This window comes from Xyrauchen texanus, chromosome 27 (genome assembly GCF_025860055.1).
Source record: "Xyrauchen texanus isolate HMW12.3.18 chromosome 27, RBS_HiC_50CHRs, whole genome shotgun sequence".
Classification (NCBI taxonomy): Eukaryota; Metazoa; Chordata; class Actinopteri; order Cypriniformes; family Catostomidae; genus Xyrauchen; species Xyrauchen texanus.
In genome coordinates, this window is record NC_068302.1 from 12,979,358 (window position 1) to 13,258,686 (window position 279,329).

Below are 279,329 nucleotides of genomic sequence, written 5' to 3' on the forward strand. Positions count from 1 at the left end.
GCAAGACTTGTGGGGTGCTCCCGGTCAGCAGTGGTGAGTACTACCAACAGTGGTCCGAGGAGGGACAAACCTGCCACAGGGTGTTGGGAGCCTAGGCTCATAGGCGGAAATTGCGGGGGGGTCAGCCCCCCCCCAAAATATCATTAAAATATGTGTATTGTAAATAATATAATGATATATTCTTAAAATAATTGTTTAAGAAATAAAATAATACAAATGCAAATGGGGCAACAACAAAAAACCCCTTGGTGTCCCCTTCAAAAATTGCTCTTGAGAATTGTTATGTTTATTGTCCCCCCCAACATTTTGATGAAATTTTCCCCCCTGGGCTCATCGATGCACGAGGGCAACGAAGGCTATCCCGTCTGGTCCAAACCGACAGAAGGTCTACTGTGGCACAAGTCACAGAAAATGTTAATGATGGTTACAAGAGGAATGTGTCATAACACACAGTGCATCACACCCTGCGGTGTATGGGGCGGTGTAGCCGCAGACCGGTACCCATGATGACCCCTGTCCACTATCAAAAGAGCCTACAATGGGCACGCGAGCATCTAAACTGGACCTTGGAGCTGTGATAGTATGGGCTGAAATGTGTGCCACCAGAAACTGAATTTGAACCATTTATATTTGAATTTGAATGGCTAAACTTGAATAATTGCGTTGAAAAACTGAATTTGAATCACATAATTTGAAATTGTATTGTTTAATTAAAATTGAATTTATTCAAAAACTGAATCTGAATTGTATCATTTGAAATTGAATTTATTCGTTTGGAACTGAAGTCCAATAAAATTTGATCCTCACTGAAAATTAAACTCTCTATATATCTTCACATTCACTTCTCACAATTCAGATTCAGTTCTCAAATTCAATTTCAAGTTACTGAGACAGACATCCGGGTAGTTGGAGGATGAAGGAAGAGCAATCGAGCGCAGATCGATAGATAGTGTTCATTGGCGCACAGGACTCCTCTTGGGCCAATCAGCACCAATGTTTTGGAGCACAGTACGTTACCCGCCATGAAACTATGGAATTACGATTGTGTCAATAATAATGAATGTAACTTTATAAAACTGAACGTAACTTTTTCAGAAACTATCAAAAATATTCCATTACAAAAGAAGAAAAACACAATTAAAATGAAAAAATGAACTCAGTCGCACGAAGTTAACAGGCTCTTCAAATATGCTTCATTTTTTGTTAATGTTTTTCAAAGATTCGTTTTCGCAAATCGTGGATTCTGAATACATTGCCACAGATTTCGCTTATGCTTCGCAGTTTTTCGTTTGCTGTTTTGAGACAAACCTTTCGTGGGGGTGGGCTTAACAGTGATCTACTCTGATTGGATAGTGAGCTTTTGATGGACAGGTGCTCTCTGACCCGGATGTACAGACGTCACTCAGTGGCGCGCATATTGGAAAGCTCTCGCGGTGATTTGTAGTTATGCAATACGTCGTGCTTTGTTGTATTACTTACTAACAATATGTAAATAACATTTGACCTATAATGATATAATTTAATATTATATGAGACCTTCGGTCGTCTAATAATCGTCTTCGATCAGTCTGTAAAGATGAGCTCTCAGGAGAGACACGGAGCGGCATCATCTTCCTCCTCCTCTTGTTTTTTATTTATTTATTTATTTATTTATTTTTAAATGTTTAATGCAAAGAACAGGAACATACAAAAGAGAAAGCATACGCACATCACATAATATCAACCAAAACAATAAAGAAGACAAAAATAAATAGAAAAAAAAAATAATAATAATAAAGTATATAACAATAAAAGAAGAGGTAGGGCCATTACATCACACAAAAATGTTCACATAAAGAGATCAAATGCAGTGCTGATTATAACAGTCCTTATGGCTTTCCTATTAGTAGATACTGAAATCAAATTTAGATAATTTTCTATTTCTTTTAAGAAGACAGAGAAGATAGGTTTACAGTTTAAAAATGTGCATTTGTGAATATAGAATTTGCTTAGGAAAATAATTAAATTAATAACAAAACAGACATTTTCGTTTGTGGGGTCTGAATCAAAATACCCAAATATAATGTTTCTCATATGTATTGAGAAGCCTGGCAAAATCTTACACTTGATAAAAACATCAATATCATTCCAGAGCTTCTGAGTGTAATGACACGACCAAAATAAATGAACCACTGTTTCATCAGAATTCACACAAAAAGAGCATGTTAGCTCAATGTCAGATTGAAATATTTGTATAAATTTCTTAACAGGATAGAACCTGTGTATCAACTTAAAGGATATTTCTTTCACTTTATTTGTGAGAATGAATTTCTGCTGTAAAGACCAGACTTGTTCCAATTAAGGTTACCAAACAAATTATTCCAAAAGGAAATAACAGGTGGAACAGAAATCAAATCCTAAAGAAATAAAGATCTTATAGTTTTTAGCTTTCGACTCTGAAAAAAAGATTTGACCAACAGAAGTATCACAAGGTTTAGGAAAGGATGCAGTAGATACTGGGGTGAAGTAATTACGGTTTTTAAAAAGCATACATAAACCAGAGGGAATAGCACCCATTACTGTAGCAAATTCTTTTGGGGTTACTGGTATTTGGTATTCAGAAAGAAATTCTGAATATCTGAATAAAAGACCTTGCTTATTAAACAAATGCTCCACTCCTCCTCCTCTTGTCCTTCAAGGCAGCTTGAAGTAAGTTCGTGTTACTGAAGTAACCAATAACATCGATAAAAGTTTTATTCATGTAACGTTACAGTGTGCAACAGTTCTGGCTTTATTTTGCAAATTTATTGTTTAACCAATTCAGCTCTGCAGGATATTTTGAATTTTTTAGAGAATTAGGCATATCTGAATTTAAAAGAGCGTCCTGCCCACATACATTGGAGTAAATGGATAGAAATTGTCTAATTTTACAGAAAACACTCTAAATTTCAACACAGTGGTGGAATATTGCATATATTTTATTATATTTATTCACAATGTTTTGATAAACACATATAAAATATCATATTTTTATATATTTTCTAATAATTTTTTTATTGTCATTCACAAGTTTGCAATGCACTGATGTCATGTCATGATGTTATGTAGTTTGATTGTTTGCACTTTTGCACAGTTATTATATTCAAGGACGTGTCAATGTAGACAGTGCAGATATCAAACTGGTCTTCATTCTACAGCAAGGCAGAAATCTTGGTGCAGATGCTGCATCTGCAGCTGTACATAACATCCTTGAAATTCTTAACCAGTCGCTCGGGAATACCAGCACAAGGCAGGGTCAGCAGCAGTCCGTTCAGCAGTCGGGGCAGAGTCAAACAGTGGACCAAGATATGGCCAGGTTTCAGTTTTGCAGTCATGACAATGACAAAACAGCAACATTTTATTTAGCATGCATTTACAATACAACAATAAATTTGCAAAATAAAGCCAGAACTGTTGCACACTGTAACGTTACATGAATAAAACTTTTATCAATGTTATTGGTTACTTCAGTAACACGAACTTACTTCAAGCTGCCTTGAAGGACAAGAGGAGGAAGATGATGCCGCTCCGTGTCTCTCCTGAGAGCTCATCTTTACAGACTGATCGAAGACGATTATTAGACGATCGAAGGTCTCATATAATATTAAATTATATCATTATAGGTCAAATGTTATTTACATATTGTTAGTAAGTAATACAACAAAGCACGACGTATAGCATAACTACAAATCACCGCGAGAGCTTTCCAATATGCGCGCCACTGAGTGACGTCTGTACATCCGGGTCAGAGAGCACCTGTCCATCAAAAGCTCACTATCCAATCAGAGTAGATCACTGTTAAGCCCACCCCCACGAGAGGTTTGTCTTAAAACAGCAAACGAAAAACTGCGAAGCATAAGCGAAATCTGTGGCAATGTATTCAGAATCCACGATTTGCGAAAACGAATCTTTGAAAAACATTAACAAAAAATGAAGCATATTTGAAGAGCCTGTTAACTTCGTGCGACTAAGTTCATTTTTTCATTTTAATTGTGTTTTTCTTCTTTTGTAATGGAATATTTTTGATAGTTTCTGAAAAAGTTACGTTCAGTTTTATAAAGTTACGTTCAGTTTTATAAAGTTACATTCATTATTATTGACACAATCGTAATTCCATAGTTTCATGGCGGGTAACGTACTGTGCTCCAAAACATTGGTGCTGATTGGCCCAAGAGGAGTCCTGTGCGCCAATGAACACTATCTATCGATCTGCGCTCGATTGCTCTTCCTTCATCCTCCAACTACCCGGATGTCTGTCTCAGTAACTTGAAATTGAATTTGAGAACTGAATCTGAATTGTGAGAAGTGAATGTGAAAATATATAGAGAGTTTAATTTTCAGTGAGGATCAAATTTTATTGGACTTCAGTTCCAAACGAATAAATTCAATTTCAAATGATACAATTCAGATTCAGTTTTTGAATAAATTCAATTTTAATTAAACAATACAATTTCAAATTATGTGATTCAAATTCAGTTTTTCAACGCAATTATTCAAGTTTAGCCATTCAAATTCAAATATAAATGGTTCAAATTCAGTTTCTGGTGGCACATATTTCAGCCCATATGGAAGGTCGACTTGCCTGGTCCGATGAGCCCTGTTTTCTTTTACATAACATGGACAGCTGTGTAATTGTGTGCCGTTTACCAGGAGAAATGATGGTACCAGGATGCACTGTGGGAAGATGACACGCTGGTGGAGGGAGTGTAATGCTGAGGTTAATGATCTGCTGGGAATCTATTGATCCGGCCATTCACGTGGACGTCAATTTGACATGTGCCACCTACCTAAACATTGTTGCAGACCAAGTACAACCCTTCATGGCAATGGTATTCCCTGATGGCAGTGGCCTCTTTCAGAAGGATAATACACCCTCCCACACTGCACACATTGTTCAGGAATGGTTTGAGGAACATGATGAAGTGTTCAAGGTGTTTCCCTAGTTTCCAAATTTGCCAGATCTCAATCCGATTGAGCATCAGTGGGATGTGCTGGACCAACAAGTCTGATCCATGGTGGCTCCACCTCGCAACTTACAGGACTTGAAGGATCTGCTGCTAATATCTTGGTGTCAGATACCACAGGACACCTTCAGGGGTCTTGTAGAGTCCATGCCTCGGCGGTTTGGCCAACATCATATTAGGCAGGTGGTCATAATGTTTTGGATCTACGGTGTGTGTGTGTGTGTGTGTGTGTGTATACACATATATATTTTTTTGTAAGTAAAAAAACTTAAATCAAAATGTCTGAAGAAAAAAACAAACACACCACAAACTTTGTTTTCAGTTGCCAGGACACTTTATATATTTTTATTCATAATAATGGGCAATAAATATTCACATTTCTCTGAATTTCATAATATATCTGTATTCAATTAAGATTTTTTTCTCCAAAATTACACGTCCATCTGCTTTAACATACACACTAGTTTACAGATAATATCAATTTTCTTGTTCTTCCATCAAAATAAATAATCATCTACACTTAATGCCACCTCCCCAAACACACACACACACACACACACACACACACACACCTTTTTTATGTTTTTTCCCATTCTGTTGTCAATATCAAATCATACAGTGGCAGTCTATGTACAGTTTGTTTATACAGAGCTCATAAAGAAGCCTACAGACATACCCATGCAATATAATTCACATAAGGAGGACAAACAGTTAAAGAAAAATAATTCTCGAATAATTTAGAAAATAGGTGAATGCAATTAGTAATTATATATTACTATTACTATATATATAGTAATTATATTAATTTCTAATCATTTTTTTATTTATTTTAAACTTATATTGATATTTGGGTATGGATATGTAACAATATCTGAACCCCATTTCCACTTACCATCCCCTGCTATTATTCTGTACTGTGAAGTGCTGTGTTTAATGCAAGCATATACATAATTACTATATATGTAGAATCTTCAAATGGACCCTTTTGTTTTTTTTGGCAAGGTTATGAACTAATAGATAGAGTTTGTGCATGATGTTATAATAGGTTAGGAAAAGGGTATACATATCTTACACTCCACATTTGAGCATCACAACAAGACATAATGTATAATACTGAGCATCTGCATTAAGCCCAGTCCCAAAAATATATATCAGCACTTGAGATCACGGTGTGCATCCACACAAACAAAAACTTCAAGCACTACTTACACTAAGGCCTTGCTTAAGGCTAGAACCTTGATTTCTCATTCAGGTAAACTGAAATCCTTGTACTAATTAATTAATTATATACATGTATAATTCCTCCATCCTCCTCCTCTCCTTTATTATCAACACTGAGAAAGAAGAGGAAGGTTCTGGCAAACTAAAGAATGGCATTATGTTCAACACATCAAAATAGGCCATCTTTCAGCCCAAACTAAAAATCTGCTGCACACAAAAAAAACAGAATCAAAAGCGTCATGACTGGTACAACTTAAATAATACCCATACAATGTCTCAAGGACACTTGTAAAGACAACTGCTTTTGTCCATAAAAATCATTTATAACAATAAAACACGTCCTTGACACTCCACCGTTGAATGTCAGAGCATGAGAAAGCATTTTCTATTTACAATCTATCATATTTTGTCAAATTTATAACATCTGTAATTTCATAACATAACAGAATAAGTTATATTCATTAAAATGTTAGTAGCAAACATTCATATAACATCATAAAATACAATCAAAAAAACACCTTGTAAAGTATATGATTGGCAGTATTAATGCAAAGACCCAGTGGAATTGATCTACACTGCATAAATTAATACAGACATTTCAAATAATGTTGACAAATTTAGAGGAAACAATATATATATATATATATATATATATATATATATATATATATATATATATATTGCAAAAAGGACTAACAATTTAGACATTGATTACTATTAAGGTCGCCAATTGGCTCCATTTAGTAGCCGGATGGATGTTTTTTATTTCCATTGATTCAAGATCATTTAAATTTATTCAAGCCCTTCTAGTTTCTTCATAAACAAATTCTGTGTCAAGACAAACTGCTTGTAAAATGTAATGTACACTAAAACGACTCTAATAAACGTTAAACAAAAAAAACATTAAAGAAAAATAAACATTTCTAAAACAAGCTCTTTATAAAGATTTTTTTTTAAAAGATAAATTATGAAGTTAGCTTATTGTTTTTCCATTTCTGCATGAATGTATACTTTTGTGAAAGTATTTAACTAAAAGCAGTGTTTCAAGTTTGAGAAATAATGGATTTATGGACATGGCATACACAGGTGAATAATTCTGATTCAGATGGACAATAATTTTAAGTGAAGTAGTTTGATTACAAACATGGCACAATCACATACAAGCCTTTCTTCTTCATTTTTTTTTTTTTTTTTTTTACAGATGTCTGGTGTTGAAGTGGAAAAGACCAATATTAACATACTTCAGAAATGTGACCATTCAGACTGGGTGTTAAATATTTGCTTTGTAAGTTTATCCCTATGAATGCATTCATGTCAATGTTATAGATGTGAAAAAAAAAAAAAAATGCAGAGCAATTGAGCATTTAATATTAATTAGCTAGAAAAAGCTGGACAACAATTTAGTGAAAAGATTATTGCATCTTTGGACTGCTATTGACTAACGCTTAAAATTTTTATTGGACAGTTATACTGGAGTGTAATAAATCATTAAACATGTACGGTACTGTGCTTAGTTGTTTATGCCCTGTAGAATAAATGGAGAATAGAGTCATTCGTATGCTCCCTGGTCTTTACATTTTCTGGACAGGTTCTCATTTCAAGAAAGGTATTCAAAGTAGTTAATTAAAGCCTGTGAATACCTGCAATAATCAATGTGCTATTAACAATATGGCTACAAGCTATTGAATCAAGGCTGTGGAGATTTTATTTTTGTTTGAGTATACACGTTTATAATAATAAAAAAAAAAAGTATTGTAGGTTTTGTCTGAATGTGTGATTTGTTTAAGGAGAAGCATGTAAGAAAGTTATTGTTTGGTTACGTTATCAAATGACAATGACATCTACAACAGCTCAGCACTATATCTACCTGAGAGCCTTCATGTGTATCAACCGATCTGTATTCTTTTTTGTTATCACATGTTATACTACATGCTCATATGTGTGTTTGCACAGTTTCTTCTCATTGAGTCCCTTCAGTGCACTTTCTTACACTTGAGGGAACCGCAAGTGAAAGTAACAGAGTCTTAGCAGGCTGCGTTTCTTTTTGCCGCTAATGTTGTTATCGCCTTTAGCCCTGCTGCTGCCCGCCTCCTCCACCCTCGCAGCAGTCCCTCCTCCAACCACGATAGGACCCCTCAGCGACCCCCAGCTTCGCGACTTCCCCTGGCTCACACTACCGTGCTGATCCGGTTGGTAGATTTGGATTTGGCGCGTTCGACCGTGCCCGTCCCCCCAGGTCCGGCTCCAGTCTGAGCCGGCGAGGGTCCTTGCTGACACCCGGGTTGGGTAGGAGGGCCTTGGTGCTGGGGGGGGAGAGGGGAGAGAGGCGTAAGAGGGGTAAGGGGGGAGGAAGGGGGGGGTAAAGGGGAGTGGAGGGGGGGAGGGGGGATGGAGGACAGCGGTGGATACTGGGGCAGATACTGGGCGGCCGGCGGCACGTGGTGGGCAGTGGCGGACGCGGAGACTGGAGGCGGCTGATTGGGAGCAGGGAAAGGCGGAGGAGGAGGGCTGGCGAAGACGAAGTGAGGTTGGTGCACGGGGTGGGACCCTGGGTGCGGCGTGTGTATGTGCACGGGGTGGGAGTGTGTGTGTGGGTGCGAGTGTGACAGCATGAGAGGCGGCTTGTTGATGGCGCCCCCTCTGGCCGAGTGTGTGGGCTGTGTGTGGAACAGCGCAAACTGTGGGTGAGGGGAGAGTGGGGAGTGAGGAGAAAGGGGGGGAGGGGGGCCGGAGCCCATGTTGCCCATATTCCCGTAGCGACCCTGCAAAGTATGCTGGGAGATCGGCGGGTACGGGGATTGCACGGAGGGGTTGGGGGGTGGCCGACGAGGCAAGGTAACCCGCTGAAGCGTATGGTGCACCTGGCCAGATGCCGGTATGGTCTGCGTGTGGTAGCGATGATGGTGGTAGTATGGGGGTGGAGGCTGCCCACTGACACTGTTGCTGGTAGTATGGCAGTACTGGGCGTGCAGGGCTTGGATCTTGGAAGGTCCCCCTCCCTCCCCCGGACATAAGGAGGAAGGGGAAAGAGGCGGCGGTCCTCCAGTGGTCGGTGGGGCCACAGGGGCGGGGTATGGTGGCCCCGGGGGGATGATAGGCCCTGGGGCCTTGGCTCTTTTGCCCCCAAACAGGGAGCCCAGGAAGGAGCCTGTGTTGTTGTTGGTCCCAGTTCCCATTCCACTCATTCCTCTCTCGGTGCTGCTGGAGACTGGCCCAACGCCAGTCACAGCAGGTGTGTGTTGCTGCCCCGGCCCACCCCCCACCCCCACTCCGGGGCTCAGGATGGGGCGGTGAGGCCGGTAGTCTTCTGTTCCATAGCATCCCGGGAGCACAGTGGCTACTGGGTAACGCTGGTGAGGCTGCGGACTGCTAATGATGGAACCCTAAGACAAAGAGAGTGGGGGGAAAGGAGACGAGAGGAGAAGAGGAGAACCAAAAAGAAGAATGTTTGAGAGAAATGATTGAGTGTACAAAGAGGGCAAGACCAGAAAAAGAAAGGTGAAGATAGTTTGGGTGATGATCAGAGACAAATTTGAACAGAGGAAAGAGAAAACATAGCAAAAGGATACAGAGAGAATAGAGGTTTTGTTGGACGGGGAGGAGAAACAGGGGTGAGTTGATTAGGGTAATGAAACAACGTGGTTTCAGTATGTTCATTTAGTACTTTCACAATTACACAAATACCTGGGCCCAACTTTATATTGTGTATCCTTAATATTCTGCATGGGAAACACCCAGTATAATAAATTAATATCAACCATTATTCTAAATAATGTCTACTAATACTAATGTTCTGAGGTAGTTGCAATTGGGATTCCACTATTCCACATTTACTGTACACTATCAGTCAGAAGTATGAGCTTAGGATCTTAAAAATCTTTGGTTTAAAGGCTTAAACTTAAATCTTTAAAATAATTTTTGTAGACAACACTGTCAGAAAAAAATTGCAAAAAATATAGGGGTACATCAGCTTGTCAATAGGACAGCACCCTCACAGGTACACCCACTGAACCCACTTTACATATTAAGGTACTAATACATACCTTTTAGGGGCAGATAAGGCACAAATACATTCCAATTGACATGTAAAGGGTACAGTTGGTATACCTTTGAGGTAACTGCCTCAAGGGCAGTTCCCTCAACAGTGTCCCCAACAGTGCAATAATTGCTAATTTACTAAAAGTAATACAAGAACTGTGATGTCTGATCGTTTTGATGCGTTTCTGATGACGTGTGCCATATTTTAAGAGCGGTACAAGCACAACTTTTAAAAACGCATCTCATTCTGCAGCTGCCACTGACTGGGAGAAACACATGCAGTCCTGTGTTTAAACAAACACAGAAGATGTGAGATGTGAAGACCAGTGTCTCTGCTTTGGCTTACTTAAGCCGGTTAAAGCACCCAACTTCACAATGGATTGTGTTACATTTGCATATTCAGATCATTTCAGCGTGGATTGTATGTGTTTTTGACTCATATCAGTGTGGATTGCTTGTGAACCAGTCACAATAAGATTCAAGCTTTGCAAAGGAACTGTAAACTGGGCAGTTTAAACACTATTGGACTGGCAAAACTGTAGGTAAACAATTTAATTCATGAATATTTCATATGTCATGACTGTTTGATAGTTATGGTAGTACGTGAGTGAACAGTTTAATGTATTCAGATGAAATGTGTTGGATGTGGGCTATATGTTTATCCTGAAATTTTGTTTTATAAATGTTGTGGTCTTGTGGAATTTGTTAATTTGCTTTGGATTGCGTTTCAAACATGGCTGGGTGTTTACACCTCATCCTAACCAGACGTGAAGTGATACAATTCCAGCTACAAGCTATCTGCCTGACCACACCAGAACGACGTAACACTGCAATATTCATCCACTAAATTGAGGATAATTGACAATAAAATGTAGAAATCAGAGCAATCGCAGATGGATCAGTGTGTCTATTGAACGCAACTCATTTTCTCACTGAAGCTCCGCATGGACATTCGCTTTGTGCGGCAAACCCTGATGGGAAAATACACAATCACACACATACACAGGGTAAAGTTACTTTATGAATCGCATCCTTATTCAGTCTGTTACAATTGTTTGTGTTCACGTGGTACTCCTGTTGTTATTTTGCCGATCTTCACGTAACAGGGAAGTGGAGAGAAAGTTAGATTGAGCTGGGATGTCTCCTCTCTGCCATTTTGAATCTGAACTGGTGTGTGTGTGTGTGTATGTGTGTGACAACCTCGGCCAAAATCAAGTTGTTGTGCTAGTGAGACACAGACTTTAATATACTGCCATAAGAATAATTTTAGATTTTAGATGGTGACTGCGCTAGTCTGCGTGACATTGCAGAAATTGAAACCATTTCAAAAATTTAAAAACCTGTCGCTCGTCATGTATTACGACTGGTTAGGACAAAAACTCATTTTTATCATTTCATACAAAAACATTTTATCGCATGTTGTGGAATCACTACTGGTTAGGACATGGTGTTACATTGAAGTCTTAAAGGGCAAGAGAGCTTATAACCGAGCATTTCAGACAGAGGGCCAAAGACAGGGTGGAAATTATTATATATAACTAAATTACAATGACTAAACTATACTAACATTACAAGTGGATATCAGGGAAGATAATGCAATTATAAAAAATAAAAAAAAGAGTATGTCATGACCCCTTTAAAATATATGATAATTTTGCTTTTCCTAACATATCTTTGGCCACTGCATAATTCCCATACCCACCAGTTATGTTGCTTAAATTATGCTTTAATATACTAATTTTTATAAAATAAAGAATGAGAAGGTGTGTCCAAACTTTTGACTGGTAGTGTACTTGTGTAGTTTCCATTTAACTATTAATTTCTGAGGTACACAATTGGGACTCAGAACTGATAACAGCACAATAACAAAAATGAGTAGTCGTCCATGCATGTTGTTTTATAAGCCAGACATTTGCATCAACCACATTCAAAACTACACAATACACCACAAAAATAAAAATAAAGAAACTACAGTGCACTAAAATAATGACTTGAATCCACATGTGTTATAGGTGCTATACAGAACATTAAAATCTCATATAATTTATTCTGGGTTTGTGGAATGTGTCCAGATTCAGATGACCTAGAATAAATTCTACAAGATATTAAATCTACAATGTCCTGGATGATTGCAAATCTCATTTCTTTTCACATGCTTTTGTTTCATCACTTCAGTGCATAAGCACATTAACATTCCACAGACCAAACAAAAAATGCACACATATGGCTTTGGGTCTATGGAGAGGACACATGCAGGATGGCACCGTGTTTTGTGGGGATTCCAGGCAGACATGCGGTGGATTTGGATTTGGGGACTAAAGCTAAAGATACAGACCTCTGCTTCACTCAGACTTACTTCCATTGTACTGTCAAGGGAACCAACGCTGTTTCTGCGACCACGTTTCCCTGTTACCCAGTTAGGACATGTCAATCCCAACGGAAGAGTGTTTGTGTGAGCAAGCTGAATTAAAGTCAGTCAATTTTAACAGACGTTTCCTTTTTGGGTGTCCTCAAATGTGAAGAGATTACTCGCAACAAAGACACAGACAGTGTCACATAGTTCACCCAATAATTATAATTCTGTTTCATTCTTTTATGTCATTTTAAACCAATATAATTTTTTCTTCCATGGAACACAAAAGGAGAAGTTAGGGGCAGTTCCAGGCACGTCGCTAGGTCAAAACATTCAGGGCTTGAGAGGTTTCAATATTCATCTGCCATCTGAATATGCTTCTTAATCTGAAAAGCTTGATTCAAGCCAAGTGTTGCGCGAGCCATCACAAAACACTCAAATGAAGCTGTAGCAGCTCTCTATGGCCAGAGGCATTGATGCGTTCTGCTCTATATACTGTATATCTGAAGAGCGCTCGAACTCTGGGCTTCCCTCAATATCTCAGTGCTTACCACAAAACTATTGTAACCCATTTTCATTTTACTCATAATAATCTAGTTTAAAACACTATGGAGTAAATCAAACATCTGATGAGGTAAAGACTAAAGACTAGCTACATTGATCTAACCACAGTTCAAACTGGGCAGTTGAAAGTGAATTTTATTTAGCAATTTTTCAAACTAGTTTTTCTATGTAAACATGCACTATATGTAAATCTTTGACCATTGCGCTATGTCTCACTGTTATTTCAGCTTCTCAAACATGAGCAGCACTTTATTAAGATGCCACGTTAAGTTAAAAGAACTTCAACTTCAACAAAATACGTCTCGAGGCATTTGCATTCTGTTCGATTGGTGGCACTGCATCTAGCGTTTTTAACACAATAATGCGTTCAGTCTAAATGTCCCCTAAGGCAGAATGTTCATGCTGCTCTTTTCCATACAGTACAAGTGAATTGGAACTAGGGCTATCAAGCTCCAAAAATGTATAGATAAAAGAAGTATAAAATTGGTCCATACTTCGCCTTTTCGATTGTTCACAACTTTTTGTTTAATGGAAAAGAGCAGCCCGGACATTCGTCCAAACATATCCTTTTTTGTTCCACTGGAAAAAAATAATAATAATACTAGTTTGGAACATAATAAGGGTAAGTACATTTTGACAGCATTTTCATTTTTGGGTCAACTATCCCTTTAGTACTCTTTACTTGCCACTTATATAGAATGGTTTTTAAATGAGTGCAATTACCCAAATTAATTTTGGTTGCCAGTCACAACAAACAGCTTTATTATGACTCCAAACTACAAACCGTGGTAATGGCCACAAATTTGAGAAGTGCAGCACTTTTGCATTGTTCAAATCTATATGTGTAGCATATATCTAAATACAGTCTGTATACAGATTAACTGTATGCTACATACATGTGGTTTACTGTATGTGTGTGTCTCACCTGAATCAGACAGGTCCCTCAGTGAGGAGCTGAGAGCAGTGCGTTTGAGGCCCTCTCCTGGGGAATAGTTGTCATCCAGACTTGTTCTACCCATAGTGCCATTGACCACTTCATTCTTGACCCCACCCACTCCTCCACCCATGATGCTGTTGGTGAGCAGGCTGGGCCGCATCACACCCTTTTGCTTTTCCAGCTCAGCTGAAGGAGAAACAATAGCGGAGAGCACAACTTTAATAGGAAAGTGTATGGAATAACATGTCCAAAGCAGGCGCAATATGTCAAGAGCAGGAATTTGGACCAATGAGATTTCACTGTGGGTGGGGCTAATCAGTACAACAAAACAGAAAGAGAAACCAACTAAAAGTGCAGCATGCTAATTACAGCACAGTGCTAAAACTAGGGAAACAAAGGGAAAAAAATCTTAAAAGACAACTGTACTGATCAACTAGTTCGCTGTTGTAATCTTTCATGACCCATCTCTACCGTGGGACTACATTAGATATCAAGATCTAGGAAAGGTGTTTATATTGTACGATATTGATGGTGTGTTTACTTTGCCTACATTTACATTTATACATTTGGCAGATGCTTTTATCCAAAGCGACTTATAGAGCTCTTATTACAGGGACAGTCCCCTGGAGCAACCTGGAGTTAAGTGCCTTGCTCAAGGACACAATGGTGGTGGCTGTGGGGATCGAACCGGCAACCTTCTGCTTAACAGTTTAGTGCTTTAGCCCACTACACCACTATCACTCCCCCCACTTCCTAATCATATTTACCAGGTAGGGTCATTGTAAACCTACAAAATGTTGTATATCTTAGGCAGTGTGCCAGAACGAAGAAATTGTAGTTGATTAATGATAGCAGCAGGGGGCGCTCAAACTGTACTCACACTCCACTCTGTATTTTTCCATTTCCTGCACCTCTGCAATGCTCTCCCTCAGATCACTGACAATCCGTGTACGGTCCTGTTGACTGGGAGCTGCGAACACAATCAAAACTTTACGCTCGCCGCCTGGGATCGCTGATGTTAGTCTGACACCGTGAGGGTAGTCTGGGGGAGAGATAAAGTGAGGGAAAGAGATAATAATGGGTTTTTATAATTTACAATTTATCGAAATTGTTCAAGTTATGGCTGGGTAGTTTCACATGAACCCTTATTGGTTCATATGTTTGTTTTTAATGAGAAAGACAAAAATGAAAATTAATCAAGTCTTACAAGAGTTCTGGAACATGTGAACCTGCATCTCCACCAGAGGGAAGGACTGCCTGAAACTGTATGTGACAGAGGTCTTCTTCTTCTGGAAGATCTTGGTAACCTGACAATATGATAACAAAGTAAATGAACCATGATGCATTTCTACACAGGTATTTTGGTTCAATAAACTTTACAGAACATCTTTTATGAAGAGGTGTTGGTAATATGATTGACAGCTTTACCACAATCAGATCGTTGAAGAGGAAGACCTCTCTCTGGTGGACTCCAGACCTCTGAGGACGGTTGGGGTCTGGGACTTCATAGAGCTGACAGCAGCACACCAGCCTGCGGTGAGGCAGAGACAAAACCTACAAACAGAGAGTGGACATTTACATTTAACTTGGAATTGCATTACAAATAGTTCATCAGACAGGTAAAAAATAATGATTTCAAACCTACAAACTAAAAAAATCTGATTTTTCTCAAGCCCCTGCCCCTTGCATTCACAAATCTAAAGGTGCCCTTTTGGTCGTCCAGGAAAAGACACATTAAAATAGTTAACAAAACAAAATTAAAATCTCTTGATAATCTCACAATAACAGTAATTATGTGCTATTATGAGATTTCTTTGTAAATCGCGGGCGTATTAAAGAAAATTATGCAGAGGTGCCTTTAAGAGCGTGCAGATTGGGGGCAGATTCCAATTGCAAGTGATGCCCTATTCTCAATCTGAAGTGCAGAGCCCTTGAATTGGGTACTCTGAAGGAAACATGACATTACTGTATGAATGTATGATTTGCTAACAGTCTTGTGGAAGGGCCATCTGAGAAAAGATTCATTTTCTCACTTTCATTTTGAACAAGTTTTTGAGTGGCATCCGCTCCCGCAGGAGTGCCCATCAAGGGAGAAAAATTTGCCCCAGAACATCAAAGTGCTGTTACCTCAGATGAGTAACAGGTCAGATAAAAAGTCCACTCCATGTGTTGTAAGTTCATCAAAAGAATAATACTCAATTCCTACCGCATTTCCGACATTGCACACTTGCAGTGTAGACAGATTTATTAATTATAATGGAGCAGTCGCTTTCAGTGATAGACATTAAATTAGTCTTTAATAGAAGAATGACATGAACTGAAGGAGCTGGCACCGGCCTCCCTTACTCACATGTTATACGTTATTCAAGAACCCTGTAGCATTTGCGAAATACAGTCGAAAGCCTCCTGCTCACATTTTCTCACCACGTAATACCATGGTGCTTTTTGTGAGAAATAGACAGAAATAATAGTCTATTGAAAAATGGAAAAAAAATATTTACAGTATATAAACAAGACAATTGTTAAATACTCAAAAAGCAAAGAAATTAGTTAAGTATTTATTCCAATACTCATTCCAAAAAAATAAAAACATTTTAATCCTTCCGCCATGTCCCTACTAAAGTCTGTGCACGTCACTGATGTAATGAGTGTTTACCAATTGAAAAACATCCCAAGAGTACTCACAGGTTTCTTGCCCACTATGACTCTCTCCACTGCTTGGACTTGAGAAACATGGTCATCATTCGTCCTCAGTTCCCACTTCTGAATGCGCTGGTAGATTCCAACCAGTAGGTCACGTGGGATGTCCTGACCATTATCCACTCCTGAGAGAGAGATAAAGAGAATAAGGTGAATTCATGGTCTATTTTTGTGGCCGTACACTTACAAAGAGTGACTGGCCAACCAAACTAGCCAGTGTATGAATACAGAGACAAGAGATAGAGATTTGAAGATCACCTCGTAGGTTCTTGATGAAATCGTCCAGCTTCATCTTCCTCTCTGCTTTGATGTTGGGGCTGTACATGTCTGTGTTGAGGAGTATGATCGCAAAAGCCAAGATGAAGATTGTGTCTGGGTTCTGGAACTGTCTCACCAGTGCTGGATTACAAACACAGTACCTTTGACTATGAGATAAAGAGAGAGAAATGTGTTAAAGATAAAGAGAGAGAAAAGTGATGATGACTAAGACAAGATTTAAAAACAATTTGGATACATAAGTCTCGCTTTTTTTAAGAAATTAGTTAAGTATTTATTCCAATACTCATTCCAAAAAAATAAAAAAAATTTAATCCTTCCGCCATGTCCCTACTAAAGTCTAAGTGAATGCAGTGACATTCACACTTTATAAGTTTGACTTAAGTGTCCAAAGAATGTTTTTTTTTTTTTATAACACACACATTCACCCTTCCATACCTGAAGGCCTCAATAAGTCTTTCCACTTTCTGGGCCTCTCCTTGCACTTTTATCTGAGCCTGAAACTTCCTCAGAGCGTCATCGAGATCCATTCCAGAAAAGTCCATTTCATCCACAACACAGCTGAGTGAAAAATAAGTCTGGAATCATGTGATGTCTAAAAACTGTATATTTATGTTAAAGCCAGCATCCAGCCAAGATAAAAAAGTTTGATTGTCATTATGTATTTTATAAATTACATTTACAGTTGAATATTGCTGTAGTAAAAAAAAATAGGTGTCCCATTTTGACAATAAAAATGTCCCAGTTGTGCCAATAATGCATGGAAAATTGTGTCTTGGGATCTGCATGTGTATGTGGATGCATTTCAAGTGTCTGCATTTAATATTTTTTATTTTTTTATCTATGTAGTGTAGAGGAGATCTTTAGATATTTGACCAATGCCAATGCCAAAATATCAGAAATTGTCTAAATACAGTACATGTTATTTCATGAATTACAGCACAGCTCAAGAGAGACTTTTACTAATATTGCTAATTACATTTTTGAAGTTTATTTTCACTGTAACCTTTTTTATCTAAAAAAACACCTGACTAATAATCCTAGCCCCTGAAGTCTGTATTGTGTGGACTCACTCCAAAACATCTTTGTTGAACTGTTTCTGTCTGTTGCCAAGAAACTCTCCAATCATCTGTCGACTCAGGCCTTTTCTCTCCAGGATAAAGCGAGCAATGCCGACTGGTGTGTCTGACACAAAGCCCTTCTCAATCAGGTACTGGATGCCCTTTTCTGGCTTCCTGCAGTACAGTAAAACAACAATATAGTTTCAAGGACAAAGAGTAGGATTGAAGTGTAGCAGATTTGTGGTCATAATACAAAACCTGGCAGAGAAAAATTATTTGAAAACTTTGCAATATGAGACATTTTAATCAAGTCTTAATCAGACCCATTCACAATATTGTGTCCTTAATTCTATTATTTGATTTTTAATATCATATTCATGAAATATGTTGAATCGTGGGATTGTTATATAAACTGGCAGCAAAATTATATTTATTGTATTTAGAGGCCACACTTAAAAATGAAGGAATTTCATTGTATAGATATGAAAATGTCAAAAACAAATGGAATGCAAACAAAGGATGCTAAACTTCTCAGAACCTCCCTTTTCATAGCCATTATTGCATTTTTAGTCAATGTATAAAGTCAGTTACCTTCAGTTCACACATGTGGGTTCCTGTAGTTCAACTGGTAATTCCAAGACCATGGGTTTGATTCCCAGGGAACTCACAAACTGATAAAATCTATACCTTGAATTCACCGTGAGTCGCTTTGGATATAAGCATCAGCCAAATGCATAAATGTAAATGTGCTCTAACTGAGTAACCACAGGTGAACTTCATTACAGATATGTTCTACTAACGTTTTGTTATATATTTGGAAAAGTGTATCTATTATTTAATTATTTTATACCAAAAAAAAGTTTTTTAGGTATGTTTTGCCAGAAAAGTGCACCATCATTAAATAAATGGCACTTGGTTTGATGATTTGTTATTTAATGTCATCACACTCCTACATTTTTAAACATGGCTTAAGTTTCCAAATTAATTTTGTGGCCACTGTAAGAGGCACAGTTTCATTATCTCTTACTTGTTGAAGAGATTCAGTCCAATGCGATACTGTCTTCTCTGTACCACATCGTTGTTGAAGGCAGGAGAGTCCCAGCTGTGCCGGCTTTCTCTCTGGTAGGTCTGTTTTCCTAGAGGGGGCAGAGGCTCCCTTAGGCTGTCCCTTGATGAGGAGCCTGAGCTGCAATTAATTGTCTCATTAGAGTTTGTGGTGGAGTTTAGTGAGTCATTATCACCATCCGAGCAGCACTGCTGCTCCTGTCCACCAGGGGGCAGCGGTGCTGAGGATGAGGATGAAAGCGGCGTAGTCGGCGGCTGTTGAGGAGAGGACGAGGACGACGGGGTGTCAGGGTACTGGTGGTGGTGGTGGTGATGATGGTGGTGATGGTGAGCCATATGGTGTGGGATATGGGAGGGTAGAGATCTACTAACTGGACGTGTTTGACCTTGTGCAGCTGTCGAGGATATTGAACGAGCATTGGGGTTGTGTTTCAGTGTCCCTTGAGGCGACCCTCCCCCTGAGTCTTGCTCATAAACCAGTTGTCTAGTAAGGGAACCTCGGTCTGAGCGATCACTCATGTCCACCGAGCTGTCGCTAGGTGGTTCAATCGTGAGAAGCGGTAAGTGTCCCCCCCGTAAACGGTAATCACGGCATTCTGTGCACGGTGTGCTTCGACGACTGTTGCTACTCCCTCCCCCTTCCGTGTCACGACTGTCTTCCCTACCACCTACCCCACATCCAACACCCCCCCAGAACTCAGTGTCCGTGCTGCTAGGTGCCCTGTCTAGGGAAAGCGGTGAGGAAGGTAATCCGTCATCCATATAGAGTGTGACGTCGCTGTAGGAGGTAGCTGTACTATCCTCATGCATGCTCAAACCTCCGGTACCTCCTCGATCCCTGTCTCCAAGGCCTCTGCGAAGGGACGCATGGCTGTTGCTGCTCCAGATGCACTCGCCAAAGTCATCCACAACGGCACTTCCATCCCCTATGCCATCCTGGGAATCATCTCGCCGTGGTCGGCAAGTCAGGGCATCATCAATGGAGTCAGCCAAGGACTTCACCTTGAGTACAAAAAATAAAAGGAAATAAAAGGATATGCGTCTTTCATAGCATTATCTTTTCATGATAAGAAAGATTCTGAGATTTCCCCAAAGTCCAAATCTACTCATTACAAACTTGCTGTAATACAAAATAATTTACACAAAACATTCATTTAAACAAGATGTGATGTGATAACATTCCAGCGACAAGCAATTTTTCTGTCAACACTGAACAGGATAATGTTGAGCAAGAGACTGAGTGTAATCACAGCCAATCAGAAGACATTTGATCTTTAATTTACTGTTATGAGAAGCAGGATTTTGACCAGTGAGATTTCACAGTGGGTGGGGTTATCCGGCGCAACACTGCGGAAATCTAAACCATGGGATAAGCTAAATCTAATGTTTCTTGTTGCTTTTCACCTTCACAGCTGGTTTGTCAAAAACAGACTAACATGGAAGAGATACCGCTTGTCGTTTTATCACATTGTGTCTGGTTAGGACTTAGTGTAAGGAAAGAACACCAAAGTCTTGGCTGTTAAGCTAGTTACGAAACCTTGTGTGGACACCACTTCACTAGCATCCAAAACACAACATATGCTGGTGATAAGGTTTGCTGGTAAGTACATGCTTAATCACCAAATATATCTATGAGTTCAGACACAGTCAATCTGAATACTTACTTGTTTAGAGAAGGAGTCCTCTAGGTGGGTGTAATCTGGCCGTGGGGAGCTTGGCTCTGTGGTGCAGGTTGGAGAATGTGGAGGACCCATTCCTGGACTGTGGCTGTAGTGAGTTGGGGTGGGTGGTTGAGGCTGCCGGTCATCAAACGAGTATTGCAGTCGCATGTTGGACAGGATGATGCGGCGTGTCATGCGGCTCTCGGAGGCAGAGCTGCGCAGGCGCTCAAAGTTCTTGTTCATTCGATATTGACGGAATGCTGTCTGGATGGTGCGTGCTGCTCGTCTACTCACGAAGTAACCACCATATTTCTTCTCCAGCATCTCCACCTGCACAGCAACAGCTACATCAGTTATGATTGCTTGAAATGAATGTGATTCAATTTAATATAATTATGGTTTCAATTCTGAAAAACAAAAATAAATAAAAAAAATGCTTAACCAGGCTAAGCTGGCTTGTTGCTCTTAGCTGGTTTCCCAGCCTGGTCAGACAGATTTGTTTGCTGGTTTTTAATAGGGTTTTGGGCACATGCTAGTTGGTAAGAATGGGAAAGCACCTAGATCAGCTGAAGACTGCTAGATCAACTGAAGACTAGCTTTGCAAGGCTAGAAGACCAAGTAGACCATCTTAAAAACAGCTAAGATTAGCAAACTAGCTTAGGCTGGTTTTAGATGTTTTTTTCTTTCTATATATCCCAATAATTATTTGGCTATTGCTTTTTGTATACCTTACCTTCTTGTCTTGTAGGTCTGTAGAGAGCTCATAGCTGTCCGATAAAGCTTTGCACCTCTTGTTCTCCTCTTCCTCTTGTTTACGTAGGGCCAGGCTAGCTGGTTGGTTACGTGTACGCTGGGCCCAGGCAAGGCTGGCTGGGCTTGAAGGGGCCACAAAAGGAACCCGGGGGCCTGGGGGGCCACAGCTGTTGTCCCTGTAATGGTCAGAGCTGTGTATGTAAGGAGATTTACTGCAGGTACTGTCTGAGAAGGGATGCAAATCTGAACCCTGGGTCTCCTCCTCACTAAAAGTGAGTGGGAAAGAGAGAGAGAGAGAGAGAGAGAGAAAGAGAGAAAGATAATAATTTTGAGTTTGCAACGCCTCCATAATGAGAGGATAAGATAAAATCAAACCTATTCAGGAATTCACGACACTGTTCATTTTCCGCTGACTAAGCATATTGACTCTCCGCAAAGCTTTAAATAAGAAAAATGTCCAAACAAGCCCCAGGAATTCCCAGAATTATCACACAATCAAAAGTAAAGCCTCCTGGAAAATTAGAACCATTCTAGTTACCCTTTATAAAATGTGCTTCATAAAGTATAGTACTAAGCAAATCAATCCATCAGTAAGACCTCAGGTTCTTCATCTAAGACCATAGTTTAATATACAAACAATGTAAACAATATGATGAACTCAAATCAGCTAAGAAAAATTAAAGAAAACCAAGCTCTTGTCAAAATTTCAATAATAGCCCACAGTATGTTCTATTTGCATCTTCAACAAGACTTGAAACACATCACCTGAAATGCAGTGGAGAATTTCCAGTCAAATTAAGCTCTGTGGAAGTTTTGGCATGTTCATGGCACATTTATGACATCAAATTCAGCGAGTTTGCACCTAGTCTTTCTACCATTGACATGCATCTCCTGTTTCTCACACTACAACTTCTACCATTAGTGACTCAGAGCAGGGTACCAGCAGAGCAAAGGTTTGATTGATGCACACAAACTGACAAACATACAGAGAAAATCACATCCACATCAAACATCCCACCACTTTTGATGCCCTGCAAGATTTTTACTATTTTTGAAGAAAATATGAGTGGTGCTTGTTGCTATGTGGTTGCTAAGGTGCTCTGAGTGGTTGTTGGAGTGGTGCTATGCAGTTGTCAGGGCATTTGTGGGTGTTCTGGGTTGTTGCTTGCTGGCCCAAGTCAAAAGAACCCACCACCAGGTCTGTATGATATTCTGGCCTCTAGATATGCTCCCTCCTTCATTGTAAATCTATTGGATTTTTTTCACCTGTTTTGCAAAATCTTTAAATCTGATGACTTAGAAAAATAATATTACACTTCTCCTCTACAAGCCAAGTAATTTGAGGCATTCGTGTCCATAGCAAAAATGTGCGGGACAAGTTACACACTGAAGTTTAATACTTATGGTTAGGGGTTTGTTCAAATCGCTAACCCCAACCTAACCTAACTCTAACCTAACCTAATCTAACCTAACCTAACCTAACCTAACCTAACCTAACTCTAACCTAACCTAACCTAACCTAACCTAACCTAACCTAACCTAACTCTAACCTAACCTAACCTAACCTAACTCTAACCTAACCTAACCTAACCTAATCTAACCTAACCTAACCTAACCTAACTTAACTCTAACCTAACCTAACCTAACCTAACATAACATAAATCTAACCTAACCTAACTTTAACCTAACCTAACCTAACCTAACTCTAACCTCACCTAACCTAACCTAACCTAACTCTAACCTAACCTAACTCTAACCTAACTCTAACCTAACCTAACCTAACCTAACCTAACTCTAACCTAACCTAACCTAACCTAACCTAACCTAACCCTGATATGAGTTATTAGTGATGCCCACTAAAATACACCTAAATAAGAATTCAAACAATAAAAGTTAACATGAACACGAGTCAGTCACCCCACAGCAGAAGCGTTCACACTCAGGTTTACCATGGGAAACACAACAGCATGTGACCTGAACATATAATCCTGACACAGCATTCTGACAGGACAACGTGGGGGTAAATGTGAATCAATATAGGCAGCTTCCTGTTCTGTATGACTAAGTCTGAGTAGGTTATTGGAGACAAGATAATCGATTTAGACATCTTGAGGAACTTTTGGGTTGTCAATTTGATTTCTAAATCTCTCAAGCCCACACAAAGACACCAATATTTATGCATAAAATTTCTGTTTTGCTGTTTACAACATGAAACAACAGGTAACTAACTATTTGACACCTGTCCAGAAAGGACTAGTCTGTACAAATAGCACAATACTCCCTGTCAGACTCAATTACATGTAGGAAAACAGCCAAACAGGCTTATAACACAGAACAGCAGATGTTAAGCTTAACTGCCCTATCAATAAAAGCTGGAAACTTTAACTGTACACTTACCATATTTACTAAAAACACAGCAATAGGCACATAAACCCACATGCATGCACAGCCACCCTGAGAAAAAGAGGTTTCAATTCCTTAAAATCAAAATTTGGCAAACCGTCACTGAAATCTCTTGGAATTCACCCAGTGCTTAACTATGTGGCTTTGAAGTCATTTAGCAGCTTTATGACCGACTGTCAGGAGGTCACAACTACCCAGTCACATGGCAGTACTTCACCCCTCCCTCCTCCCGTTCTCTCTCACTCACTCTCTCTATGTACATTACACAACTGCACTGGTGTAATTCGCCAAAGTCAGTGGCTTGGAAAGAATGACCGGATCTGAAGGCAGTGTTTCTGGCCCACTCAGATTTAATCCCCTGAATGATTTCATATGGGATGTTTTTACTATTAGAGGAGTCCAGAAGACCTTGCTGTTTTTCAGTCAGTTGTGTTTGTGTTGATTGTGTCTGGGAATTCTTTTTATGGCATTTGCCCTTCTGTGTTGTGCTGCTCCGAATTTTCCAACCCTAATATGGGTTGTTTCCTGTATTTGTATGGAGCTGACAAAATATTGAAGGGAAGGAAGGAAGATACAACTGGTGCTTTTCAGATGCACTGTGGCAATTGTATCCATAGGAAAGAGAAATCACAAACGAGATCTTTTAAATACAAATTATTTCTTCTAGATAGCCCAATTATTAGATTGAGAGCAAATGGAGACTGCTTAAAGGAATAGTTCACACAAAAATGAAAATACTCTCATAATTTACTCACCACCATGCCATCCAAGATGTGTATGACTTTCTTTCTTCTGCAGAACACAAACAAATCTTTTTTAGTAGAATATTTCAGCTCTGTTGGTCCTTGCAGTGCAAGTGTACCAGTGTACCAAGGTGACCAGACCTTTGAAGCTCCAAAAATTACATAAAGGCAGCTTAAATGTAATCCACATGACTCCAGTGGTTAAATCCATGTCTTGAAAAGCGATATGATAAGTGTGGATGAGAAACAAAATCAATACTTAAGTCCTTTTTTGCTATAAATCTCCACTTTCACTTTCAAAACATGAAAGAATGTGAAAGTGGAGATTTATTTATATTGATCTGCACCATTCACTTGCATTGTAAGGACCTACAGAGCTAACAAAAAGCCATACACATCTGGAATGGCATGTGGGTGAGTAAATGATTCGAGAATTTAAATTTTGGGTGAACTATCCATTTAAGTCTCCAGCTTCCAGATTTTTCTCTATGAAAAAAGACCTCAGTAATTTCTCATGTTTCATCTCTGGAGATCTCCACACCATCGGGCTTCCACTAAAATTTCATCAGAAATCTCACACATCACTATCCATCATATGTCAATAGGATTCAGTGGATGCACAGCCCTACTGAGGCCATGTACTAGGCTTCTTGAGCTATGAAAGAGCAACCTCTGAGCAATATTATTGTTTTCCGTGCTTAATTGGGATCTGACTTTATTCCATATTTCCAAATCTCCAGGGTTCGTTTGTAACTGACAGATGGCTAATAGCCTGGCCAGCTATCTGAAAACAAATTTTATTTTCATTATCAGTGTGTAGTGTGTTCAATCATGTTGAAGAATTCATGTAAATGCTTTGAAAATCTTGTTTGCTAAATATCACATTGCCACGGTCTGAAATAACTGTTTGGCATGAAGGAGCAGTTGATACTGCAGCTGTGCAAAGATGCTATCAGCTGTCTGCCACTTTTCAAACATAGACAGTATTATAATTTACATACTTTACATTTAAGTAAATAGATTGGTTTCAAAGTTTAACCTAACTAAGTATGTATGCTTTTTTATGTTGTGTTCTTTCAGAGTCATTCCCACGGCATTATGTTAGTGTAGAGACACACACTTGATTTGTTTGTCTTTTTTCCTACTAATTTTGTTGCTGGAGAAAACAAAAGACACATTTTATTAGAAACACAAGTTGCTCAAAATTAAAATTGAAGTATGTAACTTTTTCAGTATTGAAACACTTTCTTCTATTCAAGTTTCATATGCAGAAACAACTACAGTACAAGTAAGCTATTCATAGGTTAATTTGATCAAAAACTGTAGTCATAGTAGTCTTTATTATGATCCCAGTAGGGTTATAGTGGTGCTATAAAAATTAATGCGTTTGTTTAGAGTGGCCCGCTCACACCCCAACCTACCACATTGGAGTGGACTATCTCTTTGTTTGACCAATAGCAGATTTATTTTTGATAAATAAGATACATTTTTGTTTAAAGAACTGTTTCATAAAAGCAATATAATACTTGCTATTGTGGTATTGTGATGAATACCAGCATGGCCGTAATTACCTGCTTAATCAAAGTCATGTTGATATCTTGTACAACACTCATATGCTATTGCTTAATGAAGATGAATTAAGATGTATGACAGAATACATATGAGGAAGTCTGAGGAAGAGCAATAAACTCAAAACATTACTCATTACATTACTATAGTTAATGGGAGCTCCTTTGGTTTGCATATATTTTAATTTATCTTAACTTTTTGTATTGGTTTTATAGTCGGCCAAAGCTTATTTTAGACCTACACTGCAGTTTGGTTCAGAAGGTTCATCTTGCATCTACTGCATACATTCAGTGGCAAACCTAAAGTGCTGTTTTATTCCGGGCATGGTGATAAAACATCTGCTCATAAAATTGTCTAGCAAGCCAAGCTCCATCTTTTCTACATCAATTCTCCCTGTCCCTCTTCCTCCTACACCTCCAACCCACACACACACACGCACACACACACACACACACACGCACACACACGGAGGAGTGAGGGAGGTAGGGTTGCTTAGTGACAGTTGCTGTGAGACCACCGTGGGAGGTGAGACAGTCATTAGAGATCGTGTTGCTATAGATACGGAGCACTAATACAGTAACCGTGGGTGTTGGTGGATAAGATGCATGTTGTAAGATTGTGAGTGTTACAACATATGAACAAGATGTTACTCTATTGAAATACACCTAATTAGACAACAGCTCCTTCCAAAGCCAAAGTTTGTGCAACAAGGAAATGTAAATGTTGAATTTGTATAATTAACCATAACAGTACTCAGAACAGTTCTTTTGTTTGAAACCAAACCTTGAAGATAAAATGTTCAGCTATGTTCATGTGTTATGTAACTCTTATCAAGGATGTAAACAAATAGACCAGAGTCAAGAATTTAATGTGAAACTAGATAGCAGCCAATTTTACTTCCGTAATCTGATGTAATCTGACATAGCAATTACAGTGTTCGGGAGTAGAGATGCTACTAACTTCACAAACATTTTCAGCAGAGGGGCAGTAGATAAGATATTTTCACAATAGTGCAGCTTTTCCAGAAACAATACATTTTTTTAGAGAAGTGCTGTTGCATCACAGAACACTACATTTGTCACATATTACGAATGCTGCAATGGAGCTGAAACCTGTATTCTCACTCATATGTATGCATTGTGAAATGCAAATCATTTAAGTAAATTGGTTCTTTCGAACAGTTCTCATAAATGACTGACCAATTCACAGCAGCCTAAAAGGAATATTCCACCCAGATATGACAATTCTCTCATTATTTACTCACCTTCATACCATCCCAGATGTGTGACTTTTTTCTTCTGCTGAACACACACAAAAACATTTTTTTTTAGAAGAATATAATCGCATGAGGACCTCCCAATGCAAGTGAATGGGTACCAAAAATGTGAAGCTCCAAAAAGCACATAAAGGCATTTTAAAAGTAATCCAAATGACTCCAGTGATTTAATCCATATTTTCAGAAGTGATATGATAGGTGTGGGCGAGGAACAGATCAATATTTAAGTACTTTAATACTATCAATCTCCAATTTCACTTTCACATTCTTCTTCTTTTGTTTTTGGTGATTCACATTATACATGCATATCATCACCTACTGGGCAGGGAGGAGAATTTATAGTAAAACAGGATTTATACATTGAAAATGTTCTCATCCACACCATTCTTATCGCTTCTGAAGATATAGATTAAACCACTGGAGTTTTATGCTGCCTTTATTTGATTTTTGGATATTCAAAGTTCTGGTCACCATTCACTTGCATTATATGGACCTACAGAGCTGAAATATATTTAAAAAATCTTTGTTTGCGTTCTGCAGAAGAAAATCATACACATCTGGGACGGCAAGAGAGTAAATGATCAGATATTTCACATTTTTGGGTGAACTAACCTTTTAAAGGTACTTTGCCAGAAATCACGTTCTTCTTTTTTTATAAGACTAGGAAAGCATTAAGGAGTTTTGAAACTTTTTGATGCCAAGGATCCCGAAATATGATGATTCCCTTCATAAAATATAAAGTCAGCTATACAGCATATTTTTGTGTATAAAATTTAGTATTTTGAGAAAAATAGTGACATTATCAATAAAACATATTGTTTGCAAAATCACACAATTGTTACAGTACTAAATTCAAAACATCACCCAATTACAGTGTTTATTATCAAATTGAGTGTATCTTTCATAGAACAAAATTCTTATAATTAATCACGACTTCCAAGCAGTCTTTGGAAAGAAGTATGAAAATGTCTAATTTGCTAAAACTGCATTAAAAAAATGTATTAACAATTTAATAAACTTTTCTCGAAAAATACATTGTGCAAAATCTTCTTTATTCTTTCACCCCAGTTTAAAAACTCCTGCATCAAGACAGTAAAACGGATTAAGAACTGGATGTTTGTGAGGATGATTTTAGCAAGCAAACCAACAAAAATAAAACATTTATATTTCATAAAAAGTCACAAAAAGATACCAAAATAACAAAAGTTTTTGATATTATATTTGTGATAAACAAATATCATAAAATCTGTTTTAAAAATAAACTCATTAACACAGAAAGGCAATTCTGGAATTTATCTTGCATTTAAAACTTGTGAAATGCCAGAATACCTTTTAAACTTTTCACTCCTTTCCATGAACTTAGTACAATATTCCTAATTTTCTCAATTTGGCATAAGCTTTCATGGTTTCCTTCTTCAAACAAAACAAAGGACAAAACAGCATTACACTGACAGATCAGCCTGACCTTTTCACAGAACCCACATAATAATGATGGGCGGATGATTAAGGAATTTCTGTTTCTATTTTCTTTCATAATAATAAATTGAAACTTTTGGGTCTTATGACCCAAGACCTTTTAACAGATATGCTGGGATGTATACCATCTATTTGTGTTACTCATGTCAATCTATGTAAGAGCTAAAGATTAAGAATCTGAGATTTATTAAGAATGACAACAGAGAACTATTTATTGATGAGGTAGCTTGTATACAGAAGTATGAGTAATGTCATTTTCAAGAGCACCAGTGTCTTTGCTGTATTGTTTCCCAGTACTACAAAATAATTTTCACTTTCTTGTTTTCATTTTACAGAAAGAAGCAGTACAACCCAGTCAGGCGCTTATACACAGGAATGTTGTAGTAACTTGCTGTGCAAGTTCAATCACAATCAAAATATGTTTATTCAATCTTTTCAAAGAAGAGTTTACGTAAAATATTTTGGTCTGCACTTGCTAGATTTATAGGGATAGTTAATTCCAAAAATGACAATTATGTTGTCATTTACACCCTCATGTCATTTAAAAAATATAGAAAAATAAAGACTTTCTCTAGAATTTCTCCTGTTGTGTTCCACAATAAAGAAAGTTATATAGGATTGGAATGACATTGACGGTGAGTAAACAATGACAGAATTTTCATTAACCCTAACTTTCTCCCAGAATATTAGGATTTGTTTTAACTATTGATTTGCCATTATGATTTTCACAATATATTTTCAAATATACTTAAGTAATAGTTAAAAGTTATCGTTCATCAGTTCAGCTCACAAAAAACAATTTCATAACGTTGTTGTAACACAGTTAAAGGATGGGCAAGGAGGAGGCGAGAACCGGCTTGTCAACATAAATAATATTTTAATGAGAAACTTAAAACAAGGACATAAACACACACACGACGGACATGCCCGTAATTCTCTCTCTCTCGAACCATTGTCACCGGCCGCCTTTATCCCTCGTGCGCCTCATCAAGCCGATTGGGGAACGGGCGCGCGATATTCCGACCCGGCCCGGCCCGGCCCCCCTCCGCTCCACAGTTGTATAAACCGATTTCATTGCTCTGTGTTTGGGTTAAGAGAGACAGCAGGCTTTGATCATCATTCACTGTCTTCAAGTAACAGGTGCTTAATTAGTCCCTAATTATATATGCTGTAAAAACAAGTATTCAGACCAATTGTGTCGCGCAAGAACCAATGGCGTTTAGCATCAATGACATCAGACCTACAGCAACACATGCAAAGGTGCCATTCATTTAATTCACTGCAAATTATATTCGAGTTGAAGATTATATACAAATATCAACTTAAATTGTGACTAGTTCTTCACAAAGCTATCCTATAGCTTTTACAAGAATTGGAATGTAGCGTTCAATTTTGTTGTATGGAAAAGAGCTGCATTGACATTCTGCCTAAGATCTCCTTACGTGTTTGAATGGCATAGGGGTGAGTAAATGGTGAAACATTTTTAATTTTAGGGGAAAATTGTTACAATTGCATTTTCCTCTTGGTTCGGTTTGCTTTCAAAAGGCAACATTTCAAAATGGACCAAAACTGTGTCAATAAAAGTCATATGTAAGCAGCTGTTGATATACCTGTTGAAATGATATATCTGTAAAAATTGTGCGAACCGTAACACATTTTCAAGTGTTGATTATGTCCAACTTATGCAAAACATCACGCATGCATGATCCAGTGAGAGCAAATACACTTTATCCGACACACGACTGATACGCGATGGAAAATTTGCATCATGGTTATTTTTTATCTGTGCACAGGATGAAATGAAACTTCTATGGTCAGCTAAGAATCTTTTGCCAAGAACCAGCCATCCTCATCTCAACATAACTGCTTGGTGTCACTAGCCAAATATTCCCTATAATCAGAGCCCACACACTACCCCACAATCCATTTGACCAGTGCTTCAACTGCACTTTGTCCATTAATAGTGTGGGCGGCTGTGGCTCAGGTGGTAGAGTGGGTTGTCCACTAATCGCAGGTTTAGCAGTTTGATTCCCAGCTCACATGACTCCACATGCCAAAGTGTCCACGGGCAAGACACTGAACCCCAAGTAGCTTCCAATGGCAGGCTAGCGTCTTGCATGGTAGCTCTACTATCATTGGTGTGTGAATGTATGTGTGTATATGGGTGAATGAGAGACATAGTGTAAAACACTTTGTAGAACCTCTAAGGTTAAAAAAAGATGCTATATAAGTGCAGACCATTTACCATCCAAGCTCATAAACCACAGTTTCCCCACACTCCCTTTTATTTCCACCCTGCACACATATACATCTATTTATGAATAACAGTGGGGATACACTTGTAACAAAAATAAACAAAAAAATATCACTTTGCACTTTTTAATTTAATACAGTCCTTTTTTTATTACAAATGATATTTTCAGCATTTCAAATTAGGTATTAATTTCATAATTACTTAATAATTGTTTAATTCCTCTCTTGCTTCAAAGGGGACCTATTATGCAAAATTCACTTTTACAGTCGGCTGTGTGTACACAACCACCCTTCAATGTTAAAAGTCCACCCACTCCTCTTTCTTATATTTCTATTAATCAAAAACAGTGTGTCAAAATGAATGGTTTTCATTTCTGCTCTAAAGTGACATCACGTTAGAGCAGGCCTTGCCCACGACTGGTGACTGACTCCACCCTATTATCACAGATCCCCTGAGTGATCTACACACAGTCTGACATTTTTTCCACGCTGGAGCAGATACAGTGAGAAGAATGTCTCAGCTTCGTAAGTGTGATAAGTGTTGTGTTGTTGTTGGCTGTAAAAGTGAACATGAGAGTCTTCATGTACTCCCGGCATTAGAGCCACTGAAGACGCAGTGGACAAGTTTTTTTTTTTGAAGGAAAACATTTTTGTATGTTTGTGCAAAGAATTTTACACCAGACTGCTTTGTGAATGAGTGTCAATATGAAGCAGGATTTTCCAAAAATTTGATTCTCAAGCATGGATCAGTACCAACTGTTCTTGTTCCAGCTTTATATCCTGAAGATGTACTTATCGCATTTTATATTTTGTGAATGTTTGCAAATCGCCTTTCCGAATGTGCTTGTTAGCTGATTCCACAGTTAATGCAGATATAGTTACCATTGTCTCTGATTGTATTCACAGAGACCAGATATACATACTGTATATACATGTATATATATATATATATATATATATATATATATATATATATATTCATACATCTATGGCAAGGGCTGGACTGGTAATCTGGCATACCGGGCATTTTCCCAGTGGGCCGACACACTTTGGGGCCGATCTGGGCGGACTGACCATCGGGAAAACCGCATGGGCCAGTGGGTTGGCTGCGAAACGTGCCGAATGGGCCTCGATAAACTAAAATGAGCCGCCGGGTTATGCAGAACGGACCACAAAACGGCACCACAAAAAGGACAGCGAACACAACTAGGCATGTATAACATGTATAATAAATGATCTGTGGGGTATTTTGAGCTGAAACTTCACAGACACATTCCGAGGACACCTGAGTCTGATATTACATCTTGTAAAAAGGGGAATTATAGGTCTCCTTTAATGATGGTATGCACGTGTGCTGGCATGGACTCCACATGTTTGTGCAAAAGGAGTCATGTTATCCAGCATGACTTGAAAATGTTCCAATGAGCATCTTGGATGATTAAATAGAAACAAGGAAATGCTATCTTAAGTGCAAATGTCACAAATTTCCTTATTTTATTAGTGACCTAGAAATAATATACAATCTTAAAAATTGATGTCATAATGTATGTTTAAAGTTTAAAAACGTTCTGTTTATTTCCAGGCTTAAATTCAAGATTTTCCATGTGGACTCACTTTTGAACTCCACTGTATAACCACAGAGAGTTAACAAAACACTCTCACATGCATACATATAAACTACAGGAAATAATATTCCTGAAAATCCAATAAGAACAAAGAGCAAATATTATTCTTCAGCATTTCCTCCTTGTAGACACAGTAGGCTACACTCTTTCATATAAAAAAAAGAAAGTTGATTAAAAGTTTTTCTCTTTATACAACAGAATAAATTTGCCTACAGTACGGATTACTGTACATCAATTGTTTGAGATATAAAAAGCAAACTGTGGCATGTTCTGCCGGTATTAATACAATACAAGACTGAACCTCTGTAGGTGCTAGTAATATCGTAACTCCTAAACAAACCTTATAACCATTGTATTCATATAATAAGTAATATGTACACAGACACCACACACACACCAGTTTCTGTGTGCCGGACAATTCTAACAAAAATGCAGGTAACATATGGAAGTCTTACCGTGCTGCTGGCGCAGATGCTCAGCTATTCAGACTGGTCCAATGTCATAACAACCACACCTCGTACATACAAGCATGCAAGCATAAATGCACTCTGAAGCACACACACTTGCTTCAACTGCATAGTTGAATGACTGCATTTTTGACAGTCTTTTGACAGTTGTGAGCTGACACAATCCCTTGCACTGGGAAAACAATTTGTGTAAATAGCTGACTGACGCATGTGCTGATTAATGCTGCAATGCTAAAACTGATGGGGGTGAGGAGAGAGAGGGGAAGATATGAAAGAATTTATATAATACTTTGCAATAAAAAGGGGGTGGAGCAAAGTTCATGTAATAACAAAACAGACAAGGAGGGTTAAAAAGCTAGTAATGACTGTATATACTGTTTCATTAGAGTGTGTGTATGTGTAAGAAAGTAACAAAGAGAGAAAGGAGAATTTTCAGCCATCACATTTATTCATCTCAACAGTATATGTGAGTTTATACTTTAAATAATATAACCCTGTTGACTGTGCATTTCCTTATGTAAATAAAGGTTCTAGTGGCCGACAAGTGAGAATTTCATTTGACAGTGTGCTTCTGTTCCTTTAAATATTACATAAGCAGTCATGACACTTAAATAATTCTTACAATATATTTACTTTTTGCCTAGTGGCAAGTCCAGCTATAATAAATGCTACCAGCTACAGGATAAAAGAAGTGGAAAACATGAATAATTCTTATGAGCAACTGGTTAAATGATACAAACAGATTCAACAAGCACAGTGACAAATGGGTTGATGTTCATATACAAAAATTCTTTAAATATACAGTGGCCCCAAAAAGTATTTGGACAAATAAGAGTGTTACACACACTGACGTACACAGAACAGGGGCTACAGGGGTGCAAGCCCCTGCCCCTTTCGTTCACAAATCTATTGGTGCTCTTCACAAATGTAAAAGTGCCCATTTAAGCGGAGGTGCCTTTAAGAGCACAGGGATTTAAGCAGAGGTGACCAGAACTTTTATGGTCCAAAAATAACATAAAGCAGCATAAAAGCCGTACTATATATCTCCACATTCACATTCACATTTTTCTTCTTTTGTTTTTGGCGATTCAATTCTTTGTGCATATCGCCACCAACAGGGCAGAGAGGAGAATATATAGTAAAAAAAGACTTAAATATTGATCTGTTCCTCACCCACACCAGTCATATCACTTCTGAAGATATAGATTTAACCAAAGGAGTCGTATGGATTACTTTTACGCTGCCTTTATGTGCTTTTTGAAGCTTAAAATTGTTGGTCACCATTCACTTGTATTGTATAGACCTACAGAGCTGAAATATTCTTCTAAAAATCTTCGTTTGTGTTCAGCAGAAGGAAGAAAGTCAGACACATCTGGGATGATGTGAGGATTTACATTTTTGTATGAACTATCCCTTTAATGTAATGAACTACAAATGTGGTTACTTAAGGACAACAGTGTGACCTTAAGGGGATCTGACTTCATACATCTACTAAAAATCTCCTTAAGAACAGTTGGATAAAAATAATAGCAAAAATGGAAGAAAATATTGTTTTGAAAAAAGATTTAGCATCATTTGTTTGCAGATGCCACTCGGTTTATCGATGCAATGAAATTCATACATTTTTCAGTATAAATAAAACCTTTGGGGCCACTGTGTATGAAATAGGTGATTTAATTATGTTACAATGTCTAGCATTAAAGAAAAGATTAACCAAGCATAACAACAAAAACTGTTTTGGCTACATGTGACATGTGCTTTCTATTCAGCTAAGCAACTCTAAGGACTCGGAAGGCTACAAAGTCACAGTATCTGTGATCTATGGTTAGTCTGCAAGTTCATATGACTTCTCATTTTTACAAAAGTGTTTGTTAATAACATTTCTGAATATAACATATTAACATAAAAAAATGTCATAACAGACAGATAATTTTGCATCATTTGCATTATTATGTGAAATCTTTGATTTAATGCTGTAAAGTTCATTAATCAAATAGAACTAATGTAACAGCAGTTCATAAATACAAACAAACTTTTTAACATGCAATTGACCCTTCGCTAAGCCCCACCTTAAAAGCATTTCTGACCAATCCTATCTTAGCAACTGTTGCTGTGCGCATTTTTTTGACAAGCACTTGCTTTTTTCCATCGAAAGTCTACGGTAGTACTGTGTGTTTGAGTAGTTTTAAGCTAAATTGTATAGAAATTATCCCAAAAATGAAAACAACTTGTTATAGTGACACAAGGTACCTAGAGAGTACACAGGCAATATTAATTTTTTTCAATCTTTAAATAAATATTGGGAAAAGCATGCATTGGATTAAACTGTGTCAGCCCCCATTTCCAAATGAACATGTATATCATCAACAAGGACATCTACAATTGCTCCAAGGTAAATTAAAGCTAATAACTTAACATTCATTCATTTATGTGATTCATGTTTTAGTAAAAACGATAGTAAATGAAGAGTTCACAGCATCAAAGTGATTGTGTTATGAGATGTTATGAGCAGTTCTGTTCACTTAAACTAATGTTATCAGGTATTTAATTGCCATCAAATTACGCTTTTCTCTATTTTTTTTAAGTGACTGTGATAATCCTTCGCCTCAATTCTGATTCACAGTCTCTACAGTTTGCAGTCAAATTACTGTGTAATTTCACAATTTCTTTTACCAAAAAGTCAGATAAAATTTACATTTATGCATTTGGCAGACGCTTTTATCCAAAGCGACTTACAGTGCACTTATTACAGGGACAATCCCCCCGGAGCAACCTGGAGTTAAGTGCCTTGCTCAAGGGCCCAACAGTGGCATCTTGGTGGTGCTGGGGCTTGAACCCCCAACCTTCTGGTCAGTAACCCTGAGCCTCAACCACTGAGCCACCACTGCCCCATAAATACGCTTTAAAATGTGACACTTCATTACGGCCCCTGTAAGAATATTATCAGTTCCGTTAATGAGAATATTTTGACAAAAGCCACACCGTTCATGGCAATCTCCCATTCATTCCTATGGGAAGTTTGCCTGCAAAGCTTGCCAGAGTGAGCAACAGTAACCAAGGGGAGAGGAGCTTAGTGAAGGGTCAATTACAAAAATTCTCCAAAAATGTTTCAGTTCAACAGTCATCACCAAGTTCAAATAACAATGGTCAATCATGGATTTCCACTCATGCTGATTGGCTGCAGGTTACCGAGAGGAGGGGCTACTGCACCCGGAGACAGTGCAACAGAACTGATGCACAGAATCACTCTCACCCTCCTCCTCCTCACTGAAGGACAAGGGTCAGAGGGGAGAAAGAGAGAGAGAAAGATACAGCGACAGAGAGGAAGAGATGAAAATACATAGACAACATGGAAATATACAACTAAATGTTATTACACTAATGTTTATGTTCTATTGTTTCCAATTTAAATTATTTAAAGTTAACTCAAATAAAACAATGTTAGCATTTGTTCAACTTTGAGTGCTCAGATAAACTGCTTTGCTCACTTGTGTCCACTAGATGGCAAGCTCAATCCATTTCAATAGCTTGGTACTGTAATAATTAATAGCAGTTTTTTTGTAAATAATCTTCAGTGGTCCCAAAGAGTATTTGAACAGTTAAAATGTATGAATGTTGTTGCATTTGATAACAAAATATCAAACCAAGTGATTTTTTTATTAGATTTTTTAAAGAAAGCTATCTTAAGCAGACATTTTGAGCAAAATAATTCCCAAAAAGTATGCAACATTAAAAAGTAGATTTACTGTTCAAATTAAGATAAAGTATTTGGACACTTTCTTGCTATCAAACTTAGTGAAACATGTCCAATGTGATGAACAACACCTGTGCCAGTACTTAATAAACTGTTTCATATGTCCACTAATAAGGATCTTAATATAGGACCGGTTTGTTAAAAGTCATTGCAAAAATGGCTATAAAAGTTCATTCTGAGAAATGGTCTAGCATCTTTAGTTTCCAGATAGCACTTGGCTTAATATTTTTAAATGCAATGTAATGAAATGGATGCAAAAGTGTTCAAATGCTGACAAAATACTTTTTGGGGACACTGTATATATATTAGAGCACCACAACAGTGCAACATCTTTAAGTCTAATTGTTAGTTATCAACACTGGCTAAAGGTTTCATATGCCATATATGGTTGCACTGTATAAGTACAAACATATTTCTAAGTGTTTAGCTACAATATATGGGAATTAAAAGCATGAAGAATGAATGGTTAAGTGAAATAAACAGCAAAACATTATGATATTAGAGTGCAGAAAATAGGAAAAGAGTGAAGGTCTACAGTTTCTTGTCAGAGTCTGAAGTAACAAGGTTGCACTTATTTTGAGAGGCATTACTCTCACCTGTCTTTAAATGGCAGAGTTAAGGAAAAGAGGATACAGAATGACAGATGAAGCTCACACTCTCTCTGTCTGTCTCTTCCTTTGCTCTCTCCAATCCAACATTATCACGTGTGAAACTGCCGTGTTAGTTTTAAAATTGTTCCACCTAAATTCGAATGCATTGTGCCAAATTCTGGATTAGCGCCTCCATGTTGTGAATGTTCATGCCCTGATAATCACCTACTTTGTTGTCTTTGACGACACATTGCTTTTGATCTCTGTCTCACAAGAAAATACAGTTGCAAAGAACACTGTTTTGTAATGTAATTAAGACCAAAACAAATTTGTTTTAATGTACATTATTACTATTTAAATGTTTTTGAAAATCAGATGCATTGTGCCTTTCACATTACATCCATTCAAAGTTTTATTTTTGTATAATGTTTGCTCATGTGCAATGTTCATGTGTTTATGTGCATGACTGTAGTTCCAGCTTCAACTACTAGGTGGCATTTTGGGAATTCAAAACACTTACACCCTGTCTACACTGGGCGTGTCCGCTGACGCGATGCAACGGAATGTCTTTAGGCAGTCTACAGTGGATGGGTCAACACAAATGTTCTGAACCATTTTTTTTGTGTTGTTGTCAGTAGTAGCGCCAGCGCAAAATGGAATGGAACACCCATTTAATGTCAGCAAAGGACGCTTCCAGTGTAGACAGCATCATTGATTATGATGGGTCCTATTGCTTTTGACGTGATGTGCTGCTTGCGTCTGGTGTAGACAGGGTGTCAGTGCGAATTCCAGTCGACAGTGATCATCCCTATGCCCTAATCACTCCGAAAAATGGAATTACTGTATGAATGTACCCTTAACTAACAGTCTTGTGTAAAGGCCATTTGTGAAAAAAAAAATAATAAAATCGTACTTTTCTTTGGAACGACCCTTCAAGTGGCATACCCTTCCTGCAGTGCCCTTCAAGGGCACACAAATTCAGTTAAGAAAACGCCCATATTCCAATTTTAGCACATAAAACTCTCAACCTACTATCACCGAATTTCCTGTTAGATAAGTCTGCCCATGCATGGCTCTTTTACAAGGCTTCAACTAAGCCAGCAATGCTTGAGCCTGGAATGTACAGAGAGATTGTGAGACAGAGTAGGAAGAGAATGAGAATGTAGGAGGGTGGAGGACAAGGACGAATAAAAAACTATTCAAGACTGATGTTCCTCACACTGTAAGTCATTAATTGCTGTATCTCAGTTCCTCAGCCGTCTGTCTGACATGCCTCATCAAGCATTCTTCTCTGACACAGTGTTGAAGTGATCACTTCCTCTGCTGCCCTCTGAAGTGTCCTTCACTCAGTACATTACAGCGAGAACAAGAGGAGACAGTGAAGGACAGGGTGACACCCACAAAATATGTCATGCAGGGAGAGGGCAACAGGATAAAGACTGTGTAGTTTTGGATGAGTGCAATTGCTCAAAATTTAAGTTGAGGGTGAGGGATGGAGTGTTTGTAGCTGGGGTTGAGGCTGGTGGGAGTACAGACACACATCTGTGTCTGATGAACGTTAAGTGTATACAGAGATATGCATAACACAATGGAGTTTATTTGGGCATTTTCCTTTTGGTGTCCCAGTTCAGTTTGTTTTATTGATGTGACAGCTTTCTTCTGACCTTTGGTATACTTGATATATGACAATATGATAGCAATCCATCTTAATTTTCAGAAGTCTTACGCTATTGGTGACATGTAGTTTGGCTATTATAGCATAATGCATTTCTAATTTCTCACTGCTTGTTTCCGCAGAAACTGACTTTGGTGCGCAGCTCACATTCGTGCAATACAAATCTGCACGAAAAGTGCTCAGATTTTCCTTGTTACCCCCCAGAAACTTCTGACATCCTATTTGGACGAAGAGACAACCTCTTGCCCACCCTAAAGATCAAAATGCCCCCCCAAAGATCACATCTTAGTAGAAGCCCTGGTAGAGGCTAAGCTTTTTGATTTAAAACTCGATAGCATTAACCTTGAAAATCTCATCTCTTTTGGATAAAATAGCTTGCTTTTAGCACCACAAAGTGAACATTTTATCTCAGAACTGCCGTGATATGTGTAAGAAATACCAGTGGGAAACTAGAATTCTAGATGATACCTGAGTTGGTGAGTTGTAATATTGGAAGGGGAGTGTCGACATGAAAGACAATGGAAAGCAATGATTTTGCAAAATAATTTCAATTTTAGTGTTTTTAAATGATTATATATTTTTTTTACATATGACAGATATAATAGTCAACTAATGTACAGCTATTCACTCACCCTTAATGGTTTGTTTTATAAAAATTAGTTAATAATATGTTAGATATCATGCATTAATAAATCAAGTGTATTTACTTATGTTTATTCACTAGTACAATAGAAAAACAGCTTTTGCCATCATTGTGTATTTGTTTTGAATTTGGCTTATTCTATATTTTGTTTGTGGCTGACATGCGTAACATGTTGAATGCTTAACTTAGATGAAGGAGCTTCCTACTGTAGGTCCACTTGAAGGCAGCAACAACAGTGTTAAACAGATGCCTCTAGTACTCACTCTGTGTACTACAGTTCAAAGCCAAATAATATAATGTTGAAAAGATGCCCAAATGTAGGAGAAGGGGTTGGAACCAAACTCTGGTTCAGAGCAAGTAATGAAATGGGGATTTTCCACTGCACGGTACAGTTCAACTCAACTCGACTCAGCTCGCTTTTTGGGGGTTTTCCACTTGTAGATAGTACCTGGAGCCTGATACTTTTTTTTAGTACCACCTCGGTTGAGGTTCCAAGCGAGCCGTGCCGATACTAAATGTGACGTCAAAATCCTGCAGATCACTGATTGGTTGGGGAGAATCATCACTACCAGCGTCACTGGATTTCTGACAAGCGACATCAACCCGTTCGTTTTATAGCTAGCAACAGCCATAGCAGTATAATTTGTTCACGCCACTTTCGATTTGTGACAAAAGAAATTATGCAAAACCACGGCGTGGTCAATAAACGAGGTGCAGGCGGTCCACTCGTTAGCAATGAGCGAACCAACAAAGTCTCTCAGTGTCTCAGCTGTTGGCAGCACACGGCTACCACCGGACCTACCAACAGTGTAGGGAAAAGTTTAAAACACGTAAAAGTGACTACAGAACCATCAAGGAAAAGTGGAAGTTGTTCGACCAAATGGACGCTATCTAATGGGAGGGAGAGTGCCCTGGACTCAGCCACAATGGAGGATGGTATGTTATGTTATGTTAACTCTATACACATCAGCTACTAGAAGCTTGCTTCTAAAACAACCAGGCCAATTTAACTGTTACACTTGTGTAAAATCACTATGCAACAACTGCTTTATGCAGCACAATGAGGTAGTAGCTAACAGCTAGCGGTTGTATTATTATTTTGGTCAGTTTGTGTCATGTTTAAGATGATGTCATGGCAGTAGATGCGGCGCAACTATGACGATCAGCCTATAATCCCACCCACGTTGAGGTGGCACTAAACTGCAGTGGAAATGCAAGCTCATAAAAGTAAAGCGAGTAGAGTTGAGGTGAGTGCCAAAAGTGTGAAAACAGCCTTGGACTGAAGATGACGTGGGAGGGAATCTGGGATCTTGGGATAGAAAATTAAAAGTTAAGGTTTGCTGTAGGATGCAAAAAATTATGAAACTATGTGGAACTATGGGACTTTTGATCTGTAAGCCCTCTGCTGGCCCTTACCTGGCCTGCTCCGGTGACCTGCCAGTGAGCGGCTTGGTTCTGCTCATCCTGGACGGGCAGCAGAACTGATGGTGACTGTGGCTTTTAGCAGGTTGATGAGAGCTGAAGGCGGAGGACAGATGAGAAAGCGTGGAGCAGCTGGAGGATGAGTGAAGTCTGACACCTCTGAGAGAGGGAGAGAGAGAAAGACAGATAACAGAAAGAGGGATGGAGGGAGAAGTGGACAGCAAAAAAGGGGACCGAAATGGACAGAGAATGAAGCAGATAAGCAGATGATAGCATGATGCAGCAACATATACACAGGCAAAAGCAGTGCAGGTACAGAAATAATGTTTGAGTGCCATCTTTAAGGAATATTTCACCCAAAAATGAAAATTCAGAGTTCTACAATTAATGTCCTCATGTTGTTTCAAAACCAAACAAAAAAGATAGTGTTAGGCATAATGTTGGGGCCTCAGTCACCATTCACTTTCATTGCAACTTTTTCCTATAAAATGAAAATGAATGGTGACTGAGCTGTTAGTCCCTAACATTCTTCCTAACATCTCCTTTAGTGTTCTACAGAATAAAGAAAGTCGTACCAGTTTGAAACAACATTATGGTGAGCAAATGACTACAGAATTTTCATTTCTGGGTGAAGATAAAGAAGATAAAGTTAGATAGCTGATAAGACACTGTTGGTAATAAGCTATGAAAAGGATTAATTTATATTAGATAAATAAAAAAAAATGGGTGTTAGTAACAAACACTTTTTAAAAGCTGTTAAAAACAAGAAACATTTAATAAAGAACAATACAAAATGGGCACAGATACAGAGAGCTTATTGTAGGTATGAATATTAATGAGCGTAAGAAAGCCGATCATACTTCATATTTTCCAAGAATAATGGTCACCCTGCTGTACTGTAAAAAGAAGTATTGTTTGGTGTGTGCAAGAGAAGAAGAGCACTAAGAGGGTAACTAAATACTCCCACCACCCCAGTGGCTTACATAAAGCAACATAGAGACAGAAATTTGCATATTGTATAAGTCTACTCATTATGAATATGCTATTTCCCACTCTTTATGATATTAAAGAGTCCCTATTATTCTTTTGGGGATTTTACATTTCCTTTAGTGTGTAATATAGCTGTTTGTGCATTTAAAAGGTGTGCAAAGTTACAAAGCACAAAGTCCATGCCAAAGGGAGTTACTCTCTCCCACAGAAAACACTGCTCCTGAAATGCCTGAAACACCTGGTCTGCAGTCCGGCCATTACTTCCGTGACTTAGCTACGTCACTATGTAACACATTTGCATAATGCCTGCCTCAGGAATACGCAGCTCAGGAAGACTCTGGAACAGAAACTCGGTTAAGGTAAGGGACATTACATTTCTGACTCTAAGCAGTTGACCAATCACAACAGACTGGGCTTTTTGGAAGGGGGGTTTTAAAGAGACAGGAGGTACAACAGTGCATTTCAGACAGAGGGTGAAAAGATGTGTTTTTTGTACAGTATGAGAAAAATTATGTGTTTTTTGAAAATTAAAGTATATCCCCAACATCAAATTATGAATCTGTAAATGAGCACAATATGGGCTCTTTAAGTCCTTTTTATATGCCATCATGATATTTGATATTTATTTGACATTCAAAAACTTTCCATATGCAATATATACTGTACACCTCTATCAGCTTCCACAGCAGACGGCCACTTTACAGAATTTCACTTTATTCTTTCATATTGCAGTCTTCGTTGAAAAAAGTCACCCACATCTATTTCCATAAACCTGCTAGGCTGTATGAGTCATTCCATCTGTAGATTGTTAGCATTTTAGCTCTTTAGAACCCACCACAGTCAAGCATACTGACCCAAACCCTTTAATTTTACCATAGAAACAGCACTATGTGATACAAATTGTGTATATTCCCTTCCAGTTGGAGTTGCTGAGAGCAGCTCCATTTTAAAGAAGAGGTATCGCCAGCCGTCATTTCATATAATCCGAGACAGCCTTGAAGGGATAGTTCACCCAAAAATTTAATTGATTAATTGTTTACTCACCCCTGTGTTGTTGTAACACTATATGACTTTCCTTCTTTTTCTTAACACAAAGGGAGAAATTGTGGAACAAATGCTGTGCTTAGTGATGTCATAAAATGGCGGTTTATGGTGACCACCTCTTGAAGCTTTAAAAGAACACATTCAGAAATCTAATAAATGATTCCATGAGACTCATGATTGTTATGAAAGCATACAAAAGGTTTGGTGAGAAACACACCTAAATCTAATGTATTATTTTGTGAAAATGTTAACTGACTGTTGATCTAATGTATGTTCAGCATAGGGCACAAGAGCAACAATTCACACAGCCTCATTGCGACATTGGGGCGGTGAAAGTGAAAACAAGTTTATTTATCTAAAACAAGTCTTCCACAGTGATAGCGATAATAGAACATAACACAGCTGCACACAAAACAGAGAACAGAACGTACTAAACACGTCTGAAGAGTTTGTAGTAGAAGAATTTATGCATTTCTATGCTAAGCCATTTTTTAAATTTTTGGACCGGATCCAGTTCACAGTGGAGTTACCTGCACAATGACAAAAATCGAAAACAAACAATCAATAGAATTTACCATCGCTTGTCACAGTTGGTTAGGACAAAAACTCTGATTAACATATGAAAGACACCTTTTATTACATGTCATTTGTCATTATTTTAGGACACGGTGTCACTGTGGCTGCCTGTAGCCTCCTCTATATTTCTGTTTGATTTCTGAGTACTCTGTTAAAAATAAGGCTGAGCATAGAAATGCATACATTTTTCAACTGCAATCTATTTAGACATGTTTACAAAGTTCTGTTCTCTGTTTTTGTGTGCAGCTGTGTTGGGTTCTGTTGTCATTATCACTGTGGAGGAGCTGTTTTTAGATAAACAAAATGTGCTTTCCAGGTGGCGAGAACACATGCAAAGTTAACAAACGAGTCATAAGATTAAGAAACATTGATGACTTTTATTTTGAAACTCCACAGTTCAGTGACTCACAAGCAAGAGATTGTGCAACACGCATGGACCTGATCATTTAACATAGAAATCACAATGACGTTGAAACTAAAAACATCATATTACATGTAAAATGAGCTCTGAATAATCACAAAAATACAAATAACTGAAAGTTACAACAAATAAAATAACAGCAGTGTATCTCAAATCAGCAAGAAGAAAAGCTAAGCAGTACACACTCATCTGCATAATTTATTTATAATGCAAAGCATTGCTGGGAACTGGTGTGCGGCTTCTTTTCACAGAATCTTTAGATACACGCCTGACAGAAACACAGGAAATAAGTTATGAAAAATATTGCTTTGTGGCTATTTGAGTCTTTGAGGTTTACTTTGTATAAAGGATAGCAGAAACAGCGCTTGTCAAATAATCGGGGATTTTCAAGTTTTCTCCAAAAAATCTGCTGGAAAGGGAATTAAAAAACTCCAGATATGAAGACGTAAAAAACTTGAATAGAGTGAACGTATGAGTAATTAATCTGTAAAATAACCAAACTATCTGCTCTCTAAGATGTATGTGTTTATTCTTTACATTTGTTTACAAATACATATTTTGAGATGTTATGTTTAATGGCCCTATTTAAAATATGTAATTTTATTTAAACATAATACTGTTACCCAGTAATTATCATACTTGCAGTTTCTATGACCTCATATCAACTGAGACACTATTTTATTTGTACTTCTAGAAAAAAGGTGGTCAAAATAGGGTGATACAATGGTGACTTGTCCCAGCAACTAAAATGCACATATTTATGCATGCATGAACATTTTAACCAAACATCTTCATGTTGGAAAAAAAATCTATTGGGACACATTATTTGTCATCTATTGAACGATACAGTATAGTGTTTCTTTTTTAGTGCTTTCTATTAAAAAAAATCTACTCATCACATTTGCAGTGGTTCTATGGATGTTTTAAAGTTATGAAATTTACACCGGGGGCCCATTTTTATGATTTCACCAAAGGCCCCACAAACCCATGGTACGACCCTGATATTTTCACTTGAATGCCCCGATGTTGTAAGAGGGCTGGTTGAACTGTTGCTCTCGTGCCCTATCATAGCATGCACAGGAGATCAACGGTCAGAGAAAATTTTCACTAAATAATGCATTCAATTTTCATTTGTTTCTCACCAAACCTAATCGTATGCTTTCATAACAATCATGAGTCTCATGGAATAAAATATTAGGCTTCTGAATTATACTTTTGTGTTCTTTTGAAGCTTAAAGAGGTAGTCACTATAAACTGCCTGTAACCCGACACACACACACACAAGTAGAGACAGTCACAATGACGGATGAAAACTGCTTTATTAAATTAAAGCAGTCCGGGCAAAAGTACAAACAAGGGGCAAATCCGGGAGAGTAGTCCAGGGGAACGAGGGTCAATGTCGGGGTAAACAGGATGAAACAAACTATGGACAAGACAAGACGGGATAAGCGGGAGCGAAAGACAGGGAAACGAGAGGAATAGGGAGTTGGCAAACTAAGGGGATAATCAAGAGTGGGGAAGTCAAAACTAGACGTGACTAGCGGGGGTCAAAACACGGGAATCTAAATACCATAACCAACCACTGTGAAACGGAAGTGCTGGGTATTTATAGGGGAAGGTGCAGGTGTGAACAATGAAGGTGACGAGACGAGTGCAGGTGAATCTAATGTGTGGGGATAGGAAGCGCGTGAGTGCAAGTGGTCATAATGTTCAGGCTGAAGAGCCGAGTGCGCCAGAGGGGAGATCGCTTACTGGCGAGAGCTCGTAAAAGCAAAACTGGGCGTGGAAGCCCGATGGAGGAAAAAGAGCGTTCGGCTCAGGGGGCGGAGCGAGGGAGCGGGAAGCGAGTGCCTGTGTGCGAGACGGGAGATAGTGTGCGTGTGTGAGGAAGCTGAGATGGGGCAGAGAAAAGGGGTTCGTGACACTGCCATTTTATGACATCACTGATTACAAATATTTTCACAATTTCTCCATTTGTGTTAAGATAAAATCATGAAAGTAGTATTGAGTTATATAACAACACAGGGATACGTAAACAATGACTACATTTACATTTTTTGGGTGAACAAAGCTTTTCAGGACATTTCAGTTATTTTTTAACTAAGTCAAAATTATTTTAGATTTACCTAATTCAGCAAATTCCGAACACTTGCATGCAACCATATGCATCAAGAAATTGTATCAAGCAATTTTATGGCCCTGTCTTTCTACAGTACATATTGGCTAAAATGTACTGTCCCATCAACAGCATAGTACATACTGTACATATATTAATAATCACTTTACAACTGTTTGATCTAAATCATCAGGGGAGCTTCTTTTCCCAATCGTCCCTCTAGTTTTATTCAGATGGAATGATTTTAAATTATACAGCCTACATTACGGCCCTTCTCTTCAGTGACTTGTTTCCCAGCAAGACGTGATGCGATCATGTGCTGAATTACATTTTTGTTGCTGTTCTTTGCAGATACCTTTAACAAACACTTTTACAGCTAGTTTAAGGGCACTTTAGCCAAAAAGGAAATTTTTGATATCATTACTCACCCACAAGCCTGGAAGAATTTCAAAGGAACACAAAAGGATTTTTTAGGCATAATGTTAGTCTCAGTCACTATTCCCTGTCACTGCATCTTTTTACCCCCTATACCATGAAAGTGAATGGTGACTGAAACTAACATTCTGCTTGATTCAGGTTTTTGATGACAGAATTTTTAAATAGCTGACAAAAATTTAAAATAACTGTTTAATACTGATAAAATGCATTGAAAACGTTAACAGATGACATCCTGAGAGAACTTTGCTTCTAAATCAGTTATGATGTATATTTATATATATACATATAATAATATTATTAATATCATTGTGATGAGGAGGAGGGCATGGCGGGGCCGTGAGGATGGTCGGCGCTGAATCAGATAATCAGCGGGAGTGTGAGATAAAGGGGAGCCAGAGACTCCAGTTCGATCGAGAGAGAGAGCGAGAGAGAGAGAGACACGTGGCTGCACTGCATGTGTGTCAAGTGTGTCCTTATGTTTTATGATGTTTTAAGTTCAGTTATATCATTTACATTTATGTTAACTGTTCAGCCAGTTCCCACCTCCTCCTTGCCTGTCCTTTACCTGTTACAGTGGTGCCGAAACCCAGGAAGGAGGAGGAATGCGCTGTCGTGGAGTCCTCGCTGCTGCCATCCGCCAGAGGAGCAGCCGCGGCCTAGGGACAAAGGGGTAGCTGCCAGCCGCCGAGAGCTGGAGGAGGTCAGTCCGGTGGCGCCCCGGCCTGAATCGGTTAGGAGAGGAGTGTGACGAGGAGGAGGGCATGGCCAGGCTGTGAGGGGGCACGACCGGCGCTGAATCAGCTGATCAGTTTGAGAGCGAAATAAAGGGGGGCCAGAGACACCAGTTCGGAAGCGAGAGAGACGCATACGGCCGTGTTGCGTGTGTGTTTTATATTGTTTTAAGTTGAGTTTTAAATTAAACCTTTATGTTGACTGTTGAGCAGGTTCCTGCCACATCCTTGCCCAACCTTTAACTGTTACAATCATTACATTATTATTATGTACTGTATATTATTACATACTTATTAAAATTGACTGAATCAATAAGCAGAGAAAATACCTGTATGTTAGATGGAACACTAGAGCCCATAGTTCCATCTAACATCTAGAGAGATGAGAGATGTAACAGGTGTTTATGTGTTTCTCTTCACCCAGCAGTAGGTCTGGTAGCACAATGCAATTTTGCTATTTCTGCCTTTCTTGTCAAAGGTGCTGTATTATTGGGGAGCGCCCGATGTGGCAAGGCAAAACTAGATCACGTCAACGTTGCGGAGCTTGTGATATAGACAGCTTAGTTGATTATAAACCGGAGCGAAAGTTTTATTGCATTGCTTTCTTACACAGACACAGTATAATTCAATTTGCATGTTGAATAAACAGGTTTATGAAGTTTTATACATCTGTAACAGTAAATATGCGCTTCCTCACTGTGCAGAAATCTCACCATCACCAGAGTTCAGGTATGTTTTTAACTGTGCCTGTTATTATTCAAGCTGTTCACCGCTCAGCATATATTAATGTTATCGTTAATTATTAATAGATTTTGCATCCATTAACTTAAATGATTGTCAATTAAGAAAATAACCCTTTATTGGTTTGATTAGTTCAACTGAATGGATTGGTTTAATAATTGTTAGCTGCATGTTAAAGTGAATACAAGTGTACGGGAATTCCCCACATTATAAATGTGGAACTTGCAGGAATTATTTAAATTGTGTGCAATAGCTACCTTCCCACGCCGAAAATAGTACAATATATCATAGCATAGAATAGCATAGTACAGTATAGTATATTTTGGTATATTATAGTGAAGTATAGTATAGTATTGTGTAACGTAATAAAGTATAGTATTCTATATCATAGTACAGTATAGCATAGTATAATTAAGTACAGTAGGGGTGGATGACATGACGATATATATTGCGGTGATATAAAGTGACAATCGATAGAAATTTTGCTATATCGTGTACAGTATATCGCGATATGTACTGTAAATATCCATGCAGGGCTTCATGTGAGACTGAAAGAATTTTTAAAACATGGACAGGGTTAAACTAAAAGTTTTTCTGCGGCTGGCTAAGAAAATGTTATTATATTCATCTAGCATTCTGGGCTTCAAAAGCACTAAATATGCTTCTCTTCTGACATGTGCATCTGTGTTTCATGTGAGTGTGGCGCGCCCTATCTCTAGAGCACACAAGTGCACCTAAATCCAGAGGGCAAGAGACAGAACAGCACTAAATGCATAACATTTTTACCCAGGAATATCTCTAATGGAGAAAGACATCTCCATAGAATGGTACGATTCCCAAAAAGGTAAAGAAAATGAACAAATGATCATTATTAAAACAGGTGCAACATCTGTGGGTGCACAACGTTAATCATTCGTATTAAAAGCAATTTGTTTTACCTCCTCAAATGAAGCATGCAAAATAATATTATAAAAGCCAAAAGATGAACACATTAATTCTGTCCATTTTATTTCTTGCAAGTTGTGTTTATATTTCACGTTTATTTATGTACTATATTCTTTGTTGCATTGTGTTTCTTGGGGAAAGTTTATAATAATAATAATAATAATAATAATAATAATAATATTATTGGTCAACGACATAAACTGAATTATGTGGTACAATGTGAAATTTTGCATTTTGGTTCTTTCATTTTTATTTTTACTTTGACTATGTTTTTCCACTTCCAAATGAAGAGACAATTATATAAAAGGAAGTAGTTTAGATTTATAAAGTATGTAATTCACTATCTAGAGTTTCCAAAAATAAGTATTAAATATGTTTTTTTTTAATATATAAAACTAATGATATTCTGAAATAATTTTCAGAAAACTTTTGATTAATATTGTGATAGAACATTACACATATTGTGATATTAGATTTTGGTCATATAGCCCACCCCTATAGTACTGTACAGTATAGTATAGAATAATATAGTATAGTGCCTCACCAAGGCAAAATAGAATAAAAACAAAACACTGAATCTGAGAAAAATGGCTTCAAACTTTTCGACTGTCCAGCCAAATGTGGGCAATAAAATTTTCACACTCTTACGTTTTCTCTTAATCAGGGCATATTTTCGCTGCAGTGCGAAACAAAGCACCCCCTGCAGTGTTTGTTTGGTTTCAGACCTACTTAGGATTCTGTGGAACCCCGGTGCTTTTCCGTACAACTACATCCCATACGTGCTCAGTGCACATGAGTGGGAACCCAACGTGGGTCACAATATTAGTTCGATTTTTTTAAAATTTGGTGGCATTATGTGCACCAGAGTGAATGTCACTAGCGGCTCTGTGCGTCTCATACCGCAGTTCAGCTGATGTGCATGTCCAGGGAAGGAGACAGCTAGTTGAGAGCAACGCATTTGCAGCCCTGTGTACACTGCACGCACACTCACGCAAACCAACCATGGTTCAGTTGCAATCAAACTCAGACCACTACAGGTTGTCTCTGTTTTATACAGTATGTATACAGGATATGTACTGTATGTATGAATGTGTGTGTATGTGAAGCCAGAATGTAATAAAATTATCTAAAAAGAAAAACAGCCAAGAACGTCTATCCATTATCCCACATGACATATATATTCATTACCAACAAGATTCAGCCACACACTGCCACAACATTTCTTTCTTTAATTGGTCTCATTAATGTATCTGTTTCATTACAGCCCCTGAAAAATGTAGGAAACAACAAAAGGCATTTCTATTATTTGCCTATTCATTCCCACTGAACAAGGCCAAGAAAAGAATCAATGCTTACACCAACATCATGAGGTAAAAAAACCTAATTAATAAGAAGCAAATAAATTAGGTCCATTTCCTCAGATTCATAATGTTTCATAAAACATGCCAGAATATTTAGAAGCTAATTGCAAGAATCAAACTGAAAAAGAAAAAGTAAGAAAAATATACAGATAAAATATTAAAATATTCTAAAATCATAATCCTACAGAGCCCCTTAGAGGACAGTGCAGAAACTTTTTTATCTGAAATAGTGTTGCGGGCCCTATCAATTAACTTTTACATTCCCTCGCAACAGTTTTGGGTGCCCTCCCAATGAGTTTTGCATTCCCTTGCAATAGTTTTGCATTCCCTTGTAAGTTTTGTATTCCCTCGCAGTAAGTTTTGGGTTCCCTTGCAATAAGTTTTGCGCTCCCTCGTAATAAGTTTTGCGCTCCCTCACAACAGTTATGGGTGCCCTCCCAATAAGTTTTGTGTTCCATTGCAATAGTTTTAAATTCCCTTGCCAGTTTTGGATTCCCTTGCAAGTTTTGGATTCCCATGCAGTAAGTTCTGCGTTCCCACACAATAGTTTGCATTCTCTCGCAATAAGTTTTGCAATCCCTTGCAACAGTTTTGCGTGCCCTCCAAAAAATTGTTTTGCATTCCCTTGCAAGTTTTGCATTCCCTCGCAATAAGTTTTGCATTACCTTGCAATAGTTTGTTCCCTTACAATACGTTTTGTGTTCCCTCGCAATAGCTTGCATTTTGCGTTGCCATGCAACAGTTCTACGTGCCCTCCCAATAAGTTTTGCATTCCCTCGCAATAGTTTTGCATTCCCTTGCAAGTTTTGTATGCCCTACCAATACGTTTTGCATTCTCTCGCAATGGTTTGCTTTTCCTCGCTATATGTTTTGTATTCCTTCGCAATAGTTTGTACTCCTTCGCAATAGTTTGCATTCCCTCCAAATAAGTTTTGCATTCCCTTCTAATAGTTCTGTGCCCTCCCAAAAATGTGTGCGTTCCCTTGCAAAAGTTTTACATACACTCCAATAAGTTTTGCGTATAAACAAAACAATAGTTTGCACTCCCTAGCAATACGTTTTGCATTCCCTAGCAATAGTTTTGCATCTCCTCACAATAAGTTTTGTTCCCTTGCAATAGTTTGCATTCCTTAGCAAAAACAATTGCATTCCCTCGCAATACTTTTAGTTTGCGTTCTCTAGCAATTAGTTTTGTGTTCACTTGCAAAACGTTTAGCTTGTCCTTGCAATAAATTTACTGTGGTTTAACAACATTAACTATACTTTAACCATGATATTTATAGTAGAACCACAGTAATGATACAAGAAAACAAAAACTATGTTAAATAAAATCATAATTGGGGTAAATTTGGTTCCCAATTGATTCAGTTCACAAGACATTGCTGAATGCTTTGGGAAATTCCTTTTCCACAACCTAGTTGAAGCATTTGTAAATGCCAATCTTATGATTGCAATAGTGTTTGAGACCCGCCCCTTTATGTGCGCATTTGCCCTACATAAACAGGCGCTCACACAGAATTCAGATTTGTATTCCTTCAAGACCAACATCATCTAGTCTTGACTAAGCACCCGGATCAGCCCTCTCTTCACCGTCGACAGACAGACACCCTTTTGCAGACAAAATAGGGTTTATAGGAATCTAGAGTTCATGAATTTTATTTTATGTTACGACTCAAGTCAGTTTTTATTGCAACGCTTCCTATGCATTGCTTGAATAACACTCGTACCTCGTAGCAGCTGCTCGATGTGCACTGAAGGCTGAAAAAGCTCTTTCTTCCTCTCCAACCAAACTCACTCGCCGTGAAAACCCCAGGTGAATGGTGTCTATTGTTAGATCGCTCGAACCTATACACTATTAGCGCCGTACATGGATGCCTGACACCCTCTGAGTGAGAAGCTCCAGTCTGGTAAGTGGCAGCTATCAGTGCCCGTTATCTGGCCTATCTGCACCTGTAACATTTGAATTGATTCTGTTCATAATGATCACATACAAACAATTCTTTCTCTTAAGTTTGCACACTCATAAACCATACCTTAGTGTGCTTATTAACTCTTGCTCAGGCCATTCTTGAGAATTTTTCTTGCTTCCCCATTTCACACACTGTGCACAACCGCTTCACAATTAGTGTAAAATATAAAGTGCCCGCAATCCCGTTATGTGAACGCATGGCGGGAGCTCACGGGCATGTCAGATTGGGTGCTAAAAATTATCGAACACAGGTATTCGATCCAATTCGCATGCAGACCGCCTCGCTTCAACAGCGTTTTGTCCTCGGCGGTTCCATCACGGGAAGTGCCTGTATTGCGAAATTCACAATCTCCTCACGAAAGATGTGATAGAGGTTGTTCTGAGCTGCCACAGCCACAAAGGCTTTTAAGAATACCTTTCTTTCCGAAGAAAGATGCCGGGCTTCGGCCAATCCTAGATCTGAGAAGCTTGAGTCATGCATTGACAAAACACCCATTCAAGATGTTAACTCAGAAATAGATCTTATCACACATTCACCCACGGGACTGGTTTAAGTCAATAGATCTAAGGACACGTACTTTCATACCCGAATTACACCGCGCCACATGCTGTTCTTGAGATTTGTGTTAGAAGGAATTACATATAATTTCAAAGTCCTTCCCTTCGGATTGACTCTGGCACCACGCTCGTTCATGTAATGTGCAGATGCAGCACTCACCCCTTTAAAGATGAACAGCATACGCATTCTAAATTACCTTGACGATTGGCTGTTACTGGCCCGATCAGAGAATCTGCTATGCGAGCACAAGGACATTATACTTCACCATTTGAACAGCCTGGGTATCAATGTCAACTGGGCAAAAAACACACTTTCCCCCCAGCCAACAAATATTCATTGGGTTTTGCACAAATTTTTCACTAAAACTGTTGTGCTGATAACATAATTTGTCATTTTGGACTCAAACTTTGGTAAATCAACTCAATCAACTCTTGACTACCACAAGATTAACCTGTAATGTATGTTCCTGTATTATTTCTATGGTTTCACCACCAATATAATGATTAAAATATATTGTTACTGTAGTAATACAACAATTTTTTTTAATTCCCTCTCTGTCCTCTTAGGGACTCTTTATAATGCAGTGTTGATAATGCTATACAGATTCAAATTGTGTGTATTGCCACCACAGATCATGACAGACAGACTGATCCTTCTAAATGTTTTATGGCAGAGGCAGAATTAAAGAGAGAGAGAGAGAGAGAGAGAGAGAGAGAGAAATTGAGAGAGAGAGAGTCCTCTAGATGAGAGCTCCCAGGGGGAAGATTATGCAACACCAAGGAAAACTTTTCAACAGAGCTACATTTATTAACCCCACGACACAGCCAGCAACTATCTGTTAAAGCACAAGTAATATGTTCACCTGAGGGACCTCTCTTTCTATTTCACACACACATATACTTTAGAGCACCAGATTGACTTCTCCAAAGTTAAAAGATAAGACTTGTTTCCCATTTAAATCTTGTCACACTTAGCTATAATTAAAGATTTTCTCTCAATCCTCTTTGCGGTTGAGCTCTCCATTTATCTTCCCTATATCTCCACACCTTCCCATATCTTCTCCATTCCTCAGAATTTAAAACTCCACCACCTTACTTTGGCACATTGTCAAAAAATTGGTCTAATAGCGAGAGGGAGAAAGAGAGAGGCTATGTCTTAAAAACTAGTGAGCTGTTTACCTAGACCTACATTGTAAATAGTGGTAACCTGCAATTGATCATGAGGAGTTATTGCTACTTGATCGAACCCTTAAACATTTTTTCTTGGTGTTACCTAATTCATTGAATTTATTAACATTTTTTGGGTACCATCTGCAGTTTTGAACACACCACTTTAAATGTTGTAACTCAAAACCTAGTGAGATTCTTATTGATGCACAAATTGGGTGCATCATAGGCACATTTAAGTGTTCAATTTGATAACTCAAAATCTAGTGGGCTGCCAACCTAGACAACAATTTTGGACACTTTTGGCTCATTTCTGTTTTTGACTTGAATGTCTGAACTCAAAATCTACTGAGCTATGTACCTAAACAGCATTTTTAAGCATCGTAAGTGCATTTGATTGTTTGATTTTGACATTCCAACACAAAGCCAAAGCTACCTAAACATAATTTTTGGACACCGTAACCACATTTCAGAGTTCGATTTGAACATCTAAACCGATAATCTATGGAGCTATCTATCTAGACAGTCTTTTTAGGCATCATAGGCACATTTGAATATTCAATTTGAATGTCTTAACTCTAAATTTAGTCAGCTTAGACAGCATTTTTAAGGCATTGTAGGCACTTTTCACTGTTTGATTGAAATGTCTTAAAATGTCTTAAAATCTAGTGAGCTGTCTACCTAAACAGCATTTTTGGGCATCATAAGTGTGCTTAAATGTTCAATTCTGACATTCCAACCCAAAGCCTAGTGATTTTAAGTGTTAAAATAACCCAATTTAAATGTTCTATTCAAACATTCAAACTAAAAATATAGTAAGCTTACCTGAACAAAATTGTTGGGCATAGGCACATTTCACTATTCGATTTGAATGTCTGAGCACAGAATCTAGTTAACCAACTTAGATAGCATTTTTGTTCATCATATGCATTTTAAAACTCTCAAAACCTTGAACCTTGTGAGCTGGGTACATTGAAAGCATTTGGATGTTAGATTTTGACATGCAAATCCAAGCCTAGTGAGCAAGGAGGCGAGTTTAAATGTTCTATTAAAATGTATGAAATCCAAATCTAATGAGCTTGTTACTTATTCAATTGACATGAATTCAATATTCAAGTGACCTGTCTACCTAGACAGCTTTTTAGGCATCTTAGGCAGAAGAGAAAGATTTTGAACATCCACAGTCAAAACCTAGAGAACTGCCTACCTCGATTACACTTTTGGGCATCAAATGCACATTTGAACATTTAATAGGCAGAGTGAGCTGCCTACCTGGACCACATTTCATGCATCAAAAACTCCTAGAGTTCTAAAACCTAGAGAGCTACATTCCTAGACAGCATTTTTGCACATCGTTGCATGTTCGGTGAGAATGTCCCAATTTAAACCTTGAAACCTAGAGAGCATTAACATAAACTCAAAACCTAGCAAGCTGCTTTCAAAAAACACTGTCTAGATAGACAGCTCACTAGATTTTGAGAGACAGCCACAGAGGAAAAGAGAGAGCAAAATTCAGGGATGAGCATCAGGATAAGCGGAGAAAACCTACACAGCGAATGGTCGATATAGCATTTGAGGAGGCCACAAGATACAGCTTTGAAAGCTCACAGGAAGACACAGAAGTAGCTGAAGGACAGAACTAGGACTTCACACAGAGGAGCTGAGGAGAGTGGGAGGAGAAAGAGAGAAAATACAATAAAAAATTGTGCAAGAGGCTCGCTATGGGGGTGGCCGAGGGCAGAGAAAGAGATGGAAGAGGACATATTTCTCCTAACTCTTAAAACGATAGATGCTTAAAGATCACGGTCAACGTGTGGGAGCATCTGTGCTTATTAGAGAACAAAATGAGAGAGAAAGAGAGATGGAGAACGAAAATAACAGCAGAGGAAAACAACAGAGAAATGGAATGAAGGAGCAAAGGAATGTGTTTGAGAGAGAGTGAGAGAGAGAGAGAGAGAGAGAGAGAGAGAATTATTACACATGAAACAGAGTCAGTCTATTGAGAGTAGGTGGCATTATTGGAGACCTGCAGCATACAGTCCACTCATCATATTACTAAAGGCAATAACATGTTCAAACAGCAGATATGAGATGTATTTCTATATTATTCCATATACACTATCAGTATTAGAAATCATATTATATTGTTACTAATTCTAATGTGAATCTATTTATTTAATTCTATTCAGAATAAATCATAATATAAGTGTGTCTGCATTCTGTAGTGTAATAGTTCAACTTGATGCAAATACAGAGCGTATTGTGCAGTAACAGCTTGTGAAAAAAGACAGAGGAGTTGTTGTTGTCATCAGTTTCATTGCTCTATGTTTCTGCAACATCTTACATGGATATAATAAAACAGTGATGCATGGAAAACCATGTCAGAAATGGTCAGCATTCTGAGTGAGTTTGAATGATACACTGAAAGATTGAACTTTGTGTTGATTTAACGCATTGAGTATTGATGCAGTTTATAACACTTTCCCGTCTAGAATGCTAATGTTATGCGGCAAGTAAACTGATATCAAATTGGATAATGTACTAGAACGGGGCTTAAGCGACTGGATCTCATTTATTTTCAAACAGAGATGGCGACTTCCGGCGACACAAGCGACAGCGACCTCTGGCGACTAGATGTGGGTGTGGCGAGTGACAGGACAGAGTTGAGAAAATTTAACATGGAGGACAATGAGGAGCGACTTTTGGCAGCAACATTCAATAGGTTAGAATCATGTCAGTGGAGCTCACGTCAACCATCTCCTAGTCAAGTGCAGGCAACACTGACAAAAAGTTAAAGAGGCCATATATTGCTAATTTACAGATTCATGATTTTATTTTGGGGGTCTACTAGAATAGGTTTACATGCTTTTATGTTCTCATACTGTACATTTCCGCAAAACCTATTTTCATCCTCTGGCTCAAACGCTCTGATTTAGGTCCTGTCTCTTTAAAGCCCCCCCTTTCCGAAAAGCCCAGTCTGCTCTGATTGATCAGCTGGCATAGTCTGTTGTGATGGTCAAGTGCGTAGATCGTGCGTCGGAAACCATAATCCATAACTGAGTTTCAGTTCCTGAGTCTTCCTCAGCAGCTCTGTAAACACTATGGTAACAATGGCGTCGGTTTTTGCCGTACCAGTTTAAGTCCAATAATGAAAGTTTGGAAGAACAAGCTGAATGACCCAAACCACCTTTGCAAGCACAACTTGAGCAGGATGTTTCACAGTGATAAGATTTAATTTTGTAGCTTTCTTACAAGTACACTGTTGATTATTGTGAACCTAACAAAGCTTGTAACGCTCAGCCTAGATTATAGGTGATATACACAAAAAACGTTACAGTCTTACCCTTCGTTAAACTTGTGTTCGAATGTTTATGTAAAAAAAAGGCTTGGATAACATCAACTCGATTTAAACCCCAAGTGTATTTACAATAAGTAGAAGAAACAAACATCAAGATGTACCAGGAAATATACACACATGTTGTACAAAAAAAACAAGAAAAAAATGATAATTCCACAATGTATTTTCTGTCACAGTCTGGAACAGCTTGATAGGGTGGTTTCCGCGCGATCGATCGCTAATCCCTTTGAGCAGCAACGTGTCGCTCCTGAACGCCGGTTTACCGGCTCCTTTTAAACGGAAGTAAAGTCATTCAGCTGATTCGAGTGACGTCACAGAGGATTCCCTGGAGCTACGTGACAGAACTCTTGCGTGAGTAAAACGGGAACTCAAACACATAACCGGGCAATAAACACAGGTAGAATAATTATAACATAGCAGCTGTCTTATAAGAAAAATTTGAATAATTCACAGCAATATAAATATTCATCCCTTAAGTGGTCATGCAACAAGCTTCAATTAAAAGACACATAGTTCATCTAAGTTTTTCACCTTTTGCTGGAATGGGTGTAGCCAAACTTTTTTCAACAGAGATATTAACGGAAAACAGAGGCTTACTCCTGGTTGGACATTAACAGGTGTATTAGAGAGTTAGTGAGCAAGTTAGCCACTGCTTACCGTAACATTACATCTTGTAATTATATAATTATATAAGACTCTTGAGATCTACCATTTTGTTACACAGTTTTAGGTAAAAGCCGGCCCACAGCTGAATAGTAAACCCTTACCAAAACCATAATGTTAAATAGCAAGTTAACCGAGCACTACCGTGGATTGCGGACGTAAAATTACCATTTGTAAAAATAAATCCATCTACACACTTGATCACTAATCATGATAGGAAGAACGACAAACAATCTGCATAACTTTACACAGTTGTAGGCAAAAGTGGGCCTGCAGCTGATTAGCAAATCTATTTTAACACAATAATATTAGCTAGCAAGTTAGCAGAGGCCAACAGCTGTGCATTGGGTGTACACCAAAGTTATAATTAAATACGTTTTAATCACTGATTCTTCAATTTGTCTGCCTTCGGAAGTCCACACAAAGAGGTTTTGATTTTGCAGTGAAGAAAACAGCGTCTTCTCGAAATGGCGACAACATTAACCCAACTCATCCTGGCCTCTGCTATAACTACCTTTGTTTGAGGGCAGGCCAAAGTAGTCCTTAGGTGCAAATGTGTTACATGGTGACATAGATATTTCACGGAAGAAATGACTGGACTACAATCCAGCCAGTTCTTGTAGTTCATGAGCAGTGTTGTATGAGTGGACTTTGTGCTTTGTAACTTTGCAGACCTTTTACATGCACGTACAGCTATATTACACACTAAATGAAAGGTAAAATCCCAAAAAGCATAATAGGTCCTCTTTGAAAAGGTCTCCTCTTTTCAACCATTTGATACATGTTGAAGGTTTTTAGACTGTGAAAATTGATTGTAATAAATTGCACTACCGTCAACATGTTAACTGAGGAATATGTATTATAGTGTCAAAAAAAAGAAAGTTCCTTAAGATATATGTATGAATAAACCTGACATCGTCCATGTTTCCTGTTCTTTCCGACAACAAAGCACTAAAAGGCAACATACTCATAATTACCACTACAGAAGAGGGAAGTAGGATAATTCTGACAGCATATGAAGGCAGCGAAATATTCAGCTGGCCATGTGATCTCAACTTGTCGAAAGGAATACCTAATGGGGGGCGATGCAGGATATGTAGGTGTGGAGACACATGCCCCGCTCCATCCAACTTCTAACACACAATCTTGTGTCGGTTGTAATGTGCAATAATTCCAATGAAACCCTGATGGTACAGCTCAGATTTCAAAGCATTTCACAATTCCACCTGTGAGCGACTGCTGTAAATCCTTATATTGAAAATACTTTCTACAGAACAGTAGTGCTGTTCTGTAGTAAAAGTAGTGAAAGTGCTCCATCGTTTAATCTTCTTCGCATTTAATTGCCTAAACCCACCAAACTCAAAATGCAAAGATCAGCATCTTTTGGAAATTCATGGAAATGCAAATCCAGACATTTTCTTTTAGAATTTGTGCAAATAAGATCACTGTAGTGGCACTGGATATTACTGTTCTCCCAGATCGCAGACATAATTTATCCAACTATGACAACTTCCACTTTGTGAAAGCAGAAGTGTAACATGTATGCATAAAACAGCTTTTTATAGGCCTTTTAATATGTCAGGAGTCTTAATTGTATGTGAATGATTAAAAGTCAAAATTGACCCAAATGTATCAGTTTCACTTGGAAATATGTCACACTACAAAGTAAATTCGGTTACATACAGAATTTCATGATGACTTTAAACATTGAGTGCAACTTTAACAAAAATATTGATAGAGCTGGTTTTATACAATGCTTTCCATGCTGCTATCTGGGAATGAATGTTTCAAGATACTCTTACACACATAAATTACGCCTCCAATCCATTTAGTAAAGTTTAGGTAATCTAATTGAAAAAACTTTTCTGAAGTCTCTTACAAAGACAACATTTTAGAAAATGCTTTAAGGGGATGACTTCCTTATTCTCCTGTAGTGGTATGCCCACACTGGCAAGCTCAAGACTTTCTTTCAAACAGAGAAATAAATCCCGACTTAATATTATAGACTAAGCTGTTTTGTTGGAACATTATATTATGAGCACACATATATCACATGCAACAAAAGTGTACTGGCAAATCAGATAGCAAACTTGAATAATTTGTTTTACTAACAAAACTGCCAGTTTGGTAAAATGCGCTGATTTTTATCAGCATTCATTTATATTGACACATTGAGAGAGAAACAAACAAGAACTCTGAATAACCGGTTAGAAAATGGAGCAGAAGGCACTGGAACGAGTTTACTTTATGTATCGATTATGACTTCTCGTTTAGCCAAACACTTTGTTCCCTATCTCCCTCCCTGAGGGGGTAACGTGCACTTTTTTTTGTCGACGTGAGAAAAGCACATCTTCCCCAGTGAGAATATATCTATGGTCCCAGCTAAGTGAATTTTCCTTTTCAATCTACCCCCCCCCCCCGAATGAGTGGATGCAAGGCGTCTCCTTTTATACCCATATGTCCGGTGGGGTGGCATGCCAATTCCACTCACCAATTCTCATTGGCCTTTTCTCAAATATCATAGGTGATTGGGGCTCCCAAGTTCGACCCTTAGTGTCACTACATCAACACAATGTCTTGTTCGCTCCACCAGGGAACAATAACAACAATAATTACAACAATAACCAATATGTTTTGCTGTTCTTTGTCCAAAAATAGATGTAACTAGCATGGGAGCCTTTTCTGTCTCTATGTTTTCTCTCCATAGAGTGTTCATGCGGCTGGGGCCATCTAATGCTATAACACGCACCGGGGAAGGTGTTCTTTTCCTATCCTATTCTTTCAGGGGGAAAAACCCCACAGAGACCACATCCTGCCTAGCAAGGGAGGTTAACATGTGGCAAAATATGCACACATATGGAGGTGTGTGGTGGCAGGTCCTGCCTCGAGGGGGAGTAGCTCTACAAACACAGCAACCGGGGGGCAGAGGGAACTCTGCCCAAGGGAGATGTGGGTCGGTGCTTGCAGTGGGTCTGGCTGCGAACTCCTCCAATGAATTTGGAGCCAGAGGGCTAGGGAGGAAGCACATACAGGGTCCGTGACTTGTGGACTTGACTGGAGGAGTAGAGTTTCAGTGGAACCACTGTGCCCGGTCTGCCGGGCACAGTGCAGAGCCTCGACAGCAACGTTGCCATGGTCATGTTTTCGCAGTGAGAACATGAACCATCCACAAACGCTGCCTCGGTGTGATCACTGCCCAGACACGTGAGGCAGCGCCTGTGGCCATCAGAAGTGGAGAGGTAACCTCCGCATCCAGGAATGACACAAAGACAGAACGGCATCTTGAGAAAGATGTGCCTTTTAAAAGATGTTCAATGTCAATGTGTACTCTTTTAGAGAAATATAAACTCTTTTAGAGGGCTGTCCAAGCTGCCAGGGGCGTAGTCCGCACAGGCGTGCAGAAGAAGAGAAATGTCGCTGAAAATCGTGGTTCTCCAACAGCATATTGGTTTTTTAAAACAGTTGGTTTTACTCATCTCGCTGAAACACAACCGCTCGGCTCCGAAGAAAAAAAATCTGTCTGAACAGACGCACGCTTTCCTCCTTTTATACCTGTATGTCCGGGGGAGGGACATGCAAATTCTGTTTGCCAATTCTCATTGGCCTATTCTCAAATATAAGAGGTAACCAAGGCTCTCAAGAGAGACCCCTAGTGTCACTACATCGACACAACTTCTAGTGAGTGACAGAAGGGGAACTGTGGATGCTACTACACAAAACATAATCATATATTTTTCGAAATGTCAAAATATTCAAGATTCATAATAGAAAGAAATACAAGAGGCCCTTACACACATTTTGTTCCTCTGCAAAGAGAGACACTCTGTTTTGGTGATACGCACTTAACGAAAGATACAAATTTGATAAGGATACTTTTGGCGGCCATTAAGAAAGCAATAACATGTAAATGGCTGCCATAATTGGCTTGTTTTTACTACAGAGGTTTATATAATGTGAAAGATCTGATTTTGCCATTATTAGTGAAAAATGGAAACTGCTTACATGTACCCTTTCACAGTCTATTATGACACATTTCCACCTTATTAAGCAGAATACATTTTGCAATCTTATTTATTTTTCTAGAATATTATATGAACAATTTCCTTTTCAATCTAATGAAATAATTATATGCTAATTGAAAGATTATCTATGTTAAATCCATCTATCTATCCATCCATCCATCCATCCATAACTGTTTATCCTATGTGGGGTTGGCAGGGTGCTCTTAACTTCGGCCGAAGGCACAGAAACAACCTAAACAGGTGGCCAGTCCAAACAGTTTGTTTTGTTTTTTCAAAGAAGTAGCAATCATAAAGCAATTTTTTTTTTAAATGACTCGTTCGTTGTCAACATTTTGGGGAGTTAATCATTATTATTTTATTAATCCTCCCACTTTAACCACTTACTGTATATGCCCCTGAATTTGAGGATTGTGACTATGGCAGACTGTCAATGGTACAGCACTGCACTGGCATTACTTTTTCCTACAGTTACCAAGACACCACTGTTGCTGCCTGGCAACCCAGCAGCTGTGCGTGTGTGGGTGTAGTATGAGGAGTGCCAAGAGATGGATTCCAGTGTCCAGAGACAGAGATGGAGATTGAGGATCATTAAATTCTGTCTGCCAGCACCTGCAACCCTTTTTCATTTCACAGCATTTTTAGGAGTTCCACTTAAGCTTTACAGTAGAAAGTCGTGTCAGTATGCAATTGGTGAACCCAGAGGTGAGTTTACTCTGGGTTCATGCAAATGAGCTATAAACACCAGTAACTGCTCTAAGTAAAACTCAGCACCCATTCATTGCACAAATGTCATAATAAAACTGAAAATTATTCCTTTAACCAAACAAAACAGGCAAACAAATTCTACACATGGGAAACTTTTTAACTCTTGGATAACTTAATCCATGTGTTCTCTTGTTCCATGTTTTACTCTGCTCATACTTAGCATAATTAATCATGGGTACAGGTTTCACAATGTACAATTGTAAACCCTGGGTTAATGTCTTTATTAGCATTTTCTCAAACATCAAATTGACAAATGTCAAACTGGTGATCTCTGCTTCCTGCTGCCCATATATGGGTTACCCTGCTAATGTGCAGAATGATTGACAGGCAATATGGTCTTCAAAGGATTCTTTGGATTTGGCCCACATCCATTTTCCCCCCAATGTTTATAAAGCCTAGCGATGTAATGGAGATATGACACCTGTTTCAGTGATATCTTACAGATGGGGACACTTTCTGCATGTCATTTTATAAAAAACAAAACAAGCTTGCCATCACAGTTTGACATTTTAACTGTTTACTCAGACCATGAAAATAAACACAGTACATCACAGTTCTGCCACTGTACAATGTGCATGAATACGTGGTGAGCAATGTTTAGTTTGTGACTGGTGGAACGTTGTCAACAACTCTCTGTATCATTTTAGCATATCTTTTTTCACTGTATCCCATTGGCACTGAAATTAAGGGCATTGTAACCCAAGGCTAAAACGGTGCTAACACTTTACGAATGAAAAGTTGGGACAGTTGCTTACCCTCGTGCTAAAAGTGGCTTTAACACAGGGTAGAATGTTTTTTAATGCAGGGTTAAGCGAAGTATTATAAGCCAAGATTTTAGGACTTCTTTAAGCTCAAAGCTGAAGCTCAAAGTTGAAAAGGACTGCATGCTGCTATCCTACCAGGTCTGTTTTTATACTGGGAAAAAAACGAAGGAAGGGTGCTCTTGGGGTGTAGGCGTTTTCTGATGTCCGGGGACACCCATGGGGCCACGCGAGTGTGCTAGGGGGACTGTGGAAAATTTCAGAAAAAGAAAAAAGTTTTAAAAATTGTTAAAAAATACAAAATAAATAAAAATGCATCTACCGAATTTGACATCACTAGCCACGTTTCCACTGTCGGGCCAAAGGAGGGCCAGTGCTAGTGTGTGCTAGGGCCAGCTGCATTCATACTGTCACATTTGGGGCTTCATCGTGCCTCCTCTGGGATTCCTCAGAGTCAACAGCTCCCTGGGGGGCTGCCAATTACCATTGGGCCAAAGATGGCCAACTGGGGATTGAGGTGGGGTTGAAGTCAAAGGTGGAGTTTCGATGAGTCAGGTCAGAGATTTCAGCACCAAGATACTAATTTCTAAATATTCCATATCTAATTACCAACTTACCTCAACAGATCAACGGAGAATGGAAAATCATCAGTATTGTTCAGTAGACAAAATCAGGGCTCTTCTGAATATTTGGGCAGATGACAATGTGGAACGTCAGATCGGCGAAGATGTGATTAAGTATATTGTCGCTGAACTTGCAGAGTTGTGTATCCAGTGAACAACGGAACAGATTTGGGAAAAAAATGTTTTTAATACAATATGGACACAGTAGTTAATTTCGAGGGATAGCTTGTATCCAGAGTCTGATACCTCAGCCTGAGCTTCCCTCTTGCTTGTGAAATGGGCGGGGTGTGTGATGTTGGCACAAGGGCGACGTATTAAGGGCCGGTTTTAGGGCAACGCTGCAGGGCTATTGGCCAAATGGTTGAAAGGATGATCGATTTTGGTCTCACGGCTCGAGGTACTAGGCTATTGGCCCTGGCTGACCAGTTTATAGCCCTGGCTCACACTGACCTGGTAGTGGAAATGCGACTATTGCCAATGCAGTTTAATATAAACTTTTCTCTTTAGGTTTATACATTTAACATTACTCAAATATTGGGTAAAGGAAGGGTACAAAGTAGACAAAATATTTTACTGATAATATTTCAATCATTTCTTTTAAATTAAAAGAATTGATTAGTTGCTAACCACATAGTTAAAAGCCAAGGGTTTTTAACCCAAGGGTTAAATTTGTTTTTTAAACCAGGTTAAAGCAAAATGTGAGAAGACTAACGGAACCTTTAGTACATTTTTTACAATTTATAATACCAAACTTTCACACAAAAAACTTTTCTGACACAGTTTAAATGTCACGGCCCGTTCACTCTGTCAGTCTGGGTTTTTGTCTCACTGGCATTATTGTCTCATGTCTGTCATTTGTTTCGTTGTCTGTCTTTGCACGAGTGCACGTTTCGGTTGTATTCTCTACCGTGCACTCTTCGGTCTGTCTTGTTTCATGTTGGAAGCATGGTGTCTTGTTAACCTGTTGATTTCTCTTCTTATTGTATTCTCCTTGTATTTGCCGTCCAGTGCCAGTTTGTCTTGTTTACAGTCTTGTCTGTTCTACATTGTCGGTCTTGCCACTCTTTCCCTGGTTCCTGTTTTCCAGTCCGGTCGGTCCTGTTCTCTGTTTCCCCTGCCCAGCCTGGATTATTTACTTTATGTTTTTCCTCTTCAGGGTAGTTTATGTTGTTTTCCCCCCTAGTGGGAGTTTGAGTTATTTCCCTTTATTTTTTGTATTTAATAAATTCCTTGTTTGAACTCTGCTATTTTTTGGGTCCATTAAATTGGTCTTTATAAATTAAAATATGCTGTGACCTATTTATATTAGGAAGGGGGTCCATCGCAAAAATTATGGCTTTATTTCAATTAATGGTTACAGTGAATGTTTACGGAATGACATTTGTATGTCAGATGGGTTCGGTTGTAAACATCTGAGCATTTTTATGAGCATGAGTATAAGTACATGAAAATAAGTTTGAAAACCCCTGGTGAAGTGTAACCAGAGGTATGTGGACAATAATGATCAGTAGCATAAAAATGAATATGAAAAAAATCTAAATACACAAAGTACATTGTGCCAAAAAATATAAGTTTGGCATGTTCCAGTTAACACAGGTCACATGTTTTGCTGTACAATTGGATAAGTCAACTGACATTAGTAACTAATTGTATAGGTTGCACATGCTTGCTACAAGACACTACTGATATCAACAAGCATATCCTAGGCATGAAATATGGTATTCAGAATTTTAAAAAAGTTTGAGAACCACTGGTGTTACTCCAAAGTTCAGGCCTGGTAATTGGAATGCTGCTGGTATGCTCCCTGCTAAGAATGAGCCATGAGCTATCAACAAGTCTGATTGTACCTGTAAGAAGTGTACTGTAAAATACTTTGGATTAAAATGCCTATTATAAAAATACTTTGAAATCTGGTTGTATTGTGGCAGTCTGTATAAGGAAGGTCTAATTAGCACCTGAAGAAATGGCTGCTTAGATGACTTCCAGGTACATTTGATATTAGCTACACTAATCCGATTAGTATCAGAAATAAAATGTGGAATTAAAAACATAAAATGGCTCATTAACACTGGAGATGAGAATGAAAATACTTTCACAATCAATCTATGGTTAAGTGAATTGTCTGGAGGGAAAAAGTTAACCTGGTAACACCAAATGTCCCATTTCACGCAAATAGCCATGATTCATCATGTTTTTCATCTATAAACAAATACTGTGTCACTTATTAACGAGAAATAAATCCCACACATGGTCCCCAACATGCCTTTTCCCCAATCATAAATATTCCCCATATTACAGTTCTCTCTCTCTCTCTCTCTCTCTCTCTCTCGCTCTCTCTCTCTCTCTCTCTCTCCCTCCATCTCTTCCTCCCACCCATGTTTCTTTCACTCTGTTATGTTTCGCCCACCGAGTTGCTCTGAGCTCATACGGTTCCCTCGGCAACAAATCTCCTCCACTCAAGAGCTGTGTTTATTAAAGAGACCCGAGAGGGTGCTAGTTATGGCTTATCACACATTACATATTCAATACCTCCAAAGGCTGGGGCACGTCATCAAACCAAACACACATAGAACAATCCACTCACTGTCACTTATGTTCAAATAATCGTCCATCATAATCCCAGTGCAAAATACAAGCGGCTTTTGGTATGAGATTGATGAATCAAATTTAAGAATTCAAATAAGAGTGCAATATTTACTATTCAAAAGCTTTGAAAAGGGTTTACCCCAATCACAGCGGAATTACTATGTGGGAATATTAAACATGAAGTGTGATTTCTATTACATAAAAAGGGAAAAGCCTACAAGATTTGCTACAGTGCCACTCCGACACATCTATACTTAAATCTAAAATACAAGCCCCTCCAATAAGACCAGCTGCAAGAATGTGCAGTTAAATCATACATTTTTATCTTCAGCATGACAATTGATAATGAACAGAGCCCACACACTGTAATTACCAGCTTTCAGATACTATAATTGACATTATAAGAGGTTGTCTGTACACTAATCTTACAGTATGCACGACTGTGTGAGGAACAGATCATATTCAAGTGGTTATTTACTGACAAATAGGCTTCTGCTGTACCTTTTAAATCTCATTTGGCACAGAAGCCAAATATGAAGCAGCATATATCGCCAAATATGCGATTAATTGACTTTTAAATGTGCTCTGACTTACTAAAGGCATTTCTATTTAAATGTACTTGCGCAGAAATCACAGTTGTGGGAAACCATGTCTCGAGCGCATGCAGCAGAAATAAATCATGACTGTTTGTTATGACAAAGGTAAAGTTTTTTATTTTTTTTCGTAATTGTTTTTTTTCAGTGAAATAATTTACTTTAGTTGTGCGTTCATGAGTGCATGAGAGAATATCATTTAAAGTGGCAAATTTCACAAGAGAGCTTACATTTCTTTAGAGCTACTAAAGATTTTTGGAGAATGAGTACGAGTATGAGTATCTCGCCGATACCTGTTTTTTGCTTTATTTTTTCCATTTCAACAGTTTATTTCAATTTTATCATCAGAAGTGTGTTTAAATAAATTAATTCATTAAAACTTTAATCAAATGAAAATGTAACATTTCATTTTCAGCATATCAACATTGAATTCAATATTGTATTATTTTAATCAAATGAAGTGCTTTTATACAGAACATCATAGCACAATCCAACAATACATCATTGGAGTTATATTTTGTCAAAGAAAGTGATGCATAACACAGCATCACAGATGTGATATATAACTTGAATATAATACAATTACTATTGATTTATTATTATTATTAGTAGTATTACAGTGAATATTACATAACTACAGTATAGAGTAATTATCTAATTAAATTGAGCTTTAATTTTGGTGGAGCTTTTATTTTTAAGTGTTTCTGTGCTGCTATGAAGGTTGCTTCTTAATCCAGAAAAATTGGTTGCTGCATGACTCAAAATGATTAATAAAATGCAAAAGGCTGCTATATAATTAAATAAGTATGTGCTCTGTATGTGCCTAGCAAACAGAGCTTGCGATGCTCATGATGGTGTTTTTCATGTATAAACAAAGGAGCTTAAAAAGGTGTGAGCACTTTTTATGTCTGCACAACACCGACTCCACACATTCACAAGCACTCACATTTAAAGCATGCAGCACATGCAAGCTATATATTTATCTCATTAACCCTCTGGGGTCGATGGACGCGCCAGCGTGTCCTGCTGTATTTTTTCGTCATTAGAGCGGAAACAACATACATTCTCCATTATTTTGGGGCATACAGATAAGTTTAAGACATCATTAGAAACTATAAAGGGTCTACTTTTATTTGTGTACACTCACAATAACAACAAATTCTTGTGCTTTTGTAAAATAAAGATAATAAAAAGGGTGAGCTGTCAGCAGTCTCTGGGTTTGCGAGCATATTTCTGAAACACGTCACAAAAATGACCTGAAACGCTGTGAATACTTATCACACAAACATGAAACATATGTCTAAAAGCTTAAAATGTCTACTCTTAAATAAAACAATTCAAATGTAAAAAAATATTCTCATGCAATGTAATCTCTATGAAACAAAGCGATGTACAATTTCTCCTGGCTCAGCTAATTATCCCTACTGTGATCACACCCACCAGCAGAGCGCGCTATTCATACGCTAATGTACTGAGAAAATCAATACAAATGGTACACGCCCACAACTGTGCCTTAAAAACATCAAGTTCATTCACTTTTCTGCGTGTTTGAAAGACAGCACGATTCACAAGTGAGAAAACTCCTGTATAGTGACAAAGAGTTAACATTTTCCTCAGAAGAAGAGCGGGACTCTGATGAACGTTTGTATTTTGAAGAGTGACTTGATCCAGCCAAGGATACAATTTTGTATGAGTAAGTCATTTAATTTTCATTAGTTGACATGCTATTTTATATAAACATGTACACATTTTACTAGTGGGACTGTTTCCAGACTTGCCAGCCAGGATTCAGAGTATTGAAATTTGAAATATGTCCTAATAAGCAAGTTTTAGTTACATTTAAATGCTGTTTCGGCTAAAGCAGGTATTTCAATTGTATGCTTGATATATAAATACAATATGTAATATGATATAAAAATAATATGAATGTTTAGATAATATTTTAACTAGTGTTTATGCTGCCTCATTATCATCAACAAAGCTTGTGCTTGCAAATATGTGTTCAGGTTAAATGAGTAAAATGTGCCCATATTAGAAAATCAGCATATTATAATGATTTCTGAAGTATCATGTGACACTGAAGACTGCAGTAATGATGCTGAAAATTCAACTTTGATCACAAATACAATTTTACAATATATTCAACTAGAAAACTGTTTACAGTATCACTGTTTTTACTGTATTTTGGATCAAATAAATCCAGTCTTGGTGAGCAGAAGAGAATTCTTTTAAACGGTAGGTCTAAAATTAAGTAAAGTCTTTATGTAAAGAAAATGTATAGTCAGATTAATTCTTTTAGCTTAAAACTTGATTTTGATCATTAAGTCTCCTCACATTCATTCTCTTTCTGTCACATTCCTCATTGATAGGTCCAGGGGAGGGGTCTTTTGTCTCCTCAGGTGTGAATTACAAACAATATTCATGATAGTTCATGCCTCCTCACATATTATCTTTCTAACACTAAAAGTGTCTTACAAAAGTTTAATTAGTATATTGTTTTGTATGAATGAGTGATCAGGATGGTTTTCACATCATTTTGTAGCAAAAAGGCTACAAGATCCAGTTCTCAAAAGGCTTGTGGACAAATGTTTAGTATGTGTTATATGGCTTTATTTCAATGAATGGTTACAGTGAATGTTTACGGAATGACATTTGTATGTCAGATGGGTTTGGTTGTAAACGTCTGAGCATTTTTATGAGCATGAGTACAAGTACATGAGTGCGGTATCAGATCCCAGTATCGGACCCCATTTCGATACCAGTATCGGACATCCCTAGTGCTAATCAATGTAATTTCTCACTTGAACACGTGAGCCACTGTGAATGAGCCTCCCTCACAGTTCTCATTCATAAATTATGACAGAATAAATTTTTGGGTGACCTATACTTTTAAGGTGATTCTGATGCAACATGTTAAAACATTGAGTGACAAAAAGGGAAAAATTGTAAAGCGGATAGCTCTGACTCCAAATTCTAGTGACTCATGTTCATTGTAAAATGCATATGCAATTCTGTGAATGCACAAAATGTATTTATGCACCAACTTGGAATTTTGTTTGGCAAGCATGAGTTAGAAGTATTCAAGTTAGAATAATTAACTACATTACTAGGAGGAAGAATTTATATTACATTAACTTTGGTGTCTGTATCATCTTGCTGTTGCCACCATCTTATAAAATCATAAGAGGCGAGGGGCAGTGTGTTACAATGATTTTACCACAGGTAAGGGTAATCACTGTCACTGTAGTGCTTGGCCTCTCCTGTCTTATTGCTTTAATAAAACTCAATCATCCTATGTAACTGAATTTTAGTGTAGTCTAACTATCACTCTCCTCCCCAGCACCCCCAAAACCTCTGCCTTGAAAACGTATCGGTTACCTAACGTAACCTCGGTTCTCTCTAGATGAGGGAACGAGTATTGCGTAAGCTAGCTTACGCTACGGGAAAGATTCATCTTTTCTGAGATATTGAAGCCAAAAATTATCCTTAATTTTTGTATCCATTATCAGCGCAGTCGCGGCAGCTGCAGACCTTGAGCGGGCTAGCTAGCGAGCTCATAGGTTGCTCTCGCGGCAACTGCTGCAGCCTATAGACGAGCTTGGGCGAACTCGCATCCAATGAGAGGCGTCCGGCGCTCACTGCATCAAAGCCCGCCAAAAGGGCGTGACTAGAGTGCATATAAGCGTGGTTCAGTAGGCTGGAACCCTGGTTTTCATTGACTGAAGCGAAAAGTAAGCTAGTAGGCGCGAGCACGGCGGCTACGCAATACTCGTTCCCTCATCTAGAGAGACCGAGGTTACGTTAGGTAACCGATACGTTCTCTTCACGAGAGGTTCTCTCGTATTGCGTAAGCTAGCTTACGCTCACGGGAACCCATTGTCAGCGCCGTCGTGCTCAAGCATCCACTGTATAAGCCCCAGGGAATTAAGGGGGACCGGGGAGCCCTTATGAGTGGGGAAATAATATTTGGCCGGCAAGAATGCGGGTCATTGATTGTGTAATACATAAGCACATAGTAGGGCCGGGAGCGACAGGCGGCGGTGCCGGTCTGTGTGGAATGTGTCCCATCAGTGCAGCTCACCAGGGGAGCTGTAGCGTGATAAACCGCTAGTAGTTTTGCCTGCAGAGCGGGCACTTCCATATTGTAAAATCTGACAAAGGTGGAGGGAAGTCCATCCCGCTGCCACACATATGTCGTGAATGGAAATTCCGCTGGACCATGCCCACGAGGATGCCATGCCTCTAGTGGAGTGAGCCCTAATGCCCAGCGGGCATGGCAGATCTTTGGCGCGTATGCAGCAGCAATAGCGTCCACTATCCATCTAGATAGTGTCTGTTTGGCGGCGAGACCTTTGGTGCGCCCTCGAGCGAAGCGAAAGCTGCTTCGGGCGTCTGAAAGCAGCGGGCGTGCAGTATACAATCTCAGTGCTCTGACCGGGCAAAGGAGATTGGCGTCGCGTTCGCTATCCGGTGCTGGCAGCGCCGATAGGGAAATGACCTGTGCTCTGAAAGGAGTACCGATCACCTTGGGAACATAGCCGTGTCTAGGCTTTAAAATGACCTTGGAGTCACTTGGTCCAAACTCAAGACACATGGCGCTGACAGACAGCGGCGTGAAGGTCTCCACACGTTTGACTGATGACAGGGCAGTCAGAAAAGCGGTTTTGAGTGAAAGGTATTTCAAATCCACGGATTGAAGTGGTTCGAAAGGGGGCTTTCATAGTTTCGAGAACTATAGAAAGATCCCAGATAGGAACCGATGGAGGCGCGGGGGTTCATCCTTCTAGCTCCCTGAGGAAGCGGATGACCAGCTCGTTTTTACCCCATGACTGGCCGTGCAGGGGTTCAGCGAGCGCCGCTAGCGGCCGCCACTCACTTTGGCGTGGATGGGGATCTGCCCTCATCCAGCAGCTCTTGTAGAAATCTGAGCAGCGACGACACCCCACATGTCCGTGGGTCCAGGTCTCTGTCGGTGCACCATTTTGAGAACACAGACCATTTTGGCGCATAGAGTCTTCTCGTGGAAGGGGCTCTAGCGTGTATGATGGTGTTTATTACTCCTTCTGGCAGAGCGGCGGGTGGTCGTTGATCACTCGCATGCAGCCCAGCGCTCTGGGTGGGGATGCCAGATTGTGCCCTGAGCTTGAGAGAGGAGATCTGCTCTCACTGGGATGGGCCACGCGGCTGTCAGTGACAGCTGCGTAAGCTCGGGAACCATGTCTGATTCTCCCAGCGGGGCTATGAGGAGCACCGGTGGCGCGTTCCCTGATCCTCTGCATTACCTGTGGCAATAGCGAGGCGGGAGGGAAGGCGTAAGCGGGCGTCTGGGCCAGTCCTGGGCCAGCGCGTCCTCGCTTTCGAGAAAAATACTGGGCAGTGAGAGTTCTCTTTGGGCGTAAAGAGGTCTATCTCTGCTCTGCCGAATAGGTGCCATAGCGTCTGGACTGTTTGGCGTGCAGGGACCATTCCCTGGGGAATATTGTCTCTGGACAGTCTGTCGGGCCGTCGTTCAGGTGGCCTGGCACGTCGCGTCGCCCTCAGCGGCGCAGGTGGCACTGGGACCAACTCAGTATGCGTTTTGTCAGATGGAAGAGGTTCCTGGATCTGACACCGCCCTGGCGGTTTAGGTAGGATACCACAGATCTGTTGTCGAGCGGACCAGGGCGTGGTGACCCTGAATGACGGGAGAAAGCGCCGCGGCGTACTCGACCGCTATCATTTCCAGACAATTTATGTGAAGGAGCTTTTCCTGAACTGACCATAGGCGAAACCGGAGAGCCCTCGCGGACCGCGCCCCAACCCGTGTTGGGCGCGTCTGTCGAGATGACTTTCGGCGAGATACAGCTCCCATTGTCACTCCCGCTGATACCATTCGGCCACTGTCCAGGGCTGCAGAGCTGATATGCAGGTCTGAGTCACCTTGATGGGCTGGCGGCCTGTGGCCCAAGCCCGGCGAGGCCGCAGGTGTTTAGCCAATGCTGAAGCGAGCATGTGCAGTAAACCCAGCTGAAGTACTGCTGCGGCTGAGGCCATGTAACCTAGCACTCTCTGGAATTTCTTCAGAGGCGTGAGGCTGTTCATCTGAAAAGATGCGGCTAGTCAGCTGAACACGGCGTCGGCGCTGTGTAGATAAGCGAGCCGTCATTGCCCGCGAGTCTAGTTCTATTCCCAGGAAGGAAATGGTCTGACTGGGCTGTAGTGAGCTCTTGGTCCAATTGACTGCAAGACCCAAACTGTTCAGATGGCTGAGGAGAACTGCTCTGTGAGACAGAAGCTCCATATGTGACTGAGCCATAATCAGCCAGTCGTCCAAATAGTTCAGAATTCGCAAACCCTGACTCCGCAGGGAGTGCGGCGCCGCATCCATGCGCCAGTGAAAGTGCGAGGTGCTAAGGACAGGCGAGCGGAGGACGGTGTATTGATAAACCTGGCCGTCGAGGCGAATCTCAAGAATGGCCTGTGACGGGGATTTATCTGAATCTGAAAGTATGCATCTTTCAGATCGAGAGAAATAAACCAGTCCCCTGAGCACATCTGCGAGGAGTTTCCTGATTGTAAGCATTTTGAGCGGTCTTTTTGCAAGCACCTTGTTCAAAACCCTGAGATCTAATATGGGTCTGAGGCCGCCGTCTTTCTTGGGAACAAGAAAATAACGGCTGTAAAGCCCGACTTCGCTCAGAGAGGGTGGCACTTTTCTATGGCCCTTTTGCACAGAAGGCTTGCTATTTCTGAGCGAAGCATGCACGCTGCTTCCGTGTTCACAGTGGTTTCGAGCACGCTCTGAAGCGAGGGGCGGCGATCGAACTGTAGCAAATAGCCCTGTTGTATTGTGCTTAACACCCACTTGGATATCCCTGGAATAGCTTCCCACGCTTTGAAGCGTAGCGCTAGAGGGTGAATGGCCAATTCAGCTCTGATTGCCGCACACAGAGCTGAACAAAATGTGTGGCGGCGTTTAGTGTGTTCATGCATGATTGCTCGCGAGACAGCATGAACAGGCTGTTTTGTGAGTGACTTCCGATTGGAATGAATGGGGAAAGAGTCACATCTGTTACGTGATCGCAAGCATAGTCATGAGCGCAGGACTTACACACAGAGGAATGGTTGCTGGCCGTGTAACAGAGCGGGCAGAGAATGGTAGCGCCTGCGCATTTGCGAGCGCATTTATTGACTCTAGCGCTTCGGCGGTTCAGTAACCGCTTTATGTGGCGTGCTCTGGTGGGGACCACGAGACATGCAGTGCTTGTGTGCAGAAGTGAACACTGGATTGTGGGCACATTTTCTACACATAGGGCTGGTGCGTGTGACAGAGCGGGCAGAGAATGGCAGCGCTTGCGCATTTGTGAGCGCCTTCATTGACTCTGGCCTTCGGCGGTTACGTAACAGCTTTATGAGGCGTGCTCTGATAGGGAGCGCGGGATGTGTTATGCTTGTGTGTAGAGGCGAACACTGGGTTGTGGGCACTTTTTCTACACATAAGACATGTTTGCTCTTTACAAGATTTATTTGGGTCGCCGTGAAGCGGCGTTTGAGTCTGAGCAAGCGGGCAGTGTCACCGGCTTGTTGGCTGCTAAATTCACCACTGTAGTAGCCTGAGAGAAGGGGACTGACAGGGGTAAAGCTTTGACAGTGGTCCGGCGCGGCGGACTGAGCCGTCGTTTGTTCAACACAGTTAGGAAGACTCGGCTGCTTTCGGGTTTCAGCGTTACCTTAGATCGAGGCCAGCGGGAGGCGGTCTCTGGCGGCTGTCTGGCCGCGATCGAGGCGGCCGCCCTGTCGGCGCTGAAGTCTGAGATTGTTGAACTGGAGCTGTGAAGAGGCTGCGTGCAGGAGGCTGATCCGTGAGCGGCCTGCAGAGGAGCTAAGCGGCGCGGCAGGAAGAGGTTCATGGCTTGGGTGGCTTTCTGGACTTCTGAGAAGCGGTCAACAATGCCACTCACCGCGGGCGAAGAGACCGGTTGGAGAGGCGGTGCGTTGAGGAGCGTGGAGCGCTCTGCTTCTCCCATGTCGGCTAGTGTTAGCCATAAGTGTCTCTCGGTCACAGTCAGCGAGGCCATGCACTTCCCTAGAGCTTGGGCTGCAGCTTTGGTAGCCTTGAAGGGCGAGGTCTGTCGCGCCGTAGATCAGTAACAGCCTCTGGGTGCCTGCCTTTCTCATCCCACTCCGAAGAAGGTCTGCTTGTAGGATCTGTAAAGCGGCCATTGAGTGCAGAGCAGATCGCGGCTGGCGGCGGAATAAGCGCGGCCAACATAGGCGGAAGTAAGCTCTGCAGGCCTTAGGCGGGAGCACAGGCTTGGAGCAGCCATCTCGCGGAGGCGGACAAAGGTGTGCTGCTACCGAGTCCTCGACCGGGGGATGGAGGAGTAGCCTCTCTCAGTGGCGCCGTCCACCGGCCGAGAGAGGTGGAGGCGTGTGAAGCGGGTCCTGGCTGAAAGCGGGCGTTCCGCGACTTTGCAAGCTCCGTATGTAATTCCGGCAGGAAGGGGCGGCCGGGCAGCGGGTGTAAGCGGCGATGGCTTTGAAGAAAGCAGCCGTCGAGTCTGTTGGGTGCCTGCTCAGGGGCGGTGACCACTTTCGAGCCCAGGCGGTCGGCGGCCTGTGTGAGGCGTGTTAACTCCCGCCGACTCGGCGCGGGTCCTGCTGGATTCCTGGGCTGAGGAGGAGGCTTGGGAGCCTGTCCACTCCTCGCTGTCGAAGCCATGATGGAACAGCAGCCCTTATCCTCCGGCCGTCATCCGAGATGGCAGCAGTCGCGGCCGCTTCGGCAACTCTGGCGTCCGAGGCGGGGAGGGTGGCGATGCTTTCGAGGAGAGGCTCGGCGAGGCAGTCGCTTCAACCACAGTTTCCGGCAGCCTTTGTGGCGGCGCTTCTTCCTCTTGTGACTGAGGGTAAAGCGTGGCGGTTTCTGCTTTGACGGCCTGGTCGAGCCGCGGGGTCGACATCGGTAGCTCCTCGCAGAAATCGCATCCGCCCTCAGTGAGGCGAGCTCTCGTGCCCCAGTCCCAGGCAGAGGCGCCAGATGATGTGGCGGTCTCCTGTGCTGAGAAGAGCGCGACATGAAGCGCAAGTGGGCGAGGCATCTTGAAAAAGAGCGCTCGTACTCTTTTGTGAATAGTTCTTGAGAACTAGCTTGCTTAATAAAAGGATACGTCGTCGGATGGCGTAGCTTCGCAGGATGGCTGAAGGTGGCTGAGGCGGCCGGCTTCTTCTAGCGCTATCCACGCTTGCTAGATGCCCCTCAAGCGGCGGCGGCTTCCAGGTCAGCGATCGCGGAGAGCTTAGCTGAAGAGATGAAAATCAGGGTTCCAGCCTCACGAACTACGCTTATATGCACTCTAGTCCGCCCTTTTTGGCGGGCTTTGATGCAGTGTGCGCGGGCGCCTCTCATTGGATCGCGAGTTCAGCCCAAGCTCGATCTATAGGCTGCAGCAGTTGCCGCAGAGCAACCTATGAGCTCGCTAGCTAGCCCGCTCAAGGTCTGCAGCTGCCGCACTGCGTTGACAATGGATACAAAAATTAAGGATAATTTTTTGGCTTCAATATCTCAGAAAAGATGAATCTTTCCCGTAGCGTAAGCTAGCTTACGCAATACGAGAGAACCTCTCGTAAGAGAACTCTGTTGTCAGACCTGCTGTCTTCACACAGCATATTTGAATATATGTGGAAAAAAATGAAACATGAGAGTTAATCTGCTACTAAGTATCTGTTTAAGAATGAAAAATGTGATTGCCTGAATTCTACACTGAAGGGAAAGATCAATCAAACATATGATGAAAAATCTAGAAAAAGTGTCTAGAAAAGGGACTGAAGTGGTTTCTAGAGATAAGGACCCTTATGACATTCTTTCAGTGTAAAAGAATGGCATGTGTCTAATAAGGTGAGAGGTTGACATTGCATGTATATATATATGATGCATTGTATGTATATGAAACAGTCCTTTCCTTTGAGTCCTTTATGTTGTACAAGAATGGATTTTCTTTCACTGTATGTGTGTAATTGTGTGTCACTGTGTGTCACGGCGTTTGCTGAGAGAATCAACTTTCTAAGCATGGATGACCTGCTGCAATGATTTCTCATTTTTCACAGTTTGAACTGTTGTGTACAAAAACTACATTTTAAAGCGGCAGTGCTTTGCACTTTTGTAGCATTTTAATACATTTTATTGATGTTCTGTTATGATATTAATCAAGGTTTCTTGCACCAAAAATGTTGTACTTAAGTTTTACATTACCATTTTCCACACTAACTTTTATCCTTAGAATTAAACAGGCTGTTTTTGCTACTGTACCTTTTGGGCAAATATTGAAATCTCCAGAAATGTTGATCAAGATTATGTTCAACTAACATATTTCAAATCAGCAATAAAATCTGAGAACAATAGTATCAAAAATTACATTCAAATCACAGAAAACTATTTTACAGGCTGGTCCAGTTAAAATGCATGCACATTCTCCAGTAAACAAACAGGCGATCTCTCTCTATATAAAATAGATAATTGGCTCTTTTAACTGAATCATAGGATCTCAGCCACTATATTTAGTGTTACGAACCTTTCCATTCACATGTATATGAGAGACCCATCTCATCTCATCCCATTACAGTATAATGTCTCTGCTTTAACATACACATACACACACACACCTGTGTGTACACATCCATCAATGCATGCACAAATGAGAGACCCATTGACTCATGACACTGAGTGCTTCAAGTGCAGCAGTGCTTAATGCACACTAGGGGAAAACAAGCAGAAACTGGTGGAATTGCGGAGGTTACTTATGGTATGACAACAAACACATTGGAGCAATGAAAGTTCTCCCATGTACTTTCACAGTGATTCAGTGTTGTCAAACACAATGCAAGCCACAGGGTTAATTGCAGAAAGAAAAGGGGTTCGTTTTCACCAGTCGTGATCCATATCTTTTAATGGGCAATCCATAATTGGAGTCAATCTAGGTTTGATTGGTAAACATATGGTTAGGATCACCACAAAAGCATTCAAATCCTTTATCTTCTGCGATCCAAGCGTGTCGGCTGTGTTCATTTTCCATTTCCATTTTAGATTTGTAACTAGTAGCACCTTAGGGGCGACTGTGGCTCAGGTGGTAGAGTGGGTCAGTCAGGGTTGGTGGTTTGTTTCCTGACCCACACGACTCCACATGCCAAAGTGTCCTTGGGCAAGACACTGAACCCCAAGTTGCTCCCAATGGCAGGCTAGCTAGCACCTTGCATGGCAGCTCTGCCGCCACTGGTGTATGAGTATGAATGGGACATAGTGTAAAGCACTTTGGTAACCTCTAAGGTTAAAAAAAGGCAATATATAAGTGCAGACCACGTAATAAACATGCAAAAAAAAAAAAAAAAAAAAAAAATCTATAGCAAATCATTAAAAAAATAAATAAATAAACTATAATAATGTCTACATATGTGGATAGGGGGACTAAGTTGTGAAATTTTTAATAATTCCAAGCTATATATTTTTTATCGAATTGTTTGTTTCCAGGAGTGTTGGTTATTCATTTTTTAGATGTTACAGACATTAATAGCATAAAACATTTTTATTCAAAGTAATGTCCAGCATCATCCAATCACTGCCATCCATGTTAAAATACAAGTATACATTATACATTCTGAATCTATGCATATACTGTTTACCATTGTCTCAAACAAGTTGAGTAGTTCAAACATCATCTGCAACCTGAAATTGAAGTTTTTACCAGATGTTAGGAGTGAATGCACTTAGCTGCATAGAGCTGTAGGATGCTTCCTCGCTCACTATTTAGTGAATGACTTAACCTCCAGTGTGCTGTCTGTCTGAACTGGACTTAGAACAGCATATGCAATGCATCATATTTTCCATCCTAAAAAATAAAGCCTTTGAAAGAAAAGTTTTTCAGCTTTTGGGTGAACCCATTGATTCTCAGTGTGAAACTGCACAGTGAATATAGGAGAAATTTCTAAGGAGAAAATGCCTTAAAGTACACATAAGTGTACTGTGTGCTTAGCAGCATGGCGTTTGCGATAAATCGGTAAAATTAAAAAAATTGAATATTGGATGAAACACAAGACTCTAACCTTTTGACTCAAACAAATTTCAATGTAAAAACTTCATTAGGTTTCTTACCAGATATAGTTTAGTTGGTACTTCTCCCCAAGACAAACGCTGGTGTGGTCGGCGCCATGTAATGGTCACATAAACTGAAAGTTTAACCTTTTACTGACAGCACAAAGTCTCTTGAACTGAGATCAGTCGGTTTAAATGAGCTTAAACTATGCATTGCATATAACAAAGCCAAAATACAATGTACACACATGAGGTTAATGGAACTTAAGAGGTGAGGTAACACATGAACTAGAAAGATTAGCTCATGGAATTGGATGCTTTGTATGTATGTGTAATTAAGAGCCATTTAAAATGAGATACAGTCAATGTCATGGTGGGACAGAACTCGTAGTGTGTGCAATTTCTTATTGCTAGAAGGCACATTTCATCATAGGCACATTACATAATAACTGTTACCTGCTAACACCCACCTATTAGTGCTGTATGGATTAGCTTTTAAAGACGTAAGAGCCTAGTCATTAGACCACACCATTAAAAGCTTTGTTTAAATTTTATTTATTTTTCAACGCTTTCAACAAGGTAATGTGCTTCTTTCAACCAGCTATAACCATAAACTGAGGTGATTGAGCATTCAGTACTGACATTCACTTGCCTAAAACCATGTTTTAACCTCTAGTAAGTGCTTATGACAGCTTACATATAAACTTAAAGTATTAAAAGGAATATGAAGATTAAAGGAGCTTAATATTCCCTTGAGTACTGAAACTTCACTTTTTTTACTGTTGCCAACAATCTGGTGGACAACACTTCAAAGCCTAGCACATTTTTTTTTGTATACAAAAACATCTGCCTTTTGAGCGCTTCCTCTTTTGCAAGTCATTCTGTAAAGCAAAGTTGTCATCAGTGGTTACACAAGAGCCGTTTGAAAGATGTGAATGAGTAATCCATCTCTGAGCAGAGGTGAAGAGGATGCTCTCACACACACATGCACAAACACACTCACAGAGAATAGTCTCTGGGTAGGAGGCAGGGGCGGAAGGGTGCTCGAACCCTATGAACAGCCTGCGGGAATCTTCAGTTTCCACAGCAACAACATTATTCATACAACGATCTGCTTTTCATGTGTGAAAAAGGCTTTTATGGAATTAGAATAGTCTAAATTGAAAACTGCTTTGCTTAGAGTGCAATATTGTGTATGGGTAAACAGACACAAATTTGAACACACACAAACACAGACACACAAACTCTGACATTTTTAACTCTGGTGTTATGACAAGTTGAGTAGTTAAAGAGCATATGGGATCGATTTTATACTTTGCTATCAAGATACATTTGATAACAATCTGAAACATAATAAACAACCTCGGAGCTCATGGTAGGTCTGTATTTAAATGTTTGCAAGTTATCGTTGAATGTTTTTTTTTCAATTTTTACTCTAAGATTTGGGTAAGGATTCATTTATTTACAATAAAAAAAATGCAACTCAATTTTGGCACCACCCTGTGGACATTTCACCCAGTAACTAGAGCTCACCAGAGCATGTACTGTAAGTGGAGCATAGTAGGAGCGTAGTGATCAGAATTTCACTGGAGTGAGGAGTGCGTTTCACAAGCCTGCGCTTAGCCCCGCTCGGGCCGCTCACTTTCCGACCCTACCAGAATGCGCTTCATTTCTTGTGTGGCCTCATTAATATGCGCGTGTGCTTCTACATTGACAAATATCTGGTATTGGCAGCTGTATTAGGTTCAAGATTTTAAACAGAGTGGATTATAAGAGATGAGGCAGTTTTTAATCTCAATGAGATTCGCGAGCTGATGGTGACAGGGGCCGATTCAAACAACAGACTACAGTGAGGTGAGAGCACAGAGGCAGTTCAAAACACAGATAAGTTTGGAATCCAATTTGGAATTCCCAATGTGCTATAAGTCCTCGTGGTGGCGTAGTGGCTTGTCTCAATCCAGGTAGTGGAGGACAAATCTCAGTTGCCTCCTCGTCTGAGACAGTCAGTCCGCGCATCTTATCACGTAGCTTGCGGAGCACGTTAACACGGAGACATAGTGCCTGTGAAGGCTTCACACTATTCTCTGCGCCATCCACGCACAACTCCCCACGCACCACAACGAGAGCAAACCACATTATAGTGACCACGAGGAGGATAACCCAACGTGACTCTACCCACCCTAGCAACCAGGCCAATTGGTTACTTAGGAAGCCTGACTGGAGTCACTCAGTATGCCTTTTTGGCAGTATTTTTGATCAATTTAATGCATACTTGGTGATAGGAAGCATGTTTCTTTCAAGAATAAAAAGTTCTTTGCGTTCAAAAAATGGAAGCGTATATACTATATATAATATAATTTTTATAAAGTAACTTGTAAGGTAATTAATTGAGTAGTTTTCTGGCACACTACTCATTTATTCTTATTTGAGTCATTATATTTCTCAGTACTTGTACTCAAGTGAATTACTTCTTCATTAGCAGTACTTTTACTTAAGTAAAAAACCCACTGCATATGTCCCATGTTTTAATAATAAAGAAGCCAGAAATACACATTTGACTGCTAAACTAAGCTCCTGAGTACAAACCCTCAGTTCTTTTAGGGTTATTCATTAAAAGATCCAGTTCAAGAATTTGTTCACAACACTCTCACACAGAGTTTGTTGTTGCGTGTGGTGCAAAGAGCTTGTCATCACAACAGAACAGGTGAAAATGATGAGTCATACTGGTACGTGCTCAAAAGATGTATTCAATAACTCACAAGATGACATATGACGAAACCACATATGAACTTACACACCCAACTGTCACCAATGGCAACTATATTTAAAATTATTGTCACAATAAATAATTTTTGGTCACATTTGCGACCATTTTAGTCACAGTCTGGAGGCCGGTAAGGTTACCGTCAATTTGCACGTGATAAGCATTGTCTGTATAAATCACAGAGATGAGAGTGTCTACTACATTTACACACTGCTGTCACATGTAACTGACCCATCAGAAAATATATGCTATTTAATTGTGCTGATTATTTATGAAGTTTGTATTAAGCATTTGCATATGCTGTATCAGGGATTATTAGAAGAAATTGACTTGAATATCTGGCAAAATACAACAGAACTGGTTACATTACCAAGCCAGTAAACCTACAGTACACTCTTGAATTAAAAACATAGACAATCATTACGCATTATGTAATTTTATCTGTCCCTCCAGAAAATATGTTGCGAAATGCGGGGCTCAACACAATTTTCCCCATTTACTCTGCTCAAATCACAAAATTAGTACTTTTGTCCTTTTCTAATTTTCCTAATAAAAAGAAATCATGCTCATTTGTTTCTCATACATCAGTCCAAATGCAACAGCCAGCGTTAGATGAAGTTTTGAAGAGCATCTTATATTTTCTGGGGTCTTCTCAATGACCAACATCCACTTCAGACACTAGGTGAACTTTAGAAACAATAAATTAGGAGTTTCACAGGCTGGACAGTGCAGATTCATCGTCTTTATAAATATGCCCTTCCGCCCCTGTGTAGTTCCTGGATGCGGTCGAGTTCTCTCCGCTCCTGACGGTCACAGACGTTGCCTTGTGTGTCTGGGACGTGATCACACCAAGGCAGCATTTGTGGATGGTTCGTGTTCTCACTGCGAGAAACTTACCATGGCAACGTTGCGGTCGCGGCTTTCCTTCCTAAAAAGGAACGCCATTCCAGCCACCCACCAACATCGCTCCTTCTTCCCACAGGATTGAGGACAACCCGGCTGGCGATGGGCGATAGATAGATAGAGATATATATATATATATATATATATATATATATATATATATACATATATATATATATATATATATATATATATATATACACACACATACATACATACATACACACACACACACACACACACACACACACACCCCACAAAATGCTTTTGTAATTACAGTTGAAGTCAGAAGTTTACATACATCTTACCCAGATACATTTAAACAGAGTTTTTCACAATTCCTGACATTTAATCATAGAAAACCTTCCGTCTTGAATGTGGAACCTTCAGGCATTGGAAATTACTCCTAAGAATGAACCAGACTTGTTGAGGTCTGCAATTCTTTTCTGAGGTCTTGGGTGATTTCTTTTGATCTTCCCATGATGTCAAGCAAAGAGGCACTGAGTTTGAAGGTAGACCTTAAAATACATCCACAAGTACACCTCCAGTTGACCCCAATCAGAAGCTAATTAGCTAATTGCCTAATTGCCTAAAGGTTTGGCATCATTTTCTGGAATTTTCCAAGCTGCTAAAAGGCTGTACACAATTGTTGGAAAAATTACACATGTCATGCACAAAGTAGATGTCCTAAATGACTTGGGTCCTGACCCTTCTCTCAGGTTCGGTGTCGGGATTCGGAGACTTGTCTTGGTGTGAGTGCATTGCGCTTATTATCTTGGCGGCATGCAATCATTTAAATAATAAATGTCTGTATCTCGTGACAACTGACGCAGCATTGAGCTCGCTTTGTGCTGCACGCCGAGTCACAAGCTGTCCTCATGTTGTGCTGAGGTTCAGTCACTTAGGTCTTAGGTGTTGGGTGTGTGTGTGGCTATACTCTCGCACAAGTGTCCTGTCTTGTTTTGTCAACTGTTGTGTGCATCGCGTGGTGTTTGGCATTGCTAAGCATTTTCTCGTCTGTTCTGTCGGTTGGCATAAACATATATTGCCTTATAGTCTTGGCAATGTGAGCTCATACCATTCGGGTGTTTTGTGTCTTGGGAGAGCACGTGGCTTTGTTTTGTTTCTGCATTGCCGTATGTCTCTCTGCCTTACGCCATACCCCGCCTCCTTGTTTGCCCATTATTAGTTTATTAGTCACACCTGCCCTGTATTCAACTGTTTGATTTCCTTATATATTTTAATCTCCTCATGTGTGCTGTCCAGTGCAAGTTCATCTTGTGTTTCCAGCCGGTCTTGTTTGTGTCGTGTTTCAGTTCGGTGTGGATAACATTCCCTGGTTCCTGACTGTCGATCCGGTGGTCCTGGTACCCCATTACCCCCTAACCCAACCTGAATTACCTTTTTCCCTTTGGGGTTATTTACCTTTGTTTTCCCCTTTGTGGGAGTTTATGTTGATTTTTGTGATTTATGAATAAATCACCCTTTTTTTAAACTCTGTGTTTGGGTCCTGAGCCTTCTCTCTGCACCGTGACACCTAATGTATTAACTAATTTTACTTATTAGTTAATACAGAGAAACTTATTGTAATGTTAACAAAAAAAAAATTATAATTTGATTTATGTGCATGTATATGTGTGTAAATATACATATGCTGTATAATAGCACACAAAATACAGAAAGGATCACACACACCCACATAGATAAATGCATGCATGCATGCAGGATACACAGGTAATAATGGGTCTTGGTAGGACATCTCTGGCAAGAAATGCCACTTTGGGCTATTTATGTGCATCAGTCTGTGTGTGAGTGTGTGTGGAAGAAAGGCAGTTTGCACAGTAAAAATAAATAAATAAATAAATAAATACAGGGCTTATATAATATTCAATGTGAACATGCACTTAAATAACCAGGAGGGATTGTACCACATCAAAATCCCCCTTTTCTCTTGTTTTTCCAGCCACTCGACCATGAGTCAGTATGGGACAAACTATTCTGTGACAGTCCTGTTTATTCCACTCTCTCCATTGGTGTGCTCCTTGATAAATGCACTTGTTTACTTGCCATAGGGAGACAGAAGCCACACAGCACTGGCACTATTGCGTCGCTGAGAGCACAATATTACATCATCACATCCAAATTCTCAGCCTACAATAGGGACAGTCTTCAAGGAAGCAGTCTAGAGACACTCTTCAAGAAAATAAACACATTAACAGAAGACAAAAAGTTTGACTATGGGGCATGTTTTAATGCTTTTTAAACAAGATTTCACCATTTTATCCTATCTCCTCAGAATATTCACTAAAATGGAAAATGTTTTGGATACATTTAATATCTGTAATTTTTAAATTTTTTGTATGTAATCCTGCTATGTGTAGTGTGTGTACACCAACATAGTGGCTCCATAGGCCTTAGTTATAGTAGATGCCATATTTAATTTGCTATTAGCTTAACTACATTTCTGAGTAGTCAGGTGGTAGATTTGCTAATTTTTAAATCAAGTAGCTTTTCAGTAGTGAAGCTACATTTTTGATTAGGTAGCATTAGCATTGACAAAAGCTACACTGCTACATTATACATTACAATGGTGTTTACGAACTGTACTACTGTATACTTGTATACTATACCATGGCTTTGATCAACTTTATGTGAATAAGTGATGATTTGTCTATGACAGTATGTGCATTTGGTTGGAAAAAATAAAGTAGCTTAAATGAAACAAGCTGCTTTTGGTGTGTAGCTTGTAGTGTAACTTACTTTCTCTGAAGTGTGGCTGTGCCGTGACACCACGTTAGGTCACCAGAGATGGAGAAGTGTTCATGGGAGATTTCTATGAACCACGTTTTACACACATTTAGCTTATGATTCAAAATAATGGAGAGTTAAGGCCCCTATTGTTTAGGGCAGTGGTTCTAAAAACAGGGTCACAGGTCTATGCTAACAGGGATGTGGAAAGCTAAATGCAAAAATAAAAATGCAACCAACCATTTAATTGAGGATTATTAGGATCGCACAATAAATAGGCTTATGAACTTTTAAAAGGGAGATGAAAATACTTTCCTTATCTTTTTTGTTGTAGTAAAAGGCTAGGGTTTTCATATATGGTTTGTGCTCCTATGATCATCTAATATGATTCATGTTTTATAAAGACACTATCTGTACTACTGATCTTTTGTAGTGTCTAGTAGTGTGTCTGTTTGGATCTGCCATGTAACATTTAGAGTAAATGTTTTGATGACACATTTCAGTCAAGAAACTTGGTTACAATTTAAATTGCAAACTTATACAGTCAGCTAGGTTAGCTATAAAGCAAACGATCAGGACACTCTACAAATGGGCAATTTTCAGCTATCAACATTTAACAAGACACTATACATTATGATACAGAAAATGATACAAACCTTCAGTCACAGTATTCCTCAGATGATGGCCGTTTCTTTAAAAGTTTCTGGTCTTCATGCTCATGAGAACTATGTGACTCTGGTCTCGCCCTGAGAGTAAAACTAAGTATGATTGGTTGAAGATAGAACGTGCTACGATTGGTCCGAATAATGTGGCCGTTATCTGATTGGCTTGAGTAGACGATGGGTGGAATCCACCTAGTTGTTGGAAATATTAACCGACTAGTAATTCCAGTGTTGACTAGAAGCATCAGAACCGTTTAGTCGAAAAGTCTCACACATCCCTACTGTATACCACAAGGAAAAACGAAGTATAGCCTTGATGAAGATAGACTTGACCTAGGTCAATTACTGCAATAGTTACCTATAACAGGTATATATTGTTAAGCTGTGTGAATAGAGAGAGAACAAGAGAAGGGATTGGTGAAGGAGAAATGGGGGAAGAATAACAGGGGTAAAACAGAATGTGATTTCATTCTGACTGTGATTTCATTGAGTCACAGCTGCAACACACACACATAGATAGAAAGAGAGACAGAGCAAAAGACAGAGCGATTCTTTGATCCTGCAATAAAACAATGCCTTATCCTATCTGATAATACATACAGTATATAATTATTAAATCACCCACACAAGTTCTATAACCAATGACGGGAAAGGACAAATGTGTGTTTGGGTGAAAAGGAAAAAGACAGATAGGAAAGCAAGAAACAATCATAAAAATAGCATGACTCCAGCCTGAAGAGCAAATCCTGTCAACTTGTCCTCCCTGGTGGTTTATGCAAGGGGTGGTGGTATTTCTGGTGGTGATTGTTAGCCTCATCCTAAGATCTTGCACAAGCACAACTAACCTGCTTTGAGCTCAGCATTAGGAAACAGTAATGCCAAAATTCATATAAAACATAATTATAATTATGCAAATGTATGAAATTAAAACCAGTGTCGGGTAAATGGACATCATTATATTTACTAGGGGTTGGAAAATAACAGTAGGTGATTGCCGTCTTTACTAACATTACATTTTTGTATTCTTGTTATTAGTGACAAACAACACTAATACTATAGCTCAGTAGTTAAGGATTTTCAAAGCCCCTAGCATTAAGTATTAAACATCAGCACATAACTCATCCCAAACTGTTTGAACTACAGAAATCAATGTTATGCGGCTTATTGAGGAAAGGTGTGCAATTACTTTTCTCAGCAAGTGCACTTACAAATTTTTCCTGGAGGACAATAAAACGGGTGAAAATCCCATTGATTTAAAGGAGGGGCTGAAGACATATCTAGGAACGAGAATATCCTAGGGACATGGGTTTTGTTCTCTTTTGATTGGGGTAACCACCTAGCAACCATCCAGAACATCCTAGCAACCACCTTGCAACCACCTTGGTACCCGCAGAACACCATAGCTACCGCATACCAATGTGCTAACAACCTTGTCAACCTAGCAATGCTCTGGTAACCACTCACACCCTAGCATCATGGTACAAAGTTTTGCACTGGCAAACACACTCATATTTGCTTCAGAAAATGTAAATAAAAAGGTTTTATTGTAGTCTTTGGGCAACAAATAAATAAATTATATGATATTTTGAAGCAATTTTAAACTTTGTATTGTATCACTTCTTATGTTACTGCCCTGTTAAGATCAATTGCTACATTGCTATTTTCCTAATTTTTAATTGAGGTGTGGAGACTTCTATCCCATTATATAAAATGAATATTGTTTTTTACCACAATTCAATTCGATTTAGCAGTTTTTATTTCTTACTGTTAAAAGGGTCATGAAATGTTATTTTTTTATAGTTTGATTATCTTTCCTGAGGTCCACTGATATTATTATTAAAGTTTTTTTGCATTAAAACAACAATTTTGTAATATATGATCATTTTCCACCGTGTTTTTGGCCCTCAGTCTGAAACACTCAGTTTTGGCCTGAGTGCCTCCTTAGAACTTCAATGTAAATGCTTACTGTTTTAATTGGCTAACATCCTGCAGCCTCTCAAATACAGCCATATTAGAAAATCAGTCGGAAGAGTATGAACCAGCTCCACAACATTATAAAACTAAATGTCAGGGTTTAGACAATGCACATCCAACACATTGCATCCAAATATATTAAACTGTTCATCTAAAGCAAAACTGTTAATACTCACACCCTGTCAATACCAGACGTGAGAGTCGCGTTGTGTCAAAAGCAATAGAATCCATTAGAATCAACTATGTTGTCTACCATGGAAGCATCCATTGCAGTGTAGACAGTCTCAGGCCATTGAATCGAGTCACATCAACGGATGCACCCAGTATAAACAGAGTGTCAGCACAATAAACTATCACACAGTCATGACATATGAAATATTCATGAATGAAATGGTTTACTCATGGTTTTTGTGATCGCGTCCAAGTGTTTGAACTAACCCATTCTTCACTAACAGAGAGCTTCACCTCTTCAGAATTTACAAGAAACTTGACACTATGTCTTTTAAAAGTGGTCCGAGATATGTTTCAAGTGGTCAAAGACATCTGTTTGTGCCTGTTTATGTAGAAAAACATTTCATTCCAGACAGTCACAAGAACTTGTCCTATGTAAGTCCACCTAGGTTGAATCTCCCATGACAGGCCCCATCTCTGTGTGACTGACTGAGCACCAGTGGGTGGGGCCAAGGGCGAAATGATAGAATATGAAATGAAAAACGTCACAAGTTCCACAAATTCCAAACAAGCTGTTTTTGCAGATTGCAAAAAAATTGCAAATAAAAATGCTCTTTTCTATTAAGGAGGAAGTTTTAAGTTCTGAAACATAGAGTGTTTTTATGGTACAATGACCTCTTGTATGTCAAAAGATCAAGGAAAATGTGATTCCTTGTGTCATGACCCCTTTAAAAACTATGGCTGTCATTGGAATCAAATGAGCATGATTTATCTAATATTTTCCCACCAGTCTTTAGAAAGTCAAATTAAATTGTAATAATATCTAATTCTGTTAATGAAAACTTTCTTGTACACATTTTACACTTTTTGTCACTGAAAATTTTCACGGATCCCCTAGCAGCCCCCTGGGGTTCCCCGGTACCCAGTTTGAAAACCCCTGAAGTAGACAGCTCCTGTAGAAGTGGATGCTTCTTGGCCAATTTAAGTTGCTATAGAGCTCTGACCTTCTGTAAGGGTTAGTATAAATTGTAAAATATTTACATTTTACAAATGCCATTGTAAAATGTAAATATTCAGGATAACAGCCTAATACATTAAAACAAAGTCTTCCCTTGTTAGGCAAACAAGGATTATTAGAAGAATATTTCAGCTCTGTAGGTCCATACGATACGATAAGTGAAGTGTGGCCAGAAATTTGAAGCTCCATAAAGAACATAGGCTAAAGGCAGCATAAAAGTAATCCATAAGAGTCCAGTTGTTTAATCCATGTCTTCAGAAGAAATATGATAAGTGTTTGTAAGAAAAAGAACAATAATTAAGTCCTTTTTACCATAAGTTCTCCGCCCTTCCCAGTAGATGGCAATATGCAAATTTCCAAAAAAAAGTGAAAGTAGAGATTTATTGTAAAAAAGATGTATCTCTTTCTCATCCACACATAGCATATCGCTTCAGAAGATGGATTTAACCACTGGAATCATTTGGATTAATTTTATACTTCCTTTATATGCTTTTTGGACCTTCATAGATCTGGCCACCATTCACTTGCATTGAATGCAACTACAGAGCTGAGATACTTTTCTAAAAATCTTTGTTTGTGTTCTACAAAAGAAAAAAGTCATACACATCTAGGATTGCATGAGGGTGAGAAAATGATGAGAGAAGTTTTAGATTTGGGTGAACTATTTCTTTTAGGCTATGTAAACAAATATTGCATAGGAAAGAATGACATGCTAAACACTAAAATATTAAATATTCACATTTATGCATTTGGCAGATGCTTTTATCCAAAGCGATTTACAGAGCCCTTATTAAAGGGACAATCCTCCCAGAGCAAACTGGAGTTAAGTGCCTTGCTCAAGGACACAATGGTGGTGGCTGTGGGGATCAAACCAACGACACTATGATTACCAGTTATGTGGTTTAGACCACTACACCACCACCACTCCGCTATATTGTATATATTGTGAATACACCAGAATGCTTTGTGTTAACACACATTACAAGTAACTCACACCGCAGGTTTAATCTGAACCACACTCAGAGATGTTTGAGGTAGTCTGGAGCTTTCACGTTACACAGTACTGCAACAGAAATAGAGACGCAAAAATATGTGTTTCATGGCATTGTTACAGTATATTCACTTAAAAATGCAACATTTGGATGGCAATATGTGATTGGAATTTAACAAGCACTGTGATTACATATCTATCAAACAATTGTTATTAGGTCAAACAACTGCGATCAGGTAATTATGTAATAAGCCTCTCCAAACAAGTAACCAAAGTTCCAAAGTAAAACACATGTGTAATGTAGACATGCATAGTATTGTACTTTATGTGAAACTATTCCAACGATCCAGACACCTAAATGATAGCCAGCATGATGAGAGAGAAGCCTCAAATACAAAGAAACTGTAAAAATATCCAGGCAAAGTCCAATAGACTCGTTTGATGGACTATATTTCCATTATGCACAAATTTCGGAACATAAAATTGACACTAACAAGTTTAGGAATCAGATAAAGTGATAAAATGACAAACACATCATATTCTTCTGATGTTTGCTGTGGTACACATGGTTATATAGTTCAGGTGTGTAAAGAGAGGAAATCCAGTGTCGTGGGAGATAGCTGTTTTCAAATCAACAACTGCACTCAAAGCACTAAACTTTTCTGTTCAGGACTCTAGCGGCTCAAAGTGTGTGGAACAATGTCGTTGTGGAAACTGTTTTCCGCGAGGGGCTTCACCAAGAACTCAAGGCGGAACTGACATGCAAGGGTGAGGGTTCTACTCTGTCAGAATTAATTACCATGGCTATCGAGATGGATAACCTGTTTCATAAAGCTACACAGCCCCAGTTTCATTCTGCTTCTATGTCAGTACAGGCACAGGCATCCACTGAATCACCCAAACCTATGACAGTTATTTACGCCTGTGTTTCTATGAAGGAATGCTAACGCTGACATAACGAAAAACTTTGCTATTACTGTAGTGAATCAGGTCATTTTAATGCTGCATGCCCACACAAGAAATCAAGTTCCCATGAATCAAAGCTGAAAGTGAGTACCACAAACTTTGTATCACCTATCCTTCACAGTTTTTTGTTGACTGAAAGATCTCCATTGGTGATCATATTAAAATGTTTACAGCTTTAGTGGATTCTGGGGCTGCTGTGAATCTCATAAATCAAGAGATTATACAAGAACTATACCCACCATTCAATGCATTCCAACAATTAATATCACCACAGTTGACAACGCTCCCATTGGTACTGGTATAACCCAACAGTCTGTTCCCATAACCATCAAGATTGGACTTTTTCATGTGGAGAAATTTTCACTATATGTCAAACTCGCCCAATCACGCTCTTATCCTGGGTCATCCTTGGCTTGCCATCCACAACCCTTCTATATCCTGAAACCAGGGTGAGCTCACGCAAGTTTCTGTCATGAACATTGTCTCCATGTTGCTGACTCCATGCCTTGTCTTACCACCAGTATTGAAAGCCCTGAATTCTAAACAGAAACCATGATTCGTGAGGAGTGTGCAGAATTCAATGAAGATTTAGTAAAGTCAAAGCTACTCAACCTCCTCCTCCCCATCCATGGGACTGCGCCATTGAACTTCTTTCTAATACAGCTTCACCAAGAAGCAAGGCTAATCCATTGTCACACCCCACAAATATAGCTATAGAAAATTACATAGAGAAAGCCTTTGCCTCCGGTTACATCCACCCTCCACCTCTCCAGCAGCTGCAGGTATTTCTTTGTGGAGAAAAAGGATGGAGGTCTACGTCCATGTATCAACTTTGTCACCTTGAAATACCATTACCCACTGCCACTTATCCCCTCAGCCCTTGAGCAACTCCATGAGGCTAAAATTTATACTAAGCTTGATGTAAGAAGTGCTTAAAACCTCATCAGAATCAGAGAAGGAGATGAGTGTAAAACTGCATTCATCACCACCAGGTGGCACTATGAATATCTGGTCATGCCGTACGGACTTTCTAACGCTCTGTTTTCCAGTGTTTTGTCAATTAGATTTTCAGAGAGCTACTGAATCAGTGTGTGGTGGCCTACATTGATGACATACTCATCTACACTCAAAACAAGGAACAACATATCCAGCATGTCAGGACAGTCCTATCACGTCTCCAGGAACACCAGCTATTTGTAAAGGCAGAAAAATGGGAGTTTCATATCTCCCATACCACGTTCCTAGATTACAATATCAGCCATCATGGTGTAGAAATGGATGTCTCTAAAATCACAGCAGTTACCAAATGGTCTTGACCTTCCACAATCTAAGAACTACAGTGGTTTCTGGGCTTTGCCAATTTCTACCAATGCTTCATTAGAAACTACAGAATCCCTGCAGCACCACTCACATCTTTGCTCAAGGGAAACCCAACAAGTTGCCATGGAACGATGCCACATACCAAGCCTTAATCTCCCTCAAGTCAAGCTTCACGACCGCTCCTGTACTGAAACACCCTGATCTCAATCTTCCTTTCGTCGTTGACGTAAATGCCTCTGATTGAGGAATTGGAGCAGTCCTGTCACAACGTCAAGGAATCCCAGGCAAGCTTTACCCGTGTGCATTTTTATCCAGTAAGTTAAATTCTGCTGAACGAAACTCTGATGTGGGGAACAAGGAATTACTTTGCATGAGGGCAGCACTCGAAGAGTGGCATCACTGGCTAGAGGGGGTAGTCCACCAATTCCAAGATATCACTGATCACAAGAACCTTGAATGCGTCAAGGCAGCCAAGGGACTAACACCAAATCAAGCACGATGACATTTTTCTTAAACCGGGTTACATTTTACCATCACTTAGCGCCCTGGCAGCAAGAATAGCAAAGCAGATGCACTTTTATGCAAGCATGATTCACCCCACATCCAACCACATCCTGGATCAATCCTACCACCATCTGTCATAATTCCACTGATTAGTTGGGATATCATGGAAGAAATACAATGAGCACAACAGCACAAACCGTCAGCACCTGACTGCCCAGCAACCAAGCACTTTGTACCACAAGCTCTATGTCTGAGAACAATCCAATGGGTCCATGCTTCATTGAGCACAGGACACCCTGGCATCCAAAGAACAATCACTCTGGTACGTAATTCCTTCAGTTGGCCATCAATAATTCATGATGTTACTAACTATGTGAAGTCTTGTCAAGTGTGTGCACAATCTAAAACACCCAGGAAACAGCCCACAGAACACCAACCACTGCCAATACCCCAAAGACCATGGTCCCACCTGTTAATCGATTTCGTCACCGACATGCCAAACTCCAACAGATACACCACCATACTGTAATTATCGACCGATTTTCAAAATCATGTAGACTTGTCCCTCTCAAAGGTTTAACCATGGCTTTGGAAACTGCTAATGCTCTATTCCACCAAGAATTCAGAGTCTATGGATTACCAGAAGACATTATGTCCGATCAAGGTTCATAGTTCACGTCCTGAGTTTGGCAGGCATTCTGTAAGCAACTGGACATCAATGTGAGTCTCAACTCAGGCTATCACCCCCAAGTCAACGGACAGGTGGAATGTTTAAAACAGGAGATTGGCAGATGTCTTCGGAGCTACTGTAGCCATGATAAGAAGAAATGGAGCGACTTCTTGCCCTGGGCCGAATACGCACAGAATTCCCTCACTTATACCTCTACGGGGCTAACCCCCTTCCAAGGCAAGCTGAGCTACAAACCCCCGATGTTCCCTTGGTCAAGAGAACCATCTACAGAGACAGATGTGGACGATTGGATTAGGCAGAGTGAGAGGGTGTGGGACAGCACACCTGTCCAGCTACAGCGAGCAGTCCAAGCACACCGGCGGAGGCGCCCTCACCCCATCAGCCTCGACAGAGGGTCTGGTTATCCACAAGGGATCTCAAGCTGTGGCTATCCTTCAGGAAGCTAAGTCCAAGGTATGTGGATCCATTCAGAATTTTCCGTCAAATAAACCCAGTTACTTACCGATTAGAGCTTCCTGCTATCTACCGCATTTCTCCTTCATTCCATGTGTCCTTGCTGAAACTGGTCCATCCGGCTGGAATCATGAATCCCGAGCCTACGCCTCCATTGGAGGTTGATGGAGCACCAGCATATATGGTCAGAAAGATCATGGACTCAAGGCGACAAGGGAGCCAGATGCTATACTTGGTGGACTTGGAAGGCTACAGACTGGAGGAGAGATCGTGGGTAGCCACCAAGGACATACTGAACCCGTCCCTGATCCAAGAGTTCCACCAAGGCCGTCCTAATCTTCCAGCACCATGACCAAGTCCCTGCAGAAGAACACAAGGGTTCTGTAACATCTGAGGTTGTTACCCATCCACCAGAGGGAGCCCTCTCCCGAATATTGATCTTCACCATTTCTTCACTGCTCATTTCCTGTTTACCACATGTGTGTATATAGCCATGCAGTTCCATTGTTCATTGCAAAGTATTGCCAGTTTACCCTGGCTTATCAAGCATTTTTCCATTGCCATTGTTTCTTGGTTTCATGTTTTGACCATTGCCTGTTTTTCTGGATTTAATGCTTTTTGGATTACCCTTTGTTTTGTTTGCCTGGTTGGACTGTCTATTTGGTTAATTGGATTTATCTGCCTGCTTTACGACTACATCTCTCTGCTTGCTGTTTTGTAATGTTTGCTTGTGTCTCTTTTAATAAAGTTCCTGCACATGGATCCTAACACCATTTCCATGGCCAGTTCATTACACATGTCTTACTGAGCTAAAAAGTTGATCAAATCACGTTCCTACTTTTTACATTTTATTATTTTAATTATTAATTTCAATATAAAATATAATTAGCTTTGGCCACTTGTCCTAGTGAAGATGCATCTCATCAGTCACAAGATCACAGTCTCTGATCTAAATAAATAAGTCCTACTTCTGTGGTAATATCAATCATTTTCATTTAATTTATTTTTCCTGAGGAAAAAGGACCTTGTTAAAAATAACTTCGGCACTTCATCTGTTCATGTATTCGGGTTTCTAACGTCGGAAATATGAGAATTTTAGTATGATCCATTTTTAGAGTATAAGTTACAGTTTCATCATCATAGTACATTAAACACTGTAAATTTCTCATTATATGACCCCCAATAATCATCGCTGAAGATGGGTAAATTTGAATGTGAACATGGCTGATGATCACTCCAATGATGATCAAATGTAAAACAAACTATAAACTATGCTGCTGAAGTTTAACCATTTTAAGAGGTCTCATGCACTCTGTGTATGCATCAAGCATGCGGAAGCGTAATCGGTCTTCAAATCATGAAACTATAGATGTCAAGATTTACAGTTAAAAAGGAGTAATATTTTGGTCTTCTTCTTACCCAAAACCAATTGTTTTGCTTCAGAGGATATAGATTAAATCATTTTAGTTGTATGGATGCCTTTCTACTGCCTTTATGTAATTTTTTGAAGCTTGAAAGTTTTTGACCCGGTTACTTGCATTGCATGGACAAACACACACCAGATATACATAAAAAACAATCTTAATTTGTGTTCTGCAGGAGATAGAAAGGCATACGAGTTTGAGACAACATAAGGGTGAGTAAATGATGAAGAATATTATTTTTAGGTGAACTATTCCTTTAACTTTTGCTGTACCCTAGACCTTTACCTATGACAAATAAAATGCTTCTGATCAATTTGTTTTCTTTACTTTTCAACTAAATATGAATAAAATTTGCTTTAATGAAAAGAAAGGTACAATTATATGTGGAAACCTTATTATATTCACTGAAGTAATGTTTTGGGTAGATAATTTAGACTTTGTATTGATAATTTAAGACTTTGAGACAGTACCCACACTTAAACTTAAATATGTTTTCAACCACTGCAAGTAAACTATGATATTTAAATGTTAAATATGATCATTTCCGTTCTCTTTATTCTGATAAATAATGTTAAACCATTATATTATTTAAAATCTAAATAGATTACTAGATTTAGTTTTTTGATTTGAGTAATATTAAAGTTAAATATGGTGGCCCAAAGAGCACATGAAATGGCATTTACAACCAATTAAACTTTTAGAATGTTTCCTTTTTCTGAATGAAACAGACCATTCAATGGGAAACAGTGTAGGGTGGGACTTAATTTTATCAATCAGTATTTTATTAAATAGCAATTATATTATAAGGCTAGTTCCTATAATTTTTTCCTGCCCGTGCAGCCTTGCTTATGTTACTTGATAGCAAAAGTTTTTTCAAAGCAAGAGAAAGTCATTACATTTTGATGAAATTCTTTAGAATAATGGGCACTAATCAATCATGTACAATAAGAACTGGGACATGTAATAAGAAACACAAAAGAAACAAAGAAGGAGATGTTAGGCAGAATGTTAGCCTCAGTTATCTTTCACTTTCATTCACAATTCCTCACCTTGCATTCCACAGAAGAAAGAGAGTCATATGGGTTCAGAACTAAATGAGGGTGCGTGATGTAGGGGAAACTAACCCTTTAATTATGTTGCAAATGCTCAAAGCTGTTCCAAAACGGATGAGCAGCAGAGTTCAGCTGGAGTACAGAGAGCTTCAGACTGCTGGCACACTGGATGGGACAACTGAATATGTGTGAGCCATCAGAAGCACTTTGAAAGAACACAAATTAACATCCGCTGCATAACCTGTTTAACCTTCTGCCTTATAATAAACAGACAGATATAGATCGAACAGATACTTACTGTATGAATATATGAAAATAGGAGAGCTAAAATGGAGGATAGGTAGGAGTAAAGAGAGGAAGAGAGAGAAAGACCTTCTCTCAGCATGTTCGACTCTAAAAGAGAAACGGTGGAACACACACTGACTCTCCATCTGTTAGCCACAGAGAGGGCGGCACACATGAAAAGAGAGAGAGAGAGAGAGAGAGAGATTGAGAGTGAGAGAGAGGGATATGGAGAGAGAGAGAGAGAGAGAGAGAGAGGGATATGGAAAGAGAGAGAGTGTGTGAGAGATAGTGAGACCTGAAAAGAAAGAGGAGAGATCATTTAAAAAAGCAGAGGGGGATAAAACAAACAAACAGAGAGACTGAGTCAAAGATAGAGAGATAAAGAGAAAGAAGGGAAAAAAGGAAAGAAGATATAAGAAGAGGGTGTTGGGATTGTGAGAGAAGTGGACGAGACACAATTCAAAAAGCAGAATGATGTCAGAAATAACAGTTTCATGCTTTTGCAAAGACAAGATAGACGAAAGACTCTTTAATGGCAGAAAAGTGCTTTTAAAAATAACTTGATACACTAGAGTTGAGGATGACTGCATTAATATTACTCTAGAGAAGAAATAGAGAGCTCCCATCAACACTACGATTACACTCTATATCAAGTAGGTCTTTACAACTGGGAGCTATTTGTTAGCATTCACATTCATTGCAATAGAAGTTGCTTGGCTGGCGCATACACCCCAATTATGCTACCTGCATGCTTCCATCTTTGACTCAGGGGTGCCAGGCAATTCCAGCAATATGTTTGTGACATTTGCAGTGACACGTGAACTTGCACTTCTCGTAGATGAAGTCCCCTTCATAGAGTAAGTAACTGCCATAGCTACGAGGAGCAAAAGGCATAGGTTCGATGCAGAAGTATAAACCGGCCTTTATAGTGTAATTGAAATCCACGAATCACTCCTAATGTAAAATGATGCAGTAGTACAATACTGGGGGAACGATTACTGGTCCCAATAATGTCAAATGTAATGTCTTATTTCATTAGAAAATGTGTGTATGGCCTACATTATTTATTTGGATAAGCATGTACTGCCATTAAAAAAATATTTTTGAAAAAGGCTAATTGATAAGTATGTAATCAATGCTATTTTAAAAATGTTCAATCTTTAAAACATTTAAAGGTATAGTTAGTGACAGTGTGAAAGCATATGCATCTAACATAATACTGTATTTAACAGCTGAGAAGGATAATTAATATTTCTATTGTGGTGTCACCATTGTCCTGTGCTAGGTTGATTTTTAGTCTTAGTCCATACCTTGTGAATCTATTAAAGGAAATGAATTGTTTTGCATATGTCTTAAATGTAATAAAAGGTTTTCTTGATTAAGGCTTTGTTTAAAGTTTCTTGAATCAAACCAAATCACGAGATGAGTGAATCGTAAAGTGTGGCGCTCATGTGTGTAACCAATCTTTGAAGGCTTTTTATTAATATACTGAATTAAGATAATTTGATATTTCCTTCTATTTGGGTGTGTACATATGATGAGGGTATATTTTTGTCAGTGGCAGTCCTCCATATTCACACACTACACCAGATCTGAAGGGCTTCTGATCCACCAGGGAGCTCCCATGCTTTCTTTTCATGCAAACATAACCATAACGCAAACATAAATGTAATGTCAACTATAGAGGAGTCATGGGGACTTCAAATTATAATTTTTTTAAATATTACTGCAAGCAGCCATTATGGGGACAAGCACCAACATGGCACCCACTGCACGACACTAAACACAACCCAAAGGTCTCACAGAACAAGCACAGATCACACCACCCCAAGACAGATTTTAACACATGACTCCACATTTTAGAGTTCAGTGTGTTATCCACTATACTACACAGCCATAGCGGAGCCAGTCAACAAAGGGACATACCAAGCTTAGAGGAATCACAGCCAATCACATCTATTACCATGATCAACTTTATATTTATGTAACTTCAACAAAGGGGAAAGTAAAAATTTGCTTAGGGGAAAAGCCCAGGAAACATTCAGTAAACACAATTCAAAAATCTCTGATATGGCAAGCATTACACCATAGTAACCACAACAAATTGCATGAATATGACATACAAAGCAACCCCACACTACTTCAAAAGTCACAAAAAAGTTAAAGAAATGGAAAAGATTCGTAGGTGCTTAAGAGACAAACCAAACTAAGAGTCAGCAGGTTTTAATAAAACATTTATTTAAAATGGTGGTGTGTCAGATATCAAACACAACAGAAAGTAAGAAACTGGTCATAATGTATTCTGCAAGTACTCAGATTTTCCAATAACCCTAAACTGGTCTCAAACCAGCAATCTTTTGATCTCCACACCACACAGGTATGGAGCACCTTACCACTGGACCATATCACTCGACAAATTAATAGTAATTTATTAATACAAATAAATAAACCTAAGGTACCAATAAACAAATATAATGAACAAACAAACATACATACAACAAAAATGCATTCCCACTCAAATATTAATAGTCAACCAACACTCCATAAACCCCAACAAAACCCCAGCTTCTTCATGCAGAATCAAAGAAACAAAATCAAATCACATCAAATATATAAGTTTACCAGAAAACCTACTCCAAACCAAATGAATTCCACAGCAAACATAAACCCCATACAAATGAAATGTTCACGTGTTTCAAAGCATCGAGAGTATGGAGGTTGGCTGGCAACACAAGGCTGGGAAGGTATAGACTAAGAAACAAAACAAAAAAACACCAAACGCCCTGCAAACCAGTCCCGTTTACAACAACTATTAAAGATACTAGTGCTGGTGGCACACAGCGCACACATACAAGGACGGGCCAGCGAGGCAATGAAACAAACAAAAAAACACAAGAAGAACAGCGATCAACTTAAACCTAAAAAGAAAGAATCACCATCAACAAAAACACAATTAACAATACACTTCATAAATACCTGAAACACAGCTATCTCCATATTTAACTGCCAAGATGAAATGAGATCGGGCGTGCCCAATGGCCTACCAGTCCATCCACAATGTTTTCATATGCATTTAAAGCACAATACCCTAAGTTAGTGAAACAAAGCTACATACTGTGAAACCAGAAATAAAACAATAGATATTAACTTAGCCTACCTGCTCACCCAGATCATGTCCATGCAAAAGCAAACAATGAAGTGCTATCGGACAGCACGCTTCAATGCATAAAAGCGTACCCCATCTCAATGTCTCCTTTCGGGCGCCTGCTTAAAAACCCTCTAATTGCCTAACTGGCCACGCCCTCTACTGGTAACCACATCACCGGCTACATAATGTTGACAATGGATAGCATTGTGATCAAATAGCCTTACAAATGTGTTGGTTAGCATGCAAAATGATTAGCATGCTAACTGATTTTGAGCCATTTTGTGTGCAAATCAGGCAACTTTTGATGGAACAGAAGTGAAAAAATTACAAATTACATAATCCAAGGTGGTGGCCACAGTTAAGGGTGGAGTTTTAATCTAAAGGGTCCTTTGGAATAATCAAGAGGAGTGTAATCAGACCAAAGAAGTAAAAAGAAGCAATTGTGTCTCTAAGACAAATGACACTTTAGATTATGTCCTAGAGACTCCAAATTTGGTATGGGGGCTATTCTTGACTACCCCTATCAGTGTGCCAAATGTAATAATTTTCCTTTGCATGGTTCTATGGGCTGCCATAGACTCCCATTGAGGAATAATAATAATAATAACAATACTAATGAAAACAATAAGTGCCACAGCACCTTCGTTGCTTGGCCCCTAATAATAATAATACGAAAATCAACTAAAAAAATAGGTGCCACAGCACCTTTGGTGCTTAGCCCCAAATTAACTCTTTCTTTTCCATGTCGACATGTGCCAGGTAATGGTACTTAACATAGCAGATAGACAAGGCTATGGATTTGAAGCTAGCCATTAGCAGCAGAACAAATTGCCAGTAACACAAAACAAAAAAGCAAGAATAAGGTATGTAATTTTATCATATTTAAATTCTTATTTACTCTTTACATTGTCATTAGGAAGCTCATACTATAGGTCTCCAGCTTCGATATACTGTAAGACGAATGTAATATATTTTTTTTTAAGGAGTACACATCAAAGATCAAAATGCGACGTGTTTTAGAATGCAATAGAGAAGCATATACCTGTTCAGTCATGCAAGCTCTCCTGAATGTCATGTAAATTATTTAATAAATAATTTTCGTTAGATGTATAAATCAAAGTTTGCACATTTAGAGAAATATTGATGGATTAGTATGTTTACTTCAGATTTTTTTAAGAAAAAAGGTCTATCATGTTTTCCGGTAAATTATGCAGCTGGATAAGCTCCCTCACTCTCTCTATAGCAGTTTTGCAATGCTGCTGAATAGTTGTGTGGGAAACACTGTCAAAGTATTTTACCTCGGTATCCCGTCCACATTGGCAGAAGACTACACATTCGAGAACTGTTTACGGAACAGAAAATCATTTGGTTCTGGCAATTCTTCATGCATTTTACTGTTTGGATAAATGTAAGTATAAATGCCACCTCCGGAAGTAGTTTGAAATGCATTCCAGATGAAACTCAGATCAAAAGAATTGAAACTGAGTGGACGGACGCAAAAATGTGCCTAAAATGCTAAAAATGAAAAACACTTTAATACAACTACATTTCTATAAATCATAACTTTTAATGAACACAACTCTTTGCCAAAAGAACCAAGCTGCAGTCAATGGAGATTTTTTTTTAAACATTTTTAAAGCTCAACGAACTGGCTATTCCATTTAAAATTGGCTTATCAGTTTGTAGACAGTATACAGTATGTGTTAAAAATATTATATATCACTAAAAAAGAAGCGTGGGTCCTGCGTCATTTCCATGTACAGCCTGAAACGCAATTGCCCTCATGTTCCATCGCTGGACAGCAATTCCGATTGAACTTCCCGTCAGACTTTGCAATGTGAAAATTGTATTAAGTAAAATGTATCTTTAACAATGCTATCAAAGTGATATCAGAAACAACAATGCCGTTACAAAATGGGACGCCATCTTGATTGTTTGAGGTTGAATGGATCACAGTACAAATACGTCATCGTTTTTGAATATCTCCATTTTCCCTGCACACACTACAATGTGAAGACGCACAAATGTATCAACTTGGGAGAGCATTTTAGAAAAGCTCAGTTTTTTGCAGGACAAAAATGCAGTCACAGTGTGGACGGAGGGCCAAAACAAAGCTTAATGAATGTGGTTTCAAATAGCGTGTTTCCAATATTGTGTACTACTCCTAAAGGCAGTACCATTCTCAAAATATCATGACTCACTGTTTGTGGAAACATTTAGTCAGCACAGCAATTATAACAGGATTAAAAGTGCCCTTGAGGTCATCCATCTGGGAGGTCATGGTGCTAAATGCTGGTGCAAATGCATAATTAAAATCATAGTGAAGGAGGTAATCAGAGAAGCTTAAATAAATAAATCCACACAAAAATGGAAGCGCTTTATTTGCTGCCTCCGCTATGATCTCTGTAGTACTGGAACAAACTGCCTGGCCAATCAGCAGTGTGTTATACACCCACATAAATAACTAATATGTGTTCCTTACTAATGACTAATGGCCCCATGGTAGACAGGCAAGGAGGAGGAGGATGCAGAGAGAGAGAGAGAAAGAGGGACTGAGAGAGAGAGAGAGAGAGAGAGAGAGAGAGAGAGAGAGAGAGAGTCAATGAATATTAGCCTCTTTGCCTGTATTCTCCAACAACAGACATGATAACAAATAAGTAAAAAAGTAGGCATAAATATGCCTTGCAGCACAAGATTACTGATTCTTAACCAATGTACAAAAAAAGGTAAAGAATTATAGTATAGTGTGTAATTATCAATTCAAGAGAAAGTGTTCATTGAACATTTGCATTCTTTATAGTGTTGCAAATTTTAACAAATTGTTCTTCTGAACTGGTTCTTTTCAGTGATTCAATTGAACTGATTGCAAGGGAGTAATGTCTCAAATTAATCAAATTTTGAATTAATCTGAATAGTTTTTTTTAACTGTTCAAATAAAACTACTTACTAAAACAAATCAGTAAGTACATAATAATAATAATACAAATGTTTTCTTTGCAAAGATCAGTAATCTTTAATTTAAGTGTTGTAGTATGAGACACTGAATTGACACTGAACACATACATGATGTCAAAATGTGAAACACACTAAAAAGCCATTTCAGTATTCAAGGGCATTTGAAACCCATTAGAAATGCTTTCAATGAATAAAAACAATTGGGCTAATTTTGAGCTTTGAACCACACAACGTTACTCAGTAACACCAAAATGCATTCCCTCTAATCCACCTGGTTTATTTGAGTTTAATTTAGGCTTTTTGATGATTTAACTGTGTGAAAGGAGAGTGATGGATAGTTCCAGTCAATAATTTCAGACAAGTGAGGATAAATGAAGGAGAAGATGAACACATCAGAGTGCTCTGGAGACACTTGAATGCAGAATGCAGGAGATGTTCTGCAGCTGCTGGCAATAAGCGAGCAAACATAATTATACGAGCCCGGCAGCAGGCTAAGCTCAGTGAGGCAGAGAGGAAGACACACGCTGAGTCTGATGCTCTGTAGCTGCTGCATTTGTTGACGCCTCTATCACGCAAAGATGCAGAGAAACATCTGCAGAATACTTAACCTTTCAACAGCCAACAACAAACCACATGTGTTTGCAACTTGTTTAGATATGGAAAAATAAGGAAGCTTAGAGCCTGAGGAGTAGAAAGAATAGGGGAAATAACTAGGTGAGTCGTGGGTGTTAAGAATTTGCAGTGTTTTGTGTCTTCATCAGACAAAAGCAGTAACAACACATTGTATATATATCTATGTACATACAGAGTATTTCCCCTAATCAAAAATTGGGGGCTTCACTTGTAAATAAAATGTTTTACAATTCCATCTTCCAAATGCATACACACAAACAACACATCTAAACCCACAAAGCACACTCAAAAATCTAACAATCAAGCTTAGCTTATCTACCCACAAACACTCAAGTTGACCAGGCTTTGTAATTCAGTGCAATGGAATGCAACTGTTACTTCCACACTCAAGGTTTAGCTGTGAACCCCAGTCCATTCTACATCAGCGTCTGGTTTTGTTGGTGTGAATGCCATTTTCCAAACTAAAGTGAACACCAGCAAACCACAGCCAGTTCAAATGGAGTACAATTCATGTAAACTCATGTTGCAATAGGTATTGAGTGGAATCCATCCACACATAAAAGTAAACAGCTATAATGTATGATTTGCATCTTTGTATGCTGTTGATCACACTTATTATAGCATTATGTATTCCGCTTAACAGCTTGTCTCTGTAGAATTAGTTTTTGGAGTGCAGCTTGCATTCTTCACATATCTTGAAAAGCATCACTGGCAGACTGACGCAAGAGCCGTTTTGTGCATGTAAGATATTGGTGGTAAAAACAAAGGTTCCAATAGTTCACTAAAGCCCGATCTCATGAAAATTATGTGACTGTGGGGACATATTTGCTAAATTATATTACATGATTCCTTACCAGTTCCAAGGTGAATTTTCCACTGTGTGGCACTAAAATTGTGGCACTAAAAGTGTGTTAAATTTTCTCCCAAACAGATGAGGGTTTAATATTAATGCTCTGTTGTGGTTTGCTGAAGCAAACATACAAAATCGAAGAACGAATGTGTGAGATGTCATTTAGAACTAAATCTGGCCAAAACGAAGGTGTTTTTAAGTGTTAGTTTTGGTGGCTCACCTTGATGAACTTTCCAGAAATCTTCTTATGCCTTATTTATACTATGGAAGGAGCCAAAATGTTTTCTCCTGGACCACCTAAAGCACCATAGTGAATGAAGCTGGCATTTATACTATGCGTGACATCATTTTAAAATTACTTTGTTGAGAGTGACATCACGGAAGGCTGTCAGCTCTATGGTGGACATCAGGTAAGCTGTCTCGAGATACAGGCTTCAAAGTTATCCATTTTAATGACAGTAACCTAGGTAACAACTCCTCAGCTGGCACGCGCAATTGTAAATACAAATTATCATGTTGAAACCACAACCACGATTAGTTTTAAACAATCAACAATGCTCTTCGACCAGCTGAGTTCTCCTAGGTCAAGAATTTCAGAGATGAACGTGAACAGGAGAAATATCACCAAACGAACAAATTGGCAAAAGAATAATGTCACTGCATTTTGTCATCATTTGTAGGCAAACCAAGCAAAGCCAGTTCGTCCAGTAAGTATAAACAACTTCTTAATGCAATTGGTCCACGCCATTGGTATGTGTGACCTGGAGCTCCTCCTACTTTGAGGCCAATGGCTAATTCTGGTTACATTGGTCAGTCAGTTAAGATCAGTCAACATCAACACACCAGTGTGCAGACTTAATAGCGAGCTGGAGAAAACGTATCTGTATAATCATTGTGTAGAGACCATTTCAAAGAACATGTCATATGATTTTTTTAATTAGTCTATAAATACTCTTAAGTGCACATTCACTCTTTTGTTTTATATGCTCATCTCGAGTGAATTCTACAGGTAGGCTAGTGTTTCCTCATATTTAAAATGTACTTCTAAATGCCTCCCCCCTGCAGCGTATCCGGTGTCTGAATGTTTACAAAACAGTATGCCATTGCTCAGCTGTTTCAACTCCTTTTTACCTCTGAACGAAGAACGAAGAAGAATTAAGAGGATTATTTTGTGGTCCTTCTATGACACTTTCGAGTCTTCGTTCCGCAGTCCTTTGCATTGCAAGTGCAACATAAGTTGAGTTATAGCACAATTTGAACACATTCGAACAAGCTTGTAAATGTAATTGTTTATGTAATGCAAACATTAAAATGTATCGCCATACAAGACATGTGCTATAATAAAAGTGTTTAGACATCATTGTGTGAGGAACAGGACAATAATGAAGTGTTTTTGAACTGATAATATGCAATTTTACTTGTGATTTGTGTAAATGTGAATGTGAATGAAAGTTGTTGTCATTGTAGCACCTCTAGTGTTTATTTCACCAGGAAACGGTTGTAATACGTAGAACAAACCACTTAAAAAATATTTTGTAAAAATTTAGGCATAGTAACTAAGGCTGTCAATCAATTAAAAATGTTAATCAAATTAATTAGATGATGTGCCGATTAATTAACCGAATTAATCATAATTAATCTGAGAAAGGCCCCCAAATAAAGATCATTTAGAATATTTAAAATAGTTATAAATATCATAGAGAGCCCTAATAAATATTATAATTCAGATAATTCCATTCCATTATATAATATTGTGGCAACAGACAAGTAAAGAGTTTGGACAATACAAAAAATTTCTTTTTTTATTTCTATATATTTAAGCATACTCTTTTATTGACCTACTTCCCTCAGTTTCGTATTGTTTGTCTACTCGTGCGTCAGATGGAGCCTCTGACTTTGGTTGCGCAGCACCTCTAGTCATAAACGTTGTGTTTTTAGAACACTATGTTAAGTTAAACATAATTTGAAGAGATTCTCGAGATTCCTGCATTCTGTTGTGCTCGGTCCAGCTATCATTGTGTGCAAAGGCATGTCATCTGTGGAAGGCTGTGCTGCCTGCTCGTTGGTTTGACGAGGCGTGTTGCCTGTACAGCTGGAGCGCTGACTGCCCGCTACTGCATACATAAAGCTTTAATTGCTCTGATGTTATGAACTGTCCTAATTACACAATTTACGTACAAGTCAGAGGCATTATTAATTGTGGTAATTTATAGTGTTATTTTTCCTATAATTATTTGCACTAAATGAATGCGGTAAATTGACAGCCCTTATAGTAAAATGATTCTATGAGACTAGGTTGAAATATGCAATGTGAAAAAGACCTGTAAAGGAAGGGTTAAAAACAAACTCGAGTTCAGGCAAGCAATTGAATCAAGTGTGAAAACCACCAAAGATTTCCTCATACAACAATACCAAACCAAAAAGCGCCAAAACATCCTGGATCAACCATCATCATTAGGATAAACTAAAGAAATTATGCACTTACTGTTTCCGTAGAGTTGACGTGTTGTTGGTCCCAGAGCTGTCATTTCGCTCCAGTCGTCCCCTCTCTTTCTCAACAGGAGCTGACCCACAAGACAGGCCTCTGGTCAACCTCGCGTGGGACCGTCTAGCTGGACCAGGCATCGTGGATGAAGGTATGGTACTGTTGCTGTTCTGGTGGACTCCTCCAACATTGTGGTTTGGAAGCGATGATGGCTGGCCGGGATTAGAGCTCTGGTTGTAGTTATGATTCTGCATTGAGTTATCGGTTCCTGGGCTCCTGTCCTGTCGTAGGTCCTGATTCTCCTGGTTGACACGGTCTAGCTGTGTTTGGAGCTCCTCGATACATTTGCGTTGCGACTCTAAAAGTTTGGCCTGGTTCTCAATGATGTTATTGAGCTCTAGTAGGTACTCCACAGCCCGACTCGGGCTGTCTGGGTTGGACTCCATAGTTTGGGCTTTACTCTTCCCCCCCACCTCCTGAAAGGTACAGTGGGGGGGTAAAACAACTGTAGGGTGAAGGTTGAATCCTAATAGAACTGTTTATCTTTAATCCTATATGTTATAACTTGAGACTCAGCCACTGAATAATACCAGAAAATACTATTTAGAGTGCCAAATGTTATATTTAGTTGATCAACTGCACCTTAATGTCATTTAGACATGTGAAGGCCTGAATTCTGAAGAGATGAATGGGGTAATAATGTATGGACAGCACCCACAGCTCTCAGTAAATGAGTTTAAAGGTCAGCACTATGCACATTCTCAGCAGCTCATACTTCAAATTAATGAAGTAAGTTTAGGTCAAACATGTCAAAAATCTGACATGGCCAGTTCTGAGGATCGTCTTACAGCTTTTCCAGGAAGAAAAAATATCCATCCATGTAAAGACATGAAAAGAAGTGATGAATGATTATATTTCAGTCAAAAGAAATGTCATTTGTAGAAACATCCTTTCTGCTGTTTCAACAAACCCAGTAATTAAAATCCAGTCAATATCTTGAGATTTGCTGTGCTACACACAACTCCCACATGCTGAGGTAGCACAGTGGAAATGAACAGCAGCAAAAAGATACAAATCTAATCCCTGAAATCCACTAGATTCAGGATATGTGTAGCTCGAGGCAGACAGCATACTGTGAAACTCAAGTCAAAAGAACAGGCTTCTCTTCACTGATGAAGAAAAACTGAACTGGTGACACGGAGAAAGAGTGAAAATCCGTCACCAAATTGCTTAACATGACCGCAAATGTTGTTCTCAGCAACTGAAGAGAGTAAACAGTGTTCATAGTAGCATAAGAGAACAATTTGTCACGAAAACATTTAAAAGTCTATCAAACTTTTCTTCTTCTTCCATGGACTGTCAGTAAAATATCTGTTTCAAAATCAAATACACATATGGGCACATTGTTAAACAGCCCTACTTACAACTCTCTGTGATGTCGTTTTTGTTTTCTTCAACCCATTTTGAGGTTTCATGTGTTGACTCTTTCAATCCATCGCGAGCGCACCACTGTTTTCTTCGTAAATCTGTGCGCGACCACGCGTTTATTTTAAATTTCACTTCGCATTCGTCGAGTTTGATTAAAACCCTCGTTTACAACACTTGTCTTGTCTCATAAAAACATACTTTTCTAAGACTGAAATCTCCGAGATTGAACAACCAGCTGTAAAGTTCCGTGCTCTTCTGTATTTCCCAAAGTCGACGGTTCTTCGTCAGCTCACGCGCTCTGGCGTTATGAGAGATGAGCGCGTGGATGCGCGCAGTTTCGTGAGCGCGTTTCTCACCTGACAGATCCAGTATCAACTGCCAACCAGAGACGCGTTTAACTAGTCTTTCCTGCACTCGTCACAGTCCAAACCCACGCAGGATCTTGTCCGTACATAAAGACATTTCAACAACGAATAAAGCTCAGATCGGTAAAGATAATCGGCAACGCTTAACATTACATTGCTGTCCATGTAACATGCATGACAAGAAAACACACTTAAATGCAAAAAAAAAACAAAAAACCCATTAGCTACAACTAAAGGTAAAATGCTGATTTTTTTTTTTTTTTTTGTTGTTGTTGTTAAGGAAATACAATCACTACAGTTATTGCCATAATAACTAAATCTTGGGATCTATTTCACACTCAACAAGAAACTGGAACAATCTTTATTTCCGTCATTTTGTTTAATTTAATTTTGTAGTAACAACATCTTTGATGTAGACTCAATTGCTGTAACTATGGTACTTTGGCAGAATCTATGGTTGCCATGGCAATTATTATGGTAAGGTATAGGCGAAAAATAACAAAGTAATTGCATGAGTGTCTACAAAATAATTGCATATTAAGCCTGTGTTGTTCAATTGTATTACGTAGTACTTACAATGTAATTACAATGTAACATGAACACAAAGGTAAAGTGTTATCAGGGAATTGTGTGAAATCTGAGCTGTCAATCATCTCCAAGATATTTGCTTAAGAGAAGTCTCCCTGAGCTGGTCATACTTTGCATTACAGAATTCATAACCGTGCAATAGTACATTTTCACAATTTATGTGTAATTATTTTATGGTTTCAGGAGAATTGTCAAATGCTTGTACTTTTTGATATATTTAATTTTGAAAACTGCAACATGGTTGAACTTAATTTTGTTTATTATCTATCATCAGCACATTTAGAAATCAATTTTTTATTTTTGGGGTTTCTTTATTTCAAATACTAACAGTTTTCAAGTCATGTTGTTGCCATATTCTTTTTGTTATAGTCTTGATATGAAGTAATCTTTAACATGCTTTTGCTGTCATCTACTGCTCAGGGCAGAAATTACATCTGGTGCACTGCAAACACACACACACACACACACACACACACACACACACACACACACATGTTGTGTTTCCATGTTTTATGGGGACTTTCCATAGACATAATGGTTTTTATACTGTACAAACTTTATATTCTATCCCCTAAACCTAACCCTCACAGAAAACTTTCTGCATTTTTACATTTTCAAAAAACATAATTTAGTATGATTTATAAGCTGTTTTCCTCATGGGGACCAACAAAATGTCCCCACAAGGTCCAAAATTTCGGGTTTTACTATCCTTATGGGGACATTTGGTCCCCACAAAGTGATAAATACACGCTCACACACACACACACACACACACACACACACACACACACACACACACACACACACACACACACACACAATAAACACTCAAGACCACAATTCATTTTAGATAGATGTATGTTTATTACAACTCTTATATAATATGTTACCTGTATTTGGGTTACAATGGATTATAACAATATAATCATAATAGAAACATACTATTATATGCATATATTTCATTATAATAATATATTTATATCTATTTACAATTATTACATATGACCATAGACATTAATATGGATATAAAGACAACCTCAAACTCTGAAACTGACACTTCAGATTGAACAGGTAATAAATATAGAGGCGTAGGACTCATTTGTGGAAGCTTATGTGGCATTGGCTCATCCTCTGAACATTATGACATGTTTAAAGATTTTCTCATTCTATTCCAGTGTGTGGACCGCCTACACAAGAATGACTAGGACAACTGATCCCAGACCTGCTGGGTGTGCGCCAGGTATAATGCTGTCCCAATTATCTGCTGGGGTTTAAAATGGCAACATCTTATGCGTAGTTTAAATGTGCAAATGGGTTCTGCTAGAGGGAACGATACACATAATGAAATATTTTGGTGATAATATGGTTTGATGACAGATTTGGAAATAAAAAAATAACATTTCAATACTCATAAACAAAATGATTAGAAACTAAATGATAAACAGTAGGCACAGATATCAGGTTAAATGCTAATCTTTCATCAGTATATCAAGCTACAGTTAACAAGGGCACAGTATTTTCAAGCTCTCTCTCTCACACTTTTACTAACAAGCTTTTTGCCAATAAAAGCAAAGAGATTGACTATAGGTACATTTAACTAAAGAGGCTTTGAGGCTAGGCACAATGCCATTCAATATTGCAAAATCCAAAATAAATTTTCAGTACAAATGTAATAGTCCTTTTGGTTGATGTCAAAACTGTCAAGAGCAGCTAGATGACCATTTATAAAGCTTGTCCTTGTCCTTTCTAGAAATCTAGTTCTAGTTCATTACTCATATTGGACACATTAGAATGTTGATATGAGGTTAAAAAGGGTAAAGTCTCATTTAAAGGGAAAGTTCCCCCAAAAAGTTATTTACTAATACTCATGATGTTCCAAACCCCCCAATGACTTTCTTTCTTCTATGGAAAACAAAAGGAAAGATTAGGCAGAATGCTTCAGTCACTATATACTTTCATTGCATCTCTTTTCAATAATGAAATTGAAAGTGAATGGTGACTGAGGCTAACATACTTCCTAAAATCACCTTTTCTTTTACATGTAAAAGAGAAGGTCATACAAGTTTGAAGATGAGTAAATGATGACAGAATTTTAATTTTTGAGTGAACTATCCCTTTAATGTTGTCACAATTATTGTTTCTGAAATTCACATACAGGTATATCAGCAGATTTAATCTTTTATTTTGATCTGTACCACAGGCTCCTCAGTGGTTCATCTGTATTTACTGTTTTATGTATACTCTATTTGATAGCTGCAGGAAGTGTATACAGCCATGTCAAAAGGACAATGTTCGAAAAAGTGTATTTTTGACTGCTCTAAATTTGAGGTTTCCGAGGTCACAGAGGCCAAGTTCAGAAGATAGGAGGAGTCTTCTGTTACCAAGGCAAAAATAAGGGCCACTTTGAGGGTGTCATGTAGGGGGCATACTCTAAACATTGGCCTGTTCAGGATGTTTTAATGTTTACAGTTTATATAGTTGCTCCCTGAGATGTCAGAGACCCAAAGGACACAAAAAGAAAGATAATTTCTGTACAAATGCATAATAAGTAAAGCAAACATACAATAATAACAGTTTAGAAGGTTTTTCCAGGAGGGTGAAAAATAAATGGCCTCCTTAAAGTACAAGTTTACATATACACACACCATTTACAATAATTTACAAAGCTAAATTAAGTAATCAGGCAGTTTAGCAGAGATCAGGGTATTTTTCAAAGGGTAAAAGCACAACAGGTTTTGCAAAATGTTCAAACATGAAATCATGGGTAAAGCTTCAGCATATGAGTATTCAATGTTTTCTCTGTAGCTAATGAAATGCAATTCGACAGCACACAGTCTTTCCCTGTTGTATATGGAGCTGTACTAAAACAAGAGCTGGACTCAAGTCACTGTGACAGATAATAGTTATGTTAGATGTTAGTTTGTATCAAACCAAGTCAACATACTGTACAAACAGTCTGAACCAGAAATAAAAGACAAATGCATTCATTCTTTATAGAGAACAAGGAGAATGAGAGAGATACATTTAAGAGAAAGGAAGTTGGAGTGGGAGCTTTCAAAACTGAAGAACATAATTCAAATCAACAATAAAATCTGACAATACTGGTATCATAAACTGTGATTCTTTACCTAATGTTATGCTAAAAACCCAATTTTTCCCAGCTTGTATAGCTAATGCGCAAGCATGTTATAAAGTTTATTGACCGGTGATGTCTGTATCTTAAAGCTGATTGGCTCTTTTAACTATAAGGTGGGACTTCCTTTCTACATTAGTTGACAATTCATGTAGAATACATGAAATATGGCCCCGTATCGAATCATTGACAAGGAGAAATGTGAGGTGATGTGTGTATAGGAAGAAATATAGGAAAGATTTTGAATTTGTTGAGCGTAAAAGTGTTTTAAAAGTAAAATATTTTTAATTTTCTCCCCATTTCTCCACAATTTGGAAAGCCCAATTCCCAATGCGTTTTAAGTCCTTTGAATCTCAGTTGCCTCCGCGTCTGAGACCGTCAATCCACACATCTTATCACGTGGCTTGTTGAGGGCGCTATCACGGAGACGTAGCATGTGTGGAGGCCCATGCTATTCTCCGCAGCATCCACGCACAACTCACCACCCACCCCACTGAGAGCGAGAACCGCATTAAAACGATCACAATGAGGATACACTATGTGACTCTACCCTCCCTAGCAACCGAGCCAATTTGGTTGCTTAGGAGACCTGGCTGGAGTCACTCAGCACGCCCTTCAGGGGTGGTAGTCAGTGTCTTTACTCGCTGAGCTACCCAGGACCCCATTTTACAAAGTAAATTAAGAGGAAATTAATTAATAATGTTATTACTTTTTCACTGAATGAATTAGTAAAGTAATCTGATTACAATGTAAGAGAAATAATTAGTTATTTGTAGTGGATTTTTTTTTAAGTAACCTACCCAACACTTTAAACAACCTAGAGCTGTTGTTAATGACGTTACGCAGGTAATAACTTCTGAGAATAACAAATTATAAAAGCTAATTTACACGTATAGCTGATACAGAACAATGGGCACAGAACATTAACATGGACACAGAAGCTGTGTTCTCCAACAAAAAACCATGTGTGTTTTCTCTGAACAACCTTTAATCCCTTAAACGGCTGCATTAGCGTTTGCAAGATATTTCAGGATGCCGCTTTCTGCAAAACCCTGGAATAAATTATATTCTTAAATTCATGTAAACGTGATCAAATTCATGACAAAATGAAAGATATATATTATGTAATAAAAGACATAGAAGCCTCAGTGAAGTCAAATGATATCCACACAGCAAACGAACAAGGAACTATGCTTCAAATCACAGTTAAAGAGCTGTAGTTCAACCACACAACTTTGCGACCTATGCGAATGTTCATAGTAATGATGGATTCGGGAAACACCAAATCACTGATCTATGTTGGTAATGATGGAACCTGCGACCATAGTTGCCTAAAGATGCTTTTGGGAAATGCACGTCTGGGTGGTTGCTAGGTGTTTGCTTACTGGCCCAAGTCAAAACAGCCCACCACTAAGTCTCTATGATATTCTGATCCCTAGATTTGTCTAGGATTCCTCCTTCAAATTGATCGTCTACCAGTCGAATATCATAAGTCTGACTGCATAGAATCCCTCTTGGCAAGATTGGTTAAACACTGAAGTTTAATATTTAGGTTTAGGGGTTTGTTCAAATCCTTAACCATATGTTTTAGCAATACTAATAATGATAATTGCCTTAGCAAACACTTCTAATTAATACATTCGATTTCTATTGTGTCCTTTCAACCTCTCTACTGAGACAGAGTGAGGTGGGTTTTAGCCAGGGGCCTGGAAGTGGGGGCCCAAGGACCTTTTGTTTGTTCTTTGAGTTATGCCTTTCATTCAAATATATAGAGAGACCGGAGATACTGGCTGCAGAAATACTACCATCAGTAGTACTTCTGCACTGATGTGAGGAACGCAAACGGTGACTGACTGAATTCAGCCTCCCCTTGCGGCCCCTCAGAGAAAGGGGCAGATATGGGTCTCCTAGGTCGAAGTGGGCGAGGCTGAATATGTGTCGGTAAGACGTGGATGCCTGAAAAAGGTTGACGCTTGTGGAAACTAATTTCCCCTTCATTTTCTTGTTCTCTGTCTCCCTTTAATGCATCTGGAATGCCTGCTTCAGTTTTTTGGTTCAGCTCCCACTCAAGTGCTTCCTTTTTTGCCTTGCTTTCATTTTTTATTTCTTCCTCTCTGTTGCTCTCTGGAGTGTGTGATCTATTCTCCTCCCACTCCCATTCTTTTTCTCTCCCTCTCTTCCATTCTTGTTCTATCTCACTTTCCCCATCCTCCTCCTCCTCCTCTTCCTCCCATTGCCTTTTAGGCTCTGGAAGTCTCTGGTTATTGATTGATTGAGTATTCTTGCTCTCCTCATTACCCATCTCTCCATCACTCTTACTCCTCACCTGTCTTTCCCTCTCTTCGTTCTTGCTCCGTCTTGCCTTGTCCTCACACTTCTCTCTACAGCTTCTCCTTCCTCTCCCTTCACTCTCAACCCCCTGGTCTCCTCATTTTTATCACCATGTCCTCTTAGTGTGTTTCTTGGCATGCTCTGTGACCCTTGACTCCTCCTGTTGTATTTCCCCCTGCTCTGACTGCTGTCCTTGTGACTGTCAGAAATCTCCCAGTCTCCTCCGTCACTTTCCACTCCATCTTTTCTCTCCATCCTCACTTGGTCTTCCCTGGTTTTGGAACGGTGGATGTGGCATCCTGTTGATCCCGACGACGGCTTACTGCAGCCAAACACGACTGCAGGGCTTTGAGTGAGGAGGTGATGGCTGCGATGTGATCATGGTCTGAGAGTAAAAATGTGTGGAAGAGAGACAGATAGAGGTGATATAAAGGAAAAGGAGTAAAAAAATTTATTTATTCACTTTCATGTCATTTGAAAACCATATATGGTGTTATTTTTCAGTGGATTACAAGCAGAAAATGTTTGACGAATCTTTATAGCTTGACAGATGTGGTCAACGAAGTACAAAAATGTGTTTTTTTACTGACTATTTTGCATTATTTTCCAGTAAAAAAAGAAATCTAAACATCCTTAAAGGGATAGTTCACCCAAAAATGAAAATTCTTTCATCATTCAAAATGTCTCAATCTCATGCCATCCCATATGTGTACTGTTAATGAGAGAACGGCTCAAGTTACTGCTGCAAGGTGAGATGTTTCTTTTATTGAAAAATGCGGCAATACCAACTGTATTGCACCCTGCAGTAAGTAGACCATTTATTTATAATCTTTCATTTATCAGTGTGTTTGTAATAAACAGTAAGCCATTGTTTATTACTAATTAGAAGTCTGCAACCCAACCTGTTCCCAACGGGACCCGAGAACCTGTCGGGTTTCAGGCCGGGTTCGGTTCATTTTTTCAAGCAGGACTTTGGGTTCTGGATTTTAATGAATTAAAAAATGAACAGGCTTACCAAATTTGTTCTGTGCTCTCACTCACATCACACATGAACGGATGAGTTACAAACCTTTCCAAAGTTTAACATTGTTCCAGATTGTTCTGTACCAAGAAAAGTTTCAGCACTTCATAAACGGTCTGCTCTAGTGTACTGAGGGGGTGCCATGCTTGTTAAAACTGTGTGTCTTTACAGTTACAACACTGTTACAAATGTTGCCTATGATGCTAACATAAAATACAGTCTATTGCAACAGTACTTGCTAGGAGAAGGAATGCTAAAGACAGTGATCAATTTCAGGTTTGGGCTTAAAATCACTGCTGATTATTTTTTAGCATTCACAAACATTGTTACTAAGACTTCAGTACTTTCGTTGCAGATTTTAGAAGACAAGACAGGACGTTTGTGGGAGAATAAGTAGTTGGTTTCCAACTAAAATAGAAATGTGTTCTTTGTCCAACCAATTATGGTGTACAGATGTGAGAAACCAATCTCAACCAATTTTCTTGGATAAAGTACTATAAGTTTTTCACTCAGATCTATTGTCATCCTCTTAATCAAGGACTTTGAGGTCATTTTGAAAGTGCTGTGTGCATCACATTTAAAGCTTATGCTGACTCATTAAAACTAAAAGCCAAGGAGCTTTGAAATGCAAAGGAAGTTGTTTGAAATGCTAATGATGAACCACTTAATTCTACAAAATAACTGTATAACATTACTCCAAATAAATAAAATATTAAAGGGGCATACAAAGATACCAAATCAAAATCTGCTCATCTTCATAATTAGAACAGATCAAATAGCAAAAAATTAGGGCTTTCAAAGGTAACATGTTAATGTTTAAGACAAATCAACTATGTTTAACGCTGTTAAAATTTTGACACAGTAAATGGTTTTAAAATCTGACTGAAACAGTCTGAATAATAGTCTTTGATAATCCAGTAGCTAAACTCTCATTTCTTGGTAAATGACAGAAAAAGACCTTGTTTAACAAAATGTTTAACAAAAATAATGTAATTTACAGTCTTTATGAGGCAGAATTTAACTGCAAAATCATGTTTTAATTGTATCAATCTACTGGCAGCCTTAAAAATAATATAATTAAATAATTAAAATAAATGAATAATTCATTAAACTAGACTGCAAGTTAAATAGCTTCATCTGCAATTATCAACAAACCACTTTTTAAACCCATTGTCATACTGCATAACAAACAATTGGACATCACAGTGACTCCTGAAGAGGAACAGTGTTATCAACATTTAACAGGGGAGAACGGCATACACAGTCAAAGAAGTTCAGACGAAAGAGAAATATGAGAGAGAGTTAGAGAAACAGTAAAATGGAGAACTAACAGGAACAGTTACCAACCGCGTATTTTCTGTCCTTCCAATCACATAGAAACACGGTTCGCCCAGCTTGGAGTTGGTCATACAGAGAGAGAGACTGGAGAGCTCCACTGAAGGAGGAGAAGGAGAAAGAGGGAAGGCCAAAAGAATGAAAACAAGAGAGAGGAGAGGAGTAAAGGGAGGTGGAACATTTTCCCACGTTTAAATTTAGAGGAAAGAGTTGATGATGAAATTGAAATGGAAAAAGGTACAAAAGAATTAAAGTTAACAAAAGATCAAAGGAGATCAACCAAAATTGAAAGTAAATGAGTTGAAGTGAGTGTAAACCATTTTTAAATAAAAGATAATAAAGGAGTTTAATGAATTAGAAAAATATGAAACCAAAGAGAATAAAAAAAGGAAAAGTTCAAATAAGAAAGCAGAGAACAGTTGTTAGTAAGCTGAGAAAGAGCAATATATATAATATATATAATGACTGTTGACAGATATAGTTTCTGTATAAAATTGACATTATAAATGTATAGTTCAGACTCTGAAATCTGATGGCCATGTTTGAAGCCACAAATATACATACATCTTTCACCACACATCAACAAACTGGTTTCTATACATTCTATATTTAAGTCTACTTATCAACAAATTACCTTGTCTACTGAACTATATTACTTGGTACAGGCTTATTGGTTTTGCATGGAAGGATGTTCTGTTATTTGAAATCTGATGTATCTGTTATTTAGTATCTGTAATGTGATTGCATTAGCTCTTTAAAAAAAATCATCCCATGTTTTAGATGATGTATGATTGTGGTGCTATATCTGGCTTCTTTCCTGCTGCTTACCGTAATCAGGGACGTATCCATTGCCTCTTTTGAACACAAGGTTTATCCTGCTTCCTCCAGTCCTGATTTGCTCCACAGCCTGACTGTGAGTCATTCCTGTTGTACTGTCCCCGTCGATCTCCATCAACTGATCACTCACCTACAACATACACAATAACTGCATGAATGTGTTATAGACATGATATTTACAGAGAATACATAGGAGCATTTATAAAATACAACATGTTTCAGATTAGATAACAGGATATACTGTAAGTGTAGTTTACACTTTAATGCAACGTGTCCAGTAACATATCTTTAAAAGCCATTTTTATTCATTCAGGGTTTGATGTTACTGTTTTCATAATAATAACAATTGAATACAGTAAATTATATAAAGTCTACATACTGTGTATATGTAGTTGACATTAAATACTGTTGGGAAGTTGACATGCCTTGCATTGTCACATGCTATCCTCCATGTAAAACTATTTTAAACATAATTTTGCTCAATTATTATTCATGCAGGTTTTATAAACATATTTTCAGAAGCAATATGAGAGGTATGAGTGAGAAACAGATCAATATTAAAGTCCTTTTTAAATATAAATTCTCCTCCATTCCCAATAGGTGGCAATATGCACAAAAAATGTCAATCGCCAGAAAGAAGAAGACTTATATATTGATATTTTCTTACCCACACCTATCATATTGCTTCTGAAGACATATATTTAAGTCTTATGGAGTCTTATGTATTACTTTTATGCTGCCTTTATAGGCTTTTTGAATCTTCAAAGTTAATGTATGGACCTACAGAGCTGAGATATGTTTCTAAAAATCTTCATTTGTGTTCAGCAGAAGAAAGAAAGTTATTCACATCTGGGATGGCATGAGGGTGAGTAAATAATGAGAGAAGTTTTATTTTTGGGTGAACTATAACTTTAATAAAAAACTTTTTCTTTGAAGATGTCCTCATAAGCAAGATATTTTTCAGCAATTTTATCCCCAAAAGTATATTTACATAAAAAACGTCTCGGGTTACATGTGTAACCCTTGTTCCCTGAAAAAAGCAGAACGAGATGTTGCGCTGCTAAGCGCTACGGGGAACAGCTTTAGCTGTGAGCCGAGCTGAATAATGTGTGGAACACGTCAATGAACATTGACCGGAATTTATAGCCTCGGCTGATGTAATCATTAGATGCACCTGAGGCCAGGCTATAAATGGATACGTCACCAGGTGTCGATCAGATTCTTCTTTTGAAGAGCAGTCCTGGAGCGTCCCAGTGCGGCAAAGCAGCGCAACATCTCGTTCCGCTTTTTCAGGGAACAAGGGTTACACATGTAACCGAGGCGTTCCTTTATAAAAAGCTTCACTACGATGTTGCGCTGCTAAGCGCTACGAGAACGCAATACCCACGCCGCCGCGCGGGGCTGTCCGGACCCCTACGGTTGTGCAGTGTACTCACAAAAACGCGAGAGGTCTCAGACATGAGCTTCAGATGTCGACTCAAGGGCATAAGAGCCCGGAGTAGCAAAGCATCTAACCCATAAAGTTCGATGAATGTGTGCGAAGAGAACCCTATCGCCACACAAACTTGTCATAAAAACTGATGAATGTGAGCGGAGAGGACCAGCCTGCCGCATCAAAACTTGTTCAGGTATGAGCTGAGATGTCGACTCAAGGGCATAAGAGCCCGGAGTGCTGAACATCCAAACTAAAAAAGTCCAATGAATGTGTGCGGAGAGGACAACCTGCCGCATCACAAACTTGTTTAGGGATGGGCTGAGATGTCGACTCAAGGACATAAGAGTCCGGAGTAGCAAAGCATCTAGCCCATAAAGTTCAAACGAGTTGTAGAGCTTGAGACACGACCGTCTTGACAGGCATCATCTTGGACTTGAACACCCACGGGTAGTTCAAGCTTTAAGAGCTAAGCCAGACTCCACCCCTCACCCTCCATGGGAAACAGGAAGTATTTAGTGTAATAACCTAACTCTCTCTCTGGAAGGGGAACACATACCATGGCCCCTTTAACCAGGAGATTCAGTTTTTGGGTTTTTTTACAAAAAAAGAAATCCGGTTACTGGTAGTGAGAACACGCCGTTGAAACACGGAAAAGTGGCGAGAGAATTAAATCCTGGCGCCCTTATAAGACCCACAGAAAAGAATATATCCGGCAGAAGTTTCCACGCTGCCAGGATCTCTGAGATGGGTATTATATTTTAACACTTCCTGTTGAGGGGTTGTCGGGTGTTTTACGTCCTGAATAAAATGCAGGAACAGTGAAAACACCCAATTTTGACGAAGCCTCTGCAACCCGAAACACCAAGAGGTGGCGGGAATGGAGGGGCTTCGAGGGGGTACCGGGAGGGTGAAGTGAAGCACGCGCCCGTCCGAGGGAGCTACCCCTAATCTAGGCGCAAGACCGTCAGGGTTTTCTCTTACTAGAAATTATAGTCCTGAGGTCTTGCTTCGGGGGCTGGCGAGGGCGGAGAGACTGTCCCCAATCCCTGGGAGGAGGAGCACGACTCGCCACGCTTTGCTTTTGAGCCTCCCTTCAGTCAGGACCGAGGTGGGTCTGAGGCTTGCTCTTCAAGCGCAGAACCCACACTCAGGTCGTCCAGGAGGTCAGCCTGGTACGCCTGAAAAACAGCATAGTGTGCAGAGCAGCACCAGCCTGACCTGCTGCTTGATAAGCCCTTCCCACTAAAGTGGAGGTTGTCCTATAAGGCTTTGAGGGAGAGAGGGCTTCTAAGTGACGATGCCGAGCCCGCGAGAGATAGCCCATAGCGTCTCTTCAACTGGCGGCATCACTGAATACCCCGTGCCTCAGCACCCACGATAGTCGAATATAATGACGTCGAGGGTAAGTGAACACGGGAAGAAAATATATATATATACGTATATATATATATTTTTTTTAGGGGTTCTCTATGAGCGAAAAAGCTCTTCATGGAGGTTATCAAAGAAAGGGAAGGGACCCATGAGGCGTTCCCTTTCTTAGACTGGAAGATAAAATCTATCCCCTAATTTGGAGCATTTGGGGGTCTCTTTTTCACGTGGCCAGTCCAATCTGGCAACCGCACGAGTAACAACATCGAGCAATTCCTCCGTAGATTTTTTATCGCGGACGGAAAGCTCGAGGCCGGAACAGAGTCGCGATCCACCTCATGATCTGAAGAAGCGTCGGAACGCGCCGAGATCATGTGAAGGACCAGCTGGGTTTGGGAGAGAGTGAGAGAAAGGGTCAACCCGTCTCTTGCTCCTCAGCCAAATCCATGCACGAGCCCCACGAACGATCTTTTCGTGAGTGCTGACTCCCGGAAGCAAGCGAGGCGAGCACGACGCACTCTGCCTGTTAAAGTAAATCGCAGTGCTCGCACCCGCCCTGCTGCAACGCGAGAGCAGCGTGCTCTCACCCCCAAACAAACAGCAAAAACTGATGTGTGCCGTCTTCAGCTATAGAGGCTTTCAGTCATTCTCTCTTTTTTTTTTTTTTTTAAGAAATATATATATATAATATTTTCTAAACAGAAGAGAAAAATAGAACAACATTCACTGCACACTGCCTAACTGATTCTATCTCCTAACAGAGGAAAGAAAGTTTTGACAGGGTGTGTGAAACACACAGAAACAGAATCGCTCTGAAAAAGAGTTTCTGACGACACCTGGTGACGTATCCATTTATAGCCTGGCCTCAGGTGCATCTAATGATTACATCAGCCGAGGATATAAATTCCGGTCAATGTTCATTGACGTGTTCCACACATTATTCAGCTCGGCTCACAGCTAAAGCTGTTCCCCGTAGCGCTTAGCAGCGCAACATCGTAGTGAAGCTTTTTGTAAAGGGAACACACACATACACACACACACACACACACCTGTATTTTGTGACTCCGTGAGGCCGGCCCTCCCTCCATCAGTCCCAGCACATAGAGGCCCATGTTATATTCACTCCCTCCTCTCAGACTGAAGCCAAATCCTGTGGGACCCCTCTCCAGTTCAACACTGTAGTATCGTGAAGCATCCTGCTCCAAGTGTTTCAAAGAGAGTAACAAAAAGATTAAGAGTAGGATCCAGTTATTACTGTGCTGCACAGCATGTGTAAAAGCATTGTAAAGTAATTATAACACCTGAGACTTTTGCCCAGGTGGCCACCAGAGGTCACTAGGAGTTTAGAGACATTTAATTTGTAGTTCTGTGTTTTCCTTGTCTATATCTTGTGATATCCCGTGTCCCTCATGTTCATGTGTCTTGTTCTCATTGGTTTATTGTCTTATTAACTTGTTATCAGTTCTGTTCTTTCATTGGTTCCTGTTTAGTAGTCTTGTTATCTTGCTATAAGTTTAGTCTTCCCATTGGTTGTCTTTGTCATGTGCCCTTTTCAGGGTATTTTAGCCCTCTTGTTTGCATTAGTCCCTTGTCGAGTATTGTTGGTTGTAACTCTGTTTCTGTTTCTAGTCAAGTCAGGCCAAGTTGTTTACATTTGTTTTGTTTATTAACACTGTAAATAAAACTGCACTTGGGTTCACATTTCAGCTACTTTGTCTCTGTCTGTTCCTGTCTTCAGCCTTCCAGAATGTTACAGTAATGTTATTGCTCACCTTTGGTTTTGACTTGTGAGATTTGTTCCTCAAGTCAGGATCATAGTCTGCTCGCTCTGACGAATCTGAGAGAAATAGAGGAGAGGGATTAGAGGAGGAAAAATGAAGTTAGAAAACATGCTTTGTTTAAGTGCTGGTGGTGCAGTGGTCTAAACCACATAACTGGTAAACTGTTAATCAGAAGGTCGGTGATTCAATCCCCACAGCCACCACCATTGTGTCCTTGAGCAAGGCACTTAACTCCAGGTTGCTCTGGGAGGATTGTACCTGTGATAAGGGCTCTGTAAGTCGCTTTGGATAAAAGCGTCTGCCAAATGCATAAATGTTTAAAGGGGTCATGTCATGAGGAATACAATTTTAATTGATATTTTGAGATATAAGAGGCCATTGTACTATAAAAACATACTGTCAATTTCAGAACTCTAAACTTAATCCCCAAAGCAGTAAAACCATTTATTCAAACCAAGCTGCAAAAACAAATCGTTCTCAACTTCCGCGACTTCCCTACTTCACTAGGAGGTCCATTAATTCATGACTGCCTCAACAGCAACAACATCAACGCCTAATAAAAAATCATCGCACCCTTGGCACTGGCACTGGTGCTTCAGTTCATACTCACAGAGAGAGAGAGAGCAGGACAGACAGGCTTTCACACCCCCGTCTGCCTCTTCAGCACCAGCTATCATCTGTTCTAGTCTCATCTTGGATTGTACAGACCACACTACTCATTCCTATAGAGTTTATTTATATTCTCTCCTTGCCAGTGTTCTTCTCTAATATAGTTACACCTTATATTATTTTGTGTTATTCATACCTTTTGTGGATTGTTTTTTATATGTCCTCTGTCTTCATTAAAGTTCCAGCAACTGGTTTCACTCCAGCTCTCCAAGTCATCCTCTTGCCTGACAGAAGACTAGACTGATAATATTGACCCAGCGGGACACAACACCACTCATTCACCATCGTCCCTCGAGGACACTCTGAGTCAGTTACAGAGCTCCTTGACTGCCTTGTTGCAAGCACTGTCCGCTGCTTCGCCAAATCCTCCTCCTGCTCCATCTTTCTCTAATCCACCTACAAGTGGTTCCGGCTTCTGCAGGTTTCTCTCACACTCTTACATTTCCTCCTCCTCCCTCTTCACATCAGTCCTGTTACCTGGCTACACCTGCCAGCTATTCTTGTTCTACGGAGGAATTTACATTTACATTTATGCATTTGGCAGACGCTTTTATCCAAAGCGACTTACAGTGCACTTATTACAGGGACAATCCCCCCGGAGCAACCTGGAGTTAAGTGCCTTGCTCAGGGCCCAACAGTGGCATCTTGGTGGTGCTGGGGCTTGAACCCCCAAACTTCTGGTCAGTAACCCTGAGCCTCAACCACTGGACGAGCATTGCAGTGGGCCTCTACTATATAGAAACAGGGAGGACCTGTCACTCAGTCAGTTAATGCTTTCACTGCTCACTTCAGGGAAGTCTTCACGCACCCAGCCAGTGATTCCCATGCTAGCGAGCAGCTGACACGATTAGGACAAGGTGATCAATCTGTTTCTGAGTATGCTATCAATTTCTGCATGCTTGGCTGTACTCATCACCAACTATCGCCAAGGGTTGAACAAGGCTCTACAATTACAGCTCACCGGGACTGATGACACTGTGGGTCTCAAGCAGCTAATCCAGCTTTCCATTTGTGTGGATCATTGGCTTCAATCATGCCAGCGTGACGGGCATCTGCCTGTTAGCTCCAACTCCCAGCCACTTCATCTAACACACAGCCATTCATTCAAGCCCACTGGGGAGGAACCTATACAAATTTGCTCCACCTTTCTGACAGCGGCGGAGCGAAGGAGGAGACAGTATTGCAACCTCTGTTTATATTGTGGAGCTCCCAACTACAGCCTAATTTATACTGGGATTGTGCCATTGAGCCACTACCCGGCACTCCTCTTCCCTGAGGATGGGTGTAGCCTCACTCAATTCCAGAGCAGCAGGCAATAGAAGAGTACATCTATGAGGCACTATGCCAGGATTACATTTGTCCATTCACTTCTACTGTGGAATCCAGTTTCTTTGTGCCCAAAAAAGATAAGGGTCTGTAGCACTGAATCAACTACTGTGCATTAAATGACATCACCGTCAAATTCAAGAATCCCCTACCACTCGTTCCTGTGGCACTTGAGCTTCTGATAGGGCCCAACATCTTTTTTATCCACCGCCACCACTGCTCCAGGAGGACAGTCTGGCCTACATTGTCCAAACCACAGTGGATTCCCTGCATTGAAGAGGGAGGTTGGAGTACCTCGTCAACTGGGAGGGTTATGGTCTGGAAGAGTGGTCATGGGTTCCCCTGAAATGATATCCTCGATCCTACTCTCCTTACCACCATTCACCATGACCATCTGGACCATCCTGCTCCTTGTGGATGGGGTCTGTGCCTCCGGAGCGGCCCGTGGGGGGTGGGTACTGTCAAGCCCACATCGGCCTCTTCAGCACCAGTTCTCCCACATTCTAATCCTACTAGTAACCATTCCTGAACACCAAATGGGACCCATCTGGACAAATTTGAATAGTTTTTGTATAAAAACATGTTCTAGATAGATGTCTTTGACTGTTGCAATGTATCTCAGGCTGCTTATAAAATACGTGGTGTCAAGTTACAACTCTGAAAAGGAGACCACATTCTGTTTCAATCAGCTGCTGCCTCTTGTTCCTTTAAGCACAAATGCTTCATGGATGCATTCTCACCCTCATCTGCACTATTTTTAATTGTTGGTGTAAAAAATTCACTAAATGGACCATTTGATGCGTTTACAGTGATGTGCATTTCAGTACAGGATAATACTGGAAACTGGATGTGTGTGTGTCTCGTTCACACTGTGCTTTGGTCTATGTATGTGCATCATGTGGATATGTCTTCAGGGTATTTCAGTGTGGATTGCATGTTTTTTTCGGCTCATATCAATGTGGAATGCTTGTGAACCAGTGATAAAATGATTCAAGCTTTGCAAAAAACTGTTAATGATGGGCAGTTAAAAACACTTGAACCCAATCGCAAAGCCATAAATAAAAATATTTCAAATGTCATGACTGTTTGATAGTTAACAGTTGTGGTTTAGATGAGCAGTTATATTCGGATGTAATGTGTTGGGTGTGCATTAAGTGTAAATCCTGAAATGTAGTTTTATAATGTTGTGGAGCTTGTTCATTCTCTTCTGAATGAGTTTCAAATATGGCTGTATTTCAGGTGCAGTACGATGTTAGCCAATCATAACAGTGGGCATTTACGTTGATGTTTAAATTAGATGCTTAGGCCAAAACCAATTGTTTCAGACTTTACTAACATTATCAGTGGACCTCAGGGAAGACAATAAAACTATAAAAAAAAATAGAGCATTTAATGAACCCTTTAAAACTTTTTGATCAGATATTTTATCAATAATTAATAAACGCCTTGAGATGTTCTTTATAAATGTCCAGTTTTTCTTAAGTCTGTGTATCATGCCCGATGAACACAGCAAAAATGGAAACATCCTCCATTAATTGTGATATTGTGAAAAATTAAATTAACTAATATGATTAACACAGTATATTCAAACACTGTGAGTTTATATTTTATCCAAGATAATTTTTTTGAAACTATTTATGTGATGTGGCAAAATGTAACAAAATAACTGGCCATTATGTGTCTACAACATCCAGTAAGTTACTCTATTTAACTGTATATGGCTAGACTACATCTAAGATGAGCTTTTGTACAACAGCACCTGTGCATGTACTGTATGATATTGCTTAATCTTACATGCAAATCAATCAATGAACTATAAGCCTAGCAATGGAAGAGTTGTCAAGGACAAGGTAAAGAAGTGGTTATTAGTAAAGAAAAGGTTATTAGGTGGTTAGTCTATGCCTCAGATGGCACGTCCATGAACACATAAAACATTCGCAGACTGTCTGTTTTTTAAAACTTCTTAAATGGTGAGCAGAAGGGTCCATGAATCAAATAAACTTTAATTCACATTAATTAATGCTAACATCTTAACAAGTAAGAGTGCAGATCTGTTGTATAGGAACATTTCACTCACGAGCACTGGAGCGTGGTATGATGGTCAGGCGGAGTGTGTTTCCAGCTCTTCTCAGGATCTGTGCCAGCTCTCTGTGAGGTAAATTCACCACTGGTCTGCCATCCACTGCCTCCAGCCGATCACCAGGCCTAATCTGCCCGCTTCGTGCCGCTGGGCTGCCTTGACGCACTGTCACAAACCTGTGAGGCAGCAAAGAGGCTGCTGCATGCATGCATGCAGAAAGAAACTAGAATCATCAGTTCACATTTTTTTCAGTCATAAATCACAGTAATAATTTTAAATAAAATTGCTAGTAACAGCAAACTTCTCAACAAGCCACACGATTTGAGGTATCATTCATATACTCAAATTCATAGCATAAAATGTTCAGGGCCAGTTATATGCTGAAGTTAAAACTAATAGGCTTAAAGGTTCTGAAAAAACCCTAATGATAAACAATATTAATAGTGAGGCCTCAGCATGTACCACTAGCAATCAATTTAAATTAAATTTCCATATTCCTGCATTCAAAATGCATCCATAAATCCACTTCCACTTCCATTATGCAATGTAATGGAACATTTAGGTCAGCTAACAGCCAATGACTGTTCCAAAATCAAATTGCAGCTCTTCTTTAAAGCCTTGGCACTGATTAGAGAGCCAATAATTACACCTCTGGTAAACTGTCAATTCAATGGAGTTTTGTTGGGAGACAGACAGAAAGAACAGGCAGAGGCTGAAGATTTTATCAGAATCACAATGCATAATCTTAACAAATACTTCAAGAGCGTACAATGATTTTACACACTAACACAAATAATCCCACACAAAACACACAGTTAAGTATAAAGATAGATGGATTAGCTTAAAGAGATAGCAGATAAAGAAACCTTGGCAGAGATTTCCATCTCCTAATCCTCTCCAGAGTGGAGCGGGAGAGATGATAAATGGAGGATAGAAAGAGTAAAGTGGGAGGGATTCGAATGGGACAGAGAGAAATATTGCCAGAGAAAGATAGAGAGGGAAATTATTCATCAGTGTGCCAGCAAAAAAAATAAAAAAATAAATGTCCCTCTCTCACTCTCTTAATGCCAAATTCATTAATACGGGCTGAATGAGATATTTCTTAGCTATTGTAGATCCCCTCTGAATGTCACCGACACTACAGAAACCTATAACGCATTACGGAATATTAATGTAGAATTACAGTAAATCCTTCCTGTCATTACAGTCAAAGTTGCTATTCACATTAAATGTTTAAACAGAAATCTGATATAATGTTTGTGATTAAAGATAGATTGCAGATGACAGACATCCGTACAAATACACCGTCAAACACAGGGATGAACTACTGAAATATTTATATCAAGTGAAATCAGGCATCAAAACATAATAATGTACTGTATAAAATATGGATATCTGTTTAGTTATTTTAAAAACTGGAATAGAAAAAAAATTATGTTGTTTGAATTGGAAAAATAAGACGCTAAAATACGCTACTAAATGCAGACACTACTATTTCAAATGCACCTTGATATCTGAACATAGATCTAATTGTGGGTTCAAGTCATGTCGCAATGATGGTACTTATGAGTAGAACCCATATGAACGCCACCATAAAGTCTTAATTACCAGTGAGGAAACACAGGATTATGGAAATCCAATGCAAGTGAATGGTGACCAGACCATTCAAGCTCCAAAACGTAAAGACCATAAAAGTAATATTACGACTCCAGTGATTAAATCCATATCTTCAGAAGTGATGTGATAGATGTAGGTGGGAAACAGATCAATAATTCCATCCTTTTTTACTATAAATCTCCACTTTCACATTCTGAAGATTTTAAGTAAAAAAAGGATTGAAATATTGATCTGTTTCTCACCCAAAGTGATTTCATTGCTACAGAAGAAATATATTAAACCACTGGAGTTGTATAGATTAATTTTATGCTGCCTTTATGTGATTTGTAGAGCTTGAAAGGTCTGGTCACCATTCACTTGCATTGTATGGACCTAGAGAGCTGAGATATTCTTCTAAAAATCAGAAGCCAAAGAAGGAAAGTCATACATATCTGTGATGGCATCAAAGTGAGTAAATGATAAGAGAATTAAAATGTGTGGGTCAATTATCATTTTATTGTCATTTTCTTAAACATGTGGTATTGGAGAGTACTTTTAAAATGTGTAGTAAATGCTGTTTCAGTGTGAATGAGAGGTATAAATGTAGAAAAATCAGTAATATTCAAATGGAAAAGTAATTTGGACATGGCATAAATCTGCAATACAGTAGCTGTTAATTGGCAAAACATGTTCTCGATTAAAACTGAGCCAGCTCTTTGGCTTCGACCTTTTTCTGGTTTACTTATTCTTTTTATTGTCTAAGCCTACACTGGGAGTTTATTGAATCAATTAGAAAGGCTAAATGTAATATGCTGTGTACATATAGTCCAGCAATAATCCCAAAGTCACGTGGAGATAGGGCAATGACCTCTGAGTGAGTCCACATTTTTTCCCCTAAACTAAAGTCAATATTCCTGTGTCCATTAGTGCGTCCCATTAGCTGAGAACTGCAACTTGTCCTGTACTGACCTACTTAGTCACACAAACTCTCACACACAGACATATTCACATGCCCACACACATTTCATTTTCTCTGTCTCCCTGTCTGTTCTTCTAAGGGATCAACCTCTGTGAGCAGTGTGGAGAGATAAAGGGGTCTTTATTGATGTTCAATGCTGACTCACTTGCTTTAGCTTCAAGAGCAAAATTCATGCTAAGCCTTTTCACTGTCTCTGCATTCTCCGTGGCCTGAGAGGATATCTGTTAGAACTAGTGTCTTCGTTTAACATGAAATTCTATTACTAGGCTGGGCTGATGCCAGTGTAAGATCTGCCTTGGAGGTGTTATGCTTTATAGTTCTTGCTCTTTCTTAAAATAGCACTGACTGTGACTACAATGTTAATTTCAGGTGTCAGTTGACTGTTAATGTTGCCTGACAAACAGAAGTGTTAAGGCTTATTGAACCTAAAGCAGTTGTGAATTCTTTGTACATAACCATTTTCCACCCTCTGTATATTTTTCTGTACTTCTACCAATAAATGTAATTGACCTCTCTTATGGCATCAAAAGATAGTTGTATTTTTAGTTGTAAATTATTTAATACAGTCAACAGGAATGCATATTTTATTAACCATCAACCCCAACCATATCCTAACCGCATTTAAATTTATTTACAGCAAAAATGCAACCTCTGAATATTGCTCACCAACCCTTTGATAATAATGTACAATTTAATTCTAAATTTAATATATTTTTGAAGGGTGGTTATGGGGAGGTAGCTTAGTGGTAAAAAGTTTGGACTGGTAGCTCATATCCCAGAACGGACCATTTATGAACAGGACATTTGCTGGAGCCCCCCATTAACAATCTACCTGAGTGTAAGGCAATTACCCCAGGTTCCTTTGGGGGAAGTGTCTCTGTGATAAATGCACGTTACTTTGGATAAGAACACATCAGGAACACTTCACCTGAAGCCATTATATATAATGCATTAGATATTCTTAACGTATTGTAATGCATTCATAATGCCTTAGAATCTGTAGTATGTCCTTGTGAATTATTGTATGCATAATAATACGCTTTAATACTTCTTCATAGTTAGACCTTTAAACAGTAGGGTACAATGTGGCTAAAGGCACACCTTAAGGAAAATTTGCGTTTTTCTGGTCGCAAAATATCAAGATTGAAAAAAATAAAAGATTTTATTGAATATTTATGGAGAAATATAATTTATATGAAAATAAATAACAAATATTGTTTTGATTAAAATTCTGTTTTTAAAAAAGTATGCAAGAGGCTTTTTGAGTAACAAATTAAGATAATGCTTACTCAAAATAACCACTTCAGAAAAGGATGCACAATTTCCCATTGATTACAAACATATTTGGCATTGTCTAACATCTCAAGTATTCTATATACAAACAAATCTCCATTGTGATTGGATCAGTCAAGTTGAGCCCATTTTGAGCCCATTTCATGTTGCATTCAAAATCAAACTTTAGACATTGCATGCAAAGACCTCTTGGATCAGGAAAATGTAGCAGTGTATAGTGACAAACAGGTTGTAAGGGATTAAGGGAAAGGAGGAGGGGAGAACCAGCTTGGCAATATATATAATAATTGAATAATAAACTGAACCAAAAACACACAAGCATAAACACACAGAGCAGCTGCCTGTAATTCTCTCTCTCTCTTGAACTGTCGTCACCGGCCACCTTTATCCCTCGTGCGCCCCCATCAGTCTGATTAAGGACCGGGAGGGTATTGTTCCAGCCTGGCCCCACCCTCCTCCGCTCCACACAGGTCTTTAGGAAAGTGCTGTGGTCGTTTTTGTTGCTATTTAGTGTTTTGGAAAATAAAATCAAAGGAGTGTTTTAACCCATAGTACATTTAGCCCCATTGTACCCTACAATGCATGAGAACTTATGGTCACAACCAATGGTCATGTGTTAAAATGAATTAAACCCATTAAAGGTGTAACCATGAACAAGTGTAATGTATTTTAATGAGGGTAGGGAAATTTAACACATTTTATTTCTGCTCTTCATAGTAGACTGTTTAATGCATACATTTTTTTATTATGCAATTAATGCAATATTTTTTTTTTTTTTAACTTCCTAAAAACCAGGTGTGGGAGAGATGCAGACAAGTCAAGTCAAGTGGTTTTTATTTTCGTTCAACCATATACAGTTAGTACAGTACACAGCGAAACGAGACAACGTTCCTCCAGGACCATGATGCTACATAAAACAACAAAGGACAAACACAGAATCACACGAGACTACACAACTAAATAACATACCTATATAAAGTGCATGTGCAAACGTGTGCAAAAACGTATGGGACAGTACAATCAATTACTTAAAGGAACAGGACAATAGACACAGTAAGAGACAGTGCAGTACAAAGTGGTGCAAAAAGATGACAGTTTCTAAAAACATAAACATAACATACTATGAGACAGGGTTCTATGGACACAGCAGATATTGAGGTAGCAGTTTTTGAGGTAGCAGCCAAGTAAAGTGAAAATGAATTAAAGTGGAACTCTGGACATGTGCAAAAGTTGAATGGTGTACTCTGAGTATTGAGGAGTCTGATGGCTTGGGGGAAGAAGCTGTTACACAGCCTGACCGTGAAGGCCCGAATGCTTCGCTAGCTCTTGCCAGACGGCAGGAGGGTAAAGAGTTTGTGTGAGGGGTGTGTGGGGTCGTCCACAATGCTGGTTGCTTTGAGGATACAGTGTTTTTTGTAGATGTCTTTGATGGAGGGAAGAGAGACCCCAATGATCTTCTCAGCTGTCCTCACTATCCTCTGCAGGGCTTTGCGGTCCGAAACGGTGCAAGTCCCAAACCAGGCAGTGATGCAGCTGCTCAGGATGCTCTCAATAGTCCCTCTATAGAATGTAGTGAGGATGGGGGGTGGGAGATGTGCTTTCCTCAGCCTTCGAAGAAAGTAGAGACACTGCTGGGCTTTCTTGGTAATAGAGCTGGTGTTGAGGGTTCTCCGCCAGGTGAGAACCAAGGAATTTGGTGCTCTTGACAATCTCCACAGAGGAGCCGTCGATGTTTAGCAGAGAGTGGTTACTCTGTGCTCTCCTAAAGTCAACAACCATCTCTTTTGTTTTGTCCACATTCAGAGACAGGTTGTTGGCTCTACACCAGTCTGTTAGCCGCTGCACCTCCTCTCTGTATGCTGACTTGTCATTCTTGCTGATGAGACCACCACGTTCGTGCCATCGGTGAACTTGATGATGTGGTTGGAGTCGTGAGTCAGCAGAGTGAACAGCAGTGGACTGAGCACACAGCCCTGGGGGGCCCCAGTGCTCAGTGTGGTGGTGGTGGAGATGCTGTTCCCGAACCGGACTGACTGAGGTCTCCCAGTCAGGAAGTCCAGGATCCAGTTGCAGAGGGAGGTGTCCAGGCCCAGCAGGTTCAGCTTTCCAATCAAGTGCTGAGGAATTATTGTGTTGAATGCTGAGCTGAAGTCTATGAACAGCATTCGAACATATGAGTCCTTATTATCTAGGTGGGTGAAGGCCAGATGAAGGGGGGTTAGCAATGGCATCGTCTGTTGAATGGTCTAGTGAGGGGGGCAGCTGGGTCTTAATGTGCCTCATGACGAGCCTCTCGAAGTACTACATGATTATGGGTGTGAGTTCGAAGGGACGGTAGTCATTGAGGCAGGACACTGAAGACTTCTTTGGCATGGGGATGATGGTGGTGGCCTTGAAGCACGTTGGAACGACGGCGCTGCTCAGAGAGATGTTGAAGATGTTGGTAAGATCATCTGACAGCTGGTCTGCACATCCTCTGAGCACTCTGCCAGGAATGTTGTCTGGTCCAGCAGCCTTCCGTGGGTTGACTCTACATAGAGTTTTCCTCACATCAGCTGTGGTAAGACAGAGCACCTATCACCTGTCACCTGGGGGACTGTCACTATTTGATTGAACAATTTATAATATTATAAGGATAAATAAAAAATACTATTATTAAATAATATATCTAATGTAATGATGTTGGTTAATTGAAAAAGAAATTGCATTATAAATAAAGGATTTAAGTAAAGTGTTAAAGAGCTAAACATCTGCAAAACTGCATGTGACATCTCTAAATGAGTAGATATCAAAGAATATAATCCTTTCAATATGAGAAGTTGTGAGACTGAGAAAAAGAGGCAGAGTTTGAAAACAAGCTGTAATCACACCTGTCACTGAAAATCATTACTTCTCAATGCAGCAGCCAGTGTGAAACACAGATTCTGCCTGTGGAAACACTTGATCGGTGAATGAAAGAGATGTGTAAGAAAAGAAAACAGAACCTATTTTCAAGAGTTTTGAATCACTGTTTCTAAGACAGAGTATATGTACATTCAAGAAAGACAAAAAGGCATCAAAGGGATGATTCACCCAAAAATTAGAATTCTGAAATCATTTACTCACCCTCATTTTGTCCAAACCCATGACTTTCTTTCTTCCATGAAAAACAAATGGAGAGTTAGGTAGAATTTTAGCCTCTGTAACTGGGGTTAAAATTCTGCCTAACATCTCCTTTTGTTACAAGGAAGAAAGATTGTCTTACATGTTTGGAACAACATGAGGGTGTGTAAATTTCAGGTGAACTATCCCTTTAATCTTTTATAACTTTCTCTATCCATCTGTTCGGCTTCTCCTCCATCATTATGTACACTCTCTTGCTCACTCCATCCATCCATCCTTCCCTCTCTCTCTCTCTCTCTCCCTCTCTCTCTCTTTCCCCCTCAATTTCCTTCTTTACAACTCATGTCACCTGTCACTTAATTTTACTCTCATTTCTCTTCATTATCTCTCTGTCCAATTTCTTCCCCCTTTCCTGTCCATCAGTCAAAGCAGCTGTCTTGTTGCTGTTGAGTCAGAGTGATTATATAGGCCAGGGCTAGACATCTGGAGGCCCGCCAATCATATTTGTCTGGCCCTCTGAATGATTTTTTATAGAATTGCCACGCCATCTGAAATACTAGAGCGCTCTCTGTGCAAAACTCATCGATTTCAGGCACAAGCCTCAGCAATCAACGGTGAGTTTAACCAGAGTCTATTAAGCAGAGACAGGCCACTTCTATTACAGTTTTTCTCAATTGCTAAAACACTAAACCCTATTGTCTGAACCAAATGCTAAGTTGCCTGAACCCACTGATTGAATCAATCACTCTTTTGGCAAAACCATAAGCACTTTTCACCTGTTTAGACACAACTTGCCAACACATTTTCATTGTGATGCACCCGTACTGCATAATGGTGAGCACAGGTGACAAAAGTCAAACACAATTAAAGCACAGTTGTCACCACTTGAACACAACAACTCAAAACTGATCACACTTTTGGCTAATGATGTGAGGGAACATATACAGTAAGCCAGTTCAGAGAGCACTGGTTTGTGAGGCCCTACAATGGATAGAAATCTGAGAGGAAGAGTTCGTGTGAGAGGAGGTCGAGGTGGTCAGCGAAGACAAAGAACAGTAATATCTGATGAAATCAGAGCTACTGTGATTGACCATGTTCTTGTCCATGGTATGAGCATGAGGGAGGCTGGACAAAGGGTACAACCAAACATCAGTAGATTCACTGTGTCCATCATAATCCAAAGATTTAGAGAAGAGAACAGGTAGTTACCTTTTTTTGACATTATAGTACAGTATGTAAATGTTGACAGCAATTACTGTATGACATACTATATACTGTACCACAGTATACTGTAAGTAAATATATGTTTCAGTACATCACTGTACCAATGTACTGTAGTATTGTAATGGAGGGTTGGTCTAACTGTTTGTAGGCCTAGTATTCCATGTATATTTTTTGTAACTCCATGTTCTCTTTTTGTAGAATTGAAAGACTGCCACATGGGGGTGGGAGGACAGATATGTTCTCCCCATACCAAGAGACCCTAATTGTTGATATGGTCCGTGAGAACAATGCCATTAAACTGAGTGAAATTCAGCAGAAGATCATTGAGGACCATGTAAATTTTGAGGGTATCAGCAGTGTCAGCCTCTCTACTGTTGATTGTGTCCTCAAGCGCAACAGACTGCACATGAAACAGCTATACATAGTGCTCTTTGATCGCAACTCAGACACAGTTAAAGAGCAAAGATTCCAGTATGTAAAGGTTGGCATATATCCAGACACATTCAATGTTGATTACTCTAAGTAGTGATTTACTGTAGTGGCCTAAATCACTTTTTCCGTATCACTTACAAAACTATATCTATTTCTATCGAGGGTTTTTCAACTGGATGCAATGGAAAGACCCCATGAATACATCTACATGGATGAAGCTGGGTTTAATCTCACCAAAAGGAGAAGTAGAGGCCGTAATGTGATTGGTCATTGGGCCATTGTTGGTGTTCCTGGGCAGCGTGGTGGTAATGTCACATTATGTGCTGCCATCAGCAATCATGGGGTTGTCCACCATCATGCCAACCTGGGGCCCTACAACACTCACCAGCTCCTCATTTCCCTCAATCACATGCGAGATGCTCTGTTAGGGCAGCAGGATGAGCATCCCATCTATGTTGTTGTTTGGGACAATGTGAGTTTTCACAGAGCCCTCCAGGTTAGAGAGTGGTTCAATATGAACCAAGGTTTTATCAATCTTTGCCTTCCACCGTACTCCCCTTTCCTAAACCCCATTGAGGAATTCTTCTCCTCATGGCGGTGGAAGGTATGTGAACGCCAACCTTACACCAGGGTAAATCTCCTGCAAGCCATGGGACTTGCCTGTGGTGACATAGGTGTGGAGGCATGCCAAGCCTGGATACGGCATGCCAGGGGTTTTTTCCCCCATTGCCTGGCCAGACAAAATGTGGCCTGTGATGTGGATGAAGTCCTGTGGCCTGACCCAGTACGGAGACATGATGCTGTGGCTGAGTAATGCACTTATTTGTATATTTTTTGTACTTTATTTTTACATGGGCTTACTGTACACAAGTGGCAAACGCATACGTTTTCTGTTTGTTTTTACAAGTGCTACGTGTAAATGCACAGGTTTCTGTTTTGTCTTTTTGTACAAGTGCTAAATGCACAGGTTTTTTATGTTTTGCAACATGCATTTAGCCTACAGTGAACAATAAACATTTATTTCTCCAGCTTCATGTCCTGAGCATTGTGTTTTCTATTTTTCTACGTAGTGTTTAGTGACTGTTCAGTAGTGTTTTTAATTTTGATTGACTCGGGGCACGATTTGACAACATAGTTCAGTTTTGAGCACAGATTGAACTGTTTTGAGGTGAAAGTTTGGTTTTGCAAGAAGAGTCTGAGGTTTTGTGAATGCAGCTTGAAAATTGGGTTTTGTGTTCATAGTTTAGAGAAAAGGAGAGCAGCTTTCAAGAAATGTGTCTTAGCAATCGAGAAAAACTGTAAAATGAATGGGAGAAATTGGAACACCCACCAAGAAGCTCTCGCACTCAACGGTCAACGGATGTTGAAAGGAAGTCAAGCCTTACAGGAAAAAGAGCCAATCACCTTTTAAATACAGACATCACCTGTCAATCATCACGAGAATTGCATGCGCATTAGCTATACAAGCTGGGAAAATCTGGTATCATAATCAATTTATGATACCAGAGTTGTCAGATTTTACTGCTGATTTGAAATATGTTCTGTGATCATAATATTGACACACAGCTTTTGAGATTTCGGTGTTCCTCCATTTAAGTAGATAGGAGCTGCACTGGTATGTCTTGAAATAGCCTCCCAGGAGCATTCCAAAGATGGCCAACAGTGGACTAACTTGCTAGAAATACTTTGGTTCAACACCGCTCACTGGCAAGTGCAACAGCATTCATCATCAGTTGTCCGGACTGGAGCGTGTTTAAACTTTTCTGGTGATAGTTTAGATACACTGCTTTGCTAAACGTGGATTGCACCATTCAGGTGAGCATTTCATTGTGTCGTTTTCAATCAAATGTATTTATATTAATTTCTTAGTTGTGTGGAGTGTAGAGTAACAAAAAAAAGATTGTTACAGAAATTTTGTCGGCAAATCTTAGGCAGCAAAAGAGAAATTGTTTATGAAAACAGAACGTCCAACAAATTGTGCTGAAAAGTTTGCTTTTATTAACTCTTCTTGAAGTTTCAAACCTGCATATGTCCTTATTATATTTGTTCCTATACAGCTGTGAGTCAGCCCTCTCAATCATGAACAGAAACAACTCAGTTTTTTCTTCTTTTGCCAAAGAAATCTGCACAAATTTCTGGCTCCTACACTGGCTATTGTGTGCAAATTCACAATATTTGCAGGACACATTTTCTTCTCTGAATAGGATGATACTTTTTCAAAAAGAAAACTGAATTTAAATTCATTTTTAAGTAAACATGACATTTCTATATGACCATTGTTTTCATATGTGGGCTGATATTGTGAGAGGGCTTTAGCAGATCGAAATGTTTCTCCTCGGTTTTCATAATTTGTAAAAAAAAAAAATAAAATAAACAAATACGCTAAAATGATTTTTACGTTTTGCTTTGAGTTTGTTTTTTCAATGTAAAGTTGATAAAAAAAAATTGTTAAGTGTATAAGTCATATTACTTTTCAGCCAGATCTTAAAAAAATATAATTCAATATACAGTATACCCTGTGACTATTTTAATATGAATAAAAGTTAAGTATTATAGGTGTTTTTTAAGTAACATGTTACTTGCAATGAAAGAGCAAGCTAAGATGACCAAGGAGAGCTAGGGTGGATATTAGTGTGTTTCAGTATATAATGATGTAAATTTCCCTCTATTCCTAACACAATGCTTCAGTGTGGCTTCAGAAGACTTATTTACAGCATTTAACAGAACTGCTGAAATTGCTTTAAGTTACATGGACTACATTTATAATACTTTTACGTTGCTTTTGTATAATTTTTGAATCTTGAAAGCTCCACCCCATTCTTTAAAATTGCATTGAGGGAAAAAATGACTAAGCATAAAAGGGGGGTAATTCTACATGGAAAACAAAAGTCATACATGCTGGGACAAACTTCAGGGTGAGTTAATAACAACAGAATTTACATTTTCAGGTGAACTATCCCTTTAAGGGGTGTTCGTAAACACCATTTTTGATAAAAGTTTGTTTTATTTATTAAAGGAATACTCAATTTAAGTTAAGCTCAATCGACAGCATTTGTGGCATTATATTGATTATAATAAAAATTTTCTTTTTTTCTATTTCTCCCCTTTTCTTCCCCATTTGGAATGCCCAATTCCCACTCAGCATGCCCTGGATTCAAACTCGTGACTTCTGGGGTGGTAGTCAGCGTCTTTACTTTACCCAGGCCACCATCCATCTTTTTTCTTTGAAAAAAACAAAAATCGAGGTTACAATGAGGCACTTACAATGGAAGTGAAAGGGACCAATCCATAAATTTTAAAATACTAATTGTTTCAAAAGTATAAATAATATGTGTGTTAACATGATTTTAGTGTGATAAAATCGCTTAATAACATTTTCTGTGTAAAGTTATAGCCAATTTTCATTGGTTGACGATGTAGCTTAATGACATAAACCCTAAAACAGCTGTAAAAACAATGATTTAAACAACTTTAAAGCTCAAATAATACATGAGTTTTAACAGAAGAATTAATTTAAGTGCTTTTATAAAAATTATAAGCTTCAGATTTCTGCCTTTAAATCCTCTAAAATTGGCCCCATTCACTTCCATTGTAAGTGCCTCACTTTAACCTTGATTTTTGGGGACAATTCAAAATAATTTTTTGTGGTAATACTGCCAAAAATACTGTCGATTGAGCTTAACTTGAATTAATCCCGGAATCAGGGGTGTAATATAACGAATTACAAATACTCACGTTACTGTAATTAAGTAGTTTTTCCCCAATAATTTTACTTTTTAAGAAGTTTAAAAATGTCATACTTTTATTTTTACTTGAGTACATTTTAAGTGCTGTAACTGTAGTTTAATGCATTATTTTCCAACCGTCTGTGATCGCTACTTCCCATTCCTGATTTTATTTTGATCTATCAACATGATTGACTAGGGAGAGTCTCGTGACTCCCATCAAATCAAATCAGGAGGATGCCTCAAGCACAGTTCAACACCTGAACATCTCAGCCACACCTGAAAGGGATTTTCACAGTGAAAAAGGCCAGTTGCTTGACTTTGTAATGTGAGTTTATCTTGCTCAAGCCAGATATCAGCATTAATCCTGCCTCTAATTTGAAGAAACATATTGAGGTAAATTTAATATTTCTACTAGATTCTGTGTGTCCATAACATAGCTTGTAATTTATCTATCTATCACTGAGATTATTGGGTTGATCTGAGAGATTAATGCAATGTTATCAATGAGAATATTAAAATGTTATCAAAAAGAAAAAAGAGAGATGTCCTTGATATCGATGATAAACTTTTGATTACATTTCTACATTTAGCCTATGTTTTACATCTAGAACAGGGGTGTTCATTACATTGATCGTGATAGCAAAAGCACCACTCATTGGTTTATCTAGATAAAATATAAAAGATTTACTTTTTATTTCTTTAAGGCTATTAATCAAACAACAATAACAAGGAAATGAGAAAAACACTACTTTTGGCTGAATAACTTGAGTAGCTTTAAAAGTATTAAGGTAATTGAATAAAACAGTGACATTTTTATAATAATTTTTTTTAATAGTATTGTTAGTTTTTTTTAATAATACCGACCCCTGATGTAGAGACTGTGTTAATTTGTATAATAAATTACCAGGATATAATAATAAAAATAAAGATGATAAACTAATTCATAATTATGCTTAGCCTTTATCAAGTTTTATCTAATGCCTGATAGAAAAGTATCAACATTTGCAGAGCAATATTTCAGTAGAACATTCCACCAGTTACAAACTTCAAAATGTGAATCACCAAAAACAAACGAAGAAGAAAGTGAAAGTGAAAGTTAAAGTGGAGATTGACTGAGCAAGAAGGGGAATTTATAGTAAAAATGGACTTAAATATTGATCTGTTTCTCACCCAACCTTTCATTAACTTTTATGCTGACATGTTTGATTCTTGGAGCTTCAAACTTTTGGCACCCATTCACTTGCATTGTATGGACCAAAAGAGCGGAGAAATTCTTCTTAAAATCTTAATTTTTGTTTTGCTGAAGAAAGAAAGTCATACACATCTAAATGATGAGATAATAAAAATTTTTGTGTGAATTATTAGTTTGAAGACCGATGTGGCCCCTGTACCAAACAAATGCTCTACCCCATTTATTGTGTGGGACATGACGCGGCATGTGACCCTGTTTTTTTTTAGTGGGTTTTTTTTGTTTTGTTTTTTGCATTCCTTGCATTGTTTTGAATGTGTGAATATTCCAATGTAGTCTTTTATCAAATGGCAGCAACAGCCAAATAGTAAAATATACTAGTGTTCAACAAAATTACATTATTTCATGATAATAAACAATGCTTCTAAGTTATAAAAATCCATTGGCCTAGATGAAGGCTGTTTCCATTGATTAAATGTTCAGTGACATGGTCTGTTGTGTGGTGCAATACCACCTCCTCTCTTTTTCCTATAATTCCCTGTCACCGCTCCTCCACTGTCCTATCTAATAAAATCATAAAGCCTTTAAAAATCTGTAAATGTCTTTTAGCAACATGACACATTAATAATTGAATTGATATGTGGTCACAAATATATGTAATCTAGTTCATTGGCCTAACTGTAGGCTGTTTGTGTTTAATAAGCACCATTGCAACTTATTGGCTTAATGTAGAATGTGCGATCAGCGGTGTGTGTTTATGGGCATTTCAAAAAGGCTTTGATTACGGCTTAACCAATCAGAATTTATTAGTTTTATAATGGCTTTGAGCGTGGCTCATTCAATCGGATCAGATTATAATTGGAACTGAAAATTGCATTTGTATTTTTTTTTACGATGAATGGTTGAGATTTGTAAAAATGTTTTTGATAGCACAATAAATCACTTACACACACACACACACACACACACACACACACACACACACACACACACACACACACAACACACAAACACACACAAAGCTTGTATTTAAGCTTAAATTACTTAAGTAAAACTGATGAAAGTTCGTGTAATAGAAGCAATCTTTGTTAATCCTCAACTTAATAAAATTGCTCGACAGCTGAAATGCACTGGCTGGCAGTATAACACCATTCACTTCAGAAGACTGGGGTTGCATACTAAGAGACAGAAAGGAACAGAGGGGGAAAGAAAAGGACTGTGTGTGGTGCTCATTACAAAGCTGTGTTGCACCACTGCAGTTGTTTTTAGCAGCAACAAATGCCTCTAGAACATCGACTAACAAGACAAAATTCACTAACATAATCTCGAACTGTGTTTGTTTGACTGTACTACATCTAGTTCAGCATGCGTTTACAATAAGCATCAGATCTTATTAAAGATAACATGTTAATTTCTTTATGTTAAAATACATTATACTAGGTTAATACACATGGACAACTATAAGTATGCCATTTATAGGTTGTTTCCCTGAAAATTGTAAATACCATTGCTCTGTGGTGCTATCAAAAAATGTAATTTTTCGAGCATTCCGACCAGCCCGACACAGCAAAATGTACTCAACCAATGGCATGAATTTGGGCAGAGACTCTATGTTTGTCCAAGCAGAGGAAGATGGGAATTGAGAAACCTGTCATTACTTTTGCAATTTTGTTTGGTTATGCTAGTGGTGCAGAAATGATGAACCTTACATTAAAGTCTAACAAGCAAAGTTGCAAATACTGCAGTCTGCTCTCTTGGGGCTTTGCACATACTGATCTGTTCCGAAAATGATGAAACTCTCATACAAACTGATAGGTCCTTGCATACTTACTCTTTGTCTGATAAACAAAGATTTTTTTAGAATAATATTTTAACTCTGTTTATCCATTCAATGCAAGTGAATGGTGACCAGACTTTTGAAACTCCAAAAATCACATAAAGGCAGTATAAAAGTAATCCATAAGACTCCAGTGGATTAATCCATATCTTCTGAAACAATGCAATTGATTTGGTGAAAAACATATCAATATTTAAGTCATTTTTTAACTATAAATCTCTACTTTCACTTTCAAAATGTGAAAGTGAAAGTGGAGATTTACAGTTTAAAAAGGACTTAAATATTGATATGTTTATGAACCATTCCTATCTTCTGAAGATATGGAATACCCACTGGAGTCTTATGGATAACTTTTATGCTACCTTTATATGCTTTGAGGAGCTTCAAATATCTAGTCACCTTTCACTTGCATTGAATGAACCAAAAAAGTTGAACTATTCTTCTAAATAAATCTTAATTTGTGATCTAAAAATGTAAGAAAGCCATACACATCTGGGATGGCATGGAATTTTCAATTTTGGGTGAATTATCCCTTTAACATTAGTTATCAACATTAGATAACATGCACTAACAATGAACAAGTCTTAAGCATTTATTTATCTAATTTCATGTTAATTGCTAATTTCAACATATAGTAATACATTTTTAAAATCAAAAGTTGCATTTGTTAATATTAGTTAATGCACTATGAACTAACAATGAACAATTGTACTTTTATTAACTAATATTAACAAAGAATAAGAAATTATGTAAAAAATATATTGTTAATTAGTTGTTCATGGTACTAATGCATTAATAAATGTTAACAAATGGAACCTTATTGTAAAGTGTAAAAAAAATTTTTTTTTTAAACAATAATACATGATATTTAGTAACAACTGTCTCTGCATTTATGAATATATAATATATATATATATATATATATATATATATATATATATATATATATATATATATATATATATATATATATATATAAATATATATATATATATAAAACTTGCTATAGTTAATGAACAGAAGTACATGTTCAGAAGATGTGCAGCTATTGATTAAGGTACACTGCAGTGCTACTGTACCTGAAGCTGAGAATGCAGCAGGCTTTTCCACTGGTCATGTGTGAGCGTGTGTTTGTGCGTGTTTGGTAAAGTGTGGGGAATATTTCAGTCACACAGTTGTTGACAGCCGTAAAGCCACATACAACATATTTTCACTGTATAATAAGACAAATGTATAAAAGTTTTAAAAAGAAATGTCACAAAACTGCCATAAAATCATATAAAACATGCTGTAATGTAATTCGTTACTATACACAGAGATCTGGTAACTACTGTAAGATATTTTTATAAATACAAAAATGCACAATGAACACACATACAAATACATGTATCTAAACACACTCCAACCACAATCAGACTGCCAATAGAGACATCAGCACTCATAACAGTCCATTCAGTCTATATTAGATAGCCAGATTCAACCCCATAATAATCACCTGCTGTAAACCACCACATATCACTCTCATTTACACACTGTGCATCAGCACTTCCGTTCTCCAGAAATATGACTGCTAGCCTGATACCACTTTAAGAAAAGAGGGGTAAAATCAAGAAAGAGAAAATATATATATATAATTACGTTTGGAGTCCTTCACACTTTTCAAGGCTGACTGCAGTCTCTCCAGCATGGCTTGGTGTGTGTGTGAATGTTTGTGTGAGAGAATGTGCGTGGAGGAAGGGTCCCGATCCTGGATCACTCTCTGTATAAATCCCAACACATGTGAGAGAGATCACGCAGAAGGGTCATAGTGTGAAATGAATGGAGGGCAAAAACAAACAAGTAAAACAAAACAAAACAAAACACGTTCCTTTCTCGCTATGCAAGCGAGCCGCTTACTGTGGCAGGTTCATTTTGCTTTGGCATCTGGAGTCAGTGAATGACAGAGGGAGGGAGGGGGAGACCTAGAGCGGCAGAGAAAAGGAGGGAATAAAGACACAGAGATGGAGATAAGAGGAGGGGCGTTAAGAGAGCGAATGAGACAAATGATTTAATCCTTGGACCACTGCAGAGCAGGGGGTGTGTCGATCAAGGGAGAACAAGAGGGAGAGAGAGACCTACATGCACGTACATGTGTAATCTGACTTTGGCATTGTTGCTGCATGCTGGTCATGCCAATAAAATGGCCTTTGATGGCATTTAAGCTATTGCATTTAATTCTATATGAGTGTACAAACATGATAGCGGTTGTCTCTCAGCATATGTCTACATTCGTAGTGATCAGATATGCTCGGGTGCACAGTAAAATAGAGAATAGACCACCCAATAATAGGAATAGTTCACATAAAAATAAAAATAGTGTCATCATAACTATTTCCTGGAACATAAAATGTCGTTATAGCAACAAAACCCAGGGAGGGTGGATCAGAGGGGTCTTGTATCACTTGGAAGGGGTTTATTTTGTGTTACTGACCGAGTGACAGTACATTATCCCACTTATTACATGGCTTGAGGGTCTTGAGAACAGTTGAATTATTTTGAAATTATTTTGCGAAACTGATAATCTGACTGCTTATTATCACACTTATTATAATACTGCTTGCTTAATAAATAAATAAATTGACATGAAATGATTAATTATTTAATTAGCTTACTTGTAGAGAACGCAGAGTGATCCGAAGTGCAGAAAAGATGATCGCAATACCCGGATGACTGGTCTGATATCACTTTACCCCTGGATGTGCAATCACTATTCAGTGATTGACCAATCAGAATAGAGTATTCCACAAAGATGTGAAATAATGACTAATAATGATCCCCTCCCCCAATGCTCTGAAATGGTGTTAATGCTATTTGATACCATTGAAATGCCTTTGGTTCTTGCGTGTCTCATGATTAAACATCACTGACATCAAATCTAATGCACTGCATCTAATGGCAGCATATTTTCTTTGAGGGCAGTGGAAACTGGAAGATTTTCAGTGAACAACAGCACAAATTTTGGTCTGTTCCTCACAAAAAGCCATTGTATGGTTTCAGAAGACTTGAAATATAGAACGTAAATCATATGGACCACTTTTTTGCTACTTTTACAGCGCTTTTTTCCATTTAGGAAGTTAACAGCCCCAGTTCCCATTCACTTTCATTATATGGAAAAGAGTAGCCAAGGAAATTCTTCAAAAATGTACCTTCTTTGTTCCATAGAACTAAGAATGTCATATGGTTTGGAACAACATGAGGGTGAGTAAATGCTTTCAGAACTATTCCTTTAAAAGATTCACTAGCAGTGACACAACTAGGATAATCATTCTTATTGATGCATCGATCCTGTCTCTCTTTTGTTTGGCTTGCGGTCATAATTAATTTTTTCTCTCTCTTTCACTCTCTCCCTCAGTTTTTCCCCTGACATTTCTTATATCCGAATCATCTCTGTTTTTATATACCTCCGTATTCGTCATACGCTTAGATGCCATTTCATGTTTCTCTGCTGACCCATACTCCCACACACACACACACACACACACACACACACACACACACACACACACACACACACACACACACACACACACACATACATACACACACACACATACACACATTAATCAGACATCACAGTCGCGGGTCAACTCTACATACAGACACTATAACTTCCATCTATATCACCAGTGGCCCAACAACATATAGACACACAAATGTCCTTATTTCAACAGCTTCAAAATGCATTTTTGATTAATTGTAGGCCTTTTGCCAAAAGATGGAGAGAAGAAGGGGAAACTGGATAGGGAAATGACATAAGCTGGTCATCAAACTTGATTTGTCAACATGAGTACCAGGGCTTAATGCTCTAACCACTAGACCATGGCTTGGATCAAAATATATTTTCTATCATTCAGCTGTGAAAACAATTATTTCTAGAAAGCCGGAACTAATTTCCCAAGTAATGTTTTAAGAATAATATAGAGTGCCTACAATAATAAATGCCATTGGCACAACAACAAAACTTTAGTTTTAAAATGCACAAACATTCCATTTGACTTATTCCATTCATAATCCTTTTCATTATACTGTCATAATCCCAATTCCAAATGGTAACTCATGTTCAAACTGGACACAGACTATTAGAGCCTTTAATCAAATTCGACAAAGAAAACATCAACTCTTAGCAAGCTCAAAATAGTAAAATGAAGTGATAACACGAAAACAGAAGCATCTCTGATATCAATATACATGGAAACAGCTGTGACATTAGGGATAGGCATTTTTTTAGATGCCCTTAGTGATGCCATGGCCTCAAAAAAAAAACAAAAGGAACATTGAGCAAAATGAGGTCATTGTGGGTTTAGGTAGGGGAGAGTGGGAGGGGAAAGAAGGACTGTGTGTGCGTATCCGGGCCTTGGCAGGCCTCCGTGTTGGCAGGCCTCTGCCTTACTCTCAGTCAGCAAAGTTAATACAGCTGCCACTATGTTGGCAATAAGCCAAACTACGCATTTAACACTACAGTACAGCCTCTCTCAACTTTTGTATGCCGGTTTCTTATTATAAAAATTAGAGGTTTCATGTTTTCAAAAAAGGATCTTTCAAGGGGTTTGAAAGCTTTAAAAGGATAATTCACCCCAAAAATTTAAATATCTGTCTTAATTTACTTACTTTTGTGTTGTTCCAAACCCATATAACATTTTTTTTAGTGGAACACAAAAGGGGATGTTAAGCAGAATGATAGCCTCAGTCACCATTCACTTTCATTGAAAAAAATGCAATTGAAGTTAATGGACCACATCTCAAAGACTGCAAGATAATGTAGATTTACACTCTACAATATCAGGAAGATCAGACCCTTCCTCTCTGTACATGCCACACAACTGCTCGTTCAGTCACTTGTCATAACTAGACTGGACTACTGTAACGCTCTCATTGCAGGCCTTCTTGCTTGTGCTCATTCATTTCTTGTTGCACTTAAATCTGTTTTGTATATGTAAAACAGTTAAAGGATGGGCAAGGAGGAGGCGAGAACCGGCTTGTCAACATAAATGATATTTAATTAAACTCAAACAAAAGCATAAACAAACACACACATGATGGACATGCCCGTAATTCTCTCTCTCTCGAACCATCGTCACCGGCCGCCTTTATCCCTTGCGCGCCTCATCAGGCCGATTGGGGACCGGGCGCGCGATATTCCGACCCGGCCCCGCCCCCCTCTGCTCCACATTCCTCCTGGCGTTATCTCAGGCCGGGGTGCCACCGGCATGACGTACACCCCCATCCCTGGGGCAGGGTGTATCTTAGCGTCCAGCGTGGTCATCCCCGCCTTCCTCGCCCTGGGAGGAGACAGGAGGGGAAGACAACAACAACAAAACAAAATAGGCGAGGGAAAAGGCCAACACGGTGCGACAGGGAGAGAGAGAGAGGAGAGAGAGAAAAAGCTCACTCACCGGTTCTCTGATGTACCGTCGCGTGGTCCTCGAACACTCCTCCACACTCAGGCGGACGACAGCCGCTCCAACCCCGGGCGAACCGGAGTGAAACCGTCGACCCCCAGCGGGTAGAACGCGCCTCCGCTTTTCTGGCGGCAAATGGGGACACTCCTCCGCCCCTGGCAGCGGCTCTACCGCTCTGGGCGGTCGGAGAGTTTCTTCCCTCCTCCCCTCGCGGACGGCGGTCTTCCCCCGACCCCTCCGCGTCTCTGGGGACGGCAGGGCACTCCTCCGCCCCCGGCAGCGGCTCCGTTGCTCCAGGCGGTCGGGGTATCCAGTCCCCACTTGCCCCGCGGACGACGGCCGTACCCCGCATCCGGGCGGTCGAGCTACTCCGTCACCCAGCAGATGGCAGTGGCGCTCCCCTGGGTGGATGGCAGTGTCGAGGACTCTGCGACGGGCATCCCTCCTCCTTCCCGGGTTTCGGCACCAATGTAAAACAGTTAAAGGATGGGCAAGGAGAAGGCGAGAACCGGCTTGTCAACATAAATGATATTTAATTAAACTCAAACCAAAAGCATAAACAAACACATGACGGACATGTCCGTAATTCTCTCTCTCTCGAACCATCGTCACCGGCCGCCTTTATCCCTCGCGCGCCTCATCAGGCCGATTGGGGACCAGGCGCGCGATATTCCGACCCGGCCCCGCCCCTCTCCGCTCCACAGTATTCTATTCTGATGATAGTGAAACTTGGTAGTATGGCACTTTTCGTGCCACTGTCTCCTTAAGATGATTCGCTTATGTTTTCCTCTTTTGTAAGTCGCTTTGGATAAAAGTGTCTGCCAAATGAATAAATGTAAATGTAAATGTAATGGTGACTGAGGCTTATATGACTACACTGACAGAATTAGCATTTTCTGGAAAGCTACCTTAAAGGGATAGTTCACCCAAAAAAATCACCCTCATGCAATCCCAGATATGTATGACTTTCTTTCTTCAGCAGAACACACTTAACAAAATAAAATAAAATAGAAAAATATCAGCTCAGTAGGTCATTAAAATGCAATTGTATAGTGATCAGACCTTTGAAGCTCCAAAAATCATAGACAGTAAGCATAAACATCATCCATAGGACTCCACTGGTTAAATTTATGTCTTTTAAAGTGAAACGATCACATTTGCTGCAAAAGAAAGTCATACACATCTGGGATGGCATAGGGGTGAGTAGATTATGAGAGAATTTTAATATTAATTTTTTTCTCCCATTTTTCTCCCCAGTTTTGGAATTCCCAATGCACTCTAAGTCCTCATGGTGGCGAAGTGGTTCACCTCAATCCAGGTGACGGAGGATGAATCTCAGTTGCCTACACGTCTGAGTCAATCTGCGCATCATATCATGCAGAGACATAACGCGTTAGGAGGCTTCACGTTATTCTCCGCCGCATCCATGTACAGCTCACCACGTGCCCCACCGAGAGTGAGAACCACATTATAGCGACCACAAGGAGGTTACCATTCCAACATTAGTGCAACAGTCAAACAGTCATAAGAAAAACGTGCACATTAACCCCACGCACGACACCGCAACTGGCGTCCATCCGTCTAAACTCAAAAAGTCCATGTACGCCTACGAGAACCCCCACAACAACTTTGCTGCTGGATTGCTCGAGTCCTGTGTTTCTATACACATTTTTTGAGACAGAATTACATAACAGAAAATTATCTATAAAACAAACTCCAGCCAATACGCAGAATAAACACAAAAAACGTGTAAATTAATTCACAAAACTGTCTCGAACTCCAGCCGCTAGCGGAACCATCAGAAAAAAAATTTAATCAGTTCAGTTTCCTCGGACAGTCAAACGAAAGTTCAGTGAACCAGCTGTTCATGAGTGCAGCAGATGATCTAATCCTTACTATGTCCTGCAAAAAATCTCCACAAAACAAACTCCAGCCAATGGGAGGCATAAACACAAGGAACATGCAGATTCATCCACAACTGTTCCAAAGGAGTGTTATTCCACAAAACAATCTCCAGCCGCTAGGCAGAATCAGCACAAAAAGAAACAAAAAAGGCGCCTAGCTTCCTCGGACGGTCAAGTGAATGTTGAATGAGTCAAGCTCACTTGTGAGCAATGTGAGAAACACACCATGACTTCCTCAGTCCACTGAGTTTATGAAAGACATTGCTTGTTGTGGGCATGTAAATATTTTGAGGCCATTTTTAGTATCTATTCTCAATTTGGCTGGGAACATCAGTGCAAATGTGACCCTCCGTCGCAAGAGTTTCATGTAGGAGGGTTACAAAACAAACGCCTGCCGCTAGGCGAAACCAACACAAAAAGGTGCCCAGCTTCCTCAGGCAGTCAAGTGAATGTTCAGTGAGTCAAGTTCACTTGGGGGCAACATGAAAATCACCAAATGGCTTACTCACCCCATTGTGTCTATGAAAGAGACACAGCCATCCTTAGCATCTATTCTCAATTTGGCCAGAAACATCAGTGCAAAAGCGACCTTCCATTGATGTAAGAATTTCTTGCATTCCTTGAATCGATCACGTTTCTCTCTTGTCGAATTCGCAAAATCTGGGAACAAGAAAATGTTGTTGTTCTTCCAAGAAAGCATTCCTTTACTCCTCGCCTCGTGTAACGATGATCTCAGAAATTTCGGTGGATCTCCGAGCTGGAACTCTGTGAGCTCACTCGATTTCCAGCATATGGCCTGTTATGTAGAGCAGAATCGAAAAGAGCTCAGCCTTCCTCATGCTCAGGAATTCCAACAATTCTGACGTTGTTTTGCCGATTACGATTCTCAAAGTCTTCCAACCTTTCCATCACAGTAATTGATAGACGTATTACAGCAAGATCCTCCAAGTCTGCCACAACCTTCGACAGCATTACAGACGTGCTGGACAGCTGATGCTGAATCTCTCCCACCACACCGTCCAAACTGAGTCCCTGGTCTGCGGCCCTGTCTGGTGTATCAGCTTGAGCACGTAAGTGTCTTTTAATATCTCCAGAGCACAAGGATTTTGAATTCTTTGACATGTTGACTTCATAGAACAGTTATGTAACAGGGTGTATCAAATCTCACCGGTTTATGACATAAAAAGAATGAAAAACTATCAAAGTGCGCAGAGCTCACCGTTCACATTTCCGAACCTTACATGGGCTTACAACTGCCCCAAAATATGTTTTTTGATCATAATCTTGGCCAACCATTTTTTTTATTTCTCCATTCAAGCAGATGGAAGCTGCACTTGTGTGCAGCTTGTTTACATAGAAAAACAGCTGCCCAAGAGTGGTCCAAAGATGGCCACCAGTGGACTGGCTTGCTAAAAAGACTTTGATTTACCCAACTGTTAGTGAAAGGCTGAAAAAGAAAAGTATCTGACCCAAAACTACAGCAACCGAATATGCTATGCCATAAATGATTATATGTACATTAAATCAAAACCAACTATTTAAATTAGAGATAGGTTGAAAAATACCAGATGATTAGTTTTAGTGAAGCAAATAATTCATGGCTGAAAATAACGACTAAAACCAGCATAAGCACATTTAGAATGCACTTGTGGGCACTTTTATAGCTCATCCCAGCTAAACCAGCTGAGCACCAGCTTGACCAAGCTAGGAGACTAGATTAAACCAGCTAAAACCAGCCAACCATCTTAGGCTGGTTTAACCTGTTTTTTAACAGGGTTGACACTCTTCCATCATTGCCAACTTTTCAACTATTTTAACTATTATTTACCCTGTTATAAATGTCTGTGTTTGGACTGTCTGAAATATGATTTTTTTATTTTTAAATGATAGGCTAATCCTTATAAAGTTGAATTCGCAATATAACACTCTTGGTGCATTCTTGCATCAAATGGTGATTGTAATACAAGTGTAATCACTGCATGAGACCGGTCCTACATTACATATACTCACCTTTGCCATTGTCCACATCCTGAGAGGCGATAACAAATCCGAATCCTTCACCTGCCTTCCTCTTCAGTTCCACCTCATGCCCTCGCAGCACACTGGGCTGTACTTTATCCTCTGTCTTTACTCTTGGGCTGAGCACTGTCCCACCTTCCTCTGAACTCATCCAATCCCGCGGCTCGAGAGTGAGAGTGACAGGTACTGAATCCAGGAAACTGGTGCTTTGGACCAATGAGGAGCGCACCAGTGCCGGAGAAGGCGGAGTAATGGAGTTGCGTGGTAATGGTGTGGAGTCAGTAAGCAGGACTTCAGAGGCAGAGGCAGAGCGTGGAGGTGGGGGATTGAGTCGTCGCACACAATTAGGAGAAACTGAGAAATGTGAGGGGCCTACATAGCAAAAAACAAAAGAGGGGAGATAGATAAATTGTGACCATCTAATGAAAGGGGAAGAAGACGTTTGACAACGACAAATTATTATTGCTGTTCTGCATTGTAAAATATAAAATGTCTTGTTAAAGGGATAGTTCACCCAAAAATTAAAATTCTGTTATTATTTACTCATCCTAATGCTGTTCCAAACCTGTATAACTTTCTTTCCTCTGTGGACACAAGTCATCATTTACATTAATGTAATTTTTTTTTTATCTTCTTTTGTGCTCAACAGATTGATGTTTGAACCCCTCTGTATGTAAAGTAATGGGTGAACATATAACTTACCCCCTCTGTAAACTAGTAGAATAACTTCCCCTTTTTTAGTATGTTCTTGCAAAATCCTTTGGACCTTAAATCACATGAAAACATGAATTAATTGACACTGCACTGAAAAACAAATTAACCTAAAAATATGCCTAATGTGGTTATGAAGCACATTTTTAGGTTAACATTAAATTAAATGCACTGGTTTTATTAAACTCAAAAATACTATGTAACATACTGTATTACATAACATTAAATATTCAGAATACAAAAATAAAGTCATTGTATTCAGCCCCTGTTACATTTACAAGCATACTTCTCTCAATATGAACACAAAATAGGGCAGATGTTAAAGAAAAAACAAATAGTCAATCAAGTAAGAAACTGTATATTAAACAGCACACAAGCGCAAGCTACACACTTGCTCTCTCTTCCATTAGACCTGCTGCAGCAGTGTTGCCACGGTCGCTGATTCAAAACAAATCGGGTTCATTTGAAAACAGTAGACCGCAGTCACCAAAAGGTTCAAATCATTAATATACTAAATTGGTGACACATGAACTCACTATTTTGTTTAATTCCTGCAGGGGCATCCAGTTAACGTCTCAAAAATAAATACAGTTTATTTGCATTTCTTATGTAATTGTGTGTCAAAATGTATTAGTCTTTGTCAGTCCAATCAAATAATGGGCTAAGAAGAAGATTAAAATGTTGTTAAAATATTAAAATATTGTAGTTGACCACAAACTGCCTTCAGCTTATCTTCTGCCTTCTGTAAAGAAAAAAATCTGTGTCCAACTCCACATCTAATTTAAAGAAACTAGCTATTCAGATTCACTTAGGTGTTAATAGTGGAGATGTAGCATTTCAGTTAAGATGATAATTACATATCATATGTAATTCTTCCAATTTTGCCTTGCCTTAAAAATATGTATTCTAAAAGTATTCTGAATATGTTACTGAACACATTTAAGACAGAGTATACTGTATGTAATAAGGCCAAAAAAACAAAAATCTAAAATTATTGTTCCCAACCCTGTTAATGTGTATGAACAAATTTGACCCATAAGGTTACACCATCAAAACAAATTTAGGGTATAGATCTGGTAGAAATAGATCCTTAAAGGAAGTTTACCTACATGTAAAAATTCTTTCATCATTTACTCACCCTCATGCCATCCCCTCATTTCTTCTGCAGAACACAAATGAAGATTGTCTATACCTTGAAAGTGAATGGTGACCAAAACTTTCAAGCTCCAGAAAGCACATAAAGGCTGCAAATGTAATCCATAAGACTCCAGTGGTTTAATCCATGTATTCTGAAGCAATGCAATCAGTTTTGGATGAGAACAGACCAAAAAAGAATGTATTTTTACTATAAATCATGACATCAGCAGTCTCCTTGGCAATCATGATTTCAAGCTCGAGTTCACTTCCTAACGTCATGTAGTGCTCTGCGCATGTGTCAAACACTAGGAAGTGCAATAGAGCTTTAAATCATGATCGTGCTATAGACTCCAGATGTCAAGATGTACGTCCAGTGAAAAAGAAGTTATATTTTGGTCTGTTCTTACCAGAAACCAATTAGATCACCTCTGAAATCATGGATTAAACAACTGGAGTCTTATGGATTACATTTATGCTGCCTTTGTTCTTTTTGGAGCTTCAAAGATTTGTCACCATTCAATTGCATTGTATGGACCTGCAGAGTTGAGAAATTCTTTTTTACATCTCCGTGTGTGTTTTGCAGAAGAAATAAAGTCTCACATATCTGGGATAGAATGAGGGTAAATGATAAATGATGAGAGAGTTTATCTATCCCTTTAAGATAACAATTGCTGGTTAAATTAGGAGAAATTATTGAATACAGTTATCTCTTTCACTTTACCTGTGCAAAGCTGAGACTCTGTACATCTGCTCCATTGATCTTGACAATGGCATCTCCAGACTGTAGTCTATTACACTGTCGGTGGTCCCAGACTTTCTTCACAAGTGTCTGTCGACCTCCATGTCCTCCTGCCGTGACACTGAACCCCATATTGCTTCCCCTCTCACACTTAGCCAAGGCAACAGGGACAAGTTCCCCACCTGCAGGCAAGCCCCCAAATCCACTCCCAATGATAGCACTCATCGCTCCAGGAGACGGGATGCTGCTGTTGGGGCTGCCACTGCTGGCACTTGTTGTTCCGTTGAAGGTGAAGTAAGGCCCGTCTGAATGGGCACTGCTAGGTGGGGTTAGCACTGCATGCTGGGGTTTTCGGAGATGGGAGTAGCGTCTTCCGCCTCCAGGAGAGAAGCAGACAGGACCTGGACTTGCTTCTGTGTGGGGTAGAGGCAATCGTGATACAGGCGGCGTTGGAGTATACGAGGAAAGGTCACTTTCAGACGATTTACCAGAGTACAGACGGAGAGGTGGAGGAGTAGAGAGGGAGTTATTGTTGTGGTTGCGGACAGAAGAGGCCCTGTGAGGAAACAGATAGACATTGCGTATATAAAAGACCATGCTCCCGAAAAGGCATCTATGCTGAAAAGGCCAACTTAGACAAATGTGAATTTCCATGCTAGATTCATAATATCACCTGTGTGATCCAATTGCAGACACCACCTCACTGTCACTCTGGCTGGCCAGCTCTGCATTCTGTAGCCTCCTGATCCCTCTTGCAGAGCGTGGTGGTCTCAAATATTCACTTCCAAACCCATTAGAGTACTGGTATGAGGATGGCTGCCTTGGTGGTGAACCATAAGGAGGTGAATTACCATTAGCATCCAGACTCAATCTTGATGCCCGGACTCTGAGCTTTCTTGAAGACCTCTCGAAATCCGACCACATAGGTCCATTGTGGATGAAGTGTTGATGAGCATGAGGGAGAGGAGCTTGGGCCTGGGGTTGGGTGGTGGTCGGTGGAGGTAGCCTATGATGGGGCATCTTAGGACTGCCGTCAGAGTTATAGAGCATGGGGTAGCCCCTACGGACCACAAAGTCCACGTTATGACCCACTGGGATGGTTTTCAACATTTCCACTACTTGCTTGTGACAGAATCCCAGCACACAGCTATCATTGATGTACACCAGAATGTCCGCTGGAAAGGGCAAGAGATGGAGTGTTTAATACTCTTAAAGGAGTCATGACATGAGGTAACACATTTTTCTTGATCTTTTGACATATAGGAGGTCATTCTATTATAAAAACATACTGTAAATTTGAGAACTCAAAACTTTTTCTTCAATAGAATTTTAAACCAATCTGCAAAAAAAATTGGGGGAATTAGTGGATTTTGTGGCATCACAAGGACCAAAAAGTCAGCAATAGACAACCTCTACAGCAAGTCATCAACGCCTACTTTTACATTGTCGCACCCTTGGTTCCACCCACTGGCACTGGCAATGGCACAGTCAGAGAGGTGAAGAGGACAAAAGAGATGGGCCTCATCTGCCATGGGAGATTCTGTCATGGCCCCGTCTCTTTGTCAGTCTTGGTTTTGGTCTGGCAGGGCCTTAGCATTATCCGCCCATGTCTGTCTTCGTGTTAGCATGCGGTCCCTATTTTATTCCCAGCCGCACGCTCTTCGTGTCTGAAGTATGGTGTCTTGGTCCTGACATTCATACTCCTTGTCTGTCTGCTACTGACATAGGTGCATCATGCTTGTGTCATCTTGGCTGCATGCACTCGCATCAATAATCTATGTGCAAATCTGTCTTAATGTTTGTGCTGAGGTTCGGTCACTTCAGTAAAGTGTCGGGTGTATGTGTGGCCGAACTCTCACACAAGTGTCTTCTTGTGAGAAAACGGAGCTTTGTTATTGTTTCTGTTTCGCCATGTGCTTCTATGTCTTACATCACACCCCGCCTTCTTATTGTTTCATTAGTCTCACCTGCCCTATATTAACCTGCTTGACATCTCACTATTTTAGACTCCTCGTGTACGCTGTCCAGTGACAGTTCGTGTTGTTATCTAGTCAGTCCTGTATCCATGTTCCCGTGGCCTGATCCGGTCGTTTATTTTTTCCTGTGTTCCATTCAATCCTGAATCCATGTTCCCGTAGCCTGGTCCGGTCGGTCCTGGTTCTCTGTTCCCTTCTGCCACAGCACGGATAACCCTTTGTCCCCTTTGAGACTGTTTATGTTTTCCGCCTCATGGAAGATTGTTTTGGTTAAAAAAGTATTTTGGGGTTTTGAACTCTGCGTTTGGGTCCTCATAGAATCATCTACACCATTGGTTCCGAAACATTTACAGTGGCATACCCCTCCAAACATTCAACATCCTTTCACGTACACCCTCCCTAACACATAGATAACATTTACACAAGGTATTTTGAAAATATGTATATTTAAGAAAATTATCTTTGTAAAACAACAATTTGTGCACGTTTTTTTTTATGTTATATTGGGCATGCTAGATATAATATTACTGCATAACTTGAAAACTCCCCACTCATCATGTCGCGGGTACGCAAGAACAGCGTTTGGAATTGCACATCATTGTAGGTATGGCACTGCCAGCCGACTTAGAGCATTATGGGTAAGTGGTAAATGGTCTGCACTTATATAGCACTTTTTTATTAACCTTAGAGGTTACCAAAGCGCTTTACACTGTGTCCCAATCACCCATCCACACTCACATTCACACACCAATGGCGGCAGAGCTGCCATGCAAGGCGCTAGCCTGCCATTGGGAGCAACTCAGGGTTCAGTGTCTTGCCCAAGGACACTTCGGCGTGTGGAGCCGTGTGGGCCAGGATTCAAACCACCAACCCTGCGATTGGTAGCCGACCCACTCTAACAACTGAGCCACAGCCGCCCATGGGTAAGTAGATGTGCAATTGCGTTGTCAGCTCAAACTGCTTTTTTATGTCAGATTTGACACTATTAGCAAGGTTGAGCTCATTTGATGAAAAAACATCATGCTACGATGTAAAACCAAGTCTCTAGTGTGCGAGCAAATGTGAGTGAAGAGTACTGCTTGTGATTGTGGAAAACTATTTAGCCACACCGGATGTCTGACTCCTGCCATCAAATCTTATGAACTTATACCATCAGAATCAAAACTCCCTATACATCTAACCTTAAATACAAATTACATTTTAAACTGTAATATAAATAAATTTAAACAAAATTATTTTTGCCAGTGAGAAAAACCTGAACTGTGTTTGAATGTTATTTTAGACTGTGATGAAATTATAAAATTTTATTAAGATTATTAAGCAACGTTTCGGTCACTCGAACGTTGCTTAATAAGCTTAATAAAATGTGTGCAGGATTTTTTCATATTCGTTGACTTTGCTGAAGCTTGTGCCCTACACACCTATTGATTGCTTCTCAGGTGTCTATTTGTGTACCCCCATTGTCACCTCGCGTACCCAGTTTGGGAAACACTGATCTACATCAAAGGAGACTTACACAGTACACCTTCTCTAGACCAGGGGTCGGGAACCTATGGCTTGCGAGCCACAAGTGACTCTTTGTTAAAAATCAAGTGGCTCACCGGGTGTCTCACCATTCACCAACATATTATCGTTTAAAACTTTCTAGAGAGCATTTTCCTGCAGAAAGTGTGCAGGAAGATGCTTAGCCCAAAAATAAGCGTTTCAAACAAAGGGCCAGAGACAGTTTATCATATATTACTTGGAGACATTTTACTATTTGAACTTTATTGGCGTACTGTTTTTGGGTGGCATTGTGGGAATGTAACCAAGGATAAAAGCAGCACCTGGGTAATGGAAGTCAGGTGCCTTGGTGATTAGGGAAACATGCCGTTTTTGACCGTAACAGCAATCGAAACTGTAAATGTAAGTGTAATCATAACCATAATGGTATCATATGATGGTGGGTGGTGGAGAAAATGTGTGACTGTTTGATATGTATTGAGAACTAAGAGGAGAACAGTGTGGATATTTGTGAGTTTGGACTTATGGAAACCTCTGGAACTGTGAACCTGAACAATTGTAGTGTATCGTAATTAGTGGAATATAATAAAGACATTTTTAATCTATACGCTGCATTCAAGGACTCTTGCTTTATGAGTTTAATACTTGCTCACTCCTGTTACTGGGTCACCTCTGGCTTTAATGGAACGTCGCTATATTGCTTATTTATGTTTTGGTGCAAAAAAATTAAAAATAAAAATAAATACTTCAGTGGACCTCAGGGAAGATAACACAATTATATATATATATATATATATATATATATATATATATATATATATATATGCATATATATATAATAAATAAAAAAAGAGTATGTCATGACCCCTTTAAAATGTTTGATTTAATGATTTATTAAATGTCAAGTGACATAACCATTGAGTAAAAGGTACTAAAACACTTTCCTTGCACCTTGAACACACATTTACAAAATGTAATTATTAATAAAAAATAAAAATACAATTTCAAACTTATTTTTCAAAGCAATAAATATTTTAAACGATTTTCAAATATGTAGAAAATTATAAAAAGTCAAATATCATAAGTTTTCTTAAGGTTACTCCATTTGACCTGAACAAAATGTGCCTTTTCATTAAATGAGCAATAAGCAAATGGATAATGGGCAAAAATCTATGTGCGCCCATTTCTACCATTGTACCAACAAAATTTGCTAGGCTTTCTATAATTTTGTGTGTCCTAGTGGGCCATCTAGTATAGTTTAGAGAATCATAAGCATTTTACATATGATAATGGAGACATTATCATATGCAAAATGCTTTGATTCAAAGTGGCATGTGACCAAGCTTTTAGAATGCAGCTGGTGAGAATTTACAGTATATCTGTGCAAGATCTACATAAAAAATGCAGTGTGAAACTAAATGGTCTATGAGGTGAGAGAGAAGAAAGGAAAGAGAGACCATACAAGTACATGTAGGAATGCCTGTATATGTGTGTGTGTGTGTGTGTGTGTGTGAGAGAGAGAGAGAGAGAGAGAGAGAGAGAGAGAGAGAGAGAGAGAGAGAGAGAGAGTGTTAGTTGGATTACTTCATGCATGCCATTAGGTTTAGAGGGAGATATTTGCTCCACAGGATCACACAATCACAACACTAATCCACAGTGGGAAAGAAAGAATTATAGAGAGAGTTCAGCAACCTATATCCAGTTCAATCCTCTAACATTACACAAACTTGCATGCTGTGTGGGACTGCAAACCACCTTATAATTGTCTTTATTTAAATGTTTGAATACATTTTAATATATTTACCCTAACAAGTCAAAATGTGCTTCTCCATTTAAAGCATTTTACTGCTCTTTAACTGGAATCATAAATAACCTCAAATGTAATTGTCTTAGTCCAAAAGGCAATATGTATATGCAGTAAATTATTTTACAATAACATTGGTTTTTGTATTTTTTTCACACAAAACTATTGTATAACACTTTTATCCAAAGTGACTCAGAATACATTTAAGGTATAAATTTTTATCAGTATGTGTTTCCCCTGGAATCAAACCCATGATTTTGTAATTACTAGTGTCATGTCCTTCAAGTTGAGCTACAGGAACAGCCTTACAAGAACTGGAATATAGTGATTCAGATATAATGAGTCATATGAGATACTTGCATGCTACTCTTACAGGTCCCACTTTATATTAGGTGTCTTTAACTACTATTTACTAACTTTAGAATACATACAATACAATGTACAGTTGAAGTCAGAAGTTTACATACACTTAGGTTTAAGTCATTAAAACTCATTTTTTAACCACACCACACATTTCATATTAGCAAACTATAGTTTGGGCAAGTAGTGTAGGACATCTACATTGTGCATGACATGAGCAATTTTCCAACAATTGTTTACAGAGAGATTGTTTCACTTTTAATTGACTAAATCACAATTCTAGTGGGTTAGAAGTTTACATACACTAACTTAACTGTGCCTTGAAGCAGCTTGGAAAATTGCCTTCAGACAATTAGCCAATTACCGTAATTTCTGATAGGATATGTACTGAACTGGAGGTGTGCCTGTGGATTTATTTTGAGGCCTACCTTGAAACTCAGTGCCTCTTTTCTTGACATCACTGGAAAATCAAAAGAAATCAGCCAAGACCTCAGAAAAGAAATTGTGGGCCTCCACAAGTCTGTTTCATCCTTGGGAGCAATTTCCAAATGCCTGAAGGTACCATGTTCATCTGTTCAAACAATAGTGCGCAAGTATAAACACCATTGGCCCACGCAGCCATCATACTGCTCAGGAAAGAGACTCATTCTGTCTCCTAGAGATGAATATAGTTTGGTGCAAAAAGTGCAAATCAATCTCAGAACAACAGCAAAGGACCTTGTGAAGCTGCTGGAGGAAACAGGTAGACAAGTATCTATATCCACAGTAAAACAAGCCCTATATTGACATGCTCCAAAACTGCCATAAAAAGTCAGACTAGAGTTTGCAAGTGCACAAGGGGACAATGATCTTAATTTTTTGGAGAAATGTCCTCTGGTCTGATGAAAAAAATATCAAAATCTTTGGCCATAATGACCATCGTTATTTTTGGAGGAAAAAAGGGTGAGTCTTGCAAGTCATAGAACACCATCCCAACTGTGAAGCATGGGGGTGGCAGCATCATGTTGTGGGGGTGCTTTGCTGCAGGTGGGACTGATGCACTTCACAAAATAGATGGCATCATGAAGAAGGAAAATTGTGTGGATATATTGAAGTAACATCTCAAGACATCAGCCGAGAAGTTAAAGCTCGGTCGCAAACAGGTCTTCCAAATGGACAATGACCCCAAGAGTACTTCCAAAGTTGTGGCAAAATGGCTTAAGGACAACAAAGTCAAGGTATTGGAGTGGCCATCAAAAAGCCCTGACCTCAATCTGATAGAAGAATTGTGGGCAGAACTGAAAAAGTGTGTGGTGAGCAAGGAGGCCTGCAAACCTGACTCAGTTACCCCAGTTCTGTCTGGAGGAATGGGCAAATATTCCAGAAACGTATTGTGAGAAGCTTGAGGAAGGCTGCCAAAAAGTACAAACAATTTAAAAGCAATGCAACCAAATAATAACAAAGTGTATGTAAATTTCTGACCCACTGGGAATGTGATGAAAGAAATAAAAGCAGAAAAAAATTATTCTATCTACTATTATTCTGACATTTCACATTCTATATTTAATATTTTTCAAGATCCACGCATCTTATCAAATGGCATGACACTGCGGAGACTCACAGCATATGAAGGCTCATGCTATTCTACACGATGCATGCACAACTTACCACATGCCCCATTGGGAGAGAGAACCACTCATCGTGACAACGAGGAGGTAACCCCATGTGACTATACCCTCCCTAGCAAATGAGCCAATTTGGTTGCTTAGGAGACCTGACTGGAGTCACTCAGATTTGAACTCACGACTCCAGGGCTGAGCTGAGCTACCCAGGCCCAATGACGTTTCGCATTCTTAAAATAAAGTAGTGATCCTAACTGACCTGTGACAGGGAATGCTTTCTATGATTAAATGTCAGGAATTGTGAAAAACTGAGTTAAAATGAATTTGGCTAAGGTGTATGTAAACTTCTGACTTCAACTGTATTTATTGTGTAACTACATGTTGTTCTGCAAAATTCTCACAAGATTCACATTTGCTGCTACTGAGGTTGAGGTATGATTAAGTTTAGGGGTTAAGGGTTAGGGTAAGGATTGGGGTAGGGTTGGGTCTATGGTTACGGGTTAACCATAGTGCTCTAGCGCAGTAGTCATGTGAAGTGTGATATGGGTAGCTGGTTACCTATGTTAAGTGTTGAAGGTCCTCCAGGAGTGATGCTATAAATCTGCAGGAACTCCCTCGGCCTGCTGCCGCCCACAATGTTAAAGCCAAAGCCTCGTCGGCCCTTACACAGACGAGTGTGAACAGTGAAGCCTTTCAATTCACTTGGCTGATCTGTAAACTCTACCACTAAAAAGTAGAAAACAACAGAGAGAGAGAGAGAGAGAGAGAGAGAGAATGATGCTCAACTGACAGCCAGACTCATGGAAAAAAGTGAAAATGCTTGATTTTACAAAAGATCGATGGTGCAAAGTCGAGCATTGCACTAGAAGAGAAAAAATATATATGGCATTTTATTAAGGAGACGCGAATGTAATGGAAAAGGTTAAATTGAAGTAGAAGCGACAGAAATGTATTCGCATGTCCAAGTCCGTCCAAATGTTTATATAGAACACGTAGAACAGTGGAGTCACACAAAACATTGTAGTATTGTACCATAGCATTTCTCCCAAAATATAAAAACACAACTAAAGCACGCAAGTATTTAGAAGCCATTATGACCCTCTCACCCCTCAAATGTGAAATATGTGTAGTTATACCGCCCTCTACATTTATCAATGATGAATTCATAAACTGTATTTCTAACAGACTGCTGGGCTGAAACCTTTTGTTGGCCACTTTCTCCTGAACTTATTAAATAATATTTGGTAGTTTCCTTACACTACCGTAAAATAAGAATATTAGTTATGCTATTTACCAGCCTGTGTTAGACACGCTCATTTATTGCTAGCTTTTAGAGTCCTGAAATGTTGAAATTCTATATGTATATAATATATATTTAAAGTATGTGTGTGTGATGGTGGGCTAATGTGTGTGTATTAGGTAGTGGGCTAAAGCACAGAACTAGAAAGCAGAAGGTTGCCAGTTCAATCCCCACAGCCACCTTGAGAAAATCACTTAACTCCAGGTTGCTTTAGGGGGATTGTCCCTGTAATAAGTGCACTGTAAGCGCTTTGGATTAAAGCATCTGCCAAATGCATAAATGTAAATAAAGTGTGTGCAGAATTGTTTATGATGGACTCCTCCTATTCCTTGCCACTGCCAGAGAGACCAGAGCTGAGCTGTTTATACTCCTCCCAATAAATCACTAAAGGACACAGGAAAATAACCCTGATACCAAATATTTAGCCTAATGTAGCTCCATAAAAATAAAAACACAAAAATGACATAAATATGCAAATTTGTCTGCAGGGCTAGTGTAGCAATTAGAATTGTTAAAATAGTCCTTATTATTTATAAGAATAGTTTATTTATAAACAACTACTGCATGTACTGTGTATAAAATATTTGACATAAAACTGTTGAATGACCTGAATCTGAACAAAACTGACCAGCCAAAAAGCTATAGAATAGAATAGAATAGATGAGTAAAATCTTACATTCAGTCATGCAGACATTCTCTCTGCTGTGAGTTTGGTGGTTAAGCCAAGAGGATGGGTTTAGCTGAGGACTGCAGGACAAACACATACCACAAGATGTCAGTGTTGTGATATAGGAAAGTCAGTTAATCAACACTACTTGTCTGTAAGAAAACAGTTGGGCAAATTCACTAACACACTTAGAGGGATAGTTCACCCAAAACTGAAAATTCTGTCATCGTTTACTCACTCTCATGTTGTATGACTTTCTTTCTAAATGTCCAGGCTGCTCTTTTCCATACAATGGAAGTGAATGGGTCTTTGGGCTGTCTAGCTCCCAAAACGACCAAAGAAAAAAATCACCATAGTTTTACGATTTGATGTGCTATATTCCAAGTCTTCTAATGCCATATGATAAATTTTGATAAACAGTGAGGAATATGCAATCACAAATGCAATTGGAGGGCTACTACGGAGGAGAGATTTTTAAGGACAATTCCCTTAAGATTGTGTCTCAAGGAAATTTATGACAGTATGCATGTTATCTTTAAAGTGTTGTGGACATTTAAGGGAGCCTGGGTAGCTCAGCGAGTAAAGACGCAGGGAACAGTGTGAGCCTCCACACGAGCTATGTCTCCACGGTAACGCATTCAACAAGCCATGTGATAAGATGCGCGGATTGATGGTCTCAGACATGGAGGCAACTGAGATTCGGCACACCCACAAATGACAGAGTGCACCTTAAAAGTATTTTTTATTTTCAAATGTTGAAAGTGAAAGTGGAGATTTATAGTTAAAGTGAAAGTGGATATTTATGTTTAAAAGGACTTATATATTGACCTGTTTCTCATCCACACCTATCATATCTCTTCTGAAGACATGGATTAAATCACTGGAGTTTTCTGAATAATTTTATACTGCCTTTGTGATTTTTGGACCATCAAAGTTCTGCCCAACATTCGCTTGCTTTGTGTGGACAAACAGATCTCAAAAATTCTTCTAAAAATCTTTGTTTGTGTTCAGCATATGAAAGAAAGTAATACACATCTGGGATGGCATGAGTGTGAGTAAATTATGAGCATTTGTCCTTTTTTGGGTGAACTATCCCTTTAAGGACATATTTTTCATATACTGATCATTAATATTCTTACTCTTTGAAGTAGGGATTCCCTGAGTCACTGCACATCATTCCCCAGCTTTCAGACCCTGTCACTCGTGCACTTCTACGGTGTCCGACCCCATTCCCCAGGGCACGTGATTGGCTGGGGGATGAAGTGGGGGCAGGAGAACTGCTCGCCCTGGCCAAACCACCTAAACACCAATACAGAGAAAATGAGAAACTTTTGTAATGAAACGGCTAACTGAAACACAAAGTATATTCTGACAGAAAGCTAGAATTTTCTTATCCATTAAATAATTATTGGGTTTATTTTCTATTAGATGCATGATATAAAAAGCCAGAAAGAAAATAAAACCATCGTGCATTGCCATTATATATTTTCTACAAGCATTGTGTGTTTGTGAACGACCATGTTTGTACTACTGCAGAGGGTTTAATCCCATTCCGTACACACAGTTTGGTTATTTAAGGGAATAACATCCTCATTTCATGGCCAAATTCACTTCCAAAAGATTCAAAGACTAATTTTCATTAAATCAGTATAGTGTAAATGGAACCAAGCAGAATAACTAGTTTTTAATGCAGTAATAAGAAATGCAAGGTAGTTTAAAAACAGCAGATTAACATTTTTAGATGTTGGTTTACTACCAAATTGACAGATGATTAAAGTTTCTCTTGTCACCTGTATTACAAAAAAATAACTAACACCCAAAACACGAACTACTGCTCCCAGTAGCCGAAGCTGGAAGTGTTGTGAAGTAAAATGTCCACAAGGTGGCACCAAAAGTGAGTTGTTGTTTTTTTTTTTTATATATATTTTTAGTTGTAATTGATCTAGCCTAATACAGTCAATAGGAATGCATATTTTAATAACCCTACTCCCTAACCCAAACTACAAACCTAAACCTAACCATTCAAAAAAATATTTTAGAGCAAAAACGCAACATTCGGAAGCAGCATGTAGATTTCCCATGTTATTATGTTGGTGTGAACGTGGCAAATAATTTCCTTTCAGCTAAAAAGAAACAGCAAGATTGTAACATCAACTGAAGTTCAGGCTCCTCACTCTTTGTCTAAAGGAAATCACTTCAGTGTCAACTCTGAGAAGTAAGCAGGATCAGCATCTAAGGGAAGGACCAGCACATTTAATCCATAGGGACAGATGGGTATGTAAACCTCCTCTGTTGATTGGCTTCAATGTCATGCTGTGATCGATGCCGCTGTCATCTGTGCCACTGCCCATGGGGTGAAGAGACTCAGAGCAGACAAAAGTGCACAGACAGACAAAACCCAAGTGAAGTTATGAAAGAGTTGACTGGACAGTTTTGGCTTGAAGTCTAAACTTCTGACAAACTGTAAGGCTGGTTGAAACTAAGGTTGAATTACTAATCCAATTTGTCACTACTTATTATAAAATTGCTAGAATATGTTAAGTCTATGTTAGGGATAATGTACAGCCAACCAGTCATTATCGCAAAATGAACTTTGACTTGAAGTGGACCACACTTATTCCATGAGAAAATACATACTTACCAAAGAAATACTTACAGTGTCAAGAAAAATATGTGAACCCTTTGGAATTAGCTGGTTTCCTGCATTAATTGGCATAAAATGTGATTTCATCTTCATTAAAGTCAGAAGTATAGACAAACACAATGTGCTTAAGCTAACAATACAAAAACAAGTATAAACTTTATTCTCTTTATTGAACAAATACCATTAAATATTCATAGTGCTGTGGAAAAAATTAATGAAATGAGAACTGGAAGTGTGGGTTAGAGCTACTTTGACATCAAAAAAGCACTCAAACATTTTGAGCTTGCTATTCACAAGAACCATCTGCTGACGTGTGCCATGCCTCACAAAAAAAGATTTCAGAAGACCAAAGATCAAGAAATTGTTGTTTTGCAAAAAACTGGAAAGATTTATTAAAAAGTTATTTGTTATTTGGAAAGTTATTTTGAAGAGCTTAGATATTCATCTGTCCACAGTTGGACAAATTGTATATAAATGGAGACGATTTAGTACTATTAGCTACTCTCTCTAGAAGTGGCCATCCAGCCAAGCTGACTCTAAGGTCACACCGCAGAATGATCAATGAGGTAAAAAATTAACCCAAGAGTGACAGAAATGAAGAAATCATTGGAACTGGTTAACATCTATGTTCATGAGCCTACTATACAGAAAACATTAACAGAATTGGTGTCCATGGCACGAAACATTTCTGCATGCCTTAAGTTGACCACCTTGACACTCCACAATGCTACTGGGAAAATGTTTTGTGGACTGATGAAACTAAGGTTGCATTGTTTGGAAAGAACACGCAGCACTACATATGGTGTAAAAAGGGCACCACATATCAACATTAAAACATCATACTAACAGTGATCAACGGTGGAGGGAAAATCATGATTTTGGCTGCTTTGCTGCTTCGGGCCTGGACCGCTTGCAATCATTGAGGAAAAAATATTTCCCAAATTTCTAAGATATCCTACAGGATAATGTCAGGGTGTTTGTATGCCGCCTGAAGCTCAGTAGACGTTAGGTGATGCAGCAGGACAATGACACTAAACATCAAAGTAAATCCACTAAAGAATGGCTTCAAAAAAAGGAAATCCACCTTTTTGAGTGGCTTATTCAGAGCCCAGACCTAACCCCAATAGAGATGCTGTGGAATGACCTCAAGAGAGCCATTCAATCCAGACATCCTAAGAATATGGCTGATCTGAAGGAGTTCTGTAAGGAAGAATGGTCCAAAATTTCTTCTGAACGTTGTGCAGGTCTAATCCGCAGCTACCGGAAACACTTGGTTGAGGTTATTGCTGCCTAAGGAGGACCAACCAGTTATTAAATCCCAGGGTTCACTTACTTTTTCCACAGCACTATGAATTTTTAATGGGATGTGTTCAATAAAGACATAAAAGTTTATAATTGTTTTTGTGTTAGCTTGAGCACATTGTGTTTGTATATACTTGTGACTTTGATAAATATGATTTCACATTTTATGATCAATTAATGCAGAAAAACAGCTAATTCCAAAGAGTTCACATACTTTATCTTACCACTGTACATGGACATGAAATATTGACAGAACAGACCATGAGCAGAGCAATATGGGGAACATTGGTTGTCTGGATGCATGGTCAGTTATACAGTGTGTGGAGGCGTGGGCGTGGTCGAGCGTTCATCTGGGAAGAGAGGAAGTGGTGAGGGTTTTCACCTGAGATTAATTGCTGGTAATTGCTCTTTCTTTATGCACAGTGAGAGATGAGGGAAATAAAAGGGGCTAGGCCTGAGAGTGAGGGAGAGAGAGCCCCAGCTGACAAGCTTTGTGTGTGTTGGCAATGCTATTCCCTCTTGAGTGTTTATATATGAAGCTTCACCGTTACGCAGAAAGAATGCAGAAAGCGAACTTGTTTGTGTGTGTAAATAAATGTACCTCTGAGTTGGTTTTGCCATCTCCCGCTTACTCATTCCTCATATCATTACACTGGTGCCGAAACCCGGGAATAGACGAAGAATACGCTGTCATGGAGTCATCGTCGCTGGAGGAAGTCTTCAGGTCCCTTGCCAGCATTCACCAGGGCCAACACCAGGCACTTATGGAGCTTTGGTGAGAGCAGCAACACCACTTTGAGGTGCTCCTTTGGGCCCTGGAGAAGGACAGGTGGGTGCTGCAGAGCTCAGTACCCCAGGAAGGGGTGGCATCCCTGTCCTCGGCAGCAGCACACCCCCACGTGTTGCTCACCAAGATTGGGCCTAAAGATGATCAGGATGCCTTCCTTGAGCTCATTGAGCACACAGCCGAAGCTCTGAAATGGCCACTGGAACAGTGTGCAGTCCATCTTCTGAAGCTGCTGACCCGGGAAGCCCATATCGCAGCACAAAAGCTTTGTGTGAAGAAGTCCATCTTGCAACGGGTCAGACACAGCCCAGAAGAACACCGCCAGTGTTTCCGCTCCTTAACGATGAGCGAGGTTGGCCGTTTGCCAGTGGGTGCTGGCCAAGGAGGACAGTGATGCTGATGATGTCATCAACCTGGTCGTGCTGGAGCAGTTCCTCTCCTGGTTGCCGAATGAGATGGCAGAGTGGGTCCAGTGCCACCGGCCGGCAAGTGTCGTTGAGGAGAAATGTCCACAGTGTGGCGCCAAAAGTGAGTGTATTTTTTGTTGTAAATGATGTAGCCTAATTCAGTCAATAGGAATCCATATTTTATCAACACTACTCCATAACCCAAACCCGAAACCTATACCTAACCATCAGTGGAGCAAAAATGTGAGTTGAGCAAATTTTTCCATTGGCCTCTATTCATCATGGCTGCCTAATAATCCCTATATAAATTGTTTCATCACTTCCACTGATGTGGCCCTTCTTTCCAGTGATAGCTGGTGTGTTGTGAGTGTTCTGGCACACTATGGCAACTGTTGCAACATTTTAAAGTATATAAATGTAAGAAATTATTACTATTATTATTGGTCATTTAATATCGTTAAATAAAATGGCAAAACTAGTACTTTCCATTTATAGTAGCATTTATATAAATGGGTGCCAAAATCATCAATGTAAAATGTCGATTGGGCTGTTAGATGGAATCTGTCCCTAATTCACCTAACTCTATTCATTAAGTTAAAGTGGATATGAAGGTACCCAGCTGGGACCCGAACATCTGCAACCTGCACTCTGTATGAAGGTAATTAGCATATTCCCACTAGAAACATAGGCCCAGCTGTAAACACACACACACACACACACACACACACACACACACACACACACACACACTGGGTTGTGGTGTCATTTTAACACACTTTATCTGCTTTAAAGGCACTGATGTTTACCAAGAGGGGGGTGAGAGCTAATAATAAAGTTTAAGACCATAAACTCTGACATGCAGATGCTATTTTAATAATCATGTTGGATATGGTATAAGTCTGTTCAGTTCAATCTTGGTAACCCTCCCGGTCAGCTATTTTCCATGTAGGCTATAGACAAAGCTCTAGTATATTAAATAGAAAGACTGAACTGTTCGTCATGATTATGTTTAGCATTTCAAACCTGCAATATAATCTGACAATTATAAATTTAGCTTTAGCCAAAAATCTCGCTAAAAATCTCGGCTGGTCCAGGTAGAGTGCATGACTGGGTGGACCAAGTTTCTGAACACCAAATAGGCATTGTTGATGTGTAAATGTTGCTGCTCATTATTAATATTTTGGGGTTTTAACGTCAGACATCCCTGGATTTCAGAACAATACATTGCACAGCGAGAGTCTAATAAATGAGCTTTTTGGACATTTTGAGTTCTGACAGTTTTACGAGGGGAAAATGGTGTAGAAGTCATAACATAAAGCATAACCTGACAAACATAATCCTGACAGTGATGTCATATTTTTCAAAGTGGGATCTTCCATGCCCTGTGGATTATGTATTTCAGAACAAAACACAAACAAATGCATGCCTGGTAGGCAAACTGTAGTAGGCTCAGATGGTCTATGACTATCAACCTCTTAAAGGTCTGCATGATGTTTAAAGTGCAGGCAACTGGCTTGTAGTCTTTATGAATGCTGGGAAGCTCCATCTTGGCCAAACTAATTTGACTTACCCTTCTGTCACTCACTCGACGTTGTGTCGAATGAAGTGACACAAGGGGTCTTCCTTGGGAGCCTCACGTACTTGAGAAACTTGAGAAAAGGCCAATGAGAAATTGGCAGACAGATTTTGCATGTCCCGCCCCCAGACATACGGGTAAAGGGAAGCGGGCATGTGTCTGTCAGTCAGATTTTTTTCTTCAGAGGCGAGCGGTTGTGCAGCAGCAAGCTGAAGTTTCACCACTGTTCCACTCACCCCTGTTGGCAAGAAGCACTGTTGTTGGACCCTATCTATCAGTGACACCTGCCTGGAGTTTGGTCTGGCAAATACTCAAGTTATTCTGAGACCGCGACCGGGCTACTTGCACAAGGTTAATACGACCCCCTTCAGGGATCAGGTTGTGAACCTGCAAGTGCTTCCCCTTGAGGAGGCAGACCCAGCCTTTTCGTTGCTGTGTCCAGTATGTGCTTTGAGTATCTATTTGGACCGCACATAGAACTTTAGATGTTCTGAGCAACTCTTTGTCTGCTTTGGCGGACGGCAGAAAGGGAACACCGTCTCCAAACAGAGGTTAGCTCACTGGGTCTTTGACGCCATCTCTCTGACTTACCCCCTTGCGGGTTCGAGCACACTCGACGAGAAGTGTGGCATTCTCGATGGGCACTGGCCAACGTCACCTCCCTAGCAGACATCTGCAGAGCAGCGGGCTGGGCAATACCCACTACTTTTGCCAGATTTTACAATCTCAGGGTTGAGTCAGTCTCGTCCCATGTTTTGTCAGGTCCGAGCCAGTAGAACTCGGTAATGCACCTAGCGCCCTTCACCAAGTTGATGCAGTGCACTTTCTCTCCCAGGTTAGCCACTAAGCGTTGCCTCCTGGATGTTCTTTCTCCCTAGCCTTCTGGCCTGCGAATTCAGCGGAGCAATTTGCGACCAGACCCACTTAGATCCACAAGTGTTCTGTACTGGGGTAGTGCTCCACAGGCTAAATTACCTCTTCAGGCAAATCCCTGTGATGTATTTTACGTGGTATGGTCCCCCTGTCGGCGGACCCGCATCTCCCTTGGGTAGTCCCACTGCCCCCGGTCGCTGTGTTTGTAGAACTCCTCCCTCATCAGGTAGGACCTACTGTTACGTTCCTGTGTTGTCTGCCCCATGTTTTCTGTTTCACTCGTCACTGATCACATTCCATGTCACGTTTTCCTTGTTGTCCGCCCCGTGGTTCACTGTCCTTGTCTAAAAAACTACAATTCCCACAATTCCTGGCCTCCCTCACTGCCTGCACTCATCATTGTTCTCACCTGTGTCTCGTTCAGTCTTCATTGTGTCTGTGTATTTAAACCCTGGTTCTTTGTTTAGTGACGGTCGATCGTTGTATGTTGATGGATGTTTTCCCAACCTGTGTTGCCCTTCAATGTTCTTCCGTGTTTTGTTTCTTTTCCCATCGTGGACCTTTTCATTTGTTCCTGTGTTTATTATTATTATTATTTTATAAATAAAGCTGCATTTGGATCCACACCTCCCGTCTGCCTTCTCCTGACTTCCCTTTTATAACACCTACCACCATGCCGCTCCAATGTGTGGCTTGACAACCCACGTGGTGTATTAGCCACATATCACCTCCCCCTAGTCTGGGCAGGATGTGGCCTCCCCAGGGTCTTTTCCCACTGAAAGAATAGGATCGGGAAAGACCGCCTTCCCCAACGCATTTCATAGCGTTAAGATAGCCCCAGCCGCTTCACACTCTATGCAAGTGACATAGAGAGTGAAAAGGCCGTGGCTGCCGGGATTGCTTCCATGCTGGTCATGTAGCACCTGTTCCCCCCTCAGGGGTGCTGGGAACCTAAGGTCTGTATGTGAAACCTTTTCTGGGGTAGCTTGCTTGCACCTGTGTTAGCAGTTTACGTAACACGGGCTAGTGCTTTTGAACGGGACACCTTACGTAACAACGTCGAGTGAGTGACAGAAGGGGAACATCACGGTTACTGTTGTAACCTCCGTTCCCTGAGGGAGTCCCTTGTGTCCCCTCTGCCTCGACACTAGAGCTACCACTGTAAACGGCCGTACCTTATTCTTGGCTCCTCAGTGCAAAAACCTGACTAACAGACACCCGCTTCCCTTTATACCCATATGTTAGGGCGGGACATGCAAATTCTGTCTGCCAATTTCTCTAGTTCAGAGGTACGCGAGGCTCCCAAAGAAGACCCCTTGTGTCACTTCATTTGACACAATGTCTCGTTCCCGAGGTTACAACAATAACTGTGACTATTTTATTAGCTAAACTATAGGAAACATTTTTGTTGTAATTGGCATTTACTGTACATAAATCAAGATGGCTGGTAATTTACATAAATATAAGTTGATTGTGTATTAAAAAAAAAAGAAAAAATGAATTCAATTATCCAAAATCTGTGAGAATACTGCTGTGAGAAGCATTTGTAATTTAATATATTGTGCTTTGTGCTCCCAGATTCTCCTCAGATTCAAATGTGGAATAATAATACAGGACAGGAAGACTTAAAATAAAGACACACAGGTAGGCTTTGTAGGCTTTTTAAGACGAAAGAGAACATTTTGGAGCTGACATCAGAGACAGATCGTGGTTGATAAAAGGAGCTTTCTGGGTATTATCTGCCTGGAAACAATTCTGTTAATGTGTCACTTTGAGTTGGAAGAGAAAAGAAAGATTGGAACATCTTTGTGATTGAACATTTAAAGCCACACTCAATTGTAGCATGTATTTATTTGCTTGTGCTGACATTATTTCACAGTAATTAAAATAATTTTATTATTTATAATGGTGTAACTTATATAAAATAAATATACACCAGCCAGCCACATCATTAAAACCACCTGCCTAATATTGTGTACATCACATTGTGAAATCACATTTCTTCCTCATTCTGACAGTTGATGTGAACATTAACTGAAGCTGCAGACCCATATGTGCTTGATTGTATGCACTACTGCCACACGATTGGCTGATTAGATAATGGCATGGATGATTGTTTGTGCCAGTTGGGCTGGTTTGAGTATTTCTGTAACTGCTGATCTCCTGGGATTTTCACATACAACAGTCTCTTGGATTTACTCAGAATGGTTCCAAGAAATTTCCAGCGAGCGGCAGTTCTGTGGATGAAAATTGTTGATCAGAGAGGTCAACAGAGAATGGCCAGACTGGTTCGAGCTGACAAAGTCTATTGAAACTCAGATAACCACTCTGTACAATTGTGGTGAGACTAATATCATCTCAGAATGTTTTTCTGAGATGTGGGTTGGCAGTGTTTTGGTGGCACGAGGGGGAACTACACAGTATTAGGCAGGTGGTTTTAATATTGGGACTGATCAGTGTATAATGTAAGCAATGGTTGGTATCGGCAAAAACACCTGACTATTTTGTGTGTGTATGACCCATATCATCCATATTTTTGCCTTAATACAAGAGAACCAAGAGGTCCATTCTAAAGTAGAAGCCCAGTTCTCCGTAATAACGATTATAAATGGCAGCATTATTTTTGGTTTGATTATTGTGAACACAAGGGTTTTTAACCCTTAATTTTTTAAAATAACTGCCTGTTCAGCTCAGGTTTTGGTGGACGCATTACCAATTTGCATAAGTTAAATGTTTAGATGTACATTTTAAATGTATACTTTAACAGAAACAGAAAGTTGAATTTTGTAAAGACAATTAGCTAATTTTACAGTGAATGTACCACTGTTAAGGTATTTAGGCACACAAATTGGCTAATAACAGTCCTTACATGTTAAAATCACTGTAATAGATGGCCTTTCATGATTTATTGCTTATTCAATAACTCATGTTTAATATTTATTTTTGAAATACATAAGAAATAATTCAATATACTGTATATACAATATTAATTAATATCTTTAAAATATTTTTGCCACAAAATATTTAATAGACCATATATTTTCTAATTTACATCATTAATATTTAATATTTATTACATTTTCTGTGCCAGCGTCAAGACTTTTAATACAAGTGCTTCTAGATTGTCACCTCAATTGTTTTACTATCATATCATTGCTGGTGCTGGTGAGCATAAACCTTCATGTATTACAATATGTCTGAAACAAGTTTGCAACAACAAACAATTAATTAGTCCACAATAAACGCAGAACTGCCGCATGAAGTAACACTGTCACAACCAATCAAAATATTATAATTCTTTTGTTTAAATATGCAGTTATGAGGATCGAGATTTTGGAGCAATGATATTTGATTGTGGGCAGAGCTACTCAGCATGATGCTGCAGAAATTGACAAAATGTCCTGTCTCTGATCGCTTCCTTGCGTTGTGGATGTTTAAGAAACAGTGTTAGTCATTACCAGGCCCATATGGACTCTACATACAAATATCTGCAAATTCAAAGTGGGTCTGGTCATTACATCCACTTGTCCACACAGAACACACACAGCATACCTCTGTGTCATCACTGCTCTGCCTACCTGACAGACCTGAGTCCTCCTCACTATTGTACCCCTCTTCACCCGCTTTCTCTAGGTTGCTGAGGGACTTGCAACGTGTGCAGAAGTTTCTCAGCAGGTTCCGGTGCTCCTGGTAGGTGATGGGGGGGCTATCAGCGCTGATGTGGACTGGACGAGGGGTTCCATAATAGTTCCCTAATCCAATGAAGATGAGAAGAGGCTGGTCAGGTTAAGTTCTGTCTAAAACACTAAAAATCAGTGGGAACTCAGTGAACAACAACAACTTACATTTCGGTCTGTTTCTTACACAAAATATTGTATAATGCTGAATGTAGCACTTAAGTCATGGGACTCATTTTATGGTTATTTTTAGAGCCACTTTCATTGTATGGGAAAGATTAGCCTGGACATTCTGATAAATCATTTCTTATTAAAAAAAGAAAAAAATCACAAATGCTTTGAGCAATATGAGGGTAAATAGATGATTTAGCATTCAAAATCCTCCGTTAAAGGGATGAATATGACATATTATGTATGAAAACCTTTTAAAGGGATAGTTCACCCAAAAAGGAAAATTCTCCCATCATTTACTCACCGTCATGCCATCGCAGATGTGTATGACTTTCTTTCTTCTGCTGAACATAAACAAAGAATATTGATTCTGACAACACTTTATAATAAATGTTGTGCTACTTTACATCAGATTATGCTAAAAAAAAATACTATTTACCCGGCTTGTATATCTAATACTCATGCACTTTCGTGAGTTTGACAGATGATGCCTGAATCTAAAAGTTGATTGGCTATTTTGTCACCAGGGTTGTAATAATCTCTAACACCTGTCTCTTGTTATAGTGATGTCAGAGGGAGACCTGAAAAGGTGCACTAGCGCATCAATTTGGGAGAGAGAGAGCGACCCGAGAGGCGATAAAAGGGAGCTGAGAGCCATCGAATGAGAGTGGAGTGACACGTGCCGGTGCGTGTGCGCGCGTGTGTCTGACTTTTCACACACAATGCATTCACTTGCATTGTATGGACCTACAGAGCTGAGATATTCTTCTAAAAATCTTCATTTGTGTTCAGCAGAAGAAAAAAAGCCATACACATATGGGATGGCAATGAGGGGGAGTAAATGATGAGAGAATTTTTTAGAGAATTTGAGAATATTTCTTTTAACAGACTAGCCTTTTGAAACAACACAAGCAGGTTTTCAAGGTCACTTTAATAGCACATATAGCTTTTCACTTAATTGAGGAAGCGGCGAGCCAGGTGAATTCTCCTTTCTCCATATTTATTCAGTTTCTTTTGTCACTTTTCAGTGCTGACAACAAAACAACACACACAGAATGCCACGTGTCACTCCTCTCCTGTGGCTCTCAGCACCCTTTTATCTCTCTGTTGCCTCTCACCGCAACACAGAACAACTGTTAGTAAAATTTGCCACAGGAGTAACTCCTTACCGCTCTCATATCCCGGTCTCGCGCTCCATTCACAAATCGCCATTCAACCACACCCTCACCTCCACAATAATCTATAATAATGCCATTGTATATGTTGTATATGTATATGTTTTCAACAGCTTTTAAAACCCTTTTCCTGATCCCCATCTTTGCGGTGGCAAGTAAATCATACGCCTGTGTCGGCAAGGTGAGAATGACGCTTATGGCATTCTGTAAATGCAGCTGCATTTTTAATGCTAATTCATTTTATTCATTTAATCAGTCGAGATTGGTGATCCTGCCCCTGAGAGCATGACTCAAATGCTAAAGGCATACGTATCACAGAGATGACAATAATGATGGAAGGAATAAAGAATAAGCTTCTGTTCCATTATGTTTAAAATAGTTTGTTATACTGAAATGCAATACATTTGCACTGGTATTCCTATTTTAGATGGTATATTACCTGTGTGATGGAAACTTATATTCAATATTTAGTATAAAAATTTTAGTAAAAAAAGTTGACCCACTGTGGCAGCAGTGAAGTCATTCAGGTTCCTGGGCTCTACCATCTCTCAGGACGTGAAATGGGACACCCACATATACTCCATTGTGAAGAAAGCTCGGCAGAACTGTGTCAGCAGCTCCTGTGGCAGGTTGAAATTCCTCAGCTGGCGAAGGAAGTACAACCTGCCATAGGAGCTGCTGACACAGTTCTACTCGGCCGTCATTGAGTCTGTCCTGTGTACATCTATAACTGTCTACTTTGGTTCAGCCACCAAATCAGACAAACGGAAACTACAACAGACAATCAGGACTGCTGAGAAGATTATTGGTGCCCCCCGCCCACCCTCCATGACCTGTATGTCTCCACCATGAGCAAACATGCAGGTAGAATCACTCTGGACCCCACACACCCTGCCCACTCCCTCTTTGAACTGTTGCCCTCTAGCTGGCACTACAGAGCACTTAGCACCAGGACATCCAGACACAAGAACAGTTTTTACCCTCAGGCCATTTTCCACATGAACAATTAAACTGCATCAGGACTCCCCCATAGTGCAATACTGTACCGGTAAATACATATCTCATATACATTTGTAAATTCACATATTTAATAACTGTACATACCCCTACCTTGCACATACATCACCACTTGCACATATACATATGCCATTCTGTTATATGTCCTATTATTTGTGTTTATTTATATGCTTACCTTGTTTTATAAACTTAGCTGGTCTTTCAGATGAAGCTGGTTGAGAAAATAAATATTGCTGTTTAGGCTAGTCAAAAAGCCTGTGTAACACAGTTAAAGGATGGGCAAGGAGGAGGCGAGAACCGGCGTGTCAACATAAATGATAATTTAATTAAACTCAAAACACACAAACATCAATACACACACACACATGACGGACATGCCCGTAATTCTCTCTCTCTTGAACCATCGTCACCGGCCGCTTTTATCCTTCGACCGGACGCGAGATATTCCGACCCGGCCCCGCCCCCCTCCGCTCCACAGCCTGTTTGGAGCACCAGCATTCCATGCTGGGGGCCAGCAACCAAAACACATATGCTGGTGACCAGCTTTGTGGGACTTTTTCAGCAGAGGAGGCACTACTGTAAAAATTGTGTAAGCACTTTTGCAATTACTTGATTCTCTATCAGACAAATATTCCATAAAAACGTGGATATGATCGAAAAAGGGACACTGACCAATTCAGCAAAGGTTGTGCTTTGTTGAATAAATTGAACAAAGAGGGGGAAAGTGAGAGACTCAAAAGCATGAGTGGAACTAGGGGTTGGTTTCTAGCGATTAATCCCAGAATGTTTTCAATAAAGCCCTGAATGTTTTTCTCATGTGATGTCAAAAGTACCAGTACTTCAGTACAAGGTCGATAATACAATATAAATGTAATGATACCTGTCTTTCGACAGTATCCGTTTTACGAAATGCCAACTGAGGTATTTCACACCCAGATGCTGTCTTACTCGTGCGTTACATATGCAAGAAGAGCGCTCACAACTGATTGTTGCTGTGTGTGTGAGAGTTCAAAATGCCTGCAAACTTGTTTTTTTTTATAAATAATGCCACAAGCCTTGCAAACTTTGGCAAATCCAGTAACTTTTTTTTCTCATAAGCACTCCTTTTAACCGCTTGTTAACACCTGACGAATCAATATTAAACTTTCACCTGTACCAAAGTGTTTCTAGCAAGTCAGTCCACTGATGGCCATCTTTGGAACGCTCCAGAGAAGCTATTTCTAGCCATGAAAGTGCTATCTACTTAAATCTAGAAAGGCAGAAACCTCCAAAATGATTGGACAATATAATGATCAAAGAACATATTTCAAATCAGCAGTAAAATCTGACAACATAGGTATAATGCATTTTGTGCTCCTTTACATCAGATTATGCTAAAAAAAAACACAATTTACCCACCTTGTATTTCTAGTACGCATACACTTTCATGAGTTTGATAGCTGATTGGCTCTTTTACCTGTAAGGCAGGACTTTTTACATGCATTGACCGTTTACAGTTGGGATGGGGGTGTGGTCATGTGTCTGTCTGCAGGAGAGGGAGAGCGGTAAGTCTTGTCACCTGGGTTGTATTTATCTCTAACACCGGTCTCTTGTTATAGTGATGGTGGAGGGAGATCTGAAAAGGCACACCAGCGCATAAGTTTGGGAGAGAGAGAGCGACTCGAGAGCATGATGTCGGCGTTTACTGAGTGCATTCAAAGTTTATGTTGTCTTATTGCGTGTTGTGAAGAATCTACTTGAATTAAGTGTTGTTAAAGCAGCAAAAAGCATAGAGTTCCACCTGGATCAGGAACAGTGTTTCCAACTCCTGCTCCAGGCTCAAGCGGAGGACCGGTAGGCATTCTGGAGCCTGATCGACAGAGAGGAGACTGGTGCTACGATCCCCCCGGACCCCACTTCCCCTGTGATCCTCATTAAGTTGGGGCCAAATGATGATCCAGAGTCCTAACTCGACCTGTTCGAGAGCTCACTTGTTGCCGTTACTCTCCAGGGAGGTGCAGCTAGTGGCCCAGCAACTTCCCACCACCAGCCTCCTCAACTACCAGGATCAAGAAAGCAATCCTGCAGTGGTTTTGTCAAAGTCCTGACCAGATCCGCCAGCGTTTCCGATCCCTGAGGTTCAGGAGGCATGGCTGCCCATTTGTCTTTGCCCAACAGCACTGGGATGCCTGCCAGAAACGGTTGCTGGCTGAGGGGACCCACAGCGCCTGGTGGTACTGGAGCAGTTAATCTCCCAGCTTTCTGGTCGTCCAGCTGGCAGAGGACTACATGACGGCATTTCCAGGAGGCAGTGAAGCAGAGTCTCTTCATTCTCTCTCTTCTCTCACTCGCCTGCATCTCAACCCCCCTTTCCATCCTGTTCTGGCTCCCCGGGCATGGTAGGGAAGCCTGGGCCAGTCTGTTGGGGCTGCAGGGAAGCCAGACACTACCTGGGTCGTGTCCATTGATGGAGGTGGGGACGCTTGTCCGGATCCCTGATGCCCCGCATGCTGCCCTCGACCAGGCAGGGGTGTATCATATACCCCTAATTCTAAAAGAGATACATACCACTACCTAATACAATTGCCAGATACTGATACAAAATACAGTGATTTGTTCAGTGTCAATAGCTGGGTTTCCATCCACGTATGCACATTTTTGGATATCACATAAAAACTGCTGGATGGAAACAAGATGTGAAAAAAATCTCCAAAATGTGCAATAAAAACATGTATCCACTTGAGGTGGATACATTTTTATTTGAAAAGAATAAATGCACATTAACTATGATGGAAACACATTTAACAAATAAACTCCTATTGAACTTATTAGTAATACAAGATGTGCATCAAAAAAGTAATGTGATTGAATAACTCGTTCATAACTGGGCTAACCAACGGATCAATCATCACATCTGAAATGTTGCTCAGGTCATCCTGAAATAACTGTATCCTGAAAATCCAAATCCTACAAAGAGATTGCAGAGAAAACAAGTCGAATACAAATTTTAACTATGCTGAAGAGCAGGTTTATTGTCACTTTTTGACAAATATATTGTAGATGATAGATGGTAAAGGCATACGGAAAGAAGAACGCACACACATAGTGCTCCCAGAACTGTGTGACGCGCTGTCGCTCCCAGACATTAGACAAAGATATTTAGAGTGTTTTGTCTGTGTGCTCTAAATAGCTTGTATTTTATAAATAAAAGTCACAGTAGCTACACTTTCTCCAGAAGTAACGATTTTGTTCTTTTGAACACGTGGCTTTATTCGCACATTGTTTTAGTGATATTATGGTTTTAGTCATATATTAAATTTGGAACTTGGATGGAAAAGGGTATTTATTGATCTGTGTCTTGACACTTGCTGGTGTTTTCGTATAATGTGTTATATGTGTTGTATAACCAAGAAAATCACAAAAATATCAGAATATTTAAGGTGTGGTGTCATGAATGTGGGCTGACCTTTAAACTTGCCACTCTCCAGCAGTGCCCCGGACTCCTCGAGCGAGAAAAACTCCTCAACCGAGACAAAGTTATAGTCGACTCCTGTGATCTCTCCGTCTCGTGGCTGCCTAGTTGTACCTGTGGTTGACAGTGGACAGGCAGGGACACATTTAAAGCAGCAATTAAGCAATATCACTCGAGCACAAGGAACTGAATTTCAGCATGGCTGTGATTCAGCCATAGACACAAGGCGGCAGGTAATTACAGCTGTGCTGATATTCAGTACAACAGCACAACTTTGAGTGTGATATTACATTTAAACAACAGTGTGGCATGGCGGAGGGCGGGGCCGGGTCGTGATCCGGTGTGTAGGATCACGACCCGGCCCCGCCCTCCGCCCTGCCACAAACAGTTCTAACAAGTTTATTTCAAATAACGTACACTTTACATATTTTTGCACCGCTAATGAAAATAGTTTCAAACAAAGCCAAAGCAGGATCAATCAGAGTCACAAGTTAACTGTTGTAAGTCCAAATAACATACATAATTATTGACAGATCACTGACCCACACAAAAGCCTTCAGATCAGTATGTGTTTGCGCAGTCCCAGATTAAGATGCCATCTTATCTTCTCTCCGTCCTCCCTTAACTGACAAGTTTACAATGCTATGAACAGCCTAGACCAATTACAGCAATCCAGCCTCGAAAATCTGACAGTGCCCTCCCTCTCTGCAGGCAGTGAACAGCTCCACACAGACACAACATCAATCTCTAATTCTTTCTCACTCTCCTACTCTGTGTGGTACCACACTCAACCCAGACACACTCACACATCCTTCCTCCTTCCACTTCAATTTCTCTAATTAAGAGTCTGATAAGCAAAATCTTTCAATACATCAAAACATGAACATTAGTCCCAGTGATTCCCCCTCTGAGGTCCTGCACTGTGAGTTTTATTGCATTGTGTGTGTGTGTGTGTGTGTGTGTGTGTGTGTGTGTGTGTGTGTGTGTGTGTGTGTGTGTGTGTGTGCGTATGCGTGTGCATTGATATATTCACCCACAGCTCACACAGCCAGGGGCCTACTGGAATGATTAGAGTGTATTATTTACCTCCACACGTCAATCACAGCTCGACAAGAGGACACTTAAAGCGAGAAGTGAAATGCATAGTCTGTCTAATTTAAGGTTGGCCTCAAGAGTGAGTGTGTGAGCAGATGTGTGTGTGTGTACATAATGCACATGAAATGAGAAAATTCTGTTAACAATATTGCTGTGAATACATAAATGTTGTATAATGGAAGAAGTTACTACATGTCATGCATTATTCATGTGCATATCATGTCAGGTATGCATAATTGCATGTTCATTTAATAATCAGTTACATGGTACATTTGGATCCACTCATTGGCTACATTGTTCAATACCTTAAAGGTGATGTGAGTATTTATTAAAATACTTATACTATAATCCCAGCTTAATATAGAGGGACAACAACAAGTAGTAAACTGCAAGCAAGAAAGAAACTCACAATTCAGTGTGCAAATAAATACAAGAAAATGAACAATCACAATTGAGTATGTAAACATTGCAATATGATGGAAACAAAAACAAAAAAACAATGGTAATTCAAACTTTCAGATTGTAGTAAACAATCAATAGAACTGTTCTTTGAATCAGAAAGAAAAAATACAATTATTTACAGTGAATCCATGAGGAAAACAGAAGACATCTACTTGCCAAAATATTGCTAATGGTATATAAATACTTATCTAAAATGCTACAGAATTACTGTAACATGTAGCTTGCTTTCAGTGTATTATTGCTTTTCATTTATTAAATTTATTTTTAGTTATTATTATTTTAAAATGTAATATACACTGGTCAGGGTTGGGAGGATTAATTTTAAAATGTATTCCACTACAGATTACAGAATACATGTAAAATGTCATTTGTAGCGTATTCCGTTAGATTACTCAAGGTCAGTAATGTATTCTAAATACTTTGGATTACTTCTTCAGTACTGGTAGGTTTTTTCACTTGTTTTGATATAAAAAAAAAAAATCCGCCTGTACAGTGAGACAAAATACACATGTTAAAAATACATTCTCTGAAAAACCTAAATATTTTGTGCAGTGTTGTTTCTAAAACAAGATCAAACAAATTTGAAAATTAAGGAATTTAGATATTTTTACAAAAAAAAAAAACAATACAAATATTCTGGTCAAGAATAAGATTTTTGCCCTAATATCAAAAGTCTCACTAGAGAATAAAGAATTAATGTTCTAATGTGGATTTTCTTGATAAAAATATATGATTGTGTCTGGTAATAGGTTTTTGCTTAGCATAAAGCTTAATATTATTTGCACATTGTTTATTTTTATTTCTGCTGCTCCAAACATACTTCAGACTTCTCTGTCTGCTCGTATGAATGTAACACATCATAAGAAAGTGTTTCACTGCTGTTCAAATGCACTTTAGATCGCATAATTTATATGAATATTTTTTCCATCAGAAAGGACTAAATATTAAATGAAACACATTACAATAAAATACAAAGTAATCTCTTCAGTAATCAAAATACTTTTTGAATGTAACTGTATTCAAATTACCAATGATTTAAATTGTAACTGTAGTGGAATACATATGGAAAGAAATTGGAACTTTATTCACCAAAGTGGCATTCAACTGATCACAATGTATATTCAGGACATTAATAACGTGAAAAATTACTATTACAATTTGAAAGAAAAATTCTTAAAATACTTCAAAGTGTTCTCGTCAAAAAATCCTCCACGTGCAGCAATGACAGCTTTGAAGATCTTTGGCATTCTTGCTGTCAGTTTGTCCAGATACTCAGGTGACATTTCACCCCACACTTCCTGTAGCACTTGCCATAGATGTGGCTGTCTTGTCAGGCATTTCTCACGCACCTTAAAGTCTAGCTGATCCCACAAAAGCTCAATGGGTTTAAGATCCATAACACTCTTTTCCAATTATCTGTTGTCAATGTCAGTTTCTTAACCCACTCTAACCTTTTCTTTATTTATTTTCCTGTTTCAAATGTGTCTTTTTCTTTGCAGTTCTTCCCATAAGGCCTGCACCCCTGAGTCTTCTCTTTACTGTTGTACATGAAACTGGTGTTGAGCGGGTAGAATTCAATGAAGCTGTCAGCTGAGGACATGTGAGATGTCTATTTCTCAAACTAGATGTATTTATCCTCTTGTTTAGTTGTACATCTGGTGTTCCACATCTCTTTCTGTCCTTGTTAGAGACAGTTGTCCTTTGTCTTTGTAGACAGTAGTGTACACCTTTGTATGAAATCTTTCTTTATGCCATTTTTTACCTAATATTGACCTTAAGACATGCCAGTCTATTGCATACAGTGGCAACTCAAATACAAACACAAAAACAATGTTAAGCTTCATTTAATGAACCAAATAGCTTTCAACTGTGTTTGATATAATGGCAAGTGATTTACTAGTACCAAATGATCAATTTAGCATGATTACTCAAGGATATGGTGTTGGAGTGATGGCTGCTGGAAATGGGGCCTGTCTAGATTTTTATCACAAATTACTTTTTTGAAATCTTGATGGTGATGTTTTTTACATCAGTAATGTCCTGACTATACCTTGTGAACAGTTGAATGACACTTTGGTGAATGAAAGTACCAATTTTCTTCTGAAACAGCAAAACCTGCACATTATTCCAAATTTTGGCCGCCTGTGTATTTGAAAAATATATGGGACAAGCCCATGAACTTTTTTTTCTCTATTTATTTCTTATATAATTTATATGAATTTATCAGAGGAAGTGTGTATTTAAAGGGATAGTTCACCCAAAAAAGAAAATTCTCTACTCATTTATTCACCCTTCTGAAGACATGGATTTAACACTGGAATCATTTGTATTACTTTTATGCTGAATTTAAATGCTTTTTTGAGCTTCAAAATTTTGGATCCCATACCACATGATGAGAGAATTTTCATTTTTGGGTGAACTATCCATTTAAGGTGCTGTATCTGTATTTTTAATCATCTTATAGTTTTTTTCAAAGTTCACTTAAACAACAGACTGCATTTTTTAAAGGTACAAATATTGCATAGCCATTCAATGAATATGAGGTTAAAAACAATGCATATGTAATTATAAAAATATTAATTATTGCATGTCACACTTTGGGATGCTCGACATTGCCCACAGGAAAGAAAATATCACAAATATATATATATATACAGTATATACTGTGCACAATACTAAAATCAACATGAATGCAAACAATCAAGACTAAATTATCAGAGCTATTATCCTATCCACATTAATTTTATTGCTCTGTACTCTTACAATACATCAACAATTGACTAATTTGCTTCCAATTTGATCTTTTAGAAGAAAGATCAGAGACTTTCAAAACATAACTGAAAACTCCATTATGTCTCCTGAGCTATGCAAGAGCAACCTCTAAGCAATAAGAATTAATCTGGGTGCTTAACATGTCATACCCAAATGCACTAAAAAATGAAATCTAAAAAGAAATTACATTATAAAGCTCAAAAGGATATCAGAATTAACTCCTAACAGACACGAGACTAGCTCTGTGTGAATAATTAGCCTCTGATCTCAGAGGTGCAGCTAAGTGATTGGCCCACACATCTGAGACATCAAGAATACATTATGAGACTCTCCATCCATTAATTAATGATGAGCTCATTAATTGTTTGTCGGGTGTTTTTGACCCCTTGCATCAATGGTGACCCTCTAGAAATAATCTCATGGTGACCTCAGCAAACTCAAGGTCCTTCCAGGACAGATTGAGAGACATACTGCTAGACAAGACAAGAGCACTCAAACAAACACACATACACATACACACAACTGAAGTCTCCCTTCAACATCAGTTCAAGAGTATTCAGCAAGGCGTACTGATACATCTTAGTAACCACACATTATGTTCAAGGCACATACAACCAAACAAATGACAGCTCGAGGCAAACACATGATGCCAAAGGGAAAATGATGTAACTTTAATCAATCTTTCATGTATGTAGTTTAAGCAGAATGGACATATAAAATAGTTTCCTTTATCTGTGCTAAAATTATAAAACAGCCTACCGTTTCTTAATTCATTTAAGTGATTGAATCCTTTATGTCCTGCTCTCCTCTTTAGCCGTGGACCATGTAAACAACTCTCACATGTGGTTGCCCAGCCAACAACTGTTCATTGACTTTGGTTTAATGGTACAGCAACAATATGTATTTAATTTATTCTAATGTGCACTTATTTTGGAATTATTTTATAATTGAATATCTTTATAATAATAGATCCTGAGAAACAGGGAAATCTGGGATGGGGTGAATGAGAAAGAATTTACTGCACTAAATAATTAATATTAAAACATGCTCGTCTGCATACTGTTGACCTCTTTATAAACTTTAAAAAAGGCATGATGGGATAAATAGCATTATGCAATCCAATCAAATGTAGACAAGCTAGACAATACAATCAGAAAGTGAATGAAATTTAAATGTAATATTAAGATACTCTGCACACTATCCTCTTGCCTACAGCTATATAAAGCATTATGTAATAATGAACTGATACAGTCATACACTCTCTAATACAGTCTGCTATATTTTGTTGCCATGTGACATACACATGCTCTGTTCCAAAACCAAATGCCTTGCTGCCTACTGCCTAGATAGGCAGCTGCCTTTTAAGGCAACATACAAACTGAAGTGAAACCTGGTAACTGACTGATTTGGCACATTCTACTTAGGTAATAACTTTTTGTATCATACAGATAAGCTAAACACTGGAGACAATGCATAATTGGAGTTTGCTGTTAGCATGTTGCTAAGCTAACAGCATGATACTCTAATAGGCATTGCAAAGCATATCACTCAGAAATATTGTGTTAAAGAGTCCATTTTTAATTACATTTAACTATTTTTATCGGTAATCTCAGAATTTAATCAAATTATAAATATATTTTCCATTATAATAAATACTTTTGAATTCAAATTTGCCATCTTGGATGGATTTGTTTCTCCGAGCTTGCATTCTGGGATTACTTTCCCCCAAAAGATACATACAATATGCCTCCTTCCTTTTGGAACAGGCTACACATCAGCAGTGAACCAGTGATGCCTTCAAATTCTGCCAATGTCGGATACTTGTTTTGGAACAGTCCAATCACACAATACAGTGGCCAAAAGATGAAGCAAACAAAATAAGTTGTATGCAGGGTTGGGAGGGTTACTTTTGCCACTACAGATTACATAATACATGTAAAATATAATTTGTAACATTTTCCGTTAGATTACTCAAGGTCAGTAATATACTTTGGATAACTTCTTCAGCACTGGTAGATTTTTCACTTGTTTTGACTATAAAAATTCTACCACAGTAAGACATATTACACATGTTAAAAATACATTCTCTTAAAAACCTAAATATATTATGCAGTGTTGTATTTGTCACCAATTTTACTGCTAAAAGCCATGATTTAATAAAGGATTTTAACTTTTTTCTACACAATTCGAGTGCCTTGGAATATTCTTTTTGTTTTTGATATTATGCAGTGTTGTTTCTAAAATAAGATAAATCAAAATGATCTTGTTTAAGGATTTTTAGATACTTTTACAGGAAAACAATACAACAATTATTATCAAGAATATGATTTTTGCCCTAATATCAAAAGTCTTACTTGAAAAAAAGAAATGATGATCCACAATGAATATTCTTGATAAAAGAAATGATCATGTCTGGTAACATGTTAATTTAAAATGACTAGAAAAAGCATTTAAAGCTGACAATTTACACATTGTTTATTTCTATTTCTTGTGCTCCAAACTTACTTTAAACTTACTTCTCTGTCTGCTCGTATGAATGTAGCACATCATAAGAAAGTGTTTCACCGCTGTTCAAATGCACCTTGGATCACATCATTTATAAGTATAAATGTTTTCCATCTGAAAGGACTAAATATTAAATGAAACAAAAGACAATAAAATGCAAAGTAATCTCTTCAGTAATTAAATACTTTTTGAATGTAACTGTATTCTAATTACAAATTATTTAAATTGTAACTGTAGTGGAATACAGTTACATATATTTTGTATTTTAAATACATAATCCCATTACATGTATTTTGTTACTCCCCAACCCTTGTTGTATGTGATAAATTCACCATAGTACATCCATTATTTACAGTAATAAGCAAGTGAAGACTGACATAAGGATTGAACATTTCTCAGTTTGTTCAGCAGAGTCAAGGTCAGGCTTTTACTGTGGCTATTTGCATATTTATTTTATTATTGCTCTTGGATCAAAGCATGATTTCTTATGTATTCATGTTGCCCCAGTTACTGTCAATGTTACTGCTACATATATTGGACAGGTGAAGTATGACTTCCAAGCTGGAGGCATCCAGAGTGTTTACTCTGCTGTTTTCCTTCTCTGTCAGATGAAACTAGAGCTAGCAACCTGAGGCCACGACAGGCTTTTCTGTCTACTCTGCTTAGCCAAACTAAAGCCCCTTCCGGGTAACAGTGGGATATTTATACAGCTATGCTAAATTAACAGCACACTGCACAATAATTTTAACTAGGAAAGCTTGTCAAGGCAAATTTTAAATGTTGGCATAACAAAACAAACTTTAAAGTTTAAAAAAGTTTAGAAAGCCTTGAAGTTTGATGGGTATTCAGCTTGGATCAGCATGAAAATTCAAACACAATGGATGACTTAAAATTAAAACTGTACATCTTTATCCAAAATAATTACCATAAATCAGTAGCTGAGAGCACTGAAGTTGTTAAGGGAAGACAACATTTAAAAGATGTAGGTACTCAGCAGTAGGAGCCTTCAGCAATGATTGAAGCCAACTAAGAGGAAAAATCACACCCTGCGGTTTATGGGGCGGCGTAGCTGCAGACCGGACAGAGTGCCTATGATGACCCCTGTCCACCATCGAAAGCACCTAGAATGGATATGCGAGCATCCTTGGACCTTGGAATAATGGAAGAATGTTGCGTGGTCCGATGAGTCTCGTTTTTTTTTTGGGCCCGCTCAACATCACGTTGACAGCTTTGTAGGTGTGTGCCATATACCTGGGGACGTGATGGCACCAGGATGCACTGTGGGAAGACAACAAGCCGGTGGAGGGAGTGTGATGCTTTGGGCAATGCTCTGCTGGGAAACCCTGAGTCTGGCCACTCATGTGGACATCAATCCGATTGAGCATCAGTGGGATGTGCTGCACCAACAAGTCCGATCCACAGCGGTTCCACCTCGCAACTTACAGGACTTGAAGAATCTGCTGCTAATATCTTGGTGCCAGATACCACAGAACACATTCCGAGGTCCTGTAGATACCATGCCTCAGCAGGTTGGCTCTGTTTTGGCGGCACGCAGAGGACCAACATCATTCTAGGCAGGTGGTCATATTCTTTTGGCTTATTAGTGTATATAGACACTCTAAAATTGATTCCCCCAAAACCTGTCAATAAAATGTCCTGGCTATATTTAACCCCAATATGATGTGTATTACAATATTATACACATATACATGTGTCATGAGTCGATACATTGCAATATTAAAATTGACTCATTCTTGAAACTAAGAGATACCCTTTGCTTCACTTTCGTCAGATAAAATGTTCACACTGAGAAATGCTGGTTTCAGAGTTTGCACTTATTTAGACAATCTGCTTCTAAGAATGCACACATAAAAAAATATGTACATAAAAATATTGGTACAAGGATCTACAAAGAATTGAAGCATTATAGTGAGAAAAAGAATGTCATTATACATATATGATAGCATCAGTACAACCCTAGTGTGTCCACAATACTTACACAGTGTAATAATAATTCCACCATAAAAACTAGCAGAACTTCATCTACTTATTAAAAAAAAAAGCTTATTATTTTCATGGAGGTTAATCCAAATATCTCCACACATGGATTAAAATAGCAAAGAAATCAAAAAATATATATATAATTAGGGTTTTTAATGCAGGATAAAGGGCGCAGAAAAATTAAGCAACAGGGAGTTGAGCGGAAAAGAATGTGTGAAAGAGAAACACCTGATAGAAAGGAGCGAGAAAAGCAAAGTGAAAAGCATGGAAGTATTATACGGGTGTCTTCCTCATCTTTCTCTCTGTCCTCGCATTTATAAAAGATACCACCCCCCTTAAAAATATCTTTCAATCCCGTTTTCTATCATATCCTTCCTTTCTTGTTGCAGTTAAACCTGTTGGAGCTGTTAACACCTGCTTTTTAATAAATAGATTACGCCCCAATTAACACTTTATCACAAAAACTGCAGCACCTTGATTCTGATCAGCCTAGATGGTAAGTGCTGTTGCAATAACAAGCCTGTTTTTCTGTAGATTATTAAAACAAGCATGTGAACTGTATGTTAACATATGTGTAAGCCTGTGTTTAATGGTAACACTTGCATTCATTAGCATTAGTTAACTACATTAGCTAACATTAGCTAACTATGAACAATACTTTTAGAGCACTTCATCTTGGTTAATATTAATTTATACATAAACAGTACACTTTTACAATTAAAAGTTGTATGTTACATTAGTTTCCTATCCTTATGAAGAGTCAACTGTAAACCATTTATATGTTAAAGGGATAGTTCACCCAAAAATAAATAATTTACTCATCCTCATGCCATCTCAGATGTGTATGACTTTCTCTATTCTGCTGAACATAAACAAAGATTTTTTAAAGAATATTTCAGCACTGTAGGTCCATATAATGCAAGTGAATAGTGACCAGAACTTCAATGCTCCAACAATCACATAAAGGCAGCATAAAAGTAATTTATATGAATCCAGTGGTTAAATAAATGTCTTCAGAAGTGATATGACTGGTGTGGGTGGGAAACAGATCAATATTTAATTCTTTTTTCTACTATAAATCTCCACTTCCACTTGTACTTGAAAGTGAAAGTGAAGATTTATAGTAAAAAATGATTGAAATATTGATCTGTTTCTCACCCAAAGTGATTGCATATCTTCAGAAGACATATATTAAACCACTGGAGTTTTATAAATTATATTTACTATGACTGTCTGTGATTTTTGGAGCTTTAAAGTGTTGATCACTATTCATGTGCACTGTATAGACCTACAGAGCGGAGTTATTCTTCTAAAAATATTTGTTTGTGTTCTGCAGAAGACACTAAGTCATGCACATCTGGGATGGCATGAGGATGAGTAAATGATGAGAGAATTTTTCATTTTTGGGTGAACTATCCCTTTAAATTAATCAAAAGGTGTACACTGTGGCTCTGTGTCACTTTCAAAACATTGCTCTGTTTATTTGAGCATCCTAACCAGCCCGACACCGCAAGACTAAGTACGTTTACATGCACTTGCATAGTTCGATTTCAGTCTGACTAAAACAATAATTCGTTTTTTTTTTTAAATATCATTGTAAGGACTTCACATAGGGAGGACACAGTGCACTGAATACTTTAACTCAAAGGTATGACTTTTAATAAACAAACTCAAAATCGCTTTCAGCATTAGACTCATTAGTTTCGCATAAGACAGTCTGTTTCAGACGGGTAGCTCTTGCCGCTGGTGTGGTCCCTTATATACCGCTTTCTCCAAGCTCACTGCAATTGGAAATAGGTGTAATCATTATCTGGCTCAGGTGTATGCACCCTTACTGCTTTCTCTCTCTCTGAATAGACGCTCGACCACGCCCCGCCGCCACTGTCATGAAAACATATTGTCCGACTGAAATATACCGGTCCAATTTTTGCAAAATCGGACCTACATAATGTGATTGTAGCTCAGCTTTGTCCAGCATGTATGCACGTTAATAGGAACACATTTGGCCTCATCGTTGTGCAGAGGTGACACACAACTTGTATTTAACACTACCTCAGCTGACATCGGTCCTTCAAATATTTAATTACAGAGATTTAGCTCGACTAAGTGAAACCCCGCTGTAGCTTGAATTTAACTGCGTATGTAAATGTACTAAGTGACTCAACCAGTAGCATGAGTTTGGGAAACGTCAGGTGATTACACACTTAATTCGTAAAACACCATCAGGTCTCTGGATCTCTGAAAGAGCCACCTATGAACAAAAGCATCATCCACTGGGATACTCACAGGGCACGGCTCTCAAGTAGAGGTTTTCTCGTATCACTTGTTGGAGGTGACTGTCCATGGAACCAGGTGTGAAACATTTGCTCAGGTATAAACGCAGATCCTTGCATAGAGTTGAGCCTGTGAGAGAGACAGACAGAGAAAAAGAGAGAGAGACAGGCAAACAGAGAAACAAATAGAGAAATTATACATTTCATTAACACATACAGAGAGAATATCCCATAAATTAACATTAACATTCACAAATGAAATGTGCTTACCCACAACAAAATCTGCAATTCAAAAAAACTGAAGAGTTTGCGAAAATGTACACACACACACGTACACACATAAACACACACACACACACACACACACACACACACACACACACACACTGAAACATTCTGCTGTAGTCCCGTGAGGCAGTATTGATTAACCTTTGGAGATCGTTGAGGTATTTCTAATCAATCAACAGAAGCCAGGGTTGTTCTACGTCCGGCTACAACAGCAAACAGAGATACTAATGAGTGAAGACTAAAATGAATACAAAATGTTACATAGAGTATAAAGCTATTTAGTAATATCTAGAAAATCATGGGCAATTCCACACAAATGTCAACCATGCGTTCTTCATTTACTTCTAAATCTATATAACATTCTTTCTTCCATGGAAAACAAAAGGGGATAACTTCCTCAATCGCCATTCTCTTTTATTGAATGTATATGATGAAAGGATGAATGACTGTGAGTAAATGAAGAAAATATTTAAATATTTTGGTGAACTGTCCCTTTATGTTCATGTCACAAACAATTGTCATATAATTCAGTTAAAACTTCCTGTATGAAATCGTACTTATGTAATCAGGTTATAATGAAAAGTGTGTGCCTTCGCATTGAATTGAATTGCAGCCTTGCATTAAAGCGACAATATGTTAAACAAACACACAACTGGCCAGTACTCCACTCAATATGGCTGATCTCTACATTTCATCTGCCATGGTTTATGGTTTCTGATGACAGGCCACTTGGCTGTTATAGATGAACAGAGTGCCTCTCGAACCCATCAACATAACAGACCCATAGTAATAAAACACAGCTCACAGTTCTCATAAAGGAACATAAGCCCTGAAACAACACACACACATACAAACTCACACAAAGCATTCAGCTATGATACAACCTCTGTGATATTATGACAAGATGGTATTGCTGGTCTGTTGTTCTACCCAAACAATATGTATTTAATTAGAGCAAGTTAGTGGTGCTTCCTTGGGCAAGCATCACTATAACTATTGCTAGAACTTATATTGTGTCCTTATACTGTATTTATACCAGACATGATGCAATAAGAATCCAGTGACGAGCAATTTGTTTGCATACTCTGATTGCGAAACTGCTGCACAATCACAGCTGATCGGAACATATTTCATCTTTAATGTACAATTATAAGGAGCAGGGTTTTTGACCAATAAGAGTTCACAGTGGGTGGGGCTACCCTGTGCATCCATGCAGTAATATAAACCAAATGGTTGACAACATGTCCTGTCCATCATCACTTGCCATGGCTGGTTGGGACACAAAATATGTTAACATGGCAGAGATACCTTTTATCATGTGTTGCTTTATAGGAATGGATCTGGACACAGTGTTAGGAACTTTTCAAAACCCCTATACGTGAAAGTATACTTCTGTTTTTATGTTTACACATAAGCATTTTATGTTTAGGTCACACAAGCACTTTACATCATACACATATGTATATAACATCTGTACATGTGCAAGAGATTGACTGCAGAAATATGTGGATCCACCAGGTGGCAACTAGTACAGTTGGGCCGACTTACAAGTAGTCGAAGAATAGGGCAGAAAAAACGTCCTTGATACTTCCGTAACCTCTGTTCCCTGATGGAGGGAACGAGACATTCTGTCAATGTAGTGACACGCTTGAGAGCCAGAGACACCTCCGATCTTTGATAAAAGGCCAATGGGAATTGGCGAGTGGTATTTTCATGCCCCTCCCCCGGGGATATGGGAATAAAAGGAGGAATTTAGATGTGGAATTTAGTATGTTGGTGCAAGAACGGTTGAGTATGAATGTGGAGAAGCACTATCAGTACTTCATGTGTCTGCCCTTACTACTTTTCTGTTTTCTATATTGGTAGTTCCCTATCTGTCACTCACTCGACGTTGTGTCGATGTAGTGACACTAGGGGTCACTCTAGAGAGTCCGAGACACCTCCGATCTTTGATAAAAGGCCAATGGGAATTGGCGAGTGGTATTTTCATGCCCCTCCTCCGGGGATATGGGAATAAAAGGAGGGGACGTGCATACCGCTAATTAGGTTTTGTACCGAGGAGCCGAGAATAAGGTCCCTGCCATTTCAGCGGGTAGTTCAGCGTTGTGGCAGGAGGGACACAACGTCTCGTACACTCCATCAGGGAACGGAGGTTATGGAAGTAACCAGGACGTTCCCTATCTGTCACTCACTCGACGTTGTGTAAGGATCCAGCAGAGGTGAAGGATAAAAATCGCTTGACTCAGCTTGAACCATCGACCGAGAAAATCTAATGAGCAGTATGCAAATCCTCTCCTTTTATACCCGTATGTACAGGGGAGGGGCATGCAAATACCACTCACCAATTCCCATTGGCCTTTTATCAAAGATCAGAGGTGTCTCGGACTCTCTAGAGTGACCCCTAGTGTCACTACATCGACACAACGTCGAGTGAGTGACAGATAGGGAACTACCAATATGGAAAACAGAAAAGTAGTAAGGGCAGACACACGAAGTACTGATAGTGCTTCTCCACATTCATACTCAACCATTCTTGCACCAACATACTAAATTCCACATCTACTAAGGGCTTTGTCGATACAATCAAATATCTATATATTGCTAAACTTTTTTTCATGATATTGTATTGATACTTCAGATCCATGCATCAATATTCATATTCAAATATGTGTAGTCATATCATGTAAACACACAACAAATTTGCCACACTGTTACTTACAAATCAATTTAAGCTCACCAAGACACAAAAATGTGATGTTTCAAGCTACATGCTCTTCATCAGACATCAGTACATAACTGAAATATACCCAAATAAATTGTCATGATGTATCGCAATATATCGAATAGTGACATGTGTATTGCAATACGTATCGTATCGTGAGGTGCCATGCGATACCCAGCCCTACATCTACTGTCCTGCTCTGATCTTCTTTTCTTTTTGTTTTATTTTCTTCTATGTCCTTCAAAACTGAAGTTCTGTAAAGGACACAACTCTGGGCTGTCCTCTACAGGTCAGATGGAGTATCACATATCAGTCATAGTACGCATGTTACGAATGTGTCCGTTGATGCAGAGGGTCAAAACAGTATACCTTGAAAGGTATATTCACCTATGCTGTTACGTCCTGTGTGCAACCGAAGTATACCAAGCCTTAAAGGGATATTTTACCCAAAAATTATAATTTTAAAGTAAACGATTTACTCATGCCATCATGCCATCCCAGATGCACCGAGAATGCAAATCGCCAAAACCACTTCTGTCTTTTTTTTGTGGTTTTTTGGAGCAGCAAAGTTTTGAACCCCATTCACTTGCATTGTATGGATCTACAGAGCTGAAATATTCTTCTAAAAATCTTTGTGTTCAGCAGAAGAAAGAAAGTCATACACATAGCATGAGGGTGAGTAAATGATGAGAGAATTTTCCTTTTTGGCTAAACTACCCTTAAAGTATTAAAAATTAGTGTATAGTGTGTCCCACTCTGTTTGTGCTATATGGATGAATGATACCTCAAATTGCATAGCATTACCTAACAACAATCTAGCAACCACCCAGAACACCCTAACAACCACCTAAGAATGCCCAGCAACTCAGAAACACGCTAGCAACTACTTTACAACTCACAAACAACCACTCAGAACACCTTAGCAAGTTCTTGACAACAACCTGGCAACCACCAAGAATACACATGTGGCAGCGGGGGCGTGGTCAAGCGCCCGTCCGGGAGAGAGAAGCGGTAAGGGCGCTCACACCTGGGCCAAATTATGACTAACACCTGTCTCTAATTGCAGTAGAGTGAGGAGAGCGGTGAAAAGCCAGCGGCACGCAGAGACAGAGGGACTCGACCAGAACAAGCCAACCCACTAAGCTTATGTTATTGTGTGTTGCTTTTGTTATAATTATTTTTGAGACAGACATTAAAACCCTTACCTTTTTCCCTGGAACCTTAGTTTCCTGTCCTCCTTCCGTGAGGGTTCTACACTGGTGCGAAACCGGGACATTAAAAAAAAAAAAACCATAATAATGGAACAGAGTAAGCCCCATAGAGTCCTCCCAGCTGGCTGAAGTCCTCCAGTCCCTCGCGACACTCCACCAGAGCCACCAACAATCCCTGCTTGAGCTCCGGCAAGACCAGGATCGTCGTTTTTTGAAATCATGCGGGCCCAAGCAGAGGACCGGCTCGCCATCCGAGCCTCCTCAGCCAGGAGGCAGCTCCAGCCGCAGCAGCGACCACGGACACCACGCCACATTGCCCCCACCAGCGTTACAGAAGATGGGGCGGTGAGACGACCAGAGGCCTTCATCGACCTCTTCGAGAGGCGGCGGAGATTTGGGGGTGGCCCCAAGACCAGTGGGCAGCCCGATTAGTCCCTCTCCTGTCGAGGAAGCACAACTTCGTGGCCCAACAACTGCCGGCAACAAGCCTCCTGGCTTACAATGATCTCGCGAAGAGCCATCCTGCAGCGGGTTGGTGGGTCCCCAGAGGAAAGTCGCCAACTCTTCCGGGCCTTGAAACTGGAGAAATCCGACCGCCCGTTCGCGTTAAGCCCAGCGGCTCCGTGATGCGTGTCGGAGGTGGCTGCTTGCGCGGGACAGCGGCGTCGAGGACTTCGTCGACCAGGTGGTACTGGAGCAGTTTGTCCAGCGTTTGCCCGGAAGGCGGCCGAGTGGGTCCAGTGCCACCGCCCGGCGTCGCTGGAGGAAGCCGATCCGGCTCATGCGGAGGACCACATGGCGGCGATTCGAGGCGGATGAGCCCTCTCTGTCTGTCTCCCCTTTCCCTGTGTCTTCCCTGTTTTTTCCCTCCCCTCTTCCCTCTCGCTCTGCTCTCTCCCCAGGGTCCGTTCCTGCCCCCGCAGGCGTGGAGCGTTCAGCGCCCAGCTCCCGGTCTTAGGAGCGCCCACCAAGCCCTTCTCCATCCTTCAGCGCTCTCCTCCTCAGGTGGGAGCCCGCCAGCCTGCAGTGCGGCCGCAGCGTCTGGGCGGTCTGCTGGAGGTGCGGAGACCGGACCACTTCGGGATCAGTGCCCGCTGATGGAAATAGAGGCGGTGAGTGCGGGTCTCCGATGCTCCACAGGCTGCCCCGATCGGGCTGGAGCGTGCAGTTCGGTAAGAATCCAGGGGGTACATACCAAGCTTTGTTGGATACCGGCTGTAACCAGACCACCATCCACCAGCGCTTGGTTCAACCAGAGCTTTGGGCTCAGCTAAACTGGTGAGGGTAAGGTGTGTACAGGGGATATTCACAAATATCCGTGGTGACTCTGGCGATCAAATTCAGGGAGAAAAACATAGTGTAGAGGCAGCGGTTAGTCCCGCCTCACCCATCCGCTAATTTTGGAGTGCGGATTGGCGAATTTTAGAAAGCTATTGGAGGGAGTTTGTGCGGATGGGTCCTCTTGCGAGTGAAGGGGTGTGTGATGTCGCGATGCTTTGGCGGAGGCGGAGCCAGGGCCGTCCTCGACTGCTCAGTGGCGTGGGAAGAGGCGAGGTGGGCGCTCCTCCTCTCCGGGAATTCCGGGAGGACTTCCCCTTGGAGCAGTCAGCGGGATGATACCCTTAAGCACGCCTTTGACCAAGTGAGAGTGATCGATGGTCAACAACTCCGGCCGGTGTCGCCGTCTCATATCCGTATTTTTAAACTATTAAAGATAAACTATACAGGGTGGCGCTGGGGCGCCCAAACAAAGGAGGAAGTAACACAATTATTGATTCCGCGGGCCGTCGGGAAATGGTTTTCCAGGCGGCTCACTATATCCTATGGCGGTCACCTAGGGAGCGAAAAACACTTCTCCGTCTAATAGCCGCTTCTATTGGCGGGCATTGGCGATGGCGATCCGCAGGTGGTGTCGCGGCGTGCGCGAATGTCAGCTGGTAAACCCACCGGCCACCCCAAAAGCGCCTTTGCGCCCTCTACCGTGTCGAGGTCCCCTTGAAAGAATTGGGATGGACCTCGTCGGGACCGATAGAGCGGTCAGCAGCGGACATAAGCCGTGTTAGTCCTAGTGGATTGCAGCGGCGATATCCGGAAGCAGTGCCTCTGAGCAACATCTCCGCGCGTAGTGTTGCAGGGGCACTCTTCAAGATAATCTCCGGGTGGGGATTCGAAAGAAATCCTCACCGATCAAGGCACAACTCTTATGTCCACGGACGCCCGCGAACTTCACGAGCTCTTGGGCATTAAATCGATTAGCACTAGCGTTTACCATCCTCAGACAGATGGCCTAGTGGAGCGGTTTAATAAAGCAGCTCAAAAACATGATTAAGTAAATTAGGTACGCGATGACGCTAGAAATTGGGATAAGTGGCTAGACCCCTGTTATTTCGTGATGCGAGAGGTCCGCAAGCCTCCACGGAGTTCTCCCGTTTGAGCTGCTGTGCAGGCGGCGCCCAGCGGTGTCCTCGATGTCATCCGTGAAAATTGGGAGGAGGACCTTCTAATGCCAAAAATGAAATTCAATACGTTCTTGATCTTGAGCAAAGCTCCACACACTGGGGCGATTAACACAAGAGCATTTGCTCCAAGCTCAAGAAGCATAGCGCCGGCTGTATGACAGGGGTGCTCAGCTACTGAGGAATTTGCACGGGAGATAAAGTGCTTGTATTACTCCCAACATCGAGCTCAAAATTACTCGCCAAGTGGCAAGGACCGTTTGAGGTCACCACGGCCAGTAGGGGATCTCGATTATGAAGTCAAGCGATGCCGATAGAGGTGGCGTCAAATATATCACCTCAACCTCCTGAAATTGTGGAGGGAGGCGGCCTCTGTGGCGTTAGCCCGCGGTAGTTCGGAGGGCGGAGCTCGGACGGAGGTAAACAAAAACTACAATCTTAACACTCCGGTCACTTGTGGGGACCAGCTCTCACGTGACAGCTCACAGAGGTTTCGAGTTACAAAAGAGTTCTTGGGGCGTGTTTTCCCTCTCCGGGCGTCTGAACCTCATACAGCACCACATCGAGACCGAGGCGAGGCGGTGGTGCGTTACCGCCTATAAGCTTACCCGAACATAAAAAGAAAGTGGATTCGGGAAGAATTAGATGCAATGCTTTCGATATAGACGTAATAGAGGAATCCCACAGTGATTGGTCCAGCCGGTTGTTCTTGTTCCCAAGAGTGATGGGTCGGTTCGGTTCTGTGTGGATTACAGGAAAGTCAGCGGTGTCTAAATTTGTAGCGTACCCAATGCCCGTGTTGATGAACTGCTCGATCGGTTAGGTACTGCTCGATTTTACTCGACCCTGGATTTAACAAAGGGCTATTGGCAGATCCCTTGACACCAATGTCCGCGAGAAAACAGCCTTCACCGCGCCGTTTGGATTACACCAATTTGTGGCGCTTCCTTTCGGTTTGTTCGGGGCCCCAGCCCGTTCCAGCGACTCATGGATCGGATCCTCAGACCGCATACAGCGTGCGCCGCTGCCTATTTGGATGACATTATCATCTATAGCAATGATTGGCAGCGGCACATGCATCATCTGAGGGCGATCCTGAGATCGCTGCGACGGCGAGGCTCACGGCAAACCCTAAGAAGATGTCGCGGTTGAGCGTGTGGAGATGCGGTATCTGGGGTTCCACTTGGGTCATGGCCAGGTCGTCCCCAAATTGAAAAAGACTGCGGCGATTGCGACTTGCCCTAGACCTAAGACCAAAAGGGGGTGAGACAGTTCCTGGGGCTGGCTGGCTATTACAGAAGATTTGTGCCTAATTATTCGGACGTCACCAGCCCGCTGACTGATCTCACTAAAAGGGGGCTCCAGATCCGGTCCAATGGTGGAGCAGTGTCAACAAGCGTTCACGCAGATTAAAGCTGCACTTTGTGGGGGCGGCTTTTACATGCACCTGATTTTTCTCTCCCTTTTATTTTGCAGGCGGGCGCTTCAGACAGAGGGCTGGGGGCGTACTCTACGCAGCTGGTGGAGGGAGGCGCCGGTGCTGTACATTAGTCGGAAGCTCTCCTTAAGGGAGACTAAGTACAGCACCGTGGAAAGGAGTGTTTGGCCATCAAGTGGGCGGTCCTCACCCTCCGTTACTACCTGCTGGGGCGGGCCTTCACCCTCTGTTCGGATCATGCCCCACTCCAGTGGCTCCACCGCATGAAGGATACTAGCGCCCGGATCACCCGTTGGTATCTCGCTCTCCAGCCTTTTAAATTCAAGGTGATCCACAGACCGGGGTGCAGATGGCTGCCGCCGACTTCCTCTCCAGAAATGGGGAGTGGTAGGCAGGCGGATGGCGCCCGGCCTGAGTCGGGCGGTGGGGGTATGTGGCAGCGAGCGTGGTCAAGCGCCCGTCCGGGAGAAAGCGGTAAGAGGCTCACACCTGGGCCAAATTATGACTAACACCTGTCTCTAATTGCAGTAGAGTGAGGAGAGCGGTGAAAAGCCAGCGGCCGCAGAGCAGAGGGACTCGTCCAGAACAAGCCAACCCACTGCGCTTATGTTATTGTGTGTTGCTTTTGTTATAATTATTTTTGAGACAGACATTAAAACCCTTACCTTTTTCCCTGGAACCTTCGTTTCCTGTCCTCCTTCCCGTGAGGGTTCTACAACACACAATCATAAATCCCATTGTTTGGGAGACAAGAGCTGTTTTTAAAAAGACTTGGATGCTTTTCGGCTTAGACAGTGCATATTGATCTTCTTCAAAATAGATGTGCCAGAATTAGCACAAAGCTCCTCTTTCTGTGGAAATTGTGTTTATATAGGATATACAGGCAGATCAAAAGACCATTTTAATAATAGAACAGGACGCATAAGTCTGCATTTCTCCGTTTTTGAGACATGCTCATCGGCTAATGCAACATAGTACTAACAAATTGTATTCTCTGAAGTTGGGGGGCCTGGGTAGCTCAGCAAGTAAAGATGCTGACTACCACACCTCACTCAGGGCATGCTGAGTGACTTCAATTGGCCTGGTTGCTAGGGTGGGTAGCGTCACATTGGGTTAACCTCCTCATGCTCACTATAATGTGGTTCGCTCTCAGTGGGGCGCATGTTTAGTTGTGCATAGATGCCGCGGAGTATAGCTTGAAGCCTCCACGCGTGCTAAGTCTCCGTGGTAATGCACTCAACAAGATTTGTCCCCCGTTACCCAGATTAAGGCGAGTCACTATGCCACCACGAGGACTTAGAGGGCATTGGGAATTGGCCATTCCAAATTGGGAGAAAAGGAAAAAAAATTACATCTCTGAAGTTGGAGGTCATACAGATGTAAGAACAGAGAGAGAGAGAGAGAGAGAGAGAGAGAGAGAGAGAGAGAGAGAGAGAGAGATGGGAGGAATGCAGAGGTTGCTCATCAATCTAAGCATAGAGGACAGAGGATGTCATGGCCATGTATGACATATTGGTAAAAAAAAATCACAAATTCTGTGACACCATATGATAAATATCAGCGCTCCCTAGGAGTGACATATAAATACATGGGACACAAATACCACCATCTTCCAACCAATTACCAAACTCAGTATATGAAGGGTTGACAGAAAGATGGATTTTGCTTTGGTTCAGAAAAAAACTTTATTTAGTGACTTGTTAAATGTCAGCTTATCTGATGACATTAAGAATTGTTGGCAGAGTTTTAAGGGATTCAAGAGGACTAAAATTTTACTAATCTAAACTTCATGGATATTCATATATTATACGAGGCATGATAAAATTCTAAAAGTAGATTTCATGAGTGGTGGTGGTGGCGTAGTGGTCTAAAGCACATAACTGTTAATCAGAAGGTCACTGGTTCGATCCCCACAGCCACCATCATTGTGTCCTTGAGCAAGGCACTTAACTCCAGGTTGCTTCGGGGGGATTGTCCCTGTAATAAGTGCACTGTAAGTCGCTTTGGATAAAAGCTTCTGCCAAATGCATAAATATAAATATATAAATATAAATGCATAAATGTAAATGTAAAGATTTTCTAAGAAAATGTGAGTGGTGCTGGACGGGTTACATATAAAAATGGGTAGGCTTAGGGGTTTGTTCAAATACCAAATCCTAAGTATGAATAGTAAAAAGAAGAAGAAAAAATATATATTTAGGAAACAAAAATCAAGTGATTCTCAGTGCTAAATTACCTGGAGACACTGTCTTTATGCGGACTGGATGTGGACAGGAGTTAAGGACCCCTCGCACGTCTCCTAAGGTCAGCCCCAAAACAGGAGTTCCTCCGATTTCTAAGATGATATCGCCAACTGTGATCCCTCCCCCTGGTGCAGCGGTGACAAATGGAAACTCTCCATAATCGGCTCCACCTCCAATGAAAATGCCCAGCTCCCCCGAGCTGCCCACCAGGGGTACGAAGCTCTCCTGCACTTTGGAACGCCAGTGCAGTTTCTTTACTGCAACCTTAGACATGGCAATCAAACTGAGGGAGAGAGAGAGAGAGAGAGAGAGAGAGAGAGAGAGAGAGAGAGAGAGAGAGAGAGAGAGAGAGATTTAATATATGTCAGTAGGGACAAAGCACAAAAAATCGAGCTGTCAAAACATTAGTGTACTGGATGCATGAAAAGACCCAATAGTTAGTCTATGATGTTATTCAAAGTCATAATAGATTTAGCGTTTGATAATATAGTGTTGCACAATACTGGAATATTAAACTTTATAATCTGGTACTAAAATAGGAGCACACATATCAAGGAGGGCAGGAGGTCAATTTGAGCCCATAAATCAGTGGTTCTCAACTGGTGTGTCATAACCCAAAAATGGCTCACAGATCTGTTTTGATAGGGTCGCGGACTGCAGGAAAAAACAATGCTAATTATGGTTCATCAAACAAGTAAATATCAATGAAAATTGTACGTTTCAGCCCAAAACTGGCCAGTTAGTTCATGGATTTCTTCTCCGCCAGCAACATGTGTTAGACTGATAAATCACCCTTTTGCTGTTGTTCATTCATTTACAAAATAAATAAATTTTGTATTGGAATTATATGTAATGTTAATTCAGTTAACATGCCTATTCAGTTCATGGTAATATTTATACATGTCAATGTTTGAATATATTTTCATTACTATTATTATGTTGGGTCGCCACTTGATGACCAGTGTAAAATTTGGGTTATGAAGCAAAACCAGGACCACTGCCCTAAACAAACACAGAGTATGTTAACATTTCTATGTGGGCTGTAAGCACCCTCCAGACAAATCAACAGATGCCCTCTCTGTAGGAGGCACAATGACCACTACACAAGCTTGCTTCATCAAAACAGTTGGTGCAGACCTTCGAGGCAAAAAAGTCATTTGATATATATGTCTTGCATCATTTGTTTGCAGATGCCATTTGGTTTTATATTTCAAGTAATTAAATTCATACATTTAGTGTGGCTTAAGTCTCCAAATACATTTGAGCTGCTGTGTAGAGTATTTTCAACAGAATCCTCTAGAACTTCAATTTTGGGACATGTGCTCTGTCATAAAGTTGACCAGAACAAGGTTGCATACACAAAATTGCTATTACATAATGTAAACACTATAATAATGCAAGTGCAACTGTGTCTACTATTCATGTTTACTCAGCATAAATTTAATTTCTCAAGGCATGATTATTGAAAATTAATTTTAATTCTGAAATATAAAGTATATTACTTTTTACAGAGTTGAAAAATACATTTGACAAGTGATTTTTATGTGTATTTCCAATCATTGTGTTGTTTCAGTTAAATGACACTTAAAGTATCATGTTTTTATTTATTTATTTATTTTTATATGTAACATAGTAACATGGTTGGCATGATACCCCTCATACTCTGGTGAATTTTTGGGCAGCTGCCCACAATTTTTAAAACTCAAATTTAAAAGCTCACCATTCACACATACTGTGTACGAACTGCAAAAACTTGGTCTCATTTTTCACATTTGTTTTGTTGTTGTTGTTGTTGTCCTAATTTTTACACATGTAATTCTGGTACTGTTTACTCTACCTCACTTTGAAAAGTCTTATTTCATTATACTAGATGGCAGCAAGCTAAATATTTTTTTTTTCTCTATCACATTCCAAAACAATATACAGGTCTGAAATGTAGGTGGCACTCTAACTCATTTTAGCCCTCAAAGATGTGCTCGTCCATAGACATTCAGTCTAATTTTCAGATCATGCACCCCCCTTGTTGTTAAATTGAATATCTTGGCCTCTGAGTGGACTAGAAGCTCACTCTATGTGTCAATAGAAAGCTGAAGTGTGCAATGATATATACATATATATATAGTTTCGAGGCCTTATTTTATGTAACATAAATGCATCAGTAGTGGTTATGTCTGAAAGTTCAGATTTCAATCTTTCAAATGATACCTCACATATCTGACTTACTGTACATATTCGGAGACTTTAAAGTCTTTTCATGATATAGTGCCGCCCTTTGGACCTGCCAGCGGATCAATAGAGTTTATGCTTTTGGACATGCATCATAATAATACCTCTTTGATGGGCCAAGTGGTATCACGTTAATACCATTATAAATGTATATGGTAATAATTTAGTGCCATGGTATATATTAAAGTACCATGGTAATTCCGTAACATCACCATGATGCCACCACAGTACTTTTTTAAGGGGAATCAGTACCCTGAATCCCCTTAAAATGTGTAGGAGGTATGTGGAACACAAAATTATGTATTTCAAAGAATGTTACAATCAATAATTTCAATAAAATGACAGTGGATAGTGTCTTACTTTAGTGCTTATATGAGCACCCAAAAGTGTCATTAAAGTAGTCCATGCAACTTGTGTCACATTCCAAGAACTTCCAGAAAAGGGTCATTATGAGTCGCATGGACTACTTTTATGACACTTTTGGGTGCTTATTTAAGCTTTAAAGTGAGGCACTATCCACTGTCAATGTATTAAATGTATGGGCTATGATATTCATTAAAAAAATCTTCCTTTGTGTTCTGCAGAATGACATATGGGTTTGAAAAGACAAGAGACAATTTTCATATAGGCTACTAAATATTCCTTTTAACATTGGTTCAAATAATTATCAGAATTGACAAGAATATATTAATCATAAGCTACTAAATGATTACAGGCCTAAATTACATAAATTGCCACCCACTTTTTAGTCAAATAAATGTCGCTCAGCAAACTTATTAGATTCAAAACAGTTTCAGCTTCAACAGACCCTCTGATGTAAACGTGACAGACCACAATTCAGTGAGACTTGGATGTTTAAATACAAGACCTTAAACATGCAGAGATGTCCCACTAAGTGACAGTTGGCCAGGCGAGTGTGAGGGGCAGGTGCAGTCTGAGAGCGAGCGCTTTGAGGCATAACAGTATTGGAGCAGCACTGTCATTCCCAACCCAGCTCCATCCAGTCTCGTACTCCAGAGTGACTTTTAAGCAACGCTGACGTGTAGATATCCAGCGAGAAACAGAAAGGGGAAAGAGCGAGATAATCAGAGGGGAAGATTTTAGACAGGACAGATGGCGAGGGAGCGCGAGGGGCTGACAGTAGAGGGAATGAACGTGAGAGAAGGGCAGGGAGTCAGGACACACAGGAAAAGATGGAAAACGCAGTGGTAGGTTAGTTAGAGGACTGATGCAAGATAGAGGAGGAGATAGCTGGGGGGAAGAGAGGATAAGGATGAGATAAGATGTGGAGAAAAAGGGGAAAACTCCAGATCAAGTGGTCAAAAAGTAAAAATAGAATGAAATTTCTATTGCCTTTCAATCATTATCATGTTAAATGATTGCAAGGGATGATTCCATCAGGATGATATCAGTTCAGTAACATTGTTAAATACAAAACACACAAAGCCCCTAAAATAGCACCTGGTGGATTTAAAAGCTTTTTATTCTCTTTCTACAACCATAAAACACTAATTTATAGCTTATTGCTAGATAGCACTTTAGTTGGCATTCGGCACAATAGCACACTCTTCTCATAATTGTCTCTGTAACATTGTCACCATCAGAGGTTTTCAAAAATATCAATATTTTCTAATTGGTGATCGATGCAATCCTAACCAGGGGTCAGATGTAGGTGTAGTCAACCTGACTCATGCGCAGAAGTAACCACGGTTACTGCATCCAAGTGTCCCCTCAGGCTGGCAGACCCACCAGGCTTAATGAGGCTAATTAACAGCATGAGCAGCATCTGAGGACACATGACTAATTGTTTTCACTCATGTGATTGGCCAATCGGTCATTTATACTGTCCCACCCCCCAGAGATCCGGAAGCTGATAGGAGAAGTCTTTTTTTTTTTCAACAATCGCAACAGACACTGAGATAGACTGAGTCAGGCTAAACACAGGCTGCCTTTGGCACAGGAAGAGGAGTGCTGGATATGACCTTGGAGCAGGCAAGCTCAGGTGTCCATGTACAAAGGGGCGGGATAACACCCAGTATACAAATACACAAACATACACTGTCTCGCTGTGTCCTTCTATTTCTATTTCCGTAACATTCTGTCATTATTTATTCACCCTCATGTTGTTCCAAACCCATATGATTTTCTTTCCTCCATGGAACACAAAAGGAGAAGTTATGTAAAATGACAGATTCAGACTAATGCTAACATTTTCATTTTTGAGTAAACTATCCTTGTAAGGTTGGAGGTTCATTGACAGAAGGCATTGTTGGAGTTTGGGCAGTTTGTTATTGAAATAACTAACAGTCAATGGGTAGGGATCAATCATTTGTTATGTGAGATTAAATGAAAGGCGTGTGGGCCATGGCAAAGTGATGCATGTATATACAAAGACATGCACACACCTTAAAAGGATAGTTTACACAAAAATGAAAATGTTAGCCGCAGTCTGAATCTGGTACTCTGCCTAACATCTCCTTTTGTGTTCAGCGGAAGAAAAGAAAGTCAAATGGGTTTGGAATAACATGCAGGTGAGTAAATGATGACAGAATATACCACGGAGCACTTTATTAGGAACACTATGTTCCTAATAAAGTTCTCAGTGAGTGTATGTATACTTTATAAATCTATATCTATCTATCTATGTGTGTATATATATATATATATATATATATATATATATATATATATATATATATAGTTACAGTCAGATATTTACGCAAACCTTAGCCAAACACATTTAAAAACAGTTTTTCACAATTCCTGACATTTAATCATAGAAAAAATTCCCTTTCTTAGGTCATTTAGGATCACTCCTTTATTTTAAGAATGTGAAATGTTACAATAATACTAGAGAGAATGATTTATTTCAGCTTTTATTTCTTTCATCATATTCCCATTGGGTCAGAAGTTTACATACACTTTGTTAATATTAGGTTGCATTGCCTTTAAATTGTTTAAATTGGGTCAAACTTTTTGGGTAGCCTTCCACAAGCTTCTCACAATCAGTTGCTGGAATATTTGGCCCATTCCTCCAGACAGAACTGGTGTAACAGAGTCAGGTTTGTAGACCTCCTTGCTCACACAGGCTTTTTCAGTTCTGCTCACAAATTTTCTATCGGATGAACTTTGTTGTCCTTAAGCCATTTTGCCATAACTTTGGAGGTACGCTTGGGGTCATTGTCCATTTGGAAGACCCATTTGCAACCCATTTCAATTCCTGGCTGATGTCTTGAGATGTTGCTTCAATATATCCACATAATTTTCCTTACTCATTACAGACACTTTTATCCAAAGCGACTTACAGTGCACTTATTACAGGGACAATCCCCCCGGAGCAACCTGGAGTTAAGTGCCTTGCTCAAGGACACAATGGTGGTGGCTATGGGGATCGAACCAGCGACCTTCTGATTACAAGTTATGCGCTTAGCCCACTACACCACCACCACTTCACTCATGATGCCATCTATTGTGTGAAGTGCATCAGTCCCTTCTGCAGCAAAGCACCCCACAACATGACACTGCCCCCCCCCCCATGCTTCATGGTTGGAATGGTGTTCTTCAGCTTGCAAGCCTCACCCTTTTTCCTCCAAACATAATGATGGTCATTATGGCCAAACAGTTAAATTTTTGTTTCATTAGACCAGGTGCAGTCTGTTAGGCAGAGTGACAGATTCAGACTGCGGCTAACATTTTCATTTGAGGCATAACAGTATTGGAGCAGTGCTGATATTCCGAACCTGGCCCCATCCAGTCTCGTACTCCAGAGCGACATTAAAGCAACGCTGACGTGTAGATGTCCAGTGAGAAACAGATAGGGGGAAGAGCAAAATAATCAGAGGGGAAGATGAAGACAGGACAGATGGCGAGGGAGCGTGAGGGGCTGACAGTATGAAGAAATGAACGTGAGAGAAGGGCAGGGAGTCAGGACACACAGGAAAAGATGGAAAATGCAGTGGTAGGTTAGTTAGAGGACTGATGCAAGATAGAGGAGGAGATAGCTGGGGAGAAGAGAGGATAAGGATGAGATAAGATGTGGAGAAAAAGGGGAAAACACCAGATCAAGTGGTCAAAAAGTAAAAATAGAATGAAATTTCTATTGCCTTTCAATCATTATCATGTTAAATGATTGCAAGGGATGATTCCATCAGGATGATATCAGTTCAGTAACATTGTTAAATACAAAATGCTGTTTCCTCCAGCATCTTCACAAGGTCATTTGCTGTTGTTCTGGGATTGATTTGCACTTTTTGCACCAAATATGTTCATATCTAGGAGACAGAATGCGTTTCCTTCCTGAGCGGTATGATGGCTGCGTTGTCCAATGGTGTTTATACTTGAGTACTATTGTTTGCACAGATGAACGTGGTACCATCAGGCATTTAGTAATTGCTCCCAAGGATGAACCAGACTTGTGGAGGTCCACAATTTTCTCTGAATTCTTGGATGATTTCTTTTGATTTTCCAGTGATGTCAAACAAAGAGGTGCTGAATTTGAAGGTACGCCTTAAAATACATCCACAGGTACACCTCAAATTCAGTACATATCCTATCAGAAGCTTATTGTCTAAAGGCTTGACGTAATTTTCTAGAATTTTCCAAGCAGTTTAAAGACACAGTTAATTTAGTGTATGTAAACTTCTGACACACTGGAATTGTGATAGTCAATTAAAAATGAAACAATCTGTCTGTAAACAATTGTTGGAAAAATTACTTGTGTCATATACAAAGTAGATGTCCTAAACGACTTGCCAAAACTATAGTTTGCTAATATGAAATCTAAATGTATGTAAACTAAGTGTACTGACTTCAACTGTACATATAAATATACACTGGTGGCTAAAAGTATGGAATAATGTACAGATTTTGCTCTTCAACTGATCACAATGTATATTCAGGACATTAAAACCAATTTAAGCCCACCGGCAACTATAGTTGCCGCAGTGTATAATTGTCATTTTCCATTTGTAAGTGTTTTTCTAGATGCTATCCATGTTTTATATCTCAATGACTTGCAAGAAAACAGCCAAATTGTAACGGGTGTGGGGAAATCAGGGGAAGGCAGACGGGAGGTTGGATCTAAGTGCGGCTTTATTTACAGCGATAAGTGAATAAAAATACATGAACAAATGAAAAGTCCACGATGGGAAGAAAATCAAACTCAAACACAAAATAACACACAGCTGGTGCGACAGACAGCGAACATTCACGAAAGGCAGGGGTATCCTCGAACGAACAAGGGGAACGGAGAGAGAGAGCAACGAGAGAACATCAGTATGAACAGGAAACGTCAACATTCAACACGAACGACAAGGGAATGGAGGAACAAACAGGGTTTAAATACACAAGGACACAATAAAGACGAAACGAGACACAGGTGAGAACAATGATGAGTGCAAGCAGTGAGGGAGGCTGGGAATTGTGGGAATTGTAGTTTTCTACAAGGACAGTGAGACTCGGGGCAGACAACAAGGAAAACGTGACATGGAATGTGATCAGTGAAGGGTGAAACAGAAAACACGGGGCAGACAACAAGGAATCGTGTCACAAATAAAGGATTTCAAGAAAAAAAAAAAATGGTGTTCACTTCCTTCCTGTCACATAATGCTGTCAACTTCCTACCCCTTCTTCCAGGAAGCATGGCAAAGTCAAACCCTCCCAATAAAAGGTCATTTTCATGTTACTACTAAGTATTTGTTTTTTACATATATAAATCTACATAATCATGAAGGTCTCTAGAATCACCCAAAAAAAAACAAATATTACAAGAGATCTATAATGTCTTGTATACTTAGTCAAAAGTCCAAGCGGCAACAATAGTTGCCGGCGGGCAAATACCTTGTAAGTACATATATCATTGGGAAATGGGGTATACTGTGTTAATAGGTTAATAAATCAAGGTTATTGGTGTTTTTATAATATTCCACCTAAACATAACTTAAAGCATGGGATTAATTGCTGTATTTTATCTTTTTCAAACTTTTATGATATTATGTCCTGTAAGGGGCAAAATATTGAGACCCCTTCATCCATTTTGGATGCGTTTCATTCTAATCGGTCAAGGACCCTAATACTTTTTATGACTAGTAGCTTATGATTCCATTATAATGTTGACATTCAGACAAGTAAAGAGTTTACATTTACATTATTTTATGAAATCACCTACAGTATAAAGACTGAAATGCACATATGGGAGGTGTTGACCTGCATGACCAATGTGTAAACCGTTACCGGATTGGCATCCGATCAAAGAAGTGGTGGTGGCCATGCTACAGCTGGGCACTCAACAGTGCTATGGTCAATGCCTGGTGTTATTAGAGGTACATGAAGGTGTAATGGGAAGTGGGAGGTGAGGCTGCGGGGTGGCAGGTTAGAAGGATGGGGTCTATATGTTAGGTGGCATGACACAAAAACAAAACATGTATTTATTAATTATTTCATTCATTCAAAACCCACCCATTGAAATTTTATTCTTTCATTCATTCATACCAGTCATGTAAAGAGGGAGACAGAGATCTCCTCTCTTTCCAAAGGCTGGTTGCCCAGAGTTTTCTCCAGCGCCATGGGAGTTAATGCATTAATTATATTTATTTTAATTTAACTTTTTGATACACAATGCCCTGTTAGGGCAACTTGATGTCTGCAATTTGTTCTGCACTATGTTCCACCACTTTAAGTAAATGGGTTTGTTGATGACTGTTTAAATCCCCATATATATATCAAGATAATTTCGACATTTTAATAATTTATTTTCAAATTCAAGAAATTATAAGCTAGAAGCAGCTTTTTTGGGTTTGCAGTGAATGTCTTTACACATAATAAATTTGTTTAAGAATAAAGATTGATCTGTTGAAAGCAATTATTTTGAGAAAGATGCCAAATGTTCTCCTCCTATTCAAATTTGACATTGAAGGCGTGCATACAACATATTTGCCCACCAGCAACTGAAGTTGCCGCACATTCAAATATGATTTTCAAGAAGAAGAAGAAAAAACTTGGGAAAATAAATGCAGAACATGTTCATATAGGACACTATTAACATGACTATATGCATGAAACCATTCATAAAAATTTGGGCACAAATGGGTTAACAACATGAAAAATTACTACTACAATTTGAAAAAAAATATTCAAAACTTTTTGAAATACTTCAAAGAGTGCTCATCAAAAAATCCTCCATGTGCAGCAATGACAGCTTTGCAGATCTTTGGCATTCTAGATGTCAGTTTGTCCAGATACTCAGGTGACATTTCACCCCACACTTCCTGTAGCACTTGCCATAGATGTGACTGTCTTGTCAGGCATTTCTCACACACCTTAAAGTCTAGCTGATCTCACAAAAGCTCAATGGGGTTAAGATCATAACACTCTTTTCCAATTATCTGTTGTCTAATGTCTGTTTCTTAGACCACTCGAACCTTTTCTTTTTGTTTTCCTGTTTCAAAAGTGTCCTTTTCTTTGCAATTCTTCCCATTAGTCCTGCACCCCTGAGTCTTCTCTTTACTGTTGTACATGAAACTGGTGTTGAGCGGGTAGAATTCAATGAAGCTGTCAGCTGAGGACATGTGAGGCATCTATTTCTCAAACTAGAGACTCTGATGTATTTATCCTTTGTTTAGTTGTACATCTGGCTCTCCACATCTTTTTCTGTCCTTGTTACAGCCAGTTGTCCTTTGTCTTTGAGACTGTAGTGTTTGTATGATATATTTGTTGTTTTGTTTTTTTTTGCCATTTTTTACCTAATATTGACCTTAAGACATGCCAGTCTATTGCATACTGTGGCAACTCAAAAACAAACACAAACACAATGTTAAGCTTCATTTAATGAACCAAATAGCTTTCAACTGTGTTTGATATAATAGCAAGTGATTTTCTAGTACCAAATGATCAATTTAGCATGATTACTCAAGGATAAGATATTGGAGTGTTGGCTGCTGGAAATTGGGCCTGTCTAGATTTGATCAAAAATGATCTTTTTCAAATAGTGATGGTGCTGTTTTTTACATCAGTGATGTCCTGACTATACTTTGTGAACAGTTGAATGCCACTTTGGTGAATTATAGTACCAATTTCCTTCCGATACAGCAAAAACTGTACATTATTCCAAACTTTTGGCCACCAGTATATATATATATATATATAAAGACTAATCAAAAACTTTTGTTACAGTGTGTAATGAGCTAAGACTACACTCTTACCTTTTTGTTCACTTCGATCCATCTTTAACTCTGACATCTGAGACCTGAGAGCTGCGTATTGCTGATTTTCTTCACGATAAGATACAAACCGTGACACATACAGTATATTATGATTCAATACGTTGCGAGCCATCACGTTATAATCTAGCTGCACCAAGCATTGGACAAGCGTGGCAGAGTGTGCATCAACCGGTTGCAGATTGAATCTCCCCTTAGATTGGGTTACTTCACATGACTCATAGACTCATACTGTATTTCACGATGACACTGCTTCTGAATTGACTTGTTTTTGCATTATAATTCCCTCATACTTTGCGATCTACAGCACCTTTTAGGGTGTTTGGAAGTTTGGAGTGTGTTTGGACTGTGAGCTCTGTTTTCTTCCTCTCCTCAATCAGGCATGAGCTGCAGTTTTCATATGATCTTAAGTTACATTAAATGAGATAAAACGACTATTCAACAACAAAAAGTTTTGTATACAATTTTTTATTGTCAACGTTGTCGATAACGTTAACTAATCGTTTCACCCCTATTCCAAAGATACCAAAGGAGCTTTATTAAGACAATATCGAGCAGAAACAAATGTCAAAAACAACAGCAGCAAAGTAGTGCCCTCAACTGATAACTTTACTGAGTAACATGGCATAAAAATGGCATTAAGCCTCAATAACTTACAACTACAATACTATGAATACACGCAAAATGACTGACAGGCAGAAAGAGTCAGAGACCATGGCACGCAGACACATTTCTTTTATGTTTACAGAGTCTAGTGCTGTCACAAAGACCGGTGAGGATGTCTCCACACTTATTTCATTTACAGTATATCTTGCAGGGAGTTGGTAATTTATTTTTATATACCTTTCCATGAAAAAAATCTCTCACAGCACCTTTAACATGTCACATATGAGTGAGCCGATTGGCTAACAGATAACAAGCTTAAGAACCTATAAGCTTGTGCCACATAGAGTTACATGGCTGAACTTGAGTTGCTTATTAGATTTACCAACATTTGAGTGATTTATTTCATTGTATCTCGGTAAAAGAGTTTTGCAGAAAAACACAAATTTCCTGTCTTGTGACTTAAAATTCCCGAGCACAAATATTTATATATTTAAATATTTGATACATACAGGATCTGGATGGACCAACTCAGTTTCCAATATTTCACCAAGACAGGCACTTTAACCATTCACACAAAGTCACAAACGTTCTTCTTGCATATACACGAGAGCACATACATGAATGCTGGAAAGCAGACAAGACAGCGTGTGTGTACTGAATTGAGTCTGTATTTGGTGTTAATTAATATATATATATATATATATATATATATATATATATATATATATATATATATATATATACATACAACAGTTATTTCCGGTCCTCTAATCTGATTGGATGAGAGATGTTCCATGAGCACTGTTGGTCTGACACCAGCAGCACTCGGACTCTTCACTGTGTGTGTATCACTCCACTTGTGTTCGTGCAGTTCTAAACTAAAGTGTAAGAGAAGTGCAGATCTATTAAGAGCTACTGTTTGTCTTTTTTTTTACATTACAAATGTTAACCAGAAGGTAGTGGCAAAAGATAATTTTTGTGTGTAATATGAGGCAGTTAGGTGACGTGAAGTGAATCCGCATCAGCCGTTTACATACTACAGCTCTTCGTGATTGCTTATTACACTTACTACAATACTAAAGTTAGGAAATAGCTTTAAATGGCTTTAAATGAACATTACGGCTCATCACAGCTGAGAGACACAACAGACTGATTAATTACACATTAGGTGCTTTTTAAAATGGAGGAGGACATCCCGGTTTCTATAGTGATTGACTCTTGCGCAATGGCTACCGCGAAATAGGGAGAATTACCCCTGCTTGGATGCTATTTTTCCACTGAGAAAGCTGATCATCAGAAAGCTGACAGCATCTATGCTTGGATGTGGCAACAAGTGATCACACACGCTCTGTTTCTCTATCTCACACACACACACACACACACACACACACACACACACACACGATTACCTGTGGCCGAATCACCGCAGTGCTGATGTGATATTGCTTAAATATCCTGTATAAATACTGTATATTACTTAATATTAAGAAATATTATAAAAATATAAAAATATGTGTTTTAGTATTAACTTGATACCTAAGCATTGGTTCTTCTGACATCAAGATACAAAGAACATTCTGGGCTTTTTGGAAAACATTCATTAGCCCCAGTAGCCCAGCCTTAGCGCCACACATGCCCACAGCACTCAATGTTTTGACTTTCAGATATTACAAAAGTAAGTGTCATCAAGTGTAACTGTCAGTGCTCATTATAGTTGTTACACTAATGCAATATTAAATATCACATCCCTGCCCATCTGCTTGTTGTATACGGAAAGATCAAGCAAATATATTCCTTGTTACACACTCAAATGTCTAGAGGTGTCTTTGTGTGAAACAAACTGTCAACTCCAGTTGGTTAGAGATGGCATGCGCTGTCAAACACATACACCGTGGAGGCTACACATCCTCATGCTCTCTAGTCTAGACTGTCAGCCTTGTTCAACGGCATTAGATGCATCTATATTCAAAGGTCGAAACTGTTTCTCTTCAGAGAGATGAAATCCTACCATGTCATTGCTACAACTAAAAAGAGCAAGCAGCACTTTGATCTTACTCTAGGGGTCAAAAATACATAAGATTTTCCTTTTAACCTTACTTTTTTACATTCATTTTCATTTAATACTGATTACTTCATTACAGATCACCAAATGTCACCCAATATTACAATAACAAACAGCATGATTTTATAACATCATTCTCAAATGCCTGGAGTCTTGAACACAGAATGCTGTAAGTTCTATAGAAATGCATATTTTACATGTAGTGTTGAAAATGCTGACCCTTATGGTCAGGAAATAGCTGACCACCCCATATCTGTTTACGCATCAACCACTTAATTCTGCTATGATGGCTCACCAGTGAAATTCCATACAGTCACGGAGCAAAACAATATGACACATCTATCTATTCTACCGCCATTGTTGATTTTCTCTCTAAATGTATCTATTTCTTCTTAATACTTATTTTAAGGGACCAATCTTTATTCCAGGAATACGCATGGTAGTTCATTCATGAGAACATGAATAACTAATGCTATAGACTATGCATTGGGTATGAGAATAAAACCGTACTGTTATAGAGTCATCATGTGATTCAGCTTTGTGTGTCTGCTCGTGGTCAGAATATGGAACAATGGATGTTCGTCTCTGTATTCATTATTATAGTTGACATTACCCTAGACTGCTGGCAATATAGAGACTGCTTCATCAGAACACTATTTTCAAAGACCCCATGAAATAAAACTTAAGAGTTTTGTGGTGTTTGTGTGTTTGCTTATTTACTAAAGCATTTGATACAATGTACTTATTATGTACATATTTTTTGTACATTTAAAGTACCTGCATTTAATTACATCTATAGTTACACTGTTATCCTTAACCCTGATACTAATCCTTACTCTTGCCCTACTCCAACCCTTACCCTAAACCCTAACTGAAAATCTAAACCCAAACCCCAAACCTGTACCTCAACCTCAGTAGCAGCAAACATGAATCTTGTGAGAATTTTGCATAACAATATGTAGTTACACAATAAGTACATTGTATTGTATGTATTTTAATGTTAGTACATAGTAGTTAAAGACACCTAATATAAAGTGGGACTGGAAATAAAAATCCCTTTTAGCAGACCTACATAATCCAGAGATATAAACGAGTGGCTGAAGTTTATTTTTACCACAGTCTTTCATCATTTCTGTCTGACCTTAACTGTTTGTGCAGCACATTTAAGAGCGGATTGTTTTGTGAACCTGTCACAATGTAATTCATGCTTTGCAAAGAGAGGCTGGGGCAGTGCAAATTATATTATACCAGAAAGCAAACCTGTGATTCATGACTTTTCTCATTTCATATGCAAAAAGGGCGTTTACATAGACGTCTTGAAAGGGGTCATGACAAGAGGAATCAAATTTTCCTGTAAGTTTCAGAACTGAAAACTTCCTTTTTATTTATTTAACATTTATTTAAACCAAGCTGCAAAAATGGCTCGTTTGTAATTCGTGGAAATTGTGACATCACAAACACCAAATACATCTGCATATGCAATGCAAATTTGTCATCATTGCACCCTTGACCCCTCCCACTGGTGGTCAGTCAGTCACAAAGGTGAAGAGCAGAGAGATGGGTCTATAATGGGAGATTCATCCAAAGTGGACTTACACAGGACTCCATGTGTCTGTCTGGTTTTAAATGTTTTTTTACATAATCCTGCACTAGATGAACAGCTTTGACCATTATCATACATCTCCCACCGCTTTTAAAAGATGCAATGTTAAGCTAGAACTCTAAAAAGGATCCCCCATCGTGTTTCTTGTCTTGCTGTTTTGCTGTTTGGAAGGCATCCTGGACTGTTTTTGCACTCATCTGTGATATTTTTAATTGTTGGTCTTTTGTAAAAATGCACTCGATGGACGTCTTTAATCGTTTTCATGCATTTCCGGTGATGTGCGGCACATTTTAAAAGCGGCAAAAAACACGTCTTATTCTGCTTCTGCCACTTACTGGGAGATACACATGCAGTCCTGTGTGTAAATAAACAGGGAAATGTGAGATGTGAAGACCAGCGTCTCTGCTTTGGCCCGTTGAAGCTGATTGAAGCACCCAACATCGCCATAAATTGTATAGCATTTGAGTATTCATAAGATTTCGGTGTGAATGTCTTGTGAACCAGCCACAATATGATTCAAGCTTAGCAAAGGAACTGTTGTTGAAAGATGGAGCACTAAAAATTGGACTATAGGACAAAAAACTGTAATTAACTCATTTAATTCATGAATATTTCATACCATGACTGTTTGATAGTTCATGCTGTTTGATACATTCAAATGAAATGCATTGGGTGTAATGCAATTTAGTTTTGGTTACTAATGTCATTGTAAAAATACAAGGCACATTTAAATACTAAATACCTAGTATCATAGAATTAATGTTACATCGACTACAATTTTGTAAACGCTTTCTACGTTTTGCTTCAGTTTCCAGGTCGAATTTCCAACACTTATTTTTCACTCTATTACTCACCACCCTGCTATGTCTTTATACCAAAACACTTACTGTAACGCATCATTTGAAAAATTATATATTTTTTAAACACATGCATTACAGACCCACCTACATTTACACACTTATTCCAATATTATTAGCCTGCACTGTAACTCACCTGACAGAATATTGGACTTTGAACTCGGAGACCGTGCCTCGAGACAAGCCAAGGACACTAGCAACTGAAGTGAAAGTGAAGCAAAAGTGCCATAGTCGTAACACGATATGAAGTGGTTGCTTCAGTAAATGTGCTTTTCCTGTTGAATTTCTTTTAAAACACTATCGGTTTGGTTTAGGTGTTTAGGGTAAGAATGACTGTTTTTTACCTATAATTTTTTAAGACACTTTTGGTTAGGTTTAGGTTAACGTTTTAGGTTAGGGAGGTGCGTTTTACTAATTAAAACATGCATCTTATATTCACTTTCAATTCAATTCATTTACAACATGATTACAACATCATTTCACTCACTTTTGGTGCCCCCCACTGGACATTTCACTGGGAAACTGCAGCCAAACGTGTAATAAGGCATGCCATTTTGGTTTGCAAAATTTTTGCCATTTTCACATAAATTTCAAGAGATCAGGCTGTTAAATACACTTAATTACTTTGCATAACAAACATCGTGCCTAACATATTACCACGTATAGTATTTTAGACATAACTTTGTCAAATATTTTTAATAACCTGAATTAGAGCAGTTATGACACCCCTTCTGTTCTAACCTGTATTTGCTTGTGACCCTAATCTTTGCATCCCTCTCTGCTGGGAGAACTGCTGGAGGTCAGCCAGCTTGTGAATCTTAAATTACAAATGACCTCTAAACGAACCTGAGCATCCACACAGACCGATGTTCTATACGTCTGTATAGCATCACATCTCCCCATCTAATCACTCTTGGACAAGGGATGCATTAAACCCTGTGATGCTCAATCCTGCCCAAATCTGGGGCACTGGTGTAGCCGACAATCACAGACAGCCTTGACAGATTTTAAAATAAAAGATTAAATGTGAGCGGGACAAAAAGCACGCCCCCTACATTCTCAAATACAGGTCACACACACACACATTAGATTTAATACCCATGACAGAAGCTCAATATAAGGGTTATAATGTAAACCTGCTGCAATAAATTTATGTATGACAATCATGGGAGATGAAATTATGGATATTTTTAAACTTTGTGCCTCTACTCTCCTGAGCTGCCCCTGTCTTGTGTTTATGTGGCAAGTAAACAAAAAGAGAATGTGCCGACTTTGCATTCTATACCGAAATGATCCTTTCCAAAAAATTAATGGAAATGTACAGTAAACGACTTTGGAGAATTTAGTCATAGATCAAACTGACAATGCAAAACTGCATGCCTGAAAGCTCTTAATAAAGCAGTATGTTAAGAGACCATTGCATACCATGCATAAGGGGTGTTTTACTCCAATTTTTGTGCCTAAGACTCCCAAATTTAAATCTAAGTAATCCTGATTCAGTGGCTAAATCTGCTGAAGGTCCCATAATGGCTAGTATCACCTTTAAAGGAAAATTAAAGGTTTAATAGTTTAAGGTGCAAAATGAACTGTTAACAGTTTATTCTCTGAAAGCAAGTCTAAATATCTTATATGTTGCTTCAGGTGAATGTATCTTGTTTTAAGGATTTCATCAGGTCAGCATGAGAGCTGCATTCCTTGTCTGGATATTCCTTCCTTGTCATGCAGAGTCAGCTGTCATAGAGACAGACTGAGTTTGTCTCTATGAGAGCTCTATGAAGATTTCTGAGGGACGATTCAGCTTCCCGATACCTCCCACTTGCCTCATTTGTGACTCCCAAGGGATCACATGCCCCACAAGCCCCTCAATCTCCATATACTGCATCTATGCTGATACAGTATGTGCGTGACAAGCTTCGGCCCTCTGCAGGAGCGCACGGCCTTGTCACGTTTGACGGTTTGTCGGTTACATCTCCTGCTGCATCTGGCGAGTGGTCAGTGGATGACGCTGCCACCCTTCCCCCAGTTAGGGCGCGAAGCATGCACGCACCACTGACAAGGAGATGCTTCAAGTCCTTTCAAGGGTGGTTGAAGAACTTGGTCTCGAGAGGTCTCACCTTGATGATTGGTTCTTGCAGTCCGGACACTGTCAAGTGACTGCGTTCCGCGGATCTGCCCCGCTCTTCACTGTAGTTCATAACAAACTGACAAAATCCTGCCGCACATCTTATTCAGCTTGTTCGCACAGTGATTCCACTCTCATCAATAAAGTGGACCATGGAGAAGACAAAGGTTATGCCATCTACACCCTGTGGAAGAGTAGTAAGGCGTGGAAATCACGGCCAGTTCATCCTTCCAAGCTGTGTTGACTGATGTCCGCACTGGCTGTAAAAACATACATAGTGGCAGGTCAGGTTCAACACTCCATGCGATGGCGGTGCTCCAAGTTTTCCAAGTTAATCTCCTCAAACAACTGGACGAGCAAGGCTACAGTGATGTTCAAAGAGCACCGCCCCCCATGCTGAGGGGAACACTCCCCCCCCCCCCCCACACCTCCACCCACAGCAAAAGCGCTCCTGACTCACAATGCTGTTCCCCTCTTCCCCACTGCTGTTTGTCAGGAAGCAATATTGGTGTTCAAAATATTGTTCAATATGTTGTTTCTCTGTCTCACATTTAATCATAAAATAAAGATTGTAAAAAAGAGTACATCTTTAGTTGCACATGCACGAGACACTTTTTCTATAAAGAGATTTCCCACTTCAAAGCCCACACATTATGCACAACCGCTTCCCAATGGTGAGCGGCGCATTATATCATACAATAAACAAACCAAAATGCCCTCAGAGAGACACAGACACTTGCTGCTTTGCCATATGGAAAATCTGGTCTAATGTCTACTGGGCAAAAAGCACTTCCCCCAGCCAATATATCTCCTTTTTAAGAGTTTGTATCGACTCCGTGAGCATGCGTGCGCACCTCACGAACGAGCACGTAGAGACCATTCTTCAGTGTCTGTCTCAGTTCAAACTTGAAAAACCTTAAAACATAAGTCATTTCAGAGAATGCTGGGTTTTCTGGCGGCAACATCCGCCATCATAAATTTGGGTCTGTAACATATGAGACCTCTTCAGTACTGACTCAAGCAATGTTCCATATTGCGCCTGGAGCCTCGGGCGCATGCGCATCGCGGTGACTCTCCACTGTCTGGCTGCTCTAGCACCATGGACAGCGCGAGTCTACTACCAACAGGGTGTTATGCAGGGTCAAATTTTCAGAAGGAAAGTGCTGACCACAAATGCATCCAACACAGGTTGGTGATGGACGCCAGGCAGTGTGTGATGGACACCTGACTTCCGACACCTGGACAGATGTGAAACAGGCATGATGTCAACCGCCAATAGCTACTGGCTGTCTTTCTAGCTTTAAGAGCTTTTCATTCCGACATTGTGAATCACAACATTCTGATTGCGTTTCTTTCATCAGTACAAATAATGGACAGGCCTCCATGGGAAATACTGCTGAAGAAAGACTTTTTTCTGAAACACAAGGCCTGATTTGGCATCCCCAGCCAGAGCTGTGAAGCCTACACATGTGGCCTTTGAACGGAGCCAGAACTGGCTCAGTCAATTATGAACACCATTTTACAGGCTAGAGCACCGTCCATGAGATGTCTTTACGCACTGAAATGGAATGTGTTCATTAATTGGTGATTTTCACACAGCAAAGACGAAGCGAACTGCCCCATACCTGAAATTCGTAAATTTTTTAAGAACGATCAGATGCAGGGCTCACTTCGTCTATGCTCAAAGTTTATGTGGCGACTATATCTGCGTATCATTCATATGAAGCCGGCACCTGATTTAGTCATAATTCCTTAAGGGGGCGGGGTGGATAAATCCCCTCGCCAGGCTACAGTCCCGACTTGGGACCTAACTTTGGTCATAAAAGTGGTTAAAGGAGGCGTGGCCTCTTCATGGTCATGGACAAACTGTGAGTCCTTACAAGACCTATGTTTTGCAGCAGGTCGTCTCAAAACACATTCTCAAGGTTTTACAACCTAGACGTAACGTCTCTCTCTCTCATAGCAAGTCATCTCTTTCTAGAGTGCTTGCTATTTCAATGGCTGAACATATACTTATACCCCTCCTTTTAAGTACAGGCTCCATGACTTTTTACACAACCGCCTGCATTCAGTTGTATTTCCCAAAAGTCACAGGCACTTTCATTAAACAAATAAACTTCCTTCCCGACTGGGTTTGTGATGGGGTTAATTCATACTACAGGTATATGACTACAGTTTGTATATCCATTCCTCCTGGTCCACCATGAGGGTCATTCATTTGTGGTATTTTCATGTTGGTAACCGTTCCGCGGGATTGCTGCGTGAAGTTTCCTCTCTGGAAGGTTATGTCGTGTAGTGCAGCGTGATGGGACTCTATTCACCATATGCATCAGCTTAGTGACGCAATGTCAAATGTACGTCGTAAGGTAACGTCTCGGTTATGTACGTAACCTTGGTTCCCTGCGATGCGGGAAACGAGATATTGCGTAAGCTGGCTGCACTACAATACTCAAGAGTTCTTTGAGGTGCAAACGATGCGCTCTTTGTCCCTTAGTCAGAAAATTCTGAAGAATGGTGTTTGCATGCCCGCTTTTATACCAGACAGCTTCGTGCCTAAAAGGGCAGGGCTTTAGAAAGGTTTCAGCTGGGTCATGTAAAAAGACACTCCAATATGTGTCAGCTTAGTGACGCAATGTCTCGTTCCCATTGTCTCAGGGAACAGAGGTTACATACGTAACCGAGACGTTTTGAGTCACAGACGCCATTGCAGAAATTCACTATTCACAGTCAGCCATGATTGTTTTAATCGATGAGTGAAAGTTTCCAATAGCAGGACGGTTACTGAGATTAAGCAAGTAGTATTTGGCTGGTCATGTGATTCTAATATGGCTCTCCCATTGTAAGTGCCACACTGTAATCACGATTTATTTTTTATTTTTTGTTGTAATCAACATCATGCCACAAATATTGTCGATTGATCTTAAAGGATCAATCGACAACAATTAAAAATTGGTTTTGAAAGCAATTAAAAATTGGTTTTGGGTTAGAACAGACCATATTCTAAATCCTTTTTCACTATCAATCTTGACATCAGCAGTCTTCTTTGCAATCTCGATTACAAGCTTGAAATCATGATTGTACTTAGAGACTGAAATGGCAAGACATACAGTGAAAAAGGAGTTCTATTTTGGTCTGTTCCCACCCAAAATCACTTTAAATCACTGGAGTCTTATGGATTACTTTTATGCTGCCTTATTGTGCTTTTTCACTGTATTGGCCTACAGAGTTGAGATATTCTTCTAAAAATCTTCGTTTGTGTTCTGCAGATGAAAGGATGTCATTCACATCTGGGAAGGCATGAGGGTCATTAAATGATGAGAGAATTTTACTTTTTGGGTGAAACTTTCCTTTAACTTGAGCCTGGAAGATTTCTTCAATATATAATGTACAATCACAGGAGTGTATTTATCTGCATTTACGGCTTTGAGTGCAGCTCATCCCATCAGAATTTACAGTCATAACTCTCCGTTTTATAATTGTAGCTTTTTTTTTCTCAGAGGGCTTGTCAAAAGGCTTTTATTTTGAGAAAGAGATTACATTGTTAATGTGTTTATTGTTTAAAAGACAATATTATTTCCACGACAGACAATGTATGGACACAAAACAAAATGTTGACAGTACAAAAGACTTAATACGGAGGAGTGGTGATTGTCTTTAGAGATACAAGATAGAGCAAGAGAGAGAGAGAGAGAGCAGAAATGTTGACATAATACAGAGACATGAAAAATGAGCCATACACGAAAAAGGGCTTGAAATATTGTGATATGACAAAAGACTCTAAAGCACTATAATGACAATCACATGATATTGGGGAAATGAAAACCATCAAAAATTCTGAATTATGTTTAGAAGTGCCAGAGGGAAAAGAAAAGAATGAGAGGATAAGAGGAGATTGAGTTTGTATAGATGGAAGGTCAAAGGAGAAATAGACGAATAGAAAAACTGAAAAATTAAAGAGGAAGAGAGGCTTGGCAGTAGAGAGTCCCAGCATGCTTGGCTAGGTCACAGTGCAATAACCAGAGTGCGAGTGAGATTGTGCTGAATCAGATGCCATCGCTGAAGTTGACCCTCCATCCTTCTCTTCCCTCCCTCTTGTTTTCCCTTTCCTCTCCAACCTCCTACTTACCATTTTCCTCCTTTTTCTTTCTTCCCATATCCCATATCCCATAGAAACAGTTCACCAAAAAAAAAAAAAAAAAAATCTGTCATTATTTACTCACCTCATGTTGTTCCAAACCTGTATTTTTGCTGTTGAACACAAAAAGAAATTTCTGAAGAAACTTCATACAGCTCTTTTCCATATAAATACAGTTCATAGTGACTATCCAAGCTCCAAGAGAACACAAAAAACACTATTCAAGTAAAATATTTAGTAATGTAGTAAGTAAATGTAGTTCATATGACTCGTGTCTAAATCTAACATGGATGCATAGGCGGAAATCGCGGGGGGGTCGGAGGGGATCTGAGGTTTGCCCCCCCCCCCCCCAACTCCCGCCCCCAAAATATCATTAACATATGTGGATTGTAAATAATATAATGATATATTCTTAAAATAATTGTTTAAGAAATAAAATAATACAAATGCAAACGGGGCAACAACAAAAAAAACCTTGGTGTCCCCTTCAAAAATTGCTCTTGAGAATTGTTTTGTTTATTGTCCCCCCCAACATTTTGATGAAAGTTTCGCCTCTGCATGGATGTGAGTGCTAGAAAAGAGTTTGGGCGCAGGACAAGATTATTTGTAATTAATTACTTATTACACTATCATATGACTTTCAAAAACTATATAGTATCATACAGTTATATATAATATGTTTAATATGTTTGTAAAATATTTTTTATTGTCCTTTTGGAGCTGTACAGATCACTTGAACTGTTGTTGTATCAAAAATAGCTACTTGAAAATTCCTCAAGAATTCTCCTTATGTATTTCAATGACAAAAATAGCAGCATACAGGTTTGGTACAAAATGACAACGACAGAGTGTGAGTAATAATGATTGTAGTATGCGTATATAATTCCAGAATACTCAGTTTTGGGCAAACTATTCCTAAACCTCTCCAACCATTTTTCTTTCACCCCCAACACCTCATCCTTCCCTCCTTCTTGCCCCTCTATTTCTCCTGCTACCTCCCTCCACGACACCCTCTTCCTTCCCTCGCTTCTCTCCTCCATACCACTTGATATCGATCCTTGCATCTCCCTCCCTCTTGCCTCCTCTTCCTCAGTGCTCCAGCTCAAGGCTGTGTGTGGTTATCTTGTAACAATTTTACAGTGACATGCTTATTCAATACCCTGCTATCAATATCTATATAGCGGGGACCGATCCATCATCGCTCAGATTTATATTTGGTGTTGTTTCAAGCACCAGACATGTCAAGGCCCTTTTGGTATGGATAATGAAGCGAGAGGGATGATGGTCCAGGTATTGACTCTTAGGTTAAATAGTGGGAAGGTAAAGAACAATAAAATCTCAATAGTGCCGCTCTTTACTGACCCATTTTAAGATTGAAGTGTTCAAACAGTTTAATTGATTTGTGTTGTGATCTTTCCAGGGGGGTGGGGGCTCAATCCTGTAAGGAAATGTTGTTCAGTGCCATTATTTTAAATGCTTAAAGAAATACCAAAAAAAAAAATTATTAAAAAAATTAAAATTCTGCTATCCATTAATCACCCTCATGTCATTCCAAAGCATACTGTATGGCTTTATTTAAATGAAAACAAAAGGAAATTTAAGTTGTTGAATCAATCTTCAAATTTGAAAATTCACAAGCACGAATGAGATATAAGAACTATGTCTGAGAGGACGGTTGTCAGTGAATAATTACTTACATTTTTGTCTATTCCTTACACAAAGCTACCTCCAAAGACTTGTAATATAGCACACATGTCATTTTGACTACTTTTACAGTACTTTTATATATATATTTTTCATCCTTTTGCAGCTTAAGGGTTAGTTCACCCAAAATGGAAAATCCCCTCATGATTTACTTACCCTTAAGTCATCCCAGCAGGGCTGGACTGGTAATCTGGCATACCGGGCTATTTCCCGGTGGGCCGACGTACTTTGGGGCCGATCAGGGGTGGAATGGCTATCGGGAGAATGGCCCAGGTGGTCCGGTGGGTCGGCCATGAAACGTGGTGAATGGGCCACGATAAGCTAAAATGAGCCATCGTGTTATGCAGGACAGACCACAAAACGGTGCGTGATATGCAGAAAATCACACTTGAACACCCTTTGTTTCTTAAATCAACATATCGAATTGCTTCAGAAGACATTACCTGATCGACTGGAGTAATGTGGATTGGTTTTCTGCTGCCTAAATATGCCTTTTGGACTGTGAATTAGCCACCAGACTGATGGCAACCATTTACTTCCATTGTATGGACAAAAGAGCTGAAATGTGCTTATAAAAATCTTCACTCCGGTTCTGGTGAGGAACGAAAGACATACACATCTGGTATGGCTTAAACGTAAATACATGAGGATAAAAATGTTGGGGTGAACTATCCCTTTAAGTGTCCCTAGTGTTGCATTTCAAGACTATAGGTCGTAGACATAGGTTTAGGGTCTATAGCTGTTTCAATTTGCCAAGAACTGCCCATTTTGACAGGAAAAGCCATCTAACTGACATTTATAGTGACCAATCACAGTCATTTTTGTCAATACAGGGTGTTTAGGGGCGGGGTTATCTGAGATCTATCATACCATAATAAAAGGCTGATATGGGGAAATATTATTTATATAATGCCTCACAAGTCTCTGCTACCGATAGCACAGAAAATCTCATTGTAGAGAATTTCACAGCTATAGCTAAGTAAACAAAGCAGAAAATGCAGCTTTGCTCATCAATATCTGCTTCACTTTCTGCTACTTGTCTGAAAGGAAACTCTGAATATCTTTATTTATCTAGATTTGTTGTCACTAACCTGGCAAACTTAGGCAAATTCTGTGATTACTTTGTCCTCAAAAACACTCATTATATCAACACAACTCGGCTCCCAGGCAGACTGATAAAATGCCCTGTGTGCATCTACTCACGGAAGTTCCATTGAACTTAACCAGCCACTGAGTTTTTCGAGAAAGCATTTTCCAGTTTTGTGTGCTGTAAGCATAAGAAGGTTAGAGAATAAACTGTGGGCAGTCCGTTGGCTTTTGTTTTTCACAGAATATAGAAAATCCAACATGATCACAAGGGAAATCGGTATGTTTTTGAGAGTTCCAGAAACCTAGGATCCTCCACATTATGCCGATTCACTGACAAGTGGCATCTCCTATCAGACATTTTTCATCGGTTCCAGTGTGTTTACCTTCCCTTGTGGCGTGACCGGAAGCATGTTGCGACAGCAGCATGGGGACCTATATAGCATTTTTCCCTATAACATTACATTTTTACTCCACTGATGGTTTAGGTTTGGGCTTTGGGTTGGGGGTACAGTTTATAAAATATGCATTCCTCTTTATTGTATTACAGCCTGTCCAGCTAAAAACAACTATGTTCACAACACGCTTTTGGCGCCCCTCCGTGGACATTTCACCCAGAAAATGGAGCTCACATGTGCCCATACACCCAACAACACTTATCGTTTTGGCCAATGGGGGCATCGTTTTGCATTTCGGTAAGCACTGACCGATTTTGGTTAAAGAAAAGTCAACCTACTGTTTCAACCTTACTGAGAAAATCACACCGGATTGGAACAACATTAAGTTGTTGATGGAGTAAATGATGACATAATTTGATTTGTAGGTGTAGATGCATTTAAGGGGTAGATTTTTTAAGTTTCTAGTCTACTGCCTTCAAATTTGCAGGTTGGCATGCCATTCTTTGAAAATGACCTTCACAATTTTTTTAAACTATCATGACTGGCTGATATAGACTCAAACAGACACCGAGACTGATTGATCGAGCTGAAAGAGATTAGCAGATAGATGTGATGCTAAGACAAACACTGAGCTCACAGAAGCAGAGTGCTGTCCTACACCAGCAAGGGTAAACTGCAGTATGTCTCTCTCCACACATCTCTCTCTCTCCTTCAACCACACCTTTAAAACCTTGAATATGCATGAAGTAATGTGTAGACTGTGCATATAATCACACAATTAACAATCATGCACAATACATGCTCTGTGTAGAGGATCAGAATCATCTCATTACCAGATACTCAGCTATCAGATCAACTTGTGAAGATCAGGCACAGAAAGATTCAGACAGCTTAAATAAGATGATTATACAGTAAGTTAATTGAGCAGAAATTGGATTGGTACAATAGCAGAAATTGAGAGGATGAAGAGAGACCATATGTTCACACATGCACACAGCCTGTAGTGTGAAGTGAGTTTCTCATGGGTTCTAGAAACTTCAGGATGGGGAATTTTGCAATTGTTGCTTTTTCCTAACCATTTCCTAACCCTCTCTCTCTGTTTCTCATACTTAATGAATGATTCATAACAGTTGGATAACCTTGACTGCTCTTTGAGCCTACAGCGATGCACTGGTGAAGTATAGGTCAAAACATTCATTATTCCAGAAGCACATAAGCACAGACACACCCTGTTCACTCACACACACCTCAATAACTCCACCTTATCTTTCTTTAACACATACATCAGTAACTTACAAATTAAGCAATGTTATATTAAGTTAAAATGTATATAAATGCCTTCACACATGCATGATTCCTGCAAAGGTGTCTACAACAGAGCAGCAAACAGATAACAAGCAAGTCAGTTCACATCACATCCATGTGACAAAACAACAAACAGACTAGCATTAGCAGTTGCTGCCTTCAAATGGACAGTGAAGTTGGGTATACGTTACTACATCATGTCACGCATTTAAATGGGAAACTAAATACAGAAGAAGCCAAACTCAATTCATAATGAACAATGGCAAAAGCTTTTCGGTTTAAAACGGGTGAGTCGATAAATCAATGTCATATATAACAAATTAGTATTATTAAAATGAAGTACAGTAGTTAAAATAATTGTGTAAAATCATTGGTTTCCATTATCTTTCATGTCGACAGGCCCCTTTCAACGTGACAACTCGGCAATTGGGTTATCATCTTGAATTCCGAGTTTCCCACTTGTAAATGGGACTTCACTTAATCATTCATGTGCCCTGAACTTGTAATAACGATTATTAGACTCACTTGGTTCTCAGCAGGAAACCGATGGAGTGCGTACTCCAGGTAGGGAAGGAAATATTGCCCCAAGTGAAGGAGTTCAAGTACCTCGGGGTCTTGTTCACGAGTGAGGGGACAATGGAGCGGGAGGTTGGCCGGAGAATCGGGGCAGCGGGGGCGGTATTGCACTCGCTCTATCGCACCGTTGTCACGAAAAGAGAGCTGAGCCGAAAGGCAAAGCTCTCGATCTACCGGTCAATTTTTGTTCCTACCCTCACCTATGGTCATTTAGGCTGGGTCATGACCGAAAGAACTAGGTCACGAGTACAAGCGGCCGAAATGGGCTTCCTCAGAAGGGTGGCGGGCTTCTCCCTTAGAGATAGGGTGAGGAGCTCAGTCATCCGTGAGGAGCTCGGAGTAGAGCCGCTGCTCCTTTGCGTCGAAAGGAGTCAGTTGAGGTGGTTTGGGCATCTGGTAAGAATGCCCCCTGACCGCCTCCCTAGGGAGGTGTTTCAGGCACGTCCAGCTTCAGGCACGTCCACTTAGGTGGAGAGATTACATCTCCACACTGGCCTGGGAACGCCTCGGGGTCCCCCAGTCAGAGCTGGTTAATGTGGCTCGGGATAGGGAAGTTTGGGGCCCCCTGCTGGAGCAGCTGCCCCCGCGACCCGACTTCGGATAAGCGGTTGAAGATGGATGGATGGATGGAGACTCACTTAGGGCACAAGTGTAAGGGGTCGTTTACTCTTAACTCGTTTTAGAATCCATCCACGGCATTTTTAGAATTATTTTCCAATGTAAACATGCGCCAAACGGATGACTTTGCTGTTTTTTAACATCTCATGCAGGAGCGCTTTGCTTTTAGACACTGTGAAAAGTTAAAAATAAATATTACAAATGTTTAAAAGGCGGAAGAGTTCCACGATTCATAACGAAAGCTTGTTTTTGTTTTCCGGTCTCCAGTGTTTTCACTCACATTTGTGTACAATTTGAATGGACAATGTGATGTTAAACATATTACATTTATTCAAATTACCAAATAAAAAAACAATGAGGCTCCAGTTTAGATACTTTACAGAGTTGCGATGACCATCTTTTGACAGTGACACATAAAAGCTTGTTGTTTTCTGCCCGGAACACTTGTTTCGTTCTTATGGAGACCAGAACCAGCAAACAGTCCAGAGGCAATCATCATCATGCACACCACCCAGTGGATCTATGGTGCTGCCTCAGCTGCAATTTTTTAACACAAGGACACATTTGGTTTGAACGGCCCTTTACCCTGACAGCACATGTTTCTCACCCCACACATTTGATGTGTGTGTTTACATCTGGAAGACATATTTTTGACGTTTGCTCATCTGTAATACGTCTATAAGATGTCTCACATGTCAATAAGATATTCAGCAGATGACTTTGAGACGTTTATGATATTTAGAATGTTTGTAAATCTGATCTTTTTAAGATGTTTGCAGATGTTAATTAGATTGAGATGCTTTTCAGAAAATATCTAAAACAGACATCTCAGAGATGTACGTGTGCTATCTGGGTAAGCCGTTTCCTCTCAGATGTCAATAAGACGTTCAGCAAATGTCTTTGAGACTTTTATGATTTTGAATGTTTGTACAACAGATCTTTTCAAGATGTTTAGCAGATGTTCAATAAGATTGTAATGCTTTCCAGATTAAAAGATCTAAAACAGACAAAGATGCACAGTTGGCTACGTGTGTTATAGGTAATTAGATTAAGATTCTTTCCAGATGAAAAGATCTGAAACAGACCTCTCGGAGATGTACATATGCTATCTGGGAATCTGATAAACTTAACATATGTAAGGTAAAAACACAAACAATGAGGTAAATTATATATGTGTGTGTGTGTGTGTGTGTGTGTGTGTGTGTGTGTGTGTGTGTGTGTGTGTGTGTGTGTGTGTGTGTGTGTGTGTGTGTGTGTGTGTGTATACTGGCCAAAAGTATGGAATAATGTACAGATTTTGCTCTTCAACTGATCACAATGTATAGTCAGGACATTAATAACGTTAAAAATTACTACTACAATTTGAGAAAAAAAAATATTCAGAACTTCTTAAACTACTTCAAAGATTTCTCATCAAAAAATCCTCCATGCGCAGCTTTGCAGATCCTTGTTATTCTAGCTGTCAGTTTGTCCAGATACTCATTACATTTACCCCATGGTTCCTGTAGCACTTGCCATAGATGTGGCTGTCTTGTTGGACACTTCTCACACACCTTAAAGTCTAGCTGATCTCACAAAAGCTCAATGGGGTTAAGATCCATAACACTCTTTTCCAATTATCTGTTGTCCAGTGTCAGTTTCTTAGCCCACTCTAACCTTTTATTTTGTTTTTATGTTTCAAAAGTGTCTTTTTCTTTGCAATTCTTCCCATAAGACCTGCACCCCTGAGTCTTCTCTTTACTGTTGTACATGAAACTGGTGTTGAGCAGGTAGAATTCAATGAAGCTGTCAGCTGAGGACATGTGAGATGTCTATTTCTCAAACTAGAGACTCTGATGTACTTATCCTCTTGTTTAGTTGTACTTCTGGCCTTCCACATCTCTTTCTGTCCTTGTTAGAGACAGTTGTCCTTCGTCTTTGTGGACTGTAGTGTACACCTTTGTATGAACTCTTCACTTTTTTGTCAATTTCAAGCATCCTTCATTCCTCAAAACAATGATTGACTGACGAGTTTCTAGAGAAAGATGTTTCTTTTTTGCCATTTTTAACCTAATACTATTGACCTTAAGACATGCCAGTCTATTGCATACTGTGGCAACTCAAAAACAAACACAAAGACAATGTTAAGCTTCATTTAATGAACCAAATAGCTTTCAACTGTGTTTGATATAATGGCAAGTGATTTTCTAGTACCAAATGATCAATTTAGCATGATTACTCAAGGATAAGGTGTTGGAGTGATGGCTGCTGGAAATGGGGCCTGTCTAGATTTAATCAAAAATTACCTTTTTCAAATCGTAATAGTGATGTTTTGTACATCAGTAATCAATCAAGGTGAATTAGAGTACCAATTTCCTTCTGAAACGTTCAATACATTGTTCCAATATATATATATATACCTCATTAAGTAAAAATGTCCATTATCAAAAGTATAAATAAATTCATAAATTCTGTATATTAAGTTTTGGTACGTGTGAAAACTAATAAGAGAACTAAGATATGCTACTGTATATGGACAACTGTTGTAATTTGACAGTCACAAAGTCAACGAATATTTCGTGTTCCTCCCACACCCACATTTACAATTAAAACATTCAGAAAACACAGTGAAACACTCACCTGCACTGCCGTTGACATACACACATTCTTTTCAAGCAATTCAGCCGTTCAAAGATAATCCGTTTAAACGCGTCTATATACATTGATCCCGTAAATATAGATTTGACCCTGACGGTCAAATTCCGAAAATTCCTAAAATAAAAATAATAATAATAATAAAAAATAAATAAATGTCAATTATTTAGAAAGTTATTCAGAATTTTGTAACTTTATACGACTTAAAACGACTAGGCTATAGAATATAGAGAATATAGAGAACTGTGCCCAGCTCAGAAGAGATGCGCACGCCAGACGGTTTATTTGGACACTGTGGTAGACTACAGCGAAACCGCAAATCGGACAGCGCGTCTGCACTTCGTTGAAGACGCTCCAAATAAATAGCGACTCACTGTCATGAGATTGTGGCTTCTGGACCAGTGATAACTTCTGTTCTGAACAAATTAAACAGCTCTTTTTTAACATTGTATTGGCATAAGCACAATGAACCATTTACATAGCAAAACGTCCACTTGGAATCAGATTTATCGGAGCCCTAATCTTACCTTCATAGTTGTCTCTTTCTCCATCGTGTTTCCCGGGTCGTGTTTAATCTTAATTTGCGTAATTTGCTTCACTTCTTGATCCTTGATCGGTTACGCTGATGATGGCTTCTGACAGCGCTCAATAACCCGTTCACGGTGACAGTATCGATTATGAACTGCAGGACAGTGTCATGGATGTCCGGTGCGTTTCACAGCGCCCGTGAAGGCATGCTGCGGGGAAGCGGTGTAGCCTACTCCACCGGTGCAAATCACATCTAGCGCACTGGCGCATAGTTCAATATCCTAGTCTAGACGTAGGCAATAAGCAAAGAACACCGTAATAAAGGTAAGAGGCGATATAGGATGCGCGGATGGGAGGGAAAGATATAAGGGGGAAGATCCGCCCTCTTGTGTAAACGAACAAGGTAGTTGTAACCAGCTTTGTTCAAAGCGTCTCTCAGGTCAAGGGACAGAAATGTGAGAGCATTGAAGTGGGGAGAGAGATTGGGAAACTGTAAGTGTATTTTAATTTTAACCATACTCTCTGTCTCTGAATTAATAACAACAGACAATGGTTTGTGGAAATAGCCTTTTTGATTCGTCAAGATAGAGCCGCAGATAGTGGTTGCGTGACAACTCGCCCTGGGACAGTCAAGGGTACAGAAGAGGCCCAGGTGCAAGATTATGTGCATGCACTCTTCCAAGACAATTCAACAAGCTGCCCCAAATTCACCATAAAAATATAGAATATATGGTTATATGTTGCACAACTCTACACTGCAAAGTAAGAAGTGGTTATTTAAGAATGTGCTTCATCTAAATTATCTGGTTTGATTCAAGTAAAAAATATGAATGAATGAACATGTCTTCAACTTTACTACATTAGGTTAGACCAACAAAAGTACTTTTAAGGGTTAGCTCAAGTACAAACAACTCTTGTAAATATATGGGCAATACACACTATTTGAGCGCTTTATTAAGAACACCTGTACACCTATTCACGTGATAATCTAATCAGCCAATCATGCAGCAGTGCAATGCAGAAAAAAATGCAGAAACAGATCAGGAGCTTCGGTTAATGTTCACATCAACCATCAGAATGGGAGAAAATTGGATCTCAGTGATTTGGACCGTGGCATGATTGTTGGTTTGAGACAGGCTAGTTTGAGTATTTCTGTAACTGCTGATCTCCTGGGATTTTCACACACAACAGACTCTAGAATTTACTCTGAATGGTGCCAAAAACAAAAAACATCCAGTGAGCGTCAGTTCTGCAGACGGAAACACCTTGTAGATGAGAGAGGTCTGAACTGAAAGAAAGAATAGTGAGCAGAATAGCATCTCAGAATGAGCAACATGTCGAACCTTTAGGCAGATGGGCTACAACAGCAGAAGACTACGGACCAAAGGGTTCCACAGTGCTCAGTGAGGTCAGACTTCATCAACTTATGCAAATACTTTTGAGACAGCTTGATGTTTTTTGTTGTTGTTGTTGTTGTTGTTGTTTTTAGTAACATGTGAAGATAATGTTTACTCAAAATAACCACTACAGAAAAGGGCACTTCATTTCCTTTCAATTTCATCACATTTGGCATTTCATAACATCTCTATAAACAAATTAATCTCCATTGGAATTGGATCAGTCAATTTGAGCTATTCACCCCATTTACTAAAAACAATGTGCTTTATGGGGGCTTTTAGCCCTGCAACAGGGGGGATTTTTTACCCCAAATACTGTCCTTTCACATAGTGGAAAGTTACTGAAAACGTTTTGATGAAATCACCTTGAACAAAACTGAAAATGACAGATAAGTATTTTTTGTTAAAATAAATAAATAAAGGTGACATTTTCAGGAAATCGTATTCCGTGTGTAATTTGCAAAAATATAATAGTATAATTGTTTGTGAAATAAAATGTTAAATCAAATTACCTCGAAATCCTGAATCAGTAAAATGTTTCAGTGCATAGTGACAAACAGATATTTAGGAAAGAGCTGTGGTACTTTTAGTTGCTATTTAGTGTTTTGGGAGTATATAAAATCAAAAGTGCCTTTTACCCAGACGGGCCATTAGCACTTTTCTGGAAGAAAAGTGCAGTTTTTATTCAAAAATTATATATATATACAGTACAGTGCAAACATTTTAGGCACTTGTGATAAAAGTTGCATAATGAGGATTTCTTCAAATATAATGATATACATAGTTTTATGTATCACTTAATGTCATACAAAGTCCAGTAAACTTAAAAAAGCTCAATCAATATTCGGCCTTTGAATGCCTTTAAAACAGCACCAATTCTCCTAGGTACACCTGGATAGAGTTTTTCTTGGTTGTTGTCAGATAGGATATTCCAAGCTTCTTGGAGAATTCACCACAGTTCTTCAATGTATTTAGACTGTCTCAATTGCTTCTGTCTCTTTATGTAATCTCTTTATGCTTTAAATAGTGCTTCATTTAGGGGTCACTGCAAGGTGAATAGAATCTGATATTATTGTGCAATAGCCTATTAATAATTAATGGAATGATTTATTAAAAGTAAAACAATATAACTTAATAATAATAGAACAGTTATGTATGATAATTTATATTCAGGCTTGAGGAATACTTTTAATCTTTCAAATACAATGAGGAAAAACTGCGATTTTGTTGTGTAGCCTATTGCATTGTGAGAATTGTAGTCTTTTTTGTACCAGCCGAGTATAGAGCGAGGTGTTACTCGAAACTACATTTACCAGCGGTCTGCTCCAGCATCCACAACTACAACAACAACACACAACAAACATGGCGTCGCCGGAGCGGTATCAGGATCGCGAATCGCTGAAGAGTAATTTTATTAGCCAAGAGGATGGAAGCAAAAAACCTGCTCCAATATCGTTCGGTTTTAGTAAAACACTTATTAAGGTGAAACCCGTGAAGGCAGAAGAGCGAGATTTTTTAACTGAAGTCGAAGGGAAGGAGCTCAAAGGGTGAGTTGAAGGCTAATGTTAGCTAGGTTAGCGGATAATCTCATTGAAACAAGTATGACGATTTGTTTAGAGTTCACATGCCATGAGGTTCACGAGAAGGTGAATTACGCGTGAACTCTTGTATTTCACTTCTGTTTTTACAGCTCTAAACCGCTGGAGAATCCCAAGGAGTTGGTCATCCCGCTGATCCATAAGAACCGCTGGAACAGGCTGGATGCTGGGAAAGAAGACAAGAGCGGCGAGGGAAAGACCAAAGATCCGTCCCAAGAGGAGGACACGGTGGAATCTCAAGCTGTCAAAGAACTCATAGAAGGTGTGTTGATAATTTGTTAATTTGGCCTTGGCTGTGTTTCAAAATCTAGTGAGCTTCCAACATAGACAGCATTTTTAGGAATCTACTTAAGGTGCCAGTAGGTTCTGTCATTGCCTATTGGACATGTACAATGGCAGTACCATTGCTGTTTGGTTTAGAAGTACCATGGTGTTCCTTTACATAACAAGATATCTGACTATTCTAATCTGTCAGTTTCTTGGCATATATCAGAATACGAAGCTATTACCATCTGATACCATGATTGTCTGGTCCAGTGGTTCCCAACCCTGTTCCTGGAGGACCCCCATCGCTACACATTTTGTATATCTCCTTTTCTGACACAAACAATTCAGGTCTTGGAGTCTCCACTAAAGAGCTGATGAGTTGTATCAGGTGTGTTCGATAAGGGAGATATCCAAAATATGTAGTTGTGGCAGGGCAGGCCGGGTCATGATCCTACACACCCGGTCCCGTATTAGGCTAATCAAGCCTCCGAGAGGGATAAAGGTCGACTGCAGAGGATTGTGCGGGAGAGAGATTGTTAACGGACATGTCCGTCATGTGTGTTTGTCTGTTAAAGTTTCAGTTTATTATTAAACCATTATTTATATTGTCAAGCCGGTTCTCACCTCCTCCTTTCCATTGATCCCTTTACACTAGTGTTGGGGGGGCCTCCAGGAACAGCGTTGGGAATCACTGGTCTAGTTGAACCGGCACAGTTCTTTTTTTGTAAGGGTCATAGCGTTCCGTCATTGCCTTGCTGAGTTTGTCTGTGCTTGTGAGAGACTGCGGTAAAGTTAGTTTTATGTTTAATACTCTCTGCTCTCTGCATTTAAGAACTCTCTGCATTGTTCAAAGAATTGAAAACAACAGCGCCATACATAAACAGATGTCCTGGGGTGACTTATGAACTATCATTGTGTTCTTGAGCAAAACATTTTATTACAGAGGGACTGTTAATGTAGTAAAGATATAGCCTACTATAAGTTCCTTTGGATAGGAATGTCTCTGCTAAATGAAGAATAATATAATAATGCATGTGATCTGTTCCACATCTACTGCAGAGTCTCAAAAGTATCAGGAGAGATGGAAGAATGAGTCACAGTCGGATCCCAACTTTGCCATTCCTCTTCTGATGCAGAACCAGGCCCCTCAGGGTTTTGAGGATGGAGACAAAGTCAACGTGGAATTGCGACCAGAGTCGGTATGTCTATCTCTGTGGTGCACACAAAATAAAAGAAATGATAGAAGAACAGACAGCCCTATTCTTGCTAAAGTTGAGATTCCTTTGCTTTTTAGTGGGTTAATTAGTCTAACCAGCGTTAAATGTTGCTTATCAGCATGGTAAAATGGTTTTGTGTGAGTTACACATTAGTACATTTAAAACCTAATTGCTTTTGCCAATACTTGGTCTTCTGAGAACTAGACACCAAATCCACCCATTTTGAAGTCTTTTCAGGCTTTTAGAAAAGTGTCTGACATTTATAATAGCGCTGAGCTCATCATGGCAAATGGTAATGAATTAAATGGAAAGAGGGTAGATTCTTCCTTCAAGATTAGCTTTGATTAGGAATAAGTGTGAGGTTGTAAAGCAGGATGAGGGAGTAGTGTTCACTCTAGTAGAACCAAGACAGGACTGTTCAGTTGATCTGTGTCATTGGTTTGTGACTCATGCTGATCTCAGCAGCTAACATCTGAACAGACCTGTATGTGTGAAACCGACTCTATGCAGTATTGCTGCATCTGAATATTAGTGTCTATGACTCCACAATTTTAATATACTGTGAATATGTGTTAAGTTCTAAACGATAAAGGTGCTGTAATTAAACGCAACTGTTTTGCACATTTAGTCACTGATTTGGATTTTGCTTTTAGATTAGACTGCTCCCATCTCTTCAACCCTAAGCTGTCTCTCCAAAACCCCATCCTCCAAATGTCAGAAGTAGGGTTGCAATGGTATGAGATTTTCATTGTACGATAACCGTCTCAGAAAATATCACTTTTTCACGGTATACGGTATTACACAATTATTATGATCAGTTACAACAACCCTTAAAGAGTGGTGGTGGCGTAGTGGGCTAAAGCAGATAACTGTTAATCAGAAGGTCGCTGGTTCGATCCCCACAGCCACCACCATTGTGTCCTTGAGCAAGGCACTCAACTCCAGTTTGCTCCAGGGGGATTGTCCCTGTAATAAGTGCACTGTAAGTCGCTTTGGATAAAAGCATCTGCCAAATGCATAAATGTAAATGTTAAAGGAGTGAAAACTCCTGTTGTTTGGTTGAACAATCGCTTTATTATAATTGAAACTTGAAACCATTTTAAGTATGTGTAAAAAAAGCCTCCCTTTTGAAAATAAATTGAATAAATAAGAAAGCTAACATAATAATACATCTTTAATATATAAATCATAAACATGATAAAAAATTAGCATGTAACTATAACATGTTATATAACTGAAGCATGTTAGTTTACATGTTAGCATAGCATGTTAAATGAACTACTAAATGAAAAATAACATCAGCTGTGTGAGCTTTTGAAGTAATGTCCGATGATTATTAACAGTTAACATATACTGCTCCTGTCTGTACCTTTAACTCAGCGCTTCTCAACTGGTTTTGCTTCAGGACAGATTTTATATTGGACATCAAGTGGTGACCATCATAGTAAAAACGTAACCTGTATTTAATTTATCATGGGTCGCATTTCCTTTTATTTTGCATAGTTTTGTTCATGGTTTTCCAGTACAAGGATGTGCATCATGTGACATTATTTTTGTTGTTGACGTCAAGTTTTCTCTCCCCCCTTTTTAAAAATTGAAGAGCACATTTCAAAGGAAAAGCTCCTCATTACCATGGTTAGGTCAGTGTTGCTGGTCTTAATAGTAATAACAAATTAATATATTTATGAAAAAATAAATACTAAATACATCTTGAAACTTGAACTACAACTGCCACTGTTGATATAAAATTAGGTCTAATAGACTCTACCTTTAGATTATTTCATATGAAAATATAAGTTACTTTTACTCATGTCAATTATTGAAACAATTTTGTTAAGGTGATAAAAAATACAATCAGCACATAACACAGTGTTGCTTTTTTTCTCAGTGCTGTTTGGCATGTCAGGGCTTCCTACTGTTTGAGAGGTTCGAATTGACTTCATCTGTAACACTTAAACTAGAACTGAAATTGGTCACATCAGTTTTGAGGTCTGCGCTCCACAATATCGAGGGAAACTGGTTGTTGCACATGCGCGCCAGAGAGCAGATCATGATCGCGAACTGGTTCCTTTACACTCGTGCGAAGGTGCAGATGAGAAGCCTTTAGCTGATTGCGAGATTATCATTAAATCTGCCTCGGCAGTCCTAAATAGGCTATTACTTGGGTGGCTGCCGAAATATCTTCAATAACCATGGCATTGTGCTTTCCCTGCTGTCCGTGACCCAGTCCGAATAGACCTGCAACCCACCAGTTGAGAAACACTGCTCTAACACACACACACTTATGTCAGATCACCTCGCTTCTCTCTGACTTTTTCTCTACTACGTGTGTGTGTGTGTGTGTGTGTGTGTGTGTGGTGCAAGTTGACGAGTCTGACAGGTAATCTAGAAGGAAAGGAGATGTGCACACGCAGGTGAGATTCTCTGTCCAGGTGCATTTTTTTCTCAATACCGTACATGGTATGATTTTCATACCATCGTATACTGTGAAAAAGTTATACCGCTGCAACCTTAGCTTAAAAAAAGAAACCTTTGCGGTTTACTGAGACTAGAACTGTCACAGAGACAAGTGTGATTTATCTTGACAACTATTTCACTGGTATCTGTCAGGTACAGTTTTCCCACGGTCTGTGGCTATCTGGAAATATCAGTGGATTTTTTTTATTGGGATTTCGAGGCCTGGAAAATAATGGAAGTTAAAATCTTTACAAATATGGGAAAGTTCATTATAAAAGTTTCCAATTTTGCTCGGCTTTAAAATATTGAAATGTCTAGAAATTACTCGATTTATATTTCTGTGTCAAACCTACACCATAGCCTGATGTTCACCTCTGTGAAAATGTTACAACGTGTGTGTCAATGCAGACCACAACAGCTGTGATTGGTCTGATGTGTTACCAAACATGACTAGAAATGATCTGAAGTTGGTGGCGCATTTTCTCCAAGATTATGTTTTCTGGGGCCTGGGTAGCTCGGCGAGTATTGACGCTGGCTACCACCCCTGGAGTCACGAGTTTGAATCCAGGGCATATAGAGTGACTCCAGCCAGGTGGCCCGATTGCTAGGCAGGGTAGAGTCACATGGGGTAACCTCCTCATGGCCACGATTAGTGGTTCTCACTCTCAATGGGGCGTGGTAAGTTGTGCGTGGATCGCAGATGGTAGCATGAGCATCCACATGCTGTGAGTGTCCGCAGTGTCATGCATAATGAGCCACGTGATAAGATGGATTGGCGGTCTCATAAGTGGAGGCAACTGAGATTTGTCCTCCGTCACCCGGGTTGAGGTGAGTAACCGCGCCACCACGAGGACCTAGTAAGTAGTGGGAATTGGGCATTCCAAATTGGCAGATGCTATCAATGTTTTGATAGCACCAGAGAGCCACATTTTAGGGGAATAGACCTACAGATGGTAACAGAGAAAAGAATACTCACTTCATCTTTTTTCTAGAAGTGTCTATTAATGAGAGTCTGTAAAATGTTAGTTTTAAATCTCTGTTGTCAGTTATGCATATCTGTGCTTGCTAATGTATTGCTGTTATCAATGCTAAATAAAGATACAGATATACTAAAATTGTTATTTATATACTAAAATATTTATTTATAGATCTCTCTCTGCAAATCTAGGCTACATCAGTGTGCACAGATGCTGAGGATTAAAATGAAATCATAGATGATGATTGAGTGTATTTTAACTTTCTAGTGTTATATCAGTGTATGTTCTGCAGCCGTGCTGCTTGAGCTGTTGTCCAGTAATGTGGCCAAATGTGGTGTCAGCACAGGGCAGTTCAAGGTCATTGCACATGCAGTACTCTTGTTACATTTAAATAGTGTATTTATGCCTGTTTGTGTAGTATAAGGGCATGCGCTAATGAAATGAGCGATGAAAAACTCCCCTGCCGCATCCAAACAGCTTACTCTGCATAATCTCTCTCTCTCACACACACCTCCAGTCCATCACTTGTAGACTGTAGTGTGAGACCGCATGCGATCTTGATTAAACCTGAACATGGCTCACATTCATTATGAGCGATTTTTACTGCCTGTCAAACAGCTTGTTTGTTTAAACGTATGAACAGAAGCTGCAATATTTCAGCTAATTATCACCTCCTCTGCATGTTGAGGTGTGTGTTTCTAATCAGCGTGTTGTCTATCAGTGTCTGAATTTATTTTTGATAGATTTGTAAATCTGTGTGCATTAGCCTTGTGCTTGATTTCTCAGTGGTAATGTTTGAGTGTGGTGTGTGTGTTGAATAGAGAGCTGATGTCCATTCTCATTCAGTCCACAGAGGCAGACTATGATAGTGTTCCTGTGGAGGCTTATGGGATGGCGATGCTGAAGGGAATGGGCTGGAAGCAAGGAGAGGGAATTGGACGCACATTTAAACAGTAAGCACTTCCCTTTTTATTTGATTTAATGATATTTAAAGTTGTAATTAAAGTAATTGAGGAATGAGTTGCTCCAACTTGAAAGGAATATTTAGAACATTTAAATGGCATGTTGTCTAGCACCCAAGTAAGTGAACCCTTGATTTTAATAACTGGTCGATCCTCCTTTGGCAGCAATGACCTCAACCAAGCATTTCTGGTAGCTGCGGATTAGACCTGCACAATATTCAGAAGGAATTTTGGACCAATGTCGGCTTTATTGAGGTCATTCCACAGCATCTCCGCAATTTTTAAAAAAAAATTAATTTTGTGATCTTCCCTGAGGTCCACTGATAATGTTAAAGTTTTTTTTTTTTGGCACAAAAACAGCCATAATTTAGTAATATATATTATAATTTTCCTCCCTGTCTCTGGCCCTCTGTCTGAAACGCTCAGTTTTGGCCTTGGCGTCTCCTTTAAACTTCAACGTAAACGCCCGCTGTTATAATTGGCTAACATCGTTCAGCCCCTCAATTCAATCTAAAGAAAATAAACCAGCTCCACAATAATATAAAAACTACATTTCAGAGTTTACACATAACATACGAATATATTAAACTGTTCGTCTCGAGCACAACTGTTAATTCTCAGCTCCATAAACTATCAAACAGTCATGACATTTGAAATATTCATTCATGAAACTTTTTACTTACTGTTTCCAAGTGTTTTTAACTGACCCATCCTTCAATAACAGTTCATTCGCAAAGCTTGAATGGTATTATGACTAGCTCACAAGCAATCCATGCTGATATGATCCAAAAAAATTATGGATAAGAAGGCATCCAGAACACATTTGTGCTCAAAACAACAAGAGGCAGAGCAGCTGAGATGGGTCCCCTTTGGTGTTCAGGAATAGTTAGCCACAATAGGCCTGTCTGTCCTGCTCTCTCAAACTGCACGCCAGTGGGCGGGGCCAAGGGTTGTGATAACATATGTTGTGGGATGTGTAAATACAAATGAGCAATGTCTTGCCACATCACGAACACAGAGATTTCAAAATGAGATGTTTCAGCAGGGTGGTAACTAGAGATGCACCATTAATACTCAGTAGTACTCATATCGGGTCCGATACGGAGGGGTAAATACTCATACTCTGTATCGGTGTCATCATTTAATATTTCCATGTACGAGTACATTAATATAATGACCTGGTTGCACATGTGTGCATAGTGATATTAAGAGCAGTTTGAAAGCAAAAGAAACATTTGAATGTGTTTAAACCATTTAAATGTAGAACATCAGTTTTTTTGTTTTTTTATCCATCTTTACCTGATAAATGTCGATTCTCTCATGTGCTCGCGCCTTCTCTCTCCCTCCCTCCCTCCCTCCCTCCCGTGTCTGTGGTGTGAGAGCTCAAATTCCCAAGTGCTTGCCAGTCATCCAGAATTTCTTTTACGGATAATTACAAATGTAATTTTGATTTAAAAGATAGCAAGATAGTTAAGAAATAAATATTTTAAATTGTGTTTGAGGGAGGGAAAAAAAGAGTGCTATGATCAGACTTGAGCCGGAGATCTTCTATATTATATAGAACAACCGTCACAGTTCTGTCATAGAAGAGAGTGTAATGGCTAGTAACGGTCAACTAACGTGTTACGACGTTTACGGATACCATAAAAATAAATGGGGACAGCCGTAATCTGGAACCTACATGTCATAAAAGCTCTAAATAAATTGCAATTTTATCATATGAAACTCATAGTTTACACCAAACAGTTTATTTAGTGTAAATCATGTTTAGGATTAGCAGACGGGTGGTCAATTCATGAAGCGATGAACTATTTCCTCACAAAAATCAGTTTATTCAACGTCATGAAGCATTTTCTCCCATCGTCATCTATTAAAAAAGAAAGGCCTCTTGTCTCCTCACCAGTGTACCACCATAGAATGTCATAGAATGTTAAGCTATTCTATGCTAACTTTGAAGGCTCAACTTTCAGAAGGGCTCTGCTCGCGCCAGACGGTCATTGTTGCCATAAACGACGCAACTCAAAAAATCGTGTTACGTGTAAAGACAACGCTAGAAAGAGTGATTGGAGTTACTGTCTGTCACTTTACTTCAGCCCAATAACAACACAGATTATAAAGCAATTGAACAGACATGGAACTCAGTCAGGCTCAATCGAGAACAATCAATCAATACTAAAGCTGCACTTTCCTTTCCGTGAATGTACAGAACTATATGGATAAAACAACAATGATAAAGAATAAATAACATGCACGTGTTAGCTGGAATACTTTTAAAGGTAAGCTACACACTATTAAAACAGTATTGAATTGTAATTTTTAATGACTGAAAACGCTAATATTGGCAATATTAAAGGTGCAATATGTAACATTTTCCATGTAATATTCACCTTATTTTTCCCAGTGTGTGAACGGCTTGTAACACAACTTAAAAAATGTGCCCTTCTCGGACATCCTAGGTTGAATGTTAAAACCTGTAGATTGATTTTCATGCGAAGGGTGCGGGTTGCTTTTCCCGGGAAAATCCAAAGGATGTGACGTTTATGCGCACATTAACACCAGGTAACGTTATCTTAGAGATGGAATCCAGCAAACGTCCAGCTCCCAGCACAACACCAACTCCTACACAAACTCAAGAGTAAGCCCAAAAAAAACATGTATCTGAATCCCATCTGCCTAAGCGGAACCGTGATCGTGGTCGAGCGAAAACTAGAGTGAACATCGGCAGGGCATTTGATTCCTGGAGGGACCTTCGTTCGGTTTTGTGGATCAAAATAGACCCTGAAATGGCATTCTTCTTATTGAACAGGTAAGCTTATATAACTCCAAAGCATGTGAAATATAGTGCATAAGGATTGATCTGTGTCATTTTAGCTAACTTGATTTTGCCTGCTAACACTGCTGAATTGCAAACTACCTTGCTTCGTAACTTTCAAATAATTTCAACGATCTTCTCTTTATATTAAAAGTCTAAAAGTGAATGTCAATGTTAATCTGTTATATTCACCCAGGTGAACTACAATAACACATGAAATGAATGCTGGACCATGTTCAAGACAATGCAAAAAGCTCCATTCATTAGTGTAATGTAACTTTGTTAAACAGAAGATATATATACACATTCTGTTATTATTAAACAATAGCACATCAATAAATCAAAATGACATTTGTGATGGAATCACAACAATACTGAATTGTCAACATATAATGTACAGTCTATTTTATAAACAACTACTGTCATCATCTACCAAATTTAGCTAACAGCTATTGATAAAGCTGACTAGCTAGCTAACGCAGACATAGGCTATCCTATACTTGCAGTCAATGTATCGTGCAAAGAAAAGAGATTACTTCAAACTAGAGTCTTGCATAGTCAGACCTATATCCACACTTTGTTTTAGCACTGTACCAGCACTGGAGAGTCAAATATAATATGCTGTCTCAAAGTTTCTAGTAAAGCAATCAAAACTTATTTTAATTATGCTGCCTCATCTTTCAGCATGATGCCGGTGAATCATGTTCGATCTCTAGCCTATTGAGTGTGTGCGCATAATCATGAGCAACAGGCAGCTGGCTGCAGTTCACTTAATGGCCACAAGTGTCATTAATAAAAAGGGTTTCTGAATCTTACATACTGCACCTTTAAGATATCAAATGCATATAAAATGGCATACGTTTACAAACACAAAACTACTCGATAATCTGTATTGGCCGATACCCAAAATGAATTACATGGTTCTTGGTGCACCTCTAGTGGGAACTATAAATGCTTTTTTTGGACTGGGGAGGAAGTTTTGCATTCTGAAATTTACAGTATGTTTTTATAGTACAGTTACCTCTTATATATCTAAATATCAAGGAAAATGGTATTCTCCATTTCATGACCCCTTTAAGGTCTTGGCTCTGACTGGGCTACTCCAAAAGGCGTATTCACTTTTCTAGAAGCCAATTTTTAATGGAATTACTTTGATGTTTTGGTTCATTGTCCTGCTGCATCGCCAACTGAGCTTCAGCTGGTGCACAGCCACCCTGACATTATACTGTAGGACAGGGGTGCCCAATACGTCGATCGCAAAGGCAATGCTGGTAGATCGCACAAAATTTAAATATACTTTCGTTAAATTGTAATAAAAATAAATAAAATGTCTTTCTTTCTTTTAGTGTCTGTCTGACTTGCACTTGACGAGTAAATATTGACCAGGCGAGGTTTTGTTTATTCAGTTGCCATGACAACTAGGTTTGCGAATGGAATCTGAATTGAATCGAGACAGTTTTGCCTAATCCGGGCAGTAGCATCGCTATTTTGTGCTCTGTTTCAGAAGTCCTTGGAAGACGCGTATGCGCAAACCTAGTTTTCATGGCAACTGAATAAACAAAACCTCGCCTGGTCAATATTTACTCATCAGAATAAGGTAAATGCCCTGGCTATTGTAATCTATTGTGCTGTAGGTGTTTTGGGTTTAGTTTTAAAACTGAATGATATCAACATTGAACATTATTATATATTTTTTTTATTAATTAGAAGATGAATTCCATGTAGGGATACATGCAGTAGTCCCAACAAGCATTTTCTTATTTTAAATGAAACTGTGTATTTTAGTTGGTAGATCTTATTGAATTGGTCATTTAAAAGTAGATCATCACACAAAAAAGTGTGTGCACTACTGCTGTGTATACATGTTTCCCTCATTGATTGCTTGTGCCCCTGAAGCAGCAAAGCAGCGTAAATCATGATACTCCCTCCACCATATATCACCGTTGGGATGTTGATTTCATGTTGGTATGTGGTGCCATTTCTACACCCAGGGGCGTAGCACCAAATTTTGGGCCCTGGGTACAAACCATCTTGCTGGGCCCCCGTACCAAATATGTATGTATAGAAAACTGACTTCTAAGGGGCCCCCCCTGCCTCGGGCCCTGGGTACTCGGTACCCTTTACCACCCCAGTCCGACGCCCCTGTCTACTCCATACGTAGTGCTGCGTGTTCTTCCCAAACAATTCAACCTTAGTTTTATCAGTCCACAAAAATTTTTCCCAGTAGCATTTTGCCGTATCAAGGTGGTCTTTGGCAAACTTAAGAAGTGCAGCAATGTTTTTGTTGAAAAGCAGTAGCTTCCTCCTTCATTCATGTTAAATGTTTTCTGTATAGTATTACTATATTGCTATGTGTTCCTTTTTTAAAATCTTGAAATATTCCTTTTATGGCACATACTAATAATTTGTTTTGCATTTGTTTGTTTTATGAGCTGTAGTCTAATTACTTGTCCATTGTTAGAAAGATACGTTCTTATTCAGACCTGTTCATCTCAACCTTTTTTTTTTTCAACTGAAATAATACTCTCAGACATACATGCAGTATTTTTAATGATACTGACTATGTGTTAGAAATGCCTGAAATAGCTTTTTTGCTTTTGCAGTGTTTCATCTTTGACCTCTGCAGTATCTATCTTTATTGTTTCATTACTACATCAAATGCATGTGATGTTTGGTCCTCTCTGTAAATCTTATCTGCTCATGTTCCCTTGTGCTGGGATTATTGTACTGACTGCAGACATTGATGACAGCAGATTATGAATTTATGTAAAATGCAGTGAAGAATTATTTCAGACCAGTGTTGGGAATCTTTGGGATAGACTGGCTGCACACTTTAATCTTTTGTGCTTAAGCATCCATCTGTCCACTTGTTTGAACATGGAAATACACAGACTGCTCTTTATCAGGGGCGGGATACAGCCTCAAAGATGAATGGAAGGTTATGTTAGTGGCCGTTCATACTGGATGCATTCTTGTATAAATATAGGGCTAGATGCAGTACAGCAAAATGGAACAGTGCGCAGGTGTCTCAAGACACGTTAAACTGTTGACATGACATTTTTATGGTATTACGGTCATAATTTACTCACCCTCAAGTTCTAAAAAATGGCAAGATGCGTGGCCCATCTACTGCACGTTTGCATTGAAAAGCAATTCAAAAATAGCTTGTGGTTTATATTAATAGATGTGTCTATATTGTTGCTCTAAAACTTTTGCTTCTTCTGTCACTCTCTCTTCTCTTTTTGCATTAGAGATGTAAAGCCCATAGAGTCTCAGTTAAGGCCTAAAGGGATGGGTTTGGGTGCTGATCGCTCTGCTATTAAAGACCTAGAGCCTGGTCGTCCAAAACGGCCCCCTAAACCTGGTGAAGAGAGAGGGCAGGAAGAGGAGGCTCTGGTCTTGGGACCTGGAGGATGTGTGCTGGTCCTTGCAGGAGCACACAAAGACCTGTATGGAAAGGTGAGTCTAACTTCGTTCATGACATGTTACTGAGGAACGAACCAGTATGAAACATCTGAAAGTTGGAAGTGTTTGAATGACATATGATGGATCACAATGTCTACTTATTAGCAAAGCACAAGAAGTAATTGGAGGGTATATTGACCAGAGATATTTATCAGTCAATATTTGTCCATTTTGAGATTATTTTACAATGACCATGTCTACATGGCAAAATAAAGTTGTTAGCTCCCCCTTGTGCCAGTACCAAAATCTACTGTCATCCTTGTCAACGGATAAAGGACATTTTCTGTTTTTTTATCTGAAGTGTGTAATTTCTGCGCCACCGAACGGAATTGCAAAAATAAGTAATTTTTTTCAGCCTCTGGAATATGCCCCCCGCCTACCGTTGATTAAACTAAAAGTCCTGCCCCAACTCACGGCATTGGTCGAGTCAGTCTTGTTGTGTCAGGCTGGACGGGTCACTCAAAACAAACAGGGATCTTTACAGTGTATTAAATAATTTGTCAAATTACAGATGTTTTTATTTTGTCAATTTTATGTTAATGTTATGCCACAAAAGCTGTCGTTTGAGCTTAACTTGAATTCAACCCGGAATATTCCTTTAATAGTTGTCATTGTGATTGGGCCGCATTAGAATAGTTATAGTGTCTACCACCTTTCAGCCTTTCTCATATTCATTTTTTTGCTCATTCTGTCTCACATTTACTTTCACACTTTCTGTATCACAGATAGAGGGATTAGATCCAGATAATGCCAGAGCTGTTGTCAAACTTGCCATTGGCGGCAAGACGGTGACCATCATTCAGCACTCTTTAAAACTAGTCACGCGCAAGGAGTACGAAAAATACAGCAAAGACTTAAGTAAGTCTGTTCTTACATTTATTTTTCTGTTGTTTGTCTATGGTTTTCCCACTGTCAAATATCTCTCCTGCAATAGTATTTATTGTTAATGCATGTAATAGCATCTGTAACATCTTCTAGAGTTTTCTAGCTATCTACACCCAAATCAAATACGCTTAAAACTGGTGCTTCTCCCCCTTGAATATTCTTTTAAAGGAAACATGAAATGGTATTGGGGGAATAACATTTATTCATCAGGATTGATTGGATCGTTAAAAATGGCCAATGGAATTATATTTCCCCCACTAGTGTTGCCTTGGTTACATAAAACGTACAGCACATAGTTGTTTAGAGGAGGTACATTTTATTACATTTTGATAAATAAAAATACAATAATCATTTTTTTTAGCTTTAGAAAAACATGCACTATTCTTAAGAAATAGGGTGACATCATGTTGTTTTAAACTGACTTGAGACCAGTAATCAAAGTTGAATGCAGATTGAAGAACTGGCTTGACTGTGTTCAGTGCAAGTTGAGCTTGTGTGAAAACAAGTTGTTTGGGTTAAAACATTTAAAACTTAAATTTTTCTGTAATCTGAACCTTTGTGGTCTGGAATACACACATTTATCATGTCAGTTTGTACACATGCAAGTACTACTAGCACATATACCCAAAAACTAATCTTAGAAAACATCATTTAATGGTATTTTTTTATTTTATTTTTTTTTTTGCTTTTTACTCTAGTACTCATTAGAAATGCTTGACTTACCAGCAACTTTTTGATCTGTCTTTGTCTACCAGGTCGTCTAAGCAAAGCACACAAAGACAAAGAAAGAGAGAAAGAACGAGAACAGAAATTAAATGGCAAAGATGAGAGAGGAAAAACAGATCGGGGCAGAGAAAGGGAGAAGGACAGAGATCAGAAAAAAGAAAACCCAGAGAATCAAGTGCAGACAGGTAAGTCGTCTCATTATGCAGCACTTTAAATGTGGCATCATTCCGACATGACACTCTAGTGTTTCTGAAAATCCCTAAGCATTAACTCAGTATAACCCTTTATTTAATCTTTACATTTCCTGTTCTTCCCTGGTGTCAGAGATAAGCCTCCCCCGGCAAAGGAGTCCCGGCCCTCCCCCCCAGCCCCCTCTTGGCTCCAAAGGGACCTCCGTGTGCGCTTTATAGATAAATCATTCAAAGGAGGCAAATACTACAACTCAAAGGTACTTCACATTCGCCACATACTCAGTATGTTTACATGCACATTAGAAGTTCAATTTCAGTCAGACTAAAACAATAATTTGTCTTTAAAATTTGTCATATAAACGATTTAAGCCTAGTGTACACTACACGACGCCTGCTTGTCTCCTTTGATATTTGAAGTCTTAGATCTCATGACTAACGGTCTTATAGTGTGTGCACTCCTGCGACATTCTGAGACTAGTCGGATTTCAAAACAGCTTGATATCTAGACGTCTTGTCGTCAGGTGTGCGCACCGTCCCGATGAGCGAGGGGCCGACAATGAGCCACAGCCAATGAAATATAGAGAAAGCGCAAGAGGAGAGCAAGGTATTTGGAAGCAGAAGATATTATTAGTAAACAGAATAAAACATCACCCACATCTTCTCCATACGCTGTCTTTGTTATTTTCAGCTGTTTTTCTTTTTTCCTTTACAAATAAGCGTGAAAACGTGCAAGAGCCATTCAATCACGTTTGTAGACATCTTATCAAAAATAAACTGTGCATCTTAATACCAGGTGTACACAAGGTCTCAGTCAGGAATGAATGGTTGTGTTGTTGATGCACCCAGTCCGCAATCAGTCATGTAGTGTGCTCATCAGCGTGACGGAAACAAGACTTTTAGTCACAGGGCACCGATGCAATTCGTGTAGTGTGCTCTAGTTCAACCGAAATCGTACAGGTCTGATATTGCAAATTTTAATGTAAAACTGAAAACAAAAGACACAAACACACACACAGGACGGACAGCTGCCCGTAAACGTTCTCTCTCTGTTGATTAGCCTGAAAGGGGACCGGGTGTGTAAAACAAATAAAAAATGAAAAGAGAGGGAAAAGGCCAATGCGGAGCGGCAGTTGGAGAGAGAGAGGTGAGAGGGAAAGAAAAAAAAAACATTTACTCGCCAGTTATCTGATACGCTGTAGCTTGGTCCTAGGCCACTCCTCCACCCGCTAGTGGATGACAGCCGTGCCTCCCCGGGCGGATCGGAGGAGGTCCTCCAGCCTCTGGCGGACGGAATGCCCCACCACATTCTCGGTTAACAGAAGGGGTCTTCCCCGCCCCTGACCACTCCAGGTGGTAGGAGCCCCTTCTCCCCTCGCGGTTGGCGGCCAATTCCTCCACTTCCAGGCGACCGAGCTCCTCCGTCCCCCGGAAGATGGCCTCGGCTGCTCCGTTGGGGTGGATGGTAGCGGCGAGAACTCTACTACGGCTTATCCCTCCTGCTTCCCTGGTCTTCGGCACCAGTGTATAGGAAACAATGGAAAGGAGGAGGCGAGAACCGGCTTGACCATATAAATCATATTTTAATGTAAATCTGAAACCAAAAGACACAAACACACACAGACGGACAGCTGCCTGTAACTCTCTCTGTCGCACCACCGTCTGCAGTCAGCCTTTATCCTCTCGGAGGCTTGATTAGCCTGATAAGGGGCCAGTTGTGTAAAATCATGACCCTGCCCTCCGCCCTGTCACACTTAGAGAATGTGATTGCTAGATCGCCATCATCTAGCAGTTTTTCAAGTTTAATCGAACCACAACTGGCCTCAGCATTGTGCACATGTTCCAAAAGACAGATGGCTGGCTTCTTTTGTGTGGTTTTGCACGTTAATATGACCCATCTGGTCAATTGGAAAAACATCCATGTCACTTCTTCAGCTGACATCCTTGCTTCAAATATTCGATTAAGCATTGTGTCATCATCATGTATACTTGGACAGACAGATGAAGACTTCAGCTTTACTACCCAAAAGTCCATTGTAGTTTTATTATAAATCACATGTAAATGTAAACCGTGTAGAAGCATTATTTTATTCTATTTATTCATCTTTATTTTTATGTGATGCATTATGAAGGCAGTGTTAATTGGAGTTGTCATTTAATTTGCTTGAATTGGTTTTGTGCTTTTAGATGAGAATTGAGGACGTCCTGACACCTCACACCTGTGTGTGTCGTACAGAAGAGGGAAGACTGTTAGACGGTATGGCAGTTTTGCGTTGATCTTATAAGTGCATTGGATAAGTGGCAATACATTAGTGAAGCTTTTAATTGACTGATAACTTACGGCAAGTTGTACTCGTTTGTTTTGCTCAGATGTTAGACAGAAGATGCTGGAGACCATTATACCCAAGCACGACTCCGACTCCATTATGGTGGTTCTTGGAGAACACAGAGGACAGGTATTCAGATTGATTTGCTTGTATTGGACAACTTGGCAATGTTTCCTAGTGAACTGCCTTCCTAGACAGCATTTTATGCATGTAAATATCGCTTCCTTACGGGATACGTTGTTTTGGCCGATTTTTGTTGCCACATTAATCATAAAACTTATGAGATGTGCATTTCTGCCCCAGAAGCATAATGTAATACAGTGCATATGATAAGAGAGTGTGTTTGTTTCACAGGTGGGCCGTATCCTGAAGCGAGACCGAGATAAGTGTAGAGTCATGGTTCAGCTGGACCGTTATGAAGAACAGGTTTTCACTCTCGACTATGACGCCACCTGTCATTATGTGGGCGGAACAGAACACTGAGAAGCAAATTGAGAGGCACAATACATCTTTTCCCTCCAATACTCTTCATTATCTGTTCTGATGGCAGATTGAGTCACAATTTGCTTTTTCCTATATTGCTATTGACCAATATATCAGATGTAGTCACATTTTTAATACAACCAAGACATAATTTATTTTGGTAGTTGTGTTGTATTTTTAAAGCAATCTTAGTCCCAAATAAGGAGACTTATTTGAATATTATTACTGTCCATTGATACAGATTGGATACAAAAATGTGCATTTGTCTGGAGTTTAGAAATGCGAGTGGGATCAATTAAACAAAGTTGCAATTTTTCACTTTAGATAGTGATATTATGAACAGAGGTAATTCGTGTAACTGTAATATCGGAGTGTCACCAGTCTACCAGTTTGTGGAAAATTTGTAATACTTTTTTTATATTTTGGCCCAATGTGATTAGGGAAAAGAAAATCTCGCTGCCAGTTCATTGGGTTGTAATCTTTCACAACAGTTTAGTTGTTGTCCAATGAAGATACCAATTTCTTGTCATAAAACCATTTATGTACAAAGTAATGCACAAGCCACTAGACTCTGTACATGTTATCTTTTAATAATAAAATCTTGACAAATTCCTTAAAAATGCATTTGACTTGATTTCTCAATTATTGAAACATCACTCACCCCTTAAACACACACAAAAAACTGTTTTAATATTAAAACGTTTATTATGCATGACAAGTTCACAATCGTTTTTCAAATGTATAACACATAGTATATTTACAAATGAAGCTATGGCCCATGAGTACGAAAACGGATGGAAAAAGCCTTTTATTAGTTTTCAAATGTACATGTTATTAAACTTTTAGAAAGGCTTTATAGACACTATTCCTGCTCAGTCATCCTCATCATCGTCTTCCTCCAGGCGTCTTATATTCTCAGCATTTGCCCTGAGGACAGCTCCAGGGCTGGGGTATGGCCTTTGCTGGAACAGGGGACCTGCTGCTGTGGTGTCTGCTCCGGTCTTTGCCTCGTTACGTTTGGGGAGACCAGTGGACCATGAGCCCCTAAAATAACCACAAACAAATATTAATAAGAAACATGTTTACATTTGAAATAAATTTGCTCATTACAGGTTCATGATGAGCAGTGCTAATTTTAGTGGAAGGTCATTGAAGTATTTTTGTTAATCTTTGAAATAGTGAATAAAGACAAAGGGGCCGTTCAGACCGAACTCATTCATCAGTCAAAATAAACGTTTGACGCAGCGTAACAAATAGAACAGAATACTAAAAGTTATTTTAAGCTTGATACAGAAATTAAAAAACATGGCACTCCTGTATGAAAAAAAACAACAGAAAAAAACAGTGAACCGTGGTGCAATAATAACATCCGTCTATACATTACATTTACATAGAAAAACTATTGAAAAAGTACAGAAAACTGTTTTTGACTGCAGCCAAAGATTTTGATTGGCTTTTCACACTTGAAATTGTTAGCCCAGGGTCAATCTTCATGTTTCACATTTTTCATACTTAATCATGGGTTAGTTATTTAATTCTGGGTGTCCGATTTAGAGATTTCAAACTACAATTGTAAACCCTAGGTTAACATTTTTATGGGGGTGTTAATAACTGCATGTCCATCTGTGGATATGTCATCACATAAATCCGCTCTGGTTTCCTTAACATATGTCTTCTGAAACATACTATAAAAAGTCACGAGACACGATGAGAACCAATGAGGTTTAATGTTATCATTGACAACTTAGACGTAGCTACCATATTTCATTTAAAGCTGAATTATGGAACTTTTTTGGTGTTTAAATACTTTCTTCTATCCAATCTTATTATGCAGACATATTAGACTATTAAACGGTCTCTGTGGTGGATACAAATTCCTGTGTTTGTTTTGAGAGACCCGCTTATATCCGCACCAACATTTCTCAACCAATGATGTGAGTTGGGGTGGGACGGCAGACGAGGGTTGAATTCAGAAAGCTGTTATATTTGCAATTCCGTTCGGTGGCGCTAGTGTTGCATAAATTACATACTTTCGCTTTAAGACCTTTATTACTAATTGATCTGCGAGTGAATGCCAACTAAAAGTGACTATCACTTCATAAGACTTGGTATATTATCCATATCAATTATATTTACTGTGTTTTTTGACCTTTTTCAAACTTGAAAGATCAGAGTAACTATTCACTTGCACTATGGTGTGATATTAAGGTAAGTAAATAAGAGCAGAAGTGACATTTTTGGGTGAACTAATCCGTTAACCCTTGTATGCATACCTCGGGTCTTTATTGACCCTGTACCTCATTCAACCACCTTTACCTCATTCATTATTTGGAGTTATGCCCCCACATCTTTAGTATTCCTCAACCTCTCTCATATGAAATGTCAAACAATAAATAAATAAAAAAACACAAAAATTGCACCAAAAATAATAATTCTAATTGTACTTGGTCTGCAACAATGTTTAGGTAGGTGGCACATGTCAAATTGACATCCACATGAATGGCCGGATCAAGGGTTTCCCAGCAGAACATTGCTCAGAGCATCACAAACACTCCACCAGCTTGTCATCTTACCGCAGTGCATCCTGGTACCATCATTCAGAGATGCTCTGACCCAGTCGTCTGGCCATAACAATGTGACCTTAGTTAAAGTCACTCAGGTTTTTACTCCTGCATTCAACACGTTGACTATGAAAACTGATTGTTCGCTTACCATCTAATCTACCCTGACCTTGACATGTGGCCTTGTTAGGAGAGGATCAACATTATTTGCTTCAACTGTGAGTGGTCATAATGTTTTGACTCATTGGTGTATGTAATAGTGTCGCAAAATATATTTCCACTTCCACTTATTTTTGCAATTATTTCACATCTATACAAGTTTACTATAACTGGACATCTATTTCTTTGTTTATTAAAAGACAAATGAGTTCCATATTCACACAGTTACAGTACTACTACAACATGTCAGAAAATATATGTGTGTAGCTTGTGTGTTATGTGTAGCTCAATAGGTGTTCGACAGCCAGTTGAGTCTCATAACATTCCAGCGTGGAAGAAATGAATTCCATTCAATCATTTGTTGCAACATCTCATGATATATGAATCTAATCTTTTATTTTCTAATAGTCTTTTTTTGTGTGAGAAATTTATACTATCTGGGCATTTTGTAAATTCACTAGTGATATATTTGGCATGCATTTAAGGGTTAGGTTTAGTGGGAAAAGCCCTTGAATGTAAAATAGATGGCCATTACCTTGGAGCATCTGAATAAGCACTGGGATCCATAGGATCCATTTCCTCCTGCTGCGGTTTCCGACCTCCTCCTAGTAAAAACAAAGGTTTGCTTTTAATAATCTGGTAGAGATTTGTATGGTATAACATTTCCTTATAAAGTTTATATTTGGTGTATTTGATGAGACCTTTGATGAAGAAAATCACCTCTCTTGGATTTGTTGTATGGTCCACTGTCCTCTCTCCGCATTCGTCTATCCCGATCCCTGTCTCTGTCCCGCTCTCTGTCTCTGTCCCGCCCATCCTCCCCATCTCTGTCCCGGTCTTTATCCCAAATGCGTTCTCTGTCTCTCTCTCTGTCTCTTTCCCTCTCTCTCTCTGGTTTCTCATGGTGGTTGTCCCCTTTGTCATGTACAGTCTCACCTAGGAAGCAAAAAAACAAAACAAATAAAATGCTGCAAACATTTATATGTATGAATAAGATCCCCTAAGGAAGAACATTTTATCAGAAGCATCAAAGCTTGTTATGTCTGATGTTTGCATCTTACCTTTCTGTTTCTTAGCTGCCTTGGTGATGACAGCAGCAGGGTCATTGGGGGACAGCCAGCTCACCATGTCTGTTTCTATATTCCAGTAGTACGGAAGACCACTGAGGACAAGACAAGAGGATTTTATTTACAAGGGATCTGATCATTTAGAAAATTTGGCCTATATGTCCTTTCAATATCCGGCTTGTGTGTGTGTGTGTGTGTATATATATATATATAAAATCTTGTTTCATGTGTCCGTTACAAAGACAAATCTGCCCAATTCCAGCCTTGCTGAAGCACCCCCAGATCATCACCGATCCTCCAACTGGACGTGTAATGGTTAGACGGAGACCTGAAGAGGCCTTCAAGCCAGTGTCTCACACCCACTGTGAAATATTGTGGAGTATTGGTGATGATCTTGGGGTGCTTCGGCAAGGCTGGAATTGGGAAGATTCGTCTTTGTTAAGGATGCATGAATCAAGCCACATACAAGGTTATCCAGGAAGAAAACTCCCTTCTGCTCAATGTTTTCTGAGGATTATTTTTTCCAGCAGGACAATGCTCCATGCCACACAGATAGGTCAAATCAAGGTGTGGATGGAGGACCACCGTATCAAGACCCTGTCATGGCCAGCCCAATCTCCAGACCTGAACCCTGTTGAAAATCTTCAACAAGCCATCAAACAAAGCCACGCTGCTTGAATTTTTGTGCCAGGAGTGGCATAACGTCATAGTCACCCAACAGCAATGTGAAAGACTGGTAGAGAGCGTGCCAAGATGCATGAAAGCTGTGATTGAAAATCAGGGTTATTCCACCAAATATTGATTTCTGAACTCTTCCTAAGTTAAAACATTTGTATTGTGTTGTTTAAATATGAATATGAATTTGCTTTCTTTGCATTATTTGAGGTCTGAAAATCCTGCATCTGTTTTGTTATTTTGACCAGTTGTCATTTTATGCAAATAAATGCTCTAAATGACAATATGTTTATCTGAAATTTGGGAGCAATGTTGTCAGTACTTTATAGAATAAAACAAAGATGTTCATTCTACTCAAACAAATACCTATAAATTGCAAATCCAGAGAAACTTTGCAGTGGCCTCTTAATTTTTTCCTGAGCTGTGAAATATATATATATTTTGTGCAAAGTAGGATGGTGGGAAAAGTTGGCCCATAACATGCCTTTACATGATTATTAGAATAATTGTAATCTCTGGTAATATATCATAGAACGCACCACTAACAAACGGTACTATGGTACTAGGCTTGGTTTTTAGGGTATCATTCCATGGTGATACCATGTTTTTGTACCATATCAATTACCATGGAATACTGTACGCATACCATGGTAAATTGGTAATGCAATTGTATTCTTCTAACCACCTTGAAATACCATTTTAATACCATGGTACATAAATACGGAAATCATTCAGCACTATGGTATTACCATCTGATACCATCACTGTACCAACACAGTCAATTTTGCAAGGAAACTTGTTGTTGTTTTTTTTTTTTACATTTGACCTTACAAAAATGATCTAAACCTTAATGTCTTACAACTGACCAGATATGGGGTAAAAACAAATTCATGAACTCCTTACCAAATAGAGTCAAACACTTTGTACCAATTGGTTGGTAAATTCTCGATCCGTGTAGCCTCATAATCTACGTTGTTATCATCATAGTCTTCAGCGATGATCTCCTCTTCGGCTTCTGGTTATGATGAAGATGAGGGGTAATAAAATCAAGCCGGAGTATTTTACTAATAAATTTACTTATAAGAAGCTGAAAATGCATGAGGTATCTTACCGTGGTCGGACTGTTTCACGATCCCTCTTTTAGCGAGACGTGCAAGTAGAGCTGGGGGTAAAGGCATCTAAAGAAAAAGCAAGTCAAAGCAGCTAGTCACAATAAACATTGCCTGAGTGGACGATAGTGCCACGCGCTGAAAACCTATTTGGACAGGATTGTGTACTTTAACATGCAAATACAATGACAAAATAACACAAACGTAGTTTAATTAAGAAATACATGATCTATGACAGCGAAATTTACCTTTACGATGTCCAAAAATGTCGTTATCAGGTTAAAGTTTCATTGAAAGGAGTCAAACAATCATCCCGGTCGCGGAGTATTGACGTAGCGAGTGTACAATGACGTCACGTCAGGAAACATTTAACTTTTACATTATTTTAACTTCGTGTTTTCAACCGCTTTAAATTAAACGTAAACGTAATAAACTATTTGCAGTAGTAAATTATGGCACTGAAGTTAATGCACCACGAAGACTAATGTATTAAATTTATTTAGCAATAAATTAATTGTTTTACATTTTCGGCAAAGGTGTGGAAACCATTACGATTACATGGATCTAATTTAAAGGGGTCATGACATGAGAAACCAAATTTGCCTTGATCTTTTGGTATATAAGAGGTCTTTGTATCATTAAAACGTCCTGCAAGTTTAATATTTTAAGACGTCCTCCCCATTCTAAACGAATCATTTATTTAATCAAGCTCAAAATACAGCTCGTTCTGGATTCATGGTTAGAAGTGACGTGTCGGTTAGAAGTGACGTAACAGCGTTTGCATATGACCGCCTCCAGCACAAGATAACTACGCTCTAAGCGCAAGACAACTACGCTCATTTCGTATCGCCGTGCGCCTCACAAGTGTTCAGTCGATGGACAGCGAGCTCTGACAGAGACTACTTGTGCACAGGAAAATTACGATGCCACACAGATGTGCTGTTCCTGGCTGTGGTCAAACAAAACCTCTGAATAAGCTGCCGAAAGATCCAGACGTCAGGGAAAAATGGATGCAGTTTATTTTTTGCGGACGACCCAGTCACGGCAGTGTTAACTTAAGCGTTTGTTCTGTACATTTTAAGGATGACTGTTTTGAGAACAAATCTCAATATGATGCTGGCTTTGCCAGAAAACTGTTGCTCAAAGATAAGTCCGTGCCGACTATTCTGGGAACAACGACGACGCTAAACTGTAAGTAATCTATTTTAAACTTTAAACTACTTTTTAAAGCGCAATTTCATTCATTATGAATAATCACAGTGTTTTTACTTAGTTTACTTGCATATTGTTCTGGCTGGGGGCGTCAATAATTGATACATAGGCACTGACGTTAGCCAATCATAACAGTGGGCGTTAACACTGAAGTCTTAAATGGAAAACGCCCCCAAAACAGACTGTTTGAATCAGAGGATGAGAAACAGGGTGGGAAAAGGTCATAAATCACTAGATTTTAAAAGTTTTTCTTAAAAAAAAATATATTAATACTATAATTGCACCTAAGGGAACATAATAATACAATAAAAAAAACCATGTCATGACCCCTTTAAGAGAGATTCTAATGGATGTTCCTACAAGGACTTGTACCTCCTGTTTCCCATATGTAATAAACTAAAACCATGGAAGTTCGTGTTTCCAGACTATGAAACTAAGGCACTATCTTTATACTGTGTAATTTTACGTATATGGTTATTATTATATGAAATATTTCCGTGAAAATGTAAAGCTTTTTCCTTTGAATATGAATGTATACTGAGCAAAGCTAACCTATTCATTATAAACCATTTTCATACATGACTGTTTGAGTACAATTAATTTAAGCTTTTAATCAAATTTTAAAGAACATTTTAATATGAGGATAGTAATATTCAAACCACTTTGTAACACCGACACCACACTCACTGAGAAAGAAGATACATTTTAATACAAGAGAGGCTACTTTATTAACGGAACTCTCACATATAAGCAACCAGTCTTTGTTAAAGAAAGGTTTACAGTAACAAGTGTCATTTTGATAAGTGAGTTTTTAATGGCTGATGTTCATCTCATGGTCTTCATCATCCTCTGTGGAAAATGAGGAGAAGCAGACTGGCTCACACTCCAGTGTGCGCAGGTTTACAAGACAAGCCGTCTGTGTGGTGCTGAACTCTGGGACGGCAACCAGGAGAACATCTTGGCCTTCAGGTCCTGAGATTCCAAAAAGACAGAAATGACCATACAAACACATTTCAGCAATGGCTGGACACATTCTGACATATTTGTATTGTAAGTGCTGTATTTATTATAATTACTAAATAGTCTTTATTCACCTGTGATACGTTTGGATTGGTAGCTTGGAGCATTTCCGCTGAAGTACACATGAGGGCACTCTTCCAGAATAAAAGGATCTTTCTGATAGAATGGGTAACAACCTAAAGAGTCCACAGAACATGTCAGAAGAACAGTCTAGAAATTTCACACGGCATTGTAAAAGTCTAAAAGATGTACTGAATAATAGCAAAACAAAATAAATCTGGTTTACATATAATAGCAGTTCATAGTGACTGACTTTAAACCTTAAAAACGATTTGATTATTTTATGACACTTTTGGGTACTTAAGCTTTTAAGTGAGTCACTATCCTTAGCTATTGTATGGAAAGGAATTAAAGTATACTTTTGTGTTCCACATGAGAAAGAAGTCATATGGGTTTGGAATGACGAGAGGGTGAGCAAATCATTACAGAATTTGTATTTTTGGGTGAACTATTCCTTTAAAAGGTTATACAAAAATAAAAATTCTCTCATCATTTACTCTCCCTCATGACATCCCAGATGTGTATGACTTTATTTCTTCTGTAGAACATAAATTAAGATTTTTACAAGAATATCTCAGCTCTGCAGGTCCTAATAATGCAAGTGAATGCGTACCAACATTTTTAAGCTTTAAAAAACAAAAAGACAGCATTTTTGGGTAAGATATTCCTTTAATAACAAACAAATGAGTTCATCCAGACCCAGTGTGTCCGGAGCGGTGGGGGCGAGGTGGCGGAGCCTCAGAGTGCATTCTAGGATCTCCAGGTGATCGTCCACACTACTGTACTTCACAATATCACTGACATTCTGCCCTGCTGTGCCCAAGAACCTGAGACCCAAAAATAGCATAACTGTCAACTACCATTAAAAACCTCAATATCACTGATACAAAGTAAGGTAGTTTCACTCACTGGACGCCATCCACGATGGCTTGGTAGGGGTTGCTGACCAGCTGTAGGGTGGGATAGGGCACAGAAAGAGGGAACATGCAGCGGTGCAGAGGCTGTTGGGGAAGGATGTAGTTTGTTGGGTCATACTGACCAGGCATGACATCCACAGGTACAGAAGCCTGTAGACAAATCAGAGATCAGGAAAAACAGGTTTAGCATGTGAAAACTTTCATTACTTCTTTAGCAGTATGATCAATATTAGTCTGAGGTAAGGATGCCCTGATGTAAGTATTATAATGTAAGCTTGCTACATTCTGGAAAGAGATTTCACAACAACTTAACAGTTTTCAAAAGTTGCTAGTATTACTGTGCTAAAAAACACTCACCACAAGCTGCACTAAAAGCTCATCCAGCAGCCTAATAGCCTCCACACTTCCTGCCTGAGTCTTTTTAGTCAGGTACTTAGCCTTACAATAGGGAAAACAGTGTTATATGTTAACTCAAAACTTCAGTTCTGCTGACAAATTTTGATTTGCACTGCCTGGAATGTAAGCCTCATTTAAACACCTTGGTTGTCGAGTCTTTGTCCTGGGTGCTTTGACTCAACAGGTTTCCAGCTAATATGACTCTGGAAATGGACGCTGCTACACTCTGCTCCCCCTGGTCACCTAGATGACCCGTTACCATGTCCACCAAAAGTTGCAATCCCATCATACTGTCTGCCCCGCTGCCATTCAAACCCAGGCCGGAGGCAAGGAGCACAAACCTGAAGCCACCATAAAAACAGCAAAGGATATAAGTGAAGCCAAGATATGTTGACTTCTGAACTTGGGTCAACTGGGTCAAGTGCATTTATGTACCTGTCTGAGCTGGGAGGTTGTCTGGGTGTCTGAGGAGGCAAGTCAGCCATGCAGAAGTCTTCAACTGTGAATTTACCATCATTTTTCTCTGCACCCATAATGGCAATTACACTACCTGAAAATCAACAACATACCATTCACAACAACAGCTTGAGACATGACCACATAAGCATACACAACTATACAGAACACATCATCTATCATGATTATTTATAATTTAAGCATGCTGTCTTGTGTCCCACCGGTTACAAACTTTGGTGTCTCGATGGTGCCCTCCAGTTTAATCCTCTGCAGTTCATCCTCCAAAATAAGCTCATCTGATTGGCTGATGTATTTGACACGAGGTGGCTGAGGCAATAGATTGTGCTAATAACAAAGAAAGAAAAGCAAAAAAAAAGAGAGAAATCCAATGAAGGGGAGACAGATGGAGGCAAAAGCTTAAGTTTGTAATGGCTGGTGATGTTGCTCAACACTTGGGTGATTCTCAAAAACCTGTCAAGAAAATGTTCTGGTGCCATTTTACTCCAAAATAAAAACAAATAAATAAAAATGTATATTTTGCTTATGGAAAATGGGCCATATTTTCAGGCCATTAAGATTTTCTTGTTATTAACATTTATAATTTTTTTTCATGAGAGTTATGCACATTTTAAAACACAATTCTCAAAAAAGGTGGTCATAGTATTTCTTTAATTATACTTTTTTTGTGTTTGTCTTTAAAAAAAAATTAGAAAAAAAAATATCATTGTTCTTGTACATTCATAACCCCCTGTTTAAAAGAAAGATGGAAAAAGATGGGCTGGTTTGAGTATATATATATATATATATATTACACACATACATACATACATACACACACAGTATCTCACAAAAGTGAGTACATCCCTCATATTTTTGTAAATATTTGATTATATCTTTTCATGTGACATCACTAAAGAAATGATACTTTGCTACAATGTAAAAGTAATGAGTGCACAGCTTGTATAACAGTGTAAATTTGCTGTCCCCTCAAAATAAATCCACACACACCCATTAATGTCTAAACCGCTGGCAACAAAAGTGAGTACACCCCTAAGTGAAAATGTCCAAATTGGGCACAAAGTGTCAATATTTTGTGTGACCACCTAATATTAGCAAACTATAGTTTTGGCAAGTCATTTAGTACATCTAATTTGTGCATGACAACAGTATTTTTCCAACAATTGTTTATGGACAGATTGTTTCACCATTTCACGCAATTCCAGTGGGTCAGAAGTTTACATATACTAAGTTAACTGTGACTTTAATCAGCTTGGAAAATTCCAGAAAATTATGTCAAGACTTTAGCCAATAAGCTTCTGATAGGAGATGTACTGAATTGGAGGTTTACTTGTGGATGTATTTTAAAGCCTACCTTCAAAAACAGTGCCTCTTGCTTGACATCATGGGGAAAATCAAAAGAAATCAGCAAACACCTCAAACATTTTTTTTGGGACCTCCACAAGTCGGGTTCATCCTTGGGGAGCAATTTCCAAAAGCCTGAATTTACCTCGTTCATCTCTACAAACAATAGTGTGCAAGTATAAACACCATGGGACCATGCAGCCATCATACTGCTCAGGAAAGAGACGTCACTTATAGATGAACATAGTTTGGTGCGAAAAGTGCAATAAGGAAGAATCCACTGCTCCAAAACCGCCATTAAAACACCAGACAACAGTTTGCAAGTGCACATGGGGACAAAGATCTTACATTTTGGAGTTATTTCCTCTGGTCTAATGAAACAAAAATGTAACTGCTTGGCCATAATGACCATCATTATGTTTCGAGGAAAAAGGGAAGGGTCAGGCGAGATCACCATCCCAACCATGAAGCATGGGGGTGGCAGCACCATGTTGTGGGGGTGCTTTGCTGCAGGAGGGACTGCTGCACTTCACAAAACAGATGGCATCATGAGGAAGGAAAAATATGTGGATATATTGAAGCAAAATCTCAAGACGTCAGCCAGGAAGTTAAAGCTCGGTCGCAAATGGGTCTTCCAAATGGCAGTATCCCCAAGCATACCTCCAAAGTTGTGGCAAAACGGCACAAGGACAACAAAGTCAAGGTATTGGAGTGGCCATCACAACCTTAATTGACCTTAATCCAATAGAAGAATTGTGGGCAGAACTGAAAAAGTTTGTGCGAGCAAGGAGGCCTAAAAACCTGACTCAGTTACACCAGTTCTGTCTGGAGGAATGGACCAAAATTACAGCAACTTTTTGTGAGAAGCAGGTGGAAGGCTACCCAATGCAACCAAATATTAACAAAGTGTATGTAAACTTCTGACCCACAGGGAATGTGATGAAAGAAATAAAAGCTGAAATAAATCATTCTCTCTAGTAATATTCTGGCATTTCACATTCTTAAAGTTAATTAGTGATCCTAACTGACTTAAGAAAGGGAATGTTTTCAATGATAAAATGTAAGGAATTGTGAAAAACAGAATTTAAATGTATTTGTCTAAGGTGTATGTGAACTTCTGACTTCAACTGGTTGTGTGTGTGTGTGTGTGTGTGTGTGTGTGTATATATATATATATACACACACATACATACTAGGGATGTCAATCGATTACAATTTTTAATCGAATTAACTACATGTTGTCCCGATTAATCGCATATACAAATATTTGCTGAGAAAGCCCCTCATATAACAATAATTCAATATATAAAGATTATACATATATCAATATATAATTATACATAGTTATCTTTAAATATTTTAAAAATGATATATATATAAAAAAATATTCAGATAATTAAAATGCATTACATTCCTGTAGCACAAGAGTTAATCATCGATAAGACAATACAAAAAGCAGCTTTAGAATACAATGTACTGTTTACTACCATATTATTGATCATAAGTCAAACATTGGCATACAGTTCTCAGCAATCCATTTCACAAGTGAATTTGTCAATTAGTTTGAGATTTATTATGAGGGCTTGTTTAAGAGCCTGTCAATTTACACCTACTTCAAACATGCTTGTGTAGCGTTTCGGGTGCATTGCGTCAAACACGTAAAATGTTTAGTTCACTGTTTCAAGTTAAATATAGTTTAATACTCAATCTTTAAAAACATCTTGAGATCCCTAAGTTCGCATTTCCGCTCCTTCGAGTGTTTTGAAAAACAAGAACGTAACGCATGTTTGCGTTGTTCTTCCTACTGATGTGTTTTCTTCACTCTATAAACTGTGCGTATAAACTGTGCTCACACAGCTGAAATTTCACTTACTGCCCTCTGGAGTAAACAGGTGGTACTACAAGCTTGCACTTCTCAGGAATCTTCCTTATTATGGTGCGATTAATTGCGTTAATTTTTGAACGCGTTATATTTTGTCAAATTAATCGCACTGAATTAACGTGTTAAATCGACAGCCCTAATAAATATATACACATAAATGCATACACACACACACACACACACACACACACACACACACACACACACACACACACAGTATATTCCATACTATTTGGTGTTAAGTATGACCAGGATACTTTCTTGACTGGTTAGAGAGAATCAGCCACTTGTGCTTTTACTGCATTACCTCCTCACTGATCTCCTTCAGGATGGACGGCTGCAGCTCCATGTGTTTGAATATTGTGCCCACTATAATACAGTGTTCACCCATCTGCAGATCACACATCTGCTTTATGGGAACGACTGAACCTACAATACACATTCACTGTTACTAGAGAGAGCAACTTTTCCAACTATCAAAACAACAACATCATCATCATCATCATCATCATCATCATTCCGTCATTACTTGAGGGATCGGATGGCGTTTCTCACCCCACTTGTGTTTTGCTCTGTCGGCGAGTATCTGTCTCATCTGCATGAGTCTGGTGGCGTAGATATGCGCGTACTGGCGGCTGAAGCTGCGCTCACCGAGGCGGAATCTCTCCGAGCAGCCTCTGTATGAGGGCTCGTGACGGTCAAACACGGGCTCATCTGAACCCGGAGGACTTAACAAAGTCTTTTTCGGCACGATCACGTCTGAAAACATGACTGACAGCAGGAGCACATGACAGAAAGAGTCAGGATATTTAATTACATCACGTATTAATGTGTATCTACCAAGCAACGTTTCGATGTTAGACGTTTCCAAGGTAACCGTGAACTCGCGGATCCTCTAAATAAACCAGTAAACATAATTTCATGTGTTTAGTTTAAAAAATAATTCAGTAGTTTTTCCACACATGTTCTCATATTACAGTTAAATGTCTTAACCTGCATTGGTGTTAATATATTTACTTGCTTACCTCGTTATCTCTTGTTCTCCGTTTTTAGACTGTATTGTAAATCTCGTCTGATTTAACAGTACTTTAAACAAATTAAAGAGAAAAAAACAAACAAGTCGACCTCCACAGTGTTGATTTTTGCTGTCTCCCGCTAAATAGTTCGCCTATGAAATGTGACGCGACTTCCGCTAATGATTCTACTTCAAAATAAAAGCCATAGGCTGTGTCTCGTTTGGAAAAAAATATTTTTTCTTTTTTATTGCGAAAAAACATACAAAACTCTCGTAGGGGAGAAATAAGAAATATACATCAATAGGAACAATACAATTATTGTCAGTGTAAATGAAAGAAAAGCATCCCCTACACAATACTGAACAACAAAAAGCAACGGGGATAAAGAAAAAAAAAATTATAGAGTAAAAGGCAAGAGAAAAAAATAAAAGCATCCTTTAGGCGTAACATACAAGGGGATATTTAACAAAGCAACAATTGTTTGGATATATCAATACACATCTTTCTTGCAATTTTACTAGACTTTCTTTTTTCAGGGACTCGTTTGGAAGCCTGGGTCCTCCGGAGGTCGCGTTTGTCGGCCGAATACGTCATTGAGGCCGTGTCGTTTCAGAAAAGCGAGTAGCACACATCCGAAGCGGGATTAAACGCTGCCTGAATGCGGATCCTAAACTGTTATGGTTTTATATTCCTAAATTGATTTTAGATTTTTTTTTACTGGCCTGCGATTTCAAATGCAACAAACTTCCGGTCAAGCTCGCTAATTTTCATAAGCAAGCATTTGAAGCCTGTAAACTTGCGTTCTGCCACAAATGTTCCCCTCATAGGAGTATCATATGGAACATTCATAATGTGCTGCGTGGGGAAAAAAATCTATTTTTATTAAGAATTGGTTTGACAAAGGTGTAATTTTTATTTTGGATTTGTTAAAACGGATGGCAGCTTTTATTCCTATACTGAATACACTTGACATTTTTTGAGTGGATACCTCACCTAGAGTTTATGACTGGGTTATTAATTGTATTTCACCTAAACTATTGCATATGGTCAGGTCATACTGTAGTTACAGAGTGTCAGTCTGTGAAATACCCCAAATATCCATTGGTGGATTGGAGCTTTCCAGTATCAAATGTAACAACTCTTGGATTAGAAGAACTCTTATTCGGAAAATCAGCTGTCACCACAAAGCTCTTTTCAAGTGGAAATTAAATGATCCTTCTCTTGCTACTATTAATATATGGACTGGCATTAATACGTTTCTGTTACCTAACAAGATGAAACAACTTCATTATAAAATTCTTCATAATTACTATCCCTGTAACTCTTTCTTTCTAAGTTTAAATTGGATATTTCTTCACAATGTAGATTCTGCAACTTGAATGATTAAACAATACTTGGTTTTTGAATGTGATTATGCAAAGGAGTTCTGGAAAGAAGTAGATTGGCTTTTTATTTTTGAAATAATTAATGTATTGTTTTTGTTTTGGAACTCTGGGTCAAATGAGATGGATGACAGATTAAAACTGTTAACTCTCTCTGGATAGTTTCATCTCCATAAATGTAAAAGCACTGATTCTAAGCCCAATTTTAGGCTGTTCTGTATTGATCTAAATTTATTGTATGACTCTCTTTATTTATCATTTAACAAGAAAGCTGCTAAAATTGCTCTGTTGATAAAAATGTTTTTGGCTTCATTAAAAGAGTTACCTCCTGATTTCCTGAAGGTGACAATTATTATTTTATTTATTTTTATTTGATTATTATTATTTTATTTATTTTTGTAGTGTTTATTTATTGCATTTAATTTCTGTGGCTTTTGATGTTTGTGAGAGTTTTTTATTTTTTTAGACTACTTCTGTTTACTGTATCTTGCTTAAAAATGTATTTTATTGCCTTTTCCTTGAGTTTTCAGTTTTTTTGTGTGATTTATGTATGTCTTTTGTTCAATAAAAACAATTATTTCACGAGAATTCAGTGGACGACATGTATACTTCGTGGGCACTCACAACCCACAATACTTGGCTTCAACGGAAATGTCTAAAAAAAAATATATATATATATATACACTCACCTAAAGGATTATTAGGAACACCTGTTCAATTTCTCATTAATGCAATTATCTAATCAACCAATCACATGGCAGTTGCTTCAATGCATTTAGGGGTGTGGTCCTGGTCAAGACAATCTCCTGAACTCCAAACTGAATGTCAGAATGGGAAAGAAAGGTGATTTAAGCAATTTTGAGCGTGGCATGGTTGTTGGTGCCAGACGGGCCGGTCTGAGTATTTCACAATCTGCTCAGTTACTGGGATTTTCACGCACAACCATTTCTAGGGTTTACAAAGAATGGTGTGAAAAGGAAAAACATCCAGTATGTGGCAGTCCTGTGGGCTGAAAATGCCTTGTTGATGCTAGAGGTCAGAGGAGAATGGGCCGACTGATTCCAGCTGATAGAAGAGCAACTTTGACTGAAATAACCACTCGTTACAACCGAGGTATGCAGCAAAGCATTTGTGAAGCCACAACACGCACAACCTTGAGGCGGATGGGCTACAACAGCAGAAGACCCCACCGGGTACCACTCATCTCCACTACAAATAGGAAAAAGAGGCTACAGTTTGCAAGAGCTCACCAAAATTGGACAGTTGAAGACTGGAAAAATGTTGCCTGGTCTGATGAGTCTCGATTTCTGTTGAGACATTCAGATGGTAGAGTCAGAATTTGGCGTAAACAGAATGAGAACATGGATCCATCATGCCTTGTTACAACTGTGCAGGCTGGTGGTGGTGGTGTAATGGTGTAGGGGATGTTTTCTTGGCACACTTTAGGCCCCTTAGTGCCAATTGGGCATCGTTTAAATGCCACGGCTTACCTGAGCATTGTTTCTGACCATGTCCATCCCTTTATGGCCACCATGTACCCATCCTCTGATGGCTACTTCCAGCAGGATAATGCACCATGTCACAAAGCTTGAATCATTTCAAATTGGTTTCTTGAACATGACAATGAGTTCACTGTACTAAAATGGCCCCCACAGTCACCAGATCTCAACCCAATAGAGCATCTTTGGGATGTGGTGGAACGGGAGCTTCGTGCCCTGGATGTGCATCCCACAAATCTCCATCAACTGCAAGATGCTATCCTATCAATATGGGCCAACATTTCTAAAGAATGCTTTCAGCACCTTGTTGAATCAATGCCACGTAGAATTAAGGCAGTTCTGAAGGCAAAAGGGGGTCAAACACAGTATTAGTATGGTGTTCCTAATAATCCTTTAGGTGAGTGTGTATATACATATATATATGCCAATTCGCCCGTAAATATGATGTTCAAACGCAAGTAATGTTAATTCCCAAGTTAAAGTACCTCAGTAGATGGGTGCAGAGTATATAATATGTATAATTATAATAATTAAATTTAAATAGTAGACTAAAAGTACACATGTAAATATATATATTTTCTCTCTTTACATCATTAGAACTCTCCTAAAATGTACCTCATACATTCCCTTCCAGAGGTACATTGTTCCCTTCTCACTCAAAGCACTCGCGCTTGTTAAAGTGACGTGCTGTCACAGCAACCATATGATGTCCGATTGTCTTATGAAGGCCTTCTCGTTAAAGGACACTCGGTATACTGCAGCCTTCAAAGGAGGCGTCCTACCTAGCACGCATCCTTCAAAACGAGACACAGCCAAGAAATCTCCCTTCCGACCAAAAACTTACTTGTATGTAAATGATGGCACAAACAGATGCTATTTTACATATCCATATTTATTAGATATATAAAGAGCTAATACAACTTAATATGATGTGTTACTGTCTTTTTTACTTCTCACAAATACAGGCATTTTACCCAAATTGCAGTAATTAAATTTGATTATGAAAAATCATATGATTAAATAAAATAAAATTTAATTACAGCAACATGGGGGAAATACCTGTATTGGAGAGGGGGAAAAGACAGAACGACTAGTTACAATGTTTCTTATTCAAATTTATTGGAGACATTTTTATCAGAGAGATACATTCATTACATACCTCACAAAATATGTTGTTTCAAAATTTAATTTCAAATTTGCAAATTATATTTAACACAATCACTTTATGAAAAGTGCAACTAAAAACAGTTGATGGGCATTTTGACAGCTTGCTAGGACACTATCACAAATAATAAATGTTTTGTGACACTAAATCATTTGCCCATTGAATGTTTAAACATCTTGACGGTAATACAAGAAATTGATGAACTGTAATGCAGACTTGCTACAGATCACAGCATACGTTCTGTGAAGTGTACAAATGAAGCAGAATTATAAACAGAGCAGTGAAGAAAACACTGGGAGTAGTGAACTACTTCTTCCTTCCTCCTCTTTCCTTCAGGGCAAGATGGATGACAGATCCATTGTTCATGTTGTAATAGGCCAGGGAGTTGGAATCTTTGATGAAAATACCCTGAGGAATCAAACAAAAAACGAATTATCTCATTTTTAAAAAAAATTAGGGATGTCCAGATCATCTTTTTTTGGCCCCCGATCCCGCTATTTAAATATGAAATAACTGCCGATACCGAGTCCCGATCTATACTTGTATTTGCCTAGATAATAGAGCTGCAGTCTGTTTTTTTTATTTGTTTACAAAAATAACTAATTAAATAAAGTAACTAAAAGATGTCTTCAGCTTAATGCATTTAACTTTGGCATTTTTATAAAACTCACATATAAAATCAACTTCTACTTAGAATGGTGTAATAGCTTATTTTAACTTTAAAATTCAGGTACAAAAATAAATCACAAATCCACCGAGTTCTGTATGGATGAATATAAATATTACATACACTTTCAAATGGTGTAAAGAGCTTGACTTGAATAGTCACAACAAAAAATGTATTCTATAAAAACAAATAATTGTTTATTTTTTTTTTAAATCAGCAATTCCCCTTAAAAGTGGAATCGCCGATCACGGATTTAAGACAATTTTGATCGGTGGCCGATCGATCGGGACATCTCTTGATTTACCATCTTTAAGTATTTTTGAGGCAGTGCGTTTAAACCCAATCATGATAAAAACTGAAAATATTTTACCTCATACTGCAGCTTCTGTTTTCCAGCTGGCATACCAGTGGCTTCATGGATTTTAACCTTTATGACAGACACCTGAGAGAAATAATGCCATTTGATTAACACAATGGAACCAACCCCTAAGAGATGCATTTTAATTTAGGTATTTACATATAAGATACTCTATGCATAGGCCAGTTTTTACCTGGTCTGTGAGAGGTAGGTTGAAGCTCAGCACTTGGCCACTCAACTTCCATTCGGTCTTGTCCTGCATGTTGGGCACCTGCACTTTGACTGCAACAGGTCCCTAGAAGAGAGCAAAGGTCAGATAAATGGTATTAATAAATAGTTAAAAGACCGCAAGTATTGTAGGTTGACCCTGATGTAATATATAATTAGATTTTGCTTGCGCTGAGTGTATATGGAAGTTTTCAAGTAGCAGTGTGTACCTTGTTCCTGCGCAAGAACTCGTCCTCTGGAATCAGGTTGTCCTCTGTCTTCATCTTCTTGCTGGAAGGCTCGTCCTCATGAGGAGGTGGAGGGTGGGCAGGAGGAAGAGGGGTGGGAGCACCACTGGGAGGTTGAGGAACTGGGGGAGCTGGTACAAAAGCTATATAATGTAAAAATAAATAAAAAAATTAAGTACCATTCATTTTGTTTGTTCAATACTTACACATTTTGCGTAGCTTGTTTAAATTACATTTTTTCTTCCAAAGTTTCAATATTGTAACACAACATACAAAACTGCAACACAACATAACAGTTCTGTTATTTCAGAGACTCACCAGTAGGCACCACCATGGGTGGAGGTCTGGGTGCCATAATATGGGGTCCAGAGGGAGGCATGGGCACTACATTAATGCGGGGGGCATGCAGCATGGGTGGCATGGGTGTCAGGACCTGCCCAGGGGCCAGTCGCACCACAGGGGCCACTGGAGGACGGGGTATTACTGGCAGAGCAGGGAGTAAGGTGGTACGCACTTGGGTCATCATCTAGAGTTCAAACAAGAAACCATAAGAACATTAGACTCTTTAGTTAACACTAGAAAATGACGATAACTGGTTTGGCAGATATTGACAATTTTCTACTCAATTGGTTATATATTAAATAAGAAACAATGATATGAATGGTAGACTCCTTAGTTAACACTAGAAATAGACAGATAATCAGTTTGACTGATATTAAAAATGTTCTACTCAGTTATTAGTAATTAGTTTTATTGTTGTAGTCAAATCATTATTAATATAATAAAGTGTCAAAAAGGATAAATCAATCAAATCTGTTTTGTATATTGGTTATAAGACAGTAAATACTCTGGATCAGTATTGGGCGTAAAAAAAAATATCACTCTAGTACAGAGGACTATCATTAATTTGTTTTGTTTTTTTTTTAATCATGAATGCAGAATCAGATTGTGACTCACAGTGTGTGTAGGTCTAGGCATGGTATTAATTGGTGGGCTGGGTTTGGGTAAGCTGGGGGCTGTTGAGGGCATTGGCGGCTGAGGCATCTCGTTGGGCTTGCTGGGTCCGATCTTCTCCTTGGTGTCATCCTCCTGCACCAGACCCTTAGCTTTGTGGATGGCCTCAATCTGTTCTTGCAGGGAGATGTTAGCTTGAGCTGCCTGTTGGGTACGAGCCATACTGCCAGAGTGACCATCCCATGTGACCTGAAGATGAGGAGAGAAATTAGATGTTTGAGGTAAACTGTGTTGGAATATTTTAATAAAAACAAAACACTACACACAGCGCTTAAACTAAATTATGAAACTTCACACCTTTTGAATTAGATTTCCTAAAGATGTGAGTGGTTCTTGTCTGTGCAAAACTCACTGTCAGGATTCTAGGGTGTTTTTAACACTGGTTTTATTGGCGCTTTGCTATGCGGCTTCTAGAGTCTTCTGTGTGGCTGCTAGGGCATTGTTATTGTTAGGGAATCTTGGGTGGTTGCTTACCGGAACAAGCCAAAAGAGCTCACAGACAATTTTCTATGATATTCTAATCCCTAGATATAGCTTGGGTCCCTCCCTCAATGATGAAGCATCAATCATGTCTGTATCACAAACTTTTTCTTACCTTCTCCTCTGGTTTCTGTATCTCCTCTTCTCCGATCTTCTTACCGATGGCCGTTTCTTCCACACCGAAGATATCGGTACGTCTCTCAGCCAGCTGTTTCAGGCTGCTTTCGATGTCCAGGCCAGGAGCGTAAACCTCCTCCTCGATCTGACGCTCGCGGATGCTGCGGTCACGCTGCTCCAGCCACCGTGGGTCCAGCAGGCCGATGCGCATGTGTTCCTGCATCTTACTGGCTGGGATCTTCTCTCCCGTGATGGGGGAGATAAGGTACTCATCAGGAGTGGCCACAGGAAGCTGAGGCTTAGAGGCTGAAGACAATAGGTGGAATGAAATGTGAGCCATTTTAAATTGAGATAATCCGAAACTACTGAAAACATGCATTACGAATAGGTTACCTTTATGAGTTTGTTACAGACCAAAGGGTTTCAATTTCATGAACATTTCTGTTTACATATATGTCAAGAAAATCTCTTCTTGGCCTCCACAAGAGCTTCACGGACCCCTGGTTGAAAACGCTGGTTATAGACTAAAGCTGGCTCTACACTAGCAGACTCAAAATAACTTGTTTTCACACATGATGAAATGTCACACATGCAGACTGTTCAGTCTTCAATCAGAGATGATGACACACTTGCCAATTAAAAATGGTGGAGGGGTGACACAATGACTCACCGCAACTAACTCTCTCTGACAAAATAACGACATGAGTAAAATTGTAATTGCATTCGTATGATTTGAGGCATTTTTTGAACCAGTAGCTAGCTCGCTTGTTCCGAAACAGGGGCTAAAATAGTTACAAGGTTGCATTTTCTTTGTTCGGTTCGGGTGACTTTCTCAAGGTTATATTTTAAAATGCAACAAAACTGTAAAATGTCCATCAAGGTTATTTTTATCCATCATTAGTAGCTTTTGCATTATTTCTGCAGAATGACAGAATCACTATAGATTTGAATCAGCGTTTGTGATGAGTGCATAAAAACACAAGTTCCAATCAGCTCGTCATCTTGTTAGTTCTTCTCAGCGACAGTATGATTTTTTTCATACAAAACATTTTTGTCATTTCAGTGCTTGAAGCCATTAACTCAACAAGTAGTCTCGACGGTCAAGTGATTAACACTTCCTGCTGAGAGGTGCTAATATGCGCTCTGAATCCCACTACCTGTCCAGTGATTGTTAACTCTTTCCCCGCCAGCGTTTTTAAAAAAAAGTTGCCAGCCACCGCCAGGGTTTTTGACGATTTTCGCTAAAGTTTAATGGCCCGCAGAATAATTTCTTCCATGAATATATGAAGACGCTATATATCACAATAAAGATCTGAGCCTCTGCTTTTAGGCAAAAAAAAAAACGATCTTATTTTATCTTCATTTGTTCTTTTTTTATTGCGACTTGAACAGAGGTCGGTTTTGTCAAAAAACAACATTTCAGACAAAAAGCTGAGAAAAAGGCATGTTTATGTCTGATATTTTGAGCTTCTCAATACTCCACTTCTTCATGTTTGAGACGATCGCAGTCTGTTTCTTTGATCAAAGAGTTGCGTACTCTTTCAAAACATGCGCAGGGGTCTTCCTTACCGTATAACACCTAAAACACGGAAACCCGGAAAATTCTGTGTTTGGCGGGGAAGCGTTTTTTCATAAAACACGGAAAATTCCGTGTTTGGCGGGGAAAGAGTTAATAGAGCTACCACCTGAAAATCATTGGAAAAATCAGCTAGTGTAGAGCCAGCTTAAGGTGGAAATCTTACCCTTGGGGTCATAGTCTTTGCGGATGATAACCTGGTCTGGGGTGGGAGGCAAGGGTGGAGGCAAGGGGTTATCAGGAGGAAGCGGAGCCTTCATGCCATCCTCATCTTCATCAGAGCCCTATTGAGAGAAGACGAGCAGATTGTAATTAGTGATGCATGGTTAACCCATTTCTAAAAACTGCTCATGAACACCATTAAATGTACAGTTTAAGTCAGAAGTTTTCATACACCTCAGACAAATACATTTAAACATTCCCTGTCTTAGGTCAGTTAGGATCACTATATTTTAAGAAAGTGAAATGTCAGGATTTATTTCAGCTTTTATTTCTTTCATCACATTCCCAGTGGGTCAGAAGTTCACATACACTTTGTTTGTATATACATACAAGCTTTAACTTCCTGGCTGACATCATGAGATGTTGCTTCAATATATCCACATCATTTTCCCTTCACATGATGCCATCTATTTTGTTAAGTCCACAAATCCCTCTTGCAGCAAAGCACCATCTCATCACAACATGATGCTGCCACCACCATGCTTCACGGTTGGGATGGTGTTCTTCGGCTTTTCCTCCAAACATAACGATGGTCATTATGGCCAAACAGTAATATTTTTGTTTCATTAGAACGGAGAACATTTCTACAAAAAGTAAGATCTTTGTCCCCATGTGCATTTGCAAACTGTACTCTGACTTTTTTATGGCAGTTTTGGAGCAGTGGCTTCTTCCTTGCTGAGCAGCATTTCAGGTTATGTCGATATGGGACTAGTTTTACTGTGGATATAGATACTTGTCTACCTATTTCCTCCAGCATCTTCATAAGGTCCTTTTGCTGTTGTTCTGGGATTGATTTTGACTTTTTGCACCAAACTATGTTCATCTTTGAGACAGAATGCGTCTCCTTCCTAAGCAGTATGATGGCTGCAGGGTCTCATGGTGTTTATACTTGCATACTATTGTTTGTACAGATGAACGTGGTACCTTCAGGTGTTTGGAAATTGCTCCCAAGGATGAACCAGACTTGTGGAGGTCCACAATGTTTTTTTTGGGTCTTAGCTGATTTCTTTAGATATTCCCATGATGCAAAGCAAAGAGGCACTGAGTTTGAATGTAGGCCTTAAAATACATTAACAGGTACACCTCAAATTCAGTATATATCCTATCAGAAGCTAATTGCCTAAAGACTTATCATTTTCTGGAATTTTCCAAGCTGCTTAAAGTTACAGTTAAATTAGTGTATGTAAACCTCTGATACACTGGAATTGTGATATAGTCAATTAAAAGTGAAACAATCTGTCTGTAAACAATTGTTGTAAAAAATGACTTGTGTCATGCACAAAGTAGATGTCCTAAATGACTTGCCAAAACTATAGTTTGCTAATATGAAATATGTGGAGTGGTAAAAAAAAAAAAAGTGTTTTAATGACTTCAACCTAAGTGTATGTAAACTTCTGACTTGAACCCTACATGTATTGTAACATCTCAAAAGCAAGACTGACTACACTAAGCTTCTCCTCGTTCCATGAGTATGATCACTCCTGGTGGTCTCACCTCGTCCATGTCCTGTAGTTGTGTGTCTTGGTCTAGTTGAGCTGCATGTACGTTGCCCCTGCCCTCTCTTTCATCATCTTCATCTTCACTCTCCACTTCCATCTCCACCTCCTCACTCTCTCCAAACTTCTCATAACGTTCCTGGATCAGAATACGGGCACCCAGCTCCTCAGGGGTCGTGGGAGGAGGGAAATTGCCTATAGAAGAAAATCATTTCTCCATAATCTTGCAATAAAGGCTAGATTGTATATGCAATTGGCAACATCAGTTAAACCACAGGAGAGATTGTCAAGAGCAATTGTAACATGGTTTACATATTGCATTTTACAGAAAGAGATTACATAAATTCAGGTAAAGTGTTGGTATTTTGAAAATTGGGAATGTATATTACAAAACAGTCTAAGAGGCTAACTTAAGTGTATGTGGTGTGCAAAACATAACCAAATACCAATATTATTCAAATAACCAAAACAGTTCCGGAGTTAAAAGCAGTTATACCCACCTTGCTCATTAGGCTGGAAGTCCACAGTCTCCACTACTACAAAGTCATGCCAGTCAATCTGAGCATAAGCCACTCTCTCCTTCTCACGTTCCTCCTCTTCCTTCTTCCTCTCTCTTTCCTGGAATTTGGCCCACTCCACACGGTACCTCACCTGAAAAGAGAGAGGACGGATGTGATGCGACAGTTTTAAGGTTAATTTGATCTCTGTAAACTTCCTTTTAGCGTCAGTGCTTAGTTTTAACTCTACAGAAAGTAGATTATATGATCAAGCATTTTAATCATGAACTTTTGATTTTAAAATGAATGCTTTTATTCTACAAAGAAATGCTTTAAATTATATAAATGTACTTTAAAATATTAATATACGGTACATATACATGACAAGAATGAGGTAAAATCAACCAATCAAAATAAACAGATTAAACAAAAAAAAACATATCTTTACATAGAAATTCTATATAAGATTCATTGTCTATAGTAATGATTGTAATATTATAGTGCATTTATGGATGATATAAGTGTGGTTAACTTCAAATCCCTCTCCAATTCTACTGCACTGATTCGTAATTGTGGTTTTACAACACCAATGTCTGCATAACATAACACACCATGGTTATCTTATTCTTATTTCTTAAAGGGATAGTTCACCCATAAATGCCATCCCAGATGTGTGACTTACTTTCTTCTGCACAACACAAACAAAAACTTTTAGAAGAATATTTCAGCTCTGTAGGTCCATACAATGCAAGTGGATGGTGACCTGAACTTTGAAGCTCCATAAAGGGCAAATGCAGCATGAAAGTAATTAATATGACTCCAGTGGTTAAATCCATGTCTTTAGAAGAGATATAATAGGTGTGGATGAGAAACAGATCTGTATTTAAGTCCTTTTTTTACCTTTAATTCCCATCCCTGCCCAGAATGGGCAATCTGCATTAAGAATGCGAATCCCCAAAAATAAAAGAAAAATGTGGAATTGAAAGTGGATATTTACAGTAAAAACAGCCTTAATTTGAATCTGTTTATCACAAACACCTATAATATCACTTCTGAAGAAATAGATTTAACCCTGAGGTTGTATGAATTACTTTTATGCTGCCTTTATCTGCTTTTTGGACCTTCAAGTTTTGGTCACCATTCATTTGCATTATATGGACAAACAGAGCCGAAAACCTTTGTTCAGCAGAATAAAGTCATACACATCTGGAATGGCATGAGGGTGAGTACATGATTAAATAATTATCATTTTTGGGTGAACTATCCCATTAACATCCACTTTGTGAATTGGAAT

General features: G+C 39.3%; 5 protein-coding genes and 1 pseudogene across 12 annotated transcripts in view; 1 reads left to right on the forward strand and 5 right to left on the reverse strand.

Moving 5' to 3' along the window:
• Positions 1-5,306: 5,306 nt before the first annotated feature.
• Positions 5,307-109,766, reverse strand: LOC127620861 (IQ motif and SEC7 domain-containing protein 2-like). 8 transcript variants are annotated; one of them, XM_052094179.1, is made up of 14 exons: positions 107,997-109,766; positions 21,592-21,877; positions 20,862-21,188; positions 19,160-20,199; positions 18,145-18,306; positions 17,510-17,632; positions 17,054-17,220; positions 16,781-16,920; positions 15,524-15,649; positions 15,303-15,402; positions 14,976-15,137; positions 14,084-14,281; positions 12,598-12,647; positions 5,307-9,569 (listed from the first exon to the last, which is right to left on the reverse strand). In XM_052094179.1, exons 1-14 carry the CDS (start codon positions 108,440-108,442, stop codon positions 8,190-8,192), a joined length of 4,707 nt encoding a protein of 1,568 aa, XP_051950139.1. In that variant the 5' UTR covers positions 108,443-109,766; the 3' UTR covers positions 5,307-8,189. The 8 variants fall into 8 exon arrangements, with proteins under 8 accessions (XP_051950139.1, XP_051950138.1, XP_051950137.1 ...); XM_052094178.1 differs by having other exon boundaries at positions 5,307-9,572; XM_052094177.1 differs by having other exon boundaries at positions 5,307-9,572; positions 12,577-12,647.
• Positions 109,767-111,233: 1,467 nt separating this feature from the next.
• LOC127620572 (membrane-associated guanylate kinase, WW and PDZ domain-containing protein 1-like) lies at positions 111,234-232,994 on the reverse strand (annotated as a pseudogene).
• A 3,210-nt stretch (positions 232,995-236,204) lies between these two features.
• Positions 236,205-253,832, forward strand: gpkow (G patch domain and KOW motifs). The gene is given in 12 exon segments (XM_052094926.1): positions 236,205-236,398; positions 236,542-236,711; positions 237,776-237,915; positions 242,214-242,320; positions 248,393-248,600; positions 249,332-249,464; positions 250,247-250,363; positions 250,366-250,402; positions 250,542-250,665; positions 252,593-252,662; positions 252,776-252,861; positions 253,087-253,832. Coding segments are annotated over 12 exon segments (1,506 nt in total). The 5' UTR covers positions 236,205-236,213; the 3' UTR covers positions 253,216-253,832.
• A 45-nt stretch (positions 253,833-253,877) lies between these two features.
• On the reverse strand, positions 253,878-259,126 carry pqbp1 (polyglutamine binding protein 1). The gene is made up of 7 exons (XM_052094927.1): positions 259,035-259,126; positions 258,789-258,855; positions 258,581-258,692; positions 256,997-257,097; positions 256,656-256,871; positions 256,471-256,540; positions 253,878-254,259 (listed from the first exon to the last, which is right to left on the reverse strand). The coding sequence occupies exons 2-7, from the start codon at positions 258,853-258,855 to the stop codon at positions 254,088-254,090; spliced, it is 738 nt and encodes a 245-aa protein (XP_051950887.1). The 5' UTR covers positions 259,035-259,126; the 3' UTR covers positions 253,878-254,087.
• A 1,590-nt stretch (positions 259,127-260,716) lies between these two features.
• Positions 260,717-267,255, reverse strand: pold2 (polymerase (DNA directed), delta 2, regulatory subunit). Its single transcript, XM_052094726.1, has 11 exons — positions 267,117-267,255; positions 266,647-266,862; positions 266,399-266,520; positions 263,069-263,192; positions 262,827-262,941; positions 262,534-262,732; positions 262,353-262,433; positions 261,988-262,145; positions 261,778-261,905; positions 261,093-261,194; positions 260,717-260,970 (listed from the first exon to the last, which is right to left on the reverse strand). Exons 2-11 carry the CDS (start codon positions 266,858-266,860, stop codon positions 260,810-260,812), a joined length of 1,404 nt encoding a protein of 467 aa, XP_051950686.1. The 5' UTR covers positions 266,861-266,862; positions 267,117-267,255; the 3' UTR covers positions 260,717-260,809.
• A 3,607-nt stretch (positions 267,256-270,862) lies between these two features.
• Positions 270,863-279,329, reverse strand: part of sf3a1 (splicing factor 3a, subunit 1) — a 10,081-nt gene continuing 1,614 nt past the window's right edge. The window contains exons 7-16 of the mRNA XM_052094278.1: positions 278,039-278,189; positions 277,537-277,733; positions 275,987-276,104; positions 274,243-274,550; positions 273,591-273,836; positions 272,952-273,159; positions 272,616-272,776; positions 272,372-272,473; positions 272,191-272,262; positions 270,863-271,561 (exon numbers count right to left, since the gene is read on the reverse strand). Coding sequence (XP_051950238.1) covers positions 271,460-271,561; positions 272,191-272,262; positions 272,372-272,473; positions 272,616-272,776; positions 272,952-273,159; positions 273,591-273,836; positions 274,243-274,550; positions 275,987-276,104; positions 277,537-277,733; positions 278,039-278,189 — 1,665 coding nt within the window. The 3' untranslated portion in view covers positions 270,863-271,459. The remainder of the gene's footprint in view (positions 271,562-272,190; positions 272,263-272,371; positions 272,474-272,615; positions 272,777-272,951; positions 273,160-273,590; positions 273,837-274,242; positions 274,551-275,986; positions 276,105-277,536; positions 277,734-278,038; positions 278,190-279,329) is intronic.

What these genes read in the sequence shown, in the direction of transcription:
- LOC127620861 (XM_052094177.1), bottom strand. Translation starts at nt 108,442, where the DNA reads ATGGAGTCCAACCCAGACAGCCCGAGTCGGGCTGTGGAGTACCTACTA. An exon ending in AGGACTCCTTCTCTAAACAA is followed by an intron (nt 20,200 to 20,861) that starts GTAAGTATTCAG and finishes TTTGTACTCAAG; the next exon opens with GTGAAGTCCTTGGCTGACTC. An exon ending in GGACTGAATCTCTTCAACAA is followed by an intron (nt 18,307 to 19,159) that starts GTAAGAGATAAT and finishes ACTGTACTGCAG; the next exon opens with GAAGCCAGAAAAGGGCATCC.
- pqbp1 (XM_052094927.1), bottom strand. Translation starts at nt 258,855, where the DNA reads ATGCCTTTACCCCCAGCTCTACTTGCACGTCTCGCTAAAAGAGGGATC. An exon ending in CGTGAAACAGTCCGACCACG is followed by an intron (nt 258,693 to 258,788) that starts GTAAGATACCTC and finishes CATCATAACCAG; the next exon opens with AAGCCGAAGAGGAGATCATC. An exon ending in ATACAACAAATCCAAGAGAG is followed by an intron (nt 256,541 to 256,655) that starts GTGATTTTCTTC and finishes TGTTTTTACTAG; the next exon opens with GAGGAGGTCGGAAACCGCAG.
- pold2 (XM_052094726.1), bottom strand. Translation starts at nt 266,860, where the DNA reads ATGTTTTCAGACGTGATCGTGCCGAAAAAGACTTTGTTAAGTCCTCCG. An exon ending in CAACCTCCCAGCTCAGACAG is followed by an intron (nt 262,733 to 262,826) that starts GTACATAAATGC and finishes TGGTGGCTTCAG; the next exon opens with GTTTGTGCTCCTTGCCTCCG. An exon ending in AGCTTTTAGTGCAGCTTGTG is followed by an intron (nt 262,146 to 262,352) that starts GTGAGTGTTTTT and finishes ATTTGTCTACAG; the next exon opens with GCTTCTGTACCTGTGGATGT.